The sequence below is a fragment of the Mustelus asterias genome, chromosome 11 (genome assembly GCF_964213995.1).
Source record: "Mustelus asterias chromosome 11, sMusAst1.hap1.1, whole genome shotgun sequence".
Lineage (NCBI taxonomy): Eukaryota > Metazoa > Chordata > Chondrichthyes > Carcharhiniformes > Triakidae > Mustelus > Mustelus asterias.
The window spans coordinates 47,937,149-48,181,900 of NC_135811.1; the positions used below are offsets into that span (position 1 = coordinate 47,937,149).

Genomic DNA, 244,752 nt, shown 5'->3' on the forward strand with positions numbered 1-244,752 from the left:
CTCCACCATTCATTATGATCATGGCTGATCATCGAATTCAATATCCTGATCCCCCCTTCCCCCCATATCCCTTGATCCCTTTAGCCCCAAGAGTTACATCTAATTCCTTCTTGAAATCACACAACGTTTTGGCCTCAATTACTTTCTGTGGTCATGAATGCCACACATTCACCCCTCTCTGGATGAAGAAATGTACACCAAGCAGCGTGCCAGCGTCTTTAGGAGAGAAAGGAGTAACATTCTACAGGTGTTTAACCATTACTTAAATATTAATTTAATACTGGCAGATCTCCCACTGCGCATCTGATGGAAAGTCTCAGGTCTGGAACCCAATTGCAATGTTTGGCTGGGAACTTAGTCTGTCCCTTTAAGGCCGCTGCCTAACTTGGCCAATCCAGGTGACTATAGCTATTTATAAACTGCCAAGGTCAATTATAGGGAGTGGTAACAGCTCATAAATTTCAGGATTCAGGTCAATGACCAGCTTTCACTCTCTCTTAAAGACTCTTTGCATCTGTAACAGATGGTGGCATCTGGTGCGTGATGTATGGAGCTGGCAACAGACCAGCTTTTATGTACATGCAAATAGATCGGTTTAGGGTGTAGCTTTCGCCTGTTAGAACAAACAACCAAGTCTCCTCATGCTGCCAACAGCCATGTCCCAGAATGACCCACATTGCCTCATGGATATGAATGTCTGACTGGAACTTGTTACGTGAAGTTATTCCCTCAACTTGTGAAGATAGTTTTAAAAGAAATGAATGAGTGCAAAGTGGAGGGAATAAATATTAAAACACCCTGGTGTGAAACTGTTTTCTGAATAAGTTAGAAGGTCAGTGGCAGCCCTGGGACCTTCTGATCATTGAACACTTGTGTCATTAACAGCGAAAGCTCTCATCAACTTAGTCGCACTGCATTTTACTCATAAAAACGTGAAACTCTGCTGCAAATCTGAACTAGAAACAGGAAATGCTGGGAAAACTCAGCAGGTCTGGCAGCATCTGTGGAGAGAGAAATAGAGCTCATGTTTCAAGTCTGCGTGACTTCTCTACAGCCTTTTGGTCTTAAAATTGAATTACATAGAACATAGAAAGCCACAGCACAAACAGGCCCTTCGGCCCACAAGTTGCGCCGATCACATCCCCACCTCTAGGCCTATCTATAGCCCTCAATCCCATTAAATCCCATGTACTCATCCAGAAGTCTCTTAAAAGACCCCAACGAGTTTGCCTCCACCACCACCGACGTCAGCCGATTCCACTCACCCACCACCCTCTGAGTGAAAAACTTACCCCTGACATCCCCCCTGTACCTACCCCCCAGCACCTTAAACCTGTGTCCTCTCGTAGCAACCATTTCAGCCCTTGGAAATAGCCTCTGAGAGTCCACCCTATCCAGACCCCTCAACATCTTGTAAACCTCTATCAGGTCACCTCTCATCCTTCGTCTCTCCAGGGAGAAGAGACCAAGCTCCCTCAACCTATCCTCATAAGGCATGCCCCCCAATCCAGGCAACATCCTTGTAAATCTCCTCTGCACCCTTTCAATGGCTTCAACATCTTTCCTGTAATGAGGTGACCAGAACTGCGCGCAGTACTCCAAGTGGGGTCTAACCAGGGTCCTATAAAGCTGCAGCATTATCTCCCGACTCCTAAACTCAATCCCTCGATTAATGAAGGCCAGTACGCCATACGCCTTCTTGACCGCATCCTCCACCTGCGAGGCCGATTTAAGAGTCCTATGGACCCGGACCCCAAGGTCCCTCTGATCCTCTACACTGCTAAGAATGGTACCCTTCATTTTATACTGCTGCTCCATCCCATTGGATCTGCCAAAATGGATCACCACACACTTATCCGGGTTGAAGTCCATCTGCCACTTCTCCGCCCAGTCCTGCATTCTATCTATGTCTCGCTGCAACTTCTGACATCCCTCCAAACTATCCACAACACCACCTACCTTGGTGTCGTCAGCAAACTTACCAACCCATCCCTCCACTTCCTCATCCAGGTCATTTATGAAAATGACAAACAGCAAGGGTCCCAGAACAGATCCCTGGGGCACTCCACTGGTCACTGACCTCCATGCAGAGAAAGACCCCTCCACAGCCACTCTCTGCCTTCTGCAGGCAAGCCAGTTCTGGATCCACAAGGCAACAGCCCCTTGGATCCCATGCCCTCTCACTTTCTCAAGAAGTCTTGCATGGGGGACCTTATCGAACGCTTTGCTGAAGTCCATATAGACCACATCCACCGCTCTTCCTTCGTCAATGTGCTTGGTCACATTTTCAAAGAACTCAACCAGGCTCGTAAGGCACGACCTGCCCCTGACAAAGCCGTGCTGACTACTTTTGATCATACTAAACTTCTCTAGATGATCATAAATCCTGTCTCTCAGGATCCTCTCCATCAACTTACCAACCACTGAGGTTAGACTCACCGGTCGGTAATTTCCCGGGCTGTCCCTGTTCCCTTTCTTGAATATAGGGACCACATCCGCAATCCTCCAATCCTCCGGAACCTCTCCCGTCTCCATCGACGATGCAAAGATCATCGCCAAAGGCTCCGCAATCTCCTCCCTCGCCTCCCACAGTAACCTGGGGTACATCCCATCCGGTCCCGGCGACTTACCAACCTTGATGCCATTCAATAGTTCCAACACATCCTCTTTCTTTATGTCCACATGCTCGATCCTTTCTGTCCTCCGCAATCCAGCAGTACAACCACCCAGATCCCTTTCCACCGTGAATACCGAGGTAAAGTATTCATTAAGCACCTCCGCCATTTCTAACGGTTCCGCACAAACTTTTCCCCCTTCACCTTTTAAGGGTCCTATGCCTTCACATCTCATCCTTTTACTCTTGACATATTTGTAGAAAGCCTTGGGATTCTCCTTAATCTTACCCGCCAAGGTCTTCTCATGACCCCTTCTCGCTCTCCTAATTTCCTTCTTAAGCTCCTTCCTACATCGCGTATACTCCTCTAAATCCTTAACACCTCCTAGCTCTCTGAACCTTCTGTACGCCTCTCTTTTCTTATTTACCAGGTTCATCACAACCTTCGTGCACCACGGTTCCCGTACCCTACCAACACCCCCCTGTCTCATCGGAACGTTGTCATGCAGAGCTCCAGACAAACATTCCTTGAAAATCCTCCACTTTCCTTCGGCACTTTTCCCCAAGAATGCCTCCTTCCAATTTACCCGTCTAATTTCCTCCCTGATGACACTGTATTTCCCTTTACTCCAGAGAAACACTTTCCTAGCCTGCCTGACCCTATCTCTTTCCAATGCTATCGTGAAGGAGATAGAATTCAACAACTTCAAACTGTGAACACCCTTCTCCATCTTGACCCCTATTTTTAATTCAATTTTTTTGTCCCAATTCCCCCTTCCCCATCTCTCACTTGTTCTTAAGTTTTGCTTTCACTGTGCTATTGTTCCGCCATGAACGCATTCTGCTCTCTTACCTTGATCTCACTTTCAGCATCTTCTTTAATCTTTGACACTACCATTAACACTCCCTTTGTCTTGTGTTCCATGGCATATTTTGTCGAATCTTTCCTAAACTCCCACCCGTCCCGGATCTTCTATTTTGCCCCACCTGTTCCACCCGCCCCATAAACAGTATAAAATCCATCACTTTTCTCCCTCGCTTTAACTCTGAAGAAGAATGATACAGACTAGAAAGGTTGGCTCTGTTTCTCTTTTCACAGACGCTGCCAGGCTTACTGAGTTTTTCCAGTGTTTTCTGTTTGCGTTACATTTTGCTTACTGTGGTCTTAGTAGGCATGGGTACTGGACGGCGATTATTTGTCTTTTCCCCGTATGGCATGGGCATAATTCCAAGTGGAAATGTGCACGTGCTTCCATATTGGCCAATCAATAGCCCGATTAGTGTCTGAGGAGTGGGTCACTGGGTAGCTGTGTGGCCCTGCCGAGGAGGTTGTCTTGCTCCGATTCGTTCTGGAATCAGCGAGGGCATTCACACCCAATTTACGCTTAAAGTTCAGCAAAGTAGTTTTGGCTACGCACCAAAGTTAAACTTGGGTAGCGTGGACACACTTTAAATTTTAGCACAGTACTGCATTTCAACTCCAGCTGTGCAAAATCTGGCGTTGCCTTAAGTCAAAACATTTTTAAATGGTGCCATACTCTTAACTGAGTAAAATTAAAAATTTACGTGGGCAATTTGGCACGGCGTGGTGTAGCACCTGACTAGTTATCGGTACCGCCGCTTGCGTGTCGGTCTACTCCCAAGTGACCCTTGACCCCATTGCAGCCCAGGTTGATCCGAACTACCTATGACCCAAACCTATGAATTCCAGCATAGCCTTGGTTCCCAGGTTTTGCCAGTTTTGAGAACCCGCACTTGTAATTATACTGCGTTAAGTAATGGAGGCACGAACAACCAGACTTAGAGCAGCCCGTTCTGGAACCAGAGAGCAGCTTATATAAAACTTGATATTGTGTAATGTGACAGGATTACTTAATGACCTCAGAGTAAAGGCACCCCTAGGTAGCATCAACCACAATATCATTGAATTTTACTGCAATTTTACCACTTGTGGCGGCACGGTAGCACAGTGGTTAGCACTGCTGCCTCACAGCGCCAGGGGCCTGTGTTCGATTACCAGCATGGGCCACTGTCAGTGTGGAGTTTGCACATTCTTCCCATGTCTGCATGGGTTTCCTGCAGGTACTCTGGTTTCCTCCCACAGTCAAAAGATGTGCAGGATAGATGGCTAGGCCATGCTAAATTGTAGTGGTTAGGGGGACTAGCTCAGGTAAATGCCTGGGGTTATGGGTTTAGGGTCTGGGTGGGATTGTGGTCAGTGCAGACTTGATGGGCTGAATTGCCTCCGTCTGCACTGTAAGGATTCTACAAACAGTTTGAAAAGGAAAAGAGTGGATCTGAGACTAGTATTTTAAACTTAAATAAGGGCAACTACGGGGATTGAACACTGAGCTAGCTAGAGTGAACTGGGACACAAGGCTAGGGGATATATCAATGGAGAAGCAGTGGCAGACATTTAAGGGGATGTTTCAGAATACTCAAAAGAAATATATTCCTGCTACAAAGACAAATTCTAAGTGGAGGACCCACCTCTATGATTAACTAAAGAGGTTAAGGAAAGCGTCAAACTTAAGGAAAACGATATATAACTACACAAGGATGAGAGGCAGGTCAGATGATTGGTCAGAATATAAAAACAGCAGATAATGACTAATGAGTAATCAGGAGAAAGAAATTAGAGTATGAGTGGAAGATAGCTGCAAATGGAAAAATAGATAACAAGAGTTTCCACAGGTATTTAAAGAGGAAAAGAGTAACTAAAGTGAGTGTTGGTCCTCCAGAGAGTGACAATATGGAGCTAATAGTGGATAATAAGGAAATAGCAGATGAAATGAACAAATATTTTTTTCGGTCTTCACTACAGAAGATACAAAACACATTTCAGTAATAGTCATAAATCAAAATTTGGAAAGGAAAGGGGAGTTTGGTGAAATTACAATCACTAAGAAAGCTGTACTGAGTAAACTGATAGGGCAACGAGCTGACAAGTACCGGGCTCTGGTGAGCTTTATTTTTGGGTTTTAAAAGAGGTAGCTAATGGGGTATTACAGCACAGTGGCAGAGTGGTTAGCGCTGCTGCCTCACAGTGCCAGGGACCCGCGTTTGATTCCGGCCTTGGTGACAGTCTGTGTGGAGCTTGCACGTTCTCCCCCTGTCTGCGTGGGTTTCCTCCAGGTGCTCCGGTTTCCTCCCACAGACCAAAGATGTGAAGGTTAGGTGGATTAGTCTTGGTAAATGTGTAGGGTTACAGGGATAGGGCGGAGGGTAGGCCTGGGTAAGATGCTCTTTTGGATAGTCAGTGCTGACCCGATGGGCCAAATGGCCTCCTTCTGCACTGAAAAGAGTTAAATATTAGCACAGATAGAAGATTGGGTTGGCTGGCAGAAAATGGAGAATATGCATAAATGTTTTTTTCTGATTGTCAGGATGTGAGAATGGATCCCACAGGGCTCTGTGCTGGCTGTTCAACTTTTTATGATTTACAACAATGTTAGACAAGGAGGGCGATGACATGGTAGCTAAATTTGCAGATGACACAAAGATGGTTGGAAAGTATGTTGTGAAGTGGACATAAGGAGGTTGCAGACAGATATCGATAGCCTGAGTGAGTGAGCAAAAATCTGGCAGATGGAGTATAATGGAGGAAAATGTGAAGTTGTTCACTTTGGCAGGAAGAATAAAAAAACAGAATGTTACTTAAATGGAAACTGCTGCAGAATTCTGAGGTGCAGGGGGATCTAGGTGTTCTAGTGCATGAGTCACAAAAAGTTAGCTTGCAGATACAGCAAGTAATTATGAAGGTGTATGGAAAGCCATCCCTAATTACAAGAGGAATTGAACATAAAAGTAAGGGTGTTATGCTTCAGTTATACAGGGCTTTGGTGAGATCACGACTCAAATATGGTGTGGAGTTCTAGTCTCCTTATTTAAGGAAGAATATAAATGCATTGGTGGCGGTTCAGAAGAGATTTACCAGATTGATACGGGGCATTCACAATTTGTCTTATGAGGAAAGGTTGGCCAGACTGGACTTGTTTCCACTAGAGTTTAGAAGAGTGAGGGGGTGACTTGATTGAAGTATGTAAGATCCTGAGTGGTCTTTACAAGGTGGATGTGGAATGGGTGTTTCCCCTTGTGGGGGTGTCCAGAACTAGTGGGCAGTGTTTAAAATTAGGGATCATCCTTTCAGGATGAGGAGAAATGTTTCTCTCAGAGAGTTGTGTGACTTTGGAGCTCTCTGCCTCAGAAGACCTGTGAAGGAATATCTTTAAGGCAGAGTTAGATAGATTCTTGTTAGGCAAGGGAATCAGAAATTATCAGGTAAATAAATGGGAATGTAGAACTTGGAACACAAACAGATCAGCCATGATCTTATCAATTGATGGCGCAGGCCAGAGGGGCTGAATGGCCATCTTCTGCTCCTACTTCCTATACTTGTATGCTCATAATATTTTAATTATCTATTATAAAATGTTTAAAACAGAAAAGATTCCTTGGTACGGAACGTATCTGTAAAGATTTGTAATTAAGTGGCAATTGCCAACTGCTGGCTTCTCGCCTGAGAAATGGGGGATTGAAAATTGAGTGAATTGCAGGAAGCCAGCTGGTCATGTCCAAGGCCCATCTGAATGGCATTTTCAAGTCGGTTTGTGAGTGATTTAACAGCACGGCCACCTGTTTTGAATGGGAGTTTGTTTAAATATGCTAACCTGTTGTAATTCCTAGGTACAATGGGCAGACAGACCGACTATTTGCATGCTCCACGCATTAATACCAAGCATGAGTGGCCTCATCAAACAGCATAAGCAACTAGCCCAGCAAACCTGTTCCACTGCTCAGTCATATCGTGGCTGATCTGTAATTCCACTCCATTCACCCACATTTCTTCCATATTCTTTGATATCCATGCCTCATAAAATCTATCAACCTCAGTCCCGAAAACTTCAATTGAAGGAGTATTGTTCTGAAAGTCAACTTACCTTCTCGTTAAGGCCTGAGGTCAGGAGTTCTCGACAGACCTCAGAGCTTCCACACACTCACAGACCTGGAGAAGACTGCACATGCGCAGTTCTGAAATTGATGTTCTTTAGGCCCAGAGCACCTCTGAATGAAGGAACAGGGTGTAAAAATCCAGAGCATACGACTGGCTGCAGACAAGTCCCAGGCAGGGGATAGGGAGAGGTCCCAAAAGAAGAGGGAAACAGGGAGAGATCTCAAAAGAATAGGGGAACAGGGAGAGGTATCAAAAGAAAAATTCCCATCAGGAGACAGGGACAGGAAGAGGTCCCAATTCAGTTAAAGCAAAAGGAGATAAACAGAGAAAGAGGCTCCGAGTAGTGAAAGGGCTACGGTTAGCAGACTTTAAGTGGAGAAGGGTCTACAAGGCTTCTACTAAGTCAAGAATACAGCAGAATGTTGGTTATTCCATGCTATGGGATGTTGGGGTGAAGATAACCCTTTAGAGTAGCAGAGTTCTGCTCAGTGAGGCTGAAGAGCTGAAGTTGTACTTGTGAGTTGCACATTCAGGAATCCAGTGAATGGATCCTCACCTGTGAGGTGGGCTACCATTGAGGCCCTTTGAATTTGAGCAACATTTGGAGAGAATAGCTAAAGTAAATGTTAGCCCTTTAGAGGACGATACTGGTGAGATATTAATGGGGAACACAGAGATGGCAGAGGCACTAAAACAATATTTTGCCTCTGTCTTCATGGTAGAGAATAATGAAAAATTTCCAAAAACTGTGGTTAATGCAGAGCAACCTGGTTCAATAACAGGGGGTTGGAGTTTAAGAGCCGTGGGGTTATGCTGCAACTGTACAGGACCTTGGTGAGACCACATTTGGAGTATTGTGTGCAGTTCTGGTCACCTCACTATAGGAAGGATGTGGAAGCGCTGGAAAGAGTGCAGAGGAGATTTACCAGGATGCTGCCTGGTTTGGAGGGTAGGTCTTATGAGGAAAGGTTGCGGGAGCTAGGGCTGTTCTCTCTGGAGCGGAGGAGGCTGAGGGGAGACTTAATAGAGGTTTATAAAATGATGAAGGGGATAGATAGAGTGAACGTTCAAAGACTATTTCCTCGGGTGGATGGAGCTATTACAAGGGGGCATAACTATAGGGTTCGTGGTGGGAGATACAGGAAGGATATCAGAGGTAGGTTCTTTACGCAGAGAGTGGTTGGGGTGTGGAATGGACTGCCTGCAGTGATAGTGGAGTCAGACACTTTAGGAACATTTAAGCGGTTATTGGATAGGCACATGGAGCACACCAGGATGATAGGGAGTGGGATAGCTTGATCTTGGTTTCAGATAAAGCTCGGCACAACATCGTGGGCCGAAGGGCCTGTTCTGTGTTGTACTGTTCTATGTTCTATGTTCTATGTTCTATCACTGTAGAGAAGGTATTGGATAAACTAATGGGATTAAAGGCAGTTAAGTCTCCAGGACCTGATGGCCTGAATCCTAGGGTATTAAAGGAGGTGGCAGCAGAGATAATGGATGCATTGGTTGTAATATTTCAAAATTCCTTGGATTCTGGTAAGGTCCCAATGGATTAGAAACATGCTAATGTGATGCCCCTATTCAAAAAGGGAGAGAGGCAAAAATTAGAAAAATATAGGTCAGTTAGCTTGACCTCTGTGGTGGGGAAGTTGCTGGGAACAGTCATAAAGGAGGAGATGAATGAGCAATTGGAAAGACAAAGCTCAATCCACCATTGTCAGCATGGTTTTATGAAGGGAAAGTCATGCTTGACAAACTTGCTTGAGTTCTTTGAGGACATAACCAGCAAGGTGGATAGTGGGGAGCCTATGGATGTGGTATATCTAGACTTCCAGAAGGCTTTTGACAAGGTGCCACATAAAAGACTGATCTAGAAGGTGAGATCATTGGGGATTGGGGTTAGAGCACTAGATTGGATTGAGGATTGGTTGACTGAAAGGAAGCAGAGGGTTGGGATAAGTGGGTCCTTCGCTGGCTGGGGAAATGTAACTAGCAGGGTGCCGCAGGGGTCAGTCCTCAGACCGTAACTCATTACAATCTATATAAATGATCTGCAAGCAGGGACAGAGTGTAACATAGCAAAATTTGTGGATGATACAAAAATAGGTGGGAAAGCAGGCAGTAAAGAGGATATAAAGATTCTACAGACAGATACAGATAGGCTAGGAGAATGGGCCAACATTTGGCAGATGGAGTTTAATGTGGATAGGTGTGAGGTTATCCGTTTTGGCAGAAAAAATAGAAAGGCAAATTATTATCTAAATGGAAAGTACATTCAAAATGCGTCTGGGCAGAGGGATCTGGGTGCCTTTGTTCATGAATCGTAGAAAGTTGGTATATAGGTGCAGCATGTAATAAAAAAGGCAGATGTGATGTTGGCATTTATTGCAAAAGGACTTGAGTATAAAAGTACAGAAGTGTTGTTGCAATTGTAAAGGGTGTTGGTGAGACCACATCTGGAGTATTGTGTCCAGTTTTGGTGTCTTTATTTGAGGAAGGATGTGGTGGCATTGGAGGCAGTTCAGAGGACGTTCACCAAATTGATTCTGGGGACGAAGAGGTTAATGTATGAGGAGGGATTAAACAGTTTGGGCTTGTACTGGCTGGAGTTTAGAAGGATGAGAGGAGATCTGATCGAGGTATATAAAATTTTAAAAGGGATTGATAAAGTAAATGTAGACTAAATGTTCCTTCTTATGGAGCAATCTAGAACAAGGGATCACAGGCATAAGTTGCAAGGCAGTAGATTTAAAACTGAGATGAGGAGGAACTACTTCTTGCAGAAGGTGGTGAATTTGTGGAACTCGCTGCCCCATAGCGCGGTGAAGTCTGAATCGTTGAATGGTTTCAAGAGGGAGATGGACATATTTCTAAAGGAAGGGATAAAGGGATATGGGGAGCAGGTGGGGAGGTGGATTTGAGACCAGGGAGAGATCAGCCATGATGTGATTGAATAGCGGAGCAGGCTCGAAAGGTTGACTTTGCCCACTTCTGCTCCTAACTCCTGTGTTCCTATGTTACAGAGGGGAAGAGGGTCAACTTGAACAACCTTGATTTTTTCCTCTCCCAATCCATCTGTAAACAGAAAGCTGTTTAGATTTTGATTTCCCCCTTTATAAGCAATGGCCTCTTTCCTCACCTCTCAGTTTTGGTGTGATCCAATTTCTGTTAGTAACCTGTTACGTATTGATTGCGAGTTACCACAAAGAGAAAACATAATGAGGTGCCATACTTGTGAGTTAAAGTCAAACATGATGCAGGTTTATTTAGCTGATGTTTCTTGTTCCAGGTCCAAGATCAAAAAAAGTCTAAAGCTCGCAAATCCCTCTGCTTATATAACTACAGGTCATGTGACATTGTACCAGCAAGGATGCAACCACTTTAAATACATCACATCCCTCCCCCTTTACTTCATTTAGTCCCCAAACGACAATCTTTCTTAATATTTCAACAACAGACCCAATTAAACAGCATATAAAATATTTTGCATTAATATTTCCCATATATACAATTAATAAGACAGTCTCTCAGGCAAATGTATATTTCTTTTGGGTTGTACTCGCACTCTGAAATTTGGCAACTTGAGACCTTTGAAATGTCCTCTTTTTCTTTATTGGTAATTCTGCATATGAAACTATTTTGGCGTCAATTTCCATTGGTGTTGAAGATTCTTCAGAAACCGAATCTGGATTTGTCCCTCTGATTAATCTCTGTTCAGGTGTATCACTGCTTAACATTTCCGATGTAAATACTTCTTGTGAAGCTTCTGTGATTTCACTTCATGAGGTTAGTATCTGCTCAGTGTGACTTTGCCAAACTCGCATCATCCATCTGTAAGGTGTAAGATATTGGAGCTGGTTTTGCTAGATAATGGCAGGTACCCATATCTCATTGGAAGCTTCTTGCTTGTCCTCATTCTCCCTCAGTAAATACTCTCTTTTTAAGAGTTCTGTTACCTCCTAGCAATCTGTGCTTTTTGTTGTCATTTGACAATTTCTGAAGTATGAGGTAGTATCAAACGGTCAAACTTTGTTCTCAGCTTTCCTTTTAAAAGCAGCATCGCTCTTGAATTCTGGGCCGTTGCGTGTGTGGTGTTCCTATGTGATATCAAGAAATTATTGACTCGTCTGAACAATATACCTTGGTCCTTTGATGCCTTGATTGAGTGTTTGCGTGACTATATAAATCGTTCAGCCAATCCATTTGCAGAAGGATAGTACAGAGTCAACTTGATGTGCTGTATCCATTTCCTTTCAAGTAGTCTTTGAATTCCTTGAAAATGAACTGTACCCCATTGTCTCCTATGATTTGCTCTGGTCTACCAAGCCTAGCAATTATTTCACCCAGCTTCTCAATCATCTGATCTGCTGCAGTAGATTTCCAGCCATTTAGAATGTGCATCTACAATTACTAAGAACATGTGCTCCTCTATTGGACCAGTGTATTCTATGTGTACTTTATATCAGGACTCTTTCAGCCATTCCCACAGATGTAAAGGCCGTGGCAGTGGAGTGTTTCTTAGTTTTGCACGGGACTGACGCATTGCTTCACTTTCTCTTTGATTTGTGCATCTAATCCTGGCCACCAAAAGTAACTATGTACTAGTCCCTTCATTCTTATCCATGTCCATTGTGTCGCTGTTCAAGGATTTTTCCTCGCAAGCATGGAGGAATAATCACTTGGATTCCACAAATAAAACTCTGGAATGCCAATTCAAATCTTCTTGTGATGTAAGGATCTGGATTTTTCGATGTTTATTTTTAAATTATTCGTGGGCGTCGCTGGCTGGTCAGCATTTATTGCCCATCCCTAGTTGCCCTTGGACGGCAGTTGAGAGCCAGCCACATTGCTGTGGTTCTGGAGTCACGTGTAGGCCAGACCAGGTAAGGACAGCAGATTTCCTTCCCTAAAGGACATTAGTGAAGCAGGTGGGTTTTTCCGACAATCGACAATGGTTTCATGGTCATCAGTAGATTCTTAATTCCAGATATTTTTTATTGAATTTAAATTCCACCATCTGCCGTGGTGGGATTCAAACCCGGGTCCCCAGAACATTAGCTGAGTTTCTGGATTAATAGTCTAGCGATAATACCACCAGTACTTCCATCATTGTTCCTTTTAGGACCATATCCATAACCTTCCCCATCACTGGATCAGTTCTTGTGTGACTCTGAACTTGAGATGAAGTCACAGGTACACTATCCACTTGTGAGAAATATAGGAGGTTGACAAAATCTTCTTCAAGTTCTTGCTTGATTTGTAATGGCAATCTTGAGGAACGAGCCCTCGAGCTGGCTAGGGAGGAGGAAGAGCAGCCTGTGCTACTGGTGATGTGGGGGCAGCAGAGAAACATGAGAATCCTCAACACACACCCTGCCATTCCTCATGTCTCAACTGAATAATCGATGTTCCTTCCCTATCCCCTGTAATGCACTGATACCATGTCTATACTCTTGCAGGCCGGCCAGCGGAACAGGCCATCCTCATGCTCCCTGGACCTACTGGACTCCAGCAGCTCAGAGTGGGACTCCTCCAACCCCACCATTGAAGAGGCGTCACTGTTGTCACCCGCACCCGGCACCAGCGCAGATACCTTGGTGGTTGCAATAAGTAGACAGGCTTCTGGGTCACTTACTCGTGAGCAGCTCACAGCAAAGGATCCACAGCAAGTAGAGGCAGGGATGTCCCGGGGAACCGGTACTCAGAGGGATGCCGGAGTCCAAGACTGTGCTGGGCCCCTTGCTGATGATGTGCCCCTGGGTCCGGTTGTCCCACAGCTGCTGGAGCTGCAAAGGCAGAGTCGCGAGTATCAGGAAGGGATGAAGCAGCTCACCTTGGAGTGCGAGGCTGTTTGGAGAAGTCCAATCGCCTTCTATCCGAGGAGATGGTGCCGTCAGTGCAGCGCACTGAGACCAACACTGTGAGGTTGGCAGTGGAGACCTTGGTGCAGGATGGGCACTCCATGGCAGGAGATGTCCGTACCATGCTGCAGGGCTTCGACTGCATGGTGCAGGCACTGGTGGCAATCCATGAGTGTCAGCACCAGAGGACGGCGGGACTTCTGGATCTCACTCCAGCTGCCCTTCATGGAGGAGCACTGAGGGGGAACCCAAAGAGAAGAGGGTCAGCAGGAGTACAGCCCCGGCCTGTCCTGCCAGGGACCCTGGGTGTCTCCAGTCCAACTGACACCCTTCTCCCTGTGAGCGACACACTTCCAGCCCCTGACTTCAAGGAGGAAGCACAGTAAGAAGTCTCACAACACCAGGTTAAAGTCCAACAGGTTTATTTGGTAGCAAATACCATAAGCTTTCGGAGCAATGCTCCTTCGTCAGATGGAGTGGTCTCTGTTCTCAAACAGGGCACAGACACAGAAATCAAATTACAGAATACTGATTAGAATGCAAATCTCTACAGCCAGCCAGGTCTTAAATGCACAGACAATGTGGGTGGAGGGAGCATTCAACACAGGTTAAAGAGATGTGTATTGTCTCCAGACAGTACAGCTTGTGAAATTGTGCAAGTCCAGGCGTCAAGCTGTGGGGGTTACTGATAATGTGACATAAATCCAACATCCCGGTTTAGACCGTCCTCATGTGTGCGAAACTTGGCTATCAGTTTCTGCTCAGTGACTCTGCGCTGTCGTGTGTCGTGAAGGCCGCCTTGGAGAACGCTTACCTGAAGATCCAAGGCTGAATGCCCGTGACTGCTGAAGTGCTCCCCCACAGGAAGAGAACAGTCTTGCCTGGTGATTGTCGAGCGGTGTTCATTCATCCGTTGTCGTAGCGTCTGCATGGTTTCCCCAATGTACCATGCCTCGGGACATCCTTTCTTGCAGCGTATCAGGTAGACAACGTTGGCCGAGTTGCAAGAGTAGGTACCATGTACCTGGTAGATGGTGTTCTCACGTGAGATGATGGCATCCGTGTTGATGATCCGGCACGTCTTGCAGAGGTTGCTGTGGCAGGGTTGTGTGGTGTCGTGGTCACTGTTCTCCTGAAGGCTGGGTAGTTTGCTGCGGACAATGGTCTGTTTGAGGTTGCGTGGTTGTTTGAAGGCAAGAAGTGGGGGTGTGGGGATGGCCTTGGCGAGATGTTCGTCTTCATCAATGACATGTTGAAGGCTCCGGAGGAGATGCCGTAGCTTCTCCGCTCCGGGGAAGTACTGGACGACGTGTCCCGTGTTTGTCTTCTGAGGAGGTCGGTGCGGTTTTTCGCTGTGGCACGTCGGAACTGTTGATCGATGAGTCGAGCGCCATATCCTGTTCTTATGAGGGCATCTTTCAGCGTCTGGAGGTGTCTGTTGCGATTCTCCTCATCCGAGCAGATCCTGTGTATTCGGAGGGCTTGTCCGTAGGGGATGGCTTCTTTTACGTGTTTAGGGTGGAAGCTGGAGAAGTGGAGCATCATGAGGTTATCCGTGGGCTTGCGGTACAGTGAGGTGCTGAGGTGACCGTCCTTAATGGAGATGCGTGTGTCCAAGAATGCAACCGATTCCGGAGAGTAGTCCATGGTGAGTCTGATGGTGGGATGGAACTTGTTGATGTCATCATATAGTTGTTTCAGTGATTGCTCACCATGACTCCAAAGGAAGAAAATGTCATCGATGTATCTAGTGTATAGCATCGGTTGAAGGTCCTGTGCGGTGAAGAAGTCTTGTTCGAACCTGTGCATGAAGATGTTGGCATATTGAGGTGCGAATTTTGTCCCCATGGCTGTTCCGTGTGTCTGGGTGAAGAACTGGTTGTTGAAGGTGAAGATATTGTGATCCAGGATGAAGCGGATGAGTTGTAAAATTGCATCTGGAAACTGGCAGTTGACGGCATTGAGTACTGAGGCTGTTGCAGCAATGCCATCATCGTGGGGGATGCTGGTGTAGAGTGCCGAGACATCCATTGTGACGAGGAGTGCTCCTGGTTCAACTGCTCCATGTGTGTTGAGTTTCTTGGACACATGCATCTCCATTAAGGACGGTCACCTCAGCACCTCACTGTACCGCAAGCCCACGGATAACCTCATGATGCTCCACTTCTCCAGCTTCCACCCTAAACACGTAAAAGAAGCCATCCCCTACGGACAAGCCCTCCGAATACACAGGATCTGCTCGGATGAGGAGGATCGCAACAGACACCTCCAGACGCTGAAAGATGCCCTCATAAGAACAGGATATGGCGCTCGACTCATCGATCAACAGTTCCGACGTGCCACAGCGAAAAACCGCACCGACCTCCTCAGAAGACAAACACGGGACACGGTGGACAGAGTACCCTTCGTCGTCCAGTACTTCCCCGGAGCGGAGAAGCTACGGCATCTCCTCCGGAGCCTTCAACATGTCATTGATGAAGACGAACATCTCGCCAAGGCCATCCCCACACCCCCACTTCTTGCCTTCAAACAACCACGCAACCTCAAACAGACCATTGTCCGCAGCAATCTACCCAGCCTTCAGGAGAACAGTGACCACGACACCACACAACCCTGCCACAGCAACCTCTGCAAGACGTGCCGGATCATCAACACGGATGCCATCATCTCACGTGAGAACACCATCTACCAGGTACATGGTACCTACTCTTGCAACTCGGCCAACGTTGTCTACCTGATACGCTGCAAGAAAGGATGTCCCGAGGCATGGTACATTGGGGAAACCATGCAGACGCTACGACAACGGATGAATGAACTCCGCTCGACAATCACCAGGCAAGACTGTTCTCTTCCTGTGGGGGAGCACTTCAGCAGTCACGGGCATTCAGCCTTGGATCTTCAGGTAAGCGTTCTCCAAGGCGGCCTTCACGACACACGACAGCACAGAGTCACTGAGCAGAAACTGATAGCCAAGTTTCGCACACATGAGGACGGTCTAAACCGGGATGTTGGATTTATGTCACATTATCAGTAACCCCCACAGCTTGACTCCTGGACTTGCACAATTTCACAAGCTGTACTGTCTGGAGACAATACACATCTCTTTAACCTGTGTTGAATGCTCCCTCCACCCACATTGTCTGTGCATTTAAGACCTGGCTGGCTGTAGAGATTTGCATTCTAATCAGTATTCTGTAATTTGATTTCTGTGTCTGTGCCCTGTTTGAGAACAGAGACCACTCCATCTGACGAAGGAGCATTGCTCCGAAAGCTTATGGTATTTGCTACCAAATAAACCTGTTGGACTTTAACCCGGTGTTGTGAGACTTCTTACTGTGCTTACCCCAATCCAACACTGACACCTCCACTCCAAGGCGGAAAGCAGTTAAACTGCCCGAACGCAAGCCTGGACCCTTACGGTCCCAGCCCCCAGGGGATGCCCGGAAAGGTCATCGCAGGCAAAAGGTCTCGAAAGTCAGCAGGCTGCCTCAACCGCAGCTGTGGCGGTGTTATGTCCCTCCCACACCGGTGACTAAGTGAAGTGCAGATGCTGACATGCCCCCTCTCCACCCACACCCCTGGAGCCCCTCCCCCAACCCCCATCCATGGAAGGGTGAGCCCCCTCGACCCCGCCCCACCCCCACCTTCCCGGCCTCAAAGCTCACCCTTCGACTGTCTAACAGCGTTCCCTAGTGATCACGATGACAAAGGCTGCCGGGCTGCCCACCTCGGCTGTTAGATGGATGTGAACACCAGGATCCCTGATGTTGGTGAGGTCTGTACTGGCTGCATGCAGTCCCATTCGATGGCAGGGTGCGTTGAGCTTTCTGTCAGGCAGGAGTCAGACATATTGCTGAGGATGAGAGGAGCATCGCTCTGTCCTCAACGTAAATCATCATCATTCACATGCAGAGTCTGACCAATAGCTCCAGCGCTCTGCCCATGATGCCTAGCAACAGTATGAGAGCATCTTGCTGGCACCACGTCACTGCTGGATGTTAGTCCCCATGGTGGGAGAGCTCTTTGCTCCCTAGTCCTGCTCATTCCCGAAGAGAGACACCATGATGCCATACCTAGCCTTCAGCCCTGAATATTGCCTGGGCTTCTTCCACCTCCTCCTCTGCGTTCTCACCCTCACCGCCCTCCTCAACACCCTCCTCATCTGAGGAGATGTGGCTCTCTTTTATCTCCTCCAGGTCCAGGTGGTCTCCCCCCGCAATGCCAAGTTGTGGAGAGCACAGTGGAGTACAGTGATGCGGGAGACCCTCAGGGCTGTATTGTTGGGCACCCCCTGACCAGGCTAAGCACCGGAACCGCATCTTCAGCAGGTCAATCACCTGAGCAACCGGCACGCACATTGAAGTGTGAACTTCATTTAAACGGGTCTAAGCAGGAGTTTGTAGTCTCCACACTGGCGTCACCCTCCTGAGTGAGTACGCCCTGTCCCCAAGGAGCCATCCCTCCAGCCGCTGCTCTCCCTCGAAGGGATCTGAGAGCGCCCCAAGATGTAGCTGTTATGGACGCTCTCTGTGAAATGAACACACCTGCGGGAAGCACAGTGCACACCGCGGAGGGTGCTGGCTGCCTGAGCGCACAACTCTGAAATTCCCCTCGGCGGTGAAGGCACCAGGTTCTTGCTTATGTAGAGCTGTTGTTAATAGCACGGCGTGACGTCACAGCAGTGCCCACTGAGTATCCGGTGAGAGGGAAGGTTCTGGCGAGAGTGCTCGCTAATGACATGCCAATGTATTAAAATGAGTTTCCTTGGGTCCCACAGGTGTTTCTGGCCAGAAGATCGGAACTCAGAAAGTTGCCAGCGCGAATCCTGCTCTCCGGACTCTGAGCGCACACCGTCATTCCCACAGACGGAGAGTGCGGGCTCCAGATTCCATCCACAGTATCACATGAAGGCCTTGGTAAGAGTGATCTTACTTGCATTGAGGGGAGACTTAATAGAGGTTTATAAAATGATGAAGGGGATAGATCGAGTGAACGTTCAAAGACTATTTCCTCGGGTGGATGGAGCTATTACAAGGGGGCATAACTATAGGGTTCATGGTGGGAGATATAGGAAGGATATCAGAGGTAGGTTCTTCACGCAGAGAGTGGTTGGGGTGTGGAATGGACTGCCTGCAGTGATAGTGGAGTCAGACACTTTAGGAACATTTAAGCGGTTATTGGATAGGCACATGGAGCACACCAGGATGGTAGGGAGTGGGATAGCTTGATCTTGGTTTCAGATGAAGGTCGGCACAACATCGTGGGCCGAAGGGCCTGTTCTGTGCTGTAATGTTCTATGTTCTATGTTCTATGCATGATTTTCTGTTGACAGTCCCAGACCATTTTCACATTGAAGGATCAAACAACTATTTGTAAAATATCTACATTTTCAGCTGTAAATCCACAACGCTTGACTATGCCTGTGGACCTGCAGGATCTCCCATTTAGCTCTGATTTCTTTTCATTGAATCATAGAATCCCTACCATGCAGAAGGAGACCATTCGGCCCATCAAGTCTGCACCGACTCTCTCTGACAGAGTATCTCACCCAGGCCCTTTCCCCCACCCTAACCCTGAAACACATACATTTACTCTGGCTAAACCCACTAACCTACACATTTTGGGACTCTAAGGGGTAATTCAGCATGACCTATCCACCTTGTGCACCATATTGCCGCATCAACAGTCTTATTACTTCAGGAGATGTGTGCTATGGCAATTGATGGATGAAGCCAATGTCTATGGTTGTATCCCTAGCTGGACCAATTTTTGTACATCTATACTAGTGCCTGAACCTCCATTTCTGAAAGTACTTAAGGTACTGCACATGGCCAGAGGAGCTTGGCACAATTATCTCATCACTGTCTTCACTGAGGTAAAATACAGGAACAATATGAAAGTTACCATTGTCGAAAGACTTGAGGAGCATCCAATGTGGATGAAGTGCCAAAAATAAGTTCTCTTTGCAGCAGAGTTGCGGGTCAAGGATGCTTGCTGAAAGAAACTATCAAACCTGGCTTTGCAGCAGGCAAAAGAGGCTGAAATGAAGATGGTGCTGAAATGTGGCCCAAGACCAGGGTGCTAATACCCAGGATTAAATCCCCGCCGGTTCCCTCTGACATTGGCTGGACACACTGCTTTCTGTTAGTGCTGTGTCTGACAACCCTGTTAATGTTGGCAACCTGCCATCTTGGGCAGCACTCTGAGTGAACAGTCACTTAGGCAGAAGCTAAAATCTGGGACTCCCAGACTGTGAATAACAGCCGTTAAAACATCTCAGTTACCCAAGGGGGTTTCTTTAAGTTAGTTAGATCTTATAGACACTTCACAGATGGGTATTTAAAAATGCACAGAATAGTTTCGCAAATTCAAACTTATAAGAAAAAAGGATCATGTACTCAAGAGAAAATAATTTAGCAAGAGGAAGCCTAGATTTTGTTTGATACTATAAAATAGAATATATTGCATTAAAAAGATCCAATTAAAACAGGTTTAAAAATTATGGGCGGAATTGAATGCTCGCCAGGAGGTGAAGAGGGAAATTATCCATATCCATACATACTGTACAGAAGGAGGTCATTCAGGCCAACCGAATCTGCACCGACAACAATCACGCCCAGGCTCAGTGGGATGAACGGCACGGTGGCACAGTGGTTAGCACTGCTGCCTCACAGTGCCAGGGACCCGGGATCGATTCCCAGCTTGGGAATCCGCACCTCCTCCACGCGTCTGCGTGGGCTTCCTCCGGGTGCTCCGGTTTCCTCCCACAGTCTGAAAGACGTGCTGGTTAGGTGCATTGACCATGCTAAATTCTCACTCAGTGTACCCGAACAGGCACCGGGGATTTTCACAGTGACTTCATTGCGGTGTTAATGTAAGCCTACTTGTGACACTAATAAATAAACTTTGATCCAACATATTTACCCTGCGAGTGCCACTGACACTAATGGGCAATTTAGCATGGCCAATCAACCTAACCTCCACATCTTTGGACTATGGGAGGAAACTGGAGCACCCGAAGGAAACCTACGCAGACACGGGGAGAAAGTACAAACTCCACACAGTCACCCGAGGCTGGAATTGAACCCGGGTCCCTGGCGCTGTGAGGCAGCAGTGCTAACCACTGTGCCACCGTGCCGCCCAGCATGGGAAGGAACAAGCATGGCCTTCCCACCCAAAAGCCAATTTAAACCCTTCAGTAGCCATTAGGCCTCATTGCTACCAGCAGCAGGGGCAGGGAGCACGGCTGCTGTGCCTGCAGCCTGGTGGGTAGTGGCCCTCCTTTCCTGGCATCCTGAGCCCAAAGGACAGATCTTCTGGTGTGGGAACAAAGAGACCCTTGGAAAGCCACCTCCAACCTCCCCCTCCCCACCCACCTCACCTGTTAATCCCTGACAGGCCCGGGCGATCCCACGCCACTCCAGGCTCCAGCAATGATCCTTCCTCTGGGCCTCACTTCAGTATTGGCAGCAGCCACCGCTCCCAGGTGCTTTCTTTTGTGTTCATGGTAATTATCTTGGAAGCACTTTTGAACTCGCAAACCCATTCTCCACATGTTTAAATAATCGTGCGTTAGGTATTTAGAAGATTGAACTAACTGAAAGAAAGTCCGGTGGGAAATTCCCCTCGGTTGAGTTGGGCCCAGGTGGAAGCCAGCAGTCTGTCTTTTTGGGACTTTATGCCAAAAGGGGCACCTGGAAATGACCACGCCAGGCTTGCCATGTCGACAGGCCCACCATCACCACCACTAAATGCTGCCTGACGCTTCCAGAGAGATATAAACATTTTTCAGCCGGCCAGTGATGAGCTGGAGGGAATTGAAGAATTTGGGCGGCACGGTGGCACAGTGGTTAGCACTGCTGCCTCACAGTGTCAGGGACCCAGGTTCGATTCCCAGCATGGTTCACTGTCTGTGCGGAGATTGCACATTCTCCCCATGTCGGCGTGGGTTTCCTCCCACAGTCCAAAAGATGTGCAGGTTAGGTGGATTGGCCATGCTAAATTGCTCCTTAGTGTCAGGAGGATTAGCAGGATAGATATGTGAGGTTGTGGGAATATGGCCTGGATGGGATTGTGGTCAGTGCAGACTCGATGGGCCGAATGGACTCCTTCTGCACTGTAGGAAGTCTATGATTCTATGATTCTAAAAAAAAAGGGAACTTTGTGACAGGAAAGCTTCAATGACAAAAGAGTTGATGGTGATGATGCAAGACAAAAAAAAAGAGACAGCAATTGAACAAAAAGCAATCCCGTCCAGGGGAAGTGTAAATGGGGAAGTAGATAGTTGTTGTCCAAAAGCAAAACAGAACAAAGCACAAAAAGAGAAAATGATTGGGGACTGGGATTTTGTTCTGAAATTATTGAACACAATAGCGAGCTGTAAGGGGGCTAATGGAAAGATGAGGTGCTGTTCCACCATGTGGTTCATTGGAACAGTGCAGGAAGTCAGGGACTGTCAAGTCAGAGTGGCAGCGGTGAATTAAAGGGCAGGACTTTCCTGGCTCCACGTGGGAGGCGAGGAAAATAGCAGGAGGTGTGTGGGGATGGCACCCTAATGCAGTCCCGTCTCACAGAGAGTTTCCCAGTGATGGGACCAGGTGCTGCCAGCTGAATAGACGTGGATAGTCAATTCATGGAATTAAAGAACCTATTAAGGGTGACAACCTGACCCACACATTTTGTCCTGGGAGTCGCAGTAATCCCCACCCAGATCCATGGTCCAGCCCACCTGTGGCTGTCCTGGACCCCTTTGTGGTTGGAGATCAAAGGGGGGCGCTGTGAGCAGGGAAGGTGTCTCCCCTCCCCCAAAAATGGGCGATCCAGAGGGGCCTGTGTTTGTCCTCTCTCTGATTTGTAATATTTTACTCCCCTCGCCAAGGAAGCTTCTGTGTTGAAGCACCCCGAGCCTGCAGCAGCAGTGCCCGCCTATCCCTTGGGACAATCAAGGCTTCAGAGCTGCTGGCCCTCTGATTGGACAAGCAATATCTACATCCCATCATCCTCCTCCGTTGGGTGACCAGCCCATAGGAGGCCGCTTCAAGCAAAAGCTGCCAAGTTCTTCCCGCTGCTGGCAAGCACAGGCTTGACACCCTCATTTCATCCTAACCTGGGTTCCCGAAGCCCGTGGTAGAATCCTGCACAAAGTGCCGGCTTGGTGGAAGCTCGGGATCGCAATGAATGGAAGCGATGGACAAAGCAGCCAGGCAATCCATGTTTGACCTCGCCACTGCTTTGTGAGCATTGAAGGCTGTAGACCAGACTTGGTCAACTTTCACATGGCGGCGGCAGGGGGGGGCGGGGGGGGCGCGGGGGGATGTTCGGGGGGGGGGGGTGTTCGGGGGGGGTGGGGATTCGGGGGGGGGGATCAGATTTCAACGTTTTCACATGAGGGGGGTTCGTTTTTTTTCTCACTCGGGGGGGCCGATGAGTACATTGCGGGAAGATAAGGTTTGCTGCAACATTCAACATGAATTTCAATAACATGTTGAGGTCTGAGGAAAATAAACAGTTTAACAATGTCAGAGCAATAAATTGATCATTTTTAAAAAGTATCATTAATAAAGGTGACCATTTGAGGGTGAGAGGGTCACATTGTGTTTGTTTGGTTCACTCTGAGTCTCAGGTGCTTATTCCTCCTTCCCGCACCATGAGCCACACTTTCTGCTTCAGTATCTGAGGAGTCACAAATGGTGCTGAACATTATGCAGTCAATGAACATCCCCACTTCTGACCGTATGATGGAAGGAAGGTCATCGATGAAGCAGCTGAAGATTATGGACCTAGGACACTACCCTGAGGAACTCCTGCAGAGATGTCCTGGAGCTGAGATGACTGACCTCCACAACCACAACCATCTTCTTATGTGCCAGGTATGACTCCAACCAGTGGAGGGTTTCCCCCTGATTCCCATTGACTCCAGTTTTTCTGGGGCTCCTTGATGCCACACTCTGTCAAATGCTGCCTTGATATCAAGGGCAGTCATTCTCACCTCACCTCTGGAGCTCAACTCTTTTATGTACGGTTGAACTAAGGCTGTGATGAGGTCAGGAGCTGAGTGACCCCGGCGGAATCTAAACTGAGCATCACTGAGCAGGTTATTGCTGAGTAAGTGCTGTTTGATAGCGCTGTTGATGTCCACTTCCATCACCTTACTGATGATCAAGAGTAGACTGATGGGGCAGTAATTCCCACCCACTACAGAGCAGGCAGATAGTGAGGAAGACAAAGACATCATGACCATAGAGGTGCTGTCCTCTCGTCAAATTCAGAAACTTAAAGATGCCTCAGAGGAGATGTCACTATGAAGGGCTGGCCAGAGTCCTCAAAGGGTTTTCCCTATGAGTTCGACACATTCTTCACCATCAGAGATGAACTAACCATACAGCATGGACTGATACTGTGTGGCCCATGATTCATCATCCCTGCTCCTCTTCAAAGGTACTACACCCAGCAACTTCACCAAGGGCATCCTGGGTTGGAAACAACCAGATACAGGGCCAAGGAATCACTTTGCTGGCCCTCCATGCATGTAGACATGGAAAGGGAAGTTTCCAGATGTGCACCATGCAATGCACACAAACCACATCAAGCAAAAGAACCGTTGCATCTACATGAGGCCCTGGACCTGCCATGGTCATCACAGGAGCTGACAGCTTTGAATGGAATGGTAAAGAACATTCAGTCTCAGTTGATTCATATTCCGGGTGGTTTGAACTCGACTACCTGCCAAACATGACGAGTATCTCAGTCATCACCAAGCTCAAGAGACATTTCGCCACGCACAACATCCTGCAGAAACTCATGACAAACAACATATGCCAATTTGTCTCCACTGAATTTCGCAACTTTGTACACACATGGGACTTTGAGTACGTCATGAGCACCCCCTATATCCACAGTCAAAGGGTCTGGAGGAAGAGGCAGTTCGCTCAGCCAAGCGAGAAATGAGCATGGCTTCACACAGACTACAATGCAGCACTCCTCAGATTGTAAAATCTACCACGACAGGGTCTGCCCTCATCACCACAACAATATTTTTCCAGGCGTACCAGGACCACGGTTCCTACTGCTAAGTCTCTGCTGCAGCCAAACATAAAACCAATGGGAATGATGACCTGATACAATGCAGATTGAGAAGCAAAACACGCAATGATCGAGATGCCCACTGACCCGGCCCTCTATCACCTAGTCAAATGGTCAGGATTCAGATCACACATGACCATGACAGTTGACGGTGGTACACAGCCATACCCTGTAGCCGAACAGTTACATGGCACCCTCAAACAGTGCCTACTATATACACAACCGTCAGCACCTCCTACAGGTAACGGAGCCAGCGCCAACAGATGACACAGCAATTCAATCATCAGGCCAATGGCACTGGCCCCCTACACTACTGGTCATGCAGACTACTCCAGAGGCCAACACAGCGAGCCTGCACCCACAGAACACACTGGTGGAACACTAATGGCACCGGCCAGGGTAAGATTAAAATACCACCAGCCAAAGTAATCACACAGTCAGGCAGGATACCTGAGCAAACTGAACACGAGGTTTATGACCATTTAGCTTTCTACAACAAACAAATTGGGGTGGGGGGGGGGGAGACGTGATGGGCTATGCGCCAACTGCAATTGCTCAATCTATGCCTCACTCTATATGTAAATAATTATGTATTTTTAGCTCATTTAAGTCATATGTAATACAATGTTCAGTACACAGTTTTCTATCGTGTACTCTGCCACAGCTCATGCCGTCGGTATTCCAACTAAACGGGGAAGATGTAGAACGAGCGGTCATGTCAGAACGTGATGATGTGGCTACACAAGAGGTCATGTTGTGGGAGTGCAGGAGTTATCCCAGGGAGTGTGGGTAGAGCACAGTAGAGTGTTCAAGTAGCTGCTAAGCTAGAGGATAAAATACTCTTTGTTGCAAGTCTGTGTTGTCAGTGATTTGGGAACCCACAATATCTATATTGCCCATCACTTATTGCCCTTGAACTGTCAGGCTTGCTCGGCCATTAAAGAGTCAACCACATTGCTGTGGATCTGGAGTCACATGTAGGTCAGGAAGTGAACGAGATGAATTTTATCATTTCATGGTCCACATTTCTTGGTGCACAATTATATAGGCTCAATCTTCCCGACTTAATCGCAACTAAATGATCTCATAATCACCTGCAATTCTGGTAGCTGATAATAAAATTTGACCCAATTTCAACTTAATGACTCACAATTGTACCTCTGGATTCGTTTGGCCCTATTTGTAATTGAACTCACCTGTGTATTAATATAACTTAGGTTTCATTGGTCTTTCATTACTCATTAATTAAGCCATTCTAGTTAAATGTAATGGCCTCCTTATGTGTATCATTGAACCCTCCGAGAGTTTGAATGCTCAATTGTTGTTCAAGCTGTCACTTATTTGATTTATTTAAAGTTGACCATTGCCCCACCATATCTTTAGGCTCATTGCTCCTTGTGGATTAGCTATTCAGTGTAGTCTTCATTAACTCCTTATCTTCAGTTGTTTGGCATACTTCATTACCTGGAGAGTGATTCATTCCTATAAGTCCCCTGCTTGCTATTTCATTTCAAGTAGATAAATATATCCCCAATATCTGCCTACAGACATTAGTTCAGTTAACTTAATAAATAACTCATTCAATAAATTAATATATAATTTAAATTCCTTAAACTCTTCTGAGATTGATCAAATTTTCCTCCACTGAATTATCCTGCTCCACTCTATTCAGCTACTGCTTCCAACGATCACCTCATTAATGTTGTTTAGTCTGATCCTCCGATTCTGTTGTGGGGAATTTTAAAGGTGGCCAATTGTGTCTTAAACTAAGACAATTCAAAACTCGCAAGGCAAATATCTCTGTGCAAAGACATGAGAAATTTATTAAACATAAAACATAGAACAAAACAATACAAACATACAGCCGACTGGAGTCTCACGAAGGGTTAAATAGCCCTGGAACAGAGCGACAGAACCTCTCCGAAAGATCTGAAGCACAGAATCAAATACCGATCAATTATACTTTTTTCTAATCAATAATTCTGCCTTTCATTAGCTTAAAATCAATTTCATTTAACAACGATACATCAATACAAATCTCTGTCAAATACCTCAGCCAACCATATGTTACTTAATAGCATGGTGATATTCTATTCGTCCAATTGACTCCGGACATTTTCTCTTGGCACTAACTACCTCCCTGTTGCCTGGTAACGGCAGACGCTACCACAAGGTCAAAATGGATGTTCCCACCGGCTCACAGCCAAGTTGAATGGACGTGTGTTCTACAGATTCCAATTCATTCAGATCTGGCTATTCCATCAGATTCTTTATCATCAATCCTGGAGCAATTAATCACCCTTTGCCCAATTTTAAACATTAACTTATTAAACAGCTTTAATTGTTTATCTGAACTTCAGGTTAATATATTGATAGAACAGTCAGACCTTTATACTCTAATGCTCTTAGTAAGTTGCTGTACAAATAGTTACTGTTGCTTCCTGATCTAAAGTTAATATGTGTTTATATGGATTATAGCAAGGCTTTTAAAAGGTCCCACATGGCAAATTGGTCAGAAAATTAAAAGCTCTTGTGATCCAACTCTTTTGAGTTAAAACAATTAAACTAAATTAAATAAAGAGAAAGTAGCAAGTTGGGTCTAAATGAGTTCAGGAGCAGGAAGCAAATGTAATGGTTGACAGGTGTTGTGACTGGAAGACCATTTGCAGTAAGGTTCGACAAGGCTTTGTGCTGGGTCTCTTGTAGTTTGTTGTATATATATCAATGATTTACGACTTCAGTGTAGGGTGTGTGATTAAGAAGTTTGTAGATGGTATAACAAATGGCTGTTTGGTTGTTAGTGAGGAAGGAATTTGTAGACAGTAGGAAGGAAAGTGGCAGATTAAAGTGCAAAGAAATGTGAGGAGGGCAAATGATGCAAGAGGATTAATAGGATATTGAAAAGTGCAGAGGAACAGAGTCACCTTGAAGTGCAAGTCCATGGATCCCTGAAGTTAGTAAGATGGTTAGAGACATGGTTCAAGAGACCAAATGGGAAAACTTTATTTATTGGCTGAAGGATAGAGAATAAGAGCAGGGACGCTATGATAGAACACTAGTTCTATGAAACGCTAATTAGACCACAGTAAGAGTACAGTTCTAGTCACCACTTTACAGGAAAGATGTGTTCACGGTGGAGGGGGTACAGAGGAGATTGACGAGGTGTTTGCCAGGAATTGAGGATTTTAGCAATGAGGAAAGACCTGGATAAGCAAAGATTGTTTTCCTTTGAATAGAGGAACAGCTAAGGGGAGGTTTAATTGAGATGTATAACATTACATGGGACCTAGAAAAAGTGGATGGGATACTTCATTTTGCAGAGAGGTCAAAAACCAGGGGCCAAAGATTGCTATTAGGATTTGAGGGGAGTTGAGAGAGATTTTCACCAAGGGATGATGGGCTCTGGAAATGTGCCTGAAAGTGTGACAGAGGCAGCAACCCTCAGTGCATATCATTCTAAAATGCAATATGTGTTATAAGCCACAGGCTTCAGACCAAGAACTGAAGTTGAATTAGATCAGATTCAACTTTGGCACAGGATTATAGGTTGTATTGAATGACCTCCTTATGTGCCATAAATGTTTTATATTTCTATTTTTAAACATTCATCCTCTCCTGATCTAACATTTGATCCACTAAATGATTAAACAAATATTTTGACTCTTGGCTATCAACGAATTACCATTTCTAATAACTTGTTTCATTGGTATACTAATTAATGAATTATTCCTAGCAAATAGTTTTACTCACAAATTCAACACCAACCCATCTCCATTCAGGGTAACCCTTTCCCCGGTTTCCTACCTCCTCACTTTTCCAATCTAAACCTATCAATCTTTCCAATCTTATCATTACATCATCTAGTATCTTGATCTGTCGTCTTCTTAAGTGATTATCAGTATTCGGAGATTGCAATAAAATTGGAAGAAATTAATAATATATTTAATTGTATTGTAACTTATTCGAAGGTGCAGTTCAATGTTGTTTAAATGAAGTGAGTTAGCCATGATTTCTGCGCACACAATGAAGTTTTAGCATTGGGCTGAAGGCAGATGATAAAGTTCTAAATTAAAACTTATCATTTGCACATGGACGTGTGAGATTGATGTCAAATATGGAACAATATGCAAAGTAGAGAGTGTTGCAAGGCAGGAATTGGTAGTCAGAGTGAAAGTTATCTGAAGTCATCCAGTGCCAAACTCAAACACTGGGATTATGTGTGACAAGCCCAGGTGGAGTGTGAAACATTCTATAATTTGCTCAGTAAGTGCTTTATATCCCACCTCAAAACAAAAGCACTAATTACTGCAGATGTGTAGACAAAAGTAGGCTTACATTAACACTGCAATGAAGTTACTGTGAAAATCCCCTAGTCGCCACACTCCGGCGCCTGTTCGGGTACACTGAGGGAGAATTTAGCATAGCCAATTCACCTAACCAGCACGTCTTTCCGACTGTGGGAGGAAACCGGAGCACCCGGAGGAAGCCCATGCAGACACGGGGAGAACATGCAAACTCCACTCAGACAGTAACCCAAGCAGGGAACCGAACCCGGGCACTGTGAGGCAGCAGTGCTAACCACTGTGCCACCGTGCCGCCCTTCTCCATTTCCTACGTAAGCCATCCTTAATACCTTCCTGAATGAGGCTGACAGTTTATGGGCAGATTGTGCTGTTAGTCTGGGGTCACCAGGAACTGGATTATCAGTGCCTTAACCCAGACAAATCTTACAGCTACACAGTAACATTTTCATGTCATTCGTGCAGAAGTGCTAATCCACTGCACCACCCCAGTCCCCGACTGATGATAGTCTTTACTGGTTTCATTTCACCGTGCTTTTATTGACACTTTTCATGTCCCATCATAAATTGCTGATGGCCATCGGATCCTCTTGCACTTTTTTGTGTGAAAGTGACAGCTGGAACCTTTCTCGTAACTCTGAGCACTTATTCTGATTGGACTGGTGGATGGAAAAGCTATGCAGCCCTCGTTAGGGGGGAAGAAAATAGGTCCCTTTTTAGTCATGGCAAAACACCACAGCTCGCATCATGAGTGGGAATTGATTAAACTCAAATTACTGGCAAGTGGATGAAACTGTGAGCCGCCAGTGAATCACAACCCAAACCACAAACCAGAGACATGGGCAAAGCACATTCAGATCGCTACACATCACACTGTATCGACTTACTCATACTGTTTATTAACCATATACGAACAAGCTCAGCGAACGAAACAAATAAAAATATACGAGTTAATATATCAGTTTCAAATTTAAAATAAGCTTTGTTGTATTTTTAGCAAAGAAGAATGCTTGAGTATGCCCAGCGCCGTCTGATTGGCAACACGAGTGGGAAGGAAAAGTTCGAGAAAAAAAATCAACATTTAAAAGCAGATCACAAACTAATCAGTACAAATCATTGGATCTACAGGCCGTAGTTTTGCAGCAAGTGTTGGAATGATGAGTACGGTCTTGAGGTCCAACTGCACGTTAGTCATGCAACAAGATACAAGATAAATTATAAGGTACATTGAAACAAGCCCCATGATGTTTGTCTCGAAAGTACCTTAACTAAACTGTTCATTCTTTAACAGAAAGGGAATAGACTACAAAAACAAATGTCAAATTCAGTCATGTCTCAGTCACGCAACTTATTAAATTCATTATTATTGGTACTGTTGCTCCCCTCAGGCAATTCTGTCACTGATTGCTTCCACGAACTAAACAGGACTTTTTCTCTAGAATAATAATCAGAGCTGGCAAATAGTTCAAAGGTCCTGGTAGGAACTCTATTCCAGATTGGGTGCCATTTGGCAATGAAGTTCTTACTGAAGGGTAAGAGTGGGAGGCACGGTGGCACAGTGGTTAGCACTGCTGCCTCACAGTGCCAGGGACCCGGGTTCCATTCTGGCCTCGGATGTCTGTCTGCGTGATACGTTCTCCCCATTTCCTCTCCGGGTGTTCCGGTTTCCTCCCACAGTCCAAAGATGTGCAAGTTAGTGCATTGGTCATGCTAAATTGCCCCCTATTGTCAGGGGGACTAGTAGGGTAAATATGTAATGTTACGGGGTTAGGGGCTGGGTGGGATTGTTGTCGGTGCTGGCTCGATGGGCCAAATGGCCTCCTTCTGCACTGTAGGATTCTAATCACTGTTGTAATGCCCTGAAACACAGCCTAAACAGCCATGGTGTTAATAAGCAGAGAATCTACTGGTTCAGATACCAGGAGAACTCCCTGACCCTTCTTTGAACAGTGTCATGGATTGATCCTTTGCCATTTGCGACTGCAAGTTTTGTTAGAAGGGACACAACTTGAAATTTAGGATTAATGCTGTAAAATCTGTGCTTTTTCCCTCCCTTGCCGCTAAGTATCCTTAAGAAGTCACCAGAACTGGGCTGTAAAGAAGGTCAGTTTTTTCTTTGTTTTATAATTATTTTAGTCTCTCTGCTCACTTTTCTCCCGATGTGGAGATGCCGGCATTGGACTGGGGTGAACACAGTAAGAGTTTTAACAACACCAGGTTAAAGTCCAACAGGTTTATTTGGTAGCAAATACCATTAGCTTTCGGAGCGCTGCTCCTTCGTCAGATGGAGTGGAGACAATACACATCTCTTTAACCTGTACTTAATGTTCCCTCCACCCACATTGTCTGTATCTTTAAGATCTGGTTGGCTGTAGGGATTCGCATTCTAATCAGTATTCTGTAACTTGATTTTGTGTCTCTGTGCCCTGTTTGAGAGCACATTTCCACTCCATCTGACGAAGGAGCAGCGCTCCGAAAGCTAATGGTATTTGCTACCAAATAAACCTGTTGGACTTTAACCTGGTGTTGTTAAAACTCTTACACTTTTCTCCCACCAGAGAGCCACTTTTTGGTCTAACAAGTAGATCAGTCCCTGCTGCCTACACTTTGTTTATATTATTCTTAAAACAGCCATCAGGAGATACCATCTCTAAACCTTTCTGTCTTCGTATAAAGAACGCCCCACATTCTTTCAGCGTTTTTCACTAATGGTCAGTCTGATTTTCTTTTTATTCATTCGTGGGACATGGGTGTCACTGGCTGGCCAGCATTTATTGCCCAACCCTAGTTGCCCTTGGAGGGCAGTTGAGAGCCAACCACATTGCAGTGGCTCTGGAGTCACATGTAGGCCAGACTGGGTAAGGACGGCAGATTTCCTTCCCGAATGGACATTAGTGAACCAGATGGGTTTTTCCAACAATCGACAGCGGTTTCATGATCATCAGTAGATTCTTAATTCCAGGTATTTTTTATTGAATTCAAATTCCACCATCTGCCGTGGGGGGATTCGAACCCAGGCCCCCAGAACATTAGCTGAGTTTCTGGATTTAATAGTGTAGCGATGATACCAATAGGCCATCGCCTCCCCATTAGTAACTATGCCAATGTGCCCTTGCGCCTTAGCATCCCATGGCACTATACACCTATGCACCATACTGTTCTAAAAATTGTCTATTTCAATGGGGACCCAGATATCACTGTCCAGGTGCTGAGAACTTTTTTCCTTTCATATAGTGCGTCCCCAGTCTGAGGTTCTCCATCTGAGAAGAAGATTCACTTTTCTTGAGGGAAGAAATGAAAGAGGGAGGTAAATATCTCATTAGTTTCAGGTAGTTGCACACAACGGAATTCCTAGTCAGAAGATCAGAAACTCATTCCAGTCTGTCCTGGGGGGTGGCGTTTGAGGGTCTGGTTCTGAATTCTGAACTAGGGGGTTATTTGTGCTCAGATTTTGTGATGGCGCCCTTTTTATTGACTGGGTTGTGGGAAGCCATAAACTCCACATGGGTATAAGAGGAAACAACCAACTGAATGGTATGAAGGAGATCCCAGCCACGAGTAGGGTGTTGGTGCCAACAGCAATCATTTGCAGTTATAGAATCTTTCACAGGAGGATAACAAAACACAATTTGACACAGAGTTACATAATCAAACATTAGTGCAGGGGACCAAAAACTGGGTCATTGAGGTTTAGCGGTTTAGCATCAGATTTGCAGAGCTTAGGGCCTTGGATGCCAATAGTGCAGCAATGAAAATTGGGGATGCAAAGATTTGGATGAACACGGTTATCTCAAAGTGTTGCAGGCTTGGAGGAGGTTACAGAGATAGGGAGGGAAAGGCATAGAAGGTCTTGAGAAGAAGGATGAACATTTTTAAAACCAGCACGTTGCCCATGTATGTCAGTGAGTATATCATAGAATCCCTACAGTGCAGAAAGAGGCCATTCAGCCCATCGGGTCTTCACCAACAACAATCTCACCAGATCCTATCCCCGTAATCCTGCTAGTCCGCCTGACACTAAGGGTCAATTTAATATGGCCAATCACCTAACCTGCACATCTTTGAAGTGATGGGAATGGTCTCAGTGCATGTTAAGATACAGACAGCAGAAAATTGAGTGGGTTCAGGTTTATAGAGAGGGGAGGCTGGCGAGGAGTGCATGAGAATGGTCAAGTCTAGAGATAATAATGAGGTGGAGGAGAGTTTGAACAGACGATGCGCTGAGGCAGGGATGGAGTTGGGCAACATTACGGATGTGTGGTACACAGTCATGGTAATGGTAAGGAGCTGTAGTCACAGGCTCAATTCAGGATAAAGTACAACATTAAGATGTGTCAGACTGTTCATCTGCAAATCCTTTCCCTATTTTATACCATTCTCCAAGGGGACGGCATGGTGGCACAAGGGGTGGCATGGTGGCACAGTGGTTGGCACTGCTACCTCACAGCGCCAGGGACCAGAGTTTGATTCCCGGCTTGGGCCACTGTCTGTGCGGATTCTGCACATTCTCCCCGTGTCTGTGTGGGTTTCCTCCGGGTGCTCCAGTTTCCTCCCACAGTCTGGAAGACGTGCTGGTTAGGTACATTGGTCGTGCTAAATTCTCCCTCAGTGTACCCGAACAGGTGCCGGAGTGTGGTGGCTCGGGGATTTTCACAGTGTCTTCACTGCAGTGTTAATGTAAGCCTACTTGTGACTAATAAATAAACTTTAAACTTAACTGATGATATCAAAATAACAATAGCAGAATACATGTCGAGGAGCTTATACCCACATCTGTTTGATGAGCAGTTCCTGTGCAGGCTTTGTTTTGCAATGGGAATTATCACAATGTCACTCAACCTATTTCAGCAGACCCACAGCTTCCCACTACTCTCAACATCAATCACAATGTCACAACCGACCATCATTGTTGTGGTGAGGGGTATTTGAGGTTGCCACTGGGGACTAATAATTGTCAATCAGCTGTGCACAAAGGCATCAAGTAAGCAACTGCTGAATAATTTGTTGCTACAAATCATTTCATCTCCTTTCCAATGAATGATGTGTAGCTGCCCATGGTGGGAGCAGCAATTTTAGAGAGTGACAGAATTCACCAAAGTCCTAAACATCATTAGTTATGCACGTTCCCTTGTATCAGACCATAACTTGCTTCAATAAGCGAGGGTCCCTCCTTGTACAGCTTATTTGTCCCCAGCGATGTCAGGCCATGTAAGTGAATGCTCATTTCACTGGGAATTGCCACTGCACCTTCAATGTAAGGAAGTCTGCCATATCAACACGCATTGACCAATAACGTCTGCTGGCTTCCTGGGGTTCACGGCTATTCCCTACTGTCAGAGCCTCATCAGCTGAGTAATATGAGGTGAAATCATTTATCTTGATTAATAATATAACAAATTATTGGCATGTTGGAGGTGGGCTTCAGGCATTTGGATTGATCCCGAAATGTAATCCTGATAGTGTCTGAAGGATCACGATTGTACTCTTAATACTCTGAATGCTGTTTCCAAAGAGGTCTCATTATTTCACAGAGGAGGATGTAGGAGCTGCAGAAACATCTGGAAGAGAAGCAGCAACAGCCCGAGGGTCATCAATACTAGAAATTACCCAAGGAATATATATATTGTAGCATTCAGCATTCAAAAATGCGAATAAAGTACAAGACACATGATAAAACCCATGGGAGTTGGCAAAAGCCTGAATCCACCTCATATTATTCAGCTGATGAGACTCTGACAGTAGGGAATAGCCTTGAGCTCCAGGAAGCCAGCAGACATTATTGGTCAATTCATGCTGATATGACAGACTCCCTTACAAGGAAGGGGCTGTGGCAATGCCCAGGTTCCCCAGGAAGGAGAAACTCAAGTCTGTGAATTTGTCTGAATGGATGAGCTATTTGGGGATTAAATGGATTCCTCGTCTCCAACAATTCTGTGATCTCGGGAATCCAATTCTGTGATCCCAAAGGTTCCAGCAGTCTAATGGGCTGACCTGTCCCTGACATGTGAAGCATAATGATTAAATGAGTTAATAGTTAGCAAAACTAATATTAAGATAATATAGGCAGTCAATAATTTGAAAGGGCTACCATATTATTAAAATGGCTGAGGAGCATAGCACAAGGGCGGCACAATGGCACGGTGGTTAGCACTGCTGCCTCACAGCACTAGGGACCCAGGTTCAATTCTGGTCTCGGGTGACTGTGTGGAGTTTGCACATTCTCCTGAGTGGAATTTTACAACAATGATTCTAAGTGTCCAGCTAGCGTAAAAATGGGTGAGTTCCTGATCCGATTTTTGGGTGAGTTTTCACACCCAATCTTATGCACTTAATCATTGAAAAAATGGTGTAGAGAGTTTCTTGCTGCTGCAAGTGGCTGGCCTTAATTCACCAGCCAGCCTGTAGAGGGAGCTACTGCGCATGTGCCAACCTCTGATGCTACAAATGCGCAATTGTAAAAATTGTAAAAAATTGTAAAAAGCAGGGGTCTGGCAGACAGACAGAGAGCTGTCAGGCCACTGATGCAGGCAGGAAGCCTCAACCAGCTCCCGCCCCCGATCGTGAGCCTCACAATGCATGGGCATCTAGCCCCCGCTGCCATTCCCGCTGCCCAGGCCGATTGTGCCTCCCCTGATGTGATCCAGTTGCAGAATGACAGTGGGGCCCCCCGAATTGGGCCGTCCCTTTCATGCCTCACCCCTCATGTCCTGCCCTTTCATGGCCTGCCCTATTCACGCCGTGCCCATACTCGTCCTGCCCCCCCATAAGCCCCTCTCCCAGTGGGCACTGCCAAGGTGCCAGGCTGGCACTGCCAGGCTGGCACTGCCAGGCTGGCACTGCTCAAGGAGCATCCCCTCGCCCTCGGCCTCCCTGGGGGGCTTTAATGGCCTTCGGTTCCATTGGCGAGGCCAACAGGTCTGTTCCACTTTCATGGGGAACATGTGTTTTCCTTGCCGGAGAGAATCTCTCCCGGCGAGGCCATAAAGGCAAGAGAGCCCGGATGATTGAGCACCAGGCTCACTAAACACATGCAAATGAGCATTATAATATATTTAAATAAATTATTCCGAGGCTGACCTCGCCGGAAATCCGACTCTCGTAAAATCCCGAGAGTGGAGAAATCAGGCATGATCCTGGTTTCTCGGCCCTCATGTGATTTTACCCGCTCCTCCGCCTATCGCTGGGCGGGATGAGCCAGGAAAATTCTGCTCCCCCTCCCCCTCAATATTTGCGTGGGTTTCCTCCCACCGTCCAAAGATGTGCGGGTTAGGTGGCTTGGTCATGCTAAATTGCTTCTTAGTGTCAGGGGGACTAACTAGGGGCAAATGCATAGGGGTTACGGGGACAGGGCCTGGGTGGGATTGTGGTTGGTGCTGGCCCGATGGGCCACATGGCCTCCATAGGCGCTGTAAGGATTCTATACTCTATAAGCAAGTGATGCTGACAAGTTATTCAATAGTTTGGAACGAAACCAAAGCACAACCTTGAAATTCATGGCATGGTTTTCCTATTTTCGAGCTTCTTGAAAACTAACAAGAAGAAATCAGTTTCAAAGTGAAGGTGCTGGATTCAGGCCATGTTAATGAGTGACGATTGTTACAATTACCCAGCAAAATCTTTGCCCTGGTTTAATTAACTATTCACCCTTTTGCATCTCATAAAATGCAAGCAACTCGTCAAGCCTCCTTTGACATCAGTTTCCAAACCCGAGACCTCCATCATTTAATGGAGAAGGGCAGCAGATGCACGGGAACCCCATCACCTACAAGTTCCTCTCCAATCCACACACCATCCTGGCTCGGAACTATATCACCGTTCCATAATAATTCACAGTCGCTGGGTCAAAATCCTGGAACTGAATTCCTAACAGCACTGTGGGTGTACCTACACCACCAGGACTGCAGCGGTTCAAGGAGGCAGCTCACCACTACCTTCTCAAAGGCGATCAGGAATGGGGAACACATTCTAGCCTGTGTCCTGCAAAAAAGATCAAATAAAAACAAGTTGGATGGGTGATGCACCTAACATTATTAATACAGCTGCCAGTAAACCATATGAAGTACACTTAGGTTTTAAATTTCATTTACAGGAATTATTTTTTGATTCGGTTACTCACGTCCCGCCTTTCTATTTGTTGGAAAGTTGGGTAAGTGCAGCAACATTTCATCAGCATCTTCCGCAAACCTTTAGCAATATCAAGATCACAGGCCAAATGGGCTGATCATCATCACGTTTTCGATATCAGAGGCTTATTATTATCATATAAACTTTTGTTGCTCTTTAAGTGACAGAAGCGAGTTAAATTGCTCATCTGTAGGTTCATTATTATGGTGGTACTACTGCCTCACAGCACCAGGGATCTGGGTTCAATTCCGACCTTGGGTCACTGTCTGTGTGGAGTCAGCACATTCTCCCCGTGTGTGCATGGGTTTCCTCTCACTGTCTGAAAGATGTGCTGGTTAGGTGCATTAGCCATGCTAAATTCTCCCTCAGTGTACCCGGACAAGTGCTGGAGTGTGGCGACTCGGGGATTTTCACAGTAACTTCATTGCAGTGTTGATGTAAGCCTACTTATGACACTAATAAATGAACTTAAAACATTATTAGTATATTCAGACACCTACTTATACATTGATATAGATTGGAAGGATTCTGGAATATTTTGAAAATCATTTCTAATATAAACTAGAACTTGTTGTCCTAACAAGCACAAATAAATGGTACATCTTTATTCATAGTAAACCTTAGTCTTCAAATAAAGGTTTAAGCCTAATTTTGGGAGGCTGATGAAATGCACTCACCCATGCTACATGCCAGTAGAGGGAGAATCGAGCTTACTGAATTTTGGAAGGCAAGACCTTCTTAATTTCCATTTATTACTCACCATGACAGAATGGACTGTTTCATTCAATTCTATTTGTCTGACTGCAGAAGAGACTTTGCCACTGCAAGTCAGGGAAGATCTGCTTCATTTTTAAAATGTTCCATTTGAGGGCTGTGTGGAAGACTCGCTCTTTTTCAGTGAAATTATTGGAGGTCCTACTGCAGGAGGTGCGTCCAAGAAGAGTGGTCTTCGTTGGAGCAGGAGGCCACCCTGCTGTTAGTTCAAAGTTCAAGCTACATGACTGGAGGTTGTAGAGTGAGTTAATGAAACCTCCCGCATCAGACAAACTTGGAAGCCATTGCAGAAGAATTTCAGTGGCATCTGAAGTACCGAAGTAACCGTATCCACCTTGATGCTTGTTATTTATCCATTGAATGACACCAGCAATAACCAACTTGCATTCAAATAATGTATTTAACTTTATTTTGTTAATGAGGAAAATGTTCTAACCATTGCTTCATGGAAGTGTAATGAGATAAATGTGGATGACAAGCCAAGATACTAAGATGGTATATGAGTTGGGGAGATGATAGCCGAGTGGTATTATTGCCAGACTATTATTCCAGAAGCTCAGCTAATGTTCTGGGGACCCGGATTCAAATCCTGCCATGGCAGATGGTGGAATTTGAATTCAATAAAAAATATCTGGAATTAAGAATCTACTGATGACCATGAAACCATTGTCAATTGTTGAAAAAAAACATCTGGTTCACTGATGTCCTTTATGGAAGAAAATCTGCCATCCTTAGCTGGTCTGGCTTACTTGTGACTCCAGAGCCACAACAGTGTGGCTGACTCTCAACTGTCCTCCAAGGGCAACTAGGGATGGGCAATAAATGCTGATGTGGAGATGCCGGCGTTGGACTGGGGTAAACACAGTAAGAAGTTTAACAACACCAGGTTAAAGTCCAACAGGTTTATTTGGTAGCAAAAGCCACACAAGCTTTCGAAGCTCTAAGCCCCTTCTTCAGGTGAGTGGGAATTCTGTTCACAAACAGAGCTTATAAAGACACAGACTCAATTTACATGAATAATGGTTGGAATGCGAATACTTACAACTAATCAAGTCTTTAAGAAACAAAACAATGGGAGTGGAGAGAGCATCAAGACAGGCTAAAAAGATGTGTATTGTCTCCAGACAAGACAGCCAGTGAAACTCTGCAAGTCCACGCAACTGTGGGAGTTACAAATAGTGTGACATGAACCCAATATCCCGGTTGAGGCCGTCCTCGTGTGTGCGGAACTTGGCTATCAGTTTCTGCTCAGCGACTCTGCGCTGTCGTGTGTCGCGAAGGCCGCCTTGGAGAACGCTTACCCGAATATCAGAGGCCGAATGCCCGTGACTGCTGAAGTGCTCCCCAACAGGAAGAGAACAGTCTTGCCTGGTGATTGTCGAGCGGTGTTCATTCATCCGTTGTCGCAGCGTCTGCATGGTTTCCCCAATGTACCATGCCTCGGGACATCCTTTCTTGCAGCGTATCAGGTAGACAACGTTGGCCGAGTTGCAAGAGTATGTACTGTGTACCTGGTGGATGGTGTTAATCACCAGGCAAGACTGTTCTCTTCCTGTTGGGGAGCACTTCAGCGGTCACGGGCATTCGGCCTCTGATATTCGGGTAAGCGTTCTCCAAGGCGGCCTTCGCGACACACGACAGCGCAGAGTCGCTGAGCAGAAACTGATAGCCAAGTTCCGCACACACGAAGACGGCTTCAACCGGGATATTGGGTTCATGTCACACTATTTGTAACTCCCACAGTTGCGTGGACCTGCAGAGTTTCACTGGCTGTCTTGTCTGGAGACAATACACATCTTTTTAGCCTGTCTTGATGCTCTCTCCACTCCCATTGTTTTGTTTCTTAAAGACTTGATTAGTTGTAAGTATTCGCATTCCAACCATTATTCATGTAAATTGAGTCTGTGTCTTTATAAGCTCTGTTTGTGAACAGAATTCCCACTCACCTGAAGAAGGGGCTTAGAGCTTCGAAAGCTTGTGTGGCTTTTGCTACCAAATAAACCTGTTGGACTTTAACCTGGTGTTGTTAAACTTCTTAATAAATGCTGGCCAGACAGCGACATCCATATCCCATGAATGAATAATAAAAAAAACTAAAAGCTTTGTCAAAGGGGTGGTTTTTAAGGAAAGTCTTAAAAGATTAGAGTAAATTGGAGAGAAAGAGCTTTACTGAGAGAATTCGCAAGCATAGGCCTTAGATTTCTGAAGGCTTGACTGACAAGACAGGGTGGAGGGAGAGGCAGAGAACCAGAGTCAGAATAATCCAGAGTTCTCAGTGTAGGGCTAGGAATGATTATGGTGATAAGAGTGGGATGGGACTATAAAGTGATTTAAACATGAGGATGGGAGTGTTAAGTTTGATATTTTTCGGATCAGAAGCCTGTGCAGGTCAGTAGGGATAATGAGTAAAAAACGAGTTTTCAGGATGGGATATGACAGCAGAATTTTAAATGATCTGAAATGGAAGGCTGGTCTTCTAACTGTAATTACTGTTGTTTTGAAGGCAAACATAGCAGCCATTTTGCACATAGCAAAGACCAACAGCAATGAGCAAGTGATCCATTTCTGATGGCGATTGAGAGTTGTACATCAACCAAGAAAACTCCTTGCACTTCTCCAAAAAATATCATTGATTGTTTCATATCTACTAAAAAAGAGACGGGCCCTTATTTATTCATTCAAATAACAATGCAGCCCTCCCTCTGCTTATTTCATTAGGTGAAATTTTAAATGAAAAGGGAATCAATGCTTTCAACATCTGTAGTGGGTAAGTTGTTAGAAAGTATTCTCAGAGACAGGACCTACAGGCATTTAGAGATGCAAGGACTGATTAAGGACAGTCAGCATGGCTTTGTGAGTGGAAAATCATGTCTCACAAATTTGATTGAGTTTTTTGAAGGGGTAACCAAGAAGGTAGATGAGGGCAGTGCAGTCGATGTTGTCTACATAGACTTTAGCAAGGCCTTTGACAAGGTACCGCATAGTAGGTTGTTGCATAAGATTAAATTGCGCAGGATCCAGGGTGAGGTAGCCAATTGGATACAAAATTGGCTTGATGAGAGAAGACAGTGGGTGGTTGTAGAGGGTTGTTTTTCAAATTGGAGGCCTGTGACCAGTGGTGTGCCTCAGGGATCGGTGCTGGGTCCACTGTTATTTGTCATTCATATTAATGATTTGGATGAGAATATAGGAGGCATGGTTAGTAAGTTTGCAGATGACACCACGATTGCTGGCACAGTGGACAGTGAAGAAGATTATCTCGGATTGCAATGGGATCTTGATCACTTGGGCCAGCGGGCTGACGAATGGCAGATGGAGTTTAATTTAGATAAATGTGAGATGATGCATTTTGGTAGATCAAACCAGGGCAGGACTTACTCAGTTAATGGTAGGGTGTTGGGGGGAGTTATAGAACAAAGAGATCTAGGGATACAGGTTCATAGTTCATTGAAAGTGGAGTTACAGATGGATAGGGTGGTGACGAAGGCATTTGGCATGCTTGGTTTCATTGGTCAGAACGTTGAATACAGGAGTTGGGACATCTTGTTGAAGTTGTACAAGACATTGGTAAGGCCACACTTGGAATACTGTGTGCAATTCTGGTCACCCTATTATAGAAAGGATATTATTAAACTAGAAAGAGTGCAGAAGAGATTTACTAGGATGCTACCGTGACTTGATGGATTGAGTTATAAGAGGCTGGATAGACTGGGACTTTTTTCTCTGAAGCGTAGGAGGCTTAGAGGTGATTTTATAGAGGTCTATAAAATAATGAGGGGCACAGATCAGCTAGATAGTCAACATCTTTTCCCAAAGGTAGGGGAGTCTAAAACTAGAGGGCATAGGTTTAAGGTGAGAGGGGAGAGATACAAAAGGGTCCAGAGGGGCAATTGTTTTCACCCAGAGGGTGGTGAGTGTCTGGAACAAGCTGCCAGAGGTAGTATTAGAGGCGGGTATAATTTTGTCTTTTAAAAAGCATTTAGATAGTTACATGGGTAAGATGGGTATCGAGGGATATGGGCCAAATGCGGGCAATTGGCACTAGCTTACTCATTAAGAAAAAAGAGTGGCATGGACAAGTTGGGCGGAATGGCCTATTTCCACACTGTAAACCTGTGTGACTTTATGGTTTGCGGAATGTGAACACTCCGATGTGATTGGCTGATGTCCCTGCTGTTATGTGATCGGAAATCCCTGCACCAGATTTAAACAGCCAATGGGTCAGGGAAATTGTACAGCATAGAGATCACTAGATCATTGGTGATCAGCAGTGAGCAGCATTGCTGAGCTGCTGAGTGAAACTCCAGGCCATTAAGTGCTTGCTGCTCTCGCTGAAATCTGAGTAATGTGAAGAAGACATACCTATGCTGCCTCTTGGTCTAAGTGGATCGAGTGTCTCTATGCACACTGGCTCATTATTCACCAACACTGCTGCTGGTGGCTCCTTATGGGCTCTGAGGAAGATGTAAGAGGAACATGCATTAGATTATCATCAGCGATGCACTCTTCAGACTGGATTTCACCAGCCTTTGGAGATGGGGGCTGGGATGCAGGAGTTGGAGTGTAGGCAGGGATAGAGGGCTCTTTGCATTCCCGGCACCATGGTACTTTACCACCAATTAGTGGGCCCTTCGCCATGTGGAGAGTCTGCCTGGTGAATCTTGGTTTCCTCCCCATGGGCTTTGTGGGGCTTATCTAACCAGGCACTCTGTGAGCCATCTAGAGAACCCCAGCCCCATCCTGCATAGCAATGACAAACAACAGGGCAACCTCTTCTGTTCTCTCATCAGCCCCCCCTCCACGCTTCGTTGTGCTGTGCCTGATGGCCCCACTGACCCCAGAATGTACTTACCTGGTTGGGAAGGCAGCCTGCTGCCACGGCACGCTCTCCTCCAGGCCCTGTCTCATCAGAGACCAAGATTCAGCCACTCTTGAGGAGGGCGGCTGTCCTTTAAAGTGATGGTCGTCCTGACATCAACCAGTGGTTGCCAGGTGGCAACCATTGTTGGTTGGGGTCTGGCAATGGCTGACGTAGGGCAGTTCACAGCTTCCGTTGTTGGGGCCCTCCCTTGCACCAACAACATTCTGACCTGAGTAGCAAACGTGCTTTACTGAGATATGCGGCATGATCTTACCGGCTCGCATGCCTGTCAGTCCGCGTGGTGAGCCGGAATATAGCATGGAAGGACAAAAATCCGATACACGCGCTTTCAACTAGCGAAAACAGCTTTGCACCCAATAAGGGCATGAAAACTATTAACATAAAAACGATGAGATTTAAAAGCACTGACCTGGTCCGGCACGGCTGCTATCTGCCCTCGCCGGTGAGAATTGCTACTGCTCTGTCGTCATGGAGACCAGGTGCTATGGCTATGCCAGGTGGATCGGAGGCCATCGAAGCCTCTGGGTGGTCAGGCGCAGGGTCGGGCAGTGCCAGCCTGGCAGTGCCCACCTGGCACCCTGGCAGTGCCCAGTTGGGCACTGTAAGCGTGCGGGGGCAATGCCAAGGACGTGGCTCCTGAGTGGGAGTGGGGCCTGAGTGGGGGTGGGTCTATGCCAGGATGGTACGCACAATGATGGGGGGCTTTATGCAAGGGGGAGCTCTACATGAGGGGGCATGCAGGGGGACACCCATGGAGGGAGTCTTGATGGAGGGGGGGCCACATTTTGGGGGTCCTCATTGGGATACCCTGACCCCTGTTGATGTGGGGATAGCAGTGGCGCCAATGATGGAGGGGATGGGGTGGGCTGGTGGGAGTAGGTCTCCTGGTTCACTGGGAGAATGGGAGTACCCTGTGAAATGGCATCTAAGTGCTCTGAAGCCAATTTCCTCTCCTCCCACAGCTGGCGCAAAGCTCCTAGCTGTCAGAAAAACTGATGAGTGCCAGAATGTTGCAATGCTGAGTTTGCCCAAAAAACCTGTGTGGAATACTCCCGTTTTCACACTGTTATGACACTTTAGAATTTTTTGGGGAAGATTCGGCCCATGTGTACTAATGATATTGTGATGCTTACTATGTTTGTGATTGGCCGAGTGAAGCCTAGCTCACTCCCATTCCTCATGTAATTGAAAATACTTTGTTGCTCCAGTAATTTAAGGTGACTTGCCTGCCATTGGGAATGTCAAAGATAACCACTACTCCACGACCGCTAAGGAATTTTCTCCCTTATATAAAACATTTAGCATTTGAACTGGTTTAATTAAAGTCACCTATTCTTATTCTGTCTGGAACTTAATCTTGAAAACGTAGGTGTCTTTGAATATTTGCAATCAAACGGCTTCATGGTTACTATGGAGCTAAGATTACAAAACATTTGCATAGAAACATTGATATATGCTCCTGTTACTGTGTGAAATGGTTTGAACATGTGGTCTTTATGTGGAATTCAAAGGCACATTTGGAAACCTAGCTTCTTGAATCTCATCCACTTGTGAGAGTTGATGCATTCGTCTATCCGTGTCCAGGAATAAGCTGGGCTTGTATGCCTTTTTTTTTGTAATTAGTTACTATTTAAGCTATGCCTCGTCAGTAAAATAAGCAAAACACTCTTTTGCTGTCTGTTAGTGGACTTGACCTTGGCTAAGAGCTGTAACCAGTTTCAACTGGATCCATCCTCTGTAACCAACGAAGACATTTCCAGATGCAGGTCATTGTGTTGTGGAAAGGAATGCAGCAGGTGACAACAGAGAGGTGATTTGCCCCTCTGAGTAAAGGTTTACTGGAAACTGATGGACTGCTGGATGGGATGAAAAAAAATCTTGAGTGATATGAATAGGCAGGTGTGCTCGGAGTGACTGCAAATCATTTGTGTATATCCAGTGAAAATGCAATTCTCAGCAGGAAGGAGGAGCCGGTCTGAAATGCTGCATTTTTTAAAGTTAACGTTATGGTGAGAGGGGAGAATAAATAAGAAAGCTTCAATGTGAAATATTTTTCAGTGACCTAGAAAAGTGCTTTTGTTTTTGCTGTTGAATAACCATTGTATCATTATGCACACTTAATGAGGTAGGCAGAAGCTAAGTACTTCCCTACAGCAAAAAGGGCTGTTCAGAGGTCTGGCAGCAGGTCGCCTGCCTCGTTGTTTGCAGTTGCTAGGCTAAGGAAGACCAGAAAACAGTGGAGCAAAGCAAGTAACAAAGATTTATTATTTACAACTATAAAAAATGAACCTATCTGGAAAAGAACTATGCTAAATAATAAAGATACATTGATCATACTTCTCAGTAATTTAAAAATTTCTTTTATCCATTGAAGACAAATTCTGTTTTTGTATCTTCCCTCCCAATTAATAATCCCAAATTTCTGTAAGATCCTCTGAACTCTCTTGAACATATCATCCACTTGAAGTGTGGTGTGCAAAATTGTTTTTAATATTTCAAAGGGCGGTCTCAGTAAGGACCTCTCACAAAAGTCAAGATAACGTGTTTTGCAGTCAAATGCTCAGAAAGTGCACAGGAAAAAGTAAAATATATATATTTTTAACTCAATTGATTTAATGACAATGGACAATAATCAGTCCAAATCCACATAGTTCACTAACAGGACGGTGGCTTACGCCTTTACAACAGCATTTTCATAACTGGTACATCTTATTGCTTCTTTAAATTAGCAAATCACAAGACAATGGGTGAATTGTGCTTCAATTGATACAATTTTCAGACACAGTATTCATTTCTCATCCCAGTGTGATTGCAAATGTATAGAACATTCACTAAAACCCAAACATGGTTAAAGAGGAATGCATGTCCGCAGCAAATACATATTAAAAAATAGAACTGCTTCTCTAAACAGTTTTTTGCAAAACATAAAATACTATTAACATCAGTATTGCAAACATTTACAATTGGTTTTGTTTACAAAAATATTTACATTTTAATAGCAGGATTTAGTCATTTGTAATGATCTTCAAGTTAATTGTTCATTTAAAATTAAATGATTATTGGACGCACTTTACAATCACAAAATTCTTTTTTAAATGGAGTTTCGCAGCGTAGTATTTTAGAGTGCATTGCAAAAATATCTGGGAAGTTCAGAAGATTTTATCTTAAGGGGTGTAAAAAAAGAATGTAATACTATTAAAATGACATTTAACTGCACTGGCTTGATGACATTACAATTTTAACAGGTTACAAACCCTCAGGAATTAACACTATTCAAAGCATTCAAAAACTAATGCAACATGTTAACACAATGGAAAGATGCCATGTTAACTACATGACATGGCTGATAAATGCTTGGTTGTGTCCTTCTAATTATGGATCACCAAAGAAATATTTTAGCTAATAACTTACTGGAAGTAGGTGAATGCTGAACACATTTACATGACAATACTTATCCGTTTTTTTTTCACACAGGTATTGTTCCACTTATTTAAAATTGGTTAACCATTAAAATAGCAGTCAAAAAGAATGTCATATAAATGTGTTGAAGCATTTGACAACAGTATTCTTTTTAGCTTGTCAGGTCAACTACATCCTCTTTATAATTGAACATCAGAAATTAATAGCAAACAAACCCCATGATTTTCAGTGTATTCACCATTATGATCAATGATAAAATGCCATAGTACATTTTCGGAAGTTTTGTATTGTCCAATGGAGTGTACAATTGCAATAATAAATAAAAACATGCACTGGTGTAAACAATAGACTCCGAAGGCTGAACACAACGTCAGACAGATTCTGTCCTATCTATCAGACAATTCAACCTGTATACTCATTGACTGAAGCAAGAATGATAATCAGTAGCTACTGTTTTTGTTTAGGAGGGTCTGGGAGGTAAATCACCAGTGTTGCAGGTCCCACTAGCTTAGAAGGCTGACCACAAAATCACTATTTTCTTTTTAGTTTAACAATATAAGTGTACATTTTCATAAGTTGCAGCACTGATGTTCAATTCACATTCAGTCAGTGAAGATTAGCCCACAGAGCTCTCATTAAAATGTACTAAGGTTCTCGAAAACAATGCTAGACATGAATTATGTAAGGATAATGCAAATTATTGTTTAATCGTATATTCCAAAAATAAGTGTGACATCTGATTGTCAAGGAGGTGAAAAGTGCAGGGCAAGATAATCTAAGAAAATACTTTTTATCAAAGTTGATTGTATTTTAGCTTAGCGACAATGAAGAAGGAGAGCTGGTTCAAGCAATCTTTCATTGTCAATCAATGCCTGATTTTAGTAACTAACTTGGTGTGCTAAATAGCAGAAGGTCCCAGTGATTTCAAAAATCACCCAGTGAGACTCTCGTAAAAGGACTAGATATCACTCACAAACTCAACTAAAATAATCTCTGAGTAGCAGTCATTTTGAAATTTTACTTGTTAAGGAAGCAAATTCTTAATTCCAAAATTTTAATTGGGGCACTTTTTTTTATTTAAAATGTAGAACTTTATTTTGAGGCCTTATAGTCTGAATAGCGTGCAAGAAACAATACTTTTCACTGTATGTTAATACAGTGACAATAATAAATCAAATCAAAATATAATTTTTTATGGGCTAATTTGCTTGAAAGAATCAGGCTAAATGTTTACCTCCATATTGGGAATTATAAGTTACTACCTGTTCCTTTTGTGTGATTTTTTTTTGCTGACTTTTTTTAACTTCAAGCCGCTGCTATAAAACAATTTATTAGCTGAAGGACAACTAGAAAAAAGGGCCATCAATGTTTATAGCAGGAATAATCCTGAAAGGATTTCCCTCCCCACAAACTTCCTTATGATTACACAAGTGGTATATAACAAGAACACTTTACAGCTTCGAACCGTAATCTTTAGGGTTAATTAACTTACTATAAACAAAGAAAGTCAATACATATGTTAGCCGGAACATAAATTTATTCAAAGACGCAGAACAAGTTTTGCCATTTTGCTATGTGTTTTAGCATTAGCACAAGCACATGTATAACTTCAGGACGTAGGCTTATAGACACATGGGCAGTGAACACTGACTCTCAACTCACAGGCTACAGTGGGTGATTATTTGCAGTATTCAACACAAATATCACACGGAATCGACACAAACGTTTCATGGCCCCAGTAGCAGAATAGCATCGGGCTTGTTCTTGGGAAAAATAAATGCATCTGAAAAATGGTAGACAGATACAAATCTTGTTTCTGTTCTGAAAAATCTGATTCTGTCCATTGTCCAATATATCCATTCATTGTGCAAACTGTCGATGGGTAAACTTTAGTGCAGTATCCACCATAGTGGATAACAGCTGCTCTGGTCTAACCAAAGTCAATCCTTGGCCGATACTGTAGTACCATTGGATAAGACTGGAAAAAAAACAAGAACAAAGTTGTAAGTGATTACTGCTAAAATACCAAATAAATCACATCACCTCTGAAGGTAATGGAATTCCTTATTGTTTTAAAGAAGTATTTAATTTCTATTTAAATTTAAATTCCACAGTACAGTGGAATATTTCGAATTATTGCAAGAGCGATACTTAGGCACCCTTATGCATCTTGTGCAGCTGATGTAATCAGGTTATCCCCCCCCACTCTGTGATATATAAAAGCCTCAATTGGGAGCACATACTTTACTGTTTCTGATCAAAGGTGGCAGCACTTATTTTCTCTGGATGAAGTGAGAATCATGAAACATAAAATAAAACAACCCTAAGGGCAAGAAAAGGAGGTTAGATGTGAAACTTTGTGGGGGGGGGGGGGATTTTCTAGCCCTTTTCTAGCCCTTCCGCTAGAAGGTGCCCCCCCCCCCCCCTCCCACTGCGGGCAGCATGGTGGGTGAGCCACACAAAACAGCGTACACATCGGCAGGACCAGAAGATCCCACTGGCAGCCAATGGTGAGTCGGCCAATGGAGGATCCTGCCCCATTTTAGGTGAAGGTTGAACTTCAGTCAAAGAATGAGAAGGAGCTCAACCATAACAGGCAACACAGTATTCTTTCTCATTTGTTTGACTTTCATGTACATATAAGTACATGACAGAAGTACAGAACAGAAGATAGACATTTTGTTTTGTATGTCTTCAGATATTTTTTAACATTGTAGTGGCAAGTATTTCATCATCCAGTCTTTGGCGTCTTAAAGATAGCCTTGAAAAACATGTTGGTTTGTGAACTAATCACTGCACATGATGCATGAACTCTCACTTTCCATGGTATTTATGCTTAAGAGCAGCATAACAAGATTAAGTCAATTAGCCAATTTATCAAGCTTTATTTAAAAAGGGCTTTGCAAATCAGCTTCTTTCCAAAACATAGCAATTGCACGATTGCCAAAAAAATGTCATACTATTTTATAGGGAGAGCTGACTGCATATCAACCAAGTGATAACTGCCTTCAGTGGAAATAACAAGATGTTGCAGATTAAAATCAGTTCACCACGATTGCCTGAGATAAACAAAAGATAGAGTTTAACTCAAACAGACAGGAGATTGGATGATTTTACCATCCAGATGTCATTCAAGGTCCAAGCATGTAACTTATTATAACACCAACACAGAGAATGTTCCCATTTGGCATTACATTCTTCTGAGAGTGTAATCAGCCTTGGTCCCACAAGATGCAAACCCTCTAAATCAGCCTTACCGAGAATTAACCCTGAGGGTTGGTGTTTCAAATTTGTTTGTTCATCAGTGTCGGAAGATTTTCCTAGTGTGAGTTCTTGAGGGGTTAGTTAATACTGAGAAGAGGGAACTGCATATGATGTCTGCATATAATATTCTTGTCTGAACATTCAGCACATTTGTCATTCCTCTTTCTGAATTGCAATAGACAAGTTTACACCTCCATTAAATAGCATTCAGAGGGAAGTCAAATTACTTTTTTAAATTCATTTGTGGGACATTGGCATTGCTGGCTGGCCAGCATTTATTCCCCGTCCCAAATTACTGTCAAACTGAGTGGCTTGCTAGGCCATTTCAGAGGGCAGTTGAGACATTACTGTGTCTCTGGAGTCACATATAGGCCAGATGAGGTAGGAATGGCAGATTTCCTTCCCAAAAGGACATAAGTGAACCAGATGGGTTTTTCAACAATCGGTAATGGTTTCATGGTCATCAGCAGATTCTCAATTAGAGATATCGTTTATTGAATTCAAATTCCACCACCTGCCATGGCGGGGTTCAAACCCGGGTCCCCAGAACATTAGCTGAGTTTCTGGATTAATAGGCTAGCGATAATACCACTAGGCCATCGCCTCCCCAACCAAGTGTTCTCCTATGAATATTAACAAGAACAATTTCTGGCTACACATTATCCCGGAAGCAAAATAAGTGAATATCCATTTATAGAATTAGGCAGCAAGAGACTTCTGATGATTCATGACAGTTTTATTGTGATACAATTGTTCAACACAAATGCTGATTTCTACTGTCCCTTCTGAGTCCTCACCTTGTCCAGAAGCCTCCATCACCGGGGGGGCAGGGGACATAAGCTCTTAAATACAAGCTTAAATGAGCTCTCAATTTACTATGAGGCTAGTCCTAGTTTAGTCTTAAAGGGACCTGCATTTCTAACATTGACACAGGATCGCACAAGAAGAATGGCACTTGGGTGAGGTAATATAGTGGCTCTGGTCTCTGTGAAACAATAACACAACCGGAGTCAACACTTTTAAGAGAGGAAAGTGAGGAGGCAGTCCACAGAACAATGCTTTCGTGTGAAAATAACACAGGTCACTTCCGAATTCAGGGTCCCCTCCCTGCCCCTGGTTTATGTTCTGCATTCTACAAGCTTTTGGGCTGATAAGCACAAATAATGAGTAAATAAAGATCGGGAGCATATCCAGTCATCCCTGGCTGATATACTGCAAAACAGTACCTCTACTCTTGAAGAAATCAAGCATGAACATCCAAATGGGCCAAGAATGTTGGTTGTTCCAGCCTTGTGTGGATTAAGCAGCAGGCCTTACACTTTGAAAAGGACAATAGCATGCGGAGAAGAAAAGTGCCATATGTGTTGCCCATTGGGAAGGATCTATATGCATAATTTATAACTAGGTAATGCCCAAAGACCAAAGATGAGTCCTCAAAGATCAATGTGGCTGAAGTCGGTCTTGTGCCAATAGTGAAGCACAGACAGCAACAGCCAGGTCAACATGACATTCATGGTTTTGTAATAACAAACCTTCATAAACCTTCATCTGTTAAATTTTAATTTTTCCATTACAAGCTGCTTTTCAGACTGGATACTATTCTGAATAGCAGAACCAATCATTCATTTCCACAAAGTGAACCTTTCTCAATGCTGATGACTGTTGCATAGGCAGCATTGATCAAAATCTCATACATAGCAGCCTCGAAGACAGTCAGATGACCAAAACAGCTGTGTATATGTAAAGTCCTGACAGGACGATCCCTGGGAGTTTCCAAATCTGGCATGACATCAGTCCTATTTGAACGTAATAACTTCTTCAGAGTCACAGCTGGGCTAGTATAGGCTGTGCTGCACCTGTCCAGCACACGAATGTGAAGTGTGTCGGGGTGGTGATGTGTGGTGAGGAATCTGGGTCCAGATATATAAAACTCAAGAGCAATCTGTTCACAAAAATTCACTCTTTTAAAAATGTTTTATGTCAGGAAATTAATACAGCTATCATTATTTTCACCAGCCTTTCAGAATTGTTCTTTAAAATGGCGCTAGTTAGTCGAGTAAACTGCAGATACATTCAGCAATATCTAATCCAGTCATCATAAAACTAATATTTTCCATTTGAGGAACACTTATATTTATCGGTAATCTGCCCTTCCCTTGTATTTAATGTTACTGTGTTATTTGTAGCTTTTAAGCTTATGTTGGGTAAATATCAACAAAGATTTTTCCGCTTTTGGACCTGTGTATTTTGGGATTCATTTTTCACTTTTGGAAACTAGGAATCTCTTTTTTTGAAATGGTCTCAAATTCAAATGGATAATTCTCATGATCTATCCTCCCACGAGAAACAGAGTAAGCCCACACCAATGCTCATTTTTCACTTTTCAAATGGTTTAAAGGCCATTAATTGGTGTAAATACTGGAATAAACTATTAACGTAGCTGTGAAGTAATTAAATCTCAGCAGTGACTTTACAAAAGCTAATTCATTGACTAAGCCACTGGAATGCCAATCAATTCTATAATAGGCAACTTTCTGAAGCTGTTGTTGGTAGGAATAACCATGGGCTGTTGACAAAATATGTGGCAAGATGTCAGGGACTTGGCCGCATAGTCCAAATACTAATCCAAAACTGGAACTGGTCCAGCAAACATTTTATGACCTAAAGTACCATAAACCAATGACCATAGTAACATAGCAGAAAACCCACATAAGGAGAGGACAGGTGCATGAAACTGCTCAAAATTGATAAACAGGAAGTATTTGAAGGACTGGTTGTTCTTAAAATTGATAAGTCACCAGGACCAAATGGGATGCATCCAAGGATGCTGAGGGAATTAAGGCTGGAAATTGCAGAGGTACTGGCCATCATCTTCCAATCCTCCTTAGATACAGGTGTAGTGCCAAAGTACTGTATTTTTGCAAATGTTACCTCTGTTCAAAAAAATGTGTAACAATAAACCCAACAACTCCTTGGCGGGTCGGATCAAGGAAAACCCCAAGGTTTTTTACTCTTATGTGAAGAATAAAAGAATGACCAGGGTGAGGTTAGGGCCGGTCAAGGACAGTAGTGGGAACTTGTGTATGGAGTCAGTAGAGATAGGCGAGGTGATGAATGAATACTTTTCTTCAGTGTTCACCAGGGAGAGGGGCCATGTTTTTGAGGAAGAGAAGGTGTTACAGGCTAATAGGCTGGAGGAAATAGTTGTTCGGAGGGAGGATGTACTGGCAGTTTTGAATAAACTGAAGGTCGATAAGTCCCCTGGGCCTGATGAAATATATCCTAGGATTCTTTGGGAGGCAAGGGATGAGATTGCAGAGCCTTTGGCTTTGATCTTTGGGTCCTCACTGTCCACGGGGAAGGTGCCAGAGGACTGGAGAGTGGCGAATGTTGTTCCTCTGTTTAAGAAAGGGAATAGAAATGACCCTGGTAATTATAGATCGGTTAGTCTTACTTCGGTGGTTGGTAAATTGATGGAAAAGGTCCTTAGGGATGGGATTTACGACCATTTAGAAAGATGCGGATTAATCCGGGATAGTCAGCACGGATTCGTGAAGGGCAAGTCGTGCCTCACAAATTTGATTGAATTTTTTGAGGAGGTAACTAAGTGTGTTGATGAAGGTGGGGCAGTTGATGTCATATACATGGATTTTAGTAAGGCGTTTGATAAGGTCCCCCATGGTCGGCTTATGATGCAAGTAAGGAGGTGTGGGATAGAGGGAAAGTTGGCAGATTGGATAGGTAACTGGCTATCTGATCGAAGACAGAGGGTGGTGGTGGATGGAAAATTTTCGGACTGGAGGCAGGTTGCTAGCGGAGTGCCACAGGGATCAGTGCTTGGTCCTCTGCTCTTTGTGATTTTTATTAATGACTTAGAGGAGGGCGCTGAAGGGTGGATCAGTAAATTTGCTGATGACACCAAGATTGGTGGAGTAGTGGATGAGGTGGAGGGCTGTTGTAGGCTGCAAAGAGACATAGATAGGATGCAAAGCTGGGCTGAAAAATGGCAAATGGAGTTTACCCCTGATAAATGTGAGGTGATTCATTTTGGTAGGACTAATTTAAATGTGGATTACTGGGTCAAAGGTAGGGTTCTGAAGACTGTGGAGGAACAGAGAGATTTTGGGGTCCATATCCACAGATCTCTAAAGGTTGCCACTCAAGTGGATAGAGCTGTGAAGAAGGCGGATGGTGTGTTGGCTTTTATTAACACGAGGTTGGAGTTTAGGAGACGTGGGGTTATGCTGCAACTGTACAGGACCTTGGTGGGACCACATTTGGAATATTGTGTACAGTTCTGGTCACCTCATTATAAGAAGGATGTGGAAGCGCTGGAAAGAGTGCAGAGGAGATTTACCAGGATGCTGCCTGGTTTGGAGGGTAGGTCTTATGAGGAAAGGTTGAGGGAGCTAGGGCTGTTCTCTCTGGAGCGGAGGAGGCTGAGGGGAGACTTAATAGAGGTTTATAAAATGATGAAGGGGATAGATAGAGTGAATGTTCAAAGACTATTTCCTCGGGTGGATGGAGCTATTACAATGGGGCATAACTATAGGGTTCATGGTGGGAGATATAGGAAGGATATCAGAGGTAGGTTCTTTACGCAGAGAGTGGTTGGGGTGTGGAATGGACTGCCTGCAGTGATAGTGGAGTCAGACACTTTAGGAACATTTAAGCGGTTATTGGATAGGCACATGGAGCATACCAGGATGATAGGGAGTGGGATAGCTTGATCTTGGTTTCAGATAAAGCTCGGCTCAACATCGTGGGCCGAAGGGCCTGTTCTGTGCTGTACTGTTCTATGTTCTATGTAACTACAGGCCAGTTAGTTTAACCTTGGTGAAGAGAAAGCTTTCAGAAACGGTGATCCAGGACACAATTACCAATCAGTTGGACATGTGTGGATTAATTGAGGAAAGCCAACACAGGTTTATTAACAGCAAATTATTTTTAACTAACTTAACTGATTTTTTTGTTGAGGTAATCGGGTAAGTTGATGGGGGTGATGCAGTTGATGTTATGCATACGGACTTCCAAAAGGTGTTTGACAAAATTCCACATAATAGGCTTGCCAGCAAAGTTGAAGCCTGTGGTGAAGCCTATGGAATAAAATGGATAGCGGCATCATGGATACAAATTTGACTGACAGGGGACAGATGTCGTGGTAAACGGTTGCTTTTCGCACTGGAGAAAGGGAGACGGTGTGGTTCCCTAGGGATTGATCATTGCTTTCCTAAACTTGGGTTCACATGGCAAATTTTACAAATTTGCAGATTACACAAAACTTGGAAGTATTGTGAGCTGGGAAGGAGATAGTAGTAGACTTCAGGAGGACAGGCAGGGAACAACGGGTGATCTTTAAGGAAGAGTTGTTTCAGCTTTATTCCATAAAGAGGAAAAGGCAGGAGAACCGAAGCCAGGGCTCCCTGGATAACAAGGGAGGTGGGGAATATGTTGAAACAAAAAAGAGTGTATGATGCATGTCAGGTGAATTCTTTCAAATGAGAATCATGCCAAACAGCAGTCCCTATCCATATGCAGCAAGATGGGGGACAACACTCATGCATAATTTGTGCCATACAATTACCAGGCAATGATCATCTCCAAAGAGGGTGGTGAATGTGTGGAATTCACTACCACAGAATGCAGTTGAGGCCAAAACATTGTTTGATTTCAATAAGGAATTATCTACAGCTCTTGGGACTAAAGGGATCAAGGGATATGGAGGGAAGGGGGGATCAGGATATTGAATTTGATGATCAGCCTTGATTATAATGAATGGTGGAGCAGGCTCGAAGGGCCGAATGGCCTACTCCAGCTTCTAGTTTCTATGTTTCTAATAAGAGAGAATTCAATCATCTCCCCTTGACATTAAATGGCATTACCGTTGCTCAATCCGCCATGATCAACATCCTGGGGGTTACCGCTGACAAAAAACTGAACTGCACCAGCTATATCAATACTATGGGTGGAATTTCCCAGCTGTTCACACAGGCAGGATTGTCTGTTCCTGCTGCAGTGAACGGAGATTTGGCTGAGCGCCAAATTCTCTGTCCTCGCTTACAGTGACAGCAAGGCATGAACAGTTGGTAAGATTGCACCCTATAGCTACATGAGCAGGTCAGAGGCTGGGAATTCTGTGGCAAACCAAACAACATACGTCTTGACTCCTCCAAAACCCGTCCACCATCTAGAAGGCACAAGTCATGAGTCTGATGGAATAGTCTCCACTTTCCTAAATGAGTGCAGCTTTGCCAATACTCAAGAAACTTGACACTATTCAGCAGCCCACTTGATTGGCACCCTATTCACCACAACAAACATTTACTCCCTCCGCCATTGACGCGCAGTGGGAGCAGTGTGCACCATCTATGAGAAAGAAGCACTGCAGTAACTCACCAAGGCTCCTTTGATAGCACCTTCCAAACCCTCAACCTATACTACCCAGAAAGACAATGGCAACAGGCACGCAGAAACACCTGCATGTTCTCATCCAAGCCACACACCATCCTGATTTGGAACTATATCATCATTCCATCACTGTGGTTGGATCAAAATCCTGGAACTCCATTTCCAACATCACTTTGGGTGTACCTACACCACACAGACTGCAGCGGTTCAAGAGGGCGGCTCTCTATTACCTTTTCTGAAGCAATTAGGAATAGGCAATATATGCTGGCCTGGCCAGCAATGCTTACATCCCTTGAAAGAATGAGGAGAAGTGAAGAGGAAATTAAGAATGGTAAAGAGGGAATGTGAGAATAGAATGGGACTTAATCTAAAAGACAGTCCAAAAATCTTCTACTGAAATGTAAAACGGAAGCAGGTCCAAAGAGACGGGGTGGAGATCTATCAGGTGAAATGTGAGCAGAGCTAACAAAGAACAACAAAGAACAACAAAGAACAGTACAGCTCAGGAAACAGGCCCTTCGGCCCTCCAAGCCTGTGCCGCTCATTGGTTCAACTAGACCAATCGTTTGTATCCCTCCATTCCCAGACTGCTCATGTGACTATGAGCAGCAACTTTCCTGTTGCTGCAAGATTGTCATTTAATACACATTGGTGTCAAACAAAGAGTTCTGCTGTCACTTCCGTGACCATATTTCCAAATATCGCTATTCCATCGTTACAATATGGATTCTGCATGTGAGCCCAAAATTCTCACTCATTTATATTTCCCCCAACAGGGGAATTTTCTTTCAATATGGGCTGAAACCATCTTGTAGGAATGATAGAAAACTTTGAATGTTGGTGAGAACTTGGCTATTCCTCTCCTTATCTATGTCATTAGTTTGGATTTTGTGGTCAACAGTGAACAAATGCTGAATGAACAGGATTGTTAGGGTCAGTTTCTGACCAGGTCAGAAACTCCAAGGTATATTTTGAAGTTAGCCTAGACCCTAACTTTTTTGATTTTGGAATTAGGATGAGCATAAGGTGTTTCGCTCCAGGTATGATTCAATTGACCCACTAGGAAGCTTCTATCAAAACAAACTTTATTTAAGAACACAGAATATAACAAAAATAATTAACATTACTTTTACCAATTAAAATACTTAAACATGACAAAGTATAATTCTTAACAGCTACCTATCTCTACAGTTCCAATTGTAAGCAGTACCCCATAGATATAAATCCCTTCTTTAGAACTAGTTAGCACCATAAAACAGATATGTTCACATGGATGCTAGATTTCCTGCCTTTCAACACCTCTGGACAGAGATCCAGACAGACACCTGACTCTCATACAACCACCTCAAGAGAAAGATCCACCCCCAAGCAGCAGAATTTCAGAGAAAAAGACATATTTCCTGGCAGATTCCAGTCTCCAACTCCAGAGAGAGAAAGGGAGACACTGCTTTCTAACAACTCCAAGCAGCATCTGAGCTTCATTTCTCAGTGTAAGCCTAGCTCCATCCAGTCACCTGATTTTCCTGTCAATCAACCTAATCAAGTCCCACCCAGCAAAACCCCAGGAGAACACTAAAATAACAGAACAGCATTAATTCAGATTAAAACCAACATTCTAGCAATTAGGAACAATTCACAGAATCTCTACCTTGCGGGAGGAGGCCATTTGGCCCATCAGGTCCACGATGACTCTCCCACAGACCATCTTACACAGGCCCTACCTTGTAACCCTTGTAACATATTTACCCTACTAATCCCCCTAACCTACACATCCTTTGGACTCTAAGGGGCAATTTAGCATGGCCAGTCAACCTAACCCACACATCTTTGGGCTGTGGGATGAAACCGGAGCGCCCGGAGAAAATCCCGCAGACACGGGGAGAATGTGAAAACTCTGCACAGACAGTCATCCAAGGCCGGAATTGAACCCAGGTTCCTGGGGCTGTGAGGCAGCAGTACTAACCACTGTGCCGCTGCAGTAACAATACAGGGCTGCTGCATACAGACAAAATGGCACCAATAATTTTTTTAAAACTGCCAAATCAGATTCTGCATGAGAAACATGACTAAAATACATTTTTTAAAGGAACAGTATCATCACAGAATAAACAATGGTGCGCCTCTTAGCCAGTCAGATTGAAGAATTCTTACTGAGGTACGCAGCATCTAAACCAGGAAGTCTAATTTATAAGTGTTAATTCAATGTCAAATCATGTACAGAAAACAAAATAGAGGAAAAGAAGGAAGGATAATTAAGATGGAGAGATAAAAGAGACAGAAATATTTTAAATGTCCAATAGCAATTAAAATCAAATGGAATGGAACTCCACACTTGTGAAAGTTCATTTTCAGGGCCAGGGAGGGCAGGCTGTTTCGTAGTAATGAAGACTTAAGCCATGAAAAATTCACTTACACGTGAATGGGAACGCCCCAACATATTTGGTGAGTTTAGTGGAGAGCGAGTGGTTAAGTATCACAACTTCGCACCCTTGAAGTATTTGAATCTCTGGGTGAGATACCACTAGGGCAAAGCTCCTGATGGAACCAGGCAATTCAGACAGCAATTTCATAATTTTCCTGATTAACTGCACGTGTGAGGTACTGAAGTTGCTGTCCAATTTACTCCTCAATAATGGTGAGCGTTATTATTTCTACAACAAAAACTATGCCATTGTATTTAACACTTGGAATAAATGCAGTGTGCTCCTGGTGTTTCAACATTGCTAAATTCAAGCAACTGCACAAATTAAATTATTTTAGTATATAAATAACTGAATTAATAGTAGGCTATTCAGTCATTTACGTTTACAAATAAATCAGCCCTACCGGTATAGTATTCAGAGTAGAAATGAATAAACTGTGATGTAGAAAGTCCATCTTTGCACCTTGTGGAGAAGTGTTTCCAAGTGCAAACAATCGAAACAGATAAATACACACTCAGCTGGATAAAATGTTCCAAGTTTAATTCAAACTGTAACTAGGCTCTGTCTAATTACAAAGTAATTAGTAGAAATGCATTTTGAATGTAATAATTAGCACTTGACTTGCAATTGATTACTAAGAATTAACAAAGGCAAAAACCGCATTCAAAATGAATCCATCCGAATATTCATGCTGAGTGATCTACCTTGAAACCTCGATCAGTCTGTAACAAATATTTTCCTTTATTCTTCAATTGATACTTATAATATTTCAATTGATTTAATGTGTTATAATAAATAAGGCCAATGAACAGCTTGATTAGCTTAACCACCTATTAAGTACTGTGATTATATGGTAGTTTACAAAAGAACAACATAAAATTAGGCAACATCTGTTTTATGTTGTGGAATATTAGCGTAAGTATTTGGAAAGACAAAAACAAAACAGACCACAAAGGAAAGCAATTTCTTTCAAACAGCTCAGAGATTCTGTGCCTTCCTTGCCTCAAGTTCAAGATCTTGTTGGACTTTTGCAAATAACCCCTACTTCATGATGGAGATAGTCAATAATAACAGATGATTTGAAGTTTAAGGATTTAAATAAGGCCCAGGATTTAAAATGCCCCAGTTCACAGCAGTGGGTAAATTTCTAATTCCTCCATTGAAAATTTGCCCAGAGTTAAAATTGGGCCTTAAGGTTTAGGAAGCCACAGTGGGTAAGGAAAACACTTTATTTATTTTCTGGGAACAATTCCGATGCACCTTCTTCACATTTTTAAAATTCAATTGTGGGACATGGGCGTCACTGGCTAGGTCATTTATTACCCATCCCTAGCTGCGCTTGAGAAAGTGGTGGTGAAGGTGAACTGTCTTCTTGAGCTGCTTTAGTCCCTGAGGTATAGGTACACCCACAGCACTGTGAGGGAGGGATTTCCAGGATTTTGACCCAGTGACATTTAAGGAACGACGATTTATTTCCGAGTCAGGATGGTGAGTGACCCGGAGGGGAACTTCCAGGTGGTGGTGTTCCCATGTCTCTGCTGCTCTAGATGGTAGCAGTCGTTGATTTGAAAGGTGCTGCCTTAGGGACACTGGTGAGTTGTCTGCACTCTCCCTATATCTACACTTCAGTAACCAAATGTAAATAGTGTAAAGCATAAATCTTTGAATTTGGGAGGCTGGCCCAGAAAATGATAGTTGCGGTGGCAGGAGGCCCTTTGCAGTGGGAATAGTCCCTGCCAGAGCAGCAACACAGTATAACACCCCTGCTTCCCTTGTTTCCGAAAAAGAAATAAAAACTTACATGTAACTTCAACTGCCAGCTGAAACTCTCAATAGCGTGCAAAACACCCACTTCACACAACTCTGTCCTCTTTCAGCTCCACAGACATCATAGGACCCAACTGGCATATTAAAAGGGCCGATATGTCTCTTTGAAGGGGAATTACGGTGATCACTGCTATGACTAGAAAGGATACGTCATTTTCAAGGCTGATGTAATTGGGATAATATTAGTTCTACAAAACAAGTCCGAATCAAGTCATTAACTCCTTCCGGTGATGTAATGGGGATTACCTTATCACTTGAACAGTTAACCTTCATGAAACCTCCTTGGTTTCAGAGCAGCCCCTGTAATTTCTGACCAATTTGGATCCATTGACAGATTCTATAGCACAGCAAGAACACTGACTGATGCCAGAAAACCACAACACATTCAGTTAGAGCACTTGCCAGAAAATCTCAGGCCAACTCAATTCACAAAAGTGAGAAATCACAAAGCAAATCCCCGAGAGGCTGACCTAGATTTTTCTCTTCAAATGCTGAACCATTTGATGTTTATTTCAAGCATTCATTTTGTTCATTTAATTTTATTCTTCCAACTTATTCACCAGGAAAGAGAAAGGGGGTTGGGGGGGGGGGGGGGGGGGGGGGTGTTACTGCCAGGTCAAATGGGAAAGTTTGAAATAAGAAACAATGGTGGTGTTACACCAGTTCTACATTCCTGACATCAGGATTTTCCCACAGGCCTTTGGGATCCTGACATCGCGACCAAATGGGGTTCCCGAGACCAGACTGTGGGTCGACGCGGTCTCCTAATTAGCTACCTCCAAGCTCACTGTCCCGGCTCCCAACGCTGCTGGCCCAATCAGAATTGCCACCAGGGGCATTACCGAGGCAAGTAGGAGAATGCGAGGGTGCCTCAAAATGGAGGTGCCCTCAGAGAGGTAAAAATAATTCAATGCTTTAGCGAGGCCAAGGAAGCAGACTCGTCAAAGGAGGGGGAATCCTTCCAGCAGCAGGATTTGGGTACATGCAGGGCTTTTTGATTCCAGCCTCCCTCTTTGGGGGATGGAACCTCTACTCTATTGGTTCCCCAGACTATCACAGGGAAAACAGGTCGATTTAGTTGGTGGTCTCTGCATGAAGTGGGGGGCCACCATTCCGTTGCTGGCAAAATGCCACAAGCGCTCTAAATAGCCACTAAATGAATCTCTAAAAATGCAGATAGGCTGCCCACTGTCTTGCAACGAGCAGCCAATCTGAAATCCTGCCCATCCAAGGGAAACTTTCCTGGTGGTGGGAATGCATCACCCGATGCAACTCTCCATTATTTTCCTGACACCCCCACCTCCAATCCTGTCAACCTTGAACCTGGCAAGATCTGCCCAATGTGTATGGACAACTGAATAGAAAATCAATTAGCACATGGAAAAAAAAATCAACATTAAAAATGCCTTCACACAGCACAGGCACAATGAACTGAATGGCCTCCTTTGTGCTGTATCTTTCATTCTAATGTCTGATGTCCCAGTCAGTAACTGTGCTGCAATAAGTAAATAATACATGCCTCATGCCTGCCAATACAAATCTATTCCATAAATCCACATCTCAAATACTTTTCAGACATTAAACAGCTACACAAGATACCACCCTCTTGACTCATGTCTCTACAAACTGGCTGTTGACAGAAGAACAAGATCTAAAAAGACTGCCAATCCTTTTAGAATCTGGTGACTAGACAGGCTCAAACATTCTTAGACACATGTGTAGTTGTTCTTTTCACTGGCCAACTATTATAGACATTATAATAAAACATTTTGAATAGTACGTTCAGGCTCAGAATGCATTCATAATTCCGACGAATGACTTGAAATAAGGTATTTCTATCCTGAAATATATGTAACTATTTGTAAGACAAAACCTTCTCAATCGCCTCCAAAACGGATACAAAACTCTTCTCAGGGATGTCTCTTGCGAGCAATCTCACTGATCAATAATGATATTTTGGCAGCGTCATTTTCTTACAGTCTTATTGGACAACATGATCGCAACATTCCAAAATCATGTCCATTACAAATACCCTGTATTTGACTGAGATGGCTCCAAGCCAATGCCGGTGAAACACCAAACTAGAAGTGGCCATGAAGTTCTGCAAATTTCAGTTTGCATGGTTATATCTTAAAATACAGCTGACAAAGGGATAGGGACATGAGGGAAATGATCATCAGATAGATCAAAGCCAGGTCAAGCAAACCAGAAATTGAAAATGCTCAAGTTAAAGATGGGCTGAACTACACTGAAGATACAATGCACGGCCCTGAAAATGAAGTAAAGCAGTATCAGGATTAACATAGAATGAAATTGCAGTGGATGGCCACTAAACAGAGAATTTGTTTTTCGTGCTAGAGGGATAAAGTCTGGGAATAGGCCGGGAGGGTGCTCAAGGGAAAACTGCCTTGAACATTCCTCCAGGATTAGAAAACTAGTTACTCATTCTGACTTTGAACTGGTAGCTCCACAAGTGGAAGATATATGAACCATCCCTGTATCCAGAAGCTGAGTTACTGTGTTCGCTCACACAAGGGGACAGATGAAGGCTGTTTAATATTGCTGAGTGATCAAAAAACTAACACCCAGCAGAGACTGTAATGGCAACTGCTCAAAACTCAGCTGAGGAGAGGGTTGAAATCTTGAAAAAAAGAGAACTATTAACAAAACAACAAAAAAAGGCTGTTTACCTAAAAAAAAACAGCCGAGGTTCAGCACAACAAGAAGCCTTTGCGGACTCAAGTAAAGAGCCATCTTCTATTAGTGAGAAAAAAGATTAAAGATTAAAAACTCTAGAATCAGAACAGAAACACTGGAGCAAATAGGTCAGAACTGCATTTAGCTAATCAGATATATTGTAGTTAAGTGATATCATGAATCAGATAATGATAGATGACCCAAATGATCTAATCCTTTGAAGAAACTTGAACAATGTTCCAAACAGCAGAAACAGTTCAGCAAAACTAATGCCATTCATGGCAGTGCTTCATTTTTTTTCGTGAAAGTTACACTCGACTGTAAAGATTCAGGTGGTCGTGTCTCCAAACTATTAATTGCCATGAACCAGGTTTATCCTGAACTAAGAGAGACTAGTCCAGTTATGTTGGACAATGAACCATCTAAATTACAACTGAGCGCAATTTCTGGAGCACATATAAATTAGTCTTCTCTGTTAATAGGCAGTAAATTTGGAATTCAGCCTCTTGTTATTCCCAGAGTTTTGCCTATTTATGCATATGACTACAACAGATGTGATTGAGTGAAGAACTTAGTCCACTTAGGTGATTTTGACAAGCAAAAGCTGAGTAGAACAGCATGAAAAACTGATGCACATATTAACATGGCTATGTAGTTCGGCTGTAAAAGTCACCATGATGAAGGGTCAGTGGTATTGACAACATGTGAAAATGTAGGATATCAAACACGATTAATTCTTACTCTAATGGATGTCTGGGCTCTCAGGCAAGAATACATAATAAGACTTTAGTGAGAGTCCGGGAATCCATTAGCCTGCTGAAATACCTGAGTCCCAGGGGAAAACACTACTTGATTGACAGCTCTTACTCTCTGATCTATGCTGTTAATTTCACAATGCTTTTTTACAAGATAAAGAGATTTCATATGCTTGTTGGCCTTTAGTAAAAATGATTTTTTAAAAAGAAAGTGTAAAACTATCAATGAATGGCTCTTTTAAAGCGTTTTTTACACCTGCTTCTGTCAGTATAGGGCTCATTGACTCTATACGGTGTATAGTGGGTGAACGGGCATAGAAGCACCATACTCTGGCGTGGGAGCATGACGGGCCATAGGAGTGGATGGGAGGCATGGGGATTGGTTGGGGAGATGAGGGGGCATTAGGGGTGAGGGTTAGTGGGCCTTTCTGTTTTATTACATCCAGGATGAAGTTCCACAGCCCCAAGGCGGGCCTTTGGAATAACTCACCTCTGCATCTGGTGGGCCTTGTGGCTGGCTCTGAACTTTTTCATAGAATCATAGAAACCCTAAAGTGCAGAAGGAGGCCATTCGGCCCATCGAGTCTGCATCGACCACAATCCCACCCAGGCCCTACCCCCATATCCCTACATATTTACCTGCTAATCCCTCTAACCTACGCATCTCAGGACTCTAAGAGGCAATCTTTAGCATGGCCAATCAACCTGACCCGCACATCTTTGGACTGAGAGAGGAAACCGGAGCACCCGGAGGAAACCCACGCAGACACGAGGAGAATGTGCAAACTCCACACAGACAGTGACCCAAGCCGGGAATCGAACCCAGGTCCCTGGAGCTGTGAAGCAGCAGTGCTAACCACTGTGCTACCGTGCCACCCTCTCTGGTTGGCTGGCTGACTGCAGCACCCACCACAACTTCACCCCTTCCCCCCACAACCTCCAATTCAGCAATGAAAATCCTGTCCTCGTGGACACATTCTCCCTTGATGGGATGTAAAGTTGGTAAGTTCAAGGAATATAATCACATTTGCAGTTGTGTTCATGATTTGCATTTTGTTCATTTATAATAAATATCCGTGCACTTTCATTGTAATTGGCAAGACTGAACAGTATCAAAGTAGGAGCAAAGAGTATAAAATGTGTTCCTATAGTTAATTCAATTACTGAACTTTCTAAGCAAAGGAGAGACCACAATATAATTTTAAGAATGCATTGTTAATTAAAGTTGAGATGTTTGTAAAAGATTGTCATTCACAATGAACAACAATAACTCAGCACAGAAATAACCTGGAGAGGAGGGCAGCATTTCCCAGTGTGCAGCCAGAGCCTCCTACCCAGTGAAAACAGCTGTACATTTTCATGCTCATGTCACCAAAGAGGAAGCCTTACCACTGGATTCCTACCTGTGACACTTCAAATATAGACTGTGAAGTTAGTCTGCTAAGTCTGTTCTGTAATGTTGGGACATTGAATGTTATGCAGTCATTAACCTAAGTGGTGGTATTAATTGCACTATGATAGATGCTGTTAAGTGAGATGGTGGTAGTAATGCATCTCTACAACTGAGGACCTAAGGCAACCAAACATTAAGTTGAGCTTCACTGGTTTCAGAGTTAGCTGGCCAATAATCAATATCTTTTGGCCTTAGTTTCAAATAAGTTCATTTAAGTTTCATCTCTGACACACTAAAAATAAACATTTGGCGAAATTTTGCTGGTGTTTATGCCGGCGGATCTTATGGTCCCACAGGTGGTGCATCCTCACCACGAGTCTCCCGGCAGCGAAGGGTGCATTCAATGGAAAACCCTGTTGACAACGGCGGGACCATAAAATCCTGCCGCCATTGAGACACGCACCTCCTCCTTCATTGTTCCCAGGAGCAGGCTGAGGGTAAGAGAGTGGGTTTTCTGACTTTAATTAATTATTTATTTTTTCAGTTAATTTTGGGTTTAAAATCGGAGGTTTTTTTCAAAACCGGAAGTCGGGCCAGGAGAGGCCTGGGGAAGTTTTTGGAGGGTTTAAAAGCGCACCAAAGTATACAGCGGGCAGCATCGTAGCGGGCAACAGAGTGAGTGGGAAGTTGAGTGAGCTGTCAGGGCTTTGGCTCACAGGGCTTGGACGAGCAGGGGTGAGTTTTTGTTTCCTTACATTCTTATTAACTTTTCACTGTCTTACTTGACATAAAGTGTCCAGTATGAGTGTGAAACCAGTGTGTTGTTCCCAGTGTAGGATGTGGGAGGTCCTGGAGGCATCTGGCCTCCCGGACATCCACATCTGTGAAGGGTGTGTCGAGCTGCGGTTCCTGAGGGACCGTGTTAGGGAGCTGGAACTGCAGCTCGAGGATCTTAGGCTGATGAGGGAGAATGAGGAGGTGATAGACAAGAGCTATCATCAGGTGGTCACACCAGGGCCACGGGAGGAGGCCAAGTGGGTGACGGCCAGGAAGGGTAAGGCTAGGGTGGTTGAGAGCACCCCAGTGGATTTGCCCCTGCACAACAAGTACTCCTGCTTGAGTACTGCTGGGGGGGACAGCCCGCCTGGGGGAAGCAGCAGTGGCCGTGTCTCCGCAGTGGAGTCCAGCCCTGTAACTCAGAGGGCTAAGGAAAAGAGGAGGAAGGCGGTATTAATCGGGGACTCGATGGTGAAGGGGACAGACAGGCGTTTCTGCGGAGGTAGGCGGGATTCTCGCATGGTGGTCTGCCTCCCTGGGGCCGGGATCCAGGATGTCGCTAGTCGCGTCCCGGAAATCCTGAGGTGGGAGGGAGAGGAGCCTGAGGTAGCGGTACATATTGGTACCGCTGATGTGGGTAGGAAGGGAGAAGGGGTCATGAAAAGGGAGTACAGGGAATTAGGGAGACAGCTGAGAAAGAGGAAAGCAAAGGTAGTAATCTCAGGATTACTGCCTGTGCCACGGGAAGGTGAGGGCAGGAATGGAGTGAGGTGGAAGATGAATGTGTGGCTGAGGGACTGGTGCAGGGGGCAGGGATTCAGGTTCCTGGACCATTGGGACCTCTTTAGGGGCAGGGGTGATCTGTATACAAAAAACGGGTGGAACTTGAATCACACGGGGACCAATATCCTGGCCGGTAGGTTGGCTAAGGCTACTGGGGAGAATTTAAACTAGATAGGTTGGGGGGAGGGGAGCTAGAAGAGTTGACTAGGATCAAGGAACTAATTGATGGGGGGGAGGATGCAGGGGTAAGGGGAATTACAAAATTAATGGTAGAGGAGAGGGTGCAAGTGAATGAAGGCGGTAATTTAGATAAGGGAGTAGAGGGAGAGGGTGTTCGCGACTCATCAAAGCGGGTCCAGATAAAAGCTGGAATAAGGACACTTTGCCTGAATGCACGAAGCATTCGGAACAAGGTAAATGAGTTGATGGTGCAAATCAGCACAAGTGGGTACGATCTAGTGGCCATTACAGAAACGTGGCTGAAAGGTGACCAGGACTGGGAGATGAATATCCAGGGGTATCAGGCGTTTAGGAAGAATAGACAGGAAGGAAAAGGTGGTGGGGTCGCGCTATTAATAAGAGATAATATCAGGGTAGTACTGAGGGATGACATAGGCTCTGAGGAACAAAACGTGGAATCATTATGGGTAGAGATGAGGAATAGTAGAGGGAGAAAGACACTAGTAGGTGTGGTATATAGGCCCCCAAATAATAATGTTGAGGTAGGGAGGGCTATAAACAAGCAGATAAGGGATGCGTGTAAAAACGGAACGGCAATAATCATGGGGGACTTCAACATGCACATTGACTGGCAGACTCAAGTCGGTAAGGGTGGAATGGAGGAAGAGTTCTTAGAATGCTGTCGGGATAGTTTCCTTGAACAGCATGTTACGGAACCGACGAGGGAACGAGCTATTTTGGATCTGGTATTGTGTAACGAGGTAGGTAGAATTAAGGATCTTATTGTGAAGGACCCTCTTGGGTCTAGTGACCACAATATGGTCGAATTTCTGATTCAGATGGAAGAGGAGAAAGTTTGGTCCCAAACCAGTGTCCTCTGTTTGAACAGAGGGAAATATGATAGGATGAGGGATGAATTGGCTAAGGTAGACTGGGAGAGCAGGCTGGCAGGTAGGATAGCTGAGGGACAGTGGAGGATTTTGAAGGAGATCCTTTTCAGTTCTCAGCAAAAATATATTCCAGCAAAAAACAAGGATTGTAAGAAAAGGGAGAACCAGCCGTGGATAACGAAGGAAATAAAGGAGAGTATTAAAATAAAAACAGCTGCGTACAGAGTGGCCAAAAATAGTGGAGAAACAAGTGATTGGGAAAAATTTAAGAAACAACAAAGAGAGACTAAGAAAGCGATAAAGAAAGGAAGGATAGACTATGAAGCTAGGCTAGCAATTAATATAAAAAATGATAGTAAAAGTTTTTATAAATATATAAAAAGGAATAGAGTGGCTAGAGTGAATGTTGGACCCTTGGAGGACGAGAGGGGGGAGTTAATAGTGGGAAATGAGGATATGGCTGAGTCTTTAAATAAGTTTTTTGTGTCGGTCTTCACGGTGGAGGACACAAATAGTTTGCCAAATATTAACGATAGAGGGTTGGCAGCAGGAGAAATACTTAATACAATTAATGTTACCAGAGAGGCAGTGCTGGGTAGACTAATGGGACTGAAGGTGGACAAGTCCCCGGGTCCGGATGGAATGCATCCCAGGGTATTGAAAGAAATGTCAGATGTAATAGTGGATGCGTTAGTGATTATTTATCAAAACTCGTTGCATTCTGGGGTAGTGCCGGTTGATTGGAAAACGGCTAATGTTACGCCGCTGTTTAAAAAAGGAAGGAGACAAAAGGCGGGTAACTATAGGCCGGTCAGCTTAACGTCTGTAGTAGGGAAAATGCTGGAATCCATTATTAAAGAGGAGATAGCAGGGCATCTGGATAGAAATGGTTCGATCAATCAGACGCAGCATGGATTCATGAGGGGAAAGTCGTGCTTGACGAACATGTTGGATTTTTATGAAGATGTGACTCGGGCGGTTGATGGAGGAGAACCGGTGGATGCGGTGTTTTTGGATTTCCAAAAGGCGTTTGATAAGGTGCCCCATAAAAGGCTGCTGAAGAAGATTAGGGCACACGGAGTTGGGGGTAGTGTGTTAAAGTGGATTGGGGACTGGCTATCCGACAGGAAGCAAAGAGTCGGAATAAATGGGTGTTTTTCCGGTTGGAGGAAGGTAACTAGTGGCGTGCCGCAGGGATCGGTACTCGGGCCGCAACTATTTACCATTTATATAGATGATCTGGAGGAGGGGACGGAGTGTAGGGTAACGAAGTTTGCAGACGACACAAAGATAAGTGGAAAAGTGAATCGTGTGGAGGACGGAGAAGATCTGCAGAGAGATTTGGACAGGCTGAGTGAGTGGGCGAGGATATGGCAAATGGAGTATAACGTTGAGAAATGCGAGGTTATACACTTTGGAGGAAATAATAACAAATGGGATTACTATCTCAATGGAAACAAATTAAAACATGCTACCGTGCAAAGGGACCTGGGGGTCCTTGTGCATGAGACGCAAAAGCCCAGTCTGCAGGTATAACAGGTGATCAAGAAGGCAAATGGGATGTTGGCCTATATTGCGAAGGGCATAGAATATAAAAGCAGGGATGTCTTGATGCACCTGTACAGGGCATTGGTGAGGCCGCAGCTGGAATACTGTGTGCAGTATTGGTCCCCTTATATGAGGAAGGATATATTGGCATTGGAGGGAGTGCAGAGAAGGTTCACCAGGTTGATACCGGAGATGAGGGGTTTGGATTATGAAGAGAGGCTGAGGAGATTGGGTTTGTACTCGTTGGAGTTTAGAAGGATGAGGGGGGATCTTATGGAGACTTATAAGATAATGCGGGGGCTGGATAGGGTGGAGGCGGAGAGATTCTTTCCACTTAGTAAGGAAGTTAAAACTAGAGGACACAGCCTCAAAATAAAGGGGGGTCGGTTTAAGACAGAGTTGAGGAGGAACTTCTTCTCCCAGAGGGTGGTGAATCTCTGGAATTCTCTGCCCACTGAAGTGGTGGAGGCTACCTCGCTGAATATGTTTAAATCACGGATAGATGGATTCCTGATCGGTAAGGGAATTAAGGGTTATGGGGATCAGGCGGGTAAGTGGTACTGATCCACGTCAGATCAGCCATGATCTTATTGAATGGCGGGGCAGGCTCGAGGGGCTAGATGGCCTACTCCTGCTCCTATTTCTTATGTTCTTATGTTCCTCCCTCCACCGTGAAACACAATGCAGAAGTGGAGGAAAATCTCACCCACATAATCCAGGTCTACTTTCTGAGGGAGGAGAATTCCTCTAATTCTTTGAATTTTTTCTATTATAATATTTGTTACATGTTAGGGTGCTGAGCAGGATTAAGTGTTTCTAAGAAATCCAAAGGGAGTAGGTGGGGATAATAAGCCAAATTGTTATAACAAATCAATTTTCAGATTTAATTTTTAAATAATAATTTCATTGTGGGAAATGCCACTGAGGTACCCAATGAATGATATGAATATCGAAGTTGATTAGACCTCAAAAGATAATTTTAAATACATTTAGTTCAACAGTAGGCCAACTTTTCTTGTTACTACGTTTCATTTACACATATACATACATAGAATTCAGATAAAATTTGGTTTGTCGTCAATAAATGTGAAAGAGTTAATTAACAATAGCTGTATGAGTGCTGGTGCCATTGCAGAAAATGCCACTTTTTGAGTAAAGTGTGAAAAGCTCTGCCAATGGCACGGCCTTCACTGGAGATGTGTGCACTTTGCAACACTTGTTTTCTAGGGACACATTAAGGTAGTGTCATACGCACACATGGGACTCTTGGTGAGTCTTGCACTGCTTAGCAAGTTGACCTGCTGATATTTTTTTCATTGATAAACAATGAAAAGGCTTCACCTTAAACACACTGGCTGCGAATTTCCTTTGAGTTGTTACTGCAATTTGACTGTTTTAATAAGAAAACTCCTATTTTTTTTACAAACAAAATGAAGATTTGGATAGATTGACAAGAGTGTAGCGGAAAGTCCAGTTTTACAGGGAGAAGCATCAGCTCCGAGGAAATTCCTTGTCATAGTCTTTGGCACATAGTTAATCCATACGTGCACTACCAACTGTCTAATGTGTCCACAAGTTGGCTTGAAAGAATTTAGTAGTTTGAAGGTTTCATGCTGTGTTAACCTTAACTTCTCTGATAAAATATAGCAGTAAGAGATACAATTTTGTGATAAGCTGGCTTGTGAAGCAAAGGTGGCTGTAATAACTCAGGAAACCCGACGGGAAAGGAACAAGATTTATTTACAGAATGCAAAGTAAAGCCACAACTGTGGTGTACACACACTAGTCCTGGCCTGCGATTGCAGTTCAGCAGGCCCAGTCCTGGGTCTGCCTTATAAAAGACTAAGGCAATGAGTTCCAGCTGGGCAAACCATTACCTGTTGTCAGAACAACTAATTCTCAATGAACCCCACAGGGAGATCAACTAGTGATTCCCCATGGACCTCATGGGGGTTATCACCCCACCCACCGCTGAGTCCGAAGGTTTCCCCTCACTCCCATGCCGATGGGGCCTTCTATGTCTCTCCATCTGTGGCTTCATTTCCATTGTTGGTAGTTGTGGGGCATATAATGGGTCAGTGAATGTCTCTTTCATGCAGAGCGCCAAAGAGCCACTACAGGGGGTTCGTCCCCGGTGGTGTCCTCTGATTGGGTTCCTGCTGCTTCTTTTTCCATATCTGAGCTAGATGTCACTGAATAGCTGCAGGGCATCCTGAAAGGGGAGGGTAATGAGTTAGAGGTCGTAGTACATATTGGTACCAACAACATAGGTAGTTAAAGGGATGAGGTCCTGCAAAGCGAACATAACATAAGAACATAAGAAATAGGAGCAGGAGTAGGCCATCTAGCCCCTCGAGCCTGCCCCGCCATTCAATAAGATCATGGCTGATCTGAAGTGGATCAGTTTCACTTACCCGCCTGATCCCTATAACCCCTAATTCCCTTACCGATCAGGAATCCATCTATCCGTGATTTAAACATATTCAACGAGTTGGCCTCCACCACTTGAGTGGGCAGAGAATTCCAGAGATTCACCACCCTCTGAGAGAAGAAGTTCCTCCTCAACTCTGTCCTAAACTGACCCCCCATTTAAGGAGTTAGGCAGGAGGTTAAAAAGCAGGAGCTCAAGGGTAGTAATCTTTGGATTACTCCTGGTGCCACATGCTAGTGAGAGTAGGAATAGGAGGATAGGGCAGGTGAATGCATGGCTGAGAAGCTGGTGCAGGGGGCAAGGATTCAGACTTTTGGAGCATTGAGAACTCTCTTGGGGCAGAAGTGACCTGTACAAGAGGGATAGGTTGCACCTGAACTGAAGGGGGACGAATATACTGGCGGGGAGATCTACTAAAGTTACTCGGGACGGTTTAAACTAGCCTGGCCGGGGGCGGGACTTAAAGAGTAGTGAGACAAAAGGGGACTTGAGGCTAATTAAGAATTTAATGAGAGCAAGTTAAATAGACAAGACAGGCATTAGCATGTTAGGAAATGAAGGAAGTCTGATGAATTAAACTGCATTTATTTCAATGTAAGGCAGATAAGGCAGATAAACTTAGGGCATGGATGGGTACATGGGACTCAGATATCATAGCTATTACAGAAACATGGCTGAGTGAGGGATAGGACTGGAAGTTCAATGTTCCGGGTACAGATGCTATAGGAAGGATAGAAGGGGTGGCAAGAGACGAGGAGGCGTTGCGTTTTTGTTTAGGGAAAACTTTACGGCAGTACTTAGAGAGGATATTCCTGAGGGATTGTACAGTGAGTCTATATGGGTGGAACTGAGAAATAAGAAGGGGGTGACCACTTCAGTGGGATTGTACTCTAGGCTCCCCAATAGGCAGCGGGAAATTGAAGAGTAAAAATGTAGGGAGATTATAGATGGCTGGGTATATGGAATAAACTTCCAGAGGAGGTGGTAGAGGCGGATACAATTACAACATTTAAAATGCATTTGGACAGGTACATGGATAGGAAAGATTTCAACGTAAATGGGCCAAATGCAGGCAAATGGGACTAGTTCAGATTAGGAAACCAGGTTGGCATGGATGAGTTGGGCCGAAGGGTCTGTTTCCGTGCTGTATATCTCTATGACTGCAACCATCAGCGTCCTGAGGAGTGGTTCTTGAGGAGGACAGAATGTCCCATCCACAAGACGTTGTGAAGGATGCTGATGCTGTTGAACCTGTTGCTTCAGTGGGGGGTTCCCTGTGATGGAAATGTTTTTTGAAGTTCTTCTCCCTAATTTGCACCTTATATGACACTGGTCATTTTTCGAGGGTAACTCCCGAAATCCGGAGAGAGCCATTGTCAAAATTCCTCACTAGGACCACATCTCCCAGCTTGAAGACTCTATCCGTTCTTTGACCATTGTGGCCCCTTTTCTGGGCTTCTTATTTTAACACAATCTCGCCACCCAAATTTGGGAATATCAGGCTAAGCTAAGTTCGAAGGCATCGGCCCATCTGCCGGACTACTCCTGAAAGCCCAACGCCTCTACTTTCTCAGAAGACTAAGGAAATTTGGCATGTCAGTTACGCCTCTCATCAACTTTTACAGATGCACCATAGAAAGCATTCTTTCTGGTTGTATCACAGCTTGGTATGGTTCCTGCTCTGCCCAAGACCGCAAGAAACTACAAAAGGTCATGAATGTAGCCCAATCCATCACGCAAACCAGCCTCCCATCCATTGACACTGTCTACACTTCCCTCTGCCTCGGAAAAGCAGCCAGCATAATTAAGGACCCCACGCACCCCAGACATTCTCTCTTCCACCTTCTTCTGTTGGGAAAAAGATACAAAGTCTGAGGTCACATACCAACCGACACAAGAACAGCTTCTTCCCTGTTGCTGTCAGACGTTTGAATGGACTACCTTGCATTAAGCTGATCTTTCTCTACACCCTAGCTATGACTGTAACACTATATTCTGCATGCTCTCGTTTCCTTCTCTATGAACGATATGCTTTGTCTGTATAGCGTGCAAGAAACAATACTTTTCACTGTATGCTAATACACGTGATAATAATAAATCAAAATCAAATCAAATCAAAAAATATGCAGCACAGTCCGATAGTTGAAAAGAAAGTGCACGAGCTTTGTTTCCAGAGAACCTGTGGTTTGTTTCTTCATGCTACTTTTGAGTATCTGGACAGCCTGTTCGACCAGGCTATTTGAGGACGGGTAGTATGGTGCCATGGGGATGTTTGTGTTGATGAAAGTCTGAAACTTCCCGGTCGTAAATGGGGTGCCATTGTCAGTCAGAGAACCTTGGGTATACCATGCATACTAAAAAGCTGATGGAGTTTCTCTATGATATTGTAAGAGGTAGTAGAGGCCATCCTGTAAACGTCGATCCATTTTGAATGGACATCAATGAGAATTAAAAACATGCAGCCTGTAAAGAGCCCTGCGAAGTCTGCATGTACTCATACCATGGCTCTCCCTGGCCATTCCCAAGGGTGCAACGAGGCTGCTGGTGGGCCTTCTGGTTTTAGAATCATGGAATCATAGAATCCCTACAGTACAGAAGGAGCCATTCAGTCCATCGAGTCTGCACCGACCATAATCCCACCCAGGCCCTATTCCCGTAACCCCACACATTTTTACCCTGCTAACCCCCTGACACTAGGGTCAATTTAGCATGGCCAATCGACCTAACTTTGGCAAGATCAAAATCCTGGGAAGTTTGCACTGCTTGACTAGGATTTTGGTACAGTGTTTATGCCAGGCCACCAGACATAGCTCCTTGTGAGCATTTTCATTTTAGAAATTCCTGAGTGGCCTCGGGCAATTCTTGAAGTATTGGTCTCTGGCCTGGAACAATGATCCGGGTTCCCCACAAGATGATGCATCTTCCATACTCAACTCCTGATATTTAAAGAGTTACGGTTTCAAATTCTCCCTACGATGCCCTTGTGGTCTTCCACTTAGATGATGTGACGTAGATTCGCCAACGTAGGGTCTGGATCTGTTTGGCGGAAACTGGCAGTGTGTCCATAAAGTTCAGAGTTATTACAATGGAGGAGAAGGTAGGCTGGTGGGTAGCGGCAGGCAACTCAAAGCATTCGCATTGATTATATGTCTCCCTGGACAGTATTCTAAGGTCATAGGCACCCAATAGCAGTTTCCAACTTTGGATCCGGGTTGATGTGATGGGAGGAATTATTGTGTCTTCCTTGAAAAAGCTCAACAGAGGTTTATGATCAGTTACTATGGTGAAATGCCGACCGTAGACATACTGGTGGAACTTTTTCACCACAAACAACATGGCCAAACTTTTCTTTTCGTACTTCCTCTCTGCATCTGTAAGGGTTCGTGATGTGTACATGATTGGACATTCTGTCCCATCGTCCCAATGGTGCGATAATACCACACCTATCCCATAGTGGGAGCGTCACAGGTTAGAATGAGTAGTCTCAGGGGGTCATAATGGGCCAGCATGTTTATTGACAGCAATTGTAAGACGTAAGACCTCCTCCAATCTCTCCCAAATGTTTATTTACAGTAGCTCCTGAGATTAAAGTGTCATCCAGATAAACCTCCACTCTGGGTACCCCTTGAAGGATGTTCTCCAACACCCTTTGAAAAATGGCACAAGCCGAAGGCACCCCGGTGACATACTTCCTGGATGATGCCTCAAGCTCTAATTGGAAGTAGGCATGGCTCATGTCCAATTTGAAAAATATATGACCCCAAATCTATGTGTGGCATAAAGTATTTGTCTAAGCGGCAGGCTCTGTTGACAGCCAATTTATAGTCCCCACAAAGGCTGATCGAATTGTCTGGTTTTAAAACTGGGACTACTGGCGAAACCCATTCAGCAAATTGTACTGGGTATATATTGCCGAGTTCCTCTAGTTGTTACACTTCAGCCTCTACTTTGGCACCGAGAGCATAGGGGGTCAGCTGTGCCTTGAAGCATTTAGGTTAGGCTCTGAGTCCATGTAGATCTTGGCCCTAGCAGCCCTAATCTTCTCGAGGCCTTCTTGGAATACTTCAGGATACTTTCCAATGACTTTGTATAAATTGTCAGTACTCACTTTAAAGATCTGTTGCCAAGTCAGGTGGATTTTCTGTAGCCAGTCCCTTCCCAAAGGGCTGGGCTCTGATCCTTGCATCACTATTAGGGGGAGTTGGACTGTCTGTTGCCTGTGCGTAACTGGGGTTATGGTGGTCCCAACAATATGCAAGGGCTCCCCAGTGTGTGTGGTCAATTTAGCCTTCGTCAGGCTTAGAGACAAGATGCCCCATCGGAGTTGCCGAAAGATTTTCTCCCCAATAATAGATACAGTGGCTCCTGTGTCTACCTGCTTGTCAAGGGAGTGGCCGTTTACCTGGAGTTTAATCTGGATTGGAGCCACTTTGGGTACGGCTATGCAATTTAGCTGCATCAATTTATCATGCTTGAGCTGGTTTATTTGTAAAGCCCTGTCCTGACATGGCATGGTCCTTCGGTCTGGGCAGTACGTGTTTTGCCTGTTTTGGTAACGGACCTTATGACTACAAGTGCAGCATCGATATGCTTGCTCTTCACTGTATTATGGTGAGATTTCCTGACTAGTTCTGGAATCTCGCGGCCTCCGACTCTAATCGCCCCTTCTTGACAGTAAATAGAAGGCACGAGCGTTATTGTCTGGGAATTTGGTTCTGCGGAATGGGGGTTGCCCTAGGCTGAGGACAGTACTGTCTATGGACCCCTGAAGCTCCTGGCCCCCTTTTTCCATGTTTTTGCAAGAAAAGACCATTGGGACGATGGGACAGAATGTCCAATCATGTACACATCACAAACCCTGGCAGATGCAGAGAGCAAGTATGCCCAGATTGGCAGCACAGTGGCACAGTGGTTAGCACTGCTGCCTCACAGCACCAGGGACTCGGGTTCAATTCCAGCCTCCAGCCACTGCCTATGTGGAGTTTGCACATTCTCCCTGTATCTGCATGCGTTTCTTCCAGGTGCCCGGGTTTCTTCCCACAGTCCAAAGATGTGCGAGTTAGGTTGACTGGCCATGCTAAATTGCCCTTTAGTGTCAGGGGGGCTAGCTAGGTAAATACATGGGGTTATGGAGATAGGGTCTGGGTAGGACTGTGGTCGTACAGACATGATGGGCCAAATGGCCTCTTTCTGCGTTGTAGAATTCGATGATTCTATGGTCCTACAGATTTCTTGAGATCCAGAGTTGGTTCAGTTAGTAGCTTCCTATATGTCGCAATGTTATTAGTTCCACATACCAAACGATCCCTTAAAGTGTCCGGAAGTACTGATCCATACTCGGAATATTTTGCCAATTTCCACAGTTTTGTCAAGAATTCAGTGACTGGTTCCTCAGGAAGTCTATTTGCCATGTTAAAACTGTAACATTGCAATATGACAGATGGTTTAGCATTGTAGTGGTCCGATACCATATCTGTCAACCCATCAAACGATTTTGAATCCAGGACTGCCGGATAGGCTAAATTTCTTATGATGCTGAAAATTGAGGCCCCTCATGTTGTCAGGAGGATGACTTATTGTCAGTTGTCCCCTTCTATCCCATTTACTTGGAAGAAATATCTAATTCTTTCAGCATACTGGGGCCAATCCTCCAGACCCGCATCAATAGGTTCCAGTTTCTCGAACAGCGGCATTTTCAATATCTCCCCATCACTGTCTTACCGGGTTTGTTGAAAGGCAAGGCTGTCTGAAATTTTTCTTGTTCCTTGTCATCAATAACTCAGGAAACCCAGCTGGATAGGAACATGTACAGTACATAAAGTAAAACCACAATCATGGTCCCGGCCTGGAATTGCAGTTCATCAGGCCCAGTCCTGGATCTGCCTTATAAAAGGTTTAGGTAATGAGTTACAGCTGGGCAAACTATTACCTGCTACCAAGGGAACACATGGTCATCTCATGGATCCTAAACCACAGATCACCAGATTGATTTTATTTAAATTCACAACTTCCAATTGAACTTGAACTTCCTCTAGGTTTGCCAGCATTAGAACTACAATAAATTCAATATAATACAACACAACAACTGTGGTTGCCTTTCCACCACACATCAGACATACAATACCACCAACTTCTGCAACTTAGCTGGTTGATGCAATCTCTTGATGCAATGTCATTTTACCCCCACTAATTCCAATGTGACACATCTTACCCATCACTAAATACCTCTCAATGAATTGTAAAATAGTAATTCAATTGAACAGGCATCAAGATGATATCACAAACCATCAGCAGATTATGCTCATCATCTTGAAACCAAAAGACTTGTTTTAGAAGCCCGAAGGGGATCGAATCTCCAGATCACTTTCTCACTGTCAGCTGCAAGCTCCTTTCTTGACCCTGCATCCTGCTTTAGAGCACTTCCATTAACTCCTAGGCAGGGATCCTGTTAAATACAAATGACTGCACAAGGTAGGGTTAAAAACTGCGCAGAATTCTGTCTGTGTCCCCTCCTCCCCCATTCACCATACCCCTTCCTCTCAATATCACGGAACAAAAGTGTAGTTTTAAAGTTTTTTTTAAAGTTTATTTATTAGTCACAAGTAAGGCTTACATTAACACTGCAATGAAGTTTACTGTGACATTCCCCTAGTCACCACAGTCCGGCGCCTGTTCAGGTCAATGCACCTAACCAGCACATCTTTCAGAATGTGGGAGGAAACCGGAGCACCTGGAGGAAACCCACGCAAAGATGGGGAGACGTGCAAACTCCACACAGACAGTGATCCAAGCCGGGAATCGAACCCAGGTCCCTGGTGCTGTGAAGCAGCAGTGCTAACCATGATTGTAAAATGATAATTTACAAGGAACACACGAAACAGTATGTTTTATTTCATATTTCAAATGGCTTTTGGGGATTCCAGCAATATTTGCATTGATATGGTGCATTTAATGTCATAAAATGTCCCAAGACATGTCAAAGCAGTGTTATCAAACAAAATTTGACACTGAGTTACATAAGACAAGTGACCAAAAGTATGACAAAGGAGTTAGTTTAAAAGAGCATCTTAAAGGTGACAGAGGTAGAGAGACAGAGAGGTTTAGGGAGGAAATTGAAGAAAGAAAGACTAGTATTTATATAGTATGTTTCACAACCACCAGATGTCTCAAAGTGCTTTACAAACAATGAAGTAACTTTGAAGTGTAGGAAATGTGGCAGCGAATATGCACACAGCAAACTTCCACAAACAGCAATGTGGTAACAACCAGAAAACCTGTTCTTCTGATGTTGATTGAGCGATAAATATTGACCAGGACACTGGGAATAACTCCCTTGTTCTTCTCCAGAGTAGTGCTCTTGGATCTTTTACATCCACTCAAGCAGATAGATAGGGCCTCAGTTTAACATCTCATTCAAAAGAGTTTGGGATGTAGGCAGCTGAAAGCATGGCCACCGATGTTGCAGGAATGAAATCAGGAATGTGCAAAAGGTCAGAATTAGAAGAGCACAGAGATTGCAGAGGGTTGTAAGGCTGAAGGAGATCTCAGAGACAGGAAGAGGCAAGACCTTGGAGAAATTTGAGAACAAAGGTGAACTTTAAAACCGAGACACTGCTCGACTGGGAGTCAATGCATGCAACAGGGTAATGTACAAAGGAGACTTAGTGCAATTTGGGTTTGCCAGAGTTTTGGATGTGGTCAAGTTTATGGTGGACGCAAGGTGGGAGGACAACCTCCCACCTTGGTGGGAGCAGTAGAATAGTCAAGTCTAGAGGTAGTAAAGGCATAGGTGAGTGCTTCAGCAGCAAATGGGTTGAACAGGGGCTGAGTCAGGTAATGTTACGGAGATGCAAATATAACGATGGCATAAGGTCATAATGATGGCAAAGGCATGGGGTCGAAACTTCATCGTAAGGTCAGATAGTATGCCAAGGTTGCGAATGGTTTGACTCAGCTTGAGACTACGATTAGGAGAGGGTTGAAGTTGGTGGCTAGAAAATAGAGTTAGTATTGGAGATTGAAAATAGAGTCTTCCCAACATTTTGTTGGAGGAAATTTCTGCTCATTCAGGATGTTGGGCCAGCAACATGACAAATCAAAGGCAGTGCAGAGGCCGACACAGGTGATAGTGAGTTGCAGCTAGATATTCTCAGCGTACATGTGCAACCTGACATGATATTTTCAAAATATAGTGTGTAGGGATAGCACATGGATGAGAAATAGGTGAGGCTAAGGATAGATCCTTGTGGTCTCAAGAGGTAACTGTGCAGGAGTACGAAGGGAAGTCATTGTAGGTGATTATCTGGCTAAAATTGTATAGATAAAATGAAACCAGGTGAGGCAGCCCCACCCAGCATGATGATGGAGGAGCGGTGTTGAAAAAGAATGGTGTGGTCAACCGTGTCAAAGGCTGCAGTCATAGTGAAACAAATGAATGGGATTACAACTGAATACAACAACTTGTAACATTTCCAAAGGACAGAAATGTAGGAATGTAGCCCTGCTAAATTTCATTAAATTGCAATCCGAAGTTTTCTCATTTAACTTGTTTCATGTAACCATTCAAATAAATTAGTGAACTGTAACTTTAATGTGAGCACTCGCTGAATATAATAACTATTAATTCACCACACTGCTATTTGCTGGGTGGAAGCCCATGTGTTAAATTGGGCTACCCACTGTGACTTCCGCAGGAGTGAGACAGAGCCAGGATCAAGAAACAAGGCCCTTATTTAACACAAATTAACAGTTAATAGAAAGGAAGATCAGATACAGCTTGGGAATGCGTGTGGGGATAGTGCTGCAGGATTAACCAGCACCCATTGCTTCCAATACAAACTGTGTACTGCCTGCTAGTTTAAATGATTGCAGCTAACAGCCAGTGCTAACTGTACTGCTGAGTGGCTACACACCTGAGCAAAAACACGAGAGGCCAGCAGGAATTAAAGATAGCCTATGTCAAGTACAGCCAGACTGCAGCCTTAAAAGGAGGTACACTGTGATTGCAGCACATGCGGCATGTCATTCTAAAAGTGACTTTGGCATGGGGAACATTCAATAATAGCACAACATGGCAGAGAGCAAGCTCCAAGATTTTCCAATGCTACACTGGAGGCTGTAATGCAGGAGATGGAGAGGAGAAATGTACTGAAATGCCAGAAGGTACTCCAGACAAACTTTGCTACAAGACAGTTAATGCCAGGAGTCAAGCCCAAAGGCCAAGATACATTGCTGCAAAAGGTTCAACTAACCTTATGACTAGTTACGGTTAGTGAATGTATCTTCAAATGCTATCTCCCACCAAGCCTTACTCAATGCTCACCACATCTGCCATCATCTATCATAATCATGACTCATATCTCATAATCGTAGCTTCATCGTACCCTCACACTAGCACTGCTACAAGCCTCACATCTCACAGCTTGCACATAGTTAGTCAATCTTCACAAAAACAGGGCACCACACTCACTGGAACACTTCCGTTTCTATTGCAGGACAAGGAGGCTCATAACTAATGGTGGAAACAGTGTGTGACCAGTGCTGTCCATAATTACACGGAGGAGATGGTGCTCACCAGCATTGAAGTGGCCAATGCAGTGGCAGCACTGAGATTATAGAAGATGATGGTGTCCTCAATCCTAAAACAAAGTCACAAATCCCACATCCCTCAATCTCTTCTGATTCACAAGCTGCAGATGGCGTAAGGCTGCACCTCCTGCTTTCCCCAACTTCCTTCACTCCAAACCTACCCTTGTGCCTTTCTCTTTTCATACATCCAACACCTGCTGCTTTGCCAGGCCTTGGTGGCAAATAAACAAGTGGAAGGGCAAGAAGTGATGAAGAAGAAAAATTGCCTCTCACTCTCATACCCACCAGCTTATGCACTGAGCATCTAAGGAAGAGCACAGAAGTGGAAGTTGTAGTTTTTTAATTCATTCATGGGATGTGGGTGTCGCTGGCTGGCCAGCATTTATTGCCCATCCCTAGATGCCCTTGAAACAGTGTGGATTGCTCAGCCAGGGCAGTTGTGAGTCAACCACATTACTGTGGCTCTGGAGTCACATGTAGGCCAGGCCAGATAAGGATGGCAGATTTCCTTCCTTAAAGGACATTAGTGAACCAGATGGGGTTTTTCCGACAATCAACAATGGTTTCATTGATGAGACACTGGACACAAGTAGCCTGCAGCCAGGCCAGGGGGATAGAATGTGGAGGCAAAGCGGGATAGTGAATGCGCCAGCTTCCCAGAGGCTGTAGTTGCGCATGGCATTCTAATGGGCAAATTTATCAACAGCGTACAGCTCCCGACAGCATATCCAGAAGTGTGGGTTACTTCGCCTCTCTTGCTTTTCACTGGTTCCCACGTGATTACAATTAAAATTTAAAGTGCCAGCAGTGTGTATGGGAAACACGAGTGATTCCATGGAGGAGGATACTTTTCAGTGGTGAAAACTGCTGTCCGCTGACAACGCTGCAGCTTCTGGCGGGCTATAAATAGAACTTCCTGGTCAAATAGGGAGGCTCTGCATCGTAGACACAACTTTCCTGCCCAACTCCATTGCCATTAACAGAAGACTTATTGAGAACACAAAAGTGGCAATGGCATTTTTCAAATTTAAATTTCTTTTATTATTATTTCACATTACATTGGTTTTCCTCTATTCATATATGGATCATTGTTATTTGCTTAGTCAGAATTAAATTTACTGCGCGCCTCATGGTTGGTACGCATTGGTGGTTACACCAATGTTAGGGACATTTCCTTTATTGTGGAAGTATCAATGTTGTGGTTTTTGCGTTCACTCTTTATTGAATTTTGATGTTAGTGACCAGTGTTGCACTTGCCACTGACTGGCTGGCAGCTCTTGCTAGTGAGACATTCTCCCCTGGGTGCCTGATTTCAAAGGAAGGCCTGCTGCTGGTTTCACCACTGTCTGATTAGCATGTGGGAGCCTTCCGGGAAACGGGCAGCACGGGTCTCTCATTGGCTCTCCATCCAGCCGGCGAGGTCCCCGACGATTCAACAAGACTCCACTCCATGTTTTATAACTTTACCTGAACACTGATTTCACTCACAGATGTCAGCGGTAATAGCCCTATTCCCAGCATTGGTCACATACAAAGAACAAGATCCGACCAGACTGAATAATTTCCTCTTTTGTAACATTAAATAAAAAATGAGAAAACTGAATGAAATTAAAACAGAGGCTGCCTGCAATCTATAACTGCCCTGTTAGCATCTGTGAAAATAAGACAAGTCAACTTGAAGGTAAAAGGGGCGGCACGGTGGCACAGTGGTTAGTACTACTGCCTCACAGCTCCAGGGATCTGGGTTCGATTCCTGGCTTGGGTCACTATCTGTGTGGAGTTTGCACGTTCTCCCCATGTCTGCGTGGGTTTCCTCCGGTTTCCTCCCTCAATCCAGACATGAGCGGGTTAGGTGCATGGCCATGCTAAATTGTCCTTTAGTGTCCAAAGATGTATGGGATAGGTTGATTGGCCATGCTAAATTGCCCCTTAGTGTCCTGGGACGCGTAGGTTAGAGGGATTAGCGGTGTAAATATGTGGGGTACAGGGATAGAGCTTGGGTGGGCTTGTTGTCGGTGCAGACTCGATGGGCCGAAAGGCCTCCTTCTGCACTGTAAAGTTTCTATGATTCTATGTAAGCCTTTCAAATGTAACCTGTTTTACTAATGCAGATTTACATCTGAAATTAACTTGTGTGTTCACTCCACACATGCTACATATATATTTACAACATCTTCTGTTTTCGTGTCAGATTTTTGGCATTTGCAGTTTTGTTTTTCTTCCTAGTCATGCTAGGATGGAGCTATTTATGCATGGAAAATAAATGCATGCAATATTTATTCTTCCGTAGGACCTTGAAGGGAGAACAAACCATTGTTCGTGCCCATATATTTTGCTTCAGTTACTCAGGGTTTAAAAGCAATAAATGTAACTTAGGCAAATATCAGCACAAGGCACAACACACCAACAACACTTGGAATGCTTTGTGAGAAATGTTTATACTGAAGGCACTCTTGGGTGCAATAAATGTGCTGGCCTACATAATAAATCACTAGGTATATTTTAGCAAGACACTTCCAGGCTGTGGGTGGAATTTTACCAGTAGTGCTAAGATGGCTTTGAAGGCGAGTTGAGGAGGTCGTCAGATCAATGGGCCAATGAGTTCCGAAGATTTTGGGAGACATACGGAAAGGGGTGAGGACTATCCGCCCCCAGCAGTGCCAAGTCACCAATTTCAATATCTAAGTACCCACTCGTAGGCAGATTGGGGATTTTCATAATTTTGATCTTATTGTACATGATTAATATTTGTAGTTGCTATAGCTGGTTAATAACAATGCCAGTTATCAGACAGTAGTGTCACATCAGTGTTAAAAACTGCACAAATTTCAAGAGTCCTGTTCTTTAAGAAACACACACCTACTAATAGAAAATCTGGTGGCAAAGATTCAATACTTTCTTGTGCACAATTGTTTGCACTTGGATATTAGTATTGTTTATACAGGAGGAGTTAACATGCCGAAACAAGGAACTGGAGACAATGCTTCATGGACTTAAGCCACATTCAGTCTTGATCATAAATACACATTGCAGGTGCACATATGCAGCCTCTATTTCTCAGTCAATGTTGAAAAACTAATTTTGAAATATCAAAAGTTATTCAAAGCTTAAAAATTGGAGAACTATTTATATATACTTACATTTTCAGCTCTGAGTCTCCATCTAGTCATATATATGAATTCCATGGTATGATCCTTCCCCATAATTTCCCCATTGCATAGAACATCGAGCTACGGAAACAAAGCGAATTAGTCATATTTATTTTACACACATAACAGGGCTAAGATTCCTCTAAAGAATATAAAGTTTGTTTTTCTCCTTAACCATTGTCCCATCAGGGCGGCACGGTGGCACAGTGGGTAGCACTGCTGCCTCACAGCGGCAGGGACCCAGGTTCGAGTCCCGGCTTGGGTCACTGTCTGTGTGGAGTTTGCACGTTCTCCCCATGTCTGCGTGGGTTTCCTCCAGGTGCTGTGGTTTCCTCCCACAGTCTAAAAGACGTGCGGGTTAGGTGCATTGACCCGAACAGGCACCGAAGGGGAATTTCACAGTAACTTCATTGCAGTGTTAATGTAAGCATTACTTGTGACTAATAAATAAACTTTAACTTTATAAACAAAACTCAAAATTATGAAATTTGCGATTTCAGAGAATGCAAGTTACATTTGTGGTATGTTATTTGCAGTGAAATGGGACATTTTTGTTGAGCAGAGAACTTCATCCCAGTATCCTTTTTTTAACAAACACGCTTATAAACATCCAGACACACACAGCCTCACATTAGATTATCATAACAAGATCAAATTCGAGTTAACAGAAAGCAGCATGAACGAATCATTCTTCAATCCTGGCCACAAATTCTTTTTCAACTGCAATTAAAAACAATTGATGGCAAAGGGGTTTGTGCAATCAGACTGAGTTATTGGCTCTATGGCCGCACGAGCCCAAAGACCAGGAATTCTCACCCAAGGTCAACGGACCTTTACATGGTCCACTGAATTTTCTGTCCCGCCTAGTACGATCCCCGCAGCAGGCAGGACAGGAAATTTCTGGCCAATGTCAGAATTGTGGGGGGAGTTTAATGCCTTCCTCCATGGTGAGTCTGATGGTGGGTGCATTTAGTTAAGCAGGAGCGAGGCAGGTGGGTGGGTGCCTGGCCACCCTCCTGCCTCCAGCCTGATTAAGGTCAAGACGGGAAATCCCATGGACAGCCTTCCCACTTTGTGACACTAGTTGAGGCTATTCTGTGGGCAATTAATGCCCACCTACGTGCCTCATCTGCCATGGCTGGTATTAACACAGCAGCAGGCAGGAAGCCCACCATCCAAGGAGCACCACTCGCAAACCTCTGCTGGGTTGTCTGCAGGCATGTTGCGGGTGCAGGCAGACATAAGGTGCCTGATTTAGGGGCATGGCATCAGGTAAAAGGTGATTATTGAGAACCACCCTCTTGCCCTTGCTGCAGGAAGCTTGGATGAGGGGAGGGGGGTAGCACAGGGGTCATCTCCATCAGAAGCCCCCTTCTGACTGGGAGCACTCTCTCCTCACGGAGCAGACACATTCGGACCTCCCTCCTGCCCATGGCCAATTACCTGATTAAACATTCTCCCACACCCTCCCATGACACCCCAGGGCATCCCCAGCCCTTCCATACCTTCTGCAGAACCCTGCCTCTTAACTCAAACATGGCTCCCTGCATTCAGTACCTTGTTCCGCCACAGCAGCACTGTGCCTCGATGGGCTGAAGAGCTGTCAGTCAATACTGGTAGGCTGACTGTTCTTCAAGGCAGAACCTCCTTCCCAAGAACATAAGGACATAAGAACTAGGAGCAGGAGTAGGCCATCTGGCTCCTCGCGCCTGCCCCATATTCAATAAGATCATGTCTGATCTTTTCGTAGACTCAGCTCCACTTACCCGCCCACTCACCATAACCCTTAGTTCCTTTACTGTTCAAACATTTACCTATCCTTGCCTTAAAAACATTCAATGAGGTAGTCTCAACTGAATCACTGGGCAGGGAATTCCACAGATTCACAACCCTTTGTGTGAAAAAGTTCCTCCTCAACTCAGTCCTAAATCTGCTCCCCCTTACTTTGAGGCCATGCCCCCTAGTTCTAGTTTCACCTGCCAGTGGAAACAACTTCCCTGCTTCTACCTTATCTATTCCCTTCATTATCTTATATGTTTCTGCAAGATCTCCCCTCATTCTTCTGAATTCCAATGAGTATAGCCCCAGTCTACTCAGTCTCTCCTCATAAGCCAACCCTCTCAATTCCGGAATCAACCTAGTGAATCTCCTCTGCACCCCCTCCAGTGCCAGTACATCCTTTCTCAAGTAAGGAGACCAAAACTGTACACAGTACTCCAGGTGTAGCCTCACCAGCGCCTTATACAGCTGCAACATTACCTCGCTGTTTTTAAACTCCATCCCTCTCGCAATGAAGGACAAAATTCCATTTGCCTTCTTAATTACCTGCTGCACCTGCAAACCAACTTTTTGTGATTCATGCACAAGGACACTCAGGTCCCTCTGCACAGCAGCATGCTGCAATTTTTTACCATTTAAATAATAGTCCATTTTGCTGTTATTCCTACCAAAATGGATGACCTCACATTTACCAACATTGTGCTCCATCTGCCAGACCCTTGCCCACTCACTTAGACTATCTATATCCCTTTGCAGGCTTTCAGCATTCTCTGCACACTTTGCTCTGCCACTCATCTTAGTGTCATCTGCAAATTTTGACACACTACACTTGGTCCCCAACTCCAAATCATCTATGTAAATCGTAAACAATTGCAGTCCCAACACTGATCCCTGAAGCACACCACTAGTTGCTGATTGCCAACCAGAAAAACACCCATTTATCCTCGCTCTTTGCTTTCTGTTAGTTAACCAATCCTCTATCCATGCTAATACATTACCGGTAACACCGTGCACCTTTATCTTATGCAGCAGTCTTAGGTGCATCATCTTGTCAAATGCCTTCTGGAAATCCAGATACACCACATCCACAGGTTCCCCATTGTCCACTGCACATGTAATGTTCTCAAAGAATTCCACCAAATTAGTCAAACATGATCTGCCTTTCATGGACCCATGCTGCGTATTCCCAAAGGGACAATTTATATCCAGATGTCTTGCTATTTCTTCCTTGATGATAGATTCAAACATTTTCCCTGCTACAGAAGTTAAGCTAACCAGCCAATAGTTACCTGCCTTTTGTCCACCTCCTTTTTTAAACAGTGGCGTCACATTTGCTGTTTTCCAATCCACGGGAACCACCCCAGAGTCCAGCGAATTTTGGTAAATTACCACTCGTGCATTTGCTATTTCTCCCGCCATCTCTTTCAGTACCCTGGGATGCATTCCATCAGGACCAGGAGACTTGTCTACCTTTAGCCCCATTAACTTGCCCAACATTACCTCTTTCATGATAATGATAGTTTCTCGGTCCTCACCTGCCATAGCCTTCTTGTCATCAATTTTTGGCATGTTATTTGTGTCTTCCATTGTGAAGACCGACACAAAATACCTGTTCAATGCCTCAGCCATTTCCTCATTTCCAGTTATTACATCCTCCTTCTCGTCCTCTAAAGGACCAATGTTTACTTTAGCCACTCTTTTTCATTTTATATATTTGTAGAAACTTTTGCTATCTGTTTTTATATTCTGAGCTAGTTTACTCTCATAATCCATCCTACTTTTCTTTATAGCTTTTCTCGTGGCTTTTTGTTGACCTTTAAAGATTTCCCAATCCTCTAGTTTCCCACTAATCTTTGCTACTTTGTATGCATTTTCTTTCAATTTGATACCCTCCTTTAATTCCTTAGATATCCATCGCTGATTATCTGTTTTCCTACAGTCCTTCCTTATCACCGGTATATACTTTTGCTGAGCGCTGTGAAAAATCGCTTTGAAAGTCCTCCACTGTTCCTCAATTGTCCCACCATAAAGTTTTTGCTCCTAGTCCACCTTAGCCAACTCCTCCCTCATCCTTTTGTAGTCTCCTTTGTTTGAGCACAAGACACTGGTATTGGATTTTACCTTCTCACGCTCCACCTGTATTTTAAATTCAACCATACTGTGATCGCTTCTTCCGAGAGGATCCCTAACTGTAAGATCATTAATTATTCCTGTCTCATTACACAGGACCAGATCTAGGATAGCTTGCTCCCTCGTAGGTTCCATTACATACTGTTCAAGGAAGCTATTGCGGATACATTCTATGAACTCCTCCTCAAGGCTGCCTTAACCGACCTGGTTTGACCAATCGACATGTAGATTAAAACCGCCTTGATAATTGCTGTACCAGTTTTTCATGCATCAGTTATTTCTTTGTTTATTTCTTGCCCCACCATGATGTCATTATTTGGTGGCCTATAGACTACACCTATCAGTGACTTTTTCTCCTTACTGTTTCTAATTTCCACCCAAATGGATTCAACCTTTTGTTCCATAGAACCTATATCATCTCTCACTACCGCCCTGATATCATCCTTAAATATCAGAGCTACACCACCTCCCTTACCTTCCTGTTGGTCTCTCCGAACAGTCTGATATCCCTGGATATTTAACTCCCAGTCGTGACCATAGATAGAATAGATCATAGAAACCCTACAGTGCAGAAAGAGGCCATTTGGCCCATCGAGTCTGCACCGACCACAATCCCACCCAGGCCCTACTCCCATATCCCCACATATTTACCCACTAATCCTCTAACCTACGCATCTCAGGACACTAAGGGGCAATTTTAGCATGGCCAATCAACCTAACCCGCACATCTTTGGACCGTGGGAGGAAACCGGAGCACCCGGAGGAAACCCACGCAGACACGAGGAGAATGTGCAAACTCCACACAGACAGTGACCCAAGCTGGGAATCGAACCCAGGTCCCTGGAGCTGTGAAGCAGCAGTGCTAACCACTGTGCTACCGTGCCGCCCATCTTGCAACCATCTTGCAACCATGTTTCTGGAATGGCCACCAAATCATACTCATTCGCAATGATTTGTGCCGTCAACTCATTTACCTTGTTTCGAATGCTATGAACATTCAGATAAAGTGCCCTTATACTAGTTTTTTACCTTCTTTTGAATTTTAACACCTCCATTAATAACGTCTCCTGAGTTCTCCTTCCTTTTAACTTTTTTCCTGATTTTTTCCCCACATGCTAACCTGCTGCTTTTCTTTCCATTAACCATTATATTTCCCGATGTTTTATTCTTCCCTTTTCCCCAACTTGCTAGTTTAAAGTCCTTGCGTTTACCCTATTTATCCTTTCTGCTAGAACACTAGTCCCAGATCGGTTCAGGTGAAGACCGTCCCAATGGTACAGATCCCTCCAATACTGATGCCAATGCCCCATGAAATGGAACCCCTCTTTCCCGCACCATTCCTTTGGCCACGTGTTAACTTCCCTAATTCTCTCAACCCTATGCCAATTCGCACGTGGCTCGGGTAGTAATCCTGAGATTATAACCCTTGAGGACCTCTTCTTTATTTTAGTTCCTAGTGCTTGATAGTCCCCAAACGGTCCCCTTTCCTAGTCTTGCCTATGTTGTTTGTCCCAACGTGGACCACAACAACTGGATCTTCCCCCTCCCATTCCAATATCCTTTCAAGCTGGTCAGCGATATCCCTCACCCTGCCACTGGCAGGCAACATACCATGCGGAACTCACAGTCTGGCTAACAAAGGATGCTATCAATCCCCCTAATTATAGAGTCCCCTACAACTACCACTTGTCTTTTTGCTCCACCCTCTTGAATGGCCTCCTCTACCACGGTGCAGTGGTCGGCTGGCTCATCCTCCCTACGGCCCATTTCGTCATCCACACAGGGAGCAAGTACCTCATATCTGTTGGACAAGGTCAAGAGCTGAGGCTCCTCTGTTCCTGAATTCAGGATCCCCCTACCTGCCCCACTTGCAGTCACACCCTGCTGCCCCTGACCACTGACCGAATTAGAGGTACCTAATCTACCAGGCGTGACTGCCTCCTGAAACAAAGTGTCCAGGTAACTCCCCCCCCCCCCCCCCCCCCCCCCGGATGTGCCGCAGCATCTGAAGCTCGGACTCCAGCTCATTAATTCTGAGCCGAAGTTCTTTGAGCAACCAACACTTGCTGCAAATGTGGTCACTGCAGCTCGCAATGGGATCTGCCAGCTCCCACATCATACAGCGACAGCACATCACCTGTCCGGCCATCTCAACTTAGTTAATTAATTTAATTAGAACAGAAGTCCTGCCTTCTGCCACCCAATGCTAATTTGTGGGTGAAATGTCGAGCATCCAAAATGTTGAGGCCCGGTGAAGTTACGGCGATGAAAAGGGACCAGCTCAAGGAAATTTCTCGCCCAAGTTTAATTCCACCACTCTTATATTTACTACCTTAACAATGATAGAAAATGCATCAGAGATATCCGGCAGAATCTTCCACTCACTGCACAGGGTGCTGGCTGAGGCGAGAAAACTGGTGTGCAGCTCTCCAGATGCACAGACGAGTTTTCCCTCCAGATCTTTGGGCATTCATTGTTTTTGCCATCACTCTAATGAGGAGGGTCCTGATAGAGCTGGCAATGCTGGCAGGATAGAGATCGGGATGCCATCGTGAAAGGCCACTCTGATCTGTGTTATAAATAAGCTCCTCCCCCAAGAATCATAGAGACACCTACCCCCCACCCCCCCACCGCACAAGCATCATCAGGCCCCCGCCCCAAAAGCTAAAGGGTGTGACTGCACTCCTACCCCCACCAAAACACTTAAAGGGAACACCCCCTGAATGGGACTCCCTAGAGGGTTTGCCTCAGGACGTGCCAGGGGCAATGCCAGGAGGCACTGCCTGGGAATGTCCCTCTTCCCATTGTACCTCCGATGGGTTCCCCTTTGACTGCTTCAGGTTTTTTAAAGCTGTAATGAACCTCATCATTGTCAAGTCACGTCAGCAAGGTATGAATATTCAGTGAGGGGGGAACATATTGCGGGGAAGTCCTATAATGATAACTTATTGAAATTAGGTTCCTTTCTGGACGGGAACCTCATTATGTCATGGGTGAGAGGTGCAGAAAATTTGGAAACAAGATTTCGCCCGCGAGAATCTCGTTTCCGTATTCTCACGAGATTTTAGACGCACGTCGCCATTTCTGCTGACGGCTAACCCGGGCACAAAATCGCCCCCATTAGATTTTAAGAACTTCAATAAGAGTCAATATGCAATTTCATTAATGTAGATGTAGATCTGTTTGTAAAAACATCCTTAGATACAAAACATGACATTTTTAATTTGATTGTATGCATGCTCGAATTGACCCTTTCGCTTTTCATCCTCTAAATAAAGTTTGGTACTTTTTTCCCAGATGTGTCATGACTTTTCTGTACAGGGCGAGTTAATGCTGAGGAAACTTTTCTCTTTGACGGCCGCACCCAAAGGTTCTCGAAAGGATGTTTTGAACCAATGCACTTTGTTGGCAAATATTTCCTACTTCAAGGTTAACAAGTCAGAGGTCTCCTACTAAATAATGTATAACTTAGAAAATATTTCCAATTAGAGAAATTTTCCCTGGAGCAGAGATTCAACAATCAGGGAGAAAAGCCTTCTAATTTTCAGCAGCCTTAGAGAAAGGAACATCAGAGAACAGCCCCAAAGTGCCTCGCTGAAGAAAAAAACAGAGTGCTTCTTAAATGCCACAAGGAATAAAGTAGTGCGTGTTTCTGAGAAGCAATATTTCACTTTACATTTGCTGTTTAATAAATGTAATATTATTTTTAATTGGAATTTTTTGAATGTCCATTGGCACTTTATGTGCTCAGATTGCAGGATCTTCCCTCAGGTCTGATTCCAAACATTTGGGAGAGGCTGTGATCTTCTGGTGAGAACATACGTGAAGGTATTTAAAGGCAAATAAGACACTTGGCAGGTAAGTTGTACCATGTTATTGCATGGCTTGTAATCTTAACTTTTTTATCTAAAACATTATTTTAGATGAAATTTCAATAACTGAGAAACAAAATGGACACTATTTCTTTCAGAAAACATTTTGAATGGTTCGCAAACAAACTGTCAGCAAAATGTTTAAGTGTATCAATCAGGTTATAAATTCTCAAATATGAACTTTTCGTGTTGAAATGTGATCCAAATCATGCAAGGTTTGTGGACAGGAAGCACATGTCGAACACAACATTTTAAATAATATTTAGGTAGTGCGATGACTGGAAGAGACCCAAGGGAGTGACAGCCAAAACCATTATGTAAATGTTTCTGTTCTAATAATGTAGGGCAAATGAAGATGTGCATCTCATTCCTGGTGATTAGAAAAGTTCATCCACAAAACTGATACCAATATCTTAGGTGCATTAGTGTAACTCTGGAATATACAGGCACAGTGGTTTAACTCGGGAGTTTACAACTTTGCGTCTATAGAATTATAGAAATCTACAGCACAAAAGGAGGGTATTCAGTCCATTATGTTTGTTCTGGCTCTTTGCAAGGGCAATTGAAAACACATTCCTGCTCTCTCATCATAGTCTTGCATCTTCCTCTGCTTTACTTATCTTTCCTAACAGAGACAGAGACAAAGGCATATTTTTTCCACTGGGTTTATATCACTACCTGAGTTGAGTCTGGGTGAGACTTCCGGCCGGGCAGGCTGACCCCTTTATGATTCCAACTAATGTTCCTGGATTGGGCTCAATTAGACATACAATGCAACTTCTCAATGGTCCTGCTGCTTTGCAGAGGGAGTCTGCCACTGCTGAGCCAATTACTTACTGCTATAGCCAAAGAAGATCAAAATAAAATGTTATCAATGGTCTTTGCATAACCCTTGGCATTAGGATGGCAGAATAGCGGGAGAGGTGACAATAACAAGTTCATCGCTCTCTGTTTCCCCCTTCACTCAACTGCATCAGTCAATATAGCCACCCTCTTCTCCTGCTACTGTGGCAAAAGCTGTTTTCCTCAGCTTTAGCCTCTATTATTTATCTGCAGCACAGCCACTTCAGGGGTGGACTGGTGGTCAATATTATACAGGAATAAAGGAACAGGTCAATTAGTCCTCCAAGCCTAAGCCTATTCTGCCATTCAATGAATCATTGGCTGATCTGTGACCTAATTCCATACACCTGATTTTGCCCCATATCCCCTAATACTGTTATGGTTCAGGTCAGAAACTCCAAAGTGGAGTTCTGGAGCCTGTCTGGATCATAAGTTTTGTACTTGAATTTGGCTAGGATGAGCATGATATGTTTCACCTCAGGTATGATTCAAATGACCCACGAGGGAGCTTTTATCAAACAAAGCTTATATAAGAATATGTTTAACATGTATAGAAAGAAAATTAGCAATTACTTTTATAAATTGCAGACAAAAACAAAACAACCACAATAATGTATAACCTTTAACAAATAAAACTCAGATGTTCCAATCAAACAAAAACTTCCTTTAGACAAAACTCTTCCACAGGTTTAACACAGCAAAGACTAATGCTCACGTGATACTGGAACTGAGTCCTTTGGATGAATGCTGCAGTTCTCCTGATACACTCAGAACAGTTTGAAGTCAGAACAGCTTCCCAGAACGCCAGGCAGAGACTCTGGCAGCCACCAACAGCCAATTTTTTACTCCAAGAACCACCAGAATTTCCCAAAACAGGGAGAGAGAGAGAGAGAGAGACACTTCTTTCCAGCTTGATGTTCTTTCTAAGAACTAAAACCTACAGCTTAGAACTGAAACTGAAAGAGTTCCTGTCACCTGACCTGCAAACATCCTTCCTCCTGACAATGCCGGGTCATAAAACTAAATCCCAAAGTAAAAATAAACTACCCCCATTTAAGTCACTGAAGGCGCAATGAAAGGGCTCCTAATAGACAACCCGATGCCACAATGAGAGCTGAGAGCTACAGAGAACATGATTTTAATAAAACCTCTTAAAGGTAAATAAATACCTTTGATTTTTAAAAAATCAATCTCAGATTTAAAATTTGCAATTGAGCTAGCATCAATTATTGTTTACAGAGGGCCGACTAAACTTCTACCACCCTTTAGTGTAGAAGTGTTTACACAATATCTGTCTCTAATTGCTGGACTATTCAGGCTAGCTGGAGAGAGGGGGAAGCAGATAATGCACAAGGGCAGATTTAGGGATAGGGATCTGCTGGTGGGACCGCTGTCCTACTTTCTCTGCTACGCCATACCATACCCTGAGAAACTGAATGGTAGCGGCAAGTGAAATCCAGCCCAAACTGTTTGTTAAGTTTTACTCTATGGGATTCTTTATAACTGCAGCTTCAAGTTGCTGTTCTGCTGTTATTAGTTTTTGCAGGAGGATGAAAGCTGGGAGGATTGTTTCAAAGTAACTTCATCATCCTTTTCCTGATCAGTTAAAGAAAATATAAACATATAAATAATTTGTCAAAAGAAGTAGTCTTTGTAGCAACCTCACAGAGAGTTGCCATCATGATCCTTCTTTCTTCAGCTTCTCCAGCGAAGGAATCTTATGAGGCAGGACCATCTTTAAACATAGCTATGCACAAAACCATACATATATTTGAATAATGCCACTGAATAACCGAGAGTAGTCGTGTCAGAGACTGACAGATACGCTGATTAAATCTGACAGTGGATCCCCTTCCACTCTTCTTAGTTGAATCAGAAAACACTACTGAGCAACCCAATAATTCAAAGTTACTTCAACCTTATTAGGCCCAGAAGATGCTGCTAAAAGAACAAATTCACATTCAGGCATATTTTTCTTTATTTGACACAACAGTCTAAGTATAGTGTCAGCGCCGTGATCTATTAGGTCCATTGGTCAGATCACACAAGATAAGGCTTGTGATCTGCAGTCTTACGTACAACTGCAAAATGACTGGAAAACAAAACCGTCTTTTTAAGGGGCTGAATGACATTTTCTATTCAGAGTCAGAGCATCAGGTATCTGTGTGTATCGACTGAATGGACATCTGAAACAAATAGACTGCATGGCTACTCACTTGGCTTTCCCCCACCATATACACATACGAATTGAGCAAATAAGTTAACATTATATATTGAAGTCTCACCTCACAAGTGCTAGGAAGTTTTAATTTCAAACTCAGAAATTTCTTTATAGTTCCCACTGTGACTCTCGTTGAGCAGCGGATAAATTTCTTCATTAAGCCCTATTGGGATGCGACAAAAAATTCTTGTTAGCAGCAAATGTGTATTGCAGTGCCAGTTCTGTATTAGTCACACACCGAACCTCAAACTCCATTAACCATAATGTTACAGGAAACATCACAAGCTGATTATGGCTATTCATGAAAAAAAAAATGTTTTAGCAGTGACTAATGGTAAAGTGGAATTATGTTCGATTGAAGGTCCCCATGGGGCCAAATGTAATAAAATTAAATTATCTGTAACAGTGTCTTCACGTTATTTCTTATTATCCAATTTGGCATGCTGGATGGCAATAGCCTGGGAAAAGTCACTAGCATACAAGCTCTCCAATAGTGGCACAGTGGTTAGCACTGCTGCCTCACAGCGCCAGGGACCCGGGTTAGATTCCTGGCTTGAGTCACTGTCTGTACGGAGTCTGCACGTTCTCCCCATGTCTGCGTGGGTTTCCTCCCACAGTCTGGAAGTCGTGTTGGTTAGGTGCATTGGCCATGCTAAATTCTCCCTCAGTGTACTTGAACAGGTGCCGGAGTGTGGTGACAAAGGGATTTTCACAGTAACTTCATTGCAGTGTTAATGTAAGCCTAACTTGTGACACTAGTAAATAAATTTTAAACTTTTTGAGGTTCTAGTCACTACAGTCAATGTGAAGGGGAAAATCTGCCCATACCCACAGTATCCATCAGTGCGTGGATCTTGTATCATAAGAAATTTTTGTAGTAGCGTCTAGAAATCATTATTGACATGCAAATAGGGTGAAGTGAGAATATTGAACTTCTTGCATATCAAAAAGCATGTCCAACACCCAAGAACTTTGTTGATATAAGATGTGGTGAAACGTGTACTCTGAACATCTTCACAACCGGCTGTTCAAAGGGGTGGCAGAATTACTAATTCCGACCAGCACTTCCCAACTGCAATAAGCATTTAAAACCCTATGATGTTTCAGATTTAAAAAATAGAAACTGTGGGAGATGAAAACTCCGCTGTATTGTTGGGAATGAAGGAAAATGACAGCCACGGCCAGTATCCTCTGGCAAGCCCCTATTTCTATGCAGCATTTGTCCTTGTCACCATCTCTGCATAAATTCTACTGTAACTCTCAAAGGCATTAAATTAACACTCTCGGATACATTATACATAGTTTTACTGTTCACTGAGTATCTCTTAAAATGTAAACTCTTAGATGAAGGCAAAGCTGTGTTGATACCTTTACAGTATTATCCCCTGATTGCCCATTGTTGCGGAGGCAGTCTAAACAAATGGCAATCTGTGGATCACTTCTGTGATAATCTTGATCTTCTTGGTCCTCTTCTTCTTCTATTTTAGCTTTCTTGGCTTTGGGGCCTTCATTATCTTTTCAGAAACACAGACAATCATCTCAAAATATATACAGTACATAAATCACTGCAAAGATTGTCATAAGTACATTTTCTGAGGCTTAATATTTTATTTTCAAAAATGTTTTCCTTTATCTTCTGTAATCATGTTGCAGTTTTTGGTAGATTAGTATAAAACTTCTTTTGATTACATCCCAGCTTCGAGATAAAGTCAACAGAGCACAGGAATCTTGTAGCACCCAATTCATGTTCGCTTAAAAGTGGTGTGTAACAGTTAGCTTTATGCAGATATATCCAAGGGTCAGTGGTTATCCTTGGTTAACTCTGTGGCACAAGGATGGGAAGCAGAAGACAGGCTCAGGAATAGCAAGAGTGAGTCAGTGGTAAGGGAGAAGGGGAGTTGTGGTGTGGGGTCAGGGGCATGAAGGAGCGGAAGAGGAATCCAAGGTGGGACAGAAGATGGGGACAGGACATGAAGGAGTGAAGTGGAAAGGGCCTGGCATCCAGGGTGTTGTGGGTGATGGTAGGTGATGATCAGTCAAAGTAAGAAAATGAGGGGCCTAAAGACTGATTTTGGTATTGGCCTCATGTGGGTCCATCTAAGGGCTTTAAGTTCACCTCCAATGTTCCAGTCATCCCTGCTGAGGATGGTGTCAGACAATGTTCTTTGCAATGCATAGAAAGGAGAGCCAGCTGAGCAAGGTCAGCCATGTCCAAGGGTGGTGAGTACAACAGTGGACACTAAAATGAACGCACAATAAAGAGTGAAAGCAAAAACACAGCACAGTCTCTTCCACAATAAAGGAAATGTCCCTAACTCACCTGTAACCATCAATCTGTGCCAACCATGAGGCATCGTGCTACATTTAGCTCTTTGACTAAGTTAGTCTCAACAAATAACAATGATGCACAGATGAATAAATTGAAACCAATATAATATCAAATATTTACAAGTGAAATTCACATTTGTAAATCACCTGTGCAATCTTTGTGCTCTCAATAATTCTTAAGTTAATGGAGCTAGGCAGAAATGTTGTGGCCATGATAAATTTCTCGTCCCACCAGTACCTGCTACATTGTCAGCTGACCACCACCTGCCATGTGATCCATGTGTCTCCCGGTCACACTGCCGGCGCTTAAAATTTTCATTGCATTTGTGTGGGAACCAGCAAAAAAGCAAGTGGCACCCACTTCCTGTGCTGCCATTGGGAACAGCGCACCCCAATTAAAATTCCACCTATGCTATGGAAAGTAGCAGCATTCATATGGGAGCAGTAAGGATAGTCTCTTGGGTTTGGAGTTAAGGCACATTGCTGAGGTTGAATAAAGAAAGCTTTACTTTGCATCCAACCATATTATATCTGGCCTGGTAACAGAGTCAGGTCACTGATGGTCACAGTATGAACATTTTCCACTTCTCAACACTGACTGCTAATCTTGATTAACACAATTCCCCTAATAAATAAGAAAAGTATAGCTTTAAAATGCTGTTTCGCCACTATCCCTTTATCCTTTCTCTCCTTTCTAAGTCTCTTCCCTCGTCACCATGTGTCTACTAGGCCTCATCTGAATAGGCAGATGTATGATTTGGCCTTGTATCTTTGCCATCGACCACTAATAGATGCACAAAAACTGAATGAAGATGATTCAACTGCAGTGCTCTTTCCAATTGGCAAAATGAACCAGGCTTGAATTAATGCTTTCATCGAACGCTACCAAAAGATCTGGCGTCTCACCAGGGATTCCTGAACGTAAGCCAACTAACTGAATCAAAGTACCAAAAATATTACTGAAAGAAATCTGTTGCGATCTTTAGTTTTGGGATGCAGCTGGCTTATTTCTAAAATAATTCAGCAGTGTATGCATTCAAACCCTTGATCACTAGTCTCTTTAATGGGGAAATTGTTGACTGTGTACTAGAGTGTTCCACACTGGGAAGGAAGGAAATTAGCAAGAGATCAACACAAGTTAATTGCTGGTGCCTCCTCAGCAGAAGGAAGATGCTGCTGAGGAATGCTGTTCTCAACTAAGGGACATTGAATGGCATGGGCGCCTAAAAAGATGAATAATTTTAAGCAAAGGAAGGGTAAGGATGGGTGACCAAACCTGAACATTTTAAGATTCCAAAATACGCCATCAGAATCGTACCCGGCTTTGAGCTTTCCTCAACACCAATGTTTCCCCAGGCAAACAAATCAAGGCATTCTGAGGCAACAGCAGAAGAGCACTTTACTCCAACACCATGAGACTTTAGGCCAAAGCAGAAGATCAGGTTCTATTTAGTTTACCTTCTCCATTCTCTTGTGGTTTATTTTTTTTCCAGAATTCTTCTTCCTGCAGCTTTTCCACTGGTCAAAAGAATATAAATAATTGACTAAGTTTTTCAATGTACTTTTCAATGTGCGGACAAACAAGTTACAAAAGCCACAATGGTAATATTTCATTTTACCATACACTCCATAAACTTGACAATTTACCTGCAAATGGCAGTCAGATTTCACCAGGAGTGTTGTTTTGGTAAACATCACTAAATGTTAAGCATTATAAAAAGAACTCACACCAAACATTTGCTTTCCACAAATCTTTTATTTTGCTGAAAAACGGATTAAGTAAGAAAGTGGGTGCATGACAGCTTGCCTCCAAAGTTTCTATAGAACCAATACTCATTAACATTATTGAAGCAAAGACAAGCAATTAGGATCCTATCTTAGTGCTTCTGTCCCCACTTCACAAGCATTGAGATTGTCACAGAAAGGGCATAGCAGCAAATATTTTGCTAATCCAATTTGGGACATCTTTTGTTGTCCAACCAAATAAACAAAATCAACCTAACTTAGGGACAGCTCAAAAGGGGCAGCTCCCTAAAAGGTGGGGAACCGCCCGAAACAAAAGACAAAGCAGAAAGGAAACTTAAAACACCAAATTAAAATTGATTAAGGGAGTCAATAATACACCCCAGTCCCTGCGGTACCCAGCGGGCACGGCAGGCATCAACGGTGCCCTCGGACACTGCATGCTCCCTTTCCAGGGACATCCGGCGCGAATGTAGCCGCGATAGAGGGACAGTCAGGTTGGATGACCCCCTCGATCGCCCGCTGCCTGGACCTGTAGATGGCACGCTTTGCCAGATCCAGGAGCAGGTTCACGAGGAGCTCCTCCTCCTTCCCTGCCCCCCTCCACACCAGGTGAGCTAATCCAGCTTGGGAATGCGCAAACCTCAGTCAAAATAGTGCAACAAAGATTATGCAAAGCCTGGTTTACATGTCAAAGGACATTCCTCAACTATTGTTGCATCATGATTAGCTTATAGGGTGCGGGGTCAGCTGAAATATATCCACCTGTCCAATAAACGGACAGTCTGCTAGCACGCTAATTTCACTGGCAGCTCCTGCCAAACACAGTGTATTGGCAAAGTAATTATCTGCTTATTTCACATTCCTAGCTGCCACTGTTGCATCTACTGCATTTGTGTAGTTGGGTAATCTCTGTAAATGTCACAATTTCCAGTTTCAATTTTTGTGTGTTGGAAACACTACTCCAAAAAAATTAGCAGACCTGTCAGTCCAAAACTACTGAATGTTCGCATAATGGTGCTAGCTCATCTTCAATAATTTAGATGGCATTTGTTCCAGTCAAATTTCCATGAGTGTCAATTTGCACAACACACGGGCCGGGATTCTCCAAAAAAATTCTAAATTCCCAGTGTGCGGGAAAATGGGAGTAAATCTTGCCGTTTTTTTAAGCATACTTACCAGAGTGAACCTTCGACATTCTGAGCACTGCAGAGTGCCTCAGCGGGATTCACGCTGGTAAATAGGGATCAGGGCCTATTCCTGCCCGAGAGGCTGACAGCATAGTGCTGGGTGGGCCACAACACAAATCTGTCAGAGCAGTGGTTGGTGTATGTGCAGTGCCCGCCCCCCCCATTGCTGGCCTACCGGTCGCTGGCCACCCCTGCAAGCCCCATAGTTGGCCTTCCGACTACCCCCCCACCCTGATCGCTGGCCTCCCAGACCTCCCTGGGCTAGCCCCTACGTCCCCAGACCCACTGGCCAGCCCCAATCTCCCTGACCCCCACCCCTCTCCCCCAGCTGACAGTCCCAAGCCCCCCCTTCCTCCCCAATGATCCCCTCCGCAGCCCCGATTCCACCCCCTTCAACTCCGATGGCCAGCCCTGATCGCCCTCACTCCCTCCCCCACCCCCCGATTCTGATAGCAGAGTGGCAGGGGGCTCCCCCCCTATGATCACCCCCCCCAATAGGCCTCGCCTCATGGTCCTGCCTCCTTGGCACTGCCCAGTGGACAATGCCAAGGTGCCCAGTGGGCAGTGCCAGTTTGCTCTTTGGGCAGTGCCAGGGTGCCAGGCTGGCACTGCCAAGGGGCACCCACCCCTTACCCACAACCTTCCAGGAGCCCTTAACGGCCTGTCTTCCCTCCAGCAGGATTGGACGCTTGTTCCCCATTAGTGGGAAGCAGTCATCAACACCGCTGGAGGGAACCACTCCTGCTTGAATGACATTTCCATATGATAATCAGCTCCGCGCCAATTTCTAACGCAGAGCTGATGACGCCAATAGCCTACCTTGGGTGACCCGAGGAGGCCGTGACGCCCAGCGTGAATACTGCGAAACAGCCGCCACTGATGTCTCCCGGCCCGCTGCGCTACTAGAGCAGTGCAGCAGGCTGGATGAATCACCACCCTGTTGTGCGTCAGTATTGTATATTGTGTTTATTTGATTCATATTTTAGAAAGTCACTTATAGTTCCTAAACAAATTTTAACTGGGGACTGTAATATTTACAAAAAACTGTACTCATCGTTCAACTCATGAAGCACTGTAGACACAAAGTGGCGTGTTGTGTGTATGGAACCAACAGGTAATTGCATCTTAAGTACAATGCAGATTCAATGGGAGTTATAATGGATTCCAGGAGCTGTGTTAATAAGATAAATCCTTCTGCACCAACCACCCCCCGCAACAACCACATCACTGAACCCACCACCCCAAATTGCCACTCTTGTGTTTACTAAAATTTGCAAATGAATACCATTGTCTGCATGTTCCCTTCGAAGCACACGCCATCCTGACTTGGAACCATATCGCTGATTCTTTACTATCGCTGGGTCAAAATCTTGGAGCCTCCTGCCCAACAGCAGTTTATATGTACCTGCACAAGGTCGACTACAGCAGTTCATGAAAGCAGCACCATCCCCTTCTCAAGACAATTAGGGAAGGGCAATAAATGTTGGCAGCTACAAAACCAGCTTCCCATCTATTGACTCCGTCTACACTTCCCGCTGCCTTGGAAAAGCAACCAGCATAATCAAGGACCCCACACATCCCGGATATACTCTCTTTCACCTTCTTCTGTTGAGAAGAAGATACAAAAGTCTGAGAACACACACCAACCAACTCAAGAACAGCTTCTTCCCTGCATCCATCAGACTTTTTATTGGACTAACTTTATATTAAGTTGATCTTTCCCTACACCCTAGCTATAACTGTAACACTACATTCTGCACCTTTGCCTTTCCTTCTTCCCTATGTACTCTATGAGCAGTCTGCTTTGTCTGTATAGTACACAAGAAGCAATATTTTCACTGTATACCAATATATGTGACAATAATAAATCAAATCAAAGCACATCCCATCAACAAACAGAAATAATCTGAGATCTTGCACATCCCTTCTCCATCAGCTCTTATGTGACTTTGAGTAATAAATTCAAGTTTTGTATTGTAAAATTGTGCAATTATCTCCCGAGTACCACTTAATCAGGACTTAACATTCATTAGCACCCATTTTTTGTCAGCTAACTGTTGGAGTCTCAATTTAACCTGAGCAAGGCTTAAATAGTAGAAACCATTGTGAAAGGTTAATGGACTGCTTTTCACTTCTCTCATTCACTAGTTCATAAACCACTTTTTTTATAAAGTTAACAAAAATAAAAAAACGTGTCCTTTAGTAACCAAATTTGCTACTAAAACTGTTCCACAAAAAAATCCCAAATGTTTTTTTGTCAGTTACATCAATAGTTTTCACACCCACGGAAGAAATCAAGAATGTGACCTTTGCTCCTATATTTTTACTTTGGATTGGACGTTGGCCTTGGTTTCTGAAGTAGAAAGCAATATTATTATCCAAAAAACCTGACTGTGCACGGCACAGTAACAAAACACAACCACAAAACACAACCACATTCAAGTCAGCGCTGCAAATTTTCCTTTAACATTTCACCAACAATAGAGTTAAATCACAATCTGCACAGAAACTATTTATGGCTAACAAATTATTACTGGCAAAACAGATTTTTGGAGCGGGTGCTGTGGCTGATGGCACTGCCAACCCTGGGAGATTTTCCTCATGGGTATGGCATGGGTTGGCACGAGTTATTTCTCAGACAGTCAACTCCCAAGCCTCAGCTGTGCCTTCAAGGGAGAACTGGGCAAAGGCAAGTGCTTCTTTGTGGAAAAGTTTGAAAAAAGTCAACAAGAGAGAGAGTTCCAATCCTGTACCTTTCCCAATGTGTGATGCAATATTAGCTAAAAAAAAAGACTGTCCTCCTTGGAGAGAAGAAAGCTAAGAGGAGGTTTGATAGTGCTGTTCGAAATCAAGAGGAGGCTGGACAGAGTACATAGGGAGAAACTAATCCCGCTCGTAAATGGAATAAAAACAAGAAAGCACAGATTTAAAGTGATTTGCAAATGAATTTGATGTGAGAGAAAACCTTTTCACACAGAGAGTGGTTTGGGTCCGGAATGCACTGCAATTGTGGTAGAGGCAGGTTCAATCGAGGTATTCAAGAGAGCATTGGATGATTACTTGAACAGAAACAATGTGCAGGGGGACGGCACTAAGTTATGATGCTCGTTTGGAGTCCTGGTGCAGACACGATGGGCTGAATGGCCTCCTTCTGCATCATTACACTTCTGTGATTCTATGACTGCATGCTCAGGTAAGAACAGGGGCATGTGTGTCACATGCAAGTGAAAGCAAGGAATATATATTAATTTCAAAAATCCTTGGGAAAATATTTATTAACCAGATTGATTGATGGGATATTCATTAGAGAACCAAGCCAAAATCCAAATCAAACATTGTCAACATACATAAAAATTGCCATCAGTTCACACTATACATACTGGTATTACCATGACTAACAACTGTGCAAAATTAAATTTTCAGAAGTACTTTGATTTGCTGGGTTATGTAAAGCGTGGCTCTTTAACTAATTAGGTATTTAATAGTTTTTAACAGGACTGCGTCTATTGAACATTAGACTCAACAATAAAGAATTAGTCCGTTCACTTACTTTCTTTAAGACCAGGCACCAGCTTAAATATAATTTCTTCTAATGTATTGTCCAACCTTGAAAACACAAATACAGAAAAGATCACAGTTAGCTCCAGAGACAGTTGTATAACATTCAAACCAGTCAATCCCAAAGATAATGTCGTCAACAAGTTTGCTGACAACAGCACTGTCGTGGGTCGGATCTCAAACAATGACGAGACGGAGTACAGAATGAGATAGAGAATCTGGTGAACTGGTGCGGTAACAATAATCTCTCCCTCAATGTCAACAAAACGAAGGAGATTGTCATCAACTTCAGGAAGTGTAAAGGAGAACATGCCCCTGTCTACATCAATGGGGACGAAGTAGAAAGGGTCGAGAGCTTCAAGTTTTTAAGTGTCTAGATCACCAACAACCTGTCCTGGTCCCCCCATGCCGACACTATAGTTAAGAAAGCCCACCAACGCCTCTACTTTCTCAGAAGACTAAGAAAATTTGGCATGTCAGCTACGACTCTCACCAACTTTTACAGATGCACCATGGAAAGCATTCTTTCTGGTTGTATCACAGCTTGGTATGGTTCCTGCTCTGCCCAAGACCGCAAGGAACTACAAAAGATCGTGAATGTAGCCCAATCCATCACGTAAACCAGCCTCCCATCCATTGACTCTGTCTACACTTCCCGTTGCCTTGGCAAAGCAGCCAGCTTAATTAAGGATCCCACGCACTCCGGACATTCTCTCTTCCATCTTCCGTCAGGAAAAAGATACAAAAGTCTGAGGTCGCGTACCAACCGACTCAAGAACAGCTTCTTCCCTGCTGCTGTCAGACTTTTGAATGGACTTATCTTGTATTAAGTTGATCTTTCTCTACACCCTAGCTATGACTGTAACACTACATTCTGCACTCTCTCGTTTCCTTCTCTATGAACGGTATGTTTTGTCTGTATAGCGCGCAAGAAACAATACTTTTTACTGTATGTTAATACATGTGACAATAATAAATCAAATCAAATCAAATCAAATCAAGGAAATAATCATACACAGTAATTCAGTTAAAGGAAATAGACAAGAAGCCTGACATTATTACCCCTCTCCTAGTGCACATCTATCTGACCAGTGCCAGGACATAAAACTCTATTTAGACAAGGTAACATTGAGCTGCACAACAACTGCATTGCACACTCAACTAATGTTCTGTTTTTTTGTACAGTTTTGGACATAGCAAACTTCAAACAAAACATATATCAATTTCTAGGGTGAAGAGGAGAGGATGAAGACACTTTGCCATCTATTGACCTTCTTTATTTCTGGGACTTCATTTTGTATTAAATCTATGTTAATGTGCTTCAGAGCAAAGGAGTAACAATGCCCATAAATCAGTAAGTAGCGCACTTAACATGCTGATATACCTGGAGGTTGAGCTGCACGTATTGGGTTATACACAGTCCATTATTATGTCATGAAAGAGTTTATTTTATTTTGTCAGAAATGATACTTAGGCCTATTTTTTAAGATTCTTTAATTGGCCGTGGGTGTCTCTGGCTACGCTAGCATTTGTTGTCCATCCCAATTGTCCTTGAGAAGGAATAGTGAGCCGTCATCTTGAACTGCTGCAGTCCATGTGGTGCTGATGCTGTTAGAGAGTTCCAGGATTTGCACAGAGAAGGATTGGCGATATAATTCCAAGTCAGGATGGTGTGTGGCTTGGAGAGTGATAGTGCTTCCATGCATCTGCAGCCCTCGTCATTCCAGGTGGTAGAGATTATGGGCTTGGAAGGTGCCGTCAAAGGAGGTTGGACAAGTTGCTCCAGTGTGTGGTACACATGCTTTGGTGATGAAGCTGTTTTGCTGTTTTCAGGTGATTACATAATACTTAAGAAGAATGAAGTATTTTGACCTGATGCAAAGAGATATCATTACATGAATTGGACAGGTTAGATTGATCAGCTGACCTTTCCTGTCTGACATTTTTGTACATGTAGATGTCTATGTATCTATGTATCTATGGGGCCATCTTATTCTTGGCATTCGCCAGTTTATTCCCTAATTTTGTAAGACTCTCTTCACTAGCACCTGTCAGAAATGATGTCTGTGTCTCAATATCAAAATAAATATCATTGCATTAGGGAAAATGTATTGAATATTTATTGATTTATATTTTCTCAAGAACCATGAATCTCAACATATTTATTGTTTCATAACATTCTGTCAAGCCTTGATGCCAATCAAAGGTATTGATGAGGAATCATCAAATCCATTTTGGACATGTTTGATCACATGACTGATCAAAACTATTGTTAACATTCACAGTGAGGCCAAAAAAACCCAAACCATACTATGTTGCATTGGTAGAGTGGTTTAATCAGTCAACTTCAGGATGACACAATCCCTCCCATGTACACATTTCACCCTCCCTCCAACAGCAGAAAATGAGTTAACTAGGCTTCTCTAGTCAGTCATTAGATAAATAAATATAGAGTCTCTTATAATGCCATAAATGAAAGGATCATATCACTCACTAGTGATAAAGCTACAAAAGTCCCTTTCTTGTGGAATTTTCTAATCAGACACTGAACAGTCCAAGTAAATAATAACATTAAATTGATACAAGAGCATTTTTGATTTGGAAAAAAATTCTAATTGAAGAAGGCGCTTAATTATTTACCTCTAGAACATAGAACATAGAACATTACAGCGCAGTACAGGCCCTTCGGCCCTCGAAGTTGCGCCAACCTGTGAAACCAATCTAAAGCCCATCTAACCTACACTATTCCAATATCATCCGTATGTTTATCCAATGACCATTTAAATGCCCTTAATGTTGGCGAGTCCACTACTGTTGCAGGCAGGGCATTCCACGCCCTCACTACTCTCTGAGTAAAGAACCTACCTTTGACATCTGTCCTATATCTATCACCCCTCAATTTAAAGCTATGTCCCCTCATGCTAGCCATCACCATCCGAGGAAAAAGGCTCTCACTGTCCACCTTATCTAATCCTCTGATCATCCTATATGCCTCTATTAAGTCACCTCTTAACCTTCTTCTCTCTAACGAAAACAGCCTCAAGTCCCTCAGCCTTTCCTCATAAGACCTTTCCACCATACCAGGCAACATCCTGGTAAATCTCCTCTGCACCCTTTCCAATGCTTCCACATCCTTCCTATAATGCGGCGACCAGAACTGTATGCAATACTCCAAGTGCGGCCGCACCAGAGTTTTGTACAGCTGCAGCATGACCTCATGGCTTCGAAACTCAATCCCTCTACCAATAAAAGCTAACACACCGTACGCCTTCTTAACAACCCTATCAACCTGGGTGCCAACTTTCAGGGATCTATGCACATGGACACCGAGATCTCTCTGCTCATCCACACTACCGAGTACCTTACCATTAGCCCAGTACTCTGTATTCCTGTTACTCCTTCCAAAGTGAATCACCTCACACTTTTCCGCATTAAACTCCATTTGCCACCTCTCAGCCCAGCTCTGCAGCTTATCTATGTCCCTCTGTAACCTGCAACATACTTCCGCACTGTCCACAAGTCCACCGACTTTAGTGTCATCCGCAAATTTACTAACCCATCCTTCTACGCCCTCATCCAGGTCATTTATAAAAATGACAAACAGCAGTGGCCCCAAAACAGATCCTTGCAGTACACCACTAGTAACTGAACTCCAGGATGAACATTTCCCATCAACCACCACCCTCTGTCTTCTTACAGCTAGCCAATTTCTGATCCAAACCGCTAAATCACCCTCAATCCCATGCCTTCGTATCTTCTGCAATAGCTTACCGTGGGGAACCTTATCAAACGCTTTACTGAAATCCATATACACCACATCAACTGCTTTACCCTTATCCACCTCTTTGGTCACCTTCTCAAAGAACTCAATAAGGTTTGTGAGGCACGACCTACCCTTCACAAAACCGTGTTGACTATCCCTAATCAAATTATTCCTTTCTAGATGCTTATAAATCCTATCTCTTATAATCCTTTCCAAAACTTTGCCCACAACAGAAGTAAGGCTCACTGGTCTATAATTACCAGGGTTGTCTCTACTCCCCTTCTTGAACAAGGGGACAACATTTGCTATCCTCCAGTTTTCTGGCACTATTCCTCCGGAGCCTTCAACATGTCATTGATGAAGACGAACATCTCGCCAAGGCCATCCCCACACGCCCACTTCTTGCCTTCAAACAACCACGCAACCTCAAACAGACCATTGTCCGCAGCAAACCATCCAGCCTTCAGAACAGTGACCACGACACCACACAACCCTGCCACAGCAACCTCTGCAAGACATGCCGGATCATTGACAGGGATGCCATCATCTCACGTGAGAACACCATCTACCAGATACACTTGCAACTCGGCCAACGTTGTCTACCTGACACGCTGCAGGAAAGGATGTCCCGAGGCATGGTACACTGGGGAGACCATGCAGACGCTACGACAACGGATGAATGAACACCGCTCGACAATCACCAGGCAAGACTGTTCTCTTCCTGTGGGGGAGCACTTCAGCGGTCACAGGCATTCAGCCTCTGATCTTCGGGTAAGTGTTCTCCAAGGCGGCCTTCACGGCGCACGACAGCACAGAGTCGCTGAGCAGAAACTGATAGCCAAGTTCCACACACATGGGGATGGCCTAAACTGGGATGTTGGCTTTATGTCACACTATCAGTAACCCCCACAGCTTGCCTCCTGGACTGGCAGAATCTCACTGACTGTCCTGTCTGGAGACAATACACATCTCTTTAACCTGTGCTTAATGTTCTCTCGACTCACATTGTCTGTATCTTTAAGACCGGGTTGGCTGTAGAGATTTGCATTCTAATCAGTATTCTGTAACTTGATTTTGTGTCTCTGTGCCATGTTTGAGAGCAGATTTCCACTCCATCTGACGAAGGAGCAGCGCTCCGAAAGCTAATGGCATTTGCTATCAAATAAACCTGTTGGACTTTAACCTGGTGTTGTCAAAACTCTTACTGTGTTTACCCCAGTCCAACGCCGGCATCTCCACATCATCACTATTCCTGTAGACCAGGAACGAGGGCCACATCGTATATTTTACACATTTTCAGGGGCCAATGAAAAAAAATTTATTTTATAAATGAACTGGCGATGATTAAGCCCGTGAGATCGAATTAAATTCATTGTTGAAACACCAGGTTTCAGAACGCAAGACATATCCACATATTTTCCGCACAATGCTTGTTGATGGATAATGCAATGCAGAAACATGGGCTTTGAGAATCCACCAACCTCACAAGCTTTTGTGATTTGTCCAACCAAACCTTTCTTCACCCCAGACATGTTCTTTCCTCCATCAATTGTCACGCATTGCAGTTTATTCCACTCCAGGTTATATTCTAACACAGTTTTTTGCAATTCTTTGAAGATGTCTTCTCCAGTTCTGTGCTGTGCATGCTATGCACTGATGCTAATTCTTGTGTCACATTAAATTCACTGTCGACGCCACGGATGAATACTAGGAGTTGTGATGTGTCACACACATCAGTCGATTCATCAAATGCGAGAGAAGACAACTGAAAATTTCTTGCTTTGTCTGCAATTTGATGAAATATATTGCTTCTTATATCCTCAATTCTACGAGCAACAGTATTTGGCGCAAGACTGATGATTTTGAACAGATTTGCTTTTTCTGGGCATAACTCTTCCACTGCTTCCATTATACACTCTTTGATGAGATTTCCATCGGTGAATGGCTTTCCTCTTTTAGCCAACACATAAGCTAGTTTGTAACTGGCCCTGGTAAAAGCTTCATTTTCAGTTATCTTTTGCGTAAAAAAAGCTTGTTGGGAAAGCAACCTGCGTTGCATTGATTCCAATTTTTTCGAACGCTGTGTTCCTGTGAATTGGGAATAACTTGGTTCATGTTTGGTCTCATAGTGCCGACATACATTGTACTCCTTCAAAACTGCAACAGTTTCATTGCATATGACACACAAGGCTTTATCACCTACTTGTACAAAGAAGCACTTTACACCCCATTCTTCATTAAACAGGCGGCACTCACTGTCCACTTTTCTTTTCTTTTTTCCTTCCATAACTGAATTGGTCTGAATTGCCGCCATCATTGTCATTGTTCTCGCTCATTTCAGACAGATGGAACTTATGGATTGGATAAAGCAGCTGTCACTCAGTCAATGCAGAGCGGCAATTGGATAACAGATGTCTCAATTGCTGATTCGTTGAATGAACTGTCAGTCACAGGACGGCAGCTCTGATTGGACAATAGGCCGGTAAAGATGGCGGGGATTCCCATGGGTCCATCAGACACAGCGCAGAGCGGCAGCAAACGTCCGGCCTGTGGCTTCCGTCCCCGCATCCGGATCCTGAGTCAGCGGCGGGGTTCCGGACGCGGGAGTGTTTTCAGCAGCGGGAATCCCGTCCCGCCCCACTGGCTGCGGGCCAGATGTTAGCCCGCTGTGGGCCGGATGTGGCCCGCGGGCCGTAGTTTGGAGGCCCCTGCTGTAGACAATGATGACATAAAGATCAAAGCCAAAGGCTGTGCAATCTCCTCCCTAGCCTCCCAGAGAATCCTAGGATAAATCCCATCCGGCCCAGGGGACTTATCTATTTTCACACTTTCCAGAATGGTAACACCTCCTCCTTATGAACCTCAATCCCGTCTAGTCTAATAGCCTGTATCTCAGTATTCTCCTCGACAACATTGTCTTTTTCCTGTGTAAATACTGACGAAAAATATTCGTTTAGTGCCTCTCCTATCTCTTCGGACTCCACGCACAACTTCCCACTACTGGCCTTGACTGGCCCTAATCTTACCCTAGTCATTCTTTTATTCCTGACATACCTATAGAAAGCTTTAGGGTTTTCCTTGATCCTACCTGCCAAAGACTTCTCATGTCCCCTCCTGGCTCTTCTTAGCTCTCTCTTTAGGTCCTTCCTGGCTAACTTGTAACTCTCAAGTGCCCTAACTGAGCCTTCACGTCACATCTTTACATAAGTCTCCTTCTTCCTCTTCACAAGAGATTCAACTTCTTTAGTAAACCACGGTTCCCTCGCTCGTCCACTTCCTCCCTGCCTGACAGGTACATACTTATCAAGGACACACAGTAGCTGTTCCTTGAACAAGCTCCACATTTCAATTGTGCCCATCCCCTGCAGTTTTCTTCCACATCCTATGCATCCTAAATCTCGCCTAATCGCATCATAATTTCCTTTCCCACAGCTATAATTCTTGCCCTGTGGTATATACCTATCCCTTTCCATCGCTAAAGTAAATGTAACCGAACTGTGGTCAGTATCACCAAAGTGTTCACCTACCTCCAAATCTAACACCTGGCCTGGTTCATTACCCAGTACCAAATCCAATGTGGACTCGCCTCTTGTTGGCCTATCTACATACTGTGTCAGGAAACCCTCCTGCACACATTGGACAAAAACTGACCCATCTAAAGTACTCGAACTATAGCTTTTCCAGTCAATATTTGTAAAGTTAACGTCCCCCATAACAACTACCCTGTTACTTTCGCTCCTATCCAGAATCATCTTTGCAATCCTTTCCTCTACATCTCTGGAACTTTTCGGAGGCCTCACGAAAACTCCCAACAGGGTGACCTCTCCTTTCCTGTTTCTAACCTCAGCCCATACTACCTCAGTAGACGAGTCCTCATCAAACGTCCTTTCTGCCTCCATAATACTGTCCTTGACTAACAATGCCACACCTCCCCCTCTTTTACCACCTTCCCTGATCTTACTGAAACATCTGAACCCCGGAACCTGCAACAACCATTCCTGTCCCTGCTCTATCCATGTCTCCAAAATGGCCACAACATCGAAGTCCCAGATACCAACCCATGCTGCAAGTTCGCCCCCCCACCTTATTCCGGATGCTCCTGGCGTTGAAGTAGACACACTTCAAACCACCTTCTTGCCTGCCGGTACACTCCTGCGACCTTGAAACCTTATTCATGACCTCACTACTTTCAACCTCCTGTACACTGGAGCTACAATTCAAGTTCCCATCCCCCTGCTGAATTAGTTTAAACCCTCCCGAAGAGCATTAGCAAATTTCCCCCTCAGGATATTGGTACCCCTCTGGTTCAGGTGTAGACCATCCCGTTTGTAGAGGTCCCACCTACCCCAGAATGACCCCTAATTATCCAGGTATCCGAATCCCTCCCTCCTGCACCATCCCTGTAGCCACATGTTCAACTGTTCTCTCTCCCTATTCCTCTCCTTGTTAGCACGTGGCACGGGTAACAAACCAGAGATAACAACTCTTTTTGTTCTAACTCTAAGCTTCCACCCTAACTCCCTGAATTTCTGCCTTACATCCCCTTCCCTTTTCCTACCTATATCTTGGGAGCCTATGTGAACCACGACTTGGGGCTGGTCCCTGTCCCCCTTAAGGATCCTGAAAACACGATCCGAGACATCATGGACCCCGGCCCCTGGGAGGCAACACACCAGCCGCGAGTCCCTCTCGTTCCCACAGAATCTCCTATCTGTCCCCCTAACTATGGAGTCCCCAATAACTAATGCTCTACTCCTCTCCCCCCTTCCCTTCTGAGCAAAGCTGGATAAGAACAGAGGCATTTAAAGATTTCGCAGTAAATTTTCTAAGAAATAAATTAATACATTGGCTTTAAATAAATGTTGTGCATTTTAACTTGTGTTTATATAACTGGAAATACTGTTGTGTCAGTCAGATAACAACTTTTTAAGGCATGTGAAAATATTAACTGGTTCCTTGGTCAACTTTAAATTCTTAAAACTTCTAAAACTTTTTAAACCTTAATCTCGATTTAGGTTATTTCCAAACAGCTGCCAGAGAAAGCCCTGAAAGTAGTTCGCCACCAACTTATTCTCAAAGTAATTTCATATTCACCACATAAATTAAATTACAAGGATCGTATTCACCCGCTAGTTAAGCTGACAGGTGTTGCTCAATCTACTGCATTTTACCAGCTTTGTGTGATTTCTCCTATTTCTGTCTGACTCCTGTGGCCATCAGCAGCTGATTCAGACAGTGCCTAGTGCAGTTTCATGTGAAACTTGGCACATTGTGCCAGACAATAAACATGTTTATCATCTATTAAGAAATAGCTGTAACAAACTTTTAGAGTGGTAGTACAATGAGGTAAACACATATGGAGTACCACCTGAGTTTAACAGAACACAATTATCCTCTCATGCCTGCCTGCACAGGGTATCATGAGCCACCTTACCCTGATGCCAAAATTGAAGGTGTGCTACTTTTAATATTCGCACATGTACATTGCACGTGCCATATGCATTTTCCCATTATGATCATTACATAAAGGGTATTCCAAAGTATGTTGTAGGTTCAAATATAACATTTTTGATACTAAAATAAGCTCTTCCGAAAACTGCTACAGAAAACATATACAAGTTGAAATGGAATGCTCATGGAGACAAATATTGTGCTGGGAAAATCCTTTACATTGTAACGATTACTGCAAAGTAATCCGTGTTTCTTGGCAGATGGATTTCCAGGGTTATTTTAAATGCAAGCAATTTATTCTTTTACTCTTTCCTTGTATCTCAGCAAAAATGAAATTCTGGCTATTTACATGGTTATAAAGATATTTTTTCTCCTTTTACTTTTTGGGGTGATTTGTAGATCTTGCTGTGGCCGCTACTGGCAGAGAGATGCACCAGGATGAATTTTCAGGGGTGAGTCTGTAATGAGTGATTTAGGATTTCCCAGTATTTTGCTGCATTTGGTGAATAAGCCATTATGGAGTGTATTATATTTCCTTACAGCTAATCAAAGCAACCTCATCATGATTGCTATGGGGCAAAAATGACTGCAACTTACATTAGAGAGGACAATTCATAAAACATCTTTTGAATGATACTGAAGTGAACTAAGCAGCACATTTGTAACATTGGGCTGATTCAATCTTCGATATTGTGCTGTTTAGCTGTGCTGCTAGGAAGATGGTTCTCAGGGCAATGTACATGGTAATCTGAACAAAAAACACAAAGAGCACCGAGTTCCACAAAGCAAAATATGTCTCAACTTTTCAGTAATATGCAAGAGTGCCTTACACTCAACAACACAGTGACACAGTGGTCAGCACTGCTGCCTCACAGCACCAGAGGCCCGGTTTAAATTCTGGCCTTGGGTGACTGTGTAGAGTTTGCACATTGTCCCTGTGTCTGCGTGGGTTTCCTCCGGGTGCTCCGGTCTCCTCCACAGTCCAAAGATGTGCAGGTTAGATGGATTGGCCATGTTAAGTTGTCCCTTAGTGTCCAAAAATGTGTAGGTTAGGTAGATTAGATATGGTAAATGCACGGGGTTATGGAGATAGGGTGGAGGGTTGGGCCTGGGTGTGCAATGTTCTGAGACAGTGCAGACTCGATGGGCTGAATGGCCTCTTTCTGCACTGTAGATATTCTATGAAAACAGGTTAGCTGTACCTATCGTGTACATTTTGTCATTGGCAATCTTCAGAACATGTAGGTTCAATTTCAGTTTCAGAGTTTCTGAGTTTGAGCTTCACTGCAATAACTGTGAGGTATATGTTTACACAGAGGCTTTGGATGGAGACACAGATTACTAGAAGCCCTATTGAAGAGCTTGAACTATATGAACCAAAGAAAGGAGGACTCCCTCAGTACAAACGTTTACCATGGTGAACATATCTCAGCAAATAACACTTTGTAAACAAGTAAACACCTACATATGGCAATATCAGTGCAGTATTAGTTTTGACTGGCAATTCAAAGCTGAATTCTGTGTTCAAACCAAGTGTGCCCACAGTGTAAAAACCACAATCTTTGATACCACTGAAGGCAAGACAAATATAATGCAGACAAGAACTTCAGCTGCTGAAGTCCTCCAGTTTTGTGTGGTATGTTGCAAGTCGTGTGGTATGGTTAATCTTCAGGCTGAGTCCACACTGACTTCTTCCAGAGAAATGAATGGTTAATATAGAGGCATCACAGTGAGATGGAGTACATGGTTCAAAAAATAGAAAGGAATCACCTGGTAAAATCATACAGCAGTACCAAACTGATTAGCTCCTGGTTTAATCCCATAATACTTACAGGCATCTGCAGTTCATTATCAAGCACAATATAGTCTCTGATGCTGATAAAATATAGTATACACTACCAAAATCATGCTGTATCAATCCATCCATCCATCCAGCTTTCTGCCCTACAAAAAATTATTTGACATTGGACTGTTCAGGATGTATCACAGCTGTTGAAACGAGACATGGGTGGAAGGAAAAGTAAGCGGAGATATCCCACTCTGTGCTTCTGATGGATAGGTAATGATTGATTGGTTATTTCCCATCTGTGAGAGATGATGGCAATTGAGCCTCAGAACATCAGTGAGGTTAGGTGAGGTGAGGTCATCTGCTGCACTTCTTTGATGGCTGAACAAGCCAATTCTGGAAAGGCAAAGTTGACCACAACTGGCACACATAAAGTTGTCCCTTGCCAATGCTGTGGAATAATCTCTGCTGATGCCTTACATTCAAGGGCTGCCATTGGCTTTGGACCTTCTGAAACCACATGTTGTCATGGTGATCGTGAAATTTTGCCTACAGCTGGTGTCGCATAGCAAGAGTATATTTTGGCAAACTAAACAACGTGGATTACTTGGTTTAATGGTAGTAGGCTTACCTCTCAGCCCTAGTTACCAATGCTAAACAGTTTTTACAGGATATGTTTTTCAGACCGAGGTATCAGTCCCATCAGTCTTGCAGAACATTCAATGGGGAGGGGAGTGGCAGGAGGCAGTAGGAAATTGAAAGTGGAATTCCAATTGTTGGATCCTCATTCAAACAGTGCAGCACACAGCTCATTTAATGCATGGGAAAACCACCGCTTGCAAGTTCCCTCCAAGCCACAAACCATCCCGTCTTACAATTACGTCACTGTTCCTTCATTGTTGCCGGGTCAAAATCCTGGAACCGCCTTCCTAACAGCAATATGGATGTATCTACACCACATAGACTGCAGTGCTTCAAGAGGGCATAGGGCAGCATGGTGGCTAGCACTACTGCCTCACAGCACCAGGGACCCGGGTGTGATTCCTGGCTTGGGTCACTGTCTGTGTAGAGTTTGCACATTCTCCCCGTGTCTGCGTGGGTTTCCTCTGGGTGCTCTGGTTTCCTCCCACAGTTCAAGGATGTACGGGTTAGGTTGATTGGCCGTGCTAAATTGATCCTAGTTTCGGGGGGATTAGCAGGGTAAATATGTGGGGTTACGGGGATAGGGTGGGATTGTTGTTAGTGCAGGGTCAATGGGCTGAATGACCTCCTTCCGTACTGTAGGGATTCTATAATTCTATGATGAAAGCAGCTCACCACCACCTTTTCAAGGGCAATTAGAGATGGGCAATAAATGCTGGCCCAGCCAGTGATGCCCACATCCCATAAGAGAAGTTTAAACAAAAATGCCTGTCTAAAATGTTTCATCCAAAATGTGAAAAAGCTTAACTTACACTGACTTATTGACGTGAAGCAGTGATTTACACATGGAAATGAAGGATGAATGTAAGGCATATTGTATGTAGCCTTTCAGCAAGTGACTTATTAAAGGGTGTGGCATATCCTTGAGATGGCAGTCTCATCCATAACTACTTCAGCTATAATGCAACATGTAAAGAGCCGACTTCTGACTAACCATAGGGCAATGAGTTTTGTGGAATGACTCATGCCATCCATGCCGTGATATGTTGAAGCTGGAGAAGACATCAGTGCTCAAGACCTCTATGCCAAGTGTAAGGTTCCACAAAAGATATTCCTGCTGTAGCAAAAAACTCTGACTTTGGGGTTCTGCTACTGATGGTGCGAGAGATTCCACAGATTTCATTTCAACATTCCTACACAACTGCAAAACTAGAAGCTTTGGACGCCCTGCAAGTTGCTGATACATCTTGGGTGCAATCTTCCCAAAATTGCACAGAGTTCTGAATCAGGCGGGGAAAGCTGTGTGAAACTCGCTGGCTTCACAGTTGCCTTTTGTCACCTGAATAAATAGCACTTTGTGTAATTACAAAATGCTGGCAATGATCAAGATCCTGATATCAAAGTTAAATTTAAGACCTGTCCCCCAAACATTTAGACCTTCCTGCTCCCACGGCCATTAGGAACCCATTGGTAGACAAGGGAAACATCCCACAAACCTCACGTGCAGAACAGGACGAGCCCCCTATCCCCACACCCCCTGCTCCCCACGGATAAGGGAACCCCACCCACAATGGAGGGCATACATGTAAAGCTAAGAAAGTATTGTAAGATTGCCTTTTACACAAAGCCTCATTCAAGTTATGAGATTGAATGGAGACTGGCGTATATATTTACTTTTCCATATACTTCGTACAGAGAACTTCTGAGTGCTACATATTAGCAGATTTTCATATGCCGTTAACTTTCAACTCATTTTCTGACAGCTGTATATCATACTGACTCTCTGGGTAATTGCCCAAGTGCACACTGGTGGTGGGACATATTGAAAAAGTTGAGGGTCACTGCCGTACATCTTGAACTGTGGGTAGATCATATTTCCCTCCACCTGTGCATAGTCACCAAATTGCTCCTTTTCTACCAACTTCCCCTCCCGTGCAGTCCAGGCAATTCTCCTGGGGTTCAAAAGGCAGCTGCCGTTTCACATTGTATCACAGCAGCAGCTGTGCAGCTACTTTGTGAAATGGAATAAAACCATTTTAGATCAAATATAAATTCTTTCTCATATTGGTCTGCGAGCTTGTGCCACGAATAGTCAATTACTCCTGATGAATTGAGAAATTCGGGCTAGAGGTTTTCCTTGAGCATGGTCAACCCTAGAAATCCAGCAAGGTTAGCCATTCGCACTTTTGACAAGTGTAAGACTATGGTCCTGGCTGCTCAGTGCCAGCACCAGGAAATACATCCTTATAGCCAAGCCCTTAATGTGATGATAATGTTGACTGAACAAGTTACTGGAACTGGAACAGTAAAATCCAGCAGTGCCTGCATGTGAGTTGCATGCCCTTCAATGAGGTGGATTCTAAAATCAGTGAATTAAATCATTTGAAACTAAACCAAAACATCCCATAGATTTGAAAGAACATTCTATCTGTCAACTCTTTCATCAGTGTGAAAACATTTATAAGTACTTAAATTTCATTAAGTTTTAAGAAAAATATCAAGTATTCACCTCAGGTAAACCACCCAGAAGCTATGAATTACCAGTGAACTTTTAAAAGTAATTAAATGCAAAATTCTCACCTTGGCCATAGACATAAAACAATAAATCCCTAATAAAGACTGATGTCATTTATAATGCTCCATAAAATAAACTTCTTGATAATTCTTCTTGCATAATCAGCTATGGAACTGCTAACATGTATAATAGGTTCACACCAATTAGGTTTCAAAATCAATAGATGAACAGAAAACAGATGGTGGCACTTTAATCTACCTATTTATCTATGTGAAAGTCTTGCATGCAGCAAACATCTGTTACGGGGCAGCACGGTGGCACAGTGGTCAGCACTGCTGCCTCACAGTGCCAGGGACCCGGGTTCAATTCCTGGCTTGGATGACTGCCTGTGCGGAGTCTGCACGTTCTCCCCGTGTCTGCGTGGGTTTCCTCCGGGTGCTGCGGTTTCCTCCCACAATCCGAAAGATGTACTGGTTAGGTGCTTTGGCCATGCTAAATTCTCCCTCAGTCTATCTGAACAGGCGCCAGAGTGTGGCAACTAGGGGGTTTTCACAGTAACTTCATTGCAGTGTTAATGTTAGTGTTACTTGTGACACGAATAAATAAACTGACATAAACTATCACACATGCAAGTCTGCCTCACACTTGCACACAATCAGCTCATATTCAAGTTTAAATTTCTAACCATTTCTTAATTTCAGACACATTATCTGGCCACTATCCGGCAGCCTGGTGCCGCCAAACTCTGGAAAAAGTCCCTCTGCAATTAGCCACCAGTAGTTTCAGCGTTGCTTAACCTGGCTTTCAAAGAAAACACAGACCAACAAAAGCAGCTAACCATCACAACTGAGCCCAGAATCCAGATTAACCATAAATATGACAGCTACTATAATACAAAATAAACACAGGCAATAATCGAGCTATATTGCAGCCATGATGCTTAAAAACCTCTTTACAGAATGGAGATGGTATATTTAGGATGGGCTGATTTTAGAATTGCATTGTGCAGAATGCCCAGACAGCATGGAGTCTGATGAGAGTGCCACTCTCTTGCTTCATCAATGGCTTTTCTTCAATCATTAGATCAGAAGTGGGGATGTTTGGTGATGATTGCACAGTTTTCAGTCCCATTCATGACTCTTCAGATATTGAAGTGGTCCGTGTGCATATGCAACAAGATCTGGACAATAATCAATAAAGTGGTAAGTAATATATGTGCCACACAATGACCATCGCCAACAAGAGAGAATGTAACCATCACTTCTTGATATTCAACAGCATTATCAGCTCGGAATCCTGTGGCCCCCCCCGCCCCACCACCAACATCCAGGACATTATCATTGATCAGAGACCTAACTGGACCAGCCATATAAATACTGTGACTACAAGAGCAGGTCAGAGGCAAGGAATTTTGTGGTGAATAACTAACCTTTTGACCCCAAAAGCACGTCCACCATCTACAAGGCACAAGTCAAGAATGTGAAATCTGTCACTGGGTGAGTGCAGCTACAACAACATTCAAGAGACTCGACACCATCCAGGACAAAGCAACCCACTTGATTGACAACCCATTCACCACCTTAAACATTCACTCCCTCCACCCCTGGCACACAGTGAGCAGTATGTACAATAGACAAGATGCACTGCAACAACTTGCATTGGCTCCTTCAAAAGTGCCTTCCAAATCCTCAAGTTCTACCACCTAGAAGGATAAGGGCCTTAGATGCAGGAGAACAACGCCAACTGCCCTTTTCAAGCCACAGACCATGATAGTTTGGAAGAATATCTCCCATTTAAGATATTTTTCTTCTCTTGGAGGGCCATTAGCCTGTGGAATTCTCTTCTCCAGATAGCAATGCAGGCTAGGTCATTGAATTTATTCAAGGAGATTTAGATAGATTCTGGACAGACTAGGGAGTCAAGAGCTATAGGGGGCGGACAGGAAAATGGAGTTGAGGCCAGTCAAATTAATCATGACCTAAATGAATGGTGGAGCAAGCTTGATAGACCAAATGGCCTACGTTGCACCTAAATCCTATGATCACAGTCACTGGGTCAAAACTCTGGAATTGCCTTTCCAATAGTATTATGGGTGTACCTGCACCACATGCACTGCAGCAATTCAAGAAGGCAGTTAACCCCAACATCTCCATGGCAATTAGGGATTGGCAGCAAATGCTGATTTTGTCCATGAATCTCACATCCCGTGAACAAATTAAAAATTGCATCAACCTTAACTACCAGGCCTTTGTTAGTTAAAGGATAATCTCAGCCTCATCTTTTTTTAATTCATTCATGGCATGTGGGCTTTGCTGGCTAAGCCAGTATTTTGTCCATCCCTAATTGCCTTTGAGATGGTGATGATGAGCCTCCTTCTTGAACCGCTGTGTTAGCGGTGGAGGGAGTCAATGTTTGTGGATAGGGTACCAATCAAGCAGGTTTCTTTGGCCTGGATGGTGCCAATTTTATTGAGCGTTGTGGAACTGTACTCATCCAGACAAGTGGGGAGTATTCCATCACAATCCTGACTTGTGTCTTGTAGATGATGGACAGGCTTTGGGGAGTCAGAAGCTGAGTTACACACTGCAGAATTCACAGCCTCTGACCTCCGCTTGTAGCCACAGCACTTATGTGGCTTATCCAGTTCAGGTTCTGGTCAATGGCAACCCCAGCATGCTGATAACGGAAGACTCATATGGTAATGTCATTGAATTGTAAGGGATGATGGTTAGATTCTCTCTTCTTGGTGATGGTCATTGCCTGGCACTAATGTGGTGTGAATGTTATTTGCCACTTGTCAGCCCAAGCCTGGATATTGTTCAGGTCTTGCTGCATTTGAACAGAAGTTGCTTCAGTTTCTAAGAATTGTGAATGGTGATGATTATGCAGTTATCAGCAAATATACCCACTTCTGATCTTATGATGGGTGAAAGGTCACTGATGAAGCAGCTGAAGATGGTCGAGCCTATGTCACAACTACTTGCTTATTATATCCCTACCAGAAAGTTTTGACATAATTTGCACTCAGCAATGTTCATTTGTGCCATTTGACATCAGTTACATGCAAATATGATCATTTAGTCATCATCTGACATCATTTGCACTCAAAGCAATCATTTAATCATCATTTGATATCATTTTACTCAAGTGCAATCATTTAGCCATCATTTGACATCCGAAGTAGCCAACAACTGACATTAATGTCATCAACTAACATCAATAAAATCACAGTGCTCAAACATCTGCTATTAGCATCATTTAATTACCTTCAGTACTCAGAAGCATTCAACTGACTCCAAAAGTTATCATAGCATTTGTTTGTGAGGAAACTCTAAAGCTGAGAATTTCCGCTCCTGTTCGCATCAGGCGGGTTCAGCAATGGGAGTGGAAAATGTCACGAGAAGTGCAAAGTTGCGACTTTTGACGAAAGCATGAAATTCTGAAGCAATTGTCCCCTAGCCCGTCAGTGATGGTCTGTGTTTCCTGACATTGAACATTGGGGACATAATTACCAGGCCAGTATGCCAGAATCAACCCTCCCACCCACTGGCTGAAAATCAAACCACAACGGCGAAATGACAGAATGGTATGATGCACGACTGGTCTCCGGAGATGTGCACCTGGCAAGCAGACCTCCCAGGGGTGCTCAAGTGAGTGCAGTGCTCAGGGAAGAAGGTCATGCCTGGGTACTGCTCAAGAAGTGCCCTAGTACACCCCCCTTGGCACCACCTGGCATTACCCTAGCACATGCTGGCACTACCTGAGTGGGGTACCTGAGTGCTTGTTACAACCTCAAAGAATTCTAATAGATTTGTCAGGCATGATTTCCCCTTCATGAATCCATGGTGAATCTGCTTGATTATATTATGTATCTCTAAATGCTTTGCTATTACATCCTTTATAATGGACTCTTAACATTTTCCCAATGACAGATGTTAAGCTAACTGGCCTATAGTTAACTATTTTTTGTTTCCCTACTTTTTGAACAAGGGTGTTACATTGGCAGTTTTCCAATCCCCTAGGATTTTTCCATAATTTAAGAATTCTAGAAAAATTACTACCAGTGCATCCACTATCTCTGTAGCTACTTCCTTTAATATCCGAGGTTGCAACCCATCAGGCCGAAGGGACTTATCGGCCTTTAGCCCCATTAGTTTCCTGAGTATTTTTTCTTATGCCTTTGTAATTACCTTTCTTTAAAGTTGTCTCTGACTTAAGTTTCTCACTATCAAACTGAATGCCAAATTCTACTATGTTATGGTCACTGTTTCCAAGGGGATCTTTTCATTATTCATTAAACCTGCCTCATTACACATTACCAGATCGAAAATAGCCTGATCCCTGGTTGGATCCACAACATATTGATCAAGGAAACTGTCCCCAATACACTCTTTGGATTCCTCCCCATGCCTACCTCTGTCAACTTGATTTTCCCAATCTACATGAAGATTAAAGTTACCCATGATTAATGTACTGCCTTTTTTACATGCCGTCATTATCTCCTGATTTATTTTCCGACCTACAGTATAGCTACTGATAGGTGCTTATAATGAAGGGTGCTGGAGATGAGTTTAGTCATAGAATCATAGAGGTATACAGCACAGAAAAGAGCCTTTCAGTCCATCACATCTGCGCCGCTCAAAGACAAAACACTGAACTAATTTAATCCTATTTCCCAGCACTTGGCCCATAGCCTTGTATGCCTTGGCATTGCAAGTGCACATCTAAATACTTCTTAAATGTTATGAGGGTCTCTGTCTCCACCATCCTTTCAAGCAGTGAGTTCCAGACTCCCACCACCCTTTGTGTGAAAAAGTTTTTCCTCACATCCCCTCTAAACCTCCTGCCCCTTACCTTAAATCTATGTCTCCTAGTCATTGATTCCTCCACCAAGGGGAAATACTTCTTCTTGTCTGCTCTATCTATGCCCCTCATAATTTTATACATCACAATCATGTTCCCCCTCAATCTCCTCTGCTCCAAAGAAAACAACCCTAGTCTTTCCAATCTCTCTTCATAACTAAAACTCTCCAGCCCAGGCAACATTCTGGTAAATATTCTCTGCACCTATTCCAATATTATCCCATCCCTCCTTTCATGGAAGAATTAAGTTCCACAGAGTGAAGATGGAGACACCAAAAACTGAAAGTGATGAAGTTAAGAGCTGGTGTATTTGCATGTTAGGGAGTGATTGGGTGTAATTTGGACATTGTATGATTGTCAGTTTTTTAGAGCTGTCAACATTTCAGAGTTTTGTAAGTTGGCGTGGATGCATAGTGATTAACATTTCTGTTCTCTTTCTAGCCTGGGGAAAATGGTAAATTAAGCCTCCAAATTAGACAAGCCACCTTCTCCTATTTCACAGACCACTATCACTGAGGAGGGTGGACCTATTAAGTCGAAAGGACTAATTAACTAACTGTACTTAATAACAGACTACCAAAACATATCCTCTTTAGCTAACAAATAAAAAATAGTGGTGCTCAGTGAAGTTGTTGGAATTGCTCCAAGTGGGGTTTAATAGCGATTCAGTAGACCCAAGGTGTGGCCTCATACTTAGGGCAAAGGACTCCTGAGGGCTGCCCCCTGTCATTTGGCCGGGTCTCACTTTGAAAGCTGCATTCCAAGTCAGTGTACTATAGAATACAAATAACTGAATTCTCTGAACTGAGTATTATCTTTCATGTAAAAGGCTGTGTCTGTCCACACAATCCAAGCCACAATTCATTTCTAAAATATGAAAATACAAATGAAGAGTACTAATTTCCAATTAGTAATTTAGCACAGAGCCATACACAGGAATCAATGTGAAGAACGTGCTGGCCTGTGACATCCAGCTACACACTTCACTTCAATCCTGTTGTTTGTTTATTCTGAGGAACAGTGGGAGTGTGGGGGGAAATCAGATCCAGGTACCAAATTACCTAGTCAGTCAAAATTTTCAGTTGTTTCTTGCAAACAATCTGTTAATTGCGTGGAAAAAAGCCTTCTGCGCCGCTTTATTTAAAATGCTTAATCTGAACTCCAAAATGATTGAATTCTTTTTAAGAGGAAATCAATTTTGAATTAACAAGTGTAAATTGTATTAAAGTAGAAGTGACTCTTTATCCTAAAATCCAACATAAAGTAAAGTAGGGGCACCAAATGTAGAAATCGGTGTGGAGCTATATAAATTATTCAATTTAGCATTTATATATATTTTACATCTAGTTAGCTGGTCTGGGACTGAAGTCTCCGGACGTGCTAGCCTCTCCCCCTGCCCCGGCCAGGCGTGTTTCACTCCAGCGGGGTTTACGATAGCTCCCCACTTGCAGGGTGCTGGCGGCCTAACCCCACTGGAGTGAAGGGAAGCCATCGAGGCCACCCAGATGGCTGGAGGTAAAGGAAGGTGCCTCCTGGGCATTGCCAGCCTTGGCAGTGCCAGCCTGGCCCCCGGCACTGCTCAAGGAGCAAAGTGTCAATGAAAAAGGGGCATGTTGGTGCTGACCACCAGGCATCGGGCAGTGCCAAGGGGGCAGGGCCTAATGGGGAGGCTTATAGGGGGCGCGGGGCCTCTGTGGGGGGAGATCGGTGGGGTTGGGGGTTCCTGCTGCCACTCTGCACTTGGGCTGGGTGACAGAGGGAGGGAGGCCAACAGTCGGGGCTGCAGAGCGGTGGGGACGTCGAGGCTGCTGGTGAGGGGGAATCGGGAGCTCGAGATAGGCGGGGGGGGGTTGTGGAGACATGGGGCTTGCCCGGACACATCCGGGGAGCCAGCGATCATGGGTGGGGGGATTAGAGGGGCAGCGATGCGGGGTTGTGGGGCTGGCCAGCGATCGAGTGATTATTTGCATAAATCACACTGTTGCACTCTGCAGTGCACAGAGTGTGGGAGATTCTTTTTGAATCTCCCGCTGAAAAAAACAGCGTCATTTATTCCAGTTTTTATGCAAATTCAACACTTAGAATTTTTTTGGGAGAATCACCCCCCCCTTATGTTTATGCCCAGAAAACCAGTGCAAATAAGCAGCTTAAAACAGCATGAGAGACCAAACTCAGATTAATCATTGAGGTTCCTTATTATTTTAAATTCAAATTGAAACTTGACTATTATATTTATCATCTAAATTGAAATATTAACATATTCTGATTAATTCTAAAGCAGTTGCCATGCTAACATTGCATTAATTCCATAACAACCTTAATCACCCAATACTAAACTAACATTACATTGTCCTTCATTCATCTCAAGTCCTAATTCTTTCATTATATCTGTCTCCATTGAGCTCTAAAGTCCATTAAATTATAGATTTAAAATCATGAAGATTGTGAATCAAGCATGGTCTTCACATCTGAATTCCCAAATGTTCTGTTCCTGAGGTATTGAATTGTATAAAATTTACCGCAAGTTAGCCAACTGGGAAAAGTCCTCAAGAATTCTTTCTGTGGTCCAAATACTGATATCAATCAACCTCTGACTCTCTACCTATGCTGAATAACTGTGCTAAACAATTGACACTATTCTAACTGGCATGGAAGTTTTCGTAACTCAATCTTCCCCATTCTATCAGATCTGATACTACATTTGCTTCAACGATTACAAATCTCTGCTAACTCTCATCAAAGTCTGACTGTCATAACTGGTATCTTGATCAATCTGAAACATCCAAGCCAATTTCAGCACTGTTTGCAATTCTGTAAATTCATTATTGGAGCTCATAGACTTAACAATAGAAAAAGTGTGTCATCTGCTGTCTAACTTCCCTTGAACTGTTCCTTTTGGTCCCCTCAAAAAAAACCCATCACATGTAACATTGTGTACACTCCTCTAACCTGTTGGTCTGGCTGCTATCTCTTCTAAACAGAAAGCTTATCTTTTTGAGCAATTACCTCTTCCAACTTCAATCTCAGTGATCTCGATAAAGAATCTTGCACCATACCTTCATTTTGCTGGACATGATGACTGACACAAAGTTTTATTCCTGTGAAATCTATCATATGCTTTAGTTGCTGAACTCCCATAAGGCCTCCAGTTCTTGTGGTATTCATTCCCTATTTGCAAATGCATGCTTCCAAACTTACTCCGATTTTTTAATTCATTCATGAGATGTTGGTGGCTAAGCTTTTCCTAATTGCTCATGAACTTAGTGGCTTGCTAGGCTATTTCAGAAGGCATTTAAGAGTCAACCACACATTCCTACTCTATGGCATCTCTTCATTCTCTCTTGCTCTCAATTCTTCTCCAAGTTTTCTAGTGTTCACTCTAACTCTAATAAAGGTGATTTTCCATACCATTCTGACCACAGGTCTATTGCTCTTGCATTGGAATTTTTAAGTCTATTAAAGTTGATGTTAACATTCAAATTATGAATGACCTTGAATTTTCTGGTCTAACACATATATGGTTCACGGCATGGTCATTCCACTGATGCTCTTTTTCTAAGTAATGCACTCTGGAATTTTTCTCTTAAGCACTTGATATATCACCAGCCATTGTCGGGATACCTCTAAAGCTTCTGAAGGTCTGGGTGCATTTCACTTCTGAACAAGTTATTTCATTTGGTGTCCTGCCAAAGTTACATCATGGCTATCTAGATTCATCTCAAATTACTGCATTTTGTTTCCATCGAAGGCTTGTCATCTGACTCTTTCGATTGATTGAGGGATTTCCAGGGCTTAGCAGTGAGTCTGGCTCATATTAACTCATATCAGTGAGCAGACAGGATTTCTGTGATCATCTGTGGAAAATCTTGAAATATGAAATTGATAACATACAAATTATATATTTGAATAAGACAAAAGGGGTGCATCAAAGGGTGCAGTTCTGTGAACAAATCAACTAAAATCAACTGAAATTTAAAAGGGAGATAAATGATAAAATAAGGGCTATAAGAGAACTAAAAAATCATGAGGGATACAGAAAGTATAAGGGGGAGGTAAAAAAGATTAGGACTAAAATGAGTATGCAAAAAAGGCTAACAGATAACATAGAAATAAAGGTCACGGGATTTATCAGCATATTAAAAGAGAGTATTTAAAGAGTGAGTAGAACCCCAGTGGATTAGTCCTTGGGTTCTGGGATGATGACAGAATTGGAGGAAATAGCAAAGAATCTAACTACATTTTTTCTGGAGTTGTGCTGAAGAGCAACCGCCCCAGCGTACCAGGGATGAACCAGGATAAACAGAGCAGTTTGCCTACTGTCAGCTATGGGAGAATTCATATAATTCACAATCAAATTAGTGAGTATTTAGAGATGAATGGAATAATTGGCGAAAGCAAGTCGCACGTGACAAGTTTTTGAAGAAATCCTGACTGGATAGGCAAAGGGAATGCAGATTTTAAAAGACATTCAAGTAAGGGGTCTTACAAAGGAAACGTTACAAAAATCAAGCAAGTGATGCAACAGGAAATGTTGCAGCATGGATAGACAATTGTTTGTTTGACAGGAAATAGAACGCCAAGGTTAACTGCCATTGTTTGGGTTGCAGAAAAGGTAGGAGTGGTGCGCCCTAATATTCAGTGCTTGATTTACTTGGGTTTCTACATATGCAAGGGATTCGTACATGGATATGGAGAGCAGAATATCAAAATCAATAGGGAGTTTGGACAGAGGACCATAAGAAAAACTTCACGAGGAGTTAGCAGAGTGGAGAAATACAACTTCATGTGAGAGGTGTAAGTTAAAGCATTTTGAGATCAAAAGACCAATGGGAGAACAAGTTAAATAGGCAAAGATGCTGCTGAGTATTGTGGATCAGAGTAGACTAGTTAAAAACCTTCAAAGTTGGACTGCGGGTACATAAAGTTAAAAAAAATACCAATGGCACTTTAGAAATAGAGTAGAAGAGAAAAAATAATTATATACTCGTACAGTTAATGGTTAGTGCAGTTTGGGTACCCTCTGACAGAAGACATTTCGGCCGTACAGAACATGCAGTGCAGGTTGTCTTGGATAATATCAAATATTAAAATCTAGATTTATGAGGTGAGATTTGATGTAGCAGGACTCCACTGGGACTTGGTGGTCATGTCTTCAGCTGTCAAGGCCCTAAACTGTGGAATACCATCCCCAAACCTCTCCGCTTCTCTACCTCTCATTCTTCCTTTAAGATACTCCTTAAAATCTACTCTTTAACAAAGTCTTTGGTCATCTGCCCTAATACCTCCTGATGTGGCTTGGTGTCAATTTTTGCTTTAGGACACTCCTGTTAAATCCGTGGGTCTTAGCTTAAAGGACTACATAAATGCAAGTTGTAGTTGGAGCATAGAGGTGTAGAGATGATTTAATAGAAGATTTAAAATGGTGAAGGATTCTGAGCTGATGAACAGGGAAAGACTATTTGCTTGGGTTGAAGAGTCAGCTTTATCACAAAGAGAGTGAGAATTTTGTTTACATTAACAATTGCTGGAGTGTGGATTCTTTGCAAGAAGGAACAAGTGAGGTAGAAACTGCTGCTTCATCATTTAAAGGGACAAAAGATATGCATTTGAAGCAAAAGAAAATGCCATCAGAAAAGAGGAGAACAGTGGAATTAGTTTTACATTATTCTATTCTAACAAAGACCTGGCACAGATATGATGAGCCAAAATGGGTTAACACTGTTAAAATTTTTAAGGCTCCGTTCACTCTTCATATCAATTTCCTTTTCCATTCATCATCCAAACTTATCTATTCTTTGCTAATAATAATACCAATGCTCCATTCAGCCTTCCTGCTCCCAGTGCTCTCAACATTCAGGAAACGGATCACCGCATCTTCAGTTTTTCAATGTTCTTCAATGGGGCAATGAAAACTGTTTATTTCAATTCTGTGATGACATGGTTTCTTTCTTTCACAAACCTCATCAATGCTTGTTGAACATGCTCCACACTTTATCATCTACGTGTAGTATTAGTAATTACCGTCAAACCTCTGAAGGAACTTCTACATCTCCCTCTTTGCTAAAGCTGCCTCTAAGATACTCGGCTTCATTTTTCATGCCAAACACTTCTTTATCCCTTGATGCCTGGAAAAGCCTCAGCTCTGGTCTTCGAACCCCTCTCTTTACAAACTGTGGCCATGAAATTGGATAGTGCCTAAAAATAGGCAGGGAAATGTGATACAGGTTTACACTAAACCAGCTGCCTGCAATGCAGGAGCATACAAACTTTGTGCTGCCTACTAATTTAAGGATTGTAGAGTGCAGCTGGCCCTATATGTGCTGCTCAATGGTGGCATGTGTGATGACACTGTGCCTTCAAGAAACGTACGTATTTATATCATGTTTCTTGCAAGGGGTACATTTAAAATTCAGCCTGGTTTTACATGGTGCCGATCCGTCTGGGCAACAGGCAGCTCCGTGTTGAGAATGTAGGCTAATGACTGATTTTAGCTAATGGTGTGTTTGTTTAAACAGAGTTAATGCATTTGTGTTTACTTAGGCTTCCCTTGGGGTTTCAGAGTAGGGTTTTGATCAGATTTGATTGACAGAATCATGTGTTAATGCGTGGAGCTAACAAACTGACAGGAGAGACAGTGTTTTAAAACAGTCAATTACTGCCTGGTTCTTAAAGAAGAAAGAGGTGTCTCTCTGTCTCTCTCTCTCTCTGGAGGTTGCTGTTTGGGGCTGTCAGAAGGCCGGTGTCTCTCTGTCTCTCTCCAGAATTGCTGTGAGAACTCTAGGACTGGCAATCTAATTACAAGCACGTAAGCCTGTGTGTTGCTAACTGATTTTGAAGAAGGGTTTTAAGTATGTAAGAGGAATGTTGCTTGAATTGGAACTCATAGGGATAGGTTAGCAGTTAAGAATTGTATCTTGTCATGTTTAAGCACTGTTCAAAAGTTAAATGTTAAGTTAATTCACTTGTCATAGTTAAACTGTGTTGTTAAATAAAGTTTGTTTTGATAAAAGCTTCCCAGTTTGTCAGTAGAATCACTTCTGGAGTGAAACGTCATATCCTCACATTAATGCCAGAACAGCAAATAGCTGGGATCTAGTCTAATTTCGCAATATACCTTGGTGTTTATGATCTCATACCCTAGCACATATCTCAGCAGAAGGTGCAAAATTGGGAAAGGTTAGCACAATGGAATTACTTAAAGCCAGTCTGCACCTCTAAAGGGTAGGTTGCTTTGTGACTGGAGCAGATGCTGGAAGCCATTCTACAACTGATTCTAATCTTAGAAATACAGAAGACTGCCACAACATGCAGAGAGCAGGCTGCAGCATTTTCCATAGTTGCAGGGCAGACCTTAGTCCTGGAGGTAGAGAGGAGGATAGTGATAAACTATCCTCAAACAATCAGAACACCATTCAGGCAAACCTTGCTAAGGCAGTGGAGCCAGAGAGTTGTGAAAGTTAAAACAAGGAGACTATCCACATCCCCACATCACACCCACCAATATTCCCTCCCCAAACCCTCAACCCAGCCACCACACATCCACCACCACCCCCAAGGATCTGGGTGCAATGCTATAAGAAGTTCAGTTACATAACATGAGTGGTCAAAGTCAGTGAATGTAACTTCAAATGCCTATCTCACCAACTGCACTAGTAGCCTCAAGCGTTGATGATTGAACAACAAAACAATCTCCATCATTCACGATTCATCTCTAACCTTCAATGCTTCACCTCACCCTCACATCTAACACTGCTGAATGCCACATCTCCTTATCTTGCAATGTGCAAACACTGCCAGCTATTCAACCATGACAACCACATCACTGAAATGCATTATGCCACACTCACAAACACACTTTCCTCTCTCTTGCAGGACAAGGTGGCTCATAGCCCAGGGGCAGCAGCACCGAACCAGTGGGAGACAGGCAAGCTCACATGTCCTTAGACTGATGGAGGAGACACTGGTCACCATCACTGAAGTGGCCATCACTGAAGCTGTGACTAGCAGCAGGGCTGGAATGATAGATGACAGTATCCACATATCTAATCCTCCTTCTCGCATCTCATTTCCTCCTCATCTATGATCTTTTGTGATTTATAAGCTGCAGATGTTGTAAGAATGCACCTTTAGCATTCCTACCCCCCCTCATTATTTTTGTGCCATTCTCCTTTCAGATACCTAAGCTCAATTACCTGGTCAGGCAATGGTGAAAAAACACGAGGTGGAAGAGGAGGAAGACAAGAAATGAAAAAACACCATAGTCACCAGCTCATAGTCTGACACTGCACGTAATTTACGGGATGGCTTACAGGTGGGGTTTGCAAGTGTCAGGCACTAGGAGGGCAAAGGACAAGGGTAGAAGTGCCAGCTCCCCGGAGGATGAGGTTGCAAACAGTTTCTGTTGCAGAGGACTCAGAGGAGGACCCAATGGGATGGGCGACAGAATAAATCTGATGGATATGCAGAATGAAATGCTTGGTGAATTGGCAGCTCTGCCAGAAGGATTGTGTGCAATGTTAAGGAGCATGGGGAGGCCAGGACCAATCTTGCACAGTGCACTCATGTCTGCAAGTGGTTTGTACATATTTCTTAAAGTCAGGACAAAGTTCAACAGCACATGCCATAACATTCCTTGTGGACTTCAGCAACTTTAAACTACTCTGAGGACCACCCAATATTTCAACAATCCCAACAGAACCAGTGGAAAACAGTCAGTAATAACCTGATGTTCCTTTAAAATGGGCAGGGGGAAGATGGCAGAGGATACTTCCTGCTGCTATGTTCATATTCAGCTGCCTGCGATTAGGAGAGTACATTAGCAGGAGCCTTGAGCTCCAAAAATGCAGCATTGGTATTAAATCAGTTTCATCAGCTCACTGGCGTCACAATTTGCCTGCTTTGTATATTTCCTGCAGAAGCCAGTTGCTTGTGCTCCAATGCCATCACCAAAGTGGTGTCCAGCACAGAAGCGCCAGGTGTGAGAGTACAATGGATTACATTTTAGAGTCAAAACAGCATTGACAGAACCAAATTTCTTACAGTTTGTGTTCCTCTGGTTTATCAATACTAAGGTCAATGTACCTCTTAAATTTTATGTCTCTTCTAGCCTCCAGATATACTGCCTACATAATCTTTTTCGATTCTAGGTGCTCACCACATGTTTTATTGAAGAATCTCTATTATTCCACATTCTTTCTCTGGACATGGAAACTATGGAACTCCTAACATTCCACAGACATTTCTTCCTCACCGAGTCACCAAACTATTTATCAGGTCATCTCTACTTCACATTGCCCTCTCTTACAACCTTGAGGTTGTTGCTTTCTCAGTTTAAAAAAAATTATTTAGAATCACAACATATTTCATATCTGAGACGTACCTTAACATTTCCAATGGATTAGTTTCATGAACTTGAATTCCACATTTTGGACAGTCATTTGTGTCTTCAAAATGTTGAACAATACAACTTTTGCAAACTGAAAAAAAAGAAAGGTATTTGAACCTACTGCTTATTGCAATAGCGGCTGAAATCATCTTTCAGTTGAAACATTTTTAGACAAGTAATTTCAACAATGTTTTTCATTTGGGTTATCACTTATAATAGGCTAAGAACGATATATAATTGTTTTGACCCGGTATGTTTGAAGTTTAAATGAAGGTGCAAGTTTGTCCATTTGCCATCTAATCCTAAGTATTATAATGGGGCGTTTTTATAGGCTAGGAATTACATTGTGTGAGATTATCAAATAAGCACTTTCCTTATTTGTGTGAAATTGCATTGTTCACTATTTCAAATGTGATATCACACCTCTGCTTAAACAGCAGGCCAACCTATTCAATTAGCATATTAAACACCCAGTATGATTTCTGATCACATTCTTATCAAAGTTTATCAACCGCTCGAGCTGTTTTTTATTTATGTGGCTTTAAAACCGTTAATTTGTGGCATCGTGGGGGACAGACAATGTTGTGTGGAACTCCTCTCTGCCTGTCAGCAGCTGCTGAGAAACAGTTCCTTGGGATGCTCACTTTAAGTTTTCAGTTCACACCTTGTAAAACTGAAAGCTAGCAATCTCAACATAACAACAATGGCTGTTCAAACTTATGATTGCAATACTGATGCTGTGCAACTCAAATGAGCAGTGGGAGAAATCAATTTCAAATAAACACATTTTATAAACACAGGCGGCACGGTAGCACAGTGGTTAGCACTGCTGCTTCACAGCTCCAGGGTCCCGGGTTCGATTCCCGGCTCGGGTCACTGTCTGTGTGGAGTTTGCACATTCTCCTCGTGTCTGCGTGGGTTTCCTCCGGGTGCTCCGGTTTCCTCCCACAGTCCAAAGATGTGCGGGTTAGGTTGATTGGCCAGGTTAAAAATTGCCCCTTAGAGTCCTGAGATGCGTAGGTTAGAGGGATTAGTGGGTAAAATATGTGGGGGTAGGGCCTGGGTGGGATTGTGGTCGGTGCAGACTCGATGGGCCGAATGGCCTCCTTCTGCACTGTAGGGTTTCTATGATTTCTATGAAAATTCATCCGTGGGACATGGGTGTCGCTGGCTGGCCAGCATTTAGTACCCATCCCTAGTTGCCCTTCTTCAGAGGATAACTGAGAGTCAACCACATTGCTGTGGCTCTGGAGTCACATATAGGCCAGGCCAAGTGAGGATGGCAGATTTCCTTCCCTAAAGGACGTTAGTGAACCAGATGGGTTTTTCCGACAATCGACAATGATTTCATGGTCATCAGTAGATTCTTAATTCCAGATTTTCTTTCGTAATTGAATTCAAATTCCACCATCTGCCGTGGCGGGATTTGGACTCAGGTCACCAGAACCTTAACTGAGTTTCTGGGTTAATAGTCCAGTGATAATACCACAAGGCCATCGCCTCTCCCGTTTTAAACATTTTAAACATTGTCTTTCAGCTTGCAGTTTTCCTCACCCCATTCTCCTTCCTCCATTTTTACCTAAATTTCTCTGATTGGTTTCCACCAAACATGTAATTTAATCTATTACCATTCTCAGAAAGAAACATTAGAAATTTGTCAATTTTATCCAGGATATGACAAATATGGAGGAAGTAAACAATTGCAGGAGAGGTAGGATACTGATGGTTCTAGTAGCACCTTCCTCATCCTTCGACCTTTGACACCAGCAAATACAGTAAAATGAGGGTTTTGAAAACAGAGGGCTTTATAAATTCTTGTCACTTTCTAAGATCTAGAAAATAGCGCAAAAGCGATATCGCTCTTTAGGACTAGCTTTGTGTGATCGTAGAATACTACATCATGAGCCATTTTACCCAGCTTCTGAAAAAGTTATTCATTTAGTCCCATTCCACTGCCCTTTCTCATGCAAATTTGTTTGGAAATATTTATCCGTTTCCCTGGCTGGAAGGAGGGGCACAATTTGGCAGAATTCAGCAGGTAGGGGAGCAGCACAATGTGCCTGAGGCACAAACTTCCTTGGTTGGACAGGTACAGCACTCCTGCCTTCCCTACTCAATAGGTTTGCGGATGAAACCAAAATTGGAGATGCAGTGGACAGTGAAGAAGATTATTTAAGACTGCAACGGAATCATGATCAACTGGGCCAATGGGCTGAAGAATGGCAGATCGAGTTTAATTCAGATAAAGGCAAGGTGTTGCATTTTGGTAAGACAAACCAGGGCAGGACATACATAGTTAATGGTAGCGCTGTGGGGAGTCGAACAGAGAGGCCTAGGGGTGCAGGTACATAGTTTCTTGAAAGTGGCATCACAGGTAGGTAGGGTGGTGAAGAAAGCGTTTGGCACACTTGCCTTCATCAGTCAGAGTACTGAGTTCAGGAGTTGGGATGTTATGTTACAACTATACAAAACATTGATAACGTCACATTTGGAGTACTGCGTACAATTCTGGTCACCTTGCTATCGGAAGGATGTTATTAAACTGTAAAGGGTGCAAAAGAGATTTACAAGGATGTCACCGGGACTAGAAGGTTTGAATTATAAGGAGATGCTGGATAGTCTGGAATTTTATTCCCTTATAGAGGTTTATAAAATCTTGAGGGGCATAGATATGGTGAATAGTCGAGGTCTTTCCCGTAGGGTAGGGGAGTCCAAACTAGAGGGCATAGGTTTAAGATGAGAGGGGAAAGATTTAAAAGGGACCTGAGGGGCAACCTTTTCACACAGAGAGTGGTGCGTATATAGAATGAGCTGCCAGAGGAGGTGTTAGAGTCGCGTAATATTGCAACATTTAAAATGCATTTGGACAAGGTACATGGATGGGAAAGGTTTAGAAGGATATGGGCCAAATGCAGGCAAATGAGACTACTTCAGTTTAGAAAATCTGGTTGGGATGGACGAGTGGGCCAAAAGGCTTGTTTTCATGCTGTATATCTCTATGACCACTCTAGTCTCAAAGAAATTTTCTCATATACTTTTCGACCCTTTGCTGGGTGTCTGCAGGTTCCACTGGTAAGAGCAAGAAAAGCGCTGCTCACAAATTATATCCAAAGGACCTGATTGTATTTTCTCTGGTAGTTTGGGACTTTACACAACAATCTGGTGTAGTGATAAAATTTCTTCCAAGTCTGACCAGCAGGTGGCTAAAATTTGCAGCAGGACTTATTTGAATGATGTCATATGTTAATGAGGTGATTGACTCGAGGACATCTGAACCACCTGGAATTAAAATTGCTACGAGGCAGTCCCAGGGTGGGAAGCTGCTCAATTTTAACTCCCATTGCACGTGGACCCCGTTGGACAAAAAGAGTTATAATCCTCCTTATTGAATCGGTCTTATTTGAATGGGTTTTGCTCATAATTTATGGGGAACAGTAGAACAAGATCACGTATAGACAAAATAATTGGTTCAAACGTGCATCCGGGTTAAGGGAGGCCTACTCGTTTGAATCAAAAGCAACAAAGGCCAAATATGAAACAGAAAATGTTGCAAACACTCAGCAGGCCAGGCAGCATCTGTGGAGAGAGAAACAGTTTGCTTTAAGTTTCCAGAGCCATCAGAAAGTTCTGGTTATAGTTCCCAGATTTGAACCATTGGGTTGAATTTTCCTGGCCCACTGGCAATGGACGAGGAGGTGGGAGGACTGGCAAAATGCAATGGGGAGGAGGCTTCCGGAGGGGAGCATTACTTCTTCCTGCCACCATGCCTTATGGTGGGGAAGTTGGAGGATTGGATGCCCACTGAGTTACCAGTTGAGCCACTTAAGTGGCCACGTCCCACCTCTGTGGCCATTTTGTCTCCATTGGGAGGGCCTACAGGCACATGGGGATGCGTCTCCCAGTGGGTTCCCAGGAGGGATAGCCCTCCTTTATGAGCACTTCATGACCCACAGACGGGTCACCCAGGTGGCAACAGCTATCCTCACAGCAACAACACTGCTGGTTCTTTATAACCACTCCCCCACCCACAGAATGCTAGGGCCTGGCTGCCTGGCCTCAGCTTTCCTCAACCACATTTGCCTCTCTTCGATGGCGCCCTGTCATTGAGGTGCTCTTTCCTTGGAACTGCAGCCACACTACTGGCTCCCATCAGTGGTGGCATGCTGAAGCTGCCAGCTCTCCGATTAATAGTCTGTAATTTGGTGGAGCATCTGTATTAACAGATTTATGAGTTCCAACAAGTTTTCTAATTTCCCTGACATCATGATGGTGCTTGCTCTGTGTGGGAAATAAATAATGGCCAGAAACAGTGACATCCATTTGTTGGCATCAAATTGGAGGAAACTTATACATTTGCCAATGTAGTATTTCAAACAGTTGTACAGAATTTTGACAGATTCTTGACATATAATTTGTGAGTGCTGTTTTACTGAATGATTTATGTTCATTTAAATGTACAAAAGCTTTGTTCAGACTGCTGCAAGATGGTCAGCATGTTATTTAGCATCAGTGTGCTGAAGAGTCCATGTTTGAGACTTTCAGGATATCGAAATGATAGTGGCTCTTTGTAAAACAATGATAACTATTAAGTACAGTTTAATGCATGGCTTCCATTAAGCTTACTCATGCTGTAGAGTTTAAGTGAAGGATCGCAGTGAGCTAATAGAATGAGGATAGATTGTGCTGGCTTGAGAATCACATATGGAAATCAATACTTGCAAACTAGAACTAGAGGTATCCTCCCTGTTTGGTTATTAATAATGTGAGAAAGAGTTCACATCAAATTGTCATGTGATGGTGCAATATGAAAAATTAATCTTCTGCCAGTTCTATCTTGATATATTTAATAAATGTTAGATAATTTAAACTTCTAACTAATTGCCAACTAATTAATCCATTAAGATATGTTTCAAATTGTACCAGCCAGAAGCATGGCTTTATAAAACTTAGGTAGCTTAGGTATTTAAGTAACAAAGCTGCGGTTCATAGATTGTTATTGTGAACCAGTCATAGGTAATTAGATAGAAATGCTATAGCTTGCAATTTATTGATATTCCACCCAGCATAAGAAACACAAGGGTGTCAGCATTTGGCACTTGAGGTGATCACAACATCCTTAAGTCCATGTCTTAAAGCCACACATTCTGCTTTGCTTTCATTGTGCTGCTTTGTTGAAATTCAAGATTCAACCTTAAACTGCGCTGAGAAAATCAAGAGTTGTTCAGGAAAAGGCAAGGTTACAGATCCTGTTTCAGACTAGTTTCGACCAATCTTTGTAATCAACGTAATACAAGTTAAAAAGTCAATAGCATTTAAGAATTTTAAGTCCTGTAACCATCTTAATTCCGCCAATTCTTCTCCACCATCAGGTGACAAAGAAGCTCACGTATTGTCATCGGTTGCAGTAAAGTTGATCAGGTCTCATTTGTGGGGAGTGTGTTACAGGTTGGGATTTTTCCAATACTGCTCACAGTGATGATAGTTTCCATTACCAGACTGCGACCTTTATACACTGTCATCTGTAGTTTTTGCTCGGACGGTAGTCCTGAGTTAGTGTAGCCCAGGGCTGCCATCTACCTCTTCAACAGTATTACTGAAAAATGGAAATCAGGATTCCCAGTATCAGTCCAGTGGGTAGAAAATGTCTGACCCGACCCCTAGTTCAACTAGGCTAAAATCACTGAATAGTTTACCAAGTCTGGATTGAAAAGCTTTAGATTTGATTGGTGAAGCTTGGCTCCACGGTGCCAAAAGTCAACCTTCACTCTAAGTAGTTGGTAATTAGGGCTACTGCAGATTTCAGGTCAGTTTAGATCAGATTTTGCAGTGCTTGGCAGTCCAGTTTGGGAATGTATCTATACTATCTGATATCTAATCACATAATAGTGTAACCCAAAGGAATGACAACAGTATATTGTGATCTGAAATTTATATTGTGTCTTTCACACATACCCCTCACATTCACATTTCCAACAGGCAGACTGAAACATGGATAAGACAGAAACAGATATGAATTACATGAAGCCGCTTTATTTTACAGGCAGCAAGTAAATGTACAAAGCAACAGCTATGATTAAAATTAACTTACTTAATTTACTTTCAAACCCTTCTTTATAATTAAGAAAAATAATAGGCCGGTCCCAGTTAGTAAACTATTTACAATTAGTATTTATCTGCTTAGCATCAGAACTGACAAAGACCTACTAAGTCTTGGTTGATTGTAGTCTGACAATAAATTACTTGAATTTTCTACCATCTACCCACCCCCTGCAGTGGCAGTTGCTTCAACCTCTTCCCATTCACACATTTGGCAGCAGGTATATCATTAAATCAGCTGTTTCCTGATCTCTTAAAAGGCACCCAGTGTACAGTAAATTGCTGGAATACCAGCAAGAATGAATGCAAAACCTTGGGCACCTTTGCACATGATGTGCCCTCAGTAATTGGTCCTCTCAGTCCAACTGATTACTTTATCACAATAAGACAAACTCATAATGGCTGTCAGAGGATAAAATTGACTAATTGTGTCAACAGGTTCCTTTTTAAAAAAAATCTTCTATGGTGTTGTAACAATGCCATTGTTAGCAACATAGTGTGAGAGTGAACTAAGTGTTATAAGTGGTAAGTAATACATTTACAGGAACTACATATAAGACTTTTAATATATTATAAATGTGATAGAACTTCAGTGCAATTTAGTCTCAACAGTCAACGTATTTTCCCAAACTAATGCCTGGCCAACTAAAAATCGCTCTTTTTTTCATTCATGGGATGTGGGCAAAGCCAGCACTTATTGTCCATTCCTAAATGCCGACTGGTTAATCTCCTATTTGAATTGTCATAAGACCATAAGATAAAGGAGCAGGATTAGGCCATTGGCCCATCGAGTCTGCTCTACCATTCAATTTTGGCTGATATGATTCTCATCCCCATTCTCCTGCCTTCTCCCCGTAACCCTTGACCTCTTATTGATCAGGAACCTATCTATCTCTGTCTTAAAGACACTCAATGGCCTGGCCTCCACAGCCCTCTGTGGCAATGCGTTCCACAGACTCACCACGCTCTGGCTGAAGAAATTTCTCATTTCAGTTTTAAAGGAGGGTCCCTTCACTCTGAGGTTGTGTCCTTGAGTTCTAGTCTCTCACACTAGTGGAAACATCCTCTCCACATCCACTCTATCTAGACCTCTCAGTATTCTGTAAGTTTCAATTAGATCCCCCCTCATCGTTCTAAACTCCATCGTGCATAGACCCAGACTCCTCAACTGCTCTTCATATGACAAACCTTTCATTCCTGGGATCATTCTTGTGAACTTCCTCTGGATCCCCTCCAAGGCCAGCACATCCTTCCTTAGGTTTGGGGCCCAAACCTGTTCACAATATTCTAAATGGATCTGACCAGAGCCTTATACAGCCTCAGCAGTACATTCCTACTCTTGTATTTTAGCCATCTAGAAATGAATGCTAACATTGAATTTGTCTTTCTAACTGCCAAGTGAACCTGCATGTTAACCTTAAGAGAGTCCTGAACCAGGACTCCCAAGTCCCTTGTGCTTCAGATTTCCGAAGCCTTTCCCCATTTAGAAAATAGTCTACGCCTCTATTCTTCCTACCAAAGTGCATAACCTCACACTTTCCCATATTGTATTCCATCTGCCACTTCTCTGCCCACTCTCCTAGCCTGTCCAAGTCATTCTGCAGCCTCCCCGCTCCTCAACACTACCTGTTCCTCTACATATCTTTGTATCATCCCCAAATTTAGCAACCATGCCCTCGGTTACATCTTTCAGATCATTAATGTATAGAGTGAAAAGTTGTGGTCCCAACACTGACCCCTGCGTAACAATACTAGTCACTGGTTGCCATCCTGAAAACGACCCCCTTATCCCCACTCTCTGCCTTCTGTCAGTCAGCCAATCTTCTATCCATGCCAGTACCTTGCCTCAAACACAATTGGTGCTTAGCTTATTTAGCAGCCTCCTGGAAAGCATCTTGTCAAAGGCTTTCTGGAAATCCAAATAAATCATGTCCACTGGCTCTGCTTTGCCTAACTTCTTCATTACCTCCTCAAATAATTCTAACTGATTTGTCAGACATGACCTCCCTTTGACGAAGCTGTGCTGATTCAGCCTTATTTTACCATGCATTTCCAAGTACTCATAGTCCATGTGATGTAGGTACACCCACAGTGAGCTTACATCCACATAATCCTGGATGCCACCTTTATTTCAAGAGTTAGAAAAAATACTTTTCATTGGCAAGAGGTGCAGAGAGAGATTCAGTGAGGTACATAAAACTGTCAAGGCTTTGTTGAAGAAACTCATTTCAGGAAAACCGAGGTAAGATGTCCAAAATCACTGTAGCCTGCTTCAGGATACATAACTTCACACTGCAAAGGAGTATTTTTGCAGAAGGTGAGGAAGAGAACCTTCCTCAGCCAGTAATTTAGTGGGGCTCACTTCCACTCAGCAACTTTAGGCATTTCCTATTTGTAAGTGTAGTGTAGATCTTTCTAACCACCTGTTTGGTTAATGGGAGAAAAAATACCAGCCAGTACCATGCATTACAACAGCCCATGTGTCAAACATCTTGCCAAAATCAGAATCCCTGCTATTACATTTCAACCTTCTATCCAGACCCATTTAACCCAGGAATTTGTCACAGTTACTGCATTCTGCTTGATCTCAAATATTATAGAACCAGAGGAGTCAACTAAATAACCCTGACTGTGCAATGCTGGTGTGCTTACCCCAGTGTTTCCCTTCTGTGAAAGTGCAAGTGTACCTCTTATACTTCTCAACTATGTACTCTTTCTGTGGGCAAAATGTTAAAACACTACCTCCCAAACACAACAACAAGACTAGTAGCAAGTCGGGAAGTCACTGGAATCTGAAGCAAGCCTTGCGGTGATTCTTTAACTTCCAAGTTTACTTCACTGCTGTCTCAGACACCCTTAGTGCTCATGCCTAAAAATAGCTGAAACACCACCTGTTCAGTTCTTGATTTAGAGGTTTAGGGTGTTTTAATCCAGACCCTCCTACCATGTGATTTTATTAAATTAATGCATCTTTCTTTCAATCTGGAGTTCTCGAGAGAAGTAATTTTCCAACTTTGTGCTCAACATAAGCACTGTGCGTGATTATCCAACCATCAGCTTAAATTGTCTCCAATTAAAAGGGTAAAATCAGAATAATTTTCAGTCATTTTAATTTTTAATCAATGGGGGTAAAACATGCGATAGAGAATTAACAGCCCATTTTACACCCATTTTACCCGTTTCCATCTGACAATGCTAAATTTAGTGTCTCTGATTTCAGAACAACATGCGAATAAACTTCAAGCATTCGTCATTATCAGCTTTATTGATTAGCCATTCTGATCATGTGCCGGCATGGAAATACATGACATTTTAGTTCTAAGTGCTCTCGATATACTTTTTCAATTAATATCTGGAAATAGGTAAGATTTTTACTTTCATAATTCTGAGCCCGAGCAATGATTTTATCAAAATACTTAAACTTAGGTTTCCAAATAGTTTGGTGCAACCAATCCATCAGTTATTTAGTCCTCATGGCTTCAACAATCTAGGTAAGCCAATAATTAAGTGGGTTATCCAGCGCATTCTGCATTATTATCTTACTGATCAACAGGAATCTCTAGAAACAGCATATTTGGGTGTTTGAGTGTGTAGGCCCATGCCTCTAAATTCATTCTGATGAACAGACCTGAAGCTTATTTCTTTCTCCGCCGATGCTTCTGGGATTGCTGAACATTTCCAGCATTTTCTCACTACGCTCATTCTGTGGCTTCTTGTGTCAGTACAGCATCTCTCAAATAGGCCACCGCTGATGTGATTTAAGATTGGAAAAACACATCTTGCTGAAGCTTCTCATCTTGCACTCATCAGGACAATCATAAGAATACCAATGTCGGGGAAACAATTTTATACTGTGTAAGAAGAGGATGCTGACTGCCTGGCAAGTGGACTTTGATTGGTAGAGGAGTTGCCAAGGAAAATGCACCAGTTGATGACAACTGACATTTAATTGCAAAGCATTTTTAAAAATTTAAACCAGGCTGCTTGGCTCTGACTGTTCAAGGCACTGCCCTGTGGAATGAACCAACAAATGGCTATCACTTATTTTGTTTAGCTGAAACAGGTGCAATATGTGTACCTGTTTTTTTCTGTCTGCAAAGAACAGGGCCCTGTGTATTGATGCATGTAGCTTCTAGTACGTGCAAAAGCGCCACGCTGTGAGCCCAATTGGCAATCTTAAATTGGTTGTCAACGTAATTTTTAGCACACAGAGGATTATTTAGCAAACGTTGTCCAAGGAAAATGGGATTAGCCCGCCTTTAGTGGTAGTTATTGTCGGTGCAGACTCGATGGGCCGAAGGGCCTTTTCTGCACTGTCTGACTCTACGACTCCATAAATGCAAAATTGCATCTAATATTAGACACTGTGTTATGAGTTTTGCAAGCATGGGTCGGTTGGGTAAGGTCTATCCTTTGCTCGTTGCAAACAACAGAGGGGATATCCTGTTTGATATGGTCCGCTTGTCTTTCAGACATTTGGCCTATATACCTAGCATCACACTGACACTGAAATTCATATGCCACATTTTAAATTTGTGTGACAGACAGAACGTCTTTTTGGCTTGATGGCAAATACCGCTTGTGTTGCTACTGCCTAGTAGCAGCATGAAACAACTAGGTTCAATTGTTGCTCTAATTTTTGAGGTAATTTACCCTTCTCGGGTAACCTGAGGTGGACTGAGCACTTTTCAGGCCTGAAAGTGATGGCCTTAGGCCTGTTCATGAGTTTGTGTGATTATACCACGCAAAATGATCTGATCAGATTACCCAGTAAACAGCATGGTTTAGAATTGTCCTATTTGAGCAAATGGCTCAGGCTCTATTTACAAGATTGCTTAACAGGCCAATCTTACAGTGCATGGAACTGTGTGAATCCAAATCAGTGTATTGAACAGTGAAGGTAAGCTTGCAGTAGAGATCCCTCTGGAAGGTTTCTCAACTAGTTTATCAATGAAAGGGAGTTCATTTGACTGCTCCATTTTAAAGGTGAATTTGAGCGCAGGATGGAATCCATCAAGACATGTAAAGAAATTATTACATGCAGCTGCAGATTTAAACATAGCAAACGTATCAGAAATGTGCATGGGGTAGGACGTTAGCTGTCATGGGGTTAGCTCCCATCTGACTGTCAAAATGTATATGAAATATTCCGTAGCAGTATTTTGAGAGCAGGGAGTTATAATCAGTGTCCTGGCCAATATTTATCCCTCAATCAACAGCACAATGACCAGATAATCTGTTTATTTTTGAAACACATTTCTGTGCGTGTGAGTTTGCTGAGTGTAAATTAGTTGCATGTTTCCTCCGACAGAGACTCCTACTCCTCTTTCAGGTAACATCCAAAATGGGTGCTGCTTACCATGGACTTCCAATGGTTTGGTGCATGATAATGCTCGCTATCTACTGCATTGGTTGTCATTGCCTTCTGCAGTATGGCTGACCAGCTCTCTTGTCCTTGTTGCCTGTCATCAGATGTAGTGAAAGACACTACTGGCAGGTAATCAACCTGTGTAGCCAAATTATGAATGCATAGTGGTGACTAACCTCAAAAAGCATTTCATTGGTTATAAAATGCTTTGGGACATCCAGATGGCACAAAACGTGCTATACGAATGCAAGTCTTTCTCTTCCTTTAACTGAGTACAATAACTTTACGAACAGCCTTCTTGAAAGCTACAATCTTGTTCAATGTACAGAAAGAGTAGATTTTCAACTTCCAATTGTGGGAAGGAAATTCAGGCAATCTTTTTGGCGAATCAAAATTCAACAAGTTTTACATGAAGATGACAAGATGAAAGCACTTTAAGGTCTTTTTAAAGATTTCAAATCTCATTAGAGCAGAAATAGCTCATTTTATTCAACTCTTTTTTTAAAAAATTATTAGAAATGTGCTTCAATGGTTCAGCGTCAGCATGAATCTGTCACATAAGACTAAAGAACGCAGACCAAATTTAGGATCAGTTAATGAAATCAATACTGCTCTTAAAAATGCATGATGTTAAAACAGAATAACTTTAACGCTTAACTTCATTCACTAAATCAGAACAAAATAGGAAGCTTAATTATAAATTATAACAAGTGTCCTTGCATGGCCTTGTTCATGGTTATTTGAATAAAATGTATATGTTGTAGCTGTGTTCACTGTAACAGACCATACTGGGTTACAAAACCACCTCTGGAGCAACTAAAAACAAACTTCTTTTAATGCCATATTTGCTTTTAAAAGGTGGTTGCAGGTAGCAACTTTGGAGTAATTGAAGAAATAGGCATTACTGTTACATCATTACCCATAGACTTCAATGGGCTGAAGGCGTCACAGTGGCATCATTTTAAGGATTATAATATATATCTGGTGAATCTCCCACGGCACTGCTCATGGTTATAGTCATAGAGGTTTACAGCATGGAAATAGGCCCTTCGGCCCAACTTTTTAACCATTAAGCTAGTCCTAATTGCCTGCGTTTGGCCTATGTCCCTCTCTACCAATCTTACCCATTTAACTGTCTAAACGCTTTTTAAAAGACAAAATTGTACCCGCCTCTGCTACTACCTCTGGCAACTCATTCCAGATACTCCTCACCCTGTGTGTGAAATAGTTGCCCCTCTGGACCCTTTTGTATCTCTCCCCTCTCACCTTAAACCTATGATGAAATGACGTCTTTCAGATCTTGTTGTTGTAACAGTTGTGTGAGAAAAGTTATAGTGCCTTCTCGGGAACGAGCATGGCTAATAGGCGCTCTTGTACTACTGTGATTTTAAAAGTAAAATGGCACCATCCTCGGGAAGAAGTAAAGATGGCTGGCATGACCATGACACCAAGCCAGTGAGTCATGCACCTTCATAAACCCACTATCCCCCTCTGCAACGAATGCAACAGGAACTACCAGAGTAGAGCCCTGAGCCAAACCAGGTTTTGCTTAACACTTGAGTTGACCACCACAGTACAAAACATCGTCTTGCGAGATGGAAAGTTGCCACCAATCAATGGACTGGGGCACGAGAGGGCTGTCGATTCAGGAATTCATATAAACACACAGATATCATTGAAGCATTTCTTCACAATGATTGACAGGAGTAAGTACAGGTTTTTTAATATAAAACTGGCAGTCGGTACATAACGTATCCCCATGAAAGATTTCATTATTTACTGTAATTCATTGATGAGTTTAGAATGTTTGTTTAGAATGCGAGACCACATAATGTAATAGAACAATGACGGTTAACAGATAAGGAAATTAAGTTAATGAGGCAAAATAGGTATAATAATAATGCTTCCATGCTGTATCAGGAATAATTACCATAGAAAGCACATGATACAAAAATATTTTTTATTTTTGTGTTGTTAAAATAGTCCTTTTGCTATTTTAACTGCAGTAACTTATTTTACAGTCAGTAAATTTCAAATTCTCATAAGTTTAAATCATCTGCCACAAATTGTTGATTACACGATTACTTCCTGAGATGCTACAGAGTTATAATCCACTCCTGACTGTCTAGCAATTCTGCATGATAAATTAAAATTATACAATAATTCAAATTTACTGACTTTAAATTAAAAAGAATAGACACTATCTGGTATCTGTGATTTCATTTTGAAGAATCAATTTTTTTGTACTAATATTGAAAATCAGTGCTTAGTTCAAAGATTAACTGTGGCAAATAGCCAAAGGCACCAGAAGGTAATGCAAAAGATCCTAGTGGAACAATATGAGTTTAGTATTTGCATAGTCAATTAACGAACTGTCCACGTTGAATAGTATATTCCGTGATTCTATAACACCTGTAGCTATCGTAGTATTCAAGTTGAGCAGTTCATTAATTGATAATGAAATTTCTTTTGTGAAACAATATTAAAAGAGAGAGGCTGAAACAAAATTACATTTTGGACTTAATTCTTAACGGGTAGCAAATTTAACTTCTTCAGAATCACAGAAGTGACAGATCCTCCACAATGTGTTACGCTGCACTACTCTCTTAGTTGCAGCCTCTGTACATTTTTCTGCATCATTACTTCAGAGTACAACGGCAAAATTAATCAGCGTCAAACATTTGTAGACATACATCTTGAGTTTTCAATGCTTTGTTCTGCTCTCAAACACTCCCCATTTCACAGGAACATTCATAAAGTAATATTTGGAAGTCAGTAATTATGCAACAGCGCACAATGCAGATCAAAACAAAGAGCAAGAAATTTGTCTCTAAGGACAGTGCTATTTGTGTATATGAATAATCTGAACACATTAAAAATATCTAAGATTAAAACTACAAAGGTCTTGATTTTTACATGTACTGAATAATATCCACTGACTATGATGGCACATGAACGTTACCTGACATGTGGCAATGTATGTGGTTAAATGTCAACTGATGGAGTATTCCTTGCATCCATTCGAGTGAGAACTTTGGAACTTAAAGACATATTGAACGGAATTCTCCGGCCCTTCATGCCCCACCGCCACTGTCATCAAGGACAGCGAATTTGGCACTCATCCAATGATTGTGTGCATTAATATTTACAAAGGCAACGGGCAGAATTTTTTGGATTTTCTTCTAAGTGTTAGCTTGGATGGGAAAAGGAGAGGGCAGTCTGCCAGCTACCTTGCCAGATTTTCTCACCATAGTTTTAAACACTGAGCAAAAAAATGTATGAGGCGGACCGACCCCTTGGCATCTGATGGCAGTGTGGGCTCCGAATGAGCCTGCTTCAGCAGCAACCTTGGCTCCTGACAGATCTAGAAAAAAAAAGAACCCCACCACAGACATGGAAATCATGTAAGCACATTCCTCTTAGAATGAAGAGCAAGGCTGATAGAATTAGTGTTATCTTGGATGGGAAAAGGAGGGCAGCTTGCCAGCTACCTTGCCAGATTTTCCCACCATAGTTTTGAACACTTTGAGCAAAATAATGTATGAGGCGGACCCTATTTCGTTTATTCTTTTACCTGTATGAGGACAATATGGCAGCTAGGGCAATGGTATGCTCCTCCTGCCAGATGTGGGAAATTAGGGAGCAATCTAGTCTTCCTGAAAACTTTGTCTGGAGGAAGTGTGTCCAGTTGCAGCTACTCACAGGCGGCATTGTTCGGCTGCAGCGGCATGTGGATGCACTGTGGAGCATACAGGAGGCAGAGAGTGTGATAGACACTAGTTACAGGGAGATTGTCACACCACAGTTTCAGTCAGGTAGATGGGTGACCGCCAGGAGAGGCAGGCAGGTAGCGCAGGAGTCTCCTGTGCCTATTCCCCTTTCAAACAGGTATACCGTTTTGGATACTGTTGAGGGGGATAGCCTGTCAGGGGGAGATAACAGCAGCAGCCAGGCCTGTGACACCACAGCTGGTTCTGCTGTAGAGCAGGGTTGGGCAAAGAGCAAGCGAGCAGCAGTAATAGGGAACTCGCTAGTTAGAGGCACAGACAGGTGTTTCTGTGGCCGCAATCAAGACTCCAGGATGGTGTATTGTCTCCCTAGTGCCAGGGTCAAAGATGTCTCTGAACGGTTGCAGGACATTCTTAAGGGGGAGGGTGAGCAGCCAAAGGTCATTGTACATATTGGTACCAACGATATAGGTAGGAAAAGGGATGAGGTCCTGAAGTGTGAATGGAGAGAGTTAGGCAGAAGGCTAAAGTGCGGGACCTTGAGGGTAGTAATTTCTAGACTACTACCAGTGCCACGTGCTAGTGAGAGTAGGAATAGGAAGATTAGGCAGATGAATGCGTGGCTTGAGAGCTGGTGCAGGGGGCAGGGATTTAGATTTTTGGATCATTGGGATCTTTTCTGGGGAAAGGGTGACCTGTTCAAGAGGGACGGGTTACACCTGAACTGGAGGGGGACTAACACCCTGGCAGGGAGATTTGCTGGAGCCACTTAGAATCATAGAGCCAGAGGTTTACAGCATGGAAACAGACCCTTCGGCCTAACTTGTCCATGCCACCCATTTTTTTAACCCCCTAAGCTAGTCCCAATTGCCCGCATTTGGCCCATATCCCTCTATACCCATTGTATCCATGTAACTATCTAAATGCTTTTTAAAAGACAAAATTGTACCCGCCTCTACTACTACCTCTGGCAGCTTGTTCCAGACCACTCACCACCCTCTGTGTGAAAAAATTGCCCCTCTGGACACTTTTGTATCTCTCCCCTCTCACCTTAAACCTATGCCCTCTAGTTTTAGACTCCCCTACCTTTGGGAAAAGATATTGACTATCTAGCTGATCTGTGCCCCTCATTATTTTATAGACCTCTATAAAATCACCCCTCAGCCTTCTACGCTCCAGAGAAAAAAGTCCCAGTCTATCCAACCTCTCCTTATAACTCAATCCATCAAGTTCCGGTAGCATCCTAGTAAATCCTTTCTGCACTCTTTCTAGTTTAATAATATTCTTTCTATAATAGGGTGACCAGAATTGCACACAGTATTCCAAGTGTGGCCTTACCAATGTCTTGTACAACTTCAGCAAGACATTCCAACTCCTGTATTCAATGTTCTGACCGATGAAACCTAGTATTCCGAATGCCTTCTTCACCACTCTGTCCACCTGTGACTCCACTTTCAAGGAGCTATGAACATGTACCCCTAGGTCTCTTTGTTCTGTAACTCTCCCCATCGCCCTACCATTAACTGAGTAAGTCCTGCCCTGGTTCAATCTACCAAAATGCATCACCTCGCATTTGTCTAAATTAAACTCCATCTGCCATTCGTCAGCCCACTGGCCCAATTGATCAAGATCCCTTGGGGGGGTTTAAACTAGTTTGACAAGAGGGTGGGACCCAAAGCAGTAGGAGACAGAAAAGAAGGTTGAGGACAGCACAGAAGTTCAAGAGAGCATATTAAGTAGTAAAGGCAGTGTCAGTAATCCTAGTACCTGACAGATCAGGCAAAAGCAAGACAGAGAGCAAGGGAAGTCCAGATTAAACTGCATTTATTTCAATGCAAGAGGCCTGATGGGCAAGGCAGATGAACTCAGGACATGGATGAGTACATGGGACTGGGATATTATAGCAATGACTGAAACATGGATAAGGGAGGGACAGGACTGGCAGCTCAATATTCTAGGGTACAGATGCTATATGAAAGATAGAACAGGAGGGAAGAGAAGAGGGGGAGTTGCACTTTTGATTAGGGAAAACATCACGGCAGTACTGAGAGGGGATATATCTGAGGGTTCGGCCACTGAGTCCCTATGAGTAGAACTGAGAAATAAGAAGGGGGAAATCACTTTGATAGGTTGTACTATATGCCCCCAAATAGTCAGCGGGAAATTGAGGAGCAAATGTTTAAGGAGATTACAGATAGCTCCAAGAAAAATAGGGTGGTAATAGTAAGGGATTTTAACTTTCCCAACATTGACTGGGGCAGCCATAGTATTAGAGGGTTGGATGGAGAGAAATTTGTTGAGTGTATTCAGGAGGAATTTCTCATTCAGTATGTGGATGGCCTGACTAGACAGGGGGCAAAACCTGACCTCCTCTTGAGAAATAAGGAAGGGCAGGTGACAGAAGTGTTAGTGAGGGATCACTTTGGGACCAGTGACCATAATTCTATTAGTTTTAAGATAGCTATGGAGAATGATTGCTCTGGCCCAAAAGTTAAAATTCTAAATTGGGGCAAGGCCAATTTTGATGATATCAGGCAGGAACTTTCAAAAGTTAATTGGGGGAGTCCGAGGGAAGGCAAAGGGACGTCTGGTAAGTGGGAGGCTTTAAAAAGTATGTTAACCAGTGTTCAGGGGAAGCACATTCCTCTTAGAGTGAAGGGCAAGGCCGGTAGAAGTCGGGAACACTGGGTGACTCGGGATATTGAGGCCTTGGTCAAGAACAAGAAGGAGGCACATGACATGCATCGGCAGCTGGGATCAAGTGAATCCCTGAAGAGTATAGGGGTGTAGGAGTAAAGTTAAGAGAGAAATCAGGAGGGCAAAAAGGGGATACGAGATTGTTTTGGCAGATAAGGCAATGGAGAATCCAAAGAGCTTCTACAAATACATAAAGGCCAAAAGAGTAACTAGGGAGAAAGTAGAGCCTCTTAAGGATCAACAAGGTCATCTACGTGTGGATTCACAAGAGATGGATGAGATCCTAAATGAATATTTGTCATCAATATTTACTGTTGAGAAAAGCATGGATGTTAGGAAACTTGAGGAAATAAATAGTGGTGTCACGAGGAGTGTACATATTACAGAGAAGGAGGTGCTGGAAGTCTTAAAGAGCATCAAGGTAGATAAATCCCCGGGACCTGATGAACTGTATCCCAGGATATTGTGGGAGGCTAGGGAGGAAATTACGGTCCCCTAGCTGAGATATTTGAATCATCAATAGTCACAGGTGAGGTGCCTGAAGATTGGAAGGTGGCAAATGTTGTGCCTTTGTTTAAAAAGGGCTGCATGGAAAAGCCTGGGAACTACAGGCTGGTGAGCCTCACAACTGTGGTGGGTAAGTTGTTGGAAGGTATTTTGAGAGACAGGATTTACAGGCATTTAGAGATGCAAGGACTGATTAGGGACAGTCAGCATGGCTTTGTGAGTGGAAAATCATGTTTCTCAAATTTGATTGAGTTTTTTAAAGGGGCAACCAAAAAGGTAGATGAGGACAGTGCAGTTGATGTTGTCTACATGGATTTTAGCAAGGCCTTTCACAAAGTATCGCATGGTAGGTTGATGCATAAGGTTAAATCTCACAGGACCCAGGGTGAGGTAGCTAAATGGATACAACATCGGCTTGATGACAGAAGCCAGAGGGTGGTTGTAGAGGGTTGTTTTTCAAACTGGAGACCTGTGACCAGCGGTATACCTCAGGGATCGGTGCTGGGTCCACTGTTATTTGTCATTTATATTAATGATTTGGATGAGAATATAGGAGGCATGGTTAGCAAGTTTGCAGATGACACCAAGATTGGTGGCATAGTGGACAGTGAAGAAGGTTATCTAGGATTGCAACGGGATCTTGATCAATTGGGCCAGTGGGCTGACGAATGGCAGATGGAGTTTAATTTAGGTAAATGCAAGGTGATGCATTTTGGTAGATTGAACCAGGGCAGGACTTACTCAGTTAATGGTAGGGCATTGGGGAGAGTTACAGAACAAAGAGGTCTAGGGGTACAGGTTCATAGCTCCTTGAAAGTGGAGTCACAGGTGGATAGGGTGGTGAAGAAGTCATTCGGCATGCTTGGTTTCATTGGTCAGAACATTGAATACAGGAGTTGGGATGTCTTGTTGAAGTTGTACAAGACATTGGTAAGGCCACACTTGGAATACTGTGTACAGTTCTGGTCACTTTATTATATGAAGGATATCATGAAACTAGAAAGAGTGCAGAAAGGATTTACTAGGATGCTACCGGGACTTGATGGTTTGAGTTATAAGGAGAGGCTGGACAGACTGGGACTTTTTTCTCTGGAGCGTAGAAGGCTGAGGGGTGATCTTATAGAGGTCTATAAAATTATGAGGGACATAGATCAGCTAGATAGTCAATATCTTTTCCCAAAGGTAGGGGAGTCTAAAACTAGAGGGCATAGGTTTAAGGTGAGAGGGGAAGAGATAAAAAAGGGTCGAGAGGGGCAATTTTTTCAATCAGAGGGTGGTGAGTGTCTGGAACAAGCTGCCAGAGGTAGGTAGCTGCTAGAGGCGGGTACAATTTTGTCTTTTAAAAAGCATTTGGACAGTTACATGGGTAAGATGGGTATAGAGGGATATGGGCCAAATGCGGGCAATTGGGACTAGCTTAAGGGATTTTTAAAAAAGGGCGGCATGGACAAGTTGTGCCGAAGGGCCTGTTTCCATGCAGTGAACCTCAATGACTCTATGACACCACAGATGCAGCCCCCACCCACGGAAACCATTATAGGCATGGTCTCCCCCCAGCACCCACAAATACGGAAAGCAGCATAGACACACACACCACCACATCTACGGACGCGGAATTCTCTACCTCCCCAACCCCTCACCCCCCCACCACCATCAGGGAATCCCCCCTCCCCAAATAAAACGGATCTCCTCCACAGGGAACCTCTCATCATGTACACGGGACCTGCCCCCTGCCCCCGCAACATACACAGGAACGCCGCCCCCAACCCAAACCTCCCCAATGGAAGTCTTGTCGGGTTAGCACCAGAAGATAGTGCAGGGGCCATGCCAAGGTAGTGCCTGGGCATGCCCTTCTCCACAGGGAGGCTGAAGTTTTTTTTATTCATGGGACAGGAGCATCGCTGGCTGGCCAACATTTATTGTCCATCGCTAGCTGCCCTTAAACTGAGTGGCTTGCTAGGCCATTTCAGAGGGCAGTTGAGAGTCAACCACATTGCTGTGGCTCTGGAGTCACATGTAGACCAGACCAGGTAAGGCGGCAGATTTCTTTCCCTAAAGGACATTAGCGAACCAGATGGGTTTTTCCGACAAACGACAATACTTTTATAGCCACCAGTAGCGATAATACCATTAGGCCATCGTCTCAACTGTGTGTCCCTTGCCAAGACCTACTGAAAACTGTTGTAAGGGGTGGCATGGTGGCATTGTGGTTAGCACTGCTGCCTGACAGCTCCAGGGACCCAGGTTCGATTCCAGCCTTGGATGAGAGTGTGTGTGGAGTTTGCACGTTCTCCCCGTGTCTGTGTGGGTTTCCTCTGGGTGCTCCTCCCACAGTCCCAAGATGTGTAGGTTAGGTGGATAGCCTGGTAAATGCACGGGGTTACTTGGATAGGGCAGGGGAGTGAGCCTGGATAAGATGCTCTTTTGGAGAGTCGGTGCAGACGATGGCCTCCTTCTGCACTGTAAGGATTCTATGGTTCCAAACCCTGTCCATGCCAGTGGAGGGGTAAAGGAGGGACCCCTGTGTGATGGGGTGATACAACAGAGAGGCCTGCTAATGACATGTAAATGTATGCTAATATGTCATTGGTGAAGGGTTGGGATAATCTCAGTGAGAAATTCCACCAGCATAAATTCAGTTTTGGGATTCCTGTTGAATTCTCCACCCCCTCCAGCTTTCACATCTATCGAAAACAGGGGTGGAAAATCCTCCCCAGTTTGATTTCAGTGAGATACTAAATGGTACAAGTCCAAGTCTGTTTGCTCTTTTTTGCTCCAAATACACATGGAAGCTTCGCTGTTAAAATTCAATTTACAAAATACCCATCATCCCCTCATCCACTCTCCCCATGCCAAAAGAAGCACAGTGCAGGCGACCGAACACTAGCCTTGGGGATAGCTCTGGGTTCCTTTTGTATATCAACTATTCTCAGCAAATTAAAAAAAATGATCATCCAAAATTCATGATACTAAAGTATACTTTTGGCATAGCATTTACCAAACAAATGGAGAAAGGCTGCAGAATGCAGCGCAGAGGGGTTTGGGGGTCCTTGTGCATAAATCACAAAAGGCTAATATGCAAGTTCAGCAGGTAATAGGGAAGGCAAATGGAATGTTGGCCTTCATTTCAAAGGAGTGGAGTATAGAAATAGGGAAGTCTTGCTAAAACTATACAAGGCAGTAGTTAGAGCACATAGGGAATACTGTGAACAGTTTTGGTCCCCTTATCGAAGGAAAGATATGGTGGTATTGGAGGCAGTCCAGAGAAGGTTCACTAGGTTGGTCCGGGATATGAGGTTGATAGGTAGGGCCTGTACTCAATGGAGTTTAGAAGGATGAGAAGAAACCTTATTGAGACATATAGAATTCTCAGGGTAGAGGCTGAAAGGTTGTTGCCCCTTGTGGGAGAGTCTAGGACCAGAGGGCATAATCTCAGACTAAGACAGAAGTGAGAAGGAATTTCTTCTCTCAAAGAGTAGAGAATCTGTGGAATTCTTTACCGCAGAGATTTATGAGCATTTAGAGAGGTTTAGTATGCTCAAGAATACTCAGCATGGCTTTGTCAAAGGCAGATCGTGCCTTACGAGCCTGGTGCAGTTCTTCGAAAATGTGACTAAACACATTGACGAAGGGAAGGCGGTAGATGTGGTTTATATGGATTTTAGCAAGGTGTTCGATAAGGTCCCCCATGCAAGGCTTCTAGAAAAAGTGAGAGGGCATGGGTTCCAAGGGGCTGCTGCCCGGTGGATCCAGAACTGGCTTGCCCAAAGGAGGCAGAGAGTGGGTATAGATGGGTCTTTTTCTAATTCAAGGTCGGTCACCTGTGGTGTGCCCCAGGGATCTGTTCTGGGACCCTTGCTGTTTGTCATTTTCATAAATGACCTGGATGAGGAAGTGGAGGGATGGGTTGGTAAGTTTGCCGACGACACGAAGGTTGGTGGGGTTGTGGATAGTCTGGAGGGATGTCAGAAGTTACAGAGGGACATAGATAGGATGCAAGACTGGGCGGAGAAGTGGCAGATGGACTTCAACCCAGATAAATGCGTAGTGGTCCATTTTGGCAGGTCGAATGGGATGAAGGAGTACAATATAAAGGGAAAGACTCTTAGTACTGTAGAGGATCAGAAGGACCTTGGGGTCCGGGTCCATAGGACTCTAAAATCGGCCCCGCAGGTGGAGGAGGTGCTTAAGAAGGCGTATGGCGTGCTGGCCTTTATCAATCGAGGGATTGAGTTTAGGAGTCCGGGGATAATGATGCAGCTATATAAGACCCTCGTCAGACCCCACTTGGAGTACTGTGCTCAGTTCTGGTCGCCTCACTTTAGGAAGGATGTGGAAAAGATTGAAAGGGTGCAGAGGAGATTTATAAGGATGTTGCCTGGATTGAGTGGCATGCCTTATGAGGATAGGCTGAGGGAGCTCGGTCTTTTGTCCTTGGAGAGACGTTGGATGAGAGGAGACCTAATAGAGGTATATAAGATGTTGAGAGGCATAGATCGGGTGGACTCTCAGAGGCTTTTTCCCAGGGTGGAGATGGCTGCTACGAGAGGACACAGGTTTAAGGTGCTGGGGTGTAGGTACAGGGGAAATGTCAGGGGGAAGTTTTTCCACACAGAGGGTGGTGGGCGAGTGGAATCGGCTGCCGTCAGTGGTGGTGGAGGCAAACTCAATAGGGTATTTTAAGAGACTCCTGGATGAGTACATGGGACTTAATAGGATGGAGGGTTACAGGTAGGCCTAAAAGGTAGGGATATGTTCGGCACAACTTGTGGGGCCAAAGGGCCTGTTTTGTGCTGTAGTTTTCTATGTTTCTAGAGGGTTGTAGGGGCTGGGTCGTTAAGTATGTTTAAGGCTGGGATAGACAAATTTTTAATCAGTAAGGGAATCAAGGGTTATGGGGATAATGTGGGAAATTGGAGTTGAGGATTATTTTATCAGATCAGTTATGATCTCGTTGAATTGCGGAGCAGACTCAATGGGCCAAAAGGCCTACTTCTAATCATATGCCTTATGGTCTTATATTATCACATTAACTAAAGAACAACACTGAAAATTATTTTGCAGAAAATGTGATAGAATAGTTAAATCTGCAAATCAAAGAAATATCTATTTACTCAAGTTTAATAAAGAGCCTTTTAACAATAAATTCTTTTGCAATATGCACTTGAGCCAATTTTATATTTTGCTCTCTTATGCAATTTTGTATTGTGCAATCAATTTATAGCACAAATTATATATATGGGCATACAATTCCCCAGACCTAACTCCTCTCCACAAGGCAATACTATGGCTTGAATTTTTCAAATGGCAGGGTCTCACTTCCCACCATATGATTTACCCGCCAATTTAAGTGTCCCCGCAGCCATTTTATGCTCAAATGAGCTTTAAGCGGCTGCAGGAAGGACCTCTGCCCCTCATTTGGGAAGAAGTCCTGCCTTAGTCCAGCAATTCTCTGATTAATTTTGGAGCCCCAAGTCTGCCTCTTGTTCAGCTCTGCAGCTGGTGAGCCAGAATGACCATTTTAAAGTCAGTGAGAGAGTCAGACATCAAGGTGCTAATCACTTAAAGCATCTCCTCAGAAACATAAGAACATAAGAACATAAGAAATAGGAGCAGGAATAGGCCATCTGGCCCTTCGAGCCTGCCCCGCCATTCAACAAGATCATGGCTGATCTGAAGCGAATCAGTTCCACTTACCCGCCTGCTCCCCATATCCCCTAATTCCCTTATCGATCAGAAAACTATCTACCCGTGATTTAAACATATTCAACAAGGAAGCCTCCACCACTTCAGTGGGCAGAGAATTCCAGAGATTCACTACCCTCTGAGAGAAGAAGTTCCCCCTCAACTCTGTTCTGAACCGGCCCCCCCTTATTTTGAGGCTGTGCCCTCTAGTTCTAGTTTCCCTTCTAAGTGGAAAGAATCTCTCCACCTCTACCCTATCCAGCCCCTTCATTATCTTATATGTCTCTATAAGATCACCCCTCATCCTTCTAAACTCCAACGAGTACAGACCCAATCTGTTTAATCTCTCCTCATAAGCTACACCCCTCATCTCCGGTATCAACCTGGTGAACCTTCTCTGCACTCCCTCCAAGGCCAATATATCCTTTCGCAAATAAGGGGACCAAAACTGCACACAGTACTCCAGTTGCGGCCTCACCAGTGCCTTGTACAGTTGCAGCAAGACTTCCCTGCTTTTATATTCTATCCCCCTCGCGATAAAGGCCAACATTCCATTCGCCTTCTTGATCACCTGCTGCACCTGCAGACTGAGTTTTTGCGGTTCGTGCACAAGGACCCCCAGGTCCCTCTGCACAGTCGCACGATGTAATTTTTCTCTATTTAAATAATATTCCAATTTACTATTATTTCTTCCAAAGTGGATAACCTCACATTTGCCAACGTTATATTCCATCTGCCAGATCCTCGCCCACTCGCTCAGCCTATCCAAATCTCTCTGCAGACTTTCCGCGTCCTCCACGCAATTCGCTTTCCCACTCACCTTCGTGTCATCAGCAAACTTGAATACCCTACATTCACTCCCCTCCTCCAGATCATCTATGTAAATGGTAAACAATTGAGGCCCCAGCACCAATCCCTGCGGCACGCCACTGGTCACCAACTGCCAACCAGAAAAGCACCCATTTATCCCAACTCTCTGCTTCCTGTTAGATAGCCAATCCCCAATCCACGCCAACACCTTACCCCTAACTCCGTGTACCCCAATCTTCTGCAGCAACCTTTTGTGAGGCACCTTAGAAATCATAGAAACCCTACAGTGCAGAAGGAGGCCATTCGGCCCATCGAGTCTGCACCGACCACAATCCCACCCAGGCCCTACCCCCACATATTTTACCCGCTAATCCCTCTAACCTATGCATCTCAGGACTCTAAGGGGCAATTTTTAACCTGGCCAATCAACCTAACCCGCACATCTTTGGACTGTGGGAGGAAACCGGAGCACCCGGAGGAAACCCACGCAGACACGAGGAGAATGTGCAAACTCCACACAGACAGTGACCCGAGCCGGGAATCGAACCCGGGACCCTGGAGCTGTGAAGCAGCAGTGCTAACCACTGTGCTACCGTGCCGCCCCACCTTATCGAACGCCTTCTGGAAATCTAAAAACACCACATCCACCGGTTCCCCTCTGTCAACCGCACTAGTGACATCTTCATAAAAGTCCAGTAGATTCGTCAAACACGACTTTCCCTTCATGAATCCATGCTGCGTCTGCTTGATCGAACCATTCTTATTCAGGTGCTCTGTTATTTCCTCTTTAATAATGGACTCTAGCATCTTCCCAACTACGGACGTTAAGCTAACCGGCCTGTAGTTACCCGCCTTTTATCTACTTCCTTTTTTAAACAGCGGCGTAACAGTAGCTGTTTTCCAGTCAGCCGGCACTACCCCAGAGTCCAGCGAATTTTGATAAATTACTACTAACGCATCTGCTATTACCTCAGCCATTTCTTTCAGTACCCTGGGATGCATTCCATCCGGGCCCGGGGACTTGTCTACCTTCAGTCCTATTAGTCTACCAAGCACCACCTCCTTAGTAACAGTAATTGTATTAAGGACCTCCCCTCCCACCAACTCTCGATCTCTAATATTCGGCAAACTATTTGTGTCTTCCATCATGAAGACCGACACAAAGAACTTATTTAAAGTCTCAGCCATTTCCTCGTTTTCCACTATTAAATCCCCCCTCTCATCTTCCAAGGGTCCAACATTCACTCTAGCCACTCTATTCCTTTTTATATACTTGTAAAAACTTTTACTATCATTTTTTATATTTTGAGCTAGTTTAGTTTCATAATCTATCTTTCCTTTCTTAATCGCTTTCTTAGTCGTTCTTTGTTTTTCTTTAAAGCTTTCCCAATCCACTAATTCTCCACTATTTTTGGCCACTCTGTACGCATCTGATTTTATTTTAATACTCTCCTTTATTTCCTTCGTTATCCACATCCGGTTATCCTTTTTCTTACAGTCCTTCTTTATCACCGGAATATATTTTTGCTGAGTACTTTAAAAAATCTCCTTAAAAATCCTCCACTGTTCCTCAGCTGTCCTACCTACCAGTCTGCTCGCCAGTCTACATTAGCCAATTCCACCCTCATCCTATCGTACTCCCCTCTGTTCAAGCAGAGGACACTGGTTTGGGACCCTACTTTCTCACCCTCCATCTGCATCAGAAATTCCACCAAATACTTCAGGAATGTCTTCAAAGCATCGATGAAGAGGTCAAATAGCTCCACCAACTTATGGTGCCAGACTAAAATGGAAAAATGTTCATTTGGGATGGCACCAAACGCAGAGAAACATTATTGGGAACTTGCAGAGATGAAATCAAGGCTGCAGAGAGAGTGCAAAAACCTCAAAACAACTCATCTAACTAACTCGTCAAGCAACAAGTGCCCCACATGTGGTAGAGTCGGCAGATTGCAGATGGACTTATAAGTCATCTCGGAACCTAGCAAACCAGAGTGAATGGAAATCATCCCCAAACACCAGGGAGTGCCCAAGAAGAGAGAGAGACTGGTAAGTGTTACCTAATTTGAATGTATATGACTTTTAAATTTAGTAATTTAAGATGGGCGAAGGCCAGTTACGAGGGAGAGGGCGAAGGTTCGTCTGCAGAGAGAGGGCGAAGGTTAGTCTGCAGAGAGAGGGCGAAGGTTAGTCTGCAGAGAGAGGGCGAAGGTTAGTCTGCAGAGAGAGGGCGAAGGTTAGTCTGCAGAGAGAGAAATAGAAATAGAAACCCTACAGTGCAGAAGGAGGCCATTCGGCCCATCGAGTCTGCACCGACCACAATCCCACCCAGGCCCTACTCCCACATATTTTACCCACTAATCCCTCTAACCTACGCATCTTAGGATTCTAAGGGGCAATTTTTAACCTGGCCAATCAACCTAACCCGCACATCTTTGGACTGTGGGAGGAAACCGGAGCACCCGGAGGAAACCCACGCAGACACGAGGAGAATGTGCAAACTCCACACAGACAGTGACCCGAGCCGGGAATCGAACCCGGGACCCTGGAGCTGTGAAGCAGCAGTGCTAACCACTGCGCTACCGTGACGCCCTAAATGCTCAGTCAGAGGGCGAAGATTAGTCTGCAGAGAGAGGGCGAAGGTTAGTCTGCAGAGAGAGGGCGAAGGTTAGTCTGCAGAGAGAGGGCGAAGGTTAGTCTGCAGAGAGAGGGCGAAGGTTAGTCTGCAGAGAGAGGGCGAAGGTTAGTCTGCAGAGAGAGGGCGAAGGTTAGTCTGCAGAGAGAGGGCGAAGGTTAGTCTGCAGAGAGAGGGCGAAGGTTAGTCTGGAGGGAGAGGGCGAAGGTTTGTTCAGTGGGGGTGGGCGAAGTTTATTCGGGAGGAAATGGGTGGAGGAAGGTTAGTAAGGCAAGAGTAGGTTAAGGTTAGTTTAGAGGGAGTGGGCAAAGGTTTGTTTGGAGAGAGTTGGCAAAGGTTGGTTCAGAGGGAGTAGGCGATTCGGTACTAAACATGTATAGCACAGTATTTCAACTTATACATTGGCTTTTCCAGATGAGAAGGAACATAACTGCTATAACGTTCATGCCTTAGGGAACCTACGAATCACTTAATGCTGTTTCACAAGAAGTCACAATTTTTGGGAACAGAACTACAACCTCAGAAGAGAACTTGCTGTATCATTGAAAAGATCCCAGTGTTTGATAGTATGGGCCCCTCATCACATTAATGGCAGCACTTTTCAGTCTATAAAAATCTGCAATATTCTTAGCACTTTCTCTGACTGAGCATTTAATCATCCAAATTTCTAACTTAGAAGCACTTTTGTCTTTTCAGAAATAGGACTCTGCCAAAAGGGGGAGGGTCAAGGGGCAGGCTTGGTGGTTGTGGAGAGAAAGATTTGTCAACATTTTGGAGAAGTTGTCACAATGCAACTGCTTTTTTGTTACTTTCACTTTAAAAAGGAAACAGCTTAGATATGAGATTGGTGGAGCAGTTTTAAGCACCACAAAGTTAAATGTGAATCTATAATAAAAATGCCATCTGTAGAAATAAACATTAACCAAACTGGACTATTTTGGGTTTATTCAGAAAGGACTCAACATTGATCCGGATATGCAGGTCCTTTTTATATCTATGCTTTCTGTAAACATATATGCAGAAGTGGAGAAAAAAATCTTTACATATATGGAGTGACTATGCAGCAGTTTTAACACTGCTCAGTAATTAGTAGATAAATGCACCATGTGGTGTGGTTTCTGAAGCATACAGTCTAGCAGAGACCTTGGTTAATGCCAGGCTGAATATTCCCTCATTAGCAGATGATAGCCAGAAGGGCAGAGATGGTATTTATATTTCTTAAGAGTTCTTGAGCTTAGGGAAAAACTATTTTGAATGCTCCCCTGATCACTATTTACAGAGATCTTAGAAAGTTGCAGTTGTGAGGATGTCACGGGCAAGTTCAGTCTCTGCTGCAATGTGGTTCGTAGCCAAACAGCCCATCAACACCCACACTAGGCTTCCATGTAAAGAATGGCTGTTTGAGCAAGATACTAGGAGGTTGCTGGCAGCTGGGGAACTGTGCCCCGGCATTCAACATCTTCATAACAGGGTAAGATAAGAGGGCAGACAACTGAATCCCCTGCAAACACTTCAACTGACTCTGATATCAACAGCAGGTTTTCTAAGGTGGATGATCAACTCCCAGGCTAATCATTAATATACAGTGACCCACAAAGTCTACTCGACTTCATGGTTAGGAGACCAGGTAACTCCTGAAAAATATTTCTGTGTCCAAATGGTATCTAATTAAGGTCAATCAAACTCAAAATTAGAAGTTCTGTAATAACAGAATAATAGAAAGGACATAAAATCCTTCTCGATACATTTAAACAAAAAAAATTCACATTAGTGTAGAAGAAAAGGTGGGGGGGGGGGGGGGGTGATGCGGGACTCTGAAAGATTCCCTCATCTCCATGAGATTTTTACTTTAGCCAGATCTCAAGAACAACACCAGATGCTTTATGGTCGTCAAGGCATGATACTATCTATGCTACTTTCTGAAAAGACTTTTGGTAAGTTTACTAGGCATAATCTGCTTTCCAGTAATTGGAATGAATGCATTCCATTATCCTCCCCAAATGCTGTACTACTGATTCACTGATGATTAATAGTAGTATCTTTCTTGTATAGATGCCAAGCTAATAAAGCCTTTATTTCCACTTTTGATTTTACAAAAAAAAACCAGAAGACCTTGTCTGGTCTGTATAAAATATGGGTTATATCCAAAATTTGACTGCATTTTTCTGTCCTACAAATACCATTTTGCCTTCAAAATGGCATCTGTGGCGCACGAGCAGACTTTGATAGTAGCTGCGTTCGATGCAGTTTTGGTGAGAGTATTAGTGCCGCGCACAGGGAATGTTAACCATCAGTATGCGGACAATGACATCAAGCATGACGTAATGCCAATTTGATGCAAGCGCTAGCATTCTGCAACTCAACACTCCAGCTAATGCCCTCTCTTAAAACTTATACAGCTGAACATGCATTCAGCAGCAGGTAGCACCTGCCTTGGCACTATTTAAAGGGAGCGCAACTATTTCCAGATTATGATGTGGAGATGTCGGCATTAGACTGAGGTGGGCAAAGTAAGAAGTCTCACAACACCAGGTTAAAGTCCAACAGATTTATTTGGAATCTCGAGCTTTCACAGCGCTGCTCCTTCATCAGGTGAGTCACTCCAGATTAATTGCTGGTTAATTTCTATTGGCTCTTATTGCAATTGTAGAAGTGTTTGCTGGTTTCTAGAGTTCTTTCAAGTTGCTGATGTCTACAGGAGTGGTGTGCAACGTGCTGTAGAACGTTGTCCTGACTTCAAAGATTCTGCACAAACTATTCATTCACACACATGGTCTACTGGTATTCATCCCCACCCCATTAGACTACAGCATGTCGGGAAGAATAAGCACAGGCAACACAGAGCTGAGTAATCAGCTGGGAAAAGGAGGAAGAAGAGAGGAAAAAGGGAGCTCCGCAAGAAATCAGGTCCATTCATGGCAACGATCTTTCTACCTGAACCTCAGCAAAGATATTGAGATCTGTCACCTGTTGCAGCCACAATTGTAAACTCAAAGCAGGATGAGGACAGTACTGCCATCAGCTATGAAGGTGACTGAGGCCATAAACCTTCTTCACTGTCTTCCCGATTTTCAACCTTTTGCTTACCCAGCACTGCCATGCCAGGTTGCAAGTTTTAGCTATCTGAAAGGAAACAGGCACAAGGGTGCATGCGTGTGTGGTGTGTGGGGGGGGGGGGGGGGGGGGGGGGGGTGGCTGGCTAAGAAGCACATGTTTACATCATCCGCAGCTTGCAAATTAGATAGATGTGTGAGACGAGGGGGAAGTGGAATGTGAGGAGATTAGGTACGAGAATACCATCACAGTGGCTAGCACTGTAGCCTCACTATGCCAGGGACCCGGGTTCAATTCCAGCCTCGGGTCACTGTCTATGTGGAGTTGGCACATTCCTCCCATACTCCAAAGATGTGCAACTTTGATTGATTGGCCATGCTAAATCGCCCCTTAGTGTCAGGGGAACTAGCAGGGTAAATACATATGGTTACGAGGATAGGGCCTGCGTGGGATTGTTGTCGGTGAAGGCTCAATGGGCCGAATGGCCTCCTTCTGCACTGTAGAGATTCTATGATCATCTTCATTGGCTTCAGCCCTACCACTGGCCTCAGTCATGGCTACTCCAATGATGGCAAGTACCATCTCCTCCACCCTAATTTCAGTTAAGTAAATAAATAACTCCTCATTTTCGATCAGCTCCATTTTTTTCTATTTTTTATAGAAGCCCCAAGGTACAACTTGTCTAGTACAACAGTTTTCATTTTAAATCTGTCCATCGTGTTTAGCTATTAACACCTCAGTGAACCCTTTCTTTGTACTGATACAACTCTTTTAAAAGTATGTAAAAATTGTTTAGAAAAATGTAAAAAGCCAGTGGAAATCTGGGGAAGTAATAGACTTCCAGGCGTTAGTCCAGTTTCTTTGTGGCCATTATGATATAAGCATAAATGCAATCGTAGTTACTCAGCTTTCCTCAGGGATTATACAGGTACTTCCATGCAAATAGATTTAGATATTCTCCTGTGTTCTTGGTTGTTGATACAAACACTTAAGTCAATTAAGTTATTCAATTAACATGTTTCATCATGTCATCTCTTTGAACCGATAAAAACCTATTGATACAAATACAGCTGGAAAAGAAATGACTGCAAGTCATGTGATTTAAAAATCCACTTTTTGAAAAATCTATTTACATTTCTTTTCAAGTATCAGTGGAATGTGGCACATTTGGGTTAAGCATTCATACGCTAATGCTGCACTTCTACCCTTGTGCTCCATTGGGCTATTTCCTTTCCAATCACATTGTACCCTGGAGTTCTCAGAAGCTGCATTACAAATAATTTCATGCAGAAATCCTCCACTGAAAGCACAACCTGATAATCATCAGCATTCTCTCCAGAAATATTAATTTGCATGCAAAGGGTTCAGTTTTGGCAAAGGCTCAGCTTCCATCCTCATTCACATACTGCCCTGCAGATGGGCTGAGTTTGAGAATTCAACATCATCAAAAGCAGGTAGCACACAGCGAGGTCAGATGGAAACATTGCTAAGGGTTGGCAACATACCCAGTTACCAATGCCATAAATCAAAAGGGGGAAATGGTAGTGTCTGAGGCAGCAGCCCCACAGTGCAGTATCATCCTTATTCAATCCCAGAAGTGTTTTTTTCCATTCTCAGAATGTGGGCATCACTGGCAAGGATAGACTTTATTCGCCATCCCAAGTGATCCGTTTCTGAATGGTTGGCTGGGCCAATTCAGATGATAGTGTGTGAGTTAGGACTAGAATAACACATCACCCAGACCCAGTAAGGGTAGCACGTTTCTTCCCCTAAAGCAAATTAGTTGAACCAGTTAGACTTTTACAACAATCTGACAGCTCCATGGTCACTTCTATTTATACCAGCATTTTATTTCAATGAGCGGAATTTTCCCAAAATTGCAAAGAGCGCTGGATCAGGCAAGAAAAACTGTGTGAAACTCACCGACTTCACAGCCGCCTTTTCTCACCTGATTAAACAGAACTCTGTGCAATGTAAAAGTGCTGCCAAGGATCACACAACCAGCCTGGGGGGGGCGCGGAGAGTAACATTAGATACAAGGTCCATCCCTCCCTCCCCCGTCCCCTCTCCCCACCATGGCCTCCAACGCAAAGATCGGGACTTCCCTCCCCCAAACATTGGGGCAGCTTCCCGCAAAGCATCGGGAAGATGTTAGGTTATTGTACTCATAAAAATCATATCAGTCAGATTTTTTGCCCCTTTTAAATATAGACACAGCATTTTTAATTTCCAAACTTATAGAACATTTCTCAAGTGCAATGATCTAGAAATTAAGTCTTTGTTTGCCAATTTCCAGCATTGCAATGTGGCTGAGTATAAACCATCAGGCAAAACGCTTTGGTGTTGAAGCTGGTGGACAATGCCAGCTGATTCACCTGACTGCCAAGGAGCCTCAACCTTTCAACCATGAATTTCATTTTAGCTCTGAGAAAATGATTGGCTTTCATTTTGTGCCAGTTGTTACGAGAAACTTTTCTTTAGATCTTTTTCTGTGTGGAATCAGTCAGAAAGTGCACATAGTTCATTCAGAGGCACAGAACAACTGTTCGAAGTATTCTGTATTCAAGGTATTGGATTTCCAGGATCAGGAAGGAGGCCAGCGAGTTCAGTTGCGCAGCTAAATACTGCCCTGAAGTCAACCAGAAAGTACTTTGCACCTTTCCATCACATCAGTGAAGGTTTCTGCATTTGTAGTTAGTTTGTGGATTGGTTAAACTTCACTTGGAGATTATGGTTGACTAAGTTGATTCCTCATATGTGTTTTCCCATGGGTGAAGCTGCACTGAATGTTTCCACGTCAGACATGTTGCACTGTGACATGATAATGCAGCAGAGTTGACAGAAAGGTGTTCAGCAGAATCAGCTTCTTTGCTTCAAGGTTACAGAAAAAGAGGTCTACAAGAAAAGAATAATTTAAAGCATCCCGAGATACACTGAACACATTGCTGTTCAAAGTTGCACTGCTTTTTCTTTCTGACCAATGCACTATTTTAGCAACTTGCGTTTGAGATTGGCTGCAGTAATAAAGGTCTGCGCAGCAGGCTAGTACTTTAATATAAAGTCACCAATTAGTCTTCAAGATTGTCCAGAAAATCCAATAGGATAAGCAAACTCATTTATAATCTCTGGATTGTGCTGCAATTAAAGGTGGCCGTGATGCTCCTCTTGTTCCGGGTATGTCTCTCAGCCTTCAGTTAATCATGTTGCTTACTATCAAGGTGTTACCCAATTTGGTCTTTTCTGCAGTCAACTTCAAGCAACAACATTTGTATGGAAGCATCTCCTCTACTTCTCCCTGACTGGTTTTTGGTTTTGTACGTGTTGATATCCTCCATGCGCATGCACAGTCTTCCCTTTCCTTTCCTTGGACTTTGGAATTGGGAGACCTTTTCTGTGCATGAAGAGAAAATACAAGGTTTTACCTGGAAGCTGTATTCCAGTTCAAATTATGATTTTAAAAATGGGATCATAAATCACAGTAAAAAGCAATATAAAAAATACATGGCTGAAATTGGGGAGAAAATGTACAGATGCACAGAAAAATATTTCCACTGAAGTGTAATTCTGTATATACACTCGAAGTCTTCAAACTATCCCCATCATATCATAGCAATCCTCAGAATGAAACTTTCAATATTGGTGGTGGTGCAAAACAAGCAATGGCAAATCAGTTGCCCATTATATACTCTGCTCAAATCAGGTACATAGAACAGTACAGCACAGTACAGGCCCCTCGGCCCTCGATGTTGTGGCGAGCTTTGTCTGAAACCAAGATCAAGCTATCCCACTCCCTATCATTCTGGTGTGCTCCATGTGCCTATCCAATAACCGCTTGAAAGTTCCAAGTGTCCGACTCCACTATCACTGCAGGCAGTCCATTGCACACCCCAACCACTCTCTGAGTAAAAAATCTACCTCGGACATCCCTCCTATATCTCCCACTATGAACCTTATAGTTATGCCCCCTAGTAACAGTTACATCCAGCCGAGGAAATAGTCTCTGAACGTCCACTCTATCTATCCCCCTCATCATCTTATAAACCTCTATTAAGTCGTCCCTCATCCTCCTCCGCTCCAAAGAGAAAAGCCCCAGCACCCTCAACCTTTCCTCATAAGACCTACCCTCCAAACCAGGCAGCATCCTGGTAAATCTCCTCTGCACTCCCTCCAATGCTTCCACATCCTTCCCATAGTGAGGCGACCAGAACTGCACACAATATTCCAAATATGGTCTCACAAAGGTCCTGTATAGTTGCAGCATAACCCCATGGCTCTTAAACTCAAACCCCCTGTTGATAAATGCTAACACACTATAGGCCTTCTTCACGGCTCTATCCACTTGAGTGGCAACCTTCAGAGATCAGTGGATATGAAGTCCAAGATCTCTCTGTTCCTCCACATTCCTCAGAACCCTGCCGTTGACCCTGTAATCCGCATTCAAATTTGTCCTACCAAAATGAATCACCTCGCACTTAACCGGGTTAAACTCCATCTGCCATTTTTCGGCCCAGCTCTGTGTCCTATCAATGTCTCTTTGCAGCCTACAACAGCCCTCCACCTCATCCCATGGGTGGCCAAATCCTTTACCACCAATCTTATGCCTCCAAAGTTAAAACTTCCATTAAGGCCATTAAGAAATGCACTGGGATTTCCAGAGGGATAAAACTAAAAAGCAGATAAGTTATATTGAACGTGTACAGACCTCCCATTTCCAATAAAACAAATCTTTGACATCTTTGCACAGGTTATAAAAGAATAATAGAATGGATCATTTTGGTTTTGAAAGTGATTGTGAAAATATAAATGTGGTAGTGGTTTTAAAAGATTGGCTGCAAGGTTCAAACAAACAATGAGCTTTATTGAGAGGATGTCAACCCACACATTTGGCTGATGACATCATCAGTGATGTCAGGTGGTTGGTCTCTTAAAGTACCCCTGTTCCACTGCAAAGCTGCTAGTGAAAGAAAACGCTAGAAATAACATGAATACACAACACTTTTCCTTCCCCTTTAAATCAGAAGTTCCTGACACTAATAACAGTATAACGTTAACAATCACAATTAGCAATATGAACACTTAATTAAAACGTCAATAGTAAAGAATAGAATCCCCAGTGTAGGAGGAGGCCATTCGGCCCATCAAGTCTGCGCCGAGTCTCCGACAGAGCACTTTACCGAGCCCATCCCACCCCCCTGTCCTATGCCTGTTGCCCCATATATTTACCCCGCTAATCACCCTCACCTACCCATCTTGGGACACTAAGGGCAATTTAGCATGGCCAATCCATCTAATCTGCACATCTTTGGACTGTGGAAGGAAACCAGAGCATCCGGAGGAAACTCACGCAGACACGGGGGGAATGTGCAAACTTCACAAGGACAGTCACACAAGGCTGGAATCGAACCCAGGTCCCTGGCGCTGAGAGACAGCAATGCTAACCACTCTGCCACCTGAAATAGGTCAGATGTTTTGGAGTCTGTTGTTCTCTGTGTGGTTGTCTTCTTAGTACTTACTGCAACTTCTGGTCTCTTTGGCTTGGTTTGAACGTCATCCATGATTGTCTTAACTGGAGTCGGCGTAGTGTTCAGAGGTTGACTCGGTGTTGAAATGTTCTCAATTGAGGTACTGTCTTCCCCAAATGATTTGGGAAGTGTTACGTTCTCAGGAAAGTTCAGATATTCTCTTGGCACAGCTTGATGTGGACTCTGTCGGTTCTGTCTTTGAAGATTACCAAAAGTTGATCCATGTCTTCTCCACATTACATTGTCCCGTGTTCGTACGGTGTAGGAGACCCCCCTCCTGTCAGTGCTACGATGATGGCATGTATCTATTTACTTGTGGTATAGATAGTTCCTTGCCAGAACTTCTTGATCGTGACAAAAAACAATGTTTTGTCTTGTTCTCCCATTGTATAACCTGATTCTGCTGCTTTTACAGAGCTCCACTTCAAAAGCTAGCTTCGTCTTCTGTACCTCGTGGTTGTATTTTTCTTGCCGTTCATTTCATTTCAAGCTTTCATTCACGCTGTTGAGCATAGCACAACCAGGATAGATCTTAGCTGGAGTAAGATGGAGCTGGTGTCCTGCGAGTGTTGGAACTCTTCAACTTTGCTCAAGATCAATTTTCCGCCTCTTTAGTTCTTGCCCCAGGCTGTCGATCTGTTTTTTTGTTGCCAACAGTTGCCCCTCCAAGCTGCATGCCAGGGCCTCCTTTACCCAAATGTGCCTTCTCCAGTTTGTGGCGTACCTCCATCAGACCCTGCGTCACTCCTCTCAGGTTTGCAATCTCGCTGCAGTCACCCTTGCATTTTAGGTCTTGTTTCTGGGATGCAACTTCTAAACTATCCAGGTTGAGCTGTCGCTCCTGAGGATTTCCAAAAGGATTCTCATCCTTTAAGAACATATCAGATTTAGCCTTTAGGATTTGGTTGTTGAGCTTGACTAGGTCATGGTAATTCTTCATGCTGTTGGAATATTCATTGACTTCAGATGCTGCGTAGAGTGAAATAGGAAAGGAATATTGGCGTTGCAGACTGCACTCTGAGCAGCTCCAACTCTTTTCATTGAGTCATCTGGAGCAACTCCCATCTAAACATCCTTCATGAATTTCTGTGCTTGCTCCTTTCACTCCTGTTGTTTAGGATCATTTATTATTGATGTGCGTATGAAGTCAGCAGCTCTTTTTCCAAACTGAATGTTCTTTTAATGAACTCAAGAGTTTTGTTATGGTAAAGAATTTTGAGGCGTGCCTCAATTTCTTATTCCTTGTGGTTCAGAATTTACAAAGGCAGCACATAAATGTATTCTGGTAATCTTTGCTGTATTTTTTCAGTATATTTTTGACCTTCATTTTTGTGCATCTTCCGTAAACTCTTCATCCTTTGTTTCTTGATCCAGAACCACATTTGTTGCAGTATCCTGGTCATCCAGGTCAGGCACTGCTAGCCTGAACTCCAGCGTCCAGATGTCCATCCAGTAAAGGAATGGCCCATTAACGGTTTGCTGCACCAGCAATAGCCAGTACATTTAATGACAGTCTTTGGACTGTGGCTCAAATCCTTTTCTGTGCCCTTCTTGTACCACAGGGATACTTTTTCCCTTATTCAACTTTCCATTTGATATATTTGGTTTTTGCAACTCTGGCCTGAAACTTGTTACTTTTTCCAAAAAGCGTGTTCAATGCGGCCCTCTTTGCCACAATTCCTGCATGATGTCTTAGCACCAACAATCTGCTGCAGAGTGTCCAGTGTTTGTACACCAATAGCAAATGCGAGTCTGTGTCTGTGCTCAGTTTTCGGCCGACATCTTACAAATGCTTGTGCTTGAACTCAACTGTTGAACTTCTTTGGCTGATAATTCTATGGATACAGCAACTTCCAAAGCTTTCTTTAGGATTAGGTTGCTTTCTGTTACCAACTGCTTTTGACCAGCCTCACTCCTTTAAGCCACAGATCAATCTATTTTTAATGGTGTTGTTCAAGACATCCCCAAATTTGCAGTGTTCAGCTAGTCTCTTCAGGGTAGCTACAAACTGCCTGATCGATTCACCTTCTTGTTGGTTACACTTATGGAACCTAAACCTTTCCGCAATGACTAAAGATTTCAATGAATAATGGCCCTGCAATATTTCCACTATTTCATCATAGGTTTTCATACCTGGCTTTTATGGCTGTACCAGGCATCACAGGAGGTTAAATACCTTCCCACAATGATGCTTAGGAAAGTTGGGACTACTCTGTCTGCCACTACCTTGTTCGCTTGGACAAAATAATTCAATCTCTCTTAAATGAGCTCCATCACTCCAAATTCTTATCAAACAGTCCCATGGCACCAAAAACTCCCACCATTTTTCCTATGGAAAGGGCTTGCATGTGCACGAGGTGCCATGTAATTTTTGGCACTACCCTGTTTCCTTACTCCCAAAACAAGGAAAACGTGAGCTCGGCCTGTTTCCTTTTGTGCTTTGCAACACCCACAGCTCCAAATTTGTTGCTGCAGGGTACTTGTTATTCACGGTGCCCCCAGTACTGTTACAGATCTTTTTACAGTAAGAGTTTTAACAACACCAGGTTAGGGCGGCACGGTAGCACAGTGGTTAGCACTGCTGCTTCACAGCTCCAGGGTCCCGAGTTCGATTCCTGGCTCAGGTCACTGTCTGTGTGGAGTTTGCACATTCTCCTCGTGTCTGCGTGGGTTTCCTCCGGGTGCTCCGGTTTCCTCCCACAGTCCAAAGATGTGCGGGCTAGGTTGATTGGCCAGGTTAAAATTGCCCTTGAGATGCGTAGGTTAGAGGGATTAGCGGGTAAATATGTGGGGGTAGGGCCTGGGTGGGATTGTGGTCGGTGCAGACTCGATGGGCCGAATGGCCTCCTTCTGCACTGTAGGGTTTCTATGATTTCTAAAGTCCAACAGGTTTATTTGGTAGCAAATGCCTTTAGCTTTCGGAGCGCTGCTCCTTCGTCAGATGAAGTGGATATCTGCTCTCAAACAGGGCATACAGAAACACTCTCTGTATGTGTCTCTCTGTAGGTGTCTCTGTATGCCCGGTTTGAGAGCAGATATCCACTCCATCTGACGAAGGAGCAGCGCTCCGAAAGCTAATGGCATTTGCTACCAAATAAACCTGTTGGACTTTAACCTGGTGTTGTTAAAACTCTTACTGTGTTTACCCCAGTCCAATGCCGGCATCTCCACATCATGACAGATCTTTTCAGGCAGAGTGTGTGGCAAACTTCTTTCTGAAGTTGGTTTCTCCAGAATCTTAGATTATTTTTTGGTTTCTCCGATGGCTCTGATTGTTGGCTGGCATCCCTCCATCGTCAGTTTTTGTGTAACTATGATTTAAATTATTTGTTTTTCTGTCGGGCGTGTACAATGCTGTTGGACTTTTAACACTTTTTTTTTGGAGTGGCTGCAAGTGTGGTCCAACCACCTCATAGCCAGTTTTCTATGTGGTGGTTTTAAAAGAGAGGCTGCAGGCCTCAAAATATCGAACAAATTTAGAGCTTTATTGAAAGGATGTTGACACTACAAGCTGCTGAGATTGACCATCCATTTGCCCGCACAAACGGCTGATGATGTCACAATGATTAGTCTCTTAAAGTGCCCCGTTCCACTGCAAAGCCCCTAGTGAGGAAACACTAGAAATAACATGAATACACAACAATAAGACAAATTTTATAAGCTCGAGTCAAACTTTTTTTTAGTTAAAAAAGTGAAGCTAATGGAGACAAATAACAAGGGGGTGAAAGATTACCATGAGTAGGCAGGAATGTGGGGTTACAATCGGTAAAAAGTTACAATCAAACCTAATCATTGGTTGTGAGTGGATATGGATAACTTCTGTGCAAATGTACATCTTTGATTGGTATATGCTAATTTCTTGTAAGTGTATCTTAACTATAATTGTCTGTATAATTCCTGGATTGGGGCTCTCCCTGGTGAACCACTAGTTGGTGCACCAGGGCCAGCCCGTACTATAGTTTGTAATAAAGGCTTTGTCTGAAACTTCAAGGGTCTCCATCTGGTTTTATCGAGAGCGAGAAAGACACGCACACTACAGCCGAATAGCTGCATTTTTCTCCCGGGACCAAAAAAACCTGAGCTTAATTTATTTAAACTTTTCATTTAAAACAAATGTTCTGTTTTAATAAAAGGAGCATGGAATTGCACAGCTGTTTATCCAGCTACAATGTTGTAAGAAAACATAAGTTTTCGTGTTCAGAGACCCCACCACAGTTCTGCCAAACCCTAGAATGTAAATCTCCTGTTCACATGCTCCAAAACACTATGCCCATTCCCTCTTCGTAAGAAGTTTAACAACACCAGGTTAAAGTCCAACAGGTTTATTTGGTAGCAAAAGCCACGCAAGCTTTCGAAGCTCTAAGCCCCTTCTTCAGGTGAGTGGGAATTCTGTTCACAAACAGAGCTTATAAAGACACAGACTCAATTTACATGAATAATGGTTGGAATGCGAATACTTACAACTAATCAAGTCTTTAAGAAACAAAACAATGGGAGTGGAGAGAGCATCAAGACAGGCTAAAAAGATGTGTATTGTCTCCAGACAAGACAGCCAGTGAAACTCTGCAGGTCCACGCAACTGTGGGAGTTACAAGTAGTGTGACATGAACCCAATATCCCGGTTGAGGCCGTCCTCGTGTGTGCGGAACTTGGCTATCAGTTTCTGCTCAGCGACTCTGCGCTGTCGTGTGTCGTGAAGGCCGCCTTGGAGAACGCTTACCCGAATATCAGAGGCCGAATGCCCGTGACCGCTGAAGTGCTCCCCAACAGGAGCACTTTAAACTTAATGGTATAAATTCTAAAAAGTGTGCAGGAACAGAGGGACCTGGGGGGTGCATGTGCATCGATCTTTGAAGGTGGCAGGACATATTGAAAGAGTGGTAAGCAAAGCATATGGGATCTTGGGCTTCAAGACATCGAGTACAAAAGCAGGGAAGTTATGCTGAACTTATATGAAGCTCTAGTGAAGCCCCAAGTAGAGTACTGCGTCCAGTACTGGTCACTGCACTTTAGGAAAAATGTGAAGGTCCTTGAGAGGGTGCAGAAGAGATTTACCAGAATGGTTCCAGGAATAGTAACTAAAAAAAAGTTTGACTCGAGCTTATAAAATTTGTCTTATTGTTGTGTATTCATGTTATTTCTAGTGTTTCCTCACTAGGGGCTTTGCAGTGGAACGGGGCACTTTAAGAGACTAATCATTGTGACATCATCAGCCGTTTGTGCGGGCAAATGGATGGTCAATCTCAGCAGCTTGTAGTGTCAGTGGTTCAGTGCTCCTGTTGGGGAGCACTTCAGCGGTCACGGGCATTCGGCCTCTGATATTCAGGTAAGCGTTCTCCAAGGCGGCCTTCGCGACACACGACAGCGCAGAGTCGCTGAGCAGAAACTGATAGCCAAGTTCCGCACACACGAAGACGGCCTCAACCGGGATATTGGGTTCATGTCACACTATTTGTAACTCCACAGTTGCGTGGACCTGCAGAGTTTCACTGGCTGTCTTGTCTGGAGACAATACACATCTTTTTAGCCTGTCTTGATGCTCTCTCCACTCCCATTGTTTTGTTTCTTAAAGACTTGATTAGTTGTAAGTATTCGCATTCCAACCATTATTCATGTAAATTGAGTCTGTGTCTTTATAAGCTCTGTTTGTGAACAGAATTCCCACTCACCTGAAGAAGGGGCTTAGAGCTTCGAAAGCTTGTGTGGCTTTTGCTACCAAATAAACCTGTTGGACTTTAACCTGGTGTTGTTAAACTTCTTACTGTGTTTACCCCAGTCCAACGCCGGCATCTCCACATCATTCCCTCTTCCCCAGAGCTGCAAACATACCAGATTCTCAAGTCTGGCTGATAAATTTCATTTAATGTCAGGTGAATGTTGTCTAAATGGATTTTAAGAAAGCATTTGACAAGATACTACAAAGTGTGGCTTATAAAATAGGACGCCCAGTACGCAACTGGATTAAAAAAGTTGTCTTGAGAATAGAAAAGCAGCAAGTCGTGGTAGATAGCTGTTTTTTGCATAAAAGATGGTGTTCCTCAGGGATCAGTGCGAGGGCCATCTCCTTTTTCTGCTATATATAAATGCCTGGGACCTTGGAATACAGAGTAAGATTTCCAAATTTGCAAACTTGGAGGAATGGCAAACAGTGAGGATGATATGAACTGCCTGCAACAGGACATCGATTAGCAAAATGGGCAGAGAAGTGGCAGATGTAATTTAATACACAGAGGTGCGAGGTGATATATTTTGGCAGAAGGGATGGGGAAAGGCAATGTAAACTTAATGGTATAAATTCTAAAAAGTGTGCAGGAACAGAGGGACCTGGGGGGTGCATGTGCATCGATCTTTGAAGGTGGCAGGACATATTGAAAGAGTGGTAAGCAAAGCATATGGGATCTTGGGCTTCAAGACATCGAGTACAAAAGCAGGGAAGTTATGCTGAACTTATATAAAGCTCTAGTGAAGCCCCAAGTAGAGTACTGCGTCCAGTACTGGTCACTGCACTTTAGGAAAAATGTGAAGGTCCTTGAGAGGGTGCAGAAGAGATTTACCAGAATGGTTCCAGGAATAGAGCGTTAGTTATAAGGTTAGGTTGGAAAGGGTAGGATTGTTTTCTTTGGAACAAAAGAGGTTGAGGGGAGATTCAATGGAGCTGTGCAAGTTAATTACAAGCTTAGATAAATTAGACAAGTAAAATATCTTCCCATTAACTGAACGTACAAGGATTAGGGGATACAAATTAAAGATCTGGAACCAGAGATGGTGGGGGAATGGGAGAAATGTAAGTTTTTGCACAATGAGTAGTAATGACCTGGGATTCTCTGCTTGCGTGGTTGGACGTGGAAACAATCAATAATTTCAAAAGAAACTAGGATAGGCACTTGAAATAAACGTCCAGGGCTATGGGGACCTACTAGGGGGAAATAGGGCTGACTGGACTGCTCTGCAGGAGCCAGCATGGAGTTGATAGACCAAATGGTCTCTTTCTGTGCTGTAAAGGACATCATCATCTCAATTAGATCCCATTTGGACCACTGTAAACAATTTGGGTCTCCAGTTTACATTGGAGAAGATGAAAAAAGGGACAAGAAATATTGACCACAATGATATTAGAACTGAAAGATTGAAAATTCAAGGCTGACCTGATAGAGGTTGTTAAGATTGCGAAAGGATTTAACATACACCAAAATCTTGCTGGTGTTTATGCCAGCGGGATTGTGGTGAGGGGTATTTTCAACGGGAAACCCCATTGACACGGTGGAACCATAATGTCCTGCCGCCAGTGAGCTGTGTACCTCCTCCTGCTGCTGCAAAACACAATGTGGTGGGGGAGAAAAATCCCTCCCATGGTATCTGTAAAGAAGATATTTCCACTTCTGGGCAAAACCAGCACAAGAGGCCATAAATATAAGGCTCTCACTAATAAATCCAACTGAGAATTCAGAAAAAAAAGTGGTTAGAATGTGGAACTCAATGCTACAAGGAGTAGTTGAGATGAATAGTCTAGATAGAGGAGAAAGGAAAAGGATATATTAATGGTATTGGATGACAGAAGGTAGGAAGAGACTCATGTAGAGAATAAATACTGGCACTGATTGTTGGCCTTTATATTACCACATGCTATAATAATTGTATGTAAAATAAAATGTATTTTCAGATCACATACAATTTATATAATAGGAGATCAGATAAATTGCAGAACATTTAAAATGAAACAAGTATTCACAAGAGAAACTAATAGCAAAACTTCTGGGAAATTTCTCCCTGACCTTGAAAGACAAATTTAAAAACCTCAAGGACAAATTTTAATCCCAGATCCAAAAATTCACCATCTATTTGTCCTTGTTATGGCACTCAAAATAAGAGAGATAAAATTTTATGTTAGGATTTGGGGCTCATTTTTCATTCTTATCGTGGTGCAGGTACATCTTACAATAATGTCTAATAGTTCTAGTCTATATCATGAAAGACTGCCTTGTAATGCTGGACCGTGACCTTTTGGATTCCACACAAAACATCCCAATGACATAAACAATCTGCATGCTTTTGTTAGCCTGTCTACCCTCATGAGAGAAAACAATAGTGATGGGGATATTAATGATAAAATATTTAATTGCAGAATTATCCAGCATCTTGAACAGTAAAAATGATCTTATTAAAAGTTATAGCTTTGTTACTGAAAACAATAATAAAAGCACTTCTCACTAATTTTCTTGTTAAGACAATGTTCATAGAATCATAGAAACCCTACAGTGCAGAAAGACACCATTTGGCCCATCGAGTCTGCACCGACCACAATCCTACCCAGGCCCTACCCCCATATCCCTACATATTTACCCGCTAATCCCTTTGACCTACACATCTCAGGACTCTAAGGGGCAATTTTTTTTTAGCATGGCCAATCAACCTAACCCGCACATCTTTGGACTGTGGGCGGAAACCGGAGCACCCGGAGGAAACTCACGCAGACACGAGGAGAATGTGCAAACTCCACACAGACAGTGACCCAAGCCAGGAATCGAACCCAGGTCCCTGGAGCTGTGAAGCAGCAGTGCTACTGTGCCACCCATGTTCTTCAGAAAAGGCACAAAAAAATCTAAAAGAAATTTGTTTCTCTCATTTAACTTTTTTTCTCAAAAAAGGAAAAACAGCTGGACTGATAAAATTGCTGCAGCTGACCACATACTGGTAGTTCTGGAAGTTTCTGAGCAGTTTAACAATGGACAATGGCTAACACATTCCAGGAGTTGGATGAAACACCCCTTGCATTGTATAAACATTCTATCCAAGCCAACACAATGGATTCGCAGACGAGACATCTGCACTAGCAAGTTATGGACAAAAGCTGAGTTATAGGGATTCCTCAACTCCAACATTGTGCCTAAGGTTTTACAGTTACCTGCTCAAAACACAATGGGTTTTAGCAGGGGGCCTCATCAGCTGAATAGCTTGACCCGAAACCATCCTGTCACATAACAAAAACTTGAGTGGTTTCAATTACTTTAATTGAACAGGGTTTGGATCCTATCTTCTGTTGCTGTTTAACTTCAGAACAGAACCAGTACTCCGGGCTAGCAGCCAGCTTCTATCTGCCATCTTCCATTAGAAGCAGCAGCCGAAACAGAGCTATGTGCAGGTTTAAACTCCCTGGCCCTCATCTAAACTATTTTTCTCCTGTACCATCTAAAACTCTGCACCAGCTCTTACTGCAAGACTGATTAATCTCTACCAGCTTCTCCCATTATAGAAGTCAGTGCTTCTGGACAATTGGACCACACCACGTGCATCTCAGCCAGCTAACTCTCTGAGGGAATACATCATTGGACTTTGGATTCTGGACTCCAGACTTGTGTGAATAATCATTGTTATTTTGTCTGAGGTCTTTGCCCTGTACCTATTGCTTTCCCACTCTTGTATGAATGCAGGGGGGGGGGGGGGGGGGGGGGGGAATGCAAACACCTTTCTCACGTTTTGTGTCTACGTAAAATAAACTAATCATATTTTAAGTTTGCTGTGGGGTTAGTAATAGAGGAGAAGGGTTGGGAAAAGTACACCGCCACTTATAAAGAGGGAAACCAAAAATCAAAAACCCATTTCTGTTTACGGACAGGTAGTGAGAGGAGAAATCAGGCCGTTTCAAATGAATCCCCCTCCTGTCCGTAACAACATTCATTTCCAAATCATGGTGTCATTTTTGGCTCAGTGGCAGTTTGTGAGTTCAAGTTCCACTCCAGAGATTTGAGCAATAAGCTAGGTTGATACTTCAATGCATTACTGAGTGATTGCTGCACTGTCAGAGCTGCCATCATTCAAATAAGACATTAACTCAAGGCCCCATCCTCCATCTTAAGTGGAGTTAAAAGATTCCACGGCTCTACTTGAAGAAGGACAGGGAAGTTCCATCCTGGCCAAAATTTATCCCTCCACCATCATCACTAAACCAGATCGGTCATCATCGCTTTATTATTTGTAGGACCTTGCTCTGTGCAATTTGGCTGTTCTCATTGGCTACACTTCAAAAGTACTTTACTGGCTGCAAAGCATGTTTGCATGTCTTGAGGGTACGAAACGCACTGTATAAATGAAGCTCTTTCTTTACATCCCAAAATTATGCTGAAAGATACTAGGTTGCAGACACTTAACACACCATTCTGAAATTCCTCCCTCTGCTACTTATGGGACAGCAGTAACCTAGTTCAAGTCATTCTTATTTTAGTGGAGGTGCTAACAGAGGGGAATTTCAACTGAATACATTAAGCTTTCACATCCTAATATTCCACTGTCTTCATTTATACAAACACCAAGGACAGAGTATTTTCCTGACGAGACTTGGTATGAATTTTAAAAGGCCAGACTTCACTGGTTTATATCTTGGATTCAGTTTTCTGAATATCAGTTAAAAGAAAAAAGGTCCACGATAAACAGAATAGAAAGGTTAACAGCATATATCCTCTTGATGAAACACAAGAATTGGGATCCAGAAAACTGTTAATTTACCACACTTAACAATTTAACGAAGGCTATTCTGATATGCAGAATGCAGCAAAACAGGGTTTCTTCTAGGATTAGGAACAATCTGTTGTTTATGTAGCCTGTGCTACAACATTATATTAAAGTCACACTAATTTCACTGCAATGGAGATGTGACTAAATGTACAGGTGTTGAATGTTTCATTGGTACTCTCTATTGTTATTCATAACATGCAAAGGGTTAAACATCCGCAACTTTATTTAAGTTATTTCTCAATGAAACCACAAGCTCAAAGGTTCACAGGCTGTGAAATACTGGAAAGCAAATAAGTCTACAATACATATAGGTTGAAATGTCTGTAAATTTCACATTACACAGAAACATCATATACCAAAGATTAATGATGTGCTTGATATTGATAATAGAAATGTACTTTTATTTCAGTCAAATTCAAAGGAGGTTGGATTGCGTTTCCATAGGAAGCCTGTTTCACCTGGAAGTTATTGAAGTTTAGGACTCAGATGGGCATTCTTTATTTTAGCTATCTCTGTGCTTGGTGCAACCACAGTAAGAAGTTTAACAACACCAGGTTAAAGTCCAACAGGTTTATTTGGTAGCAAAAGCCACACAAGCTTTCGAGGCTCTGAGCCCCTTCTTCAGGTGAGTGGGAATTCTGTTCACAAACAGAACTTATAAGACACAGACTCAATTTACATGAATAATGGTTGGAATGCGAATACTTACAACTAATCCAGTCTTTAAGAAACAAAACAATGGGAGTGGAGAGAGCATCAAGACAGGCTAAAAAGATGTGTATTGTCTCCAGACAAGACAGCCAGTGAAACTCTGCAGGTCCACGCAACTGTGGGAGTTACAAATAGTGTGACATAAATTCTGATTCTAGGATCGCATGATAAAGACTCAGGAGGAAAAAAGCAGAAATATTTATGTGAAATAGTGTGACATAAACCCAATATCCCGGTTGAGGCCGTCCTTGTGTGTGCGGAACCTGGCTATCAGTTTCTGCTCCGCGACTCTGCGCTGTCGTGTGTCGCGAAGGCCGCCTTGGAGAACGCTTACCCGAATATCAGAGGCCGAATGCCCGTGACCGCTGAAGTGCTCCCCAACAGGAAGAGAACAGTCTTGCCTGGTGATTGTCGAGCGGTGTTCATTCATCCGTTGTCGCAGCGTCTGCATAGTTTCCCCAATGTACCATGCCTCGGGACATCCTTTCTTGCAGCGTATCAGGTAGACAACGTTGGCCGAGTTGCAAGAGTATGTACCGTGTACCTGGTGGATGGTGTTCTCACGTGAGATGATGGCATCTGTGTCGATGATCCGGCACGTCTTGCAGAGGTTGCTGTGGCAGGGTTGTGTGGTGTCTTGGTCACTGTTCTCCTGAAGGCTGGGTAGTTTGCTGCGGACAATGGTCTGTTTGAGGTTGTGCGGTTGTTTGAAGGCAAGAAGTGGGGGTGTGGGGATGGCCTTGGCGAGATGTTCGTCTTCATCAATGACATGTTGAAGGCTCCGGAGGAGATGCCGTAGCTTCTCCGCTCCGGGGAAGTACTGGACAACGAAGGGTACTCTGTCCACTGTGTCCCGTGTTTGTCTTCTGAGGAGGTCGGTGCGGTTTTTCGCTGTGGCGCGTTGGAACTGTTGATCAATGAGTCTAGCGCCATATCCTGTTCTTATGAGGGCATCTTTCAGCGTCTGGAGGTGTCTGTTGCGATCCTCCTCATCCGAGCAGATCCTGTGTATACGGAGGGCTTGTCCGTAGGGGATGGCTTCTTTAACGTGTTTAGGGTGGAAGCTGGAGAAGTGGAGCATCGTGAGGTTATCCGTGGGCATGTCCCGAGGCATGGTACATTATCCGTGGTACATTATCCGTGGGCATGTCCCGAGGCATGGTACATTGGGGAAACTATGCAGACGCTGCGACAACGGATGAATGAACACCGCTCGACAATCACCAGGCAAGACTGTTCTCTTCCTGTTGGGGAGCACTTCAGCGGTCACGGGCATTCGGCCTCTGATATTCGGGTAAGCGTTCTCCAAGGCGGCCTTCGCGACACACGACAGCGCAGAGTCGCTGAGCAGAAACTGATAGCCAAGTTCCGCACACACGAGGACGGCTTCAACCGGGATATTGGGTTCATGTCACACTATTTGTAACTCCCACAGTTGCGTGGACCTGCAGAGTTTCACTGGCTGTCTTGTCTGGAGACAATACACATCTTTTTAGCCTGTCTTGATGCTCTCTCCACTCCCATTGTTTTGTTTCTTAAAGACTTGATTAGTTGTAAGTATTCGCATTCCAACCATTATTCATGTAAATTGAGTCTGTGTCTTTATAAGCTCTGTTTGTGAACAGAATTCCCACTCACCTGAAGAAGGGGCTTAGAGCTTCGAAAGCTTGTGTGGCTTTTGCTACCAAATAAACCTGTTGGACTTTAACCTGGTGTTGTTAAACTTCTTAATAAATGCTGGACAGACAGCGACATCCATATCCCATGAATGAATAATAAAAAAAACTAAAAGCTTTGTCAAAGGGGTGGTTTTTAAGGAAAGTCTTAAAAGATTAGAGTAAATTGGAGAGAAAGAGCTTTACTGGAGCAGAAACTGATAGCCAGGTTCCGCACACACAAGGACGGCCTCAACCGGGATATTGGGTTTATGTCACACTATTTCACATAAATATTTCTGCTTTTTTCCTCCTGAGTCTTTATCATGCGATCCTAGAATCAGAATTTATGTCACACTATTTGTAACTCCCACAGTTGCGTGGACCTGCAGAGTTTCACTGGCTGTCTTGTCTGGAGACAATACACATCTTTTTAGCCTGTCTTGATGCTCTCTCCACTCCCATTGTTTTGTTTCTTAAAGACTGGATTAGTTGTAAGTATTCGCATTCCAACCATTATTCATGTAAATTGAGTCTGTGTCTTATAAGTTCTGTTTGTGAACAGAATTCCCACTCACCTGAAGAAGGGGCTCAGAGCCTCGAAAGCTTGTGTGGCTTTTGCTACCAAATAAACCTGTTGGACTTTAACCTGGTGTTGTTAAACTTCTTACTGTGTTTACCCCAGTCCAACGCCGGCATCTCCACATCATTGGTGCAACCAGCAGAGAAACGGGTTAGTCTTGAAATTGAAGCATATTTTAGCACATGATTGGTGACATAGTGATAACACTACTGGACTAATATAGTAATCCAAAGGCCCAATGCTAGTTGCTCTGGAGACATAAGTTCAAATCCTATCACAACAACTGGTGAAATTAAAATTCAATTAATTAAATAAATATGGAATAAAAGTTAGTCTCAAGTAATAGTGAGCATGAAGCTACCAGATTGTCATAAACAAAAAAAGGTCTGGAAGGAAAACGGTCATCCTTACCTGATTGGGCCTACGTGTGACTTCAGGTCCACCAAAATGTGATTGACTCATTAACATCCCTCTGAAATGTGCCAACAAACCACTGGAGTCAACCCTGCCAAGTCCTCCTTACTAACATCTGGAGCTTGTTTGTCAAAGAAGCTGTCCTCACCAAATTCTACCTTACAGCCAATATTCCAAATTCCTCCTTCATCATTCCTAGCAGTGGCAGCACAGTACTATACAGTCAAAAGAGAATTGCCCTGGGAGTCTTCAACATTGACTTCAGACACTGATAACTCTTGGCATCAGATCAAAAACAGGCAAATAAACCTCTGATGAAGGCTTACAACCCATCCTCAACTGATGAGCACTATCTGGAAGAAGCAATTGGGTGGCAAGGTGATCACTCTGTTGAGGACTTCAATGCCCAACACCATGAATAACTGTGTCAAACAACTACTAACCAAGCCAGTTGGGCTCTGGAGGACACATCTGTCAGAATGGGCCTGTAGTAAGTGGTGACCAGGCCTGCAATAGGTGGTGAGACAGCCAACAAGATGAACCTGCAATCGACCTATTGCAGGTGCATCTGTCCCTAACAGTATTGGCAGGAGTGACCACCACACAGTCCTTGCGGGGACAACATCGGTGAGGATACTCTCGTTGAGCTGTGTGGCACTACCACTGTGCTAACTGGAATAGATTCAGAACAGATTTTACATCTGAAAGCTATCTGAAAGCCGCTGTCATCCATCAGTAGCAGCAGAATTGTATTTAACCACAATCTGTAATTTCATGACCCAGAATATTCCTCACTCTACCATTACCATCAAGCTAGGAAACCAGAGGATCATACTGCGCAGAAGAGGCCTTTTGGCCCATCATGTCTGCATTGACACATTAGAAACACCTGAACTCCATCTGCCAGCATTTGGCCCTTGGCCCTGAACGTTATCTCATGCCAAGTGCTCATTAAGGTACTTTTTAAAAGTTCTAACACCTTCCCAGGCAGTGCATTCCAGACCGTCACTACCTTCCGGGTAAAAAGGCTTTTTCTCACATGCCTCCTAAACCTCCTGCCACTCACCTCAAACCTATTTCCCATCATGACTGACCCTTCAACTAAGGGGAACAGCTGCTCTTTATCCACTCTGTCTATATCCTGCATTATCTTGTACACCTCCATCAGGTCACCCCTCAGTCTTCTCTGCTCCAAAGAAAACAACCCAAGCCTACCCAACCTCTCTTCATAGCTTAAATTGTTCCATCCCAGACAGCATCCTGGTGTATCTCCTCTGCATCCCCTCCAGTGCAATATCCTTTCTATAATGTGGTGACCAGAACTGCACACAGTACTCCAGCTGAGGCCTCACCAAAGTTCTGTACAACTCCAATATGACTTCCCTGCTTTTGTAATCTATGCTTTGATTGATAAAGGCAGATGTCCCATATGCCTTTTTCACCACCCTACTACAAGCATTCCTTTCTACCTTCAGAGATCTGTGGACAAACACGCCATGGTCCCTTTGTCCCGCAGAACTTCCTAGTGTCCTACCATTCATTGAATACTTCCTTGTCACATTATTCCTTTCAAAGTGCATCACCTCACACTTTTCAGAGTTAAATTCCATCTGCCACTTATCTGCCCATTTGACCATTCCATCTATATCTTCTTGTAGCCCAAGACACTCTGCCTCACTGCTAACCACACAGCCAATCTTTGTGTCATCCACAAACTTAATAATCCTACCCCCACATAGTCATCCAAGTCATTTATATAAATGGCGAATAATAGGGAGCCCAACACAGATCCCTGTTGTACGCCACTGGATACTGACTTCCAGTCACTAAAGCAGCCTTCTGTCATCACCCTCCGTCTCCTACAACTGAACCAATTTTGAATCCACTTTATCAAATTACCCTGTATCCCATGTGCATTTACCTTCTTTACAAGTCTCCCATGTGGGATCTTGTCAAAGGCTTTGCTGAAATCCATATTAAACTACATCGACTGTGCTACCATCAACTCTCACACCTAGTCACCTCCTCAAAAAAGTCAATCAAATTTGTTAGGCATGACCTCCCTCTGATGAAACCATGCTGACTATCCCTGATCAAGCTTCTTGCTTTCAAGCTCCTTCAGAAGTTTCTCCAATAGTTTCCCTACCACTGACGTGAGACTCACTGGTCTGTAGTTCCCTGGTTTATCCCGACAACCCTTCTTAAATAGCGGAACCACATTAGCTGTTCTCTAATCGTCTGGCATCTCCCCTGTGGCCAGAGAGGAATTGAAAATTTGGGTCAGAGCCCCCGCAATCTTCTCCCTTGCCTCCTATAGCAGCATAGGGCATAATTCATCTGGACCTGGAGACTTATCCACTTTTAAGGATGCTAATGCCTCCAATACCTTGTCCTTTCCTCTGTCAATTTGCTCAAGAACCTCACAGTCTTTCCCTGAATTCCATACCATCATCCTTATTCTCTTGGGTGAAGATGGATGTGAAGTATTCATTCAACACTTTACCAATGTCCTCTGGCTCCACCCACAGACTGCCCCCTTGGGCCCTAATGAGTCCTACTCTTTCCCTGGTTATCCTCTTCCCATTGATATACTTGTAGAATATCTTGGGATTTTTCCCACTTTTACCAACCAACCCTGGTTCAAGGAAAGGTGTAGGAGAGCATGCCAGGTGCAGCACCAGGCATATCTAAAAATGAAGTGCCAATTTGGTGAAGCCACAACACAGGATTATATGCATGCTAAACAGCACAAGCAGCATGTACAGACAGAGCTAAGTGGTCCCACAATCAATGGATCAGATCAATATTCTGTATCCAGTCATGAATGGTGGTAGACAATTAAACACCTAACTCAAGTAGGAGGCTCCACAAATATCTCCATCCTCAACGATGGGGGAGCCCAGCACATCAATGCACAGGACGAGACTGCAACATTTACAACCATCTTCAGCCAGGAGTACCAAGTGGATGATCCATCTCTGCCTCCTCCTGAGATCCCCAGCATCACAGATGCTAGTGTTAGACAACTTGATTCATTCCATCTGATTAAAGAACAGGTGAAAGTACCGGATGCAGCAACAGCTATGGGCCCTGACAACATCCTGGCATTAGTTTAAAAGACTTGTGCTCCAGAACTAGCTGCACCCCAAGCCAAGATGTTCCATTATAGTTAAACACTTGACAGCTTCCTGATAATGTGGAACATTGACCAGACACGCCCTGTCCCCGAAAAGCAAGACAAATCCAATCCAGCCAATTACCACCTCAGTATACTCTTGACTATCAGAGTGATGGAAGGTGCCATCGACAGTGTTATTAAGCAGCACTTACTGATGCTCAATTTGGGTTCAAGCAGGACCAGCTCCTGATCTGATTAAAGCCTTGGTCCAAACGTAGACAAAAGAGCTTACTGTATATGTTGCACTTGTGAGGAAAAAAAAGTAGAGTCACAGCGCATGAGTTGGCTGTACTCAACAAGGCAGGTTTATTGAGAGATTGTTCACAGTACAAAGGCTTGGGCTAGACAGACTAAAAGCCCGCAAAGCAGCCGATGATATCACAAACTAAACACATGCCAAGACTCTTAAAGTAGCAGCACAACAACGCAACATCTATCTAAATACATAACATCCTTCCTCCTCCCTTACATCGAAGGTCCCATAACAACAAATAACCAATGTACTTTTACATAGTCATAAAAGCATTTATATAAGGACAGGCAACAAATCATTACACAGTAATGATACAGTTAATAGGAAAGACAATCTGGTGGGTGTCTTTTGTGCACTAGTTTTTTTTTACAGAAGAAAGGCTAGTAGCAGCAAAGGATTCTTCGGCAATCTCGGTCTCTGCTGATTGACCTGATGTCGCAGTCACTGTATCTGGCAGTGTGGATGGTGGTTCAGCCTGAGATAATTCTGGCACACATAGAGCTGGCACATTGATGCGTGTGGCTAATAACTGATGTGTGTGTCATTTCCACACTAGCTCATCTTCAGTTTGTACTGTACAGGAAATAGGGCAAGTATGAGCCAATGCAGTTGCAGGAACCTACTTCTCACTGACGGAGCAGTTGAACCTCGAAACTTGCCCTCTTATCGAAACAAGTGTCTTTTGGAATTACCTTCTCAAAGATTTGCAACTGCTGATAGCTCGGAAGTCTCCTGCAGTCAAAGTAGATGAAAAGTAGTTCTCAGCCATCTCTTCAGTAGTAGTAAAGCTGGGGAACTCTGGAGTAGTCGCTTTGTTGTTGCAATATGTCACTAAGAAACTGTTTAGAACGTGATTTAATGAGCCTTGGTCCTCGGAGACATTCAGTGCACACTTCAAGGTCTGGACAAACCTTTCGGCTGAACCATTTGTATGGTGTTGATTTAATGTGTTGGACACCATTCTTCTTTGGATAGTCTTTGCACTCTTAAACTGTGAATTGTTCTGGTTTCTCACACCTGGTGAAAATCTCATTGAGCTTTTTGATGATTTGTTCTGCAGTTGTTGACTTCATTATGACAATTCTGGCCACTTGGAGTGTGCATCTATAACAACCATGAACATGTGCGCTTCATATAGACCTGTGAAGTCAATGTGTCAACGTTGTCAAGGCTCCTTCCAAGTTCTTCTATTCGAAATATATCTCAGTGTCCTTCATGTAATTGTTCCAATACTCTTTGTCGCAAGTTCAGAGGAATTATTATCCTCATCCCCCACAACAGGCATCCATCCACCTTGTGCTGTCAACTCAAGTTTTCTGGAAATATATGTTATCCTCCCTTTTAACACCATTTCCAGTACTTTCCCCATAACAGGATCATTTCTTCTCTGTTGTTGGAACTGAGCTATAGTCACTGGGATGTTATCTGTGATAAACAGAAAATATTTGAAACACTACTAGCTGGTACTTACCAGCAGGCAAAGGCAATGCATCAGCATTGGCATGCTTCTCTGACTGATGGCACTTGATCTCATAGGAAGGTAAAGGCGGGAAAATCTGTACGGAACCAGTAGAAATGGCAGAGGTGCTTAATGAGCATTTTGCCTCGGTTTTCACAGAGGAGAAGGACTTGGGTGGATGTACTGCGGGCTTGCAGTGGACTGAAAATATTGAGTATTTCGACTTTAACAAAGAGGTTGTGCTGGAATCTTTGAATGGCATCAAGATAGATACGTCACCGTGTCCGGATGGGATGTACCCCAGGTTACTGTGGGAGACGAGGGAAAAGATTGCAGAGCCTCTGGCGATGATCTTTGCGTCGTCGATGGAGACGGGAGAGGTGCTGGAGGATTGGAGGATTGCAGATGTGGTACCTATTTTCAAGAAGGGGAATAGGGATAGCCCAGGAAATTACCGACCGGTGAGTCTAACCTCAATGGTTGGTAAGCTGATGGAGAAGATACTGAGGGACAAGATTTATGAGCATTTAGAGAGGTTTAGTATGCTCAAGAATGCTCAGCATGGCTTTGTCAAAGGCAGATCGTGCCTTACGAACCTGGTGGAGTTCTTCAAAAACGTGACTAAACACATTGACGAAGGGAAAGCGGTAGATGTGGTTTATATGGATTTTAGCAAGGCGTTCGATAAGGTCCCCCATGCAAGGCTTCTAGAAAAAGTGAGAGGGCATGGGATCCAAGGGGCTGCTGCCCTGTGGATCCAGAACTGGCTTGCCCAAAGGAGGCAGAGAGTGGGTATAGATGGGTCTTTTTCCAATTCAAGGTCGGTCACCAGTGGTGAGCCCCAGGGATCTATTCTGGGACCCTTGCTGTTTGTCATTTTCATAAATGACCTGGATGAGGAAGTGGAGGGATGGGTTGGTAAGTTTGCCGACGACATGAAGCTTGGTGTGGTTGTGGATAAGATTGGGCGGAGAAGTGGCAGATGGACTTCAACCCAGATAAATGCGTAGTGGTCCATTTTGGCAGGTCAAATGGGATGGAGGAGTACAATATAAAGGGAAAGACTCTTAGTACTGTAGAGGATCAGAAGGACCTTGGGGTCCGGGTCCATAGGACTCTAAAATCGGCCCCGCAGATGGAGGAGGTGCTTAAGGTGTACGGTGTGCTGGCCTTTATCAATTGAGGGATTGAGTTTAGGAGTCTGGGGATAATGATGCAGCTATATAAGACCCTCGTCAGACCCCACTTGGAGTACTGTGCTCAGTTCTGGTCGCCTCATTACAGGAAGGATGTGGAAAAGATTGAAAGGGTGCAGAGGAGATTTACATGGATGTTGCCTGGATTGAGTGGCATGCCTTATGAGGATAGGCTGAGGGAGCTCGGTCTTTTGTCCTTGGAGAGACGTAGGATGAGGGGAGACCTAATAGAGGTATATAAGATGTTGAGAGGCATAGATCGGGTGGACTCTCAGAGGCTTTTTCCCAGGGTGGAAATGGCTGCTACAAGAGGACACAGGTTTAAGGTGCTGGGGGGTAGGTACAGGGGAAATGTTAGGGGGAAGTTTTTCACACAGAGGGTGGTGGGCGAGTGGAATCGGCTGCCGTCAGTGGTGGTGGAGGCAAACTCAATAGGGTCTTTTAAGAGACTCCTGGATGAGTACATGGGACTTAATAGGATGGAGGGTTATAGGTAGGCCTAAAAGGTAGGGATATGTTCGGCACAACTTGTGGGGCCGAAGGGCCTGTTTTGTGCTGTAGTTTTTCTATGTTTCTAATGTGCTGATAGTATTAAAGACCATCATTGCAGTCTGCTCGCTGCAAGTTACGGAATGCCCTTATGCGGTGCAAAAATAGCTGTCAAAGGACGGTTGTCCGTCAGCAATGTGAAGTGACGACCATGATGGTAGTAGTGAAATTTCCTCACTCCAAAATAATATTCAGTATCTCCTTCTCCAGCTGAGCGTAATTAGATTTAGCACCTGTTAAGATACACTATGTGAAAGCTATTGGTCTCTCTTCCCGGAAAGTAGTATTTGTGACATCACTGCTCCAACTCCATGTGGCAATACATCTCAGGCAAGTTATAGTGGTAACCTTGGGTGAAATGTACCAACACTTCTGACTTCTTCAGTGCTTTTCTGACTGACTTGTATGCTTTTTCGCACTCTGGTGTCCATTGCAATGCTGGTTTGGTGCACAACAAATTATGCAATGGTTTGAGCAGGATTGTTAAATTCAAAACAAATTTTCCATAGTAGTTAATTCACCCTAGGAATGATCTTAACTGTGTGTTATGTTCATAGGTCATGGAGCCTCTCCAAGATAGCCTCCATCTTCTTAGGTGCCTTGTGTAAAACCTGGCTATTGATCACATGGCCTAAATATTGTATTGATGTTTGAAAATAATCGCAGTTGCCTTTCCTGAAGCAAAGACTATGCGTCTGAAGACACCCAATGTGGCTTCTCAGTTACATTGAAACTAGAAGCAGGAGTAGGCCATTTGGCCCTTGCGGCCTGCTCCGCTATTCATTATCATGGCTGATCATCAAATTCAATATCCTGATCCCCCCCTTCCCCCCATATCCCTTGATCCCTTTAGCCCCAAGAGCTAAATCTAAATTCTCTTGAAATCTGACGTTTTGGCCTCAACTACTTTCTGTGGTAATGAATTCCATACATTCATTACTCTGAGTGAAGACATTTCTTCTTACCTCAGTCCTAAAAGGTTTACCCCTTATCCTCAAACTACGACCCCTAGTTCTGGACTTCCCCACCATCGGTAACATTCTTTCTGAATCCACCCTGTCTAACTCTGTTAGAATTTTAAGTTTCTATGAGATCCCCTCTCACTCTTCTAAATTCCAATGAATATAATCCTAACCAACTTAATCTCTCCTCATATGACTGACCTGCCATCCAGGAATCAGCCTGGTAAACCTTTGCTGTACTCCCTCTATAACAAGGACATCCTTCCTCAGATAAAGACACCAAAAGTGCACACAATATTCCAGGTGTGCCCTCACCAACACCCTATACAACTGCAGTAAAACATCTCTATTCCTATACTCAAATCCTCTCGCTATGAAGGCCAACATATAACTTGCCTTCTTTACTGCCTGCAGTACTTGCATGCTTACTTTCAGTGACTGATGCAAGAGGACACGAAGGTCTCGCTGAGTATCCACCTCTCGCAATTTACATCAATTTAAGTAATAAAATATTCCTATTAATGCTACCAAAGTGGATAACCACACATTCATCCACATCATACTGCATCTGCCATGCAGATGCTCACACACTCAGCCGGTCCAAATCATGCTGAAGCATCTCTGCATCCTTCTCACAGCTCACCCTCCCACCCAACTTTGTATCATCCGCAAGTTTGGAGTTAATACATTTAGTTCCCTCTGCCAAATCATTCATATAGAATGTGAACGGTTGGGATCCTAGCACAGATTCCTGCGGTACCCCACTGATCACTGTCTGCCAATCAGACAAAGACCCATTTATGACAACTCTTTGCTTCCTACCTGCTAACCAGCTTTCTATCCATCTCAAGACATTACTTGCAATCCCATGTGCTTTAACTTTACATAGTAGTCTGCTATGTGAGACCTTGTCGAAAACCTTCTGAAAGTTTAAATAAACCACATCTACTGGTTCTCCTTGGACAACTCTACTGGTTACATCCTCAAAGAATTCCAATAGCTTCATCATAGCATGATTTCCCTTCTGTAAATCCATGCTGACTTTGTCCGATTATACCACTGCTTTCCAAAAGCTGAGCTATGAAATCCTTGATAACGGACTCTAGAAACTTTCCTAGTACTGACATTAGGCTCACTGGTCGATAGTTCCCTGTTTTCTCTCTACCTCCTTTTTTGAAAACCATGTTTACATTAGCTACCCTCCAATCTGTTGGAACCAGTCCAGAGTCCAAAGAATTTTGTAAAATGACCACAAATGGATCTACTATTTCCAAGACCCCTTCCTTAAGTACTCTGGCATCAGGTCCTGGAGATTTATCCCACCTTCAATCCCATCAATTTCACTAAAACCATTCCTCTATTAATGCTGATTTCCTTCAGCTCCTCACTTAAACTTGTTTCTCTCATAACTTCTGGCACATTATTCATGTCTTCCTTTGTGAAGACAGAAGCAAAGTACGAATTGAGTTCCTCAGCCATTTCTTTATTCCCCGTTATGAATTCTCCCATTTCTGACTGGAAGGGGCCTATATTCATTTTGGTCAATCTTTTTCTCTTTACCTATGTACAAAAACGTTTAGTCAGTTTTTATGTTCCCCACTAGCTTCCTTTCATACTCTATTTTCCCCTTCTTAATTAATTCCTTGGTGCTTCTTTGCTGAATTTTAAACTGCTCCTAATCCTCAGGCCTATTGCTTTACATACGTATTGTTTGTTGTACCAGTGATTAATACATCGTCAAGATAATATTGTACTCCCTGCAGACCACTCAAGATTTGGTCCATGGATTGTTGGAATAAGTGGGTGCTGAAGTTACCCCAAAATATAGTCTCATTTAGTGGGATAGGCCTTTATGTGCTATGACGGTGAGCAAGTATTGAGATTCAGCTGCAACATTCATTTGCAGGTTGGCCTGCAATAGCTTGATTTTGCTGAATGTCTGTCCTCCTAGACCAGCAAACAAATCCTCAATCAGTGGTAGTGGGTATTGATCTGCACAGAAAACTGGATTGACTGTTGTTTTGAAATCTCCGCAAATATGTGTAGTCCCATCTTGCTACATTACAGGCACAGTAGGGGTTGCGCAGTTACTGGTAGTGATGGGTTCAAAGACTCCTGTATCCATTAGTCTCATTAATTTAGATTCTACCTTTGGATGTATGGCATAGCATACTGTTCTAGCCTTGAGACTCTTCAGCTGGCTGTTTTGCTCGATCTGGAGTGTCACCTGAACTCCTTTCAGGAAAGCAAGTATGTTCTCAAATACACTACTGTATTTTTCCAGGATGCTTTGTAAATCTGTCTGAGAATTAACTAATCTGTTCACCACATTCCAATTCAACTTTATCTTCTCTAGCCAAGAAGGGCCAAAAAGAGCTGGAAAACTTCTTCAGACAACATGGAGTGGCAGCTCCGCAGTTTGCCCACTTAACAAGTGGTTGGGATGTGGAATGGACTGCCTGCAGTGATAGTGGAGTCAGACACTTTAGGAACATTTAAGCAGTTATTGGATAGGCACATGGAGCACACCAGAATGATAGGGAGTGGGATAGCTTGATCTTGGTTTCAGATAAAACTCGGCACAACATCGTGGGCTGAAGGGCCTGTTCTGTGCTGTACTGTTCTATGTTCTATGTTTAACTCTATTTTGACTGCGATGTATCCTGTAAAAGGCACTATTTCTTCAGTGTAGATACTCAGATGACATTTGCTGGTTTTAACAGGTGTTTCAATTTTTCCCTCTCTGTGATCTCAGGAATTAGGGAGACAGCAGCCCCTTAACAATCTCCATTCTTATTGGCTACCTATTTAATTTTGGAACTATCCAGAACTGATGTGATTGGAAGTACATTTAATTTCAATTCCTCATCAGATTCGTGTGCTGTGTCTTCATTGTCCAGATTATTTTTCTCTTCCACATTGTAAATTCTTTTGGTGGACATCACTTAGTTTTTCCTTTTAGGTGTATTCTGATTTTTTATTTTAACATTCTTTCCTGGAGAAGCTGATTTTCTCCAGCAAGCTCGAGTGACGTGATCCATTTTTCCACTAGTTTTGCTGTCTCTGCACCAGCAATTAGCCTGTGATTAGCCCATTGTTCCCCAGCAATGACGCGTTTATTGCTGGGTAACTTCCTCTGGGCAACACCCCTATTATGGATCCTTGTGCCTGTTCTGAATTGGGAAGCCTCTTCGGTAGCAAGCTCCATCGAAATGGCTATTTCTAAGACTGTTTTAAGACTTGAATTTCATTCAATTAGCAATCTCTGCTGTTTAACCTCATTCCACAGCCCATAAACAAACTGGTCTCTAATTGTACCATCTAGAGAAGTCACCAAATTCACAATGTTCCGTGAGGCATTTTAGGATTGCCACAAATTGGGCTACCCTCTCTCCTTCTAGCTGATTTTGTTTATGGAACCTAAAACTTCCTGCTATAATTAAGGGTTTGGATGAATAAGGGTCCTCCAGTCTCTCAGTTAATTCTTGGCATGTTTTGCTACCAGGTTTCTCAGGCTGAACCAAACTTCGGAGTAAATTGAAAGTTTTACTGCGAATGGTTCTAAGGAAAGTAGGGACTACAATATCCTCTGGAATCTCATTTGCCAGTATATAATATTGAAATTTCTTTATACAAGACTTCCAGTTCTCAGATTCTTCCTCAAATGAGCTAATGGCACCAAATATTCCTGTCACTTTTACTGGGGTCTGTGCAGTTACTTTTTCCAGGAGCTTCCCTTGAAAACAAACAGTCTAGTTTTATTACAAATGGTCTAGTTTTATTTTTCAATGTGACCCAATGTAACAACTAGTTCTAGCTTTCAAGCAAGGAAGATCTATTTTTCACTCTACCTCCGTGTCTTACTTAAACTACGCGTGTAATGAGCTCTGCAGTCCGAATTCCACAGATTTCACAGATTTTACTTCTTGGAATGGAACTTTCATCCTATCCTATCGCCTTACTGGTCGAAACATCAAAAGGAAATTGGCCCTTCAGTAAGTAAGTGCAGCTCCGATTTTATCTTTCTTTTTTGCGAGAGAGAATTTTTAATCCCCTCCTTATCACCAGTTTTCTTTTTATCCTATTGTGTGGAAAGTGGAGTGGCAGCACATCGGTTGTTTGCAGTCAACAAGGCAGGTTTATTGAGAAGCTGTTCACTGTACAAAGGCTTGGGCTAGACTGACTAAAAGCCCTTGAAGCAGCCGATGATGTCGCAAACTAAACACATGACGAGACTCTTAAAGTGGCAGTACAACAACACAAATCTACCCAATAACATAACAGATCTGAATCAAGAAGTGAGGCGAGGGCGACTGCTCTGACATCAAGGCAATATTTGACTGAGGGTAGCATCAGAGACCAAGCAAAATTAAAAACAATGGAAATCAGGGAGAAATCTCTCCACTGGTTGAAATGATACTTAAGCAGAAAGGAAAATGATTGTTGTGCAGTTGGAGGCCAACCATCTCAGTCCCAGGACATCACTGCAGACATTCCTCAGAGTAATGTCCTTGGCCCAACCATCTTCAGCTGCTTCATCAATGATCTTTGCTTCATCATAAGATCGGAAGTGAGGATGTTCATCAGAGTACAGTGTTCCGTTCAATTTATGATTGCTCAGATACTAAAGCAATGTGTGTCTGTATGCAGTAAGACCTGGACAACAATCAGGCTTGTGTTGATAAGTGGCAAGTTACATTCACGCCACACATGTACCAACCAAATCCCTGAAACAAAGCCGATTTACCATCTACAAGGCACGTCAGTAAAATGATGGCATGCTCCTCACTGGCCTGGGGGATTGTAGCTCTAACAATACTCAAGAGGCCTGACACAATCCAGGGCAGATCATCAGCCCTCTTCACCATGTTAAACAATCACTCCCTCCACAGTCAACACAGTGTCAGCAGTGTGTACCATAAACAAGATGCACTGCAGCAACTTGTCAAGCTTCTTCACAGCACCTTCCAAACTGGTGATCACTACCACCTAGAAGAACAAAGGCAGCAAATACATGAGAACACCACCAGCTACGAGTTCCCCTCAGAGCTAACACATTTGACTTGGAGCTATAGTGCCTTTGCTTTAAATACCTGTAACTCCCTTCCTAACAGCACTGTGGGTGCACTTGCACCAGATGGTATACAGCGGTTCAAGAAGGCAGCTCACGACCTACTTCTCAAGGGAAATTCAGGATTGGCAGCAAATGCTGGCCTTGTCAGCAGCACTCACATCCTATGAAAGAATAAAAAAAGTGACAAGAAAGTATAGACAATGTGTGGCACTTTAATTATTCTATATTGAAAAGGACAATGAGGCCTCATTGTTTGATGCTGCGTGCTGTTTATTTATCTGACTTTCCTAAATAACTTACTTTTCCTAAATAACTAAATATCTTACTGTGTTTACCCCAGTCCAACGCCGGCATCTCCACGTCATTTCCTAAATAAAGCATCTATTGGTTTAAAGCCAGAGTACTTGTTCGATGCGCGTTTTGAAAAAAGAAGAATCACACACTGGCATGTGATATATTCCAGTTGCTGATGTTCACAGTAAGGTCTCTTATGTTGCAAACCAGAATCTCTCTATCATTTACCCAAGTATTAAGTAGTTGAAGGCAGGTCACAGGAGACATAAGATCAATAAGGTTCAGTGTAGAATTCTTCAAGAACACCACCAGTTTCTCATCATTAAAATTAAACTAATTGCAAGTAAAAAGATCAGTGTGACCCATTCAAATTCACAGTTCGTGACATTTGTTTTGGAAAATCTTGGGAGTCCCTTTTATCAAATAATGAGTTTCATTGGATTCTGCAGCTCTTTTTTCATGGGTCAATAGTAATTGCAAACAGTTTTACATTAGTCATGATATTAGTTTTAAGCTGGACTGTCCTCTGTACATGATGCCAAAGAACCAGGTTTATTGTCAATATCATGATCAGAACTTTCCTCCTGTTAAATGAGATTGGCTTTATAAAGAAATACTGTTCTAGTTTATTTACAGTTGTTACGGTTTGGATTTTTCCGTGTGCAACCATTCAACAATTTAATTGTCAGTTACGTCAATATGCTCAGTGACAAATGCTCTAGTAAATCTTTTAATAGCTCAGTTCCACCCATTTGTTAACTGGACATTTATCCTGCTCCTTTCATCGAAATCAAATGATTGTTTGGGTGCTTACTTTATTTCAGAAAAGACCAAAACACAAATCCTGCAGACTGCATGAACAGAATATATTTTTTCTGGGGAAATAATAAATCTTGCCATTAAGAAATGCTAGTTCTTCTGGTACTTACCTGGCACATTAATGACTACTTTAGAATTTTTTCCACATAGGTGTCAATGAACTTTTGGAACAAATTTATTAATGTAAGCTTTCCTGGAATTGCAACTGTTGCACGCAATAGCAAGCTGGACATATCCATGTGATGGAAACATCTTCAATTGACATTTTAGCTTTTGCCTCATTGCTTTAACTGAGGGCTCATCTGTTTTTTGCCAACAAATAAAAACTTAATTGCTGTTGCTTTGTAATGCTCTTATGACAAGTCACTTTGGAGCAACTTTCTGGGTAGAGTTCTTTCATTTGAGTCATGGTGACTTGTTTGCATTCATTATCATTCATGATGAATTGGAGCTAAAGTCACCATTTTTTTTGCCTTATCCATTGTGTCATTTTTAGTGTCATCACTGTTGACACTCCTGGTTACAATGGCTCAACAGCATACAGCATGTAATTGGAATAAGATGCAACGTACTCCCGCCATTCACAGGGTTCAATTTCTGCAAATTCTCGCGAAGTGTACAATCATGAACAGGGAACATATGCATGCACAGGGTCAGCGCATGCCACAGTTTTGATTTGATTTATTGTCACATGTGTTATTGTCACAGTGAAAAGTATTGTTTCTTGTGCATTATACAGACAAAGCATACCGTTCATAGAGTACATAGGGAAGGAGGAAAGGAGAGGGTGGATAATATAGTGTTGCAGCTACAGATAGGATGTAGAGAAAGATCAACTTAATATATGGCAGGTCCATCCAAAAGTCTGATGGCAGCAGGAAAGAAGCTGTTCTTGAGATGGTTGGTGCGTGTTCTCAGACTTTCGTATCTTTTTTCCAATGGAAAAAGGTGGAAGAGAATATGTCCAGGGTGCGTGGGGTCCTTGATTATGCTGGCTGCTTTTCCAAGGCAATGGGAAGTGTAGACAGAGTCAATGGCTGGAAAGCTGGGTTGCGTGATGGACTGGGCTATGTTCATAACCTTTTGTAGTTTCTTGTGGGCTTGGTCAGAGCAGGAGCCATACCTGCTCTGAGCTGTGATACATCCAGAAAGGATGCTTTCTGAGGTACATCTGTAAATATTGGTGAGAGTCGTAGCGGACATGTTAAATTTCCTTAGCCTCCTAAGAAAGTAGAGGTGTTGGTGGGCTTTCTTATTATAATGTGGCATGGAGGGACCAGGACAGGTCGTTAGTGATCTGAACATCTAGAAGCTTGAAGCTCTCGACCATTTCCACTTCATCACTGTTGATGTAGACAGGGAAATATTCTCCACTATGTTTTCTGAAGTCGATGACTATCTCCTTTGTTTTCCTGACATTGAGGTAGAGATTATTGTACCATTTCACCAGATTCTCTATCTCTTTCCTGTACTCCGTCTTTTCATTGTTTGAGATTCGACCCACTAAGGTGGTGTCATCAGCAAACTTGAAAATGGAGTTGGAGCAGAATTTAGCCAAACAGTCATAAGTATATAACAAGTACAGTAAGGGGCTGAGGATACAGCCGGGGGGGGCACCGGTGTTAAGGATAATCGCAGACGAGGTGTCATTACCTATCCTTTGATTAATTTGATTAACAAATTAAAGTTCCTTGAATCACCTAGACTTTAATCCTAGCAGTTACAGCAGGATCATGCTCACCAATGCTCTCATATCACACATGCGATCAATGAGAGGACATCTTATCTATATAGTGGATCTGAGATACCTGTCATCCGTAGAATGCCTAAGACCCTACTACCTATTGATGGCTGACAGTATTTTTTAAAAACCTTTCCTTCAGGACTTCAGGCTGCTTCCATGACCTCATAGAGTCATAGAGGTTTACAGCATGGAAACAGGCCCTTCGGCCCAACTTGTCCATGCCGCCCTTTTAAAAAAAAACCCTAAACTAATCCCAATTGCCCGCATTTGGCCCATATCCCTCTATACCCATCGTACCCATGTAACTATCTAAATGCTTTTTAAAAGATGAAATTGTACCCGCCTCTACTACTACCTCTGGCAGCATGTTCCAGACACTCGCCACCCTCTGTGTGAAAAAATTGCCCCTCTGGACACTTTTGTATCTCTCCCCTCTCACCTTAAACCTATGCCCTCTAGTTTTAGACTCCCCTATCTTTGGGAAAAGGTATTGACTAACTCCCTTGTCTATGCCCCTCATTATTTTATAGACCTCTATAAGGTCACCCCTCAGCCTCCTATGCTCCAGAGAAAAAAGTCCCAGTCTATTCAGCCTCTCCTTATAACTCAATCCATCAAGTCCCGGTAGCATCCTAGTAAATCTTTTCTGCACTCTTTCTAGTTTAATAATATCCTTTCTAAAATAGGGTGACCAGAATTGCGCACAGTATTCTAAGTGTGGCCTTACCAATGTCTTGTACAACTTCAACAAGCCATCCCAACTCCTGTATTCAATGTGCTGACCGATGAAACCAAGCATGCCGAATGCCTTCTCCACCACTCTGTCCACCTGTGACTCCACTTTCAAGGAGCTATGAACATGTACCCCTAGGTCTCTTTGTTCTGTAACTCTCCCCAACGCCCTACCATTAACTGAGTAAGTCCTGCCCTGGTTCAAGCTACCAAAATGCATTACTTCGCATTTGTCTAAATTAAACTCCATCTGCCATTCGTCAGCCCACTGGCCCAATTGATCAAGATCCCGCTGCAATTGGAGATAACCTACCTCACTGTCCACCATGCCACCAATCTTGGTGTCATCTGCAAACTTACTAACCATGCCTCCTGTATTCTCATTCAAATTGTTAATATAAATGACAAATAACAGTGGGCCCAGCACAGATCCCTGAGGTACACCACTGGTCACAGGCCTCCAGTTTGAAAAACAACTCTCTACAACCACCCTCTGGCTTCTGTCAAGAAGCCAATTTTGTATCCATTTAGATACCTCACCCTGGATCCCGTGAGATTTAACTTTATGCAACAACCTACCATGCGGTACCTTGTCAAAGGCCTTGCTAAAGTCCATGCAGACAACATCAACTGCACTGCCCTCATCTACCTTCTTGGTTACCCCTTCAAAAAGCTCAATTAAATTTGTGAGACATGATTTTCCACTCACAAAGCCATGCTGACCTCGGCACTCTGCTGGGACCTTTAAAGCCAGGATGACATCTCACTGACATTACCAACCTCGGAGTTATAGAACTCCCAGCATAGGGAGTTCTGTCCCCAACATTGCATCACTGTTCTTGTAAGGAGCAGACAAAGATTCTGCCCTTTTCCAGGCTGAATTGCACCAGGGCAACTTAGATCCCAAATCACCAAAATGAATGGGGAATTAGGTATATGAAACTGAAAAGTTCTGAATTTTCCAGCAAAATAAATTAAACTGTGGAGCAAAATAAATACTAAACTTAGTCACATATGCAAAGGTGTAAGATGAGGTTATAATAATTCATTTTAGAAGAGGGAATGCAACAGGTAACAGATAAATGTTAAAACTGCTCTCCATAATATGTGCAACAAATACATTAGCAAATTTGTATTCAATATACTTGTACACTGTTTAAACTTTATAAACTAAATTTGTTAATTACAAATCTCAATCATATGGTTTTCAAATGTAGGCAGTTATTTGCAGCAATAAATTTGCAAAGTAAACTGCAGTGACAGCATGCTGAATAAAAATACAGCACAATGTCATGTAATATGAATATGAACCACGAGAGTTAGCAGGGCAGTTTGTCCTAGTATTCCCCCATTTGCCCAGTATTAATTAGAAATTATGCCAGTACAAGAATGTTGGGGCTTCTAGTGCCAAACCATGGGCACTCCAGTGTTGTAGCCTTTGTTGTCCAGTACTTCCCCGGAGCGGAGAAGCTACGGCATCTCCTCCGGAGCCTTCAACATGTCATTGATGAAGACGAACATCTCGCCAAGGCCATCCCCACACCCCCACTTCTTGCCTTCAAACAACCGCACAACCTCAAACAGACCATTGTCCGCAGCAAACTACCCAGCCTTCAGGAGAACAGTGACCAAGACACCACACAACCCTGCCACAGCAACCTCTGCAAGACGTGCCGGATCATCGACACAGATGCCATCATCTCACGTGAGAACACCATCCACCAGGTACACGGTACATACTCTTGCAACTCGGCCAACGTTGTCTACCTGATACGCTGCAAGAAAGGATGTCCCGAGGCATGGTACATTGGGGAAACTATGCAGACGCTGCGACAACGGATGAATGAACACCGCTCGACAATCACCAGGCAAGACTGTTCTCTTCCTGTTGGGGAGCACTTCAGCGGTCACGGGCATTCGGCCTCTGATATTCGGGTAAGCGTTCTCCAAGGCGGCCTTCGCGACACACGACAGCGCAGAGTCGCGGAGCAGAAACTGATAGCCAGGTTCCGCACACACAAGGACGGCCTCAACCGAGATATTGGGTTTATGTCACACTATTTCACATAAATATTTCTGCTTTTTTCCTCCTGAGTCTTTATCATGCGATCCTAGAATCAGAATTTATGTCACACTATTTGTAACTCCCACAGTTGCGTGGACCTGCAGAGTTTCACTGGCTGTCTTGTCTGGAGACAATACACATCTTTTTAGCCTGTCTTGATGCTCTCCCCACTCCCATTGTTTTGTTTCTTAAAGACTGGATTAGTTGTAAGTATTCGCATTCCAACCATTATTCATGTAAATTGAGTCTGTGTCTTATAAGTTCTGTTTGTGAACAGAATTCCCACTCACCTGAAGAAGGGGCTCAGAGCCTCGAAAGCTTGTGTGGCTTTTGCTACCAAATAAACCTGTTGGACTTTAACCTGGTGTTGTTAAACTTCTTACTAGCCTTTGAGAACAGAGATTTTTGGTTGCTGATAGTACAAATTGCCCCATCAAGATCCTTAGGACTGTATTGAAAACACAAAAAGGATTATCAGTTGCCTTCAGCATCAACTGGAAAACAAGCCAGTACACCAGTTTTCACCAGTGCCCCTGTTAGAACATTACTTCCTGTCAGGCTAAGAGTGGCATCATCAGGTCTGTGCCTATTCAGCACCATGTTCCCCCATCAGGAATTCCAAAATGCTCATTCTCCAGTTGCAAGAGGTGAAAATCAGCCCTTATTTCTCCAACAGCCTTTGAATGGCTGCTTTTCAGATTTTTTAAAAGAACGTCTGAATTTTTAGATGTGTTCTATATTAAGCATTTCTCTTATCCTCCAGCTATCATAAACAAACGCTACTCAACTCCTCTGTTTCTACAAGATAATTAATTGCCAACAACCACAAAGCAATGGCAATGGGCACTTCCAGCAGAACCCAGCAAACAATTGACAAGAACCTGCTGTACTCTTAAAAGGTTAATGAAAGCAGTTGGCTTTCAATGTTGAAGATCCATCTAATAGAACATTATATTATATCAGATCATGTCATAATATATTATTTAATCATACACTCTAAAAATCTGACGAAGGGTCAAATTGAAAATTATCACAAGTCTAATTTTAAATATAGTGTCTGCAGCGTTCATATTGATATAGATCTATTGATGTATTATTTTATTTAAATTATTAAACTGGTACAGTTCCTGTTTGTCATACTTCAGGCATCAAACTACGTTGACTGGCTCAATGTAAAACAATGACAAATTAGAACTGACATGATAGGCAACCAATGAATTAAAAGCAAGATAGTGGTTAGAAGGGTAACATAAAAACTGCTGAAAGCCAACTGACCAATCTGCAGCTCTGACAGAAGATTAGGTTTGACAAGAGCAAAATGTTCTTTCAGTGACGACATCCCAAAGAAGATTCCTTCAGTGCTCTTGTTCATGTTGTTTGTACACCTACTGTGCCCTAGACCTGACCTTCTGCCTCAAGGGAATCAGCCTATACCTTTCCCCTCCATTGCTGATAATGCTAGATCATTTTCATGAGTGAGACAGTGGAGGCCAAACCAGTTGGTGCAAATTCACGAAATAGTGCCAGCAGCATATTTTGGGGCAACAACCTCCACCCGACTCCAATCCCTAACTTGTACAGCCATCTCAAGGGATCTTTATACTTATTCTAATTGAATCCTGGTTCTGATGTGCAGATCATTGGAGCAATCCTTTGCAGCAATGGGGGATCTGATGCAATGGTGATATGAGCCATTGGACTTGTCCTTAAGCTATCACTTACCCTTAAAATTTGAAAAAGTGTAATGCTTCTGGACTACCAGACAATGAAAGCATCATGAGCACATTGCCCATTAACATTCCCGCCAGTCAGTAAGTGCCACAAATTGCAGCGATAATACATTCGGGGAGAAAATTCCATTTGTGTAAGTGTAATGCCATGGCATTTATAGCCACACAAATACCATTAATTTTCGAATAAACTCCAGAAAATTCTGCAACTCTATCAAACTTTATAACACATTGCTGCATTTGGCTGGGCATCTGCTGCAGTTTTATATCTTTGCCAGCCCTCACAAACAGGATGTTCCTGATGCAAGTAGGCACAACAAATAAACTTGTATGGCACATGTCACCAGTGGCCCCCCTAGAAAAGCCTGTCACAAAAGTAAAAGTTCAGAGCTGTTCCAACATTCTCCATAACTGCAAACGTCTCCATGAGCTGGTCTGTAAATCTTGCTGAGCAAAGATCATTCAACCCTTCTTGGTTTGTATATCCTGTTAGCTGTGTGTTGATAAAGTTCAGTTCTTCTTTGGCATTGCCTGACAAACTTGCTGCCTGTGTTGCAGTTTGATCCTCCCCTTCCTCAAAGTAGCAAATCATTTATCATCGGATTCCCATTTGGATGCCTATTATACAGTCTTCAGAGACATTTTCTCTCCACAGAGACTAAAAGTTGAAGCCAATTCTAAGATTCCCACAGTCTATCTCTACAACCTGGTGTACCTTTCTTCCCATCTCCCCGCTTAACAGCCAACAAATAATAAATCATCAGAGGTGGATTTAAATTTAGTAGAAAAACCTACAAAATTGTTAAATCACTCCAAAGTCACTGAAATCTCAAATAAGTATCCCAGAATATAATTTAGCAAGAGGCAATTTGACTCTGAAAATCACCAATTCCCATAATGGAAATGCCAGCTTTGCTCAGCTGGGATCACTTTCACACACCACAACACGTAATATAAACTAATTAGACAGACTATAATCCATTAAATGACCATCATAATAGTGTGTATGTTGCCCGACATAATTACATTTCACACCTTTGCTGACTTATGGTAAAACAACCATAAATCAGAATTTAACAACTGATGAATCAGAAACACGGGAAGTGACTAGAAAGCTACAAATAAAAAGCTACTTAATGTTCTATTCAGGAAAGCCAGTTACTAAAGGATAATACGCGAGCTAATCATTATTCAGTCTTACATTTATTTACAGAGTGAAACATTACAAGCATTCACCTCCTAATTCAATCACACCATGTTATACAAGTTCAGGTGAAACCTCGATTAATGCCTTTCACCTGCACATAATTAAACATAACTGATAACACAATTAACAAATGTTGTTCTCTTTTTAAAAAAATGAGTTAATGCGAATAACTAACATTTCAAAATAAATGATATCAAACAAATTTCCATATTGCATAAAGCAAGTCATCCTTCTTTTCGGACCCCTAACTATCGTTTCTGACAAGGACTTATTTTTGTAAAACATACGATAGATGACTTGCACCCACCAATTCAGTTTTAAAGATTTCCTTTCTCTCCAGCATTTGTTTCAAGCCAGTAATTTAATTCCATAAGCTCTTCTCACTTTTCATAGAGTATACATCTTCACACAATTAATGAATATTGACTTAACATTAAATAAGTGTAGTATTTTCAATATGCCCCAAAATATTTGACAAATAGAATCCCATATCCACTGCCTCCACAAAAGCCAGTGTTTCAGCAGCTCAAGTGCTTTTAGCAAACTTTATGTTTTTTGCTTCATATTTTCATCCACTAGATTTATGAAACCAACTTGAATATTCAGCAGGAAGATTAGCATGTGAAGCATCGCTAAGAATGACAAGTTTCATGTTCTTTGAGTCATCGAAAGAATAGAACATGTTACACATTTCTCTAGATTTAATTTTTCATTGTTTTAATGGCAATTAAAACATTCTCGACGTTAGATGTTTCATCAGAGTACATAACTCCAACACATCAAAGTATGATCTGCTCCAATCTGAGTCCACAGTCGGTCGACCTATCTGGCCTATCAAGCTTCGCAAATACTCTCTTTTAATGTTACATGATTTTTCTAAGGTGCCCAAGCATGAATAACCAGGATGGGAGTAACACCCTCTGAATAGGATTGTTGATTTAAAGTTATTTAGGCTAACTCTGCTCAATATCTATAGAAATATATTTTCAAGTCCCAAAAGCGTGACTCACAGTTTGAAATTCTATTCTAATCCCATCAATAACGTATTTCTCAAATTCCACAGTACCAACCATAAGATGCCATCAACATGCATTATGAAGATGTTTGAAAGCTTCCCTTTATACCAATAATACATCGCAGGAGCTGCTTTTATTTACACACAACCTATCTTCAGCAAAAAAAACCACACCTTCGAGCATAATTCAAGCCAGATGCATTCATTTGTTTTTCATAATTTCCCTTTTTGGGTGGCAAAAAGTATCGCCCTGCAGAAACACAGCTTGTAAGTTGATTGGTCTAAACTCTCATCAACGTGTGGCCAAAAGAGCTAAAAAGATCTTAAAGATTACTTTGCCAGCTGTGGGAGAATCTACTCTAAAATTGGATCACCTTGTCACTTTTCAAAACCCCTAGAAACTCATCTGGCTTTAGCTTTATTGAGTCCCATCTACAATGGTCTTTTCAGTACAAATCCACCTATGTGACAAGGCTGGTTTCCTTCTTACCTGGTACCTCAGAATAAGCTCCAAACTCTCTCCGACTATCTAAATTCCAAAACTGCACGGCAATGAGAAATTCCACAAGAGAGAGATCTCACGCTATCAGAGGTTCTTTCTCTGGTGCACGATCCTTTTCTGAGACCAGTCATTTCCAGGTCCAATGTCAGGGCCGGACTTTTTCGACCGTGCTCGCTGCTGTGATTCTCCGGCCCCTCTGCAGTGAATGGAGTTTTAGCTAAGCACCAAATTCTCCGTTCCAGTCCTCGCTAGCAGCAGTGACGAGACGAATGGGATCGGAGAATCCCAGCCAGATCTTTCTTTTACTCCGTTCTGCCAATCCATGGACCTACTTCTTGGCCAGCACCCCGAACACGCAACCAATATATAAACCTGTCAGCAGCTTTTCCTGCATGAGCCACAGGTGTTGTATCCCTCCATTTGTTAGACCCCCTCTGGAATATATGTCATCCACTTCGGGCAATTGGTTTTTGGATATGATAATTCTGTCCTATGCATCACGATCACTCACATTACGACCACCCAGCCCCTGATCAACCGTATTCTGTTTTTCAGGATCTTCATCACAAAACACACCAGCTTTTGAGGAACAAGCTGCCTCCTTTATTCTATCAGCTGCTCAGAGTGCAAGATTTTGCAATTAACCCTGATGATTCGTGAGGAACAATCTTTTAAGAAGTTTGATTGCCACGTTTGGTAAGTACTGTCTTACCAATGTGACCTGTTACTTTACCAGGGACTTTGCATTCTCTATGACCCACTTTTTTATTCTACACCAAATCTCCTTACTTACATTTTGTCTCAGGTTCTTACATTGCCTCAGGGCTCTCCAAATTTTCTCCAAGACCACACACTTAATGAAAGTCCATCTCCGTGGATATAAAGCATTCAAATGTGCAGAAAATTGCAACGAATTGTAGAATCCTTTTGCAGCAGACAATCGCATAAAAGGCATTTTGCCCACAGACTAATTCATTGGGATTATATTCTCGAACCATCTGAAGCAAATTATTTCCATGAACCACTCATGCCATGGCAGTTGTCAACCTGGAGCCTGCTTGTCAGTTAAGCTTTTATGCAGCATTTTATCACATGATTCCTTTCACAGAATCCACTGCCGATAGCACTTTCAGTTGTGGTATTCATGACCATAATATACACGTTTTCACACATCGTTTGACTCGTCATTGGAAAATTCCCTTCCATAATCACTCAGAAACATAACTGATGTCCCAAGTCCAGTCCCTATCCATTCCTCCAAGATTTTGTCTTTAATAATCAAGATTATTGAGGGAAGACTAAATCTGATTGCCAGGTCTATAAAATATTGAATGAAAATTGTTAAAACCACATGTCAATGGAAGGCTTACAATAGGACATGGCAGCATGCCCTGATATACTTTATTGCTTTTTTCAGATTTCACACTTTGCACTAATCTCCCCCATTAGCCTTGCATGTTCTTCATCAACACCACCTGAATCCTTTACCATGGTTTTTAATCTTTGACAAGTAGGGTTAGCAAGTCGCATATGCATAACTTGAAGAAACTAGCTATTTTTCTCTCTCTGATGTCATTGATGCTTCTCTAACACTGGCAAGAGATATCAGGTTTCATTGAGTGGAAACAGTAATGTCCTGATTGGAAAAACTGCAGATCTACTGATTGCCCTCCATGGCAGGTTTTACTTGTGCCTTTTTCATAGCAGGTTTACTCAACAGCAAACAGCAAAGGTATCTCACTAAAGACTACATCTGTACTGAAAAAAGTAACTTACTCCAGCTATTTTACATGGAATCATGAATTCACTTTAGTGGCCTCAATGCCTTGTCATCAACAAATCTAAAGCTAGTAATACTCCTTAACCTTGTGTTGATCCTCATTCTTTAGTGAATCCAAATCACACTTTAATCAATTTGGTCCACATCCTTGCAAAGATCAAGCACTACCTAACACGGACCTAATCCGCAACATATATATTCATCAGAGGACTAAAATTCCTTTTGGCCAGTACAATCATTCTGATTCATCATTAGCTTCACCTTCTCTCAAAATTCTCTTGTCATGCATCATTTCAAAGACCCTGCCTCTCTACTTTAAGCAGTTCATTGCATAATCATACTTTGAGTCATAGCTGAAGTACGCATCAAGAATTTGTTGGGCATTCCTGTGATTCTTTCACCTATTATTGGCATTTCAATTGTCTTTTGCTGAAATACCCAGATCTGCTAAAGGTACTTTGATCCTCATTCCACCCTTCCACTGCACTGATGCTTACATCCAATATCATTTTGAAATCCAGCAACCATCGAGTCCTCCATTCTCGGTGTCATCACTGAAGAACCCACCTGTTCCTTCATGGCTGCAGGAAATGACTACTACTCAGACATCTTTATCAAAGCACCAGGCATCTGATCCAAAAAGGAGTCTCTCTGAGAACTGAGCAGTTAGAACAAAGAGTCTGTCCAATGGCGACACCCTAGCAGATTCAGCAATGTTAGCACTTATGCTGAACCAGAAGATCTTTAAAGTGAATTTCCTCAATCTTTTACACTGTTCGCTGAAGTCCATGATATGTTCATCCATCTGAAATCCGACAATGCCTCAAAGGCATTTAATAAATCATCTTTCTCGTAAACTTCATCTCAAAGCTCTAAAATAAGATCAAAATCTTCATCAGTAGCAAACTGACAGGCCATCCAGCTTTACCCCTGGTAGGAAGTGACAATGATGTGGAGATGCCGGCATTGGACTGGGGTAAACACAGTAAGAAGTCTGACAACACCATGTTAAAGTCCAACAGGTTTATTTGGTAGCAAAAGCCACTAGCTTTCGGAATAGGCTGTTCCTTCGTCAGGTGGGTGGGAGTTCTGATCACAAACAGGGCACAAAGACGCTGCAGATGCTACGACAACGGATGAATGAACACCGCTCGACAATGTCAAGAAAATACCTTGTTTTCTCTTTGGTCAAGACATTACCGTGTCCAAATATTGATCATATGGTTCACGATCCAAGAACATCAAATGCTAATTATACTCCAACAATTTACACTTGCTTCCCGCCACTTCTCACAATGGCAACTGGGACTGTAGTCTTGTTTTTCATCTGGCTTTTAGCTTCCAACCTTCACTTTTAGGCACCATGCTCTATTGTGTAAAGCCAGCTGGTGAAAGTATTGGAGCCAATCTTTTAAACAGTCTTGCATTTATTTACAGAGTGAAACATTACAAGCACACACCTCCTAACTCAACCACACTGGCTTCACTGAGTGTCTCTTTTATATAGGTGCTCAAATGAAACCCTAATTCATGCTCTCCATCTCCATACAATTAAACACAACTATACAATATACAACTGGATTTCTGAAAACAAACAATCCTGAATGATCCAGTCAGCAGAATATGCCATTAAAAACACAGCTGAGGTCAAATCAATTAAAGAACTGTTTAAAAACAAATCATCCATCATTTTATTTCTCATTGACTGGAACCTTACTTGTCCAAATCAAAGTTTGTATAATTAAAAAGTGTAAAACTTATAATAACATGATTAAATTTAACAATGATGTTGGTTATGGTTACCAGTAGTCATTACTGTTTTTACTTGAAGACTTTAGCCTTTCATAGCTGACTGTATGGAGGTAAAATTCAAATGTGATCCAGTTGAGAAATGGATGGTAATGAATCAGCCACCCATGATAAACTCCACCAAACTTGCCTTAAAATTTACCTCAGAAAGGAAATTGGAGCCCGTGTAAAAATGAGAGCTGATCCATGACAAGTCAATGTTTTCCCCTGCCAAAGTTGATTTTTAATGAATATGTTCTTGCCCATACCCTGTGAAACTATCAGTAGATTTTAGACCTTGTAGACTTAGAAGTATTCATGCCTGGAGAAATCATTTGAGAAGCTAAGCAAAATTTTCAAAAGCTTTACTCAAGTAGTGACTGTTTACCTTAAATATAAGAAGTTGTGTGCATCCTCAGGTCTGGTGAACAGAATACAAATATCAATGTGAGATTTGTAGATTACTTTAACATTTCTGTTAACATTCTTTTTATTTTTTGCAAGACAGCGAAATTATTTCTCTCAGTAGTTCAAAGTATTTTGTCGCATTGATTGGAGTACAAACTGGACAATGCTAACTCAGTTTCTCTTTCCACAGATGCTGCCAGACCTGCTGAGTTTTGCCAACATTTTCTGTTTTTATTTCAGATATCCAGCATCCCCAGTATTTTGCTTTTGTCATTGTGATCTTGAGTAGGTTTCCAATGAAATATTTCTAAATATGAACTATTTTTAAAAATACCTCAGGAGCTACGTCAACCAGAGGAAAACAGAGAAAGACGTTGTCCCATTGCTAACGTTGATTTTATAGCTGCTATGATGGAGTAAATTTCTGTTTGCTGCTGAATGAAAAATCCCAATTGTCTATTGTATATTATCCCAATGACAGAAACAACTTTAGCATTTTCAGATTCTCTGAAAGTAAAAATGTCACATGGCTTCTATTGTGGAATAATAATATTTTTCTGGAGGACTTCTTTGTGGCATTTATGATGGACAAGAAGACTGCACAATTACAAGCAATTTGTCTGCAAACACCACCATCCCTCACTACTTTCCATGACATTCCAACATTGCTGACTGAGTTTAGCTACTTGAAAATAAAAAATGTTATTGAAGCGAGCATGTGTTTACAGTTCCAGAGAAGCAGAGTGGAATTTGTATATTTATTTATGCAGCTTTACTAAATGCCAGAATAAATACAACACAGGTTCTTCAAATAAAGCATAAAATCGACAACTATTTCTGAAACAATTTTGATTGAACCGATGCACTATAAATATACAATAATTCCCACAATTACAGTCAGCAGATATGGAAGGGGAGAATAATGCGTATATAGCTGAAGGAAAAAGAGAGATGGTAACACTCTTTTAGTAAATAGTTAAAACAGATCTTTTTGTTTTATGATTTTTGCCAACTAAAAATTATATATATTTGTATATTTCATTTACATAGAACAGTACAGCACAGAACAGGCCCTTCGGCCCATGATGTTGTGCCGAGCTTTATCTGAAACCAAGATCAAGCTATCCCACTCCCTATCATCCTGGTGTGCTCCATGTGCCTATCCAATAACCGCTTAAATGTTCCTGAAGTGTCTGACTCCACTATCACTGCAGGCAGTCCATTCCACACTCCAACCACTCTCTGCGTAAAGAACCTACCTCTGATATCCTTCCTATATCTCCCACCACGAACCCTATAGTTATGTCCCCTTGTAATAGCTCCATCCACCCGAGGAAATAGTCTTTGAACGTTCACTCTATCTATCCCCTTCATCATTTTATAAACCTGTTAAGTCTCCCCTCAGCCTCCTCTGCTCCAGAGAGAACAGCCCGAGCTCCCTCAACCTTTCCTCATAAGACCTACCCTCCAAACCAGGCAGCATCCTGGTAAATCTCCTCTGCACTCTTTCCAGCGCTTCTACATCCTTCTTATAGTGAGGTGACCAGAACTGCACACAATATTCCAAATGTGGTCTCACCAAGGTCCTGTACAGTTGCAGCATAACCCCACGGCTCTTAAACGCCAACCCCATTTATTTATTTATACTCCTAATATGTGAGCAGCAACAAAAGGAATGTCCCGTTCAAGTTTGGCAAGAAGATCTGAAAACTTAAGCAGAAACTTTTGGCAACATTTATACAGAAAAGAAGGAAAAATACAAAATTTGCTCCTAAACTTTGGTAACTTTTGAATTTTGCTGGAAATATTGTAATGATCTGTTTAGATGCTGTTACCATTTAAAAAGAAATCAAAGCTCCTCATTTTAGCCAATAGAACTATACCACAAAATTTCACTTTTTAAAAAATAAAACTTTAACTATATGATACATTAAAGAATTAAATAAAACAAGCACTTACCAATATGGTTTATAACTACCTATGTTGTGCGTCCAGGTTTACTTACTTCCTCTGACTTCCTTTCCCTGGAATTATTTTATGCTTTAAGACCTTGGAGTTATTTACTTCTGTAGGCACCACCTGCAAATATGCCACTGTCCTCTGGAGAATTCTCCTCAAGCTCCAGCTATTCTCACCAGTAAAACATTGATTTTTCATCTCTTTATTGTGTATGTTTCAGTCCCTTGTTCTGGTTAATTCCAGCTTATTTGTTGCTTTCTTTAGCACAAGACTCTGTCGAGAACCATGACAGATTCTTCCATTAGTGTCAAATTAGGCAAACTTCCAGCTTCTGTTCCCTCACAAAATTCAAACTGAATTTAAGCCTTATTCACTAAGCTCACAGTACATGTCTGTCTACCATTAACTTTGGTTATTTTCTTTCAGCGTGCTGCAAACCACACGAGGTCCAAACTGATCCTACCTTTTCAGCAAACACACTGCAAAACTGAAACCAAACAACCTTCCTAAACTTCATCCACCTCCATAACCTTTAGGTAAATTATTCCCCATTTACAATTTGTTCCTTGATCTAACACAATAAGTGCTTTTTACAACCTTTCAGGGTACAACAAATACTTTAAACGTATTTAACTCTGATGCCCAAAAACAACACCTCTCTGGATTCCTTACTGCAAGGATTGCAGATATCCAATGTCCAGTTCTTAGCTAAGTAAGTTCCCCACCTGCTGTTTTATTATCTTAACTTTGTAACGGTTAACCTCTTAAGCTAACATAGCCTCAAACATTTAAGTATAATAGGCACCAAGATTGCTTTAGTTGCACTCATCACATATAAACTTTAATTAATTCATAAAACTAAAAATTATATAATAAAACACCTGAACCATGAACTGGATATTCCCCAAATTTCCCTGCCATTAGTAAATGAAAATGCATCAATATAATGCATTTTCATTTATGCCACTTAGAATATTACAACTCACAATCTTAACAATTTTTTTAGGACATAAAATGCACATAATAACCATCATCCCATTACCCAGTTGTAATAATCTTAACAAGGCCAGTCTTCCTCTGCCATCACTTTTTATTTACAATGTGTTCAAAGTGCCACCCACTAGCTGCAGCGCACAGGTCAACTTGAGGTTTTTCGACTGCCAGCCTGAGTGGAGCCAGCTGATTTTAAACCCCTCGCTGCTCCTTCCCTATTGGGCGAGCCTCCATTTGCCGAACAGGGGAGCTTGTATTCTATGAGGCCCAAGGAGATATCTATTGACGATCCCCCAAGGCCATCATAATATCCCTCCCCCTTCAAGTCCCCAGCATTTCTTACCCAACATCCAACAGGAGGGCCTTTTTTGCCAGTTAGCGATTGTCCTGGGGTCGATTGGAGGCAGGACCGGATCAGGGGGTGTGAAACGGATTGGAGACCCTGGAGACCTTCACTACCGAAGGGAGCACCATTAAGCCACTGATGCTGGTACTCCCAGGTCTTCCTTCAGTTGGGGTGCCGGTCTCTTCTGCTTCCAACTTGTAATCCGTGTCCTCATCACCTGGAAGGGCAGGCATAAGGTCAACTTCTAGTTGTGGCTCGATGCTATCAGTGGTTGTCCCCATGGCTGGTAATGAGGCCTGCACTGGCATGGGCTCCCTACTCCTGAGATTGCCCAGGTACTTTTTGATAATCTTGCCCTGCACTTGGACATTATAAGACATAGGCCCCGTTTTTTCCGTTATGATCCTGGGGACCCAACTGAGGCCGTTCCCGAAGTTCCTCACATGGATTGGATCACCGGTTTTGAGTGTTCTTTGTCTTTGCAGAATCGTAGTTCTTCTTCTGGTTCTCTTGTTAGGACTCCATCCTTCCCTTCAGGTTTAGGAACAGTAGACTTAATCCTGTCTGAAACCTCCATCCCATTAACTATTCCACTGGAACAATTCTTGACGTTGTGTGACGGGTAGTCCTATAGTTGAATAAAAATCGCACCAGTTTGATCTCAATGGACGCTGCGGGTTGCTTCGTCATGCCAAGCTTAAAGGTCTGTCCCACCCTTTCAGCCAACCGATTCAACAATAGGTGATAGGGTGCTGTCCTAATGCATTTGATTCCATTGAAAAGCATTAAGTTCTGGAACTTGGTGCTTGTAAAGGCAATGCCAATGTCAGAGAGCAGGACTTCAGGTATCTCATGCTTGCAAAAACTTTGTCATAGTCTCTCAATGGTAGCATGGGAAGTGGTGCAGCTCACGCGATGTATCTCCAACCATTTGGAGTACGCGTTGACTACAATTACGAACCTGGAATCTTCGAAATCCCAGAGTGGCCATGGTGTAATTTCATAAGAATCGGACTTTGCCTTGGACAAGGGACAACTACAGTAAGAAGTCTAACAACACCAGGTTAAAGTCCAACAGGTTTATTTGGTAGCAAAAGCCACTAGCTTTCGGAACAGGCTGTTCCTTCGTCAGGTGGGTGGAAGTTCTGATCACAAACAGGGCACAAAGACACAAACTCAATTTACGTGAATAATGATTGGAATGTGAGTCTTTACAGCTAATCAAGTCTTAAAGGTACAGACAATGTGAGTGGAGGGAGCATTAAGCACAGGTTAAAGAGATGTGTATTGTCTCCAGACAGGACAGTTAGTGAGATTTTGCAAGCCCAGGCAAGTTGTGGGGGTTACAGATAGTGTGACATGAACCCAATATCCAGTTGAGGCCGTCCTCATGTGTGCGGAACCTGGCTATCAGTGTATCTGATATTAGAGGTCATCGCGACCTCTTCCACAGCTGATAACAAAGCCAGGCTTACAGGCTATGGCAGACGACTCAGTGCATTGGCGTTAGCTATCTGGGTCCTAAGGCAGTGCTCTAAGCTGCCAGTAACAAAGGCCAATGATGTGTCTGGGCAGAGGCAATGGGAAAATTGTCTTTTTTTTAAAAAGTCGCTGCCATGGCTCATGATCAGTTACTATGATGAAGCATCTACCACAGACGTATTGATTGCATTTTTTTAATGTCAAAGACAACTGCCAACCCCTCTTTCTTGAATTGGTAATACCTCCACTCAGCGTCCGTGAGTGTCCTAGATGCAAATGTAATAGACTTCACCATTCTATCTCTTTAATGATTTACCAGTACTGCCCCAACCCTCAAACTAAGGTATGGCATTTGAAGATAAGGTCCTTTTTGGGATCAAAATGAGCTAACAAATTAAGGACAAACGTTTCTGATTAACGCTGTTGAAAACCTCCAGCTGTGGCACCCCGCAAAACCACCTTTGATGTTTCCACAGCAGGGTACGCAAGGGGGTCAGTAAAGAATAAACTGGGGGAGGTGGTGGCCTGGTGGTATTATCGTTAGACTATTAATCCAGAAACTCAGCTAATGCTCTGGGGACCCGGGTTCGAATCCTGTCATGGCAGATGGTGGAATTTGAATTCCACAAAAAATATCTGGAATTAAGAATCTACTGATGACCATGAAACCATTGTCAATTGTTGGAAAAACCCATCTGGTTCACTAATGTCCTTTGGGAAGGAAATCTGCCGCCCTTACTTGGTCTGGCCTACATGTGACTCCAGAGCCACAGTAATGTGGTTGACTCTCAACTATCCTCCAAGGGCAACTAGGGATGGGCAATAAATGCTGGCCCTGCCAGCAATGACCATGTCCCACAAATTTAAAAAAACGTCCGTTAATAATTCACTAACCCAAGGAAGGATTTCAATTCCATGGGGTTCCTTGGAGTTGGCGGCTCCTTAATGGCCCTAACCTTGTCCTCCACTGGATGAAGGCCCTTGCCATCCACCTGATAGTCCAAATAGGTCCGGGAATTGCTTGGAAGACACAATTTTCCCTTTTCAGGTGTACCCCAACCTCTGAGAATCACGGTAATACATTTTCCAGATTTGCTAGGTATGTGCATTCTGAAGTTCCTGTGATCAAGACATCGTCCAGGTACACTGCTACTTGAGGTAACCCTTAGAGTATGTTCCCCATGACCCATTGAAAAATGGTGCATGTAGACAAGACCCGAAAGGGCAGGTGAGTGTACTCGTATAGGCCGTTATGCTTATTAATTGTCACATACGTTTGGGGATGGTTCATCTAATTCAAGTTGGAGATATGCATAGTTCATGTCCAACTTCGAAAATGTTTGCCCCCCCCCGCCCAGTTGCTTGATGTACAGGTCTTCAATCAGGGGCATGTTGGAGTACAACATTGGGAAATGTGAGATCATCCATTTTGGTAGGAATAACAGCAAAATGGACTATTATTTAAATGATAAAAAATTGCAGCATGCTGCTGTGCAGAGGAACCTGGGTGTCCTTGTGCATGAATCACACCTGGTTTGCAAGTGCAGCAGGTAATTAAGAAGAAAAATTGAATTTTGTCCTTCATTGCTAGAGGGATGGAGTTTAAAAACAGGGAGGTTATGTTGCAGCTGTATAAAGTGCTGGTGAGACCACACCTGTACTGTGTACAGTTTTGGTCTCCTTACTTGAGAAAGGATATACTGGCACTGGAGGGGGTGCAGAGGAGATTCACTAGGTTGATTCCGGAGTTGAGAGGGTTGGCTTATGAGGAGAGACTGAGTAGACTGGGGTTATACTCATTGGAATTCAGAAAACTGAGGGGATATCTTTTGGAACAAATAAGATTATGAAGGGAATAGATAAGATAGAAGCAGGGAGGCTGTTTCCACTGGCAGGTGAAACTAGAACTAGGGAGCATGGTGTCAAAATAAGGGGGAGCAGATTTAGGACTGAGTTGAGGAGGAACTTCTTCACCCAAAGGATTGTGAATCTGTGGAATTCCCTGCCCAGTGAAGCAATTGAGGCTATCTCATTGAATGTTTTTAAGGCAAGGATAATTTTTTGAGCAGTAAAGGAATTAAGGGTTATGGTGAGCGGGCGGGTAAGTGAAGCTGAGTCCACGAATAGGTCAGCCATGATCTTATTGAATGGTAGAGCAACCTAGAGGGGCCAGATGGCCTACTCCTGCTCCTAGTTCTTATGTTCTTATGTTGTATCTGTAAAGTTTAGAAATCCTATTGGCAGTAAGCTTATAGTCTCTATATCCAGCTTAAGGACTGGAACAGCAGATGCGGCCCACTCTGCAAACTGTATGGGTCTTATCATGCCCAGCTTTTCCAGGTCTTCCAGTTCCGATTCTACTTTTTCCAACAGGGAGAATGGAGCTGATCTTGCTCTAAAATACTTAGGCATAACATTGGGGCCGATGTAGATCTTAGCTTTGACTCCCCTTATTTTTCAAAGTCTTTCCTGGAAAAGTTTGGGGTACTTATTTATGACTTTGTACAGTGCCCTCATGCCCAGCCTGAAGATCTCCAGTCAGTTCAGTCTGATGTTGGAGCTAATCTCTCCCCATAAGGCTAGATCCTTGTCCCATACAATGATGAGTGGAAGTCAAGCTGACTGCTGCTTGTAAGTCACTAGGGTTGCTATGATGCTCTTCATCTGAAAAGACCTGCATTCACAGTGCTCTGTCAATTTTCCTAACCTGGTCAGAAATTCAGTCACAGATTCCCTAGAGGTTCGCCCCACTGTGTTAAAGCGTTATTGTTGGAGTATTATGGATGGTTACAGGTTAAAATAGCTTTTAACCAAGTCCACCAATTTATTGAAGGTTTTGGAGTCAGGGGCATCTAGGTAGGTCAAGTTTTTTATTACACAGAAGATCTGGACCCTGAATGCTGTCAACAGGACCACTTCCTGCTTCTCATCCCCCTCAATATTGTTGGCCTGAAAAAGTAACGTATGCACTCTGCGTATTGGGCCCAGTTTTCTATTCTTGCATCGTAGTCTTGAAGTTTACCAAAAAGAGACATTTTTCTTACCAGAGGATTACTTGTCTCAACAGTAAAGATGGCCCAGAGGGAAGAAAAAAAAACTTGCTTTACTCCTCATCGCCAATGTAATAATCTTACCTAGGCCAGTCTCTATCACCCTATAATTACAACCTGTTCAAAGGGCCGTTCAGCAGCTGCAGTATTCAAAGCCAAAGTCTTTCAACTGCTGGCCTGAGTGAGCTGATTTTAAACCCCCTGCTGCTCCTTCCCTATTCGGTGAGCCTCCACTCGTCTAATAGGGGAGCTCATATTCTACAGGGACCACGGAGAGATCTACTGATGATCCCTCCCCCCTCCATGGCCATCATAACACCAATGAAATCCACAAGTCCATCAGCACACTGCTGAATTCTATGTCCATGAATCACAGTTGTTTAGGATGAAAAATTAGTTTGTAAAAGTTTTCTTTATATATATATATACGAAAATCCATTTCGCTACTTGTAGGATGAGATCCCTTATCAGCATGGCCATGTGAAATTGCAGGCACAGCATGTGAATTTCAAGGTTCAATTTTTAAACGAAGTTGCTGAGCTGTCAGCCTTTTTACATTATCGTCTTCCGTGTCTGTAGTTTTCACATTTTTTAACTCTAAAAAAGAGTCTCAGTTCAGTTAAATTATTGTGTTTTTGCTCAATTGTAGCTATATCTTCAAAACAGACTCAAATATTTTAATTTTCTTTTTTTGAGATAATGAGTTTCTTTCTGTGCCCCCAACTCATTCCTTCTTTGGTCAAAATGTCATTGAGATTCTTTTTATGTTCAAACAAAAAGGTTTGATATCCTTCTCTGGTCTATTCTCTGAACGTTTTAAAATCTTTTCCTTTCTCCTGATCCCATCCAGATCAAATTTTATTTAATTTTTTCCGAACAATATCGACAGGTTAGTCATTTTGGACCTTCAATTTTCCAGGCAGTTCTGAAATTACTTTATTCCAATCATTTTGAGGTTGTTAGTGGTCTTTTGAACTCAGCACAGTTGCCTGGATTTTTGCAGCTTGTATTCTGTATCTCAATGCTGACAGACATTGTCAGCAGTTATGTGCCGACTCATCACTGACAGAACCATTTAATTGAGTGCTGTCATTAACCCTTTAGGAACACTCTGAGGAAGTCTATGTCCCTTCTGTGACAAATTTTGATTTGGAAACTCTGTCGACACTTTTGATGTCTCAGTGCATTACTGGATTATTATTACTCTACCAATACTTTTTCTTGCATCAGTTTGTTTCTTAACTGGATTACAGATAAGCAAAGAGTTTTTACTCACAGGAACAATTCCTGAACTGTGGCATACTGTCCCAGATGGTGGAAAAATGATGTTGCCCCTTTAGCATTCCCCAGTATAAAATCTATATTTTTAGTGGATAGTTTAGGAATCATTCTAAGCAAAATGGACCCCTTTACCACAGCACAATTTAAATTCACTCGACACATGGGGTAGGTACACATTCCCATCAATGCTCCCAACTAACAATCTGCGCTGACAAGTGCAGGACGAAAAGCTTCAACAGCAGATGTCTCTTTACAGCAATGCAGCTTTATTAGCAAAATGAAAGTCTAAATTTTGTGCTAACAATAAGCTTTGAGGTGAACCAGTATCCCATGCAATAACAATCTTTTAAGGGTCTTCCTTGGACAATGGAAATCGGAGTGATTTCCCCATCAAATATAAATCCCTTGTAATCCTTTGCATCTCTGTGTACTCCCATCATAAAACATTAGATAGAAGCAATCAGTATCTGATGCATCTTTTTCTGTTTTATTTTCTATTATGCTTCTCACTATAATCAATTTCCAGCTCATTTTCATGGTTTATTCTTCTACCCTTTTTCACCACATAACCTAAGTTTTTCTTTCTCTAGGGTACACTGTCTCTCTTCCCCTTCCCTTTGAAGCTCTCTGTCTCTTTCTTCCCTTGCTAACCTCCCGATCTGGAGTTCAATTTCAAGCCTTCACATTTCCATTTCTTTTTTCCACTTCAAGCTGCTACATCTGCAACAGAATTCTAGTTAACTGAAGCGCTATCTAGATTAATGTTTCCTTCTTCCAGTCCCAAATGCTGTGCAATTGCCTCAATTATTTCTGGGTTTTTTTAGCCCCATGCTTTTAATTCTAACAACAACTTTTCTGTTAAAGTCATTAACTTAACCTTTCTAATCGTTGCAAATCATTCAGGGAAACATTTTCCCTCTCGACAAAGGTTTTAGCAATTGACAATGGCACAACAGCTTCTCAATAAGTACAAAAAAGGTTCACTGAAATCATGTTAGCTTAAACTTTAGCCAATTTCCCAGCCCATTTCGTATTACTCCATGAGAAATCCTGGTCGGATCCCCAGTTTTGTCCCGATCCAGTTAGGGACCGTTAACAAGAGAAAATCCAAAAACCATGGGTTGGATTCTCTGGTCTTGTCCATGACAGGACCCACTGCAAGTAAGAATGGAAAATTTGGCCTTCCAGCCAAAACTACATTCACTTTCAGTGGCATCAGAAAATCATAGCCACAAACAAGGGCAGAGAAGTTCGGCCTTTATTGTAATAAATATAACTATGCCACAAAATTTAACAGAATTTAATAATTTAACAAAACACAAGCTTTGTTGTATATTAAAGAATTAAACCAAACAAGTACGTTTAACTTAACAATATGGTTTATAACAGTGTATGTTATGAACTCAGGTTTAATTCTTACTTCCTCCAAGAATTCTCTTAGACTTTATGACATCCTGGAGAGTTATTTACTTCTGTAGGGAAGTCCTCTGGAGAATTCTCCTCAGCTCCAGCTATTCTCAGAGGTAAAACTTTCATTTACCATCTCTTGTTTGTGAAAGACTCAGTGGCAGACCATTGTAGATTCTTTCACTAGTTTTGAAGTAGGTAATCATTCAGTTTCTGTTCCCTTGTAAAGAAATCTGAGATTAAGTCTCACTCGCAAGCTATATGGCAAATTTATGATTTTTTTTGTTACTCAGTTTATTGCTCAGGTCTATCTAGCTGGCATTTACTTTGGCTATCTTCTTTCAGTGAGCTGCAAACCACTTGAGATCTGAACTGAAACTACTTCTCCAAGCAAATACACAGAAAAAATGAATCTCCACCCAACTCCAGAATCTGTTCTGAGCTGTCCTCAAACCAATCTTCAGATTAATTATCCCTCATCTACAATTTCTTCTTCAATCTGATGAAGTAAATGGGTTTTAATAACCAGAGTTCAAGGAAGGCTTTCAAAGTAACTTAGCTCCAACTCCCAAAACAAAACATCTCTGAAATGCCCTTACCACAACAATTGTAGCTATCTACCGGAATTTTACCAGCTCGCCCGCCCGAGGCTCGTAAGATCCCCCTGAGGCCAACGATGAATGTCGCGCTGCGAGCCAGAATCGGAACGGGCATTCCAGTAAAATTCCGGGCACTTTGTCTCCAGTTCTTTAATTAAGTAAGCCCACCTATTGTTTTATGATCTTACATTTCCAGGTATTAACTTCTTAGGACAACATGGTCCCAAACATTAAGTGTAATAGACTCCAAATTTGCTTTAGGTAAATTTATCCCATTTTCTACAGTTAAGCTTTAAGTTTTAAAATTAAAAATTATATGCTAAAATACATGAACCATGAACTAGATATTCCATATCCACTCCCTAAATGAATTAACAGTTGCTTCCTTGTATTAAAATTAATTTTCTACTTATAAATATAGTTAAGGGAAACAATTTCTCTGATCTACCTCCAATGGATAGAAAAAAATACTATTTCACTTTGTACAACCAACATTCCCTGCCCAGTCATAGCCCTGTGTAAGGGGGGAAATGTCCTATTTCGTAATGTCTTCTTCATTCCTTGAGGTTGTGACCATCATGTTTTATTGCAGTTGAGCCACGCCCCGATTAACATTCTAGAAAAACATCATATTCTGCATTTTCATACTTCACCCCACATTCCACTCTGTAGAAGAATAACAGAGTGGTAATTTGTTCTATTGAAAATCAAATTAAAAGCCCATTCATTCACTCCACAAAAAGAACCAAAATAAAATCCAGGTTGGATGATTGCGTGGAGAAATGAAGATGGCTCTGCAATTCAAGGGGTCTTCCGCTTCATACTACTAACAGACCGCTAAAGACTATAAACAGACAACTTTTCTAAGCTCAACCATGTCCAGAACCTGCTCTGGGCTGTCCTCATATTGACCTTCAGATTAATTATGCCTCAATTACAATTTCATGGGTCTAACTAGGAAATGGAGGAGACAGGCTCTTACAGAGGAGAATAGACCCTAGTAACCAACAGAGATTTTTCATAAGTGGTGTCATAAGGTTTAAACAAAATGTTGTTGATGTCATGTGGATTATTCCACCGAGAAGTTTTACAGATCCAATATTGCATCCAGAGGTATTTTTTGGGTGGTCTAGAAACAATCCTGAAACACTGACTGGCACTTGACCGGATCATTAGCATTACTGCCAATGAGCTGTTAACAGTGGAAACTATGTTCCACCAATCGTTTTCAGACTTTACAATATTGTTTGTTACTAGATTAGGATCATAGGCAACAAACATTATTGGTGGAAGGAATTTGTTTACTCCATACAGAATATTATCGCCACAGAGGAAATGTCAATCCTTCTTGGGTTTGTCAGATGGTGGATGAAAAGGTATCAGACAATGAACTGCTCAATTAGAATGTGAAATTTAATAAGGCTGATTGGTTAAGTGGAAACATTTATTGCCAATCTAGTAAACAAAAATCAGAGTCAACAAGGAGACAGCCTTCCACCAGAATCTAAGTTTGCAGGTGCCAAGAGGATCCAGAGGAGTGTTAAAATTCGGGCTGCTACCAAAATTCTATACAGGTGCTCATGACAACAAACAACTCCTCTAAACAGGCCTGGACCTACATAGTTTCGTGCATGTAGTGAATGAGATGCAGCATGGCTCAGAGCTGACATACTAGTACAGTATAGGACAGATTAGCAGGTGTATACTCCTGATCTCTCCAATAGGAACAAAAAAGGCCACGATGACAGACCATTCATAATGGGTCACAAATCTAGCCCAAATAACTTCCACACATGAATGTGCCAAGTCTATCCCCAGAAAACTAACCCATGCCATCTATTCCATTATCATTCAGATTTTGTGTGAAAATGGACTGGATCTCAGGCCAACTACAAGGGGGATATGTCAATTTTGGAAGATTCGGTTTAAATCCCATTTTGAGATAAGAGCTGGTCTGTTGGGATGCAAACTTTCCCAAATGCCTTCATGGAACAATATACAAGATGTTTTTCTAATAAACCACAAGGGTCATGGAAAACAAACTGCTGCCAGCTGAAACCGAATGAAGTTGAGTTCAACAGCAGGTCAACCAAAAGAGGAGAGAACAGGCGCAAAATTCATTCACCCTGACTTTTGAGCATAGAGGCTGTGATTCATGCTTTATCCTCACCAGCTGGAAACGACCTCATAGTCATGAGTGGCTCTGTACAGGTCCACACACCATTTCAGTGCAGGCATCCTCCGCACAGTCCAGGGATTGGGTATCGCTGTTCAGAAGCCATGTACTTCAAGGCAGCCTCTATCCCCCCCACCCCTACCCACTGTAACATTACCAATACGCCACCATCCCCACTGTCTCAGCTTCCACTCTAGTACAGGTGGGAAACCTCCTGACATATCTGTGCGTACAGTGGAAGCTCAAACAGAAGCCTTGAGATCCCCAGCGACTGGCATGTAGGCTCGGATTGGTGCCATCAAATTTCAGACTGCTGCCATTCAGACATGGCAATCGTGGACATGCATCTCAGTGCTCGACAGGCCATGCAGACTTGTACAGCAGTCCACCAAGCTGTGCTGCAGGAAATTACAAGGACTGATGAGGTGCCACCCCAGGTGCGTATCAGTGAGGAGCACAAACCTGCGTCCTCTGTCAGGATGACAGTAGTTGTGCTCCCATCACTGCTACTTACTGTTGCCTCTCAGCCAGCAAGCCAAGAAAGCTACCACCCATGCTGAAGTGGTGTAGTCCAAAGCCAGACCCTCTGAGAGGGTGTTCTCCATGGCCATCCCCCCTCAGTCTTCACCAGTGAAAGTCAACAGCCTTCCACCAGTCATGTTGCAACCACTGGGGTAGCACCGAATAGGAGCACTAAGCCAGATAGTGCACCCACAAGACATGCACTTAGGAAAGGCACATGGTGATTAGTTCCTTTTTTGTTCTTGTATTGGTGCATTGCTAGATAAAGTTGTTTTACAAAGCTTTTGCTGTTGGCCTTAAGCAATGCTGACCACGACTTTCTGATGGGGTGTCTAATATGGACATACAAAGGCATGGTGGGTCATGTGGGGGTGTGGAGAAGTTTCTTCTAACTGAAGCCAAGGCTCACTATGTGGTCCTTCCTCCTGGTGGCCCCTTTACCCCTGAAGCTGTGCTCTCACAAGAGAAATAGTGGAGGACACAGCACACCACCACAAACATGGTCTGGATGCATACTTGGATGCATACTGCAGAGATTCCTCCAAGTGTTCTAAATGGTGAAATCCCCTGCTTTAGGAGCCTAATGTCTTTCATTGAATGTTCTCTCATGTCCTGTGGATGGCAGAATAGGCTAGCCCTTAGCACCAGGCAGTCATCATAGAGGCCCAAAGATGGTGGGAACTGCTGACTGAGTGTGCTGCCAAGATAACGAGTCATTCACCAAGGCAGCAGCTCATCTTGGTCTTTGCTCCGCAGGGAGGAGTGAATGAAAACACCTCTCTTCGTGTTGATCATTGGTGTGATCTCCCAGATGCTTCTGTGGATGATGAATTGCAACACATTATTAATGTCGCCAGCTCCTACCTGGAAGAAACCAGTTACACGGCAGGAGAAGACGTGATCTTCACAGCCACTGGGAAGGCCATTCCTCAGGCTGGTTTGATGCTCCAGGTCTTAATGAGGAAGGGGTGATACAACTCCTTCATTACCTTTAGTGAAGCAAAGTATCCTGAGGCATTGCTCCTGACTTATTATAACACAGAACTGGTGACCAGAAATTGAACTAGTCCAGCCATATAAATGCTGTGGCTACAAGAGCAAGCCAGAGGCTAGGAATTCTGCTGAGAGCAACTCACCTCCTGACTCCCCAAAGCCTGTCTACAACCTATAAGGCACAAGTCACGAGTGTGACGGAATACTCTCCACTTTCCTGCATGACTACAGTTCCAACAACACTCAAGAAGCTTGACACCCTCCAGGAGAAAGCAGCCCACTTGATTGGCAACCCATCCACCACCTTAAACACTCACTCCTTCCACCACCAAAGCACACTGATAGCAGGGGGATACCACCTATCATTGTAGATTTTACAAGATGCATTTCAGCAACTCACTAAGATGCCTTCAACAGCACCTTCCGAACCCACACCTCCACTGCCTAAAAGGGCAGCAGATACATGGGAGCACCAACACCTGCAAGCACATCACACACCAACTTCACTTGGAACTATATTGGTGTTTCTTCACTGTCACTAGGGACAAAATGCTGGAACTCCCTTCTTAACAGCACTGTGGGTGTTCATGGAGCACATGAAATGCAGCGGTTCAAGAAGGCAGCTCACTACTACCTTCTCAAGGGCAATTAGCGATGCCCACATCCCATGAATGAATTTTTTAAAATGACCTCTTCAGATTAAGCTCTTCTAAGGAAAGCCCTCCTTTTCTTCTCTCCTTATAGAGTCTCCTCTGCATGTCCTGCTCATGTTGCAGACTGAGTGGCACTGCAATCACTGCCCCCAGGCCTTCACTATTTTCTGTCTTTCTGTGGCCAGCAGAACACTGAAAGCTCCTCAAGCACTGCCTCAACCAACCTTGCCTGTGCATGAGAAACTCAAAAGCATGTCTGCTGCAACTTTAAAAACCCCCTGGAACAGGGCCTTTATCTTGCTGGCTGTTACAGGAATAAGGAAGGTGTTCCCTGCACACCTGTTGAGCAATTTTGGTACTCCGACATTGCGTGAGGCCATTGGTACAGTGACATCATGTTTACACATATTTAGTGATTCATTCGAACACAGGAATCACAATCATGTCCGTCAGACCAGGAGATTCATGCTGAACAGGCAGCAGTGACACCGGTGTTACAGATCAGCAGGAAGGGCTGTTTAGCACCGCTAGGAGCACACTACTTTTTTTAAAGTGATAAGATTGTTTAATAAAGTTCTTTCAATTCACATTCTAGGCTCTATGCATTGATGATTTACAGAATACAAGTGGAGCATTCACTATAAATGGTCCAATAAGCATTCTCTCTCAGAAGCCAAGCTGTTAATTAGAAACCTGCTGGATGCTGGTGTAGAATCAAACCACCAGTTGAGGGAGGGGCTGCCTATTAGGTAGATACTTTTTCAATGCTACATCTAGTATGCAATCACCTTTGTTCCTTCTCTAGTGATTTTCATAAACTGTCAGAGATAATGCAGAAACAGGAAGCACCCAAGGAAAAAAGCTAATCCTCGCTCCATGCGTGTACACTTCTTGTACAGAAGGAAGAGAACTGATAATTGTCGAATGTCATAGACAAATAGGCAGCCAGAATTCTGAGCCACCTCACTATGACCTGGCAAGCAACTGACGGCACTGGGCGTGGTAGTATTGATCTGAAATGTTTTGGTAAAAATCATGATGATGACCTGATAGGGGAACTAAGTGAGTTCCAGTACTAGATAATCATATCTGTCCTAAGGCATGATCGCTTACCTTCCACTACAACTTGAATGGGAACTATACTATTCAAAACTCAAGTTAATTGATGTACTTTCACAGTAGGCCTGCCATGAACCTATTTGCTTTCCAAACGGCTTTGGCATCTGCTATCATCCACTGCTGATGACAGGTGAGGCCTGGGGCAGAACCAATAAGGACGTCCCACCACTATTCCTGGGAGAGACCAAACCATGATTTATTTCTTAATATTAACTTTATGATCCTATTCATAATACTCAAATAGTTGTTTGCCTTTTTATGGATTTATTTGGCTGCATTCACACGCAAGAACAGATATGAATTAAGAGCAGAGTAGGCCATTCGGCCCCTTGAACCTGCTCCACTATTCAATAAGATTATGGCTGAGCTGATTGCAGCCTCAACTCCACATTCTTGTCTACCCCACCATAATCCTTGACTCCTTTGAACCAGGTATTTGAATACTTAGGTTTCTGTTTATGCACACTCTTCAACATCTTTCCATTATGCCACTGCTTGGGTTTTCTCTCAGAATGTATTACCTCATACTTATTCTTGTTAATTTGCATCTCCACCTGTTGGCCCAATATGCTAATTTGTCTGTATCATCCTGAAATCTCTGACAGTTTCCCTCACTTTTTGCTGAACTTGCTGCTTTTTACACTGACAGCAATTTGAGATTGTGCACCCTGTGTCCAGGTCCAAGTCATTTTTATTTACCAAGAACAAAAATATCCCCTGGGGTAGATAATTTTCAAAACGTCTCTAATTCCACAACACCAATTTACCTATTTCTGACTGTCAGCCAATTTTCCATCTCTGCCACCATAATTCCCACTCCACCCACATTAGTTTCCTTTATTTTAGTCTGTGTTGGAATGATTAAAATCAGCTTAATTATTCCCCTAGTTTCCAGTCACTATCTTATCTGCACAATTTGGTGGCCTGTAAGGTATACTAAGAATTATACCATTTCCTTTTTTATGTCTTAGATGGATGTGGATTTGGTTTCAACTCCCTAGGACAACCTTATGTTCTAACATGATGACCCCACTGCCATTCACTCCACTTCTTTATCTGCCTCCACATAGCTTTCATAAAACTATTCTAAACAAGAATATTAAATTCTCAATCCTATCCAAACCCAGGACATGTCTCCATTAGAGCCATCACATGTCACCAAAATTATTAATCCTTCTAAAGATCCAGTTTTGTTTTGGATACTTTGGGCACTCATATACATAATCGATTTGAACTCTTATTCCTTGTTTCCAATTGATTTTGTGATATCCCTTTCTTCTTCCACAAGCTTTGTTTTTTCATTTCTCACTACCTATCTGTGTTTCTTTTCTCCTTTGACAATAGTCCATCCCTTTTTATTTCAGCAGTTTTTTGCTTCTGTTTCAACAGGTTTATTAAACCGGCTCTTGTTATACTTTTGCCATATTAGTTTAAATCCTCCTCCACCATTCTACTAAACCTCTCTGCAAAGACATTGGTGTTATTTTGGGTTTGATGACTGTCAGCTCTTCGTTATAGCCTTCACCTATTCCAGAGCTCTTTCAAGTGCCCTCAAAGCATGTGAACTTTTCCTCGCACACCAGGCTTACAGCCTTCAATTTAGAATTATGCTCCTTAGCCATTTCACCACTGGGCACAAGAATTTGGAGACTACCCTGCTGAGAACTTGTGGCTTTTCAATCTAGCTTTGAAAGTGCCTAAATCCTTAGACTCCCACTTCAAGGCCTCAATATATTTCTATCTAAGTCGCTGATTCGAATATACACCACCATCTAGAAGTTCCCCTCCAAATCACGCGCCATCCTGACTTGGAAATATATTGACGTTCATTTACTGTCGCTGGGTCAAAATCCTGGAATTCCCTCACTAACAACACTCTTGGTGTACCTACACCACAAAATCCTGCAGCGGTTCAAGAAGGCAACTCACCACCACCTTCTGAAGGACAACTAGGGATGGGCAATAAATGCTGGCCTATCCATTGACGCCCACATCCCGTAAAAATGAATTTGACTTCTTCTGACAGTTCTCTTCCCCTTTGCATAAAATTCACCACTGATGTCGAGCAAAAGAGATGCAACAAAAAAAGTTTTGATTTTTGGTCACAACTGCAAAATAAATGTTGAATATTCCTCTGAACATAGAATTTCTCACTAGCACCATTCTTCTATTCCTAGAACTATCCCTCTGTCTGCCTCAATGAGAGAAAATGTAGTTAATGCTAGTCTTAATTCCTACCAGCACCAAACTTTTGGAACAATCAAACTCTACTTTCGTACTTCATGCAAGTCTTAACTATAGAGGAAAGTTCCTGTCCAAATGCAACTCAAGGTTAAAATTCTGCAACTGAGCTCTCAGTCTAATCTCCACATACTCATGGTCTTTCATAACTCAATATTAATTTTATGCTCATAAATTGAAGCCTATACTGATGTAACTTACAGAATTGCCTAACTATGACAGGGAAAAACATTTCGAAACAGCTCATGATAACACCACAAAAAATGGCATTTATATTCTACCTTTAATATAAAAGAAAACGTCCCAAGAAGCTTCAAGGACCACTTATCAAACACATCGCAAGGAGGGGTTAGGACAGGTGACCATAAGATTGGTCAAAGTGGCAGGTTTTAACTCTCAAAAGAGAAGAGTTGAGGGAGTGTGGGTTGGCAGTTGGTGGAGGAGAGAGGAAGAGAAAGAGAGAGAAGAAAATGGAGAGCTTTCCAGAGCTTAGAGCCTTGGCAATTGATGGTAGAGCATAAAAAATCAGAACTGCACAAGAGCCAGAGTTGGAGAAGCACAAAGATTTCAAAGTGCGATAGAGTTGGAAGAAGTTACGGTTGAAAACAAGAATTAAGAAATTTTAAATTAAGGTATTATTTATAAGCCAATGGAGATCAGCAAATATAAAGGTATTGTGTTAAATCTCACATAAACAATCAATTAACTTGTTACCATCTTAAATCAGAGTTAAGGCAGAAAATAAACAAGTTTAAGCAACTCCTAAAAATAAACAACCACAATTAAACTCAAAATAGAGTCAAATAAAATAAATATCTGTAAAAATGTCCTAATCCACTGCTTCCCAAACTTTTTATTCATTGAGATATCATTTTAATGTTCGAAAATAGGTGAGACCCAAGAGTTAGAGGGATTGGGGTGGGATGGCGGGGGGGGGGGGGGGGGGGGGGCGCACAGAGGTTGTTGAGCAAGAGCCAACGGTTTTATCCACAATCACTCTGAGGACTCTGATGGGGCCTCAGAGCTAACACTCATGCACGCGCATTTAATGGAGCTTCAGCACCGATTCCAGGATTGTCCTCTTGGTGGTCACCACTGCTGCCTCAAAGTTCACGACCCAAAATAATCATCCCGTGGTTTGTGAACCCCTGTCAAAATCAGTCTCACTAATACTGAACACAATATTCTCCGAGTCTTTGCGGGATGTTCCTAATTTTCAAACCTAGAATACTATATTTTCTTTTAAATATATTAGGCTAGAGTTTCCACTTTGGGTGCAATCAGGAATCTGGGCACAATTGCACTTGACACTCAAGTGAAGTTATCATAGACTCCCTACAGTGCAGAAGGAGGCCATTCAGCCCATCGAGTCTGCATCGACAACAATGCCACCGAGGCCATATCCTCGTAACCCCACATATTTACCCCACTAATCCCTTTAACTTACGCATCCCGGGACACTAAGGGGCAGTTTAGCATGGCCAATACACCTAACCTGCACATTATGATTCTGATGTGGAGATGCCGGCGTTGGACTGGGGTAAACACAGTAAGAAGTTTAACAACACCAGGTTAAAGTCCAACAGGTTTATTTGGTAGCAAAAGCCACACAAGCTTTCGAGGCTCTGAGCCCCTTCTTCAGGTGAGTGGGAATTCTGTTCACAAACAGAACTTATAAGACACAGACGGTCACGGGCATTCGGCCTCTGATATTCGGGTAAGCGTTCTCCAAGGCGGCCTTCGCGACACACGACAGCGCAGAGTCGCGGAGCAGAAACTGATAGCCAGGTTCCGCACACACAAGGACGGCCTCAACCGGGATATTGGGTTTATGTCACACTATTTCACATAAATATTTCTGCTTTTTTCCTCCTGAGTCTTTATCATGCGATCCTAGAATCAGAATTTATGTCACACTATTTGTAACTCCCACAGTTGCGTGGACCTGCAGAGTTTCACTGGCTGTCTTGTCTGGAGACAATACACATCTTTTTAGCCTGTCTTGATGCTCTCTCCACTCCCATTGTTTTGTTTCTTAAAGACTGGATTAGTTGTAAGTATTCGCATTCCAACCATTATTCATGTAAATTGAGTCTGTGTCTTATAAGTTCTGTTTGTGAACAGAATTCCCACTCACCTGAAGAAGGGGCTCAGAGCCTCGAAAGCTTGTGTGGCTTTTGCTACCAAATAAACCTGTTGGACTTTAACCTGGTGTTGTTAAACTTCTCATTATGATTCTTACATGCACTTACATGACTCTTCCTTTATGTACAGTATTCCCCGCTCAATTTGTGGTTCTGCCTCTGTCGTTATTGTGACTCTACAGTGCACCAATGCTCATACCCTTCCAGTTTGAAAATGTATTCCCACCCAATTACTTGTGTTCTGTCTTTTGGTCAGCTTCCTATCCTAGCTGCTTTCTTTTAATGTGCCTTAATTTTATCTACAAGGCACCTATCAAACACCTTTGTGAAAATTCACATGGACAACATCCATGCATTTTCTTTATTTTCTCGCCATGTCAATTCATGCAGATATTTCATTACTTTCTTTCCATGGACAATGACAGTGGAGATCCACGTGAGAACGTTAGTCTCAGTTTGAATCTGTCACACGTTATCTGTTAAACGTTAGGTGACAATTTATTTTTTAAAAAAACAAGAAGTGACTTACAAACCTAAAAACAAAACAAGGCGGCCATCATTTCCTGCTAATTTCTTTTCTCTGATTTCCCAAAGAAAGGCTAAATTAGCTGGAAATCAGAAGAAATGTTCACTAGCAACAGGAATTGGCCCTAAATTCACCCCACACTGTGCCTATTTAGATCTTTTTCATATACAAAAGTATTTGGGTAGTCACTTGAATGGGATTACTAACACTATAGGCTAGCTCAGCAACTAAACATCGCTCCTGTCTTCAAACATTGCATTAGCTGATCTCCTCAGATGTTAATCACACACAATTTTTAAATGTATACATCAGAGTTTTTAAACAAAGGCACTATATCTAACCACACATAAATTCTGATGGTTGGCTCACTATCATTCAGAGCAGTAGCCACGTGATGCATCGCTCAATACGCAGTAAAATCGAAGAAGAAAATTCCACAGACACTCCAAATGGAGTTGAAAAGCAGTGAGGTCAACAACTGTACAGAAATTAATAGTAAACATAAAAACTATCTGAAAAGGGATTTTTTTTTTAAAATGAAGAACGGGTAAGGTAACCCATAACCCATGTACAACATTGAAGGAGTTCCTGGAATAGAAAAAACGTACAATCACCTGCCATCACAGATGGACTGGAGGCAAAGAAGAGAAGCACAGGAGCACGACTAGAGAAGAAGATGACAGATACACACTGCTGAAAGTAATGCATGGCTAGATAAGGTTAGTAAGAAGTCTCACAACACCAGGTTAAAGTCCAACAGATTTATTTGGTAGCAAATACCATAAGCTTTCGGAGCACAGCTCCTTCGTCAGATGGAGTGGATATCTGTTCTCCAACAGATATCCACTCCATCTGACGAAGGAGCTGTGCTCCGAAAGCTTATGGTATTTGCTACCAAATAAACCTGTTGGACTTTAACCTGGTGTTGTGAGACTTCTTACTGTGCTTACCCCAGTCCAACGCCGGCATCTCACATCATAGATAAGGTTACACAACTGGGGGGGGGGGGGTCGGTGAAGCAATGATGGAATTTGCAGATTGAGGATTTAAAACTGAATATACTAAAGACAGGGAAGCCAGTTTACATAAGTGAGGACAGGAATTTTGGGTGATTGACACTGAGCACAGGTCATAATGTGAGAGGCAGAAACCCGAATAAGTTGGAGTTTATTGAGGGTGAAGTTTAGAAAGTTTGCCAGTCCAGAGGTAACAGCAACACTGACTCAGAGCAAAGCCGGTGCAGACAATGGCAATTCTGTGAAGATGCAATTCAGCAGGTACTATGATGGACAGCGCAAGGAGTTTGAAACTCAGCTCTCCATCATACAGGACTCAGAAGGTAGATGCAATTATGTTCAACCAATGGAAGCTGTGGTTTCAGTAAAGTTTCTGATGAGGGAGGGCCGAGATCAGCGACTTTCACAATGCTGCTCTCAATATTCAGAAAATTCTGGCTACCTTGTGGCAGACAATCTAGAAAAACAGGTGACAAGTAAAGGAAATAAGGGTTGGGGGTGTCATTACAGCATCTAAGGAAGTTGACCTGACGCCAAATGGACATACAAATGAGGACTGGGACAAAGGTTGATCTTTGGAACTTATTGGTAAAGAATGACTGGACGGGAAGAGAAACCATTGCTGGCAATCTGTTGGCTCTGTTAAAACAAATAAGAGAAGCAACAAGGAAATTAGAAGAAAAAGAAAGCAACGATCTGTTTTATCAAACAATGCACAGAAATCAGGCAGGACAGGAAGTCAGAAGGTGGAAGAGGATAGAATAGCTTTGGTGAAGGGAAAACTGAGTCCATAAGTTAATTTTCTATCAGGGTCAAGATATCAATACCTTTATCATCAATATATGTCAAGAGCCTTACTTCACAGAGAAATTAGTGCACAGAGGTTGATAGAGCCAAGGAGTGAATAATGATCCATGTACATATGAACAAGGAGCAGGAGTAGACCATTCAGACCCTCAAGCCCATTCTGCAATTCAGTAAGATCATTGCCAATCTGATAGTAACCAAAATCTGCACTCCGCCTACTGCTGATAATCTATCATCCCTTTGCTTACCAAGAATCTATCTGCCTCTACCTTAAAAATATTCAAAGGCTCTGCTTCCAGAACCTTCCCAGGAAGACAGTTCTGAAGACTCACCGGCCCTTTCAGTGAAAACATTTCACCTCGCCTCCATTTCAAATCGGTGACCCCTTATTTTTAAACAGTGATCCCAGTTCTAGATTCTCCCACAGGAAGAAACATCCTCATATATCCACCCTGTCAAAACCCCTCAGGATTTTGCATTTCAATCAAGTCGCCTCCTCCTCTTCCAAACTGCAGCAGATACAAGCCTAGCCATTCTAATCTTTCGTCATACGGCAACTCACCCTTGCCAGGTATTAGTTTAGTAAACCTTCTCCACACTGCTTCCAACACATTTACATCTTTCCTTAAAATAAGGTGACCAATACTGTATAAAGTACTCCAAATGTGGTCTCACTGGTACCCTGTCAACTGAAACATAACCTCCCTTCTTTTGTAGTCAATTCCCTTCACAATAAATTGTAACATGCTATTAGCTTTCCTATTTATTTGTCGTACATGCATACCAGCCTTTTGTGATTCAAGCATTAGGACATCCAGATCCTAGGGCAGTCATTTCACTTTTTCTCACATTATACTCCACTTGCCAGATCTTTGTCCACTTAACTTATCGATACTTGTTTGTAACCTCCTTATGTCTACTTCACAACTTACTTTCCTACCTACCTTTGTGTCATCAGCAAATTTGGCAACCATCCCTTCATCCAAGTCATTCAGATAAGCTCTACACATTTGAGGTCCCAGCACTGATCCCACCACTCTTTAGAAACATAGAAACATAGAAAAACTACAGCACAAACAGGCCCTTCGGCCCACAAGTTGTGCCGAACACATCCCTACCTTCTAGACCTACCTATAACCCTCCATCCTATTAAGCTCCATGTACTCATCCAGGAGTCTCTTAAAAGACCCTATTGAGTTCGCCTCCACCACCACTGACGGCAGCCAATTCCACTCGCCCACCACCCTCTGTGTGAAAAACTTACCCCTAACATCTCCCCTGCACCTACCCCCCAGCACCCTAAACCTGTGTCCTCTCGTAGCAGACATTTCCACTCTGGGAAAAAGCCTCTGAGAGTCCACCCGATCTATGCCTCTCAACATCTTATACACCTCTATTAGGTCTCCTCTCATCCTTCATCTCTCCAAGGAGAAAAGACCGAGCTCCCTCAGCCTATCCTCATAAGGCATGCCACTCAATCCAGGCAACAACCTTGTAAATCTCCTCTGCACCCTTTCAATCTTTTCCACATCCTTCCTATAGTAAGGCGACCAGAACTGAGCACAGTACTCCAAGTGGGGTCTGACGAGGGTCTTATATAGCTGCATCATTATCCCCGGACTCCGAAACTCAATCCCTCGATTGATAAAGGCCAGCACACCATACGCCTTCTTAACCACCTCCTCCACCTGCGGGGCCGATTTTAGAGTCCTATGGACCCGGACCCCAAGGTCCTTCTGATCCTCTCCTGTACTAAGAGTCTTTCCCTTTATATTGTACTCCTTCATCCCATTTGACCTACCAAAATGGACCACGACGCATTTATCTGGGTTGAAGTCCATCTGCCACTTGTCCGCCCAGTCTTGCATCCTATCTATGTCCCTCTGTAACTTCTGACATCCCTCCAGACTATCCACAACCCCACCAACCTTCGTGTCATCGGCAAACTTACCAACCCATCCCTCCGCTTCCTCATCCAGGTCATTTATGAAAATGACAAACAGCAAGGGTCCCAGAACAGATCCCTGGGGCACACTACTCGTAACCGACCTCCATTTAGAAAAAGACCCATCTATACCCACTCTCTGCCTCCTTTGGGCAAGCCAGTTCTGGATCCACCGGGCAGCAGCCCCTTGGATCCCGTGCCCTCTCACGTTTTCTAGAAGCCTTGCATGGGGGACCTTATCGAACACCTTGCTAAAATCCATATAAACCACATCTACCGCCTTCCCTTCGCCAATGTGTTTAGTCACATTTTCGAAGAACTCCACCAGGCTCGTAAGGCACGATCTGCCTTTGACAAAGCCATGCTGAGTATTCTTGAGCATACTAAACCTCTCTAAATGCTCATACATCCTGTCCCTCAGGATCTTCTCCATCAGTTTACCAACCACTGAGGTTAGACTCACCGGTCGGTAATTACCTGGGCTATCCCTATTCCCCTTCTTGAAAATAGGAACCACAATCCTCCAATCCTCCAGCACCTCTCCCGTCTCCATCGACAACGCAAAGATCATCGCCAGAGGCTCTGCAATCTCTTCCCTCGCCTCCCACAGTAACCTGGGGTACATCCCATCCGGACCCGGCGACTTATCTATCTTGATGCCATTCAAAGATTCCAGCACAACCTCTTTCTTAAAGTCCACATACTCAATCCTTTCAGTCCACCGCACGCCCGCAGTACATCCACCCAGGTCCTTCTCCTCTGTGAAAACCGAGGCAAAATACTCATTGAGCACCTCTGCCATTTCTACTGGTTCCGTACAGACTTTCCCGCCTTCACCTTTTATAGGCTCTATTCCATCACGTCTCATCCTTTTACTCGTCACATATTTATAGAACACCTTAGGATTCTCCTTAATCCTACCTGCCAGGGCCTTCTCGTGACCTCTTCTGGCTCTCCTAATTTCCTTCTTTCGTCCCTTCCTACAAGCCGTATACTCTTCTAAATCCCTATCTTCGCCAAGCTCTCTGAGCCTTTTGTACGCTTTCCTTTTCTTCTCGACTAGGTCCCGCACAGCTTTCGTGCACCCCGGTTCCTTTAACCGACCAGCACCTCCCTGTCTGCTCGGAACGTTGTCCTGTAGAACTCTAGACAGACATTCTTTGAAAAACTGCCCCCTCTCTTCAGTACATTTCCCCGAGAATACCTCCTTCCAATTTACTCCTCTAATTTGCTGACTAATGTCTTCATATTTCCCCTTACTCCATATAAACACTTTCCTAGCTTGCCTGATCCTCTCTTTTTCCACTGCAAGCCTAAAGGAGATAGAGTTATGATCGCTATCCCCAAGATGCTCTCCCACTGAGAGATCTGACACCTGTCCAGGTTCATTGGTCAGTATCAGATCAAGTACAGCCTCTCCTCTTGCAGGCTTGTCCACATGCTGTGTCAGGAAACCCTCCTGAACACACCTAACGAACTCTTCCCCATCCAATCCCCTTACCCAAGGGATATTCCAATCTATGTTTGAGAAATTAAAGTCTCCCATCACAACAACTCTGCTATTACTGCATCTCTCCAGGATCTGTTTCCCTATCTGCTCCTCCACCTCCCTGTTACTATTGGGCGGCCAATAGAAAACTCCCAGCAAAGTGACCGACCCCTTCCCACTCTGAACTTCCACCCACAGAGACTCGGTGGACAATCCCTCCACAGCGTACACCTTCTCTACAGCTGTGACACTATCCCTGATCAGCAGTGCCACTCACCCCCTTTCTTGCCTCCCTCCCTGTCCTTCCTGAAACATCTGAATCCCGGCACCTGGACTATCCAGTCCTGTCCCTGAGACATCCAACTTGAAACTTGAAAAAGACCCATTTATGCCGACTCTCTGCTTCCTGTTGGCCAGCCAATCTTCAATCCACGCCTATATGTGACATGAGCTTTTATTTTCCACAGTAACCTTTGATGTGGCACCTTATCCAATGCCTTCTGGAAATCTAAATAATCTAAATCATCCACCAGTCCCACTTTATCCACAGTACATGTTACTTCATAGAATAGAATTGCTGCAGTGCAGAAGGAGGCATTCGGCCCATCAGGCCTGCACTGACAACAATCCTATCCAGGCCCTATCCCCATAGCCCCATGCATCTACCCTGCTGACATTAAGGCCAGAATTTTACCATCCCTCCCAGCACGGGAATCGAAGAAGGTGAGGGGTGGACCATAGAAAGGTCCGTTGACCTCAGACAGAATTGTATGGTTTCAGGACGAGCGAGGCCATAAAATCCCGCCCCAAGGGTCAATTTAGCATGGTCAATCAACCTAACCCACACATCTTTGGACTGTGGAAGGAAACTGGAGCACCCGGAGGAAACCTATGCAGACAAGAGCAAAATCCACACAGATAGCCACCCGAGGCTGGAACTGAACTCAGATCCCTGGCGCTGTGAGGCAGCAGAGCTAACCACTGTCCACCCACTTCTTCAAAGAACTCCAATAGATTGGTTAAACATGATTTCTCTTTCACAAAACCATGCTGACTCTACCTGACTACTTTGAACTTATCTAAGAACTTATCCAATGACTATTGGCCAGTGGCTCTGACATTCGCCATTATGAAGTGCTTCGAAAGGTTAGTTATGGCACGATTCAATTCCAGCCTCCCGGACTACTGGATCCACTTCAGTTTGCCTATCGCCGCAACACGTCCACAGCAGACGCCATCTCCTTGGCCCTGCACTCAACTCTGGCACACCTGGATAACAAGGACGCCCAAGTCAAACTCCTATTTATTGACTACAGCTCGACCTTCAACACCATTATTCCCACAAAACTCATCTCCAAACTCCGTGGCCTGGGCCTCGGCACCTCCCTCTGCGACTGCATCCTGAACTTCCTAACTTACAGACCACAATCAGTAAGGATAGGCGACAAAACCTCCTCCGCGATCATCCTCAACACCGGTGTCCCACAAGGCTGTGCTCTCAGCCCCCGACTATACTCCTTATATACCTATGACTGTGTGGCCAAACTCCCCTCCAACTCGATTTTCAGGTTTGCTGATGACACCACCGTAGTAGGTCGGATCTCAAACAATGACGAGACAAAGTACAGGAATGAGATAGAGAATCTGGTGAACTGGTGCGGCAACAATAATCTCTCCCTCAATGTCAACAAAACGAAGGAGATTGTCATCGACTTCAGGAAGCGTAAAGGAGAACATGCTCCTGTTTACATCAATGGGGACGAAGTAGAAAGGTCGAGAGCCTCAGGTTTTTAGGTGTCCAGATCACCAACAACCTGTCCTGGTCCCCTCGAGCCGATACTATAATTAAGAAAGCCCACCAACGCCTCTACTTTTTCAGAAGACTAAGGAAATTTGGCATGTCAGCTACGACTCTCACCAACTTTTACAGATGCACCATAGAAAGCATCCTTTCTGGTTGTATCATAGCTTGGTATGGCTCCTGCTCTGCCCAAGACTACAAGGAACTACAAAAGGTCATGAATGTAGCCCAATCCATCACGTAAACCAGCCACCCATCCATTGACTCTGTCTATACTTCCTGCTGCCTCGGCAAAGCAGCCAGCGTAATTAAGGACATCACGCACCCCGGACATTCTCTCTTCCACCTTCTTCCATCGGGAAAAAGATATAAAAGTCTGAGGTCATGTACCAACCGACTCAAGAACAGCTTCTTCCCTGCTGCTGTCAGACTTTTGAATGGATTTACCTTGCATTTAGCTGATCTTTCTCTACACCCTAGCTATGACTGTAACACTACATTCTGCATGCTCTCGCTTCCTTCTCTATGAACGGTATGCTTTGTCTGTATAGCACACAAGAAACAATACTTTTCATTGTATGTTAATACATGTGACAATAATAAATCAAATCAGGGGCGGCACAGTAGCACAGTGGTTAGCACTGCTGCTTCACAGCTCCAGGGTCCTGGGTTCGATTCCCGGCTCGGGTCACTGTCTGTGTGGAGTTTGCACATTCTCCTCGTGTCTGTGTGGGTTTTCTCCGGGTGCTCCGGTTTCCTCCCACAGTCCAAAGATGTGCGGGTTAGGTTGATTGGCCAGGTTAAAAATTGCCCCTTAGAGTCCTGAGATGCGTAGGTTAGAGGGATTAGCAGGTAAATATGTGGGGGTAGGGCCTGGGTGGGATTGTGGTCAGTGCAGACTCGATGGGCCGAATGGCCTCCTTCTGCACTGTAGGGTTTCTATGATTTCTATGATGATTTCAGATGCCCTGCTATAACTTCTTTATTAATAGCTTCTAATTAACATTTTCCCTATGATAGATATTAAACTAACTGGCCTGCAGTTTCCTGCTTTCTGTCTCCCTCTCTTTTTGAATAGTGGAGTTACAATTGATATCTTCCAATCCAATGGGATCTTCCCCAAATCTAGGGAGTTTTAGAAAATTAAAACCAATGCATCAACTATCTGATCAGACATTTATTTTACAACTCTAGTAAGGATGAAGTCCATCAGGACCCAGACTCTTGTCAGCTCTCAGCTCCAACAATTTACTCAGTACTTCTCTGGTGACTGTAATTTTCCCAGTTTCTCCCTACTTTCCATTTCCTGTTTTATAGCTGCTTCTGGAATGTTACTTGTATCTTCTACAGTGAAGACAGATGAAAAATACCTGTTTAATTCATCTGCCATCCCCTTGTTTTCCATTATCAATTCTTCAGACTCACTTTCCATAGGACCAACACTCATCACATTAACTCTTCTTAAGTATTTACTAAAAACTCATTATCTTTTTTCATATTTCTAGCCGGTTTTATCTCATACTCTAATTGCTCCTTCCATATTACTCTTTTAGTCATCCTTTGCTGTTCCATATATTCTGATGTGGAGATGCCGGCGTTGGACTGGGGTAAACACAGTGAGAAGTTTAACAACACCAGGTTAAAGTCCAACAGGTTTATTTGGTAGCAAAAGCCACACAAGCTTTCGGAGCTCCAAGCCCCTTCTTCAGGTGAGTGGGAATTCTGTTCACAAACAGGGCATATAAAGACACAAACTCAATTTACATGAATAATGGTTGGAATGCGAATACTTACATTGTTTTGTTTCTTAAAGACTTGATTAGTTGTAAGTAATCGCATTCCAACCATTATTCATGTAAATTGAGTTTGTGTCTTTATATGCTCTGTTTGTGAACAGAATTCCCACTCACCTGAAGAAGGGGCTTGCAGCTCCGAAAGCTTGTGTGGCTTTTGCTACCAAATAAACCTGTTGGACTTTAACCTGGTGTTGTTAAACTTCTTACCATATATTCTGCCCAATCTTCTGACCTGCCACCTGTCCGAGCGAATTATATGCTTTTTCTTTACGTTTGATACTATCTTTAATTCTTCTGGTTAACCACAGATGGTGGGTCCTTCCCTTGGACTTTTTCTTACTCATTGTAATGTATCTATTCTGCACATTCTGAAAAAGCCCCTTAAATGTTTGCCACACTTGACCCATCCCTTAACCTAATTTGTTAATTCACCAGCTCAGCTTTCACGTCCTCATAATTGCCAATATTTAAATTTAACATTGCCTGAATTATCCGGCCATTCGTGCCAGTGGGATTCTGTAGTTCTACCAGTGACGACCTCCACTGCAGGTTTCCCTGCAATGTGAGATGGCTTCAATGGGAATTCCCATTGACAGCAGCGGGACCAGAGGATTCCACCAAAGGCGAAAGGCACGCTGCCTCTTGCCGCAGAGAAAAATACTGAGAGGCCAGAGAATCTTGCCCATAGTCTCAGACCCAGTCTTCTCCCCCTCAAACTGAATATAAAATTCAATCATATCATGGATGCTCCTACCCAGGGGCGCCTTCACCATGAGATCATGAATTACTACCCTCTCGTTGCACATTACCAGTCTAGTAATAGCCTGCTCTTTGGCTGGCTCCAGAACATGCTGTTCTAAGGTACTATCCCGAAAACATTCAATGATACAGGATCAGCAAAGGGGATAGCAAAGAGGCAATAGGGAGGAGAGGATAATCTCAAAAATGCAAAATAAGAGCAAGGTCACCAAGAAGAGAGGATGAAGCAGCTGGGAAATTTGTCTGAAAGAGACAGCAACAGGTGAGATGGGTATTCAAAGAAAACAAAGACATAAGTAGTGGAGGGTACTTAAGCCTATTTCTTCAGCAGGGGATAAGGTCAGCTGGGATGCTAAATGGTGTAAAACCCAATTAAGGAATGTTGTTTGAAATGCAGATCATTTGGAGACAGACAGCACAGCAGTGCTGTGAGATGTTGGACAAAATAGTGCTCAAAGACTTGGATCCAGAATGATAGCCAATATACAGAGCAAAATCTTGGAATACATGCATAAGTGGGAGTTCTTAGAATAATGAGGTGCTCCCTAAATACCATTGGCCAACAACTGCCAATAGTGTGCTTTGTTTTTCTAGTCTGGTAAAAGGTTAATTTGTGCAATACAGTGGAAGGCCATTAACCAAGCAGCCATGATAGAAATAGTACCATCCCATTCTAAAGTTCATTCCTATTATCAGAAAGCGGCAACAGTTACAATAATGATGAGAATTAGCTGTTGTATGATACTGTCTCCATTTACTGTCACCAACTATGCCGTTAAGTATTTTCTGCCACTGTCACAATATTCCATCAAGTATAGTTTCGACATGGTATTTTCATTTTTTGTCATACGCAAGGATTGACGGTGAATTATCAAGGCTGATCCAATACTCCCGGACTATTATTCAGAAACATATATCATAATTCTTGCAGCATTACTTACAAGTGTGTAGACACTCAGTCACTGTAGTTGGCTTGATAAGGTAGCCTTTGCAGATGTGACAAGTGATGATGTCATTAAATTCTCTCACTAGGTATTTCCTTTGTGTGGCCATTGTTGGACAAGGTAACAGTAAAAGAACAGGAAAATCAGGCCAGAGTTGACAGGTGGCTCTATGTTTAAAGGACTTGCTGTGCTGCACGGCACAGCTGCACTTCTCCAGGCATCTGTCTGAGAAATTTGTTGGAACAAATTTGAAGCAAATCAACTTCTCCAGGAGCACATTGTCCTTTAGTCAAGGATCAAGGTTATGCTTTTCTCTTCTTCTGTATTGTACAAAGTGTCCCAAACCTACAGCATTACAAAATAAATATGTTAACTGTACATTAAATCATAGCTGATAAACAATGCAGTGATTGGCTATTAAACTACCAATTTACTCGATCAGAATGTTTCTTTGGAGTTTAAGTTGTTCCTGAAGTAACTATAACATTATAAAGTGTAAATTACTATGTAATGAATTCCAAGTTACTGATCTAATACCAATCATTTACTGTAAAATGTGCATGGGGTGGGTGGGTTACCAAACCTGTCTCTATTTTGGCACACAGCAAATCTAAATCCCAATTTTAACTCATAAGCACACATCTTTCAGGGTAATTATGTTTAGCTATTGCCGCCAACAGAAATAGTGTCCAAGTGAAAGAATGCTCCAAAATAATGTAACTAGTGTTCTTGAGTTAAAAGTTTGTATTATAGTAAATGGTGCTTATTTTGGAATTATGAATCAAATTCAAACAAGATTTAAAAAAATAAAATAAGAATAAAGTACCTTCCATAAATGCCCTAGCAAAAATATGAAAAGTAAATTGAAAATGAGAGTTAAGATATCAGGTGTTATTATCTCATTAGTGAATTTGTAGCCAGGCTTAACTCACAGTAAAACCAGAGCATCATATTATGAAGCCATAAAATCCAAAGTCATTTTAGTGACCAGGGCAAGTCTGCAAAGTAACAGCACAGACTTTTGCAATGCAGTTTATTTACATCTTTCAATTTTAGGAATTTAGCAACAAATAAAAAAGTTAATACATCATGTAAATTGTTGCAAATTTGACCATTCTGTGATTCAATAATTTAGCACATGACATGTCTCCTTTTAAACTTAAGTTACTTTAAAAGGAACCTTTCTCGTTTAAAGTGTGACACGCATATTTCTGAAAAACAGGGGGAGTCAACCATTTCGCTGATGAACTTCATTTTTTTTGTTACAATATTCTGGGTGGGATGATTTCAGGAGAAAAAAAACAAGAATTTCACCAATGACTCTGCGTTTTGAAACTTTAAATTCCTGCGTACAGACTGGCGGGAGGGAGTCCCAGCCACATCATAAATCATCATCACAAAACAAAAATGCCGTTTTACCCTGCGCCTGCCTGCCCCGCAACTTCCAGGCGAATAGAGAGAGAAGGCGCAGCATGAAAAGAGCCCGCTCGGTACATGAAATGCTACTTGTGCATCGTCACGCAGCGAAAGGGTGGAAAGGATACAGCCCTAGTGTTTTATGTGTTTTTTTTAAAAAACAAGAAAGTAGGCCGTATCGTAATGCTGGCCACCCAATCGCGGGGATCCTCAGTGTTGAGAGAGAGAGAGAGAAAAAGAGAGGCGCTCTTGCCCCTTCCTTGCCGGGCAGAGAAGAAATTTGATGGGTACACTTGTGTTGGAGCTGAACACGTGGAGCCCTGTCACTTAGACTCGGTGTGTGCTGTAGTTATAATGTGCGCAGGTGTGTATGTGTGTGGATCTAGTATGGAGCGCACTGCACTTACTCAAGAAGCTGTTCTCATTTCACTATACACAGTACAGGCAATGCTGCCCCCCACCCCCCAACTAAATATATATATATAAATAAATCAGCTGACACGCTACGCACTGAATTCTATCCCTGGGCTAACTAAGAGTACAGTTTATCCACAAACGTAAACTCATCTCACCACTTGTATCTGGCAATGGAGATGGACCGATTTGCTTCCCTCCCTCCCTGGGAAATTTTTAAGAGAAAAACCAACTACGCAGCAGCATGATGTAGCGTGAAGCGAGAGAGAGAGAGAGAGGCGTGTGGAGGTGGTGGCTGGGGAGAGAAGAGGAGGGGGGGAGGAAAGCGAAAGTCCGCTTTCTGCTGTAGTGCTGAGCGGTACCGAGTGTGTGAGAGTGAGTGTGTGTGTGAGTGAGTGTGTGCTGTCTCTCTCTCTCTGTGTCTGTCTCTCATCAGGAAGCCACCAGCGTCACTGTTTGCGTCAGCCAGAGATAGATAGAGATAGAGAGAGAGAGGGGGAAATTCAGCAAACACCGGCTCACTGCTCCCAGCCCCAGGCAAGCTCCCATCCCGGGGGAGGCACAAGAGAGGCGCAGTGTGTGGTACTGGGGATGGGGGCAAAGCCGCGTCCAAAACCCCAGCACCCACCTCATCCCCGCACCCCCACTAAGTTTCTAACACAGTTTCTATGTCAGTATGTGTGGTGCTGGGGATGAGTGCAAGAATACCTCCAAACCTCTCACCACCCCCCCCCCCTTACCCACCACCTCCCCTTCCCCTCACCCCCTACCCCTCACCATCACCCACCATTCCCGACCCGTTACCCCCGCTACCTATCACCCGCAATACCTCCACCCCTCATCCCCTTACCCTCACCCACCCTTCACGGCTCCACCCCCTCCCACCCTCATCCCATTCCTTTGCCCTGTTACCTCTCCTTCACCCCTTACCCCCTCATTTCACACTCCTTCACCCCCTTACCCCCTCATTTCACACTCCTTCACCCCCTTACCCCACTTGCCTTACTCCCCTCACCTCCAAACCCCCTTACCCACATTCGCCCTCACCCAAATCCCTCCCTTACCCCTCCATCATTCCCCTTACCCCCCACCCACCCCCCTTCCCACCCACTATACCCCCTTCCCACCCACTATACCCCCTTCCCACCCACTATACCCCCTTCCCACCCACTATACCCCCCTTCCCACCCATCACCCCCCTTCCCACCCACTCACCCCCTCATTCCCCTTACCCCCACCATCATCCCCCTTACCCCCTCCGTCATCCCACCTCCACTCCATCATCCCACCTCCTCCACTCCGTCATCCCACCTTACCCTCTGCATCATCCCCCCCTTACCCCCTCCATCATCCCCCCTTACCCCCATTACCCCCATTATCCCCTTACCCCCTCTGTTATCCCTCCTTGACCCCCAACACCCTTGTTCACCATCTTACCCCCTCCACCCCCTTCCTTCACTCCCCTTAACCCCCCTCACCCATTTCACTTACCCCCAAGCCCCTTACCCCCTCCTTCACCCCTCTTTACCCCCTCATTAACTGCCCACCCCACTCCAGCCCCTTACCGCCCTCCTTCAACCCCCACTTAGCCCCTCCTTACCTCCCCCACCTCCATCCCCTACCATCTGCCAATCTCCTCATCCCCTTTAACCCCCTCAACCCCTTACCTCACCCCACCCCTTACCCCACATCCCCGTAGCTCACTTCCCACCCCTTACCTCACCACCCAACACCCCTTACCCCCATACCCCACCCCTCATAGCTCACCTCCCACCCACCCTTACCTCACCCCCCACCCCCTTACCTCACCCGCTTAACTCTCCTCTTCACCCCCCCCCACCCCTTGCGTCCCTCTAACCCCTCACCTCCCCTTCACCCCCTTTCTCCACTCCCTCCCCTTCACCATCCCCTCACCCCCCCCTCCCCACCCACTATACCCCCTTCCCCA

At 43.3% G+C, this 244,752-nt stretch overlaps 1 protein-coding gene across 1 annotated transcript; it reads right to left on the bottom strand.

Annotated features, from left to right (window-relative positions):
* Window positions 1-45,015: 45,015 nt before the first annotated feature.
* On the bottom strand, window positions 45,016-243,235 carry pcgf5b (polycomb group ring finger 5b). The gene is made up of 9 exons (XM_078224407.1): window positions 242,963-243,235; window positions 240,972-241,319; window positions 132,192-132,288; window positions 103,785-103,840; window positions 98,760-98,819; window positions 96,342-96,487; window positions 95,038-95,136; window positions 84,120-84,209; window positions 45,016-47,993 (listed from the first exon to the last, which is right to left on the bottom strand). Exons 2-9 carry the CDS (start codon window positions 241,081-241,083, stop codon window positions 47,946-47,948), a joined length of 708 nt encoding a protein of 235 aa, XP_078080533.1. The 5' UTR covers window positions 241,084-241,319; window positions 242,963-243,235; the 3' UTR covers window positions 45,016-47,945.
* Window positions 243,236-244,752: the final 1,517 nt, after the last annotated feature.

Coding starts and splice junctions, on each gene's coding strand:
- pcgf5b (XM_078224407.1), bottom strand. CDS start 241,083: ATGGCCACACAAAGGAAATACCTAGTGAGAGAATTTAATGACATCATC. Junction 132,289..240,971: donor GACTGAGTGTCTACACACTT/GTAAGTAATGCT, acceptor CTTTTTTTTCAG/TTTGCAAAAGTTGTATTGTT. Junction 47,994..84,119: donor GGAGACTCAGAGCTGAAAAT/GTAAGTATATAT, acceptor TTTTTTTTCCAG/TCTTATCCAATGGTACTACA.